The 288358-nt window shown below is 37.1% G+C and overlaps 1 protein-coding gene and 1 non-coding gene across 2 annotated transcripts; one reads left to right on the top strand and one right to left on the bottom strand.

Moving 5' to 3' along the window:
- Positions 1 to 1679: 1679 nt before the first annotated feature.
- Positions 1680 to 1786, bottom strand: LOC150041661 (U6 spliceosomal RNA). Its single transcript, XR_016533982.1, has one exon. It is a non-coding gene; the product is annotated as a U6 spliceosomal RNA (small nuclear RNA).
- Positions 1787 to 3802: 2016 nt separating this feature from the next.
- Positions 3803 to 166825, top strand: LOC150041662 (AF4/FMR2 family member 2). The gene is made up of 15 exons (XM_090327183.1): positions 3803 to 3828; positions 50618 to 50714; positions 64624 to 64661; positions 114327 to 114486; positions 116450 to 117448; positions 118866 to 118987; positions 123212 to 123434; positions 127926 to 128215; positions 128775 to 128838; positions 133019 to 133155; positions 143034 to 143105; positions 143952 to 144045; positions 146250 to 146302; positions 158953 to 159143; positions 166704 to 166825. Exons 2-15 carry the CDS (start codon positions 50619 to 50621, stop codon positions 166823 to 166825), a joined length of 2661 nt encoding a protein of 886 aa, XP_090183309.1. The 5' UTR covers positions 3803 to 3828; position 50618.
- The last annotated feature ends 121533 nt before the right edge of the window (positions 166826 to 288358 follow it).

Consider the following 288358-nt stretch of genomic DNA (forward strand, 5'->3'; position numbering starts at 1 on the left):
GTGATCATACTAGAAGACTAATCTATTGGCAAGCACACTTATACACAATACATTCAAAAGTTCAGTCCTGATTAAAGCACAATTGCAAAGTTCTGCTTATTTTTTAACACAAAATATGCTGCTTTTGCAGTGAAGAGTAACGATCTTAGGCTTTTTGTATAGATTATTAGAAGCAATAATGAATATAGGTAATCCTTATATTTAGTTTTGGGGGAGACAACTGGGAATAAGACACAGAGCCTTATATATGTGAGGCAAATGCTATATCACCAGCCTATGATTCAATTAATTTCCAATTAGTTTCCAATTTTGGAAAGTTTACCCTGCAATACATACAAATATTTTATTGCACTTACACAGTACTTTGTGTGCCTGAACATCACTCTAGTGCCTCTGCTGCATAGTTGTACCAAAATTCCAGGAAGCAGTATGAGGCTAAGTCTGGTTTTCTCAAAACACCAAATGAATTGTCAAGAGCAACTCTCAAGTCAAACCCAAATCCCTGTAAGTAGCATACTACAACGTATTTGAAATTGTTTTTTATACTGCAGCAGATTTATAATGAAGTTCAAAGAAAAGTTTCTTCACAAGACACAATACAGCCAGTTTATAAGATTCATAGTTATGGTAGAATGTTGGAGTAGCTTCTATAAAAGATGAAAACCGTATTGATTTTTTTCATATATTTTATTGTAATTAATAGAAGGGTTATATTGTAGTCACCAGATAGAAGGTACATTACTTTACAAACATTGATACCGTTTCTCATGTCTTAGTCCCCATTTCCCTCCCCCCACCCCACCCCTCAAATTGTTTTCACCCCTTCCCTATTCTATTTCAACTAACAAAATAAACATATATACAATATATCAGATAACGAGGTAAAATACTGTAACAATATGAGATAACCAAGGGACAGCAAAAGAGATGAGAGAACATAGTACATTAAGGACAACAATCACTCATTATATGGCTTTTGTTTCTATATCCTGGAGGTCCTTTAGCATCATACTCTATAGCCTTATGTATATAGGTTTTGCTCTATTGCAAATATCTGCTAGTAGAGCCAAATTGATTGATTAGGAAAAATGAGGGAAATCATTGAGCCTATGTTCCTTTGAGTCTGGCTTACTTCACTTAATATGATGTTTTCTAAGTCTTTCCATTTCCTAACAAATGGGGTGATGTCATTCTTTCTGAGAGCAGCATAGAATTCCATTGTGTATAAATACCACATCTTGTTGATCCACTCATCAGCTGAGGGGCATCTGGGTTGGTTCCATATCTTTGCTGTGATAAATAGTGCTGCAGTGGACATGGTTGTACTAGTAGATTTAGTATATCCTTGTTTCTAGATGATTGGGTAAATGCCTAGTCGTGGAATTGCTGGGTCATAGGGGAGATCTATGTTTAGTCTTTTGAGGAACTGCCATACTGCTTTCCATAGTGGTTGAACGAGTTTACACTCCCACCACCAGTGTAGTAGTGATCTCTCCTGGCCACATCTCCCTCAGTATTTGTTGTTATTAGATTTCTTGATCCTGGCCAAGCTAACTGGAGTGAGGTGGAATCTTAGAGTTGTTGTGATTTGCATTTCTTTTATGGCCAGAGATGTTGAGCATTTCATCATGTGTCTATAGGCCATTCTTATTTCTTCTTCAGAGAAGACTCTCTTTAAAAAAAATGTGGAACGCTTCACGAATTTACTTGTTATCCTTGCACAGGGGCCATGCTAATCTTTTCTGTATCGTTCCAATTTTAGTATATATAATATCGAAGTGAGCACCATATTGCTTTTTGTAATTAAATTTTTATTGTAAAGGTCATTCATGAAGGGGCACAGTTACATAAATAATATAATGAATATATTTCTTTGAACAGTGTCTCTCTATCCGTCATTCTCTCTTAACTTTTCCCCTCCCGACTTTCCTCCCTTCTCAAGTTGTATAGTTTATTTCCAACATAGTGTCATCTGATTCTTACTGCTGAATTAGTTCTCCTTTTGACCCACCATTTATGTGCTTTCCCTTCCTCTCTCCAAATCAGATAAGCTTACATACAGGACAAAAAGTACAGAAATTAAAAACAGTGACAAAAAGGAAAAAAATACATAAGAATAAACAACTACCAACAATAAAATAAAAACCTCATGTTTCCACTTCTTGGAATTCATTTTGATAAACATCTTTTTATATGATCATAAGAACATATTCATTGAGCCTTAGTGATCCTCTCCTAAAATCCTCCTTTGTTCTCACTGTGTGATGCTTAGGGTACTGTTTTATTAATCCTATAGACGTATAATTATTTGTCTTTTACTATCCATTGGGTTTACTTATAGAATTATACACTACAAATGGGGCAATGTCATTCTTTCTGATGGAAGCATATAACTCCATTTTGTATATTTACAACCACAACTTTTTGATCAGTTCATCTACAGAAGGACATCTTCATTGATTCCATACTGTGGCTATGGTAAAGCCATACTACAATGAACATGGTTGTGCTGGTAGTTTTAGTGCAACCTGATTCGTGGTCATTTGGATAAATGCCCAGGAATGAGATGGCTGGGTCTTAGAGAAGCTCTACGTTTAGTCTTTTGAGGCACATCTACACTGCTTTCCAGAGTGGTTGTACAAATTTACATTCTCCCCAACAGTGTAGAGCATAGTTTTTTGGCCATATCCCCACCATCATCTGTCATTGTTAGTTTTCTGGGTAATGTCCACTCTAACTGGGGTGAAATGGAATCTCAGTGTTGTTTCAATTTGCATTTCTTTTATGGCCAGAGATATCCAGCATTTCTTCTTGTGTCTATAGGCCATTCTTATTCGATCTTCAGAGAAGACTCTCTTTAAGGCTTTAGTTCATTTATTGATAGCCCATTTTTTCATTGAGGATACGTTTTTGGCTAGTGTTTTTTTGTTCAATATTTTGTTTAATATATTTTATATATGAGGCCCTTGTTTGGTGCATAACTGATGAAAATCTCAAATTCTATATGCTTTCTGTTTAACTTGCTAGCTGTATCCTTTGTCAAGCAGAAACTTGTTTGATACAATCCCATTTATCCAGTTTTTCTTTTATTTGTTATGATTCTGGAAGAATATCTCTTACTTATAGTTTTATTTGCAATCTTAAAAAAAGTCATCTATGAAAATTATTTGTTTGAACCAAGTCCCTTTTTCTTCCTCAGAGGCCTCATTGCCTAGCTAAGAAGTTAAACACTGAGAGATCATATCTATATATCAATCATTCTTTCCAAACCAATACCAATCTTTCCTATAACTTTAATAAACTGTCCATTATAATGCTGTGGCAGCCCTTTTGACTAGCAAATATTTGTTCATCAGTAGAGCCATAGAGATAGTATAATTTATGTAATTATGAACAGTCATTTCCTGTTTGTTGTCAAATTGTATCTCCAGAAATAAGTTATAGCATTTGTTCATTTCGCTCGTTTATGTCATGTTTTTTCTTATAGGAATCTCAACATCTGACCCCAGGATTCACCTTACAAAGTAAGTAGTGATTTTAATTCTTTTTTAGTTCAAGCATCCATGTCCTCTCCTCTTTTACTTTTCCATCTTTTCTACTTAATATCATTAAAATATGAACGAACAATAAGGGCAAAAGTGGAACTGTGAAATATCTATCTAATTCCTGTTAAATCTGTTATTGCAGGAAACCAGGAAATGAACTTGAGAGGCTATATATTTTGAAATGAATTTTATATGGAATAAGAATTTGACAGGGGAAACATGAACAATAATTGTGTCTGTTCTTTTCAGAGTGGAGTGATCCAACTAGCAGAGCTTCGACGAAGTCAGTATCATTTGAGTTGTGAGTACTTTGATTCCCAAACCAGGCTTCTTTAAAGATACTTGCAAAGAAACTAGTATCTCAATGTTGAGCTTGTTCTCCCTTGTTCTTTCCTGTTCCCTATACTTTGTTTAACAGGAAGAATCACATTTCCTATTCACATAATCTCTTTTGGCTGTTCTAAGAAATTACTATAAACTGGGTGACTTATACACCACAGAAATATATTTCTCTCAGATCTTGATTCTGGGATACCAGAGAAAAAGACATCAGTAGAAATGGCATTTGATAAAGACTCACTTCATCATAGACAACCATATTCTCACTCAAACCATACATAGTGGAATGATAAAGGGTCTCTTGGGGACCTAATTTATAAGTACTAATCTCCATGAAGATTACACCCTCACGATGTACTTGGCTCCCTAAAGGCCTACCTTTTACAAATATTACCACCTTGGTTTGACAGTTTTAGCATAAGAATTTTCACCATGAGGCTCTATGATGTATACCCTGGTTGGGTTAACATCTAGGATAGTAAACCAATCATTACTACAATAAAAAATTTATATAGTTTGTTATCTACCTTTTGACATGTTACTGTCATATAACTTTAGATACAGGCATCATTATATAGTCATCTACCTTTTACTAGGAACATTTTGTCATGTTCCTGTTGAATATAAAATGTGTTTCTTGTTATGCCTAAGGATACTAATAACCTACTATTTGTAGGAAACATAGCCTCTGTATATTAAAGATACAGAAGGAGAGATTGCATGGTAATCTAGGTTGAAATTCAAAAAACCAGGGCCTTGCATTTCACTTAACAATGTCTCCATTTTTTATTTAGGTTAACTGGAGAATTTATAGAAACCAATTTTCTCAGATTAACTATTGTAGATTTCTTAATATCCATATGCCCAAGACTGTACCAGGGGATTCTTTCTCTCATGACTTTTCTCATTCCTGATAATAGAAAATGGAAGTTGACTTTTTTTGTATGAGTAATAGTACATATTTGAAATTTTTTGAAATGAAATAATTTATGAGACTCAAGTAGCTTAATGGCACACTTGAAGTGAATTGCTCACCTTTTGGAAGATCACGAATAATTGCTCAAGACAAGTAGGAATGTCTCCCAAATAGCCTGACATTCTAAGAAAGTCAATGATGATACTATATATATATTTTACAGTGCTAAGGCAAAGCTTCAAAGCTCTGACCTTATTCCTGAACCAAAGGGTTGATATATGCTTTCTTTTTTTCATTTATTTGCATTTATTTTTTGCTAAATTTATTCTCATGCACAAGTTTTTGTTTCTTCGGTTTCTTTTGGGATACCTTTTTCTTCTGTGCAACTTTCTCTTCTGGTTTAGGAACCATTTGCGCCTTTTCAGTAAGGATCATCTCAATGTGGCGCGGGGAGCTCATGTATGGGTTAATCCTACCATGGGTTCTGTGAGTTCTGTGGTGCATCTTGGGTGCTTTGTTCACCTGGATGTGTTCAATGACATCAAACCCTTGAGTTCAGCATTACTCTCTGCATTCTTAAGCATGTGCAGCAGAAACTCAGCACTCTTTTTGGGCCACTGACCATGTGTCCAACCCCACTGTTTGGTCTGGGCACACCTGCCAACTCCACCATTGTAATGCCACTGAAATGTCACACATTGCTTCTTTAATGTTACATCTTTCAGATACTTTGTATCTGCATACCATTGGTGGCCTGGGCTGTTTCCCTGGTGTTCTTAAAGTGAATGGCAAGATTTGAGCCTCTTGACTTGCATGATTTTGTAGGGTTTTCTGGTCTAGAGACTAGGGAACCATTTTCACAGGTTTGGAATTCTTCATTTTGGATTTTCCATGAATCATATGAATTAAGTGGCCGTACCACTATTATTCTAATAGATGGTAGACTATTTCTTAACAGTGAATTTTAATTCCTTGTCTCCAATCCTACCTTACTTTAGCAACCATTTAAAAAAAGGAAATAAAAATGTATGTGCACGTACATACACATATTTAGGAAATCAATATATGTTTGCAAACACAAAAAAGTATAAGAGTATACTTTCCAGTGTAAAATGGTATTGCTCCTAAAGCATGAATGAATATCAGGCTCTTTCTGTGAAATATGCTACTTTTCACTTATGCCATAGAATGCAATTTCTCAGTAGTTTGTAACTAAAGGAAATAAACTTGTCAATGGTGGTTTATAGTTAGAGGTTACATTTTAGAAAACAGCACTTTATAGCATTGCAGTATATAGTACAGTCAATAAGACTTCAATTGGCCACAAGAAGTGTTTGCTAAGGCGAAAGGGCACTGAGTCTGTTTTTTATGAATGGCTTTCTCCAATTTGGGCTGTTTGTTCTAAAGTCCAACTACTGTGCATTAGATTTTAGGTGGAATAAGTTCTTTTCTTATGGTATGGTATGAATCTGACATAGGATAGATTGGTTTTAATAAAGTTTTATTTTTAGCTTCTAAATAATTATTATCAACTCCCTGTTCAATACTCTCCCATTGTTCAACACACTGTACTTTGAAGTCAACTCTAGTGGTTTCATTTGACAGGGTAATCCACCAGGTAATTAAGAACACTCTCACTGTAGAAAGACTGCTGACCCTGGAGGTTGGTGGGAAGCTGCCCCCAATTCAGTATGGTGGCTCACCCAAGGCCAGAAAATGTGTGTGGCATGCTCCCTGCTGCTTAGTAAACTGCAGAGAGCTCAGAGTCTTATAAAACCGAATCCCTTAATTGCTGGGACAGTCTATACAGTCTTTTCCTCATCCTGGCATATTTGCTTTGGTTGACAAAATGCAGAAATTTATTTCAGTGTGATTGTTTATTAGGACTGCATGCATGAACACCCAAGTGCAAATACTGATCCGAGTGCCTGAATGCAGGCCTTAACGGCACAGGCTCCTTCTTTATTTTTGACAGTTGCCCCTTTCTCTGAGTCTGACCATAGCATGAGACTGGCCTTTTAGAGAATTGCATGTTTTCCTACTTAGTATACATGAATAACTACAGGATTTTCTATGGGGTGTGCATCATCTACATCCAGTCTGCTCCAAGTAGAACCCTAAATTCCTGTAAGGCAAAAGGGTTAGAATAAGGAAATTGAGAAATCTGGATTTGGAGCTCTCTATGGTTTTGGGAGAGAATACCAACTTAAATCAGATGAAGACGGTATAAATTTAAATCACAAGGCAGCTCATCTTTATTTAAAATGTAACAGATAAAATCAGTGAAGTAAGCTGGACCCAAAAGGAACATAAGCTCCATAGTTTTCCTCATTTGTAATAATTAGTACACTTTAGGACTCTTCTAGCAGAGGATTTCAATAGCTCAAAACCTAGATACATGAGGCCATATAGGATGAGACTAAATGAAAGCGTCTCCAGGATATGGAAACAAGAGCTTTATCTTGTATGATTGTTGTTCTTAATGTAGTATGTTATTTCTCTTCTCTTTTATTTCTCTTTGGTTAATCTCATATTGTTACTGTATCTGACTTTGTTACCTGCAATAGTGTATTTATGTTTATTTGTTTATTTGAAATATGAAAGGGAAGGGGAGAAAATAAGATGATTGGGAGGGGGTGGGGGAAGAAATGAGGACAAAAACATGAGAGTGGGTATTAATGTGTGAGAAGTATTACACCGACTATCTGGCAAATGTAACTGTAATTCCCTTTAAGGGAAATTAATGACCATATCCATATACACAAATGGTTATAGAAAAGTATTGGTAAGAATTCAAGTATATGCAAACTCTTCAGTAATTATATCTAATTACATTAAATATGTAATTTAATTCTTAATAATTTCCAGTAGTTGTCCAAGCATCTTGGTTTAATTGTATAATACTATTTGTTCTGGAGCCAGATATTGAGGAATCATGGCTCAAGGCCAGCCTGGACACAAATATTCCTCAGACTCCATCTTGACCAATGGCTAGTTGTATTGGTCCATGACTGTCATCTAATTGACAAAGTAAAAGAAATCTCAGTCCTTACTGGCATAAAGCAAGGCTTTATCTTGAAAATAACCAATGCCAAACGGGATTAGTAGAGTAGCTCAAGTATTAGATCAGCTACCTAGCAGTCATAAGACTCTGGACTCAAGCCCTAGTCATTCTACAAAATAATATTATTAATCATTTCTATGTAATACATGACCTATCTGTAATTCTCTCTGACTATATGCCTTCAGGCTTTATCTCTGACCAAGAACAGTGTTGTAGCCTTTGAAAGGGCCTTACCCAGGCACCATATATTGTCCCTTACATGTGTAATACTAGCTACTTCTGAGTAAGAGAAGGGGATAGTCATAGTTTCAGGCCAGATGTGGCTAAAAGTTAGTGAGACCCTATCTCAACCAATAAAGCTGAGTGTTATGAAACATGTCTTTTTTCCCAGTTATGTGAAAAGTATGAATATGAAAATCATGGGTACATTTTTTTTTCTGAAAAATAAAGAGGGATAAAAGATATGGTTCAAGCCGAGCACAATGGCTCACACCTGCAATCTTTGCTACTATGGAGGCTGAGATCTGAGGATTGCGGTTGAAAGCCAGCCTGGACACTAAAGTCCATGAAACTAATTTCCAGTTAACCTTCAGAAAACTGGAAGTGGTGCTGTGGCTCAAAGGGTAGGGCGGTAGCATTACGCTGAAGAGGTCAGGGTCAACACCCAGGCCCAGAGTTCAAGTCCTATAACCAACAATAAAAAAGACATGGTTCAAGTGGTAGACCACTTGAAAACCAATCATAAGTCCCTGATTTTAAATTCCAGTGCCACCAAATAAAAAGCATAGGAAAGGCCTTATGAAAATCTAAATTTAGTGGCACTCTGAACCACCAGGAAGGAGGATGAAAGCTTAAGGAAATCAATTTGAATTTCTCAGATAAGAATCTCACTGACTTTAGTGCCCATGCTGGCTTTGAACCATCATCTTCAGAACTCAGCCTCCTGAGTAGCTAAAATTATAGGGATGAGCCATCAAAGCCAGGCAGAATTATATATTTATACAATAGTGTTATAAACCTTTGATTTTAGATAACAAATTTTCCTATCTAAATGATGTACCTATTTTGATTACCAGATTCAGGCCTCAGTGGATACACCAGACATTGCATCACTGTATGCTTTTTTTTTTTAATGAAGCCATTAAAAACTAGGGGTAAGAAAAAATAAAGAACTTGGTTTTTCTTTTTTTTTTCTTTTTTTTGTGGGTTGATTTCTTTTTTTTAAAATTGTAATTAGTAAAAGGGTTACATGATATTTGCCAGATAGAAGGTGCATTAATTCACATACATTGATACCCTTTCACATGTCTTGGTACCCGTTTCCCTCCCCCCCACACCCCCCACCCGTCTTGGTTTTCCCCCCTTCCCTATCAAATTAGAACTTGGTTTTTCTTAGTTGAGTTTTATATCTGTCAATTACTTGCCCATGTAGTATCTTTACAGAAATGCATGACCTTTGCGGTTTTTTTTATCATAAATAGGCTAATAACATGTATACAGGTGTCCTGAGAAGAATTCGCAGATAATTTCCATGAGCACATGAGTGCCCAGCCAGCCAGTCTCTGAATTCAGTTAGTTTTGTGATTACTACTGAGAAGATGGCAACAACAAATATCAAGTTCCTTTGTTAAACTTGGTCATTAGCAATTGGACTTGGTCCAATTGGAAACCATCCAGACCCCCTTTAAACCAAGCAGCTCTTATGTTTTAAGCCATGCTGTCAAGAATACCTGGATCGTTTCCATAAAAGCCCAAATATAAAGGCAGATGTACCCATGATGTTGTTTTCCCATGCCATAAAACCATCCCATTTAGTTACAGTATTAACTACAGGTTTGAAAACAACCAAACATGGATGCAGAGAGTTAAGGAAAGGCCACATAGATCCAAACTTGCTGTGACCAACCTCAGTTCACCTGTGAGATGTTGATGTTCATGCTTCCTAAATAAATGCTTGAATGTCTCAATGTCCTTGTAGGTAGGGGGAAAGGAAGTTTTCCTATCACAGGAATTGCAAGAGTCTCAAATAACAACCTTTGTGCTATTGAACACAGCCATGAGGTTCTTATAAGTCCATTATGTTGTTAACAGCCAAATTGAAGTATTGCACATTATCCCCACTGTAAAATTAGAAAAGCAAAGATAGAATCCAATCCTCACCTACTTAAAGTATGTGATCTTATAAAAAGGAAAAAGTTCCATGGACCTTCATCTTAAATGAACTTTTTGACTAAAAACATGTAGAAGAGAATGCAGGTTATGCTGTCATTTGGTTGGACACCTTTAATGAAAGCTAAACACTCAGTAAATTACAAAGCTCATTGTTTTCTAGTTAGTTGTCCTTCCATGTGAGAATTGATAGGTTCAGGGACCTGGTACACCAAATTTGCTCTTTTGTACCTGGATACAACTTTTATGGAGACTTGTAGAATCAGTTAATGGGAATCAGGTCACTCCCAAAAATTACACCTTGCTGTTGTAAAAGATCAAGTACTGAATCAAAATTTCTTAAATTAACTAAAATATCATTACTTCTAAAGTTCACTCTATATATTATGAAGATTTTATTACTGTAGAGAATATAAAGCTTATGAGAATTTTTTGTAATTTGCTAAAACTGATATAAACATTACTTTATTTGAATTACCATTTTTAAAGCTGGAAATAAAACCCTTCACATTCCTTATAACCACGGCTATCCTACTGCCAAAACTTTAATCACTGAAAATATTTCCTTTGTGAATTTTATTTGAGATGAAGGAACTATTGTGTTGTATTGTAGAGCAATAACCCACTCTCTGGCAATTTCATATATTCTTCCCTAAGTAGATGTTTGGTGTACTACTTAACATGCAATTTTCAGAGCAAAGTGACTGTGTAATGTGGCAGGGAAAAAATGACTGTTATTTCTTAATCAGATTAGTTCTTAATCTGAATACGTGATGTGGTACTTGGAATTTAGAAATACTGATAATCAGATTGAAGCTTACAAAAGCTAACATAACTCTCCCAATAAAGTGGTAATCTCTCACATGCACTAGTTGCAGTCATTCTGGTTTGTAAGCTGAAAGGTATGCCAATTCTTGCTTTTAGCCTGAATTGTACGCCCCATGTCTCAGAGCTTGCCAACTTTTCCTAAGGACTTAATATATTTTTGGAAGTTCTCCACTGCATCAGGGACAGCCACCTGGGAGCAGAGAAAACAGAATTTGGCAGCCTGTTCAAGCTGTGAATTAAAGGTAATTCACAGCTTGAAATGAATCAGCATGAGGGCCTTAAGAAGAGTAATCAGACATCAAGAGGATTTTGTGTTGAGGACTGTATATTGGCTAATGTGACAACAAGCAATATTGGCATTTGGCTGTTCACATCAAGGAGAAATGATGCTGGTGTAGCTTGATGGGTGCCAAAACTGGAAACCTGGAGCTTTTACAAAGGGAGCTGTAGATTTCCTCTTGCCGTACAAATACTGACAATATAAATGTTTGTACTCAGCTAGTACAGTTGAAAGACCAGGTTTGATTTTTGTGGTGATCTTCATAGAACCAACTTATGGTGAGATTTGTGTGCCTTAGGTGGGTTAGGAGTCACCCTTATAATTGAGGGGGAGGAGATGCCTTTCTCTCTTTTTCTCTCTCAGGGAAAAAGTATTTCTCTTTTTCATTTAGTTTTCTTTATTTTTTTTAAAAAATTATCCTTAAGTTGTTATACAGAAGGTTTTCAATCTGACATGTTTGTCACTACAATGCATTCCATCTATCTCCACATTCATTCATTCATTCACTCAAAGTTTCATTCATTTCAACAAATATAAATTTGGCCACTACTGCATGTAAAACTATGGACCAGACACTGGTAATCAGAGAAAAATACAATACTTCTCTTGTCAAGGTCATAGTGTGAGGAAGCTTAAAGCAGCAATAACTCAACTAATTCATACTTATTGAGTATCTAGTATGTACCAGGCACTTTCTATGCACTCTCTTTATAATAAGTCCATGGGGTTCATCACTATTAATGAAAACAGAAACCAAAGTGAAAAATAAGTGCCACAGTAGTAAAGGGTGAGGCCAAGACTGACTCCAGAAAAGGTGTAGATATTTTTTTTCCACTCATTTGTCCCATCCACAACAGGATTGTTTTTGAAGTAAGTTGTGATTTTTCCAAAGCATTTGGGCAGAGTGGGTTATTTCAATTCCAATCCAAGTAGTACCTGTCATCTAGGTTTAAGCCAGAAATTTAAGTAGTATCACCACCTTCAGTGTTGCATATTTTGTATACACTGCATGTGCTAATAAAGTTGCTCTTCAGTCAGATCCATCCTCACCTCAGAGTTTGGAGTCACATTCTGTCACCAGGAACTTATGATGATCTCTCCAAGTGACACTGAATGATCTATGCCTGCAAGGACTTTAGACCATGCTGAAAAATCCATACAGGATTGATTGTGGTTATATGTGATGGAAACAGTTCTCACTTTGAAATCTTCAATTTTCCATGTTCAAGTGAAGAGAAGAAGAAAAGAGTAATATGGGATTCTCGGTGCAATGAGATATTTATAACTTGTTTGATCATTGGGAAGTAGCTTTGTCCTCATATGGAATAATTTTTAAGAAACATTCCCATCTGTTATCACAACCACAGTGATATATTTCTGAGTTTTGAGGAATACTCAGAAATGTTTTGAATACTAACTGAAAGGGAAGCAAATAATACTGAAATTAATAAGCAAGATACCAGATCGTAAAAACCTCCATTCATGTAAAAAATTTAGTGTTATAGTAATACGAATGTATTTGCCCATACAAACACACACACACACACACACACACACACACACACACACACACACACACACATTATGTCCCACAATATTTGGTCCCTCTAATGTTACATTGTTTAAGGACATGTACATGTATGTGTGCATATTCTTTCATAATTTATTAGACTATAAACTGCTACCCTTACTTTTAGTGTCCATAGTGATTGGAAATTTTAAAGTCTCTCGTGAGCATCTAATTGTATTAGGGATAAGTGAAAAGAAACCATGCTCAGGGAGGGAAAAATATTTGCACAAAGTCTCCAACCTAGAAAAAAACATCTTATCTGTGACTACAATTGAGGATACTATATATTCATTCAAACATGGTGCTGTGTTTCCATATTCTTCAGCTAGCTACAGGGTTACTCATCACTCAGAGTCTTCATAAGTCTTCCAGGCTCAGGTAAAAAGCAATTATTGTAGCAACAATGTAGGCATCCCTCATGGATACTTCTGAGAAATTTACAAGAGAAAATAAAATGAAAAAAAAAGACTAGAATAGATGACTCCTAAACATTTCATTTTGTAATTCCATCCTATCAAGCATCTAACTAACATTCAACACCTTCATCAGCATTAGAGTACTAGGAATGTTATATTGAACTGATCCATTCTTGACACCTGAGAGCAGCTAAAAGCCCTTCCCTTTTACTGATGAGTTGGGAACAGTGTTGGTAGAGTACTACAAATGCATGCACAGTTATAGCTGTAAAATTACTTGAACAATCTGGAAAATGCCTTTCTTTGTAGTTCATCCATCTACGTTTAACAAGTAAAACCAAAAAAGGAAACAGTCTCAAAGCCAGTTGATTGACATCTCCAAATATACTGCCAAGCTGTGGATAGAGTAGATCAAATGCAGTTAGGTAGGGGTGTCGTAGGACTTCTGAAAACTAAATGGATATTACCATTTCACTGGTTCATAGACTGAATCATGTTGCAGTCTCAACATCCTTAGAGCTAGATATGATGAAGCCAGTTTTATAGAGAAGGAGAATTTATCTCAAAGCAATTAAATAGGTTTCTCAATACACAGAGCTACTTGGTGAAGGAGCTAGATTTTCACTCAGGAATTCTTCAGTTCAGTACTTAAGCATTTTATAGTACACCTTATTTTCCTTAGCAATTAACCTGATATTTATTATGAAGTGTACAGGGATGTCACAAAATAATACTGATAGTATTTTCTAGATTGTGGCACTATATATTTTCCATATATAGTTAATTTCTTTTACATTTTATCTTCATCAGGCTGTTTATGAGAGGAGGCCTGATGTGAAAGCCCTAGAAAGACCATAGCTATGGCCTCCATTTCTGCAAGAGAGGGCTCAAATGCCACCTCTCCCAGTCCTTTGTCATGTAACTTGATGAATCTACTTGTTACTTTTCTGAGCATTTGTTTCTCCATACAAAAAAAAAAAAACCAAACCGAGAATGGACACATTCGTCAAAATCCCTAGTGAATTCTGTTGTCACTGGATGCGCTCATGAAGGGACTTTACAGTCAGCTGTTCACATGGCTCAATCCTTGTTTCAAGTGAGGGAATTAACATTCATAATGCTGAAGTAGAAGGTCCTAAGCTTACATACTGTAGCCATTGCTGGTTCCTTAGCTTCTTGACTCCCAGATGTGACTGTTCCTTTTAGTAATATTCAGCATCATTTTCCCCAAGTGTGATGCTGATTAAAGGATCAACTGCCCAAGCCGTTAGAGGGCAATAGACCAAAATCAGTAATTGCATGTGTCATTTCTCTCTTAGAGAGTCCCGGCATGTTTTACCATGTTACAAAAAGAGTGAATTTTCCCAGTCAGTCACACTAAAAGTATCATTATTTATTTCAGTGATACTTGGAGCATTTGTAGAATTGAAAACGTCAGTAAAATCACACACTTTTCTATAGTCACTGTTTAACAGAATGGAATTTGGGGTTAGGTCCCTCTTTTATCTTTGTGCTTTTTTTGGCAGTGGTTCTTTTCTTCTGAGATTGAAGAGGACCTAAACCTAGTGACCTGTCTTGCCTTTTACTACTGGATTAAAATTCCATGTTGCTACTATGGTAACCATACCTTGAAAATTAGATCCTGACAGAGTCACTAGGATATTTAGAAGTGCACCACTGCCGTGAACTTTGAAGAAAGGTTGCTTGCAATTGTCAGAGGCAGCTTCTTAATTGAAATAATCTGCCTGTATGTCTGCTAGAAAGTTTGTGTGACTTGCAGAGGGGAGACAAAGAGATTATCTCCTGATGGATTTTTTAAATGTAAGAAATAGCTGTGGTTTGAAGAAAAGCTGTTTGCTGCATGAAATTTAAATCAACTTCAGCTCAATTTATGCTATTCAGAAAGAACTGTGATATTCAGTATTCATGGTGGCAGGAAGCCAAGATGCACAGTGAAGATGTAAAGACACTCAGAGAAGATACTGTTGGGGGTTGGTCTATTCCAGACAAACCCCAGTAGGCTCAGGATGTGAATGGGAGCCACTTTTAACCCACACATTGCTACGTTCGGGCCATTGCCAGTTGGAAAATATAAAACAGCAGCATGACATAGTTTGTGATCAAGAGTACAAGTGGTCACTGATTTGCCTAGTGGCCATGAAGAGCTGAAATCACATGGAGGCTCTTAAAGCCAGGAAATGAAACAAGAAGTATAGTGGCTTGCCTTTCAGAAAGATGAAAGATGAGGCATTTGTACTCTAGCATTCTTTCGTGCAGTACATTTCTCTCTACAAAGGCAAGCATATTCTGGTAGTTTGGCTACATCATTTAGTTGTGACTCTGTCGTGATTCCTTAACAGGATAGTGTTTGTTTGCTTAAACCTTTCTCCATCCTTCTCTTTCTCCTTTTCCCTCTCTTTCTTCTCTTTCACTCCCTTCTTCTTACTCTTCCTCATGTTCTTCCTCCTCTCTTCTTCTCCATCCTCTTTTCATCTTATTTCTTCTCTCATCCTTTCCCTTCCTTCTCTTCTCTTCTTGCCCTGTGTTATGAACAAGACAAGGTTTGAGTGTGTGTTTATGAAATGATTCTTTAACTCTTTTTCTGCCCATAGCAGATTTCCAATGTGAAACCTGAATGGCAATATCAAGTACTTGGGGTCAGATATGGAAGCCATTTTAATGCTCATCCTCTACTGATGAGGGAGTAGCTTAATGAAGATAGCTCTGTTTGAACAGTTGAGGGAGAATTGCTTTCCACCTTGCCATCTGAACTTGATCAGTTCAGGGGCGAAGAAGGCTATGATAGTGATGATTGAATCATGATATTCCTCCTAACTCAAAGGAAACCCATCAATCCCAACACATACTGCAAGTTACCTAATTAAAACCAGTACAAAGGTGGCAGGACTTTTGGCTCTCCTGAACTAATACTATATCAAATTTGTCAGTTCCTGAGTGGATGGAATCAATTCACTTGTTGCCTCAACTACTTGTACAGGACAATTTCAAAAATCAGAAAACGTTATTGAGTATGAGTGGTAGGCAGTGAAAGAATGATTTAGAATGCATCAGCTATTTTCTTTTCTAAAATTGAATTTTATTGTCAGGGTGATGTACAGAGGGTTATCCTTACGTATGTAAGGTAGTGAGTATTTTCTTGCCAAACTTTCCTCTCCTTCCCATGTGGTTCTTCCACTTTTCCTTCCCCCAACCACTCCACACAAGTTATAAAGATCATTTTCAACATATTGTCCTGCGAGTATCACTGGTGCACTTGTTGACCCTTTGTCCTTTTTCTCACCATTTCGTTATTTTCCTTCAGCTATTTTCAAGTCATACAATTTTAATGGAGTTTTTTCTTACTTTTCTGAATATATTGAAAAGGTTGTATCACACAAATCAATGTACGCACAAGAATTCTGTACACCTAGAGAGAATACACTATAGAAACAGAACTTCATAGATTTTAAGCCTTAATGCCTGGGCTCAAATCCAGGTTATCATTTTGCCATGTAATTTTAGGAAAGTTACTTTACTTCCCTGTTACTTGGTTTCTAATTCACAAAATAATGCTAATAATAGTACCTATATCACAGTAGTAGTAAATGCTTCAAGTAGTGCATGGTGTCTGAATCTTAGAAAGTCTCAGTAAACATGAGATACTATCATTAGTTATGCTTATAGCAAAAATAGGCATTATTATTGAGTCTTTTACAGGCTACTTCATTGCATTTCTAGGGTTCCAGTATTAAAATGAAGAATGGCCAAAATTTCTTAGATGCATACATTTTTGATACTGGACACATTCTTTTTGCTCTTGACGCTTATCACATCATCATACACAAATTGGCTGAATTATTTGAAAATTGCATAAGGTAGCCCCTGCCATTCTATAAAATAATCAGTTTCATTTCCTGGGCATATTATCACACATGCCACATCTATGCTTCTGTGTCATTGATCTAAAAAGATATTTTAGATTCTGACTTTAATCTTTAATTATCATCAGGCTTGACTATGAATTCCTTGGTAAATAAGATTTTTTTTGGTTGGGAAGGAAGATAAAATAACATTTAAGTAAGTGTGTGTGTGTGTGTGTGTGTGTGTGTGTGTGTGTGTGTGTGTGTGTGTGTGTTTGGGGAGGGTGTAATGGGGCTTGAATTTTGGACCTGGGCACTGTCCCTTAGATCTTCAGCTCGAGGCTACTGCCCTATCCCTGGAACCACAATGTCACTTCCCCTTTCCTAGAGATTAATTAGAGATGAAATTCTCAGGGTCTTTATTGACCAGAGGGGGCTTTGATCAGGTGCTCCTCAGATCTCTGCCTCCTCAGTAGCTAGTATAACATGTATGAGCCACCTCACCCAGCCATTTAAGTAAGTTTTAAAAGTAAGAATTGGATCTCAGAAGACACACTACAGTGTAATATGCTGTATATCAAAATACATAAGTATAAAGTCATAATGGTGACTTCATAAACACATTTCTGAGTTAACTATGAAAAATAACCCACAAAGGTGCAATTTCCCTTATTCCTAAGCACTATTAAAAGACTATTGCCATAAAGTAGATATGCGTTGTTTAAAAATGTTTGTGTGGAATTTTATTTTTGGTATGATTTTTTTCAGGCCCAATAGAATATATTTTCCTCCCTCAAGAGAAACAGTACATTATAAGGAATTTAGTTAAGTGGTACATTAAGAAGGATTTAAATACGTTTAGTATCTCATAATTTAAATAAATATTTGCCTTTAGCAATTACATTCCAAATATGATATAAACTAACTTTATAAAATAGACTCAAAAGAGGGTCAAGTATACCTTTCCCATCTATGGTGTAACTTCACCCATCATATTCAGTACCGGAACCTTTATTGTAAAAGCATAAAATACTAAGTAAAATAAGTATATCAGTGCCAGTACAGATATTTCTGTGTTCTGGACAGCCTTCATGTTACCCTTATAGAAGCTCTGTTCAAAAGTTACAGAAGAGTCTATGTTTCTAAACAAAAGTCTTCTCATTGCTCTTACCATAAAATTTTTAGATCTGAACTAAAGTAACTTCATTTTTTCTGCCACTCTTAGGGCTTGAACTCAGGGCCTAGGAACTGTCCTTAAACACTTTTGCTCAATGCTAGTGCTCTACAACTTGAACTACCACACCATTTCTGGGTTTCTCTGTGTAGGTGGTACTGAGGAATTGAACTCACGGCTTCATGCATGCTAGGCAAGCACTCTACCACTAAGCCAAACTCCTGCACCGCCCCCAGTAACTTGATTTTTTTTAATCAATTTCAATTAAAGTTTGTGTCATTAAATTCTATATAGAAGTTTGATGAGGCATGATTGGAAAATGAGATAGATAACTGATGTGACAATTGATTTGGAGCAGTAAAAATATTTCTGATTTGAAGCCACTGACTAATTTCCTAAATGTGAAATTATAGTAAAACCTACTTTCTTAGTTTACTTCCAAGAATCCAAGTGGTGCATATACTGAAAAGTTTCAAAGCAATGTTTGGGTTATGATTTTCATAAAGAAGGCGAGCAATAAAGTAGGTGAATCATAATAATCTGATAACTATAATAATCTGAGAAAATAGTCACATACTCACATACTCAGTTGACTGCATGATTGTTACTACTAAATATCCTAATATACAACTTTACATATGATATGAAAGAAAAGACTTGTATAAATGTTTTCCCACTTGATAGAACCTGTTACAAAAATCTCAACATAAGGTCATATAGTATGAAGCTAATTGAAAGGACCTCTAGGATATTGAAACAAAAGCCATGTAATGAATGATTGTTGTCCTTAAGGTACTATGTTATCTCTCATCTCTTTTGCTGTCCCTTGGTTATCTCATATTGTTACAGTATCTCATTTTGTTATCTGATATATTGGATATATTTGTATTTGGTTATTTGAAATTGGATAGGGAAGGGGGGAAAAACAAGATGGGGGTGTGGGGGGAAGGGTAAGGGGGACCAAGACATGTGAAAGGGTATCAATGTATGTGAATTAATGCACCTTCTATCTGGCAAATATCATGTAACCCTTTTATTAATTACAATAAAAATATTTTTAAAAAATCTCAACATATATTTCCAAATACATAGAAGCATACAGTTTTACCCTTAAAAGAATCTTTCACTTTCAAAATGATTCACCACAGATTTCCTCTAAATAGTAAATGCATCTCATATATCTTCAATATTTTTTGATTTTCAAAACATCAATTTACATGCATGTTCCAGAAACAAATCTACTGTGCAAAGTTATGCTTCCTTGTGGAGAATTTTTTTAAAGTTGTTTTTGATAATTTATAATCCATTGCTTATAGAGTTTATGCATCATAGTATTAATTATTTTTAGTTTAACAGCTTTTGTTACACAAGAAGCGAAGGAGATACCGCACACAGGCTATCTCAGAGGTTCTTCCATAATGCTATTCATAATTAGCAAAATGCTGTATTTCAGTTGCAGTCAATCAAACATACCCTTGTTCTCATGGGAACCTAATCCTACAGTCCTCTCTTTCCCCTTAAGTTTCCCTGGTTCACAGGCACATTTCATGAGCTGAAAGTTGGACAATAAACTAGTGAGAAACTTAGAGCAGTTTCTAGGACTACCATTGGCAATAGAATGCAATTTTGGGTATACAGAATACTGCAGCCAATGTGAAATAGATACATCGCAGGTCACTGCACTAGAGATGGCATATAGCATCTCTCAGATATACAGATTCTCTAAAGAATTCTAGAAGCCAATATGGAAAGATTACTAGAGTCATTTCAAATAGAGCAAAATACCATTGGAAAAAGGTGAGAGCTGACTTGTAGAGTATTATCTGTGTGCCCAAGAACTTCAGGTACAAACTGAGTACATAAGATGCACCTTCTTTCACAATAATGCTTTAAATAAAATGAGGGGTAACAATGCTTGTTAAAATAAACGCATTCCGTCTTAGTTGCAAAGAGGGTCAAACAACTTGGGAATACTTGGTGAACTACTAAGATTCACTGTAGAGATTTTCTACTCTTCTTTGATGCTTTATTTGGGAAACTCACCTCTTTATGCTCAAAGATAAGCAACCCCTAAAATAAATCAAATCATTTAAGGTCTTCACCCAAAAAATGAACTAACCACAATTTTAACTCCCATATGAAATCCAGTTTTCAAACTGTGCCAAATCTAAACAGATTACACTGAGTTTAACTTATTGAGCAGTGATTTCAACTTTAGATGCACTTGTCTCAGTTCATTTTCAAGAGCAAAATGAGCTTCTTAAATTTAAAAAGATTGTGGCTACCAGGCATGTCAGCAGGCTGATTTTATGTCTGTGTCATCTGGGTGATTATTTAAAGAACTTGAATACATTGACAATCATCTCTTAATAGAAAATAAAATTTGTACTGTGATTTTGAAAACATTTCTTTTTACATGAGAAGCTTTCCTAGAAAGCTTGTTGTTGTATAGTTTTATTTATACCATACTAACAATGTGAATATCCAAGACCACTACAATCAGACAGAAAGAAAACAACCTCATTTCCCAGTCAATTATCTAGATGTGTAATGGAAATTATTTTAGACTTAAAAAAATTGACACTCACTTTTGCTGAGTGTTTTACCATGAAATATTTTCCACCTTGTTCTGATCCCTCAGCAGAGGAAATTCATTATACAATATAGCTTGAAATAATTGGGTTAAAACACCAACATAGTTTTAATTGTAAGAATTCTTTGAGCCTTTAATATGCAAATATTTACTGTGTTTTACAAGAGGGTTGTAGAATATAAAGTTTTCCAACCTGATTTAGCCATGGAAATTTGTTTCCCATAACCCAACTAACATCATATGGTATAAGATGGGATGTACCAGTGTAAGGAATTGCATTGTTACAGTATTCTTTGTGCACATATAGAATCAGTCTCAGAAACTACCTGCACTGTAGGTGTTTATTATATTTTATCTTGCCACTTTCAGTCCATCTTTCTTCTCGTTTCCCTAGTAGATCAGAAAATATCTTTTAGACAGTCTAAATAAATCAAAGATAGTTTGTAATCCAGAATAACTGGGACTTTATTTTTATACTGATAATATGTTGAGTGGTCCAGATTCCGAACATCTTTGACCTGGAAGATTTCTTTTTGGAGAAGTCTTTTGATGGTTTGTTTTGTGAGGCTGCCTGTAACTGTTACCTCTTTTGTGCTTTGGCTGTGAATGTCATCTTTCACTGTATAGAGAAATGATGGTCAGCTGAATATTCTTTATTAGTAACTTGCTGTTTTATAAAAAGAAAAAGTGACTAAGAGCTTTTTATTAGATATGGCCAAGAGAAATAATATTCAATTATCCAAATGATATTCAGAGATCATTCTAGTATTAGGGAATAATGCAATAATCTATACATCTAGATAGTCTACTTCAAATTTTGAGCTCCCCAGCTAGTTTAAAGAGCCACCCAGCTCTTCTCAAGTTTGCCTTTCCCTCACTGTTGTGGGAATTTGCTTCTGGAATTCATGAAATGATTCTGAGATCAAATACATCATACTCAATTCACAGCCTAAAGGCAATGCATTTCCCAGTTTTCTCGGGTTCGTTCTGTGTGATTGATTCTATCTGCTCAAGTAATCCAAAGGTAGTTATGCCCCCTAAATACCCAAATCATAGTTTCATCAAGGTAAAAAAGGTGTTCTTGACATTTTTAGAAACTCACCTATTCTTATGAACACTTATAAAGTAGTTAAGCTGATAGAAAATAACATTCCTTTTTCCATTATTTTATTGTAAAGGTGATATTCAGAGGGGTTACATAACTCAGGTAGCTACTTTCTTTTTGAACAGTGGCATCTCTTCCTTCACTTTCTCAAAATTTTTCCCTCCCTTCTTCCTTCCACCACAAGTTATATAGTTCATTTCCAAAATAATGTCAAGTGAGGATTGCTGCTGAATTAGTTCACTTTTTAGAGCATATCCTGAAGAGCTAAATTTCATGCAAAGCAAATTGTTCAGAAATTTTAAAACAGTGACAAATGAGAAAAACAAAAACAAAATAACAAAAAAAGTTTTGTTTCCATTTCATAGACCTGAAGAAAGTAGGTTCTCTAATACATTGATCTACACTTTTAGAACAAATATGTTTCTCTATACATATAATTAGTTTTAATTATCATTTTTATTTAATCATTGATATTGAACACATTTTATAATATATAAAATGTGCATAACTTACATTATATTTTACCTCATTTATATCATCTGAAGTTGATAGTAGATTTGTAGGTGGTTGAACAGAAAAACACCAAAAATACTATTGGGTAGAGGAGATTAATTCTCATTAGTTAATTTTTTCTGACTTCACCAATTACATATTATTTTTTTTCTGGTCCTGGGTCTTGAACTCAGGGCCTGGCCACTGTCCTTGGACACTTTTTGCTCAAGGCTAGCACCTTGCCACTTGAGCACCACTTGTACATTTTTCTATGTATGTGGTACTAAGGAATCAAACCCAGGCAAGCACTCTATCAGCACTGTATAACCCCAACCCACGTATTATTTTTTATATAATGCAATGTACATTCAATGTTAGTAATATGATTTTGTAAATTTGTAGAGAGATATGGTATAGTTATAGAATTATAATAAATACTTCATAAAATGGAAAAACAAATACTAAAACTTTTTGATGGTGCTAACTTTTTAATTTTAAAAATTTCAGTAATCAATATCGCTATTGATTTTATTTATATGTGTTAGAGATGTTTTAGAAAATGACATTCTTTATCTCTGCAAATTTTCAAGAAAGTTGACAATAATCTGGAGGCAGAAATAGGAGGATCGTGGATCAAGGTTAGCCTAGGCAAAATTCTAAAACCCTATTATAGAAACAAGTTAGGCGGATATGATGGCTTATGGCTGTATTCCTAGGAATATGAATAAGAGATATAAGTATGGGAATTGTGATCTTAAAAGCCAGCCCAAGGCAAAACATCAAAAAACATTTGAAAAACAATTAAAGCAAAATTTTCATTTTCTTTTTATTTGCCAGTCCTGTAGCTTGAACCCGGGTCGGTCCTGGGCACTCTCCTAGAGCATTCTCAGGGCTAGGACTCTGCCTCTTGATCACAGCACCACTTCTGGCTTTTTGTGTATATGTAAAACCAAAGAATCAAACCCAGGTCTTCATGCATACTAGGCAAGCACTCTACCACTAGGCCACACTCCCGGCCCCTAAAGTAAAATTTTCTGAAGGCATGTCTCAAGTGCAGGGGTGCTTTTCTAGCAATCATGAGATGCTGAATTCAAATCTCCAGATTGCTAAAATATATAAGAGAAAGATGACAATAAAAGAATGGTCACGAGCTGTGAGTTTGGCCTAGTGGTAGAGTGGTTGCCTAGCATGCACGACGACCCGGGTTTGATTCCTCGGTACCACATACGTAGAAAAAAGATGGAAGTGATGCTGTGGCTCAGGCAGAGCTCTAGCCTTGAGAAAGTCCAAGGACAGTGCTCAGGCCCTGAGCTCAAGGCCAGGACTGGACAAAAAAAATAGCAACAAAGATGAAACTGTAAACTACAAAGACGCTTGTACAGAAAGAATAATTTATGACTATATAGTACTCTCCTTCCTCAAGGATGGAAATTACTGAGAAATATAACAATCACATATCTAATATGACTAACCTCATTGTCCACACCCATACCAGGCTCATCTTTACATTTTCTTGAATATTAGATTTTAAAAGTTTGCTTACCAAGTGAGTGTGTTCGATGATTGCAAAATGTGGTAGATCAATTGCCTTTTCACTAAGGTTTAGAAAACATATTGACATGTTAATCACTCAGTAGCAAAAGTTACTTTTTCACATAAATTTAAGGGAATAACAGTACACTCCCTGTATTCCAAATATAGTTTTTTGTGCTTTGGAGAAATATCCGGGAATAAATACAAGTATCACACTTTCCTTGAATAGTAAACGTCATAATATTGCAGGGAGACTTTTCACTGTGACATGAACCTTCTCTTCCTGTCATTATGTTTTTATTTATCTACAAGAGAAAGGGATAGGAGTGGAAGTAAATCAAGAAAAATGGGAGGCAATTTGAGACAGAATGTTTTTTTTATCTACAAAAAGAAATTATTACATTTCCTGGAAGATAGTTTTTTTCTGGCAAATCAGCCCACCTTGTCTTGAAGTATATATCCTAATTTTGTTTTCCTAACCCTGCAACTTAGTTTTGATGAAAGCCAGAGAAAAGGAAGATCACCAGTATCAGTAGCAAACTAGGGCTTCCAAGATGAACTGTTATTATACTGTGAGTCCTTTGTTAAGGCCCGGATGTACTGGAAGCACATCTTCATCACTTGGTGCTTAGCCAGCGAGGGATGTTTGGCTCAAAGGGACGAAAGTGAGGAATCAATGAATTTTATTCTGCCACTTGGCCTAGCTCAAAACTTGAGAGTGGATGGGCTTCAAATAGATTACTGATCTCATTTTTTCAAAACAATGTTCACATCCAACTGGTTGAAGATGTACCTCAATGACTTCAAATCAGCCAAAGGAAGGAAAGGCCTTTCTACATGCTATTTCTTATTTAACAGCTGAAAACCAGGAGTGCTGCTGATGGCATGCTTAGTATTGGTGACACTGTCTCCTCTGGGGGAGGTGAGCTTTGTCATTTGGTGATAAGCCCAGTGGCTTGACTTTCGCTGAAATTCCACAAACAAACAGTATAGTAAATTTCTTTTTCATGAGCCATCAGTGGCTTAGAAAGCAGTATAGTTTTATGCAGATTAATTTGGCATACTACAGCAAATTGCTGCTGTGAGATATATTTAGCACAAGCTAATACCTAAAATCAAATAAAATAGAAATAGCTTTACATAGATTGTTTTATAAATCAGATATTACTTACTGTTAGAACTGGACACATTTTTGCAAGCAGCATAAGGGTTGTTCATGTAATACTTTCATTATTTCCAGGGAGTGTAATAAAAAATAGAAACAAGTTCATTGAATTTAGCCACCATTAACCACCATTAACTATAATTTTTCCTGACAAGCTCTCTCGCATCTGATGAGTGAAACATCGGAAAAAGTCAACTGAAAACTGCATGAATGCTAATGAAATATGCCCTTGTATTGTAAGTGCCTGGTTCAGACATTTAAAATAGAGCAATTTATAATGTGTTAGCCCGCCAGGACTCCATCATGTTTTTAATAAATTTATTTTTCTACTTCTTGTGAGACTCTAACTGACTCTGAGAAGACTCATGGCATTTCATTGCAGAAGGCAGGTGACAAATTGAATAATGTGAAATAATTTTATTATAGAACTGAAGAAAATGATATGGCCATAATGTGTTTTATAGTAAAATTTGATAGCCCTCTAAAGATCAATGAGTGTATTTGTTTACCTTTAAGTAAAATACCCAAATTATAGGAATATTTGCCAGATAAAAAGACTTTCCTAGTCTGTGATGAGTTCAAAAATAACCCAAATTACTTTGCACTAGACAGAACAACATAGGTACTTTCAGAGAGAACGTTATTATAAAGCTGCCCTGAAATGAATGAAGTGTTCTCCAGGCCACACAGAATTAAACAAGCTGGGAGTTGCCAGGTTCCTGTCCAAGTCCCAAACAGGGATTGAAAGGGCACTTTATAAAGGGAGAAAGAAACAGCGGGGCCACTTTCATTTGCATTACCAAACACTAATGATTCGGGAGCTTTTATAGACACACTGTGTACACAGAATAGGTTCAATTAAACTGCACCCATTTTCCACTGGCCTTTCCCCCACCAGAATTTTTTTAAAAGACAAAACAAAGACCATTTATCTGAATAACAATACATTACACAAGGCAGAATGTAGTATAAGCAAGAAGCCTGCATCTCCATAGTTTTATCTTTGCCATTTCTTTCTCAGACAGAATGTCTCAGACCTTTAGGAAAGCCTATATTTGTCAAAATAAGATAACCGTGAATTGATGATTAGTGTAGGCAGGTGTCTTGTTACTGAGGCAGACTGAGAAAAGCAAAGATTTAGAACTTCTTCCAAGTTGAAAATCAAGCTCCATTAGCAAAGACCAAAATGAACTGCTGATATTTGGGGCCTTGAAAACATGAGTTAGGGATTTGAGTTCCATTTCTATGGACAGATGTTCTTCAGACCAAAAAAAAAAAAAACAAGACTCTTAATTGGCACTAATTAGCACCCTTGTTGGCAGGGAGGGATTGACAAGGTTATTTCTTTGGCATCACCCCTGCTGACTCCCAGAGCTGTTCTTTCCAGGACAAGAAGAGAGCAATGTAGGTAAACTTACATTCTTAATCTTCAAAGACCACTTGTTCCCTAAACAAAGAAAGTCCTCACATTTCTAAGCTGTCTACTTAGTAAGAGTCTTTGACTAGGATATACATTGGCTTTTATTTTTAATTAAATCATGTGTAATTAGTAGGAAACAATACCATAGAATGGCAGGCCCTTTTATATTAGTTTGTCTTTGTTGAACGAAGCAGAAGCCTAGACAGGAGAAAACAAAACACTGTATTAAGGACAGGAGAAACAATCTCAGCACATTCTAGATGTTAACACTATAGCGAGCATAGACGATTTTGTATAATGGCACAAATATTTGAAATCTGCTGTGAGATGTTTTCAGTGCTTTGTTTATTATCTAGAAAATGGGCACACATTCTTTAAGCAACTTATATATATTGGGAAAATGGCATCTTACAAGTATAAGTTAGCTCCAAGATGCTTGATGATCAGTATGATTATCTGACAAAGAAGAATCCCATGCCTACATTATAATAAATATTTAACAAAGCTAGGTTTAAATGTATTTTTAAATTTCTGAAAATTCTCCCCTTTCTATAATTGTAAGATTAAGAATTATACAAAAGTGATTATTTTCATGTATTCAAAATACTGCTAATAAGGAACTCAAAGAATGGATTAAAGTCATTTTTAGCAATGTGACAGATTTTCTTATGCTGTAGAATGTTTATTTCTAGTTCTGAAGAATTAGAGAGGGTCTTAAAACTAGTTTAAGCTCACATTTTTTTCCCTCTCAGGAAAATGAAGAGATTAAATCTTCAAAATTAATAGACCCAAAGAATCCCTGCCAAAACCCACAAATGTGTGAAACCATGAGTTCATCCTTAAGTATTTTTTCTTAAGTATTCCTCTAACAAATATCAACAAACATAGATGATTCAAATGTCCTTTCTTTAATGTGAACCCATAACTTTATGTAGAAGAAGACTTATAGATATTAACTTGTGTTCTTAGATGTTCATATACAATACAAACAGGAATTCAGGAATTCTCATTCGTGTCTTTCATACTTTCATTGCCTCATTATTGCCTCATTGTGCCTACCTTCTCTCTGCAGAGCTTTAATTTCCCCATCGTCTCAGGATTACACACAAACACAGATTCCTAGATGAAGTCATCTTGAAACATGTATCCACCACAGCTCATTTCTTCTACCTTCTCAGAGTCCTTGTCAGCATTCTAAGTCTCCTCCCAGACTACCCACAATCTGTGCCTCCCAAGCCATTTCCATTGGAACCAAGCACCTTTTACAAGGGGGCAAGTGGGTGTAATTAGGTCCAACTATTTCCTCCTACCTCCTTGCATTATAAACATCTGGAAAACTATTTTTTGTTGGTTGTGGGGCTTGAACTTTGGGCCTGGTTGCTGTTCCTGATCTCTTCCGCTCAGGGTATTGCCCGCCCCTTGAGCCACAACACCACTTCCCATTTTCTAGTATTTAATTGGAGATAAGAGTCTCAAGGTCTTTACTGCCCCAGCTGGCTTTGAACCGTGATCCTCAGATCTCAGCTTCCTGAGTAGCTAGGATTATAGGTGTGAAATATTTCGCCAGGCTTGGAAAACTTTTCTTATCAACATGTTTTGATGGTGATTGATTTCGGAATTCATTCATGTTCCATATTCAACCCTGATATATTATGGGGCTATCCAACTCCAAGGAAACTCTTTTCCAGACCCTTAAAACAATCTCCTTCAGTTGCTTTTTACTGCCTCAGGGTGACAGTACTATCTAGATTCTGGATATATCAACTATGATTTGCAGGTATTCTGGCCTCTGTTGTCCTTACATCATCTGAAGCAGTGAAATTATCTGTCCAGAATTATTCTTTGAAAGATTATTTTGATCTGTATAAAAGATAATGAAAGCCTAAAATAAGATGGTGAGGAGCGAGAGGACAGGACAGATGCGAGAAGGATAGGATGTAGACCTTTCCTTGATGAGATGAAATAACTGACAAGTTTCAGGAAGGGAAAGAGAAAATAGAAATTTTTAAATGACTGCAGGCTATCTTCTGGGAAATTAGAGTAGATGATGGCACTTTAGAGATGTCTTAACCTATTCAAGCTGATATCTTTAAAGGGAAATTCATTTTATCCTCACCTTAGAGGCTAAGAAGTCCAAGATCAAGAAGCCAGCAGGATATCTTCTGAGGGCTGTTCTCTGCCTGCCACTTTTTTTCTACATCCTCAATTGGCAGAATAAGTAGGGAGACAAAAAGGCCCAACCTAGTTCCATCTAGTTATAAGATACTACACATGGTCTTGGACTTGACAGTTCTATTTATGATTTTCAGCTTTATGATACCATAATATGTACCTCTCCTCACTTAGTAGAAACTACACCTTAAAAATGTGAATGTTCATCTTTCCCCTAAGTAGCAGTATATAGAACTGTCTTTTCCCCAATGCTAGGCGGTGACAGCAAGCTATAGCTCCCAGTTAGCCAATAGATCAAGAAGAAATAGGTAGTACTTTGCTGCCAGTGTTCCATAGATATTATGTTTTGTTTTTGTAATCTCATCATATTTACAAAATGTTCTGTACCTCTTGTTTTTAGTGTATTAAGTGGTTTTCTTATTTACAGTATTTTTCAACTTAGCATTGGATGGCTTAGGACATTAACCTCATTATAAATTAAACAGCATCGCTAAGCCCATTCTTTTATTCCCTCCTAAAATCCCTGCACCTCATAGTATTGCTGCACTGGGGATTAATTTTCAACTTGAGTCTTAACAGGGATACCACATTCAAATTGTAATATGAAGGTGAAAAACATAAAAGAAATAAATGAATAAACATGGGTAGACCTTGAAACTATTATGCAAAGTGCAATAAAGGCCCATATTGTATGATCCCATTCATATGAAATGGATAGGACAGGATGAATTGTTGCACAAACAAATCAGGGGTTTTCTAGTAATGGTGTGGAAGAAATAAAGTTATTAGGCCGTGATAGACAGTACATGGCTCACAATTGCAGAGTGTCTTTCCCAGGTGATGAAATGCTCTTGGAGCAGGTGTTGATGATTACACAATATCATAAATTTACAGAAAATTATTGAATAGTGCATCTTCAAGTGGCACCTTGTATATATATTTTTCCATGATAGTTGTATATAATGAAACATGAATGACTGACTGACTATAAACTAGTATGTGATGGATGGGAGACATAAATTCAGTTTTGAAAATGACAGGCTTTTGATATTCGTAGAGCATTGTGGTAGAACTGTTAGAAATCTGGAGGTCCAAAGAATATTCTGAGCTGAAGATGCAGCAGTGGGAATCAGAACCCTGGACACTATCCCAAGAAAGTGGAAAAGCATATGCCTGAAGGTGTGAAACTACGGAACAGACATTCCCTAGATTAGTCAGGAAATGGGATTTACAATGTTATCTGCCTTCTATTTCTCTCTCATTTTAGACTGGGCAACAAAAGTCCCAATTACTTAGTCTGCTCCAACATCGGTGATTACTTTACATTGTGGAATTATCCTTTCTACCAATACTTTCTTGCATCTAACCCCTCACATAATATGACATACTTCTTGTTCTGAGGTCTTCTGTTTAGAGAGTGCTTCAAAAGGGTGACACTTAAGCTCCCTGAGGCACACGAAAAATATGATCCAGGAATGCTTATGTCCTCGAATAACTCAGCTGTATAAGATTTTGAATCTATTGGGGTTTTCTTGGGGGGGAGGGGTTTATGGCATTGGTAGCAGCAACTACAACCAACATTCATCTTTGTTAAGAATTAAGAACAAAGCCAGGCACGGTGGCTCACACTGGAAATCCCAGCTACTCAGGCTGAGATCTGAGGATCAAGGTTCAAACCCAGCCTGGGCACAAAAGGATCCGAGACTCTTATATAACTCCAATTAACCTCTAGAAAATGGAAAGTGGGGCTGTGGGTCAAGGGTAAGGCACTAGCCTTGAGTTGAAGAGCTCAGGGACTATGCCCAGGCCTAGTTCAAGCTCCATGACCCCCAAAAATTAAGACCAAAAAGGAAATAAGGTACAACAAAGCAAGAGACTAATAGATACTAAATTTCTATGTTAAAAAATGAAACAGTTTCTCAAGAAGGAAGAACTGTGATTCACAGGTTGATTGAGTTTGGGCTTGGTGATGCTAATTCAAGTCAAGAGTTTCTACTGAACTCTATTCTAGAAATTTGTTCCCTGGCAAAATTTTCACTATCTATATAACTCCCATTCTACAGTCTAGAATCCTAAAGCATAAAGCACTGGAAGAACAGATCCCTTTGAAGGTGTTTGATGGAAGGATCTCTCAAAACAACTGTGCTTGGCTTATATAGATGGCTGCCATCTCCATATACCTTCTCCTCATCTTCCTCCCTTGAGGAGTTCGGCCTAAGGCCTTCTAACTCTGTCTCCAAAAAGGTCACATTGTGAGAGAGTGAGGGTTAGGATTTGAGTATATGAGTGCGTTCTGGGGGACAATTCAACCCTAACAGACACATTTCCTGAATCTGAATTTGACTGGTGATGATTCTAATGATCTTCATATTGCAGTGGTGAACAATGTCTTCCACCTTATAAAGTGGGTGTCCCTCACCCACTCCCCGAAAGTATCCTTGAGCTTTCTTCTCAATGTACTCTAAACGACAGACTGGGAAAGTCTACTCAGGAAGCGTGTGCAAGCCATAATTTCTACATAACATTGTGACAGCACTTACCAAGTTCTGAAAAGTCTGCCTAAGCACTACTTGGGCAACTAATGACATATATTTTAAAAAAGAGATTTACTTTTTCCTAAAGAGAAAAGGTATTATAGAAAGCAGCCTGCACATACAGTCTTGGTAACTGTATGTGTAATATGGATTTTTCCAGGATTTGAAACCAAAATTAGCTTCTGACCACTTTGTTTGCCTATGGTAGTTTCTTCTCTGGCTTTGTGGGGAGGCATTATCGCCACTGGGGACCAACAGGCACATCATGTTGTTGTCCCACATTCTCTCTCTACTAAATCACAGTTTTCTTTCAAGGGAAGGTAGTTATTGTGAAGCTGTCAGACTGAGGCGAGTTAAATGGGCTGAAGTGAAGGCTCCTATTAACAATAGCAGCTATCTCTGTCAAATTCAAGCGCTGCAGACAGTTACAAGACTATTTGGTCTTGATAGGTGGACAATTAAAAATAACCAAAAGCAAGAAAGATGAAATGGGAACAGTATAGTTATTTTATGATCCCAAAAACAAGAGGGCAACTGGATATTCTTCACTGTCCCTAAGCCTGAAATCGTTGTTAGCTTCATATTCTCACTGAGAGCTGACCTGGGATGAGACATTCTCCATATGAGGAATCCTGGATGCTTTCTTTGACCAGGCCTGGGAATGCAAGCTCACAGCAGTCTGTGCCCAGTTATGAAACAGTCAAGGAGTTTTAATGCTTATAATGATTGAAAGCAAGCAGTTAATCATGACAACTTTGTATGTGGTGTGTGTGTGTGTGTGTGTGTGTGTGTGTGTATGTGTGTGTGCGCGCGCGCGTGCGTGCACACGTGCACACGTACATCTTTGAGGGGATCCCTGTACATGAAAATGTAGCTTGGGCATTTTTATACTGCTATATCTAAGATTGTGAAAGTTAGACAATAGACAATCAGAAGAGGATTAAAGGAAAATTATCTCTCACCTCAAGGGAACTCCAATTTAAATTGGATTTGTGATCTAACATTTGCATTAGTGTAGAAGCTTCATACCAGTGCGGGGCTGTGATAGGAGTCCTGCTACCTAATCCCAAGTGTCACAGTCCAGAAAATCGATTAGCTGGTAGAATACCAGGCCTGCTATAGACTCAGCAAAGGAGGAAAATACTGCAGCCTGAGTGGCTACACATCACAATGGCAAGAATCCTTTCTTTTAGTTGAAATAGTACCAGAAGACTTGTACCTGTGCACAGAGAATTCCTGTATAAATCTATCAGTTGGATACTGTTTCTGAATTCTCACCTCCACTTCTCCTTTAACTGCTAATAATGAAGCCTTCTTCTATCAGTCCTAATGTTCAATTACAGCAACTCATCTACATTATTAGCCCATATTAAACAGGTACTTGCCTATGGGATTTTATTTCAGGCAGGGGAAGAAAATTTCTGCTATTTAGAAGGAGCCACTACTCCATTTTCTTTTGTTATTAGCCTTGGCTCTGGAAATTCTGAAGTCTGAGAGGAAGAGGATTTTCCCCTTGTGTTGTCTGATTTCTCTACATTTTGTCTTGTATGTAATTTTATCTGTTTGGCAGAGGGCAAGTGGAAGTACAGAAACGGTAGGAAAAAGAGTGAACAAATGTAGCACGGATACTCCCCACGTTGAAAATGAACTAAATAACTTGAGGGGAGGGGCTTCATGAGAAAACAAATTGGAAGAAAATGAGGGAAAATGTAACACTGTTCAAAAAGACACATGCTCAGTACCTGACCTATGTAACTGTAACCCTTCTGTACATCACTTTCACAATCACAATAAATTAAAAAAAAAGATTGTGCCTCAGTAACCACCCTATTTTGACAGTTGTTCCTGTAATATAAGGCTTTGTCTCTCCTAGAAAAGGCAAAGCCATTTTCCCTTGGTGAGGTTTCTGCTGACGATATCAATTTCAGTTTCAATATACAAAAAATGAAGGAAGAAAAGGATTAAGTGAGAAAAATAGCTTTCCTTTTCTCTTTTCCTCTATATATGTGAGCAAGACTGTGTCTGAGGCCATCTGACAATCTCTGTCACGCAGAAGTAAGCGGAATGATTAGGGACATAGCCACTGTCGCTCACCAACCCCATCCTCAGCAGCCAGGAATCCATTTCTCTACTGATAGCTTTTGTGAGATGCAATACCATAAAGCTCACCATTTGAAAGGATACAATTCAATGGTTATTAGTATATTTACACTTGTGTGGTCATTACCACTAATTCCTAAATAGTTTAATCACCATAAAATTTACTTTAACATTAATAGCCTCTCCCCTTTCCCTGGACCCTCAATTTTTAGTAAGTAGGTGTTTTCTGTGTGTCCTTTCAGAATATATAAATATATATATATATATATATATGTGTGTGTGTGTGTACTGCATATTTACACATATACACATATATTTGTATACACACTTAATAGAATTTAATTATAGAAAGAAGGATATTTATGATCATTCTACTCGTTCTTATGACACATTTTAGCATCTGGATTCTTTTACATGCCAGGGTGGGGTGGTGTGTGTGTGTGTGTGTGTGTGTGTGTGTGTGTGTGTGCACCAGTCCTCAGGCTTGAACTCAGAGCCTGAGTGCTGTTCCTGACATTTTTTACTAAAAGCTAGTGCTCTACCACTTGAGCCATAATTCATTTCTTGCTTCTTCCTAATTGGAGATAAGAATCTCATGGACTTTCCTGCCTAAGCTGGCTTTAAAACATAATCCTCAAGATCTCAGCTTTCTGAGTATCTAGAACTACAGGTTTGAGCCACTGGCACCCAACAATTTAGCATATTTCTCTAAGACCTGTGTTCTTTAGCAAGGTAGTTTCAATACTATGCATACACACATACACACACATATACATATATATATACTGATATATATACATATATCTGTACATACCCATATACATATATTTATTTGTGTGTATATATATATGTATAATACCCCAAGTAAAGTCACCTCTTCCATTCTCTCCCTCATACTCAATCCTTCAATCCTCCTTCTTAAAACAATTTCAACAAGCTAATTGTTCGATTTGTATACATTCATATAAGGCATCTCAACTGTATTCACCCTCATACGCTTTCAGTATCCTGCCCACTTCCCACTGATACACTCAGCAACACCTATTTCTTTTCCTTGTCATTCAGTTTTTAGAATATATTAACTGCTCAAAGGGTTTTACCATGGTAAATATGGGAGTTCATTCACATTGTAGCATGTAGGTATACTATACTCTTTCATAGCTTAGTAACTTCCCAGTGTATAAGTAGACTACTTAATGCTTACCATCTATAACCTAGCTGATGGACATTTTTGTTGCTTGCACTTTCTTTAATCCCTCGTGTGAAATGATGCTTACCATCATCTCATCTATTCTCATGTTTATTTCACTTTTGGTCTTAGTTCAGATGCTATAAAAGACTGAGTGGCTTAAGCAATAAATATGTATATCAAATATTTCTGGGAGGCAAGGAGTTCAAAATAATTATTTCAGTACTGGTGAGTTCTGGTGATGGCCCGTACCTGGTTTCCTCATATGACAGTGAGAGCAAAAGGAAATGAGCTGTGTTGCATCTGTTCTTAAAAAGGCACTATCTATTCTCATCATGAGGGATCCTTACAAAATAATCACAATTCAAAGGCCATCAAGATTTCAATGTATGAGTATTGGAGGAGATGAATACTATTAGTACTTAATGTTATCTTCTATGAGAAAAGGTCAACACCTTTTTCCTAGTCTTTAATTGAATTCTCTATCATTTTGTTGTTTTTCAAGAGTTATTTCTATTTCCATTTACTAGACTCTTATCAGATTTATGACTTGCAGATATTTTCTCCTATCTGTATCTTGTTTCCTTTATTTTTTTCAGCCTGAAAATAGCTAAAAATAGCATGCTTTGAAAATAGAACATGCAAGTAGAATTTCACATATTCCCTAGGAAAAATCAATGAGAGGGCCCTTAAAAGAGAGCACTTAAAGAAGTAAATGTTTGGCATATGTGATGCTTATTTTAATCAATGCTATTATTAGCTGCTGTTGGCTAATTTTGATTCTTTTTGAGACAGAAGCAAGATGTAAACTTCTAAGTCATAAATATATATCTGACAAGTATGATGTGAGAAGTTCAAAGTGCTTAGATTAGCGTGATGTTTTTATTCTGAGTTGATTGTATACCTCTGGATATTTGATGATAACTATTGATCAGTATTGAGAATTTTATTCAGTATAACACACACACACACGCATGTATATTTCTCCGCATTTTCTCTAGACACATATCAAGAATATGAATCTATGGATAAGTGATGAAACAGCACACTCCATGATAGTATTTATACTTGAAATATTACCTGAAGCTAAACCAGGAAAAAGATAGGTTCCTAGTTTCATGATGTTAAACGCCTTCATACAGAACCAATAAAACTTATCTTTTCCTGATACTTTCTTCAACCTGAGATCTGACACCTCCTTCTATAGCAATTCTAGACCTACATTTGTCATATCATCATAGTAGAACTAATAGCATTTATTAAATGGGGTAGATGCCTTTCAGATATCATTTCACTTGCTCATCACAACAACTTTACAAAATACATAGAAGTACAAAAATAGTGTCTTAGAGAGGTCAGTTAATTGGCTTAGGCTTGCACATCTAGTGAGTATAGGCAAGGTTCTAACCTAGACCCTTAACCAACCTAAATGGCAACTCTTAACTTTCTTTTGCATATTATAACTGCCTAGGAAGTTGTATTTGCTGGTGTCCATTGATCATTAGTCCTGGTCATAACGAGTCATTTTTGTGTCACAGAACAAGAAAGACATTCTCTACTAATCCAGTACCAAATGACAATACCCAACAGTCAGCCATTATATATGTTATCTTAAAAAAGCTCCTTACCCAAAATTACTTGTCCCAGCCTCCTTCAAGAGTAAGTAACTGTGTTTAGGTAATGAAATCACATGTGCTCTCTACGGAGACAGGGTTAAGGAAACTCTGTGGTGTGTTGTTGAGCCAGAAAGAATTCATGTACCCAGAATGGAAATTAGTAGAAAGATGGCCAGAATGACTCAGCATAGTTTGCCTTTCCAAACTGATGTGATTGTGGCATGTGCTACACTTTATAGTGTAAATACATTTTCTGTAAAATCTAAACATATCATGCAAGTCATTTAATATGCACAGAAGGTGCCATTAACTTATTTCAGTCTCATCCTTCAAAATGCTCTGAAAATGTCTCTGTGCAGAATTGATTGGCTCTACAAACAATATCTAAACATAAATGTTGATTTGTCTGGGGAAACACATGTCTTATACTGTTACTAAGGAAAATATATGCTCACACATTGTAGAACACATTCTCAAACAATTTTCATTTTGTTAAAATAATAGGATCACATTTCAGTGACATCACCAAGTATATCTTAATTTATAAAACCTAGACAGTTTGTGATCATCAAAATGGTAATGTGTTTTGAAATGATTAAGCATTAATGAAACATGGAAGTGCAAACATGGTTTTCATGGCAAATTCTATTTCCAATTTTACCTACATGTAAAGAATTCCTTGTAGAAGCCACCTGTGATACCTTAACACTGTTTAGATGGGAGTAATTATCAGAACAAATGATATCATTGGATATTAGTCTGTGTTCTTTCTGTCTACCCAATGAATCAACATCTATGCAGATTTTTTTATTAAAGAATTAACATTGATTTTTACACCATATTTCAAATGACATGTTTAACAAACAAGTGTTCAAGAAGGGAATCTATATACAACCATAGGCACTTATTTTGTAGAACATAATCAAAATTAGGCTAAGGGTTTGTACATCATAGATACATATTAATTTATGGAATAAAATATTATGTCTATAGAGTTATAGGTTTTTATGTCTATGTAGTTATGTTTATATTTTCAATACCATGTCCATAACATTGGGTATGCAAATATTGAGTCCTCGCTATTGTACTGTTTGGATCTAATAGCCACATATTAAGGATACCATGCGCCTTAGTTCTTTTGGTCTTGACTTGTCTCACTCAACATGATTTGCTCTAGATTCATCTACTTCCCTGCAAATGCCATTATGCAGACTTTTAAAAACAAATGAAGCAGTCATCTGTGATGGAATTCTTGTTTCAAAGCATACATTCAAACATTGATGTAAACATCCATACTTACCCTAACTCACCTTTAGATACATAGCTTGCTACTACATATTTCTATTGAGTGAGAAAGACTCCTGTACTTCCACTGTTTTAAAACATCGAGATCTGAAAAGGACATGAAATTTTATTAAATGTACTTTTCATAACTATTAATAGTATATGGTTTTCATGATTTTGTTGATTATGTACATGTAATGTGCTGGGGGCTCATTACTGTAATTCTAGTTACTTGGGATGCTGAGATCTGAGGATCATGGTTTGAAGCCAGGGTACTCAATGAAGTGCGTGAGAGTCTCATCTCCATTTAATTACCAAAGATATACAGAAATGGAGCTGTGGTTTTAGTGATAGAGTACTGGCCTTGAGCACCAAAAGTTCAGGAACGGTTGGGCACTGGTGGCTCACACCTGTATCTTAGCTACTCAGGAGGCTGAGCTCTGAGGATCGCAGTTCAAAGCCAGCCTGGACAGCACTAAAGTCCATGAGATTCTAATCTCTAATGAACCACTAGAAAAACAGAAGTGGTGCTGTGGCTCAAGGGGTAGAGCACTATCCTTGAGCTGAAGAGCTCAGGGACAATGCCCAGGCCAAGAATTCAAGCTCGCCAACAACCAAAAAAAGTTTGCCCCATTATCAACCAAAAAAAGAAAGTTTAGGAACAGTGTTCATGTCCTGAGAATTGGCACAAAAGATAAAATAAAAAATCAAAAAGAGCAAAGTTACCATTGTTCAATTACTTATAATGGCTAGCTGGTCAGTCCATGCTGATATATGCTCACAAGCTTAGAGAGGTATTACTTGCCTTCGTTCATGTGTGTACCACTCCGAGCAAAAAAAAAAAAATCTATACTAGCTATTATTTTACTTACAATAATGACTTCACCAGCCTCATTAGAACTTAAATATGGGCATCAACATTTCTTTGATTTATATTGATGCAAAACTTCTCAACAAAATACTGGCCAACTGTCTTCAGCAACTCATCAAAAATTATACACTATGATCAAACAGGATTCATCACAGGGATGAAAAGCTGGTTCAATATACACAAGTCAATTAATATAATTCAACACATCAACAGGCATAAGGACAAGAATCACATGATTGCCTCAGTAGATGCAGAAAAGGCATTTGACAAGATCCAACACCACTTTATGCTAAAAGCTCTGGAAAAATTAGGAATCCATGGAACATTCCTCAGGATAATAAAGGCTGTGTATGACAAACCCACAGCTAGTATTATACTTAATGGAGAAAAGCTAAAGACATTTCCTCTAAAATCAGTAATGAGACAAAGATGACCACTCTCTCCACTACTCTTTAACATAGTATTAGAATTCCTAACAAGAGAAATAAGGGAAGAAGCAAGCATAAAGGAGATCCAAATAGGGAAAGAGGAAATGAAACATTCCCTCTTTGCAGATGACTTGATTCTGTATTTTAAAAACCCCACAGACTCCACTCCCAAGTTGCTTGAACTGATTTGAAGATTTGGCAAGGTATCAGGGTATAAAATTAACGCTCAAAAATCAACTGCCTTCCTAGATGCGAACAATGAGAGGAATGAGGCAACAATCAGGAAAGCAACTCCTTTTGCAATAGCCTCAAAGAAAGTAAGATACCTAGGAATTAACTAAGAATGTAAAAGACCTTTTAGATGAAAACTTTTTTTAATACTTTTTTTTCCAATCCTGGGCTTGGGCTCAGGGCCTGAGCACTGTCCCTGGATTTTCTCAAGGCTAGGGCTCTACCACTTGAGCCACAGCATCACTTCTGGCTTTTTGCTACGTATGTGGTACCAAGGAATCAAACCCCGGTCTTCATGCATGCTAGGCAAGCACTCTACCACTAGGCCAAACTCCCGGCCCTAGATGAAAACTTTAAAACCCTGAAAAAGGAAATTAAAGCAGAACTGAGGAAATGGAAAACCTCCCATGCTCCTGAATTGAAAAAGAATTAATATCATGAAAATGTCAATCTTGCCAAGGGCTATCTACAAATTCAATGTAATACCCATCAATACCCCCAATGTCATTCTATAAAGAAATGGAAGAGGCAATCCAAAATTTCATATGGAATAATAAAAGACCCCATATAGCAAAAGCACTTCTTAGCAGAAAGAACAGCACAGGAGGAAGTTGAATACCAAACTTTAGACTCTATTACAGAGCTATAGTAACCAAAAAAGCTTGGTATTGGCACAAGAACAGGCCTGAGGACCAATGGAATAGAACTGAAAAACCAGATGTCAAACCTCAGACCTGTGGACACCTAATTTTGATAAGGGGGGGCCAAAAAATAGAATAAAAGAAAGATAGCCTCTTCAACAAGTGGTACTGGCAGAACTGGTTAAGCACCTGCAGAAAACTAAAGTTGGATCATTCTTTGTCACCCTGCACCAGGTTAACTCCAAATGGATCAAAGACCTGGAGATAAAAGCAGGTGAAAACTTTACAAGAAGGAATAGGAGATGTACTAGATCTCCGTGGCACAGCACGAAACTTTCTTTATAAGGACCCAAAAACACAAAAAATCAATGTAAGTCTGGATAAGTGGGACTGCATTAAACTGCAGAGCTTCTGTATGGCAGAGGACATAGCTAGCAAACTAACTAGAAAGCCTACCATGTGGGAGATTTTCACTAACCATACAACAGACAAGGCCTCATATCTAAAATATATCAACAGCTCAAAAAATTGACTCACTCCAAATCCAATCTCCAAAGAAACAATCCTACCATTAAAAGATGGGCCAAAGACTTAAAGAGAGTCTTCTCTGAAGAAGAAATCAGCACGGCCTATAGACACATGAAGAAATGCTCAACATCTCTGGTCATAAAAGAAATGCAAATCAAAACAACTCTAAGATTCCACCTCACTCCAGTTAGAATGGCCAGGATCAAGAAAACTAATAACAACAGATGCTGGAGGGGATGTGGCCAGGAGGGATCACTACTACACTCTTGGTGGGAGTGCAAACTCGTTCAACCACTATGGAAAGCAGTATGGCAGTTCCTTAAAAGGCTAAACATAGAACTCCCCTATGACCCAGCAATTTCACTCCTGGGCATGTACATAACTATCCAGAAACAGGGACAAGCTAAATCCACTATACACAATGATGTTCATTGCAGCACTATTTACCATAGCAAAGATATGGAATCAACCCAAATGCCCCTCATTGCATCAACAAGATGTGGTATTTGTACACAATGGAATTCTATGCTGTCATCAGAAAGAACAACATTGCCCCATTTGTAAGGAAGTGGAAAGACTTAGAAAAAAATCATATTAAGTGAAGCAAGTCAGACTCAGAGGAACATAGGCTCAATGGTTTCCCTCATTTGTCATAATCAGTAGAAACCTTGGGCTCTCCTAGCAGAGGATTACAATAGAGTAAAACCTAGATACATAAGGCATATAATAGGATGCTAAATGTAAGGACCTCCAGGATATAGAAATAAATCCATATAATGAGTGATTGTTGTCCTTATTGTACTATGTTATCTCTCATCTCTTTTGCTGTCCCTTCATTATCTCATATTGTTACAGTATTTTACCTGGTTATCTGATACAATATATATATGTGTTTATTTTGTTATTTTAAATGGAATAGGGAAGGGAGAAAACAAGATGAGGTGCTAGGTGGGGGGAGGGAAATGTGGACCCAGACATGAGAAAGGGTATCAATGTATGTGAAGTAATGCACCTTCTGTTTGGTGAATATAATGTAACCCTTCTATTAATTACAATAAAAATAAAAATACGTGCATCAAGTGTGTCATGATATATTAAGAAATGTGTAAATCTTCCTTAGCACTGTATCTGGACATATCCTGAAATGATTTCTCATCTATGAATAGGATGTTTGTAGGTATAGAAAAACAATTCTGCCATAGCACTACATGGACCCTACCAGAGTCAAAATAGGCCACGCTACAGCCAATCTGAGTCTTAATGGGATATCTAGTGATCTTTCCTACACATGAGAGGGCAGAAAGATTGTGATGTGTACTTTAAGGCCTTATCTCATTTTTCATTCTATCTCCTGTGGTTAGCCACCATGAGACAGCATCTCGTTGTCTTCTAGATTGTGAGGAAATACAAAAATTTGTGTCTCATTCAGAATAGAACTGTGACATATAAAACTGCTAAGCTGATGTCCAGACGACTTCCCCACTTGCAGAGTATCTAATAACTTCTGTGATCATTGGACCCCTTTTACATGATAATGATAATGAGGAGGTGGATGATAATGATGATAATGATCCCCTTCTAGTGTAAGGAGCCAAGTAACAAAAGGGAACTTACCCATTTTGTTATGAATTTTTCAGTTGAAAAATATATATGTTGACATATGTTATGAGACAATCTAGTTCCTATCATCCTAAAATGTAATCTCTTGACAAAGTACAAAGAGCTGAGAATACAAATCAGATGGAATTTTTATAAACAACAGAGCAACAGTTCTATCATCACTTCAGCCGAGCCTAAATTGTTGTTTAAAGATTTTGTGTAAACAATCTGAAATCAAATATGAATTCTTTATACATCAATATAGCAGAAATACTGTCTGCTATGTCAGTGCAGGTAAATAGCCCTACTTGACAACCTTTCTGTGGAAATGATTTCAAAGAATAGTGTGAAAACTTTGAAATAGTTTGACACTGTTATCAGAAAATGAGGATTTGCAGTGCCAGTATTGAGTCTAATGTAAGGCACAATGGTTTGCAGCAGGCATCAGTTGTAGTGCTCTTAACAGGAAGTTAGTAAGTTGTCTTGAGGATTTTCTTAGCTGGAATTAATGGACCCACTCCATAAAGGGGTTCTTTACTTAATACTTTAACAATTTGGAGCTGTTGTGAAGAGACTAGTACCCTGCGAGGTCCTTCAGCAGTAACCAGAAAAGTTTCTTCTCTCTTAACTATAGTTGTTCTAATGAAAAGCAGGACAATCCCAAGATACAAGCTTCATGTCTTGGCATGGACTTATTGTTTCCACATCAACTTAGAATAGAACGAGTCAGGTCTGTCTCGAAAGAGAAAATTCAAGTAGTGGAAACACACATTTTCCAGATATGAAAGGTCTTAGAGTAAGCATATGATCCACATAAAATGAAGACAGGCAGTCTACTGTGTGAGAATGTTTCACTATTTAGGTGAATTCCTAATATTAATTTAGTGCCTTCAGACACAGTCTTGGGTATCAGGTTCATCACTGTCCAAATGCAACTGACGCAAATTTTGAAGTCTAGAATATGATCGCATAGCTAGCCCTTCTTCACTGTTCCCTATTTTATTCGATTCCCCTCACCTCCACCGTGGTAGTCTTACGTAGATTTTTACTGCTTTCTTCTATATCGTTTTCTTTTAGAAAACTTTCACACCAATACTAGGTACATTAAATGAATGAATTAATCCTTACTTTGCCACTTGGGTGAAATTTTATATTTCTTCATATGATTAAAAATACTTTCAAAGTGACATGTATTCTACTGAAGAATAAAACCTCAGAGATAAGATCTGATCTTGGATGTTTTTTTACAAGTCCTGAGCTTGGGCTCAGGGCTTGAGCACTGTCCTTGGACTTTCTCAAGGCTAGCACATTACCACTTGTGCCTCAGCACCACTTCCGGCTTTTTCTATGTATGTGGGGTACCGAGGAATCGAACCTGGGTCTTCGTGCATGCTAGGCAAGCATTCTACCACTAGACCAAACTCCCAGCCCCTTATCTTGGATTTTTTAAGATCAGAGTTTCTCTCTTTCTTTCTTCTTTCCTTTCTTCTTTCCTTTCTTTCTTTCTTTCTTTCTTTCTTTCTTTCTTTCTTTCTTTCTTTCTTTCTTTCTTTCTTTCTTTCTTTCTTTCTTTTTGTCGGTCATGGGGCTTCAACTCTGAGCCTGGGCACTGTCCTTGAGCACTTCACACAAGGCTACCACTCTACTCCTTGAGCCACAGCGCCACTTCCATTTCTCTAGTGGTTAATTGGAGATGAGAGCTACATGGTTTTCAGTTCCCGGGCTGGCTTTGAACCAAAATCCTCAGATCTCAGTCTCCTGAGTAGCTAACAGATAAGAGCCACCATACCCAGCTTCTGTCCTGCTTCCTAGAATTATCCCAGCACTTTTATCTACAGCTAAACTGAGCTGCTGGGTTAAAGTTTTCACATAATCACATAGAAAACACACACAGACACAGACACACACACACACACACACATGTGCAAACACATAATTAAAAAACTAGTAGTGTTTTTTTGTGTTTAGTATCTTTAAAAATACTTAAATTGTATTTGATAGTTTGTTACTTTCATTATGACTTCAGCTCACATGTTGGAGAAAAATTATACAACCTAGAGAAAAATACTGAAAAGTAAGAAATCCAAATAATGACCATAGAGCAGAGAGTTTATTGTGTTGAAATCATGTGACCTATTCTGAAGAAATCCTAGGATGATTAGCTACCAATTTTATTCAAGGCAGTAGTCATATTCATTAGGGTTCTAATTATTAACTGTGTATGTAATACTGAAGCCAACCCACATGTGCTACAAATATGTCAAAAAATGATGATTACGGTTTCTCCCTACTCCTTTTCATTACTCAGCCCTCAGAATTTTTATTGTTAACTGTATTTCTGAGATTTTTCCTGGTTGTTAACTAGATTCTCAGATAGATATAATTATTCCCATTGTACAATGAACTAAGATCTTGAGATGTTAAGTGACTTATACTCAATTTCTCAGGTTAAATAATTTGAGAATAACCATTGATCCCTGATTGCCTCCATAAAGTAAGATTTTACTAGTTGCTTTTTGGCCATGTTTCTTCAATCTAATGAGCTTTCCAATGGAGCAGTACTTTTATCCTTTTTTAATTTTCATTTTTACTAGCATCAAATAGTTGTATACGTGTGTTTCATTTTGACATGTCTTATAGTTATACAATGTACCTTAACCATTTGGACTCTATTTTAGATTTCAAGATTTCATTAATCATGGAAAAGGGTTTTTGAGTTTAAATATCTGAAGACTATTGGCTTCAAGTAGTGGTCATAACACCTTTTTCCGTAAAGAACCAAGTAATAAATATTTCAGACTTCAATCTCTCTTGTGTCTACTCAACTTGACCACTGTAGCACAAGTACAGCCTTAGCCAACACACAATACATTATTTTCCAATAAATATTTACTTGCAAAACATGAAATCTGATTTTCACACCATGAAATAATCTTTTAAGTCTGTTTTTTATGGTACTAGGTCTTGAACTCTATCACTTGAGCCACACCTGCAGCTATGCTTTTTACAGGACAATTGGAGATGGGATCTTTAGGAGTTTTATAGTTCTTGACCTCTTGAGGAGTTACAATTACAAACATGGACCACTGAGGCTCAGCTTAAAAAAATATTCCTAGTTCCTGGACAGCGGAGAAACAGAGGAATCATTGTAGTTTGCCTGTCCCTATACTAGATGTCATGGTAAGACCACAATGCGATTCAATTCTATTTCCTGAAACTTCTAAGATGCTATCAGCAGAAAAAAGCCATTCTTTCTCAGGTCTGCATGTGCATGGCAGATTGTACAATATGTACAAGATAAGGGCTGTGAGCCCAATGGGCAATAGTGCTGTATAAGGACACAGTGGATGAATCTGGGAGGTTTATCCCTCTAGACAGTAGTATAGATTTTCAAATTGGCTGTCACTGCCACTGCTCTTGTCACTATTTTCTGAAGTCATCATTGAATCAGAAACTTTTTTGTGAGTCATGGGACTTGAACTTGGCCTGAGTGATGCCCCTGAGCTCTTCAGCCCAAGACTACCGCACTACTCTTGAGCCAAGCCCCACTGCCCATTCTCTAGAGGTTGATTGGAGATAAGAGTCTTAGGTCCTTTGTGTCCCTGTTGGCTTTGAACCTTGATCCTCAGATCTCAGCCTCTTGAGTAGCTAGGATAACAGGTGTGAGCCACGCGCCCGGCGAATCAGAAACGTTTTAAAGTATCTATGGGTTTTTTCTAAGAGGAAAAAAAAATCTGAGAATCTTTTATCTAAAGAAAACAGGACAAATGCTCTGAAAAATGTCATCAACGTCTTACCTTATCTTACCTTGCCATTACTCCAATAAATGAACGATTACTATAAAGAATACAGAATACTACATGGGAAAATCTATCATTTCTCTGAATAATTTTAAAGTAATTCTGATGAATTCCTTCCAGTTTGCTATTTCGAGAATGGCCCTTCAAGGAGTTGATAGCCAAATTACTATTCTACAGTATGAAAGACAGAAAAATTTGGATAAAAAGACAAAAGTCCATTTCTGGGTTGTGCTATTATATATCTCAAATCTCAGCTGTATGACACATTTAAAGCCATTAAAACATATCTCTTATTGACATTTGCTTTTGGTACTCAGGATGACAATAATATGTTAATAACCAGAAGACCCAAAATACTTGGGCCACAGCTAATAGAACTGTGGCTCAGGTGGTAGAGTGCCAACCTTGAGCTAAAAATCTAAGCAAGAGTGTAAGGCTCTAAGTCCAGGGCCCCAGTACCAGAACATATATACATGCATATATATATATACATAAAAATATATGTCTTTTTTATCTTCTTGGTCATGGGGTTTGAACTCTAGGCCTGGACATTGTCCCTGAGCTCTTCAGCTCAAGGCTACTGCCCTATCCCTTGGGCCACAGCCCCACTTCCCATTTTTCTGGTGGTTAATTGGAGATAAGAGTCTCTTGGCTTTGTAGTGCCCAGGCTAGCTTTGAACCATAATCCTCAGATCTCTGCCTCCTGAATATCTAGGATTACAGGTGTGAGCCACTACACTCATCTCAGAACATATATTTTTAAAAACCCACAAAACTCTCAATGAAAAGTATAACGTACAATTCCACTATGTGGCATTTACCCCACTCATCCAGAAACAAGGACATACTAAATCCACCAGCACAATGATGTTCATAATAAATGCAGTCTTGATAGAAGGAGAGGCATTAGAAACCACTAGATCCTAAACAATCATCTACAATCACTCAGGAGGTACATTTAGTTCTTTTTCATCTAATTAAACAATTGAAGCATTGTTGTTTTTATGATTTCATACACCAAGTCATATTTATGTGAGCAAGGTGTTTACATCTTGGAATGTCCAATAAGAGATGAATTTGTCTACAAAATGCAACTACTTGAAAAGTTTATCATTCTCTGCTGAGCTGATCATAAATGAACTAGGTATGACCACTATAATCATTAAATCTAGCCTCTCTCATAATCCCGTACTTTCCCTAGAGACATGTTCAGGTTCATTCGATAATAAACATACAACAAGTATATGTATATTCAGTAATAAAGGTTTAGTAAGTCAAGGAAATAGGGGAATGAAATGGATGTCTAATACTCCAAAGGTAGCTAGATAATCTTATCTTTTCCAATTAATCCTTTGACTTGTGTGTACTAGGACCTGAGAATATGCACCAAAATTTCCTTTATTGCTGGCCAAACTCCCTTGCAACTTGTCCTATGGGAAGATGGGGTAATGTTTATCACTATATCCTTTGGCTGCCTATTTCCAGAATTATACATTAAAAGTTTCATTTCCATGTTAAAAATCAGAAAGAGGTAGTTGGGATATACAATACCTGTAAGTGTTTGGACCTGCATGCCATGGCTCTTGATGTTTTCATTCCACCTAAGGAGGAGTAACTAAAGACCATGAGCTCCTTTTCAGCTATACAACATTGAGCTTTTCTTGGCCATTTCCTGAGTCACTATGGCTTACCTTCAAATTGTTCATTCCTTTTGTGACTATTTAATTGTAGTATTAATGATCTTAATTATTTCTCTAACTAAGATGATATGTTTCCTAACTAGGAATAGCCTGCATTCATTTTGTGCTTTCGTAAAATTCTTTCACAGTTCTTCTCCTGCTCCACACTGCCGTCCTATAAGACAAACAAAGCATTATCCCATTGAATAGATGAGGTACACCGATGAGGCTAAGAGTTTTTGAATGACTTGCCCAAGATATCACAGCTTGTTACTCTATTTAATGTGATTTGTGGGGGCTATTACTGTTGGCATTATTTAATACACTATCCTTTATGATTAGTAACCTGTAAGAAAACTATGTATTCTCAAGTCCTGACTGGAGATGGCATAGTTTCTGTTTATCTTCCTGATTCACTAGCTATATGGTCATGAGCATACTGTGCAAGTAATTATCTTTAAATAGTTGTGCAAAGGATTTGACAAAGCAGTTTATTTAAACAGTGCACCTTGATCAATGTTCACCCTTTTAACACTTTCATCCCCCTTCAACCCAACTATTCCCTTACTTTTCTTAGTTTTATAGTATATACAATGGTTACTTGACGGCATTCTCCCCCTTTTCCCCTTTAGTCTATAACTGTTACACCTTATAGAAAGGCACTCTAAAGCTTTCCCCATCTGGGAAATGGGGCTGGCAGCAGAACTCATTCATAGATTCTCTGTCAGCACTAAGTTTTATGTCTCTGATCCAACACTTAGTTCTTCCTATGACACTACCTACTGACCACCAATTGTATGAATAATTTACTTTTTCATTCTTAAAATTATCTTTAAGTGTTTGTACAAATGATTTGTCATTTAACAAAGCAGCTTGTGAATATAATATATCTTGACCATCCCTCCCCTAGCCACATTTTCTCTTACTCTCCTTGATGTATATTGGTTATATACTGGAGTTTTGACTGCACTCTCCCCCTATTCTTCTCTTCATTTGTGTCCTTTTTTACACTTGACACTACCCCACCCCTTTCAAATACTTACTTCTTGGCGTTCTATTTTGCTAAACTTTGGCGTTGCCTTTCTAGGGAATTGCACTATTTGAGTTCTCTCTTGAACCTACCTTATTTCAGGAAATACGATTGCATACCACTCAATGTATTCATTTATATGTTTATAAGCTAAATGTAGCTTCCACATATAAGGGAAAACAAGCAGTCTTTGTCTCTCTGGGCCTGACTTTCTTCACTTAATTTTTCTTCAGGCCTTCCCATTTCTTTTCAAATGGTATGATAGCATTCTTTCTAATGAATGAGCAAAATTCTGTTGTGTATATATATCATATCTTCTTGATACACTCAGGGGCATCTGGACTGATTCTATACCTTAGCTATAGTTGCAGATCGCATAGATACAAATTAGCATGTAGCCATTCCACACATGTACTGACAACATGTATATGAAAAAATCCTTCTGTAATGACAAGTTAGGTAGTTCTGAAAAGAATCATTCTAGACTGATATTCTTCATTTTCAAAAATGTGTTGTAAACAATTACTTGTCCAGTGTAATATGCCTGAAACTTCAAAAGAAATACCAAGATACATTTCTTTCTCTTCCGTAAGATCTTCAAAACACCCATTAGTCTCTTGAAGGCTGGTCATAAATCCTGAATTTAGTTTATCTGAAACCAACTCTAACAATTGTCTTTCCCACCAATCATTCTTTATACCAGTGTTTCTTTTTCAGACCTGAGTTAACACCTCTTGGTCTTATGTGACTGAACATGAAAGCAGGGGAGCTATGCCTTCTTTCAAGAGTTATTGGATAGACACTCTGACATGAATCTCTTTCTAACATTTGAACATAACCCCTAAAATAATGTTTCCATCTAAATCAAATTAAACACTCCATTTTTTTTCCTGCAGATATCCTTGTGCTGGTTAATGTACACTGATGGGAATACAGAAATGGGAATTTAGGACTAGCCATAGTACTAACAAGCTGTGTTACCTTGAGCAAAACAATTCAGCTTTCTGAATTTTTCCTTCATTGTCTATTAAATAAGGTGCATGGACTTTCCTTTCCTTTCTGGAAATATATTGTGAAGAAGACATAGGTGAATAAATTGTGCCTATGACTCACATGGGAATGAAGGACTGGTAGGGGAGAAAAAATACTGTATCATCAGAACAAAGGAAAGGGATTTTCTTTCTGAGATAAGGAGCTATTTCAAGCAAGCTCTGTGGAGGAATTGGGGTCTTACTGAGCTATACAAGAGAAAAATGGGATTTCCAAATAGATGAATGGAATTCTAGCCTAATAACTCAGTGTAATGGCCTGCCTAGAAAAAATAACTTTAAAAAGACTATATTGAGAACTGGGAATTGGCCTAGGGAGGCTGAGACCTGTTGGGTTTAAGATATTAAGATATAAAATCCAATTGCTCTTTAAAAAGTGTATGCCTAGAATTTTATCATAAAAAGTAGTGTTTATGCTTTACCTCAAACTTGGACTGAATGACAACAAAGTTAATATCTCTGTCAAAGCAAAAAGATTTGGTTGCCAATAAGCAATTTTAAAAGAGCTAGTTCATCACAAAAATCCAGATCACTCATACTCATCACATACCTTATCTTAGGAAAGAAAGATTTCTTATCAGGGCTGGGAGTTTGGTCTAGTGGTAGAGTGCTTGCCTAGCATGCACAAAGACCTGGGTTTGATTCCTCAGTACCACATACATAGAAAAAGCTGGAAATGATGTTATGGCTCAAGTGGTAGAGCTCCAGCCTTGAGGAAACCCAAGGACAGTGCTTAGGCATTGAGCTCAAGCCCGGGGACTGGCAAAATAATAATAATGATTTCTTATTATTACCATAGGATTACATCTCTTGGATCAAATTTTACAAGAGATGAGTCATATATATGAAGAAGTTAACATGGAGCTATTTTTCACTCAGCTCTTCAGTGGCCACTGAACTGCCCAGCAGCAGAGGGCATTCAGAGACAAGGGATGTTCACTCGCCTTTTTTGCCTTTGTCATCTGGACATCCACATCAGACTTCACCAAAAGCCATTAGAACACACAACATGTCCTGTTCTTGCCTGAGAGACTCAAAGCATTTGTCTTGAGGAGATACAATGTCACATCCCACCAACATTGTGATTGATCAGTACATTCATTGCACTTTTAGTAGCCAAAATATATAAACTACAGTCATCTCTGGAGATGCTGAACTAGTGTTCTTTCCCTTGATTTAAGGGAAAATAGAGAGTGAAGATATGTGCCGAGTATGACATAAGTATAACAGCTCAAATATCTAATTAGCTGAAAGAATCTTGGTTCCTTCTGCACCTTTGACAGAATTGCAGCTGTCATATGTTAGCTGCAATATTTTATGCTCGTTGCAAGATGTATCTGAGCATGATTTAGAAAAGATAGTTTTTTAATGTGAATGCCACTCTGATTTCTTTGCAGGATGCTTGAGGATGACCTGAAGCTGAGCAGTGATGAAGATGACCTTGAGCCTGTGAAGACCTTGACCACTCAGTGCACAGCCACTGAGCTGTACCAGGTAGGAGGAGCTTAGAGGCTGGATGTGGGCTTGAAGGAGGTGGCAAGAGGCTGTGCAAAAGGGACAGGAATTATTTCTACAAGTCTCCTATCTGTTTCTGTATTAGAGAAGGGAAAAGGCAAAGATGGATATTCTGGAATAGGTCAAAACAGATCCAAATTCCATTAGATTAAGGAACAGAAGAGCTCTTTGAAACTGCTTTGAACAATCTATTCTTCTTTACTGGTGACATAGAAACAGTGGTCATCGATATGCATGTGAGATTGTCTTTCTTGCTCTCCCATTTCTACTACTACTTGTCACTGGGTAAAATATCATTTGCATATAGCCCATATTCATTAATGTAGATATAAATTTGACTGTTCCATTCACTTTCCTGAGATGTATAACTTCACAATGCAGCTGAAAATGAAGAACCTACACGTTGCAGCTTACATGAACCTTCAGGCAAAAAGCATTTGGCAAAATATTCTGTTACCTTTTTGTCCTCTTCTGTCTTTCATTATAAGTATTTCCAGAATTTCCTAACAAATACAATAGCCAGAACATATGCTTTCATAATTTTAATGAGATTGAGCTTCTTGATTCTGAAAGGCAGTGAGCAGTATCAATGATGCCTCTCTTTGAAGGGCATTCTCAAATGTAACATCCTTCTAGGAGTACTCAGATAAGGAATGAAGATTTCCTTGCATTTTTCATCATAGTAGAAACTTGCATTTTTGAAAGTTAGATACTATATTAATGGCGAGCACAGCATGAGTGCATACTATGCTGTGCTACACTAAGCCAAATTTGTAATTGTTTCCTAGGGACTTGCTGTGTATGCTTGCTGAAAGCAAGCAGCCCACTTTTTACTTGAGCTGTCAATGACACTGTACCAATTCCTCTAAGAATTTTTATTGCATGTCTATGAAAGAATGATTGAAGGATTCATACAGGCTCTTCTGTGGCACTATACTACCCTTGTTACTTCTTCAGGCACAAGTCTTGAGTAGGAAAAGAACAATTACTTGAAGTTGATATTTGACATTACAAATGATTGAATAATGTAGGAATCAGATGAAATGTTTACAATTAACTATGTATTAACTATGTAAAAAATGAAAGGATTTTTTTAAAAAAATGGATATGAATGACATGGTTGGGACTTGATGTAGTCACACAATCTTCATTATCCATGTGATTGAATTTTTTTTAATATTTTTTATTGTAATTAATAAAAGAGTTACATGATATTTTCCAGATAGAGGGTGCCTTAATTCACATACATTGATACCCTTTCACATGTCTTGGTCCCCATTACCCTCCTCCCCACCCACCCCCCCATCTTGGTTTTCCCCCCTTCCCTATCCAATTTCGAATAACCAAATACAAATAAATCCAATATATCAGATAACAAATAAATTTTTACTTCTCATTTCCCATTGTTCTAGGCATCATACTGTGTTAATCCAACCCTGATCTTTCCTATGTAACACCTATTGCATTGATATGTTCAACGCAATTGTCCAGATCAGGCAACTGTGTTGTGATAACTCCATTTTGGTTTGGCCAGACACTGGCTGGATCCAGGGGCCAGGCTTCCTAGGAGTAGGATATATTGTATTCTCTGAATACACCTATTTTATAACACTGAACCTTATGTTTTTCTTTTGGCTAAATTTTTCTTGTTATGTTTCTTGAGATTAAAGGAACCCCTAAAATGGGGAGTTAAAGCTGGAATCAATTTTCATTTACAGCTGAGAAGCAGTTATTGATGCTGTACTTGCAGTTCGATAACAGATCTAAAGATATATAGACCTTGTGTTTTTCTTTCGATATATGGAGCCCAATCAATCTCAAATGGTTTTTTTAACAAAGACATTGTATTGGCAGGTTTATTAAAAATAATGTCTTTAAAGTTTGAAACTATCCAAAATTTGACTTGTTCTAAAGACTTCTAATATATTCAGTGTCCAAATTCTAAAACTGCCTCCCAGAAAATATTCATATGACCAGGTACCCATCTGCTTAACTCTTTCATTGAGTGAGATCATAATATTAGATTTACACAGTTCCAAACATATAGTCTGCCATCTACTTGCAGAAGACGTTTGCAATGCAGCCCAGTCAGATAAGAGCCTGGCTCTCTCATGCCCTTGCCATTTCAGATTGACATTAAAAGCAGAAGACTTTAGAAAGAGAAAGGTCACAAAAATAAAATAGATAATGCTCAAAACTACCATACGGCATGTTCATATGAATTAGACCAAAACAATAGACAATTTAATTTAGCCCATTTTGAAGCAGAGACAATCTTTTATATGACTAGAAATGTTCAATTAGTAACCAAGCTTAGCCAAAGGATTCTAGATAAAGCTTGGTGTGGTAATTCAATGCTTTAAACCCAAAGTCAAACAATTCAAAATTTCAGTACAAAAGCATTCTAATGTATTAATGTAGCTGGATATATTAATGTAGCTTTAGCTTCATTGCACCCAAATGTATTTACCTGACTAACGATTACCCTGATACTATTTCAAATTTGCACTTAATTCAAATCATACTGTTGGAGATTTCCAACTAGAAACTGGTGGCTGAGCCATGCAACTCAGACATATTCCATTAAAGAAAAAAAAACATTGCCTTCTAGTTCTTCACTGTTCTATTTCATTTTTATTCTCAGTAGATCTTTTACTATTTTCCAAACTCACTTTAATCGAGATTGTTCATTTTAATTTGATATTTCAAAGAATCGTGGGATTTTTATTTGAGCTGGTTGGTTGTTGTTGCTGTTGCTGCTACTGCTGTTACTGTGTCGTTGATGTTGTTAGGCCAGCAAATGATGTAAATTATGTACAGTTGAACACGTAAATATTCTGGAAGGTTTGAGATGTACTTCTTAAACCTATGAAACAGATTGAACTTTGAATTCATTAGGCAAACTAAATTGATAGCTTACCTGTAATGTCAAAAGTTATCTTATGAAAAAGATGCAATGCACTATTTTGCTGCTTATTAGCTGAATCTTTGAGAGTTGATCTTCTGTAGTGAATACACTCATTTGTGACTACAGATACCCTCCCCTGCTGTAAAGGTTCCTATTGTGTAGCTACAGTTCTCCCTCATCATGTCAAACAAGTTGTTACTTCCCCAAGGTTTCACCACATTTCCATTTACTTTGTTATCAGCAGAAAGGCTAGGGAAGGCCTCTTCAGTAATGACATCAATTCAGCACACACAGCAAGAGAGGTCAGCCTGTCAGAGGGAGAGAAACAGCAGATGGATTAGGATGAGAAAGGGTGCAAAACATCTTTGATAGAGTCTTTTAATGTAAACAGTTTATCTGTCATTGCTTTCATTGAAATCCCTCACAGAATGATAGCATTTGAGCTGTTAAGATTACTCAATGTAACTGAACAAAATCCATACATTGTCATACTCAAACTATCCACTAATTAGAGGATAAGAGGATATTTTAATTTATTTATTCATTAAAAACAGAAATTAAATAGGATAACATATGAGGTTAATAGAATAACATTGGCCTCCATATTCCCAGGATTGTGTTCTCCATTTGGCTGTATTAGCATGGAGTGCATTTTAATAAAAAGCTGCTTCAGGTTTGTAACAATGTGATTTTTAATATGCTCTTGGCAACTCTGTGACTACTCAGAAATCCACATGCTGAAATTTTTGCCGTAATTATGTCTTCTACTTTTAGTACCAAATATTTTGACTTGTAATCTCTATATAATAGAATGCCTTTAGCATAGCATACAGAGATGCATAGAAGACTAAATGTTTCTTATGTACTGGTTTTATGGCATAGTAATGTTCAAATCCTGGCTAATGTCCACCACATTTTATGAATCATCCATGTATGAGCATTTTGATTGTAAAACCACGGACTTTTTTGCTTAGTTTAACCCAGGACCATATCACGGAGCAGTGAAGGTATCAATAGAGAAACAAAAATGGATGTGATACATTATGTCTGAAGATACGTCTTCCATATTAAAAGGATGACCTCATTCTTTTCATTCATAATGTGAACACAGCATATATTTGCCTCTTTTAAGAAGACTGCAGTAGCAGTAGCAGCCACTGGGGGAAGTAAGGGATCTTTACATTCCCATTTGAACTCAAGTGCCAGAAAGAAGTGGCATTACCTCGTTGCCCTTTGCACTGACCTTGAGCTGGAAAAATAGCTATAAGTGATCCTCTCTCAATTCTCATTATACTCTCTGCTTGATCTAGTCCTCCTTTCTTACTTTTGGTTTTAATACCTGGTTTGAACCTGGAGGTTGCATTTTAGTCATTAGTAAGCAAGCTCTGGAAAAATATACCATGCATGCCTAAGTTTATTTGAATTTTCTAATCCTTTTAATTTATTTTTTTGCCAGTTTTGGCTTGAGCTCAGGGCCTGAGCACTGTCCTTGGACTTTCTCAAGGCTAGAGCTCTACCACTTGAGCCTCAGCACCACTTCCGGCTTTTTTTTCTATGTATGTGGTACCGAGGAATCGAACCCGGGTCTTCATGCATGCTAGGCAAGCACTTTAACCCCTAGGCCAAACTCCCGGCCCTAATCCTTTTAATTTAATCAGAGTTCTAGAATATACTTACAGAAATATGTACATCACCAGTAAATGCTGTGCAATAAAACATTTTTCTAGATTAAAAATGTATGATTTTTGGAATTTATATACTTGCTTTGAAAATTTTACTGATGTTTTGGTTTAGGTGTCAAGCGTGTCTTCTCCCCTAAATATCTACCATCCATTTGAAAAGCCACCAGACAGGCTTTAAACATAAGAAATCTTGTTCTGAATGGAAAACAGAATTTGCCTCATTCTTAAACAGCCACATTTACTTTTCTATTTATATATCAAGAGCAAAGAGAGTAAGCTTTGTAAGTAAACAGAAGAACTGTGCAAATTTTAGATTAACTGTCAATCTATGATTGCCATTCAGAATACAAGTGGATAAGCAAATAATAGCAGAACTTGTTGAGCTCTGAGGGCTCACAGCAATAATCCTAGATACTTAGAAGGCTTAGATCTGAGGATCCAGGCTCAAAGACAATTCAGGCACAAATGTATGTTACCACTCTAACTGCAATTAACCAGTGAAAAGCCAGAAGTAGAGGTATGCCTCAAGTGGTAAAGCAAGATCCTTGGGCAAAAATATGACGCAAAAACTAGATTTCCTGATTTCAGTCCTGGATATTGATAAAAGAAAAATGTCCAGAGTATATAGAACACTATAACTCATATCTCACATAGTACATTTGTCATGAAAGACAGGAATGTTTGCAAAAAAATTAATGATGCTAAACTCATTTATTTATTTATTTTTAATTTATTTTTAATTTATATATTTTGTTAACAGAAATACCAAGATCAGCCCTGAAGCTGGGCGCGGTGGCTCACGCCTGTAATCCTAGCCACTCAGGAGGCTGAGATGTGAGGATTGCAGTCCAAACCAGCTCAGGTGGGCACTAAAGTCCCTTGAGAGTATTATTTCCAATTAACCAGAAATGGAAGTGGCCAGGAAAGTGGCGTGGCCTGTGGCGCTGTGGCTCCAGGGGTAAGGCGTTAGCCGTGAGCTGAAGAGCTCATGGACAACTCCCAGGCCCAGAGTTCAAGTTCCATGACAGAAAGAAAAAGATTAAGCCTGAATCCTATATGAGCATGTGAATTTTCTTTTGTTGGGTCATGGGGCTTGAACTCTGGCCTGGGCAATGTCCCTGAGCACTCCTGCTCAAGGCTAACATACTACCCTTGAGCCAAGCCCCACTTCCCATTTTCTAGAGGTTAATTGGAGATAAGTGTCTCAGGTCCTTTTGTGTCTAGCCTGGCTTTAAACCTGGATCCTCAGATCTCAGCCTCCTAAATAGCTAGGATTACAGGTGTGAGAAACCACACCCTGCTCATGTGAACTATCTTTATTTGCATTAAAGCATAGCATGTCAGACATTTAAATCTTTATTACTCCAATTTTCTAATTTTCCCAATAAAAGAAATAGATTTTAGGCCAGGAGTTTGTCCTAGTGGTAGACTGCTTGCCTAGCATGCATAAAGACCTAGGTTCCAGTCCTTGGTACCACATCCATAGTAAGGCCAGAAGTGGTGCTATTGCTCAAGTGGTAGAGCTCTAGCCTTGAGAAAACCCAAGGATAGAACTCAGGCCCTGAGTTCCAGCCCCAGGATTGGCAAAACAACAAAAAAAATGGATTTTAGAAAACAGTCATTTAGTATTTGGCATATAGAGAATTGATATAGCCTATTTACCCAGAGTATAATGTGCTTTAGAGGGACAGAAGGCTGAACATAGTAGTACAGAATTATGTATAGGTGAAAATCAGGTACTCCCATGTATGTTTTCAATACTCATATCACTGAATATCTGCTATGCAGTATTAAATTCCTCATTTTTTGTAGAGACAGTAAGAAGTGTTCTATCATCACAAGCAACAGATTGGGGAAACCAACAGTGAATTTTCCAGTGATCAAATGCCACTTATGTTGGCCTCTGTCATAGGGGAAATAGATTCAGACCATATCTCATTTCTTCAACTTTCTCTCCATTTATAGAGATGATTAGTGTTGACAGATGACTTTGATGAGTGGAATATGTCTGTGCGCTAAAGATAGTACATTTTCTCTTAGCTTAAAAGGAATTGCCGGTTGACAAATGTATCTTGGTTAAAGAAGTTCCGTGTACCACAACAGGCAACATGAAGGGCACAAGCCATAATGGAAAACATTTTCTGAATCCTGTTGACATATTTTGAACCAAGTGCTGCAAACTGGCTGCCATGTTAGTGAGATATTCATGCAAGCGTAAATACTACCTCCTATACAGTTGCTATTCAATCATCTATGGCCAGGGCAGGCTCTTGAATAGTAAGATGAATGGGGTTGGAATTAGTTTTAATTAGTAAAAGGAAGCTAGAAAAGATTGTTTTGAGATTCAATTTCAGGGTATTGATCTAAGCTATACCCCAACCCAGATCCTCAAAACACAGGGATGTGACAAAACTAGAACCTCAGAGAGATTTACCTTACAATCAAGCACAAATAAAGAATTAGACACAGTAGAGAAATGGCAAGAGATTATGAGGACCAAGCTGGACAGTAGCTATAGAAAGAGTTAGAAAGGATATTATTTACAAACAAGGAGGAAATAACACCTCAGTCTGCCTCATATTTGTACCATGAATAGATCTTCATGTTGGGTGACAGGCTAGATCCACAGGCACATGAGCCTATACCTCAAGTCTTCTATCAGAGAACTTAAGTTCTATTTGTTTGGAAGATGAGTCTTCCAGGACATTTTTTATACCTGGAGTGCAGTGTTCAACTCATTCAGACTGTCCTGTCATTTCTGATTCAATTATCTAGAACATATTTATTGAGTGACTATTGGTGCATGACAGTTTCCTCTACCTGGGGCAAACTTCTAATTTCCTCTTTCAATAGTCACTTCCTGTCCCCATTAGATGTAGTGTAGCCCCATGTCTATGTATTCTAAAGACAGGGGTTTAAAAATATGATTGTGATGGTTTCCCTCATTTGTCATAATCAGTAGAAACCTTGGGCTCTCCTAGCAGAGATTCACAGTAGAACAAAACCAAGATACATAAGGCCATATACTATGACGCTAAATGAAAGGACCTCCAAGATATAGAAACAAAAGCCATATAATGAGTTATTGTTGTCCTTAATGTACTATGTTATCTCTCATCTCTTTTGCTGTCCCTTGGTTATCTCATATTGTTACAATATTTCACCTTGTTATCTTATATATTCTATATATGCTTAATTGGTTATTTGAAATAGGATAGGGAAGAGGGGATATCAAGATGAGCGGAGGGGGGGAGGGAAATGGGGACCATGCCATGAGAAAGGGTATCAACGTTTGTGAAGTAATGTACTTTCTATCTGGTGAATACAATGTAACCCTTTTATTAATTACAATAAAAACATATGGAAAAGAAAAAAATATGATTGTGAATTATGTTTTCATAAAGATTATAAAGGCAGAAATACAAGCAGGCATCAATGTGTTACCAGATGTGGAATAATATTTTCTCCTAATTTACCATCCTGTCTGTGTGTGCTTACTGCCAACTGAAACCTCAACCTATGTCTCTCTTGTTATATTCATTCCAGTGAATTTGAATACAGTAACTATTAAGAAATTCATTTTTATATTTGAGCAACTGTTCACAGGCTAAGTCTCTTTAGTTGATTTGACAAATCTTCTGAGTTTTGATTTGGGGCTTTCTGAATACCCCCATGATGAGTTTGTTTGCTTGTAGAGAAATATCTTTTCTGAACTTACATAATCAATGAAGTTTACACATACTTCAGAGTAGATTAGGATATAATTATGTTCTCAGCACAATTATGTGAAAATTTAAAACAAAGCAAAGCAAATTCGATTAATTATTCTGTCTTATTTCAATATTACCTAACACTAGGTATCTGAAATTATCTGTATGAATGACTTTTTTTCCTTTTTGGCAAGAAACATTGCAGAAACTCAACATATGTATTTCTACTGGTAGAATGCTAAACTAAACATAGAAGCAGGCAATGTAAAAAACTATATAAAACAATAATAATAAAATCACATATTAGTCTTCATGACAGTATTATTATTAATTATGGGACAAAAGCAGCATATGTGTGCATAGCTTTGTAAAGTGAGTCCAATAGTATAATATTTTAGGCCATCAAACTTCTCACTTTGATAAGTTTAACATATAGGAAACATATACCACCAACTATCTTTTTTGAAAATCTCAAGAGGAGAATAAGGATGTAAGTCTGGATGTAACAATTCAGTGCTATTTTTCTGAGAAGCCAAAAAGAAAAGATTTTTTAAATTTTCCATAAGTGTAGTGTACAAGTCTGTGCAATTAATGACACATAATCACTCAGAATTACCTTTCCAAAGAATTGTAAAGTTTGATCATTGCAGAGCAAATTGCTAGCAAAGCATTTTCTCCTGTTAAAATTTCCATATATATTCTGATGATAAAACTCAGTAGATTGCCACTTACTTTCCTCCTTTCCTTCTTGTTTTTGATAGCTTTACATTATGCAGTTCTTATAATACAGTATGATCGATGTGCCACTTTAGCTTAAGTTCAGCACAAGGATTTTCTTTGTAAAAGAAAAAGTTCTTATTTCTAGGGAGAGAGATTTAATGAGTGAGCAACTATGAGTCTGTTCTTAGCCTTATCATCCCTCCTGTGGAAATGAATTTGCTGCTTAGCAGGATATCCTGAACAGTACAGTGCTGGTAATGAGCGTGGAATCAGCTCATAAACACTCCTTAGAATCAGAGAACTTTCCCCCTGGCATGCAGTTTCTCAAGATGTCCCATCATGGAAAGGGCTTACCCAGAAAAGGATTCTCAAAGCCTCTTCATCCTCAAAGATATTAGTGTAAACAAATCTGAGAAGAGGGGCTCCTAAAGGAGGGATCACTGGAAAATAGGGATTAATCATTCTATTCGTCCTTGGAGCTCAAAGGGGAGGGAGCAAAGAGAGAGAAGGAAGGAGGGAGGAGAAGGGAAGGTAGAAAAAGGAGAGATATGGAAGATGGAAAGGAAGAAGGGAAGGAGGAAGGAAGGAAAAAGAAAAAAAGACAAAAAGAGAAAGGGAATAAAGAAGGTATGGAAGAAGGGATGGAGGTAAGAACAAATGGAGAAAGGGGAAGAAAGGAGGAAAGAAAATTTTAGAGCATGCACATGTGCTCCACACCCTTCTCTTAGATGCCTTACTTGTCTACCGTCAAACTCTGAAAAGATTAATAGAATAAGCCTCTGTAATTCTCCACTTCTGGGCTATAAGCATTTTACATGTGTTTCCAAACTTCAGAATCCTTCCTAAATTCTGCTTTTGTTTTGAACTTCTGACAAGAAGAAAAGATCGTACCAATACCTCTAAAATGTCATTGCAGTAACTACCTAGGGTTGACATATGTAATGTAGCCACACTCACTAAACCATTCGAGGGGTAGGGAATGTGCAAATGTATAAGACCCATGAAATCATATGGACATGATGGGATAGATGTATGATAAACCTGTAGGTTTCTGGTAAACTTCTCAACAGCTGTCTGCAGCTGTTTGGCTGTGTTGATAATTTTGAATAACCTGTGAATACTGTTATAAATATGTAACTGGCCGGTGGCAGAAGGAGGTATTCCATCCTTCCCCCACAAACCTACTATAAAACTCTTATGCCAACACCTTGTCAGGAGGCAGTCATAATGGAGATATATGTCATTTGCATAGCATACTGCAGTTCTCAATGCAGTCATCAGTGTTGACAACGAACAATTACTCCTCCTATACAAATGCCAGGAATGACTGTTTTCTTGTTTATTAATTTATTTTAACATTTCATTCTTTATATCTTTTATACTAATATACATTAACTGAATATAGGAAAGATTTACCTTATGACATTTCTATACATGCATACAAATGGACTTTGATCACACATATCCCTCTATTATATTCAGAAATGTCAGCATCTTGACAATGATATAAGTAGCAAAATTGGGACTCAAACTCAGGCTTAAACATTTAAACGGGGTATTTTCTGCTACAGCATGGCTCTCATCACAGCATGTTAGAATGTATTTCTTCACATTGCAATTTCCATCATGGTCCTTCCTCAGTGCTCAGATAAGAATCATGTTGTTAGGTAGCCAGGCTCTGTGGCTCACGCCTGTAATCCTAGCTACTAAGGATGTTGAAATCTGAAGATCACAGTTCAAAGCCAACCCAGGGAACAAAAGTCCATGAAACTCTTATCTCCAGTTAACCACCAGAAAACCAGAAGTGGTGTTGTGGCTCAAGTGGTAGAGCTATAGCTTTGAGCTGAAGAGCTCAGGTACAGTACCTAGGGCCAGAGTTCAAGCCCCATGACTGGAAAAACAAACAAACAAACACATCACATTAGGCAAATAAGACACGAAATAGGTTTTGGAAAGCATAACTATAAACCATCTGGCCTCCATTTTTCAATTCTATTACTTTAATGCATTTTTTAAAACTCAGATTTACAGGTAATCCAAATATGTTACATTCTTAATGCTTTTCAAGATACACCATCTAATTTCCTTTTAACGTGCCCCAAATTGTGTAAGATCTCAGACTGGCCCATAAGTATCTGAACCAGGATTATATTCTCATGTCTCTTCTTTCAAAAGGGGTAGGGATTTTTCTCCTTGTATAATTTGTAAACTACTTCTTTTGTGCCTTAAAGGCATATATCATTCACATGCAAAAATTAACTTATTTTTTCAAAGTCTCTTAATGTAATTAGTAGTGTAATATTGTGTTAGATATGAGGAAGATAAATGTGAACTATGTTGCATCTAGCCAAAGCTTTCTGTCATTTAGTTTGGAAATTCATATTTATAAATGTGCTGGGGAATGACATTTGCAGAGCTGACTACAGCTATGGTGATGTCAGAATGACTATGAGTTGATGTCCAAAGAAAAGTAAATTTCTCTGCATAGGCAGTTTTAATCAATAGCCATGTAACCTAGGAAAAAATATTTTGAACTTATTTTCCTATGATAGCTGGATCAAGAGTTAGATGTTTCCAAGAAACCAGTTTTGAACGTAATGATGTTCTTCCTGATCAGAAAAAAAAACTGGTATCTCATATTGTTACTGTATCTCACTTTGTTACCTGATATATCGGATATATTTGTATTTGGTTATTGGAAATTGGATAGGGAAGGGGGAAAAACAAGATGAGGGGTGGAGATAGGGGGGAGGGAAATGGGGACCAAGACATGTGAAAGGGTATCAATGTATGGGAATTAATGCACCATCTATCTGGCAAATATCATGTAACCCTTATATTAATTACAATAAAAATATATGAAAAAACTGGGTCTAATAGTTCCAAAATATGAAAGGGGGGCCATTTTCAAAAAGCATGCCTTTGACTCAAAGCTAGGTTAAGCAATGTCAGTTTAATTTTTTCTCCTCTCATCTTCTGCCAGAAGAATACTCATCCTATCCAGTATACTCTAAAGGTAACAAACTTGAACATGCTCCTCATTATTTTATGATAATCTAAATCTTGTACAGAATTTTTGTTTAAATTTCAAGAGATTGAAAAAATAAATTTATATCATGTCTACATAAACCACTAATGTGTTGTATGCTAAAATTTTGGGGCAGAAAACATGGTAATAAAAGACAGATGTGAGTATGTGTGCCTGTGTAGATTGAACAGCAGTACTCCAGGTAAAGTGAAGCTGAGAAGAATCAACCTCTTCCTTTCTCCATGGAACCTGGCAGAATCCATATGGCAAGTGGTGTTAGCATCCTCTACATGGACAGGCTCTCATGTTATACATATAGATGACAGGGGATTTAAACCAGTCATATACATATTTCTTATTTTCTCATTTTAATCTGTTATCTCGTTCCCCAACTTTATTCTTATTCTAACACTTGCCAAACTTCAAACTCACACACAGATGGTGAGAAACTGATTCCTGTCTACCAAGCCAAAGAATGTACGCAAATATCAATAGGTATTTTTCTAGCAACAGAACCTGAGGATTAATCAAAAAACTTAGATTTCGAACTCCATTCTGTAAACTTGGCAAGTGCTTCATCTTTTGATTGCTATTAACTTCTTGGGGTTAGTATGCACAGAGGAATTCAGTATGCTGAATCTCTCATCACTTGTAAGATGAAGCACAGTCAGTAGTGTTTGCTTAATCCTTCTCTTTAAAGACAGTTACCTTTGCATTCTTACATCTGCATTCTCTTCTCCTTAGCTCTTGCCTACCTCCAGTACCTGCAAGGTTCACAATGTAAAGTCATTTAATGGATTTTTTTTAAGGTTCTGAACAAGTCTGAGGTTGTCAAACTGCTTCAATGCTCTCCATATTAAATGTTGTTTCTATGGCCTGGAAAAGTCTAGGAGAATACAAGTTTGGTTCTGATTACATAATTATGCTTGAGAAATATGAAAAAAGCATCACTAAACCCCTCCAGGTGCTTAAACAGTTTGATAGACTGTAGCCATTCTGCCATCCGCGCCCCCAGCTGTGTTGCTTAGCAACATTTTAATTCCACAAGAATTGAAGGAGATGAAATCCCTGTGGAGAGAGAAACAGAAATAAGAGGGCTGTTGACAGATGATCTGAGTTGTTTCTTCTAATATACTGTGAAGATCACTAGCTCTTTTCATGAATGATAAATGGACTGTACACAGATCAATGGGTTCAGCAACAAACTGGAACCAGGCCCCATGTCTAAGGTGACACAGGCTAAGAGCCCACATATTTCCTCATCTCAGGATTTCATGTGTATTTTCTTAAAGTTTCCATATGAGAATATTGTTCAGTATTTGGTGGTTTCTTGCCCTTTTATAATGTCTGCTAGTAGGTGTGATTTTGGAAATGGACACATGGGCCTTTTTATCATAGTGAGAATATGTCCCATAGTCAATAGTCATAGTAGCATTAATGGTATTTGTTCTTTACCACAAATCTGAAGTCTATGCTATGCCTACTTCATTCCTGTGCACTTGCCATCCTGCATTGTCATTCCAGCTCAGTCAAACTTGTGGGAGATGTGGTTAGAGTGGAAGGTGGCAGGGGAAAATGTACTTGTGCACCCAAGTGACCGCTTGAATAACCTAATACAGTCCTCTCAATGCTTGTACATGTGTGAAAGTTTCACTGACACAGGAACCTACTTTCCTTGGGCAAAGATCATTGTTACTTCTGTTTCCACTCGGCAGCATTCTTCAGTTAGCTCTTTATGTTTCTGAAGAGCACTTTTTAACTGCTGATTGTTTTGGTTACTAGTTGCAAAGATTATACCTGGATAATGTTGTCTAATTGCATGTTTTCCTTCCATTCACAGGCTGTTGAAAAGGCAAAACCTAAGAATAATCCTGTAAAGTAAGTAAATTTTCTTTAGCTGAAAATGTTAGTGAACTGTGTGCATGTAAAATAAATAAAGTCACAGAAGAGATTTCAATTTTATGATAATCTCAGTTCATGACAAGTTAGAAAACAAGCAAAAACCCATGTTCTCTTGAACGTAGACCAACTTGTGTATTTCCCTGTGTCCCTGATGAAGGAATGCCCCAGAAGTTATACCCAGTTTACATGAATTAATATGTGCCCTCCATGAATCGCTGCCAAATACTATTATACTCATATTCAAAGAATACTACTTGAAGCCTTTGGGTTTTGCACATGCTAAAAAGATTACATTTTTAATTGCAAACCTTGGACCTATGACAGTCATGTAAATAGTTAAAAGTATGCCAAATGAGCTCCACTCATGTGGGGAGATGTTTCACACCAATGCTTCACTAGTCTCCTCATGAAAAGCTCATAGAAATACATTGAACTCAGGGGTTTTTTTTTCAACTAATGGAGGGCTATTTCTAAGGAATTTATGAAAAAATCTTAAATTATAAACAAGCATCTGACACATTCTGTCTCTCCCATAAGGGAAACTATCAAGTTAAGAAAGAAGACTGTCTTGTTACATATGACCAGTGGAAGAATTGCTCTATTTGCTGGGTTATTATAGGTCTAGCAATATTACATATCTAGGAAGCATATGGAATTTTAGTTCAATCAACTTCCATTATGTCTGGTACTAAATACTGAATGGGGGGCTGCATATTTTTTAAGTTTCGATGATTATGGATCAACTAATGCTAAAGACTAAGAGAGCTGCTTCTGTTGGGTGAAAGAATTGTTTCATGGCATGAGAATAGTAATCAGCATACCATTAAATGCAACCTCAGTAGATTTTTCTAAAGGGTATTATGTACTTCTCTTTTACATTTTGTTTTTCTTGCGCCATTTCATATCTATTTCTGTCAAGTCTCTGAAGCCTTGGGAGATGCATTTGCAGTTTGAAAGAATGTGAGTTTGTGGTGTTCCTATGGAAATATTTTTAGCAGCAGGTATTCACTGGATTATTTGCTTGGAGTTGAATTTTTCTCTGCAGCCTGATTTCTTTTTTTTTTTGTCCTTATGCCCTGAAGGTTCCTCCACTCCTGGATTAGAGAATGGTGTGAATGAAGACAGGGCCAGGGCTTTAGTCCCGGGGTGGGCCATTAATGGTCTTCCTTCTGCCCAATTGTACTTCTTCCTTCCAGTCTGCCAGCATGCCAGTGATGGCCTCAAGTCACAATAGGGTGGGGCAGGGGTGAAGGGGCATAAATTTAGACTGTCAATTGGAGAAATTGATCCTTTTTTAACCTCACCTAATAAGAAGCAAGACCGAAAATCTAGACCTGCACAGGAAAGCCCATTGACACTGCACACTAATGGATCAAAACCGGAACCACTTTTCTGTTTGTTCTTTGTGAACATACTTCATACAAGTTCTCATTAGTATGTAGTGAAGCCTCTATTTTTATCCAACATGTTGAAGGATGGTTTAGAAAGAAGACAGGAAAACTGGAAGAGGCAACAGGTTATGGAGCTTTCCAATTTGAAATACATTTGATAATCTGCTTAGTGATTAAGGTAAATCATGACTAAGTGTTAACTATTTAGAATTGTCTTATAATTGATCAATTTTGAGTTAATATATGTGCATAGGGACAGGCTAGGATCAATTTTTAGTTTTCTGCATGTGGCTGCCCAGTTTTCCAATCATCAATAATTGAAGAAGCTTTGTTTATTCCACTGTATATCTTTGGCTCCTTTGCTGAATATAAGTTGACTGTAAGTATGTGGTATTATTTCTAGATCTTCTATTCTGTTCCATTAAAGTTCTGGTTTATTGTGTGGCAATAGCAAGCTGTTTTTGTTATTATGGCTCTATAGTAGAGTTTGAAGTCTGGTATTGAAATACCACCTGCATTGCTCTTTTGCCTAGAGTGGCTTTTGGTATTCTAGGTCTTTTCTTTTCCATATGAACCTTTGGATTATATCTTCTATTTCAGTGAAGAATGTCCTCGGGATTTTGATGAGGATTGCGTTGAAATTGTATATCAATTTTGGCATTATGGCCATTTTCACTATGTTGGTTCTCCCTTACCCATGAGCAGGCGATGTCTTTTCATTTCTGGTGTCCTCTTTGATTTCTTTCTTTAGGCATTTGTAGTTTTCATTAAATAATTCCTTTACATGCTTGTTTAGGTTAATTTCTAAATATTTTATTATTTTGGGGGCTGTTGCAAATGGGATCATTTTCTTGAATTCTCCTTCTCCTTGTGTATTGTTGGTGTACAGAAAAGCTACTGACTTTTGAAGGTTGATTTTGTATCCTGCAACTTTGCTAAAGTTCTAGGAGTTTGGGAGTAGAATTTGTTAGGTTGTTCAGCTATAGGATTATGTCATCTGAGAATAGGGATAGTTTAATTTCTTCTTTCCCTATGTGGATCCCTTTGATGTCCTTCTCTTGCCTTATTGCTATGGCTAGAGGTTCCAGCACTATATTGAAGAGAAGTGGGGAGAGTGGGAATCTCTGTATTGTTCCTGTTTTTAAGGTAAACGGTGAGTATATTTGTACACTGTTACCCTGTCCCTCTTTTTCTCTTGCCTACTCCTCCCTACTCATCTTCCCCCCTCAAGTGGTAGAGTTCATTTCCCACATAATGTCAATTGAGTATCAATGTTTCATTGGTTCTTCTTTTGTCATGCTATTTGTGTGATTTCCACTCCTATTGACGGATCAAATAAACTTATACACAAGACATAAGGTACAGAAAAGTAATATGAAAAAAAAGAACTAATTACATACAGAACATAAAAAGAACCTCTTGTTTCCATATCTTGGAGTTCACGTTGTTATGCTTCATCATATATGGTCCTATGTACTTAACAATTGGGTTATTGAAATCCCCTGTTAAGAATAATATAGACATAGTCTAGTTACTACAAATGAGCAAAATCATGCACACTACTTTTCTTTGAGTTTTGCTCACATCAATTTATATAATTTCTTCCAGGTCTTTCCAATTTCCTTACAATGTCATTCTTTCTGATAGAATCATATAACTTATATATATGTGTGTATATATAATATATTATATGCTATAATAATATAATTTATGTTATATATTATAAATATATGGTATATAGTATGTGTTATACTATATACTATATGCTATATAGTATTATGGTATATAGAGTATATATACTATATTTATTTAGTACTTATATACTATATTGAATATCATATATGATAGACTGTTATATAATAGTATATAATAGTATATAACATGTGATATACCACATCTTGATCTATTTATCTATTGAGGCATCTGGGTTGGTTCCATGTTTTAGTTATGGTAAATAATAAATGTTTCAGTGAATATACTTACTATAGCCTTGTTTGTGGTCGTTTGCATAAACACCTAGGAGTGGGATTGCTGGATCTTAGGGGAGTTATATGTTTGGTCTTTTGAGGAACCTCCGTATTGCTTTCGAGAGTGGGTGAACAAGTTTACACTCCCACCAACAGTGTAGTAGTGATCCCTCCTGGCTACATCCCTGTGAGCATCTGTTGTTATTAGATTTCTTGATAATGGCCATTCTAACTGGGGTGAGGTGGAATCTCAAAGTTGTTTTGATTTGCATTTTTATGGCCAGAAATGTGGAACATATCTTGCTGTGTCTATTGGCCATTCTTATGTCTTCTTGAGAGAAATCTAAGTCTTTAGCCCACTTATTAGTGGGGTGATTGTGTCTTTGGGGATTAGCTTTTGGAGGGATTTCATTTTTTTTTGAGCTGCAGGTATATTTTAGATATGAGTCCCTTGTCTGTTATATGGGTGTTGATGATCTTCCACTCTGTGGACTTTCTGTTTATCTTGTTCATTATATCCTTTGCCATACAATTTCATTTGTCTAAGCTTTCTTTGGTTTATTCTGATTCTGGATCTTTTTTTTTGCCAGTCCTTGGTTTGAGCTCAAGACCTAAGTATTGTCCTTGGTTTTTCTCAAGTCTACAGCACCACTTCTGGCTATTTCTATGTATGTGGTACTGAAGAATTGAACCTGGGGGTTTGTGCATGCTAGGCAAGCACTCTACTGCTAGGCCAAACTCCCAGTCCCTGGAAGTTAGATCTGGTACAGCCTTAGTGTATCTTTTATTCTTTTCAGTAATGTTTTCAAGGTATTTGATACTATATTGAAGACAAATGGAGAAAGTGGACATCCTTGTCTTGTTCCTGGTTTTAGAGGAAATGGCTTGAACCTTTCACCATTAAGTGTAATGGTGGCTCTATGCTTGTCATATACAGGCTTTAGTATATTCCATGGATTCCTAGTTTCTCTGTCTGGCCCCTTGTAAGGAAAGTTGTCTGGCTGCTGGTCTCTCAGGTCAGGTAGAAAAGACAATAAACCTTTTCATGACACTAAAGGTTAACCTAATCAACACTTTCTCCTTTTTCCCTTTAAAATAATGTATAGATTTGTGGAGAACTCTTGCTGTATATTAAAAACTTTGCTTGGGCTATTTTACCTAAGTCTCATTCTCAGCAGGCACATTAACTTTTCACTTCCTTAAATATCCAAAATATGTACAATCCATTGACTGCAATGAAGCCTCAGAAACCAGTATATATATATGTATGTATATATTTATATATAATATACCAGTAGGCTTCCAAGTTGTATATATATGGATAGACTTCAAGAGACATATGCATTTTCTGAAATTCTTCTACTTATAGATGTATGACTAAATGCTTTTCAGTTGGGTGAGGGTAAATGCCTCCAATATCCATTTAGGTTGTGTTTTCCTGTTTAAAGGTTTACCTCTCCTTCCCTATTTCCTCTATTTGTAATACCTTCCTGGTTATAAGTTGTTTTCCTCATAATAGGACAGGAAGACTGTAGTACACAATAAGCATACTCCATATAAGAGAGAAATTAAATATATGTCTGTATACATTAAATTCATGTATCTGGATATTTTGACAACAATAACCTGAACATTACATATTACCTGTGAGGTCAAGATTCCGAAGTGAATGTTCTTAAGATGATTGGGACAAGGCATGACTGACATATTTCTCAATATTTCAATAGAAATACACTGAGTCAGGCTTAAGTATTATGTTAAAGTATTAGTACTATAATTCATTCGAGGGAGAGCTTTCTACTTGTATGTTAAAGTTCTGTAGTAATCACATCTAACGTTTCATTGTGACAGCAAAACCTATGAGAGATGCACATTTCTCCTACCATATGTGACTTATCACATACATTTAAAAAACACACTTGTGTTATTAAGACATATGTGATAGTATAGTTCTGAAAATGTGAATTGCTTTTGGCTAAAAGCCATGCACTTATAAGCTGAGATGAATATAACCAAGGTTTGCATCTGTTACAGAAAGAGAGAGAGAGAGAGAGAGAGAGAGAGAGAGAGAGAGAGAGAGAGAGAGAGAGAGAGAGAGAGAGGAGAAGTGGAGAGGAGAGGAGAGAGTAATTGTTAAACTCAAAACCCTTCCTTACATTTACACTTCAACAATATTATACAATGTGGTGCTGTCTTTCACAAATCAGGATCATAATCTACTCAGCTTAGGAACTTGCTATGTTATTTAAGAGCAATCCATGTTATAGAAATTATTATTTCATTATTGAAAATGACTATTGGCCAAAAAATATTTCTGACCATGATGTTAGCACAATATTCATTTATCCATCCAATGAATATTTACTTAAAACCTACAGTGTTTTCGGAACTGCAATAGATGCTAAAGGAATGAAAAGAAAATCTGACAAAGGTTATTGCCCACAAGGAATGTAGAGTCCAATAGGAGAGAAAAGAAGCATTTTATAAAGAATTAATTAGAAGACAGAACAATTGGTGAAGTGATGAACAGATAAAGTAGGAAATGATTTCTGAGGAAAGAGAGGTCAGCACTACTGTGAGAACAGAGAGAAGAGGAGACATTTGGTTTAATACCTTAATGACTGCAAGTGTGAGACCCTGCTAATATAAAGAGTGGCAGGGAGGTGCAAAGAGCCCAGGTGACCTGATGATGTACAGGCTAAATGATACTGGCTGAGAAGAAAATAATGACTTAGGCCCTTAACATCTTATCCAGATGAAACAGATGATCTTACTCCACACAAACCATCAATTTACTCCCACTATTAGTCAACATAAAGTGTTAATAGACCTGGGAGTAGTATTGAGCCTGACCTTAGCTTGTAGTCTGATAGGTACTTCTAATTTTTAAAAAAGCAAAAACTTGTAAACTTATTTTAGAATTATGCTCATTTTAGAAGATCATTACCTACTTTGATGTAGATTCATGTATAAACATGCATCAGAAGCATTACAAATATGATAATATGTGATTTTTTTCTACACACTCTTGTGCATACATCGACACAAATAATGACTGTCCTCATTTGAACCTTCTACATTTGTCAATGAAGAAGAGAAGGAGACACTATTAGAATTTAAAAAAAAAGGTGTTTGGTAGAAGATAAGCGTAGCTTCAAGTATATTACAGCCTTTTGAAATAACCCAGTAAATCATTTTGCTCCCAGAAAACATATCCTATCTAATACTCTTGGACATAAGTACATCATACACATCCAGAAGTACAATGCAGCTAGAAAGTACTGAATTAGTCTTTTGGGGTTGTCTCTATTAGAGCAAAACCATTTTACTATCATAGATGTTTAACCTATACCACCATATTTCTTTCATGAAGAATAAATATGAACATTCATGTAGTATGTGCTCAAATAGGTGCTTTGGAAAGAGTTTGAGTTATACTCTATCTTACCCAAATGTGTTTGGTCAAAGGCCTCCTTTATCCAGTGTCTTCATGGAAGACAGAAACAAATGGTCAAATCCATAATGTATAAAATGAACACACGCAGGTCTTCCCTCCAGAATGGATTTTTAAAATCCCATGTCGTAATAACTCATATAGTCAATAATGAAAATACTTGAAGTACATACCTTATTTAAACAGTCTTTGTGAAAAGTAATTCCCCAAATGTGTTATCACAGAAATCTCTCCTGTGGTTCCTTAAGTGTCATAATTCTTATAAATTCTAAATGGCCTCAAACACAATCTCGAATGTGGGTAAAGAGAATTTAGGAGTGAGCACCTCTGAATTTGATAGGTGAACCGTGTGATCCCTAGTACACCTCCACAGAGAGGCAGGTTCATGACATTGGTGTCATGCCACCAATGTGCTTCCTTAATCTCTACTCAGTGTAATCAGCTCTGGCCAGTTTAAGGTCGGTTGTTCAGTAGATAGCAAGAAATCTTTTTCCTAACCAACTGCATCAGGTAAATTGGGCTTTATTTTATTGTACAGATAGCTATGCATGGGCACAGAAGATTTCAGCCCTTATCCTCACAGCTAACAAAATTTGCAGAAATCTCTAGACATCTTCCTTTTCCTTGGTAATTGTAGCTGTATAATGTAACCACTTTCAAAGGGCACTACGAAGACCAAGAGAGCAGATTGCCAAGAGTTCAGAATCACCCCCCTTTTGTACCTACTGCTTCTTAAGAGATATGCACTCCTTTTCCAGTGCCTACAAATTTGTTATTAGTTTTAGTCATAATATCTAACTTTCTGTAATTGCTCATTTTCTTAGAGCCTAGTGTCTAATTGATCAAATAGTAATGAATGACCAAATTTAAAGGTACTTTATCAATTCTGTCACATCCAATTATACTGTCTCTTGCTATAAAAAAGATATTTTAAAGCTGTTTCTATAACATATTATTCCTCACCTTTCCAAAAGCTTTATGGGAACAGTTCCTGTTAGGTAGTAAATTAATATCTTGACATGAAATGGGAAAAGAAAGTATCCACTTATTGCCGAATCAGAGAGATACCTGGTAAATCAACCAAAGGGAGATTAACACATTTGAAAGAAAATCAGTTGTTGGTGGTAACAGCAATTATAAGATGCTATTATAAAATGAAAAACTAGGGGCCGGGAGTTTGGCCTAGTGGTTAAAGTGCTTGCCTAGCATGCATGAAGACCCGGGTTCGATTCCTCGGTACCACATACATAGAAAAAAGCCAGAAGTGGTGCTGAGGCTCAAGTGGTAGAGCTCTAGTCTTGAGAAAGTCCAAGGACAGTGCTCAGGTCCTGAGCTCAAGCCCAGGACTGGCAAAAAAATAAAAAATAAAAAAAATAAAATGAAAAACTATTTTAATGTTCCATAAATTGTATTTTTCAATCTTTAAGTAGTTAGATAAAGGGATTTCAGCTTATAAATACAATGCATCTTGGTCAGTATCATCCCTTTCAGTAGTCTCCATCTCTCCAAGTCCATTATAGCCACTTCATAAGGGACCAATGAATCTACAATAAGTTATCAGGGCAAAGAAAAGGGATTTATTTAGATACTAGTAAAATGAGATAATGGGAAACTAGTAGCCAAGCTTACCAATATTTTTTTGTTAAACAGCAATTTTTAATTTCTTTTCATATAAAAACAAAGTTAGAAAGAGAGTTAGCAGTGTGAACAGAAAATACAGCTGCAATTTTCTATTATTCTATAATTTTGCATATTTAAATTATGTAGTTTGGACATGTTATGTATTTATAAAGTGTTCATATCCTAAAAAAAAAAGAAAATACAGCTGCAGTTGTCCAGGAGACCATCTTATCTCAGCACAAGATTCAAGCTCATTTCATCATTCTAGGCAACTCTTTGGTAGTTTGGAAAGGAATGTTGTAGAATCTGGTGGTTGATAATATTTTTATAATGATGTCCTTGTAAGTCTTAAAGATATATTTCTAGTTTCCTCTTCAAAGGAGGAGGAGTGTGATTATCAATCAAGCTGGTAGTAGTAGTTCCAGGCAAACATTCACTAAATGTCTGGTATGTCTCTATGTGAGGTTGAGTGGAAATACATTGACATGTGTGTTAAGGTAGCAAAGAAGACAGACATAATATGAAAGCAGAAATGCCAAGATTTTCTACCCCGGGTTGATCATGAATTGAATATTTATACTAGCAAAAGTAAAGAGTCAGTGCTTTCAGCAGGAGCAGCATTCAAATCTTTGCAAAGGAATTGACACAATCCTTACCATTGTGAACCACACTTCAGAGGGAAACTACTAAAGCATTGGTCTGCTTTAGGATGGTTAGAATTCATATTTTATTGCCACTCCTTGGGCTTGAATGCAGTAGTGGACACTATCTTTGGGCTTCCTCACGGCTAGAGCTCTACCACTTGAGCCACAGCAATACTTCTGGCTTTTTCTATGTATGTGGTACCAAGGAATCAAACCAAGGGCTTCATGCATGCTAGGCAAACAGCCTTAGAATTCATAATATTTTTAAAGTAAATGAAGTTAGAAAATTACTTAGGTTTCCCCTCTGTTATAAAAGTGCCTAATCCACACAATAGCTTCCAACTCTATATTTGTTAGTAGTCTCTGTCCAGACAAGAATGGAAAAGTCTGTTTAATCTATGTATACAAATTAGCTCTCATTTCAATGTCTAAGTGTTAAATCTAGAATTCATTTTAATATTGCCTTACATAATGTTTCAGCAAGCTGTCAAAAAACCCCTCAGAATGATATAGTTGACTTGCAAGACATTCAATCAAGCCATATACATTTCCTCTTTTAACAAACAGTAATTATGTACCTATTATGTGCCCGACTCAGGTGTTAGAAGGAAGAGTAAAATAAGATGACATCCCAGAAAACTTTCACAGTCTGATAGGGAAAATGACCAAGTCATTCTACTACAACATAGTCAGGTTGGTATTGTGATTGAAGATCATGGACTGAGCAAGTGCTTGGAGCTGGTTCTCCCTGTCTCAGCAGGAGATGCCGTAAACAGTGGGAGGCAGGCCATTCATGGGAGCAGAACACTTTCAAAAGGCACTAAGAGAAGAAAGCAGATGCTGTGTTATGAGCAATGTCTGGCACTTTCAGGCAGCACAGAAGATGGCCACTTTTCACAGTGGCAGAAAATACTGTTTGTGACTTGGAAGAAAGAAAAGAAAAAAAGAGTTACATGTACCAGCATATCTAAGGCCTCACACTACCAAGAACCTGGAAGCTTTGGGCACTTAAGAGGAGACCAGTTAAGTCCTCTCTAAGTGGATGCAACTGAGAAAATATGGGAAAAGGTTCTTTTATTCTATAGTTATAAATTAGAAAGGGAGAAATAATAAGATACTCTTTTATTTTATTTCTTGTAGTTACACAACAAATAATTCAACAAATAATTTTATTTTATTTTTTTTTTGCCAGTCCTGGGCTTGAGCTCAGGGCCTGAGCACTTGGACTTTCTCAAGGCTAGAGCTCTACCACTTGAGCCTCAGCACCACTTCCGGCTTTTTTCTATGTATGTGGTACCGAGGAATCGAACCCAGGTCTTCATGCATGCTAGGCAAGCACTTTAACCACTAGGCCAAACTCCCGGCCCTCAACAAATAATTTTATAAGTATAATTTCCCCATCTCATACATACCCCTCAAGTTATTTGGCTCAATTTTCACATATGTATATTGTATAAAACAAGAGCATTACACACTGTTTTCTCAATTTGTCTGTCCCTCCCATCCTCCCGCCCCAAAAACTCATATTTCAGATTTCTGATATTCATTTTGTTCAACTATTCATTACTTACACAGAATTAAACATTTTGGAGTGCTTACCCCAGTAATTCATCCTTTAGCGAATTTTTTGTATCTATGCATATAACCTCGCATATTTTTTTCCAGTCCCGGGGCTTGAAACCAGGGCCTGTGCACTGTTTTTGGACACTTTTTGCTCAAGGTTAGCACCCTGCCACTTGAGCCACAGTGCCACTTTCAACTTTTTCTGGATATCTGGAGTTGAGGAATCGAACCCAGGGCTTTGAGCACTCTACCAGTAGGCTACGCTCCTAGCCCCCTGCAGATGTTTTTATATGTGTTTATATTTTAGATCTAATGATTATTTTGTTGGTTCTGAGCCTTGAACCCTGAGCCTGGGTGCTGTTCCTGATCTCTGCAGCTCAAGGCTACCACCCTGTCCCTGGAGCCACAGACCCACTTCCAGTTTTCTTGTAGTTAATTGGAGATAAGAGTCTCATGGTCTTTAGTGCCCAGGATGGCTTTGAACCACGATTCTCAGATCTCAGCTTCCAGAGTAACTAGGATCACAGGTGTGAGCCACTGTGCCCTGCTAATTTCTATAAGTGGAAGAAACTATGTGCCTTTGTTCTCTCTGACCCTAACTTCACATACTAATTTTCTACATCCATCAATTTCTCTGCAAATGCCATAATATTCTTCCTGATAGTTGAGCAAAATCCCCTTGTAGAATTTGTGTGTGTGTGTGTGTGTGTGTGTGTGTGTGTGTGTGTGTGTGTGTGTAACATTTTCTTGGCCCACTCATACATTGTATGCCTATCCTTTTAAGTTACTTACAAGGAAATAGACATCAAATCCTCTCTGATTACATTTAGCTAATCCTTCTGTGTAGAATTTCATATAAATCTATGCACATACAGAGTGCTTTTAAGCACTCAACTATTCCACTATTCCCTTGTGGCTTCATAGACTATTATTTTTTTCTTTAGTTTTTCTTTTCTTTTACAGTGCTCCTGCCATGTTAGTCAAATATCTAAACAAAGGTATAATATTTTAGGCATGACATATAATACTATTTTTTAAATCCACATTCTTAATTTATTACATGGACACATATGTTTTTCTGAATATATTTTTATCAGCCAATAACATATGCACAGTAGGGCTATTTTCATTCCTAGGGAAATGATGTGTGCCCCCCGTGGTAGCAGTATACAGTGCTCCAAACAATAAATCAGTCTTCCTTTGACCACAGAGTGTGTTCTCTGGGGGACTTGAAACTACAGACATGACTCATTTCAGCCAGAGACAGAAATAGGAAACAAATAGTTTGTGGTTTCTTAAAACCCTGGCCTAACCCAATAGCAGTTATCTAGAAAACCAACATTTGAAAAAAAAACATTCTTATACAGGAGAAATTTTCTATTTGTAGAATTTACAGCAAGCTGGTAGATGACATATCTTTTTAATCCAGTGCTTATATGCTGCTGTGCCTATGTATTCTACAACAATGTATTTTCCTAATCCATGGTAAAACATCCAACACAGACTTATTGTTGATGTGGTACACAGAGACAGTCATAACTAAAAGAGGTTCTCTAATTTATTTCTCCTCACATCCTATTTTCACTACCTTCCTCCCCTTTGAGGAACCCACTTCCATATATAGAGACATACTATTCAGAAAATTGTTGTGACATGTTGGTTACTTTTGAGCAGACTCTAGGGGTATACATAGATAGATATTCCTCCATGTTCCTCCATGAAATACTATCAGAGGAAACACTTAATACTCATGGATCTCATTTATATTTATCCAACTTTGAATGATCAAATACTGGGCATGGGTTGCTGGGAGCCCATTCTTTTTTTTATTACAGGTCCTGGGGTTTGAACTCAATGCCTGGGTGCTAATCCTGAGCTTCTTTGCTCAGTGCTAGTGCTCTAAAAATTGAGCCACAGCTCTAGTTTTGGCTCATTTGGGGGAAGGGAGCTCATTGTAGATAACCATCTCAGGGACTTGCTTGCCCACGCTATCTTCAAAATGTGATCCTCAAATTCTCAGATCTCAGCTTCTGGAGTAGCTAGAATTACAGGCATAAGTCATCAACACCCAGAATCTTTTAATAATGACATCTCAATGTAAAAAGATATTTTGTTTTCTCTCTCCCAGTAACTGGATATGTGTATCATTTCCATTATTTCAAAAATTGATAGCTATGACATGATTTTGCTGGGTGTGGTGGCTCACGCCTCTAATCCTAGCTAATCAGGAGGCTGAGATCTGAGGATCAAAGTTCAAAGCCAGCCCAGCACTAAAGAACATGAGACTCTTAACTCCAACTAATCACTAGAAAATAGGAAGTGGGGCTCTGGCTCAAGGGGTAAGGCTGAAGAGCTCAGAGACAGTGCCCAGGCCCAGAGTTCCAACCCCATGTCCCACAAAAAAATGATATGACATGATTTAAAAAAGATTTTTGAGAACAATGTGTAAGAAATCTAATTTATTATTTCCACTCACTGCAGAAACATCAGCTTACATATGTGATATAACCAGAAAATGCTGTATTTTTTTCAATTAACATCCAAATGAAGGTTGGCCTGTGATGATAGAGAGAATCTAGTAGCTATGCTCTTTCCACAATATTCCTGTCATGTTTCAGAGCCTGCAGGGAAAGTCCCATGTAAAGTATAATCAAGCCATGTTTGAATCTATCTTGCTGGTCCTTAATGGTAGATGGTAGATTTTACAATGTATGTTTCCCCTTCACCACTGTCATGGGGCTTGAACTCTGAGTCTGGGTATTGTCCCTGAGCTCTTTAGCACCCAGATTGGCTTTGAACCTTGATCCTCAGTTCTCAGCCTCCTGAGTAGCTAGGATGACAGGCGTAAGCCACCAGAGTCCAACTAGAATGTCGTTTCTTTTTGTGCTTTGTTTTTACTTTTGCAGTCCCGGGGCTTGAATTCAGGTCCTGAGCACTGTCTTTGGACACGTTTTACACAAGGGTAGTGCTCTGCCGCTTGAGCCACAGCACCATTTCCATCTTTTTCTGTGTGTGTGGTACTGTGTGAGTCAGACTGAATGAGTATAGGCATCTCATGATATTACCTGTCTCCTTATTTCAATACTCAAATATTGAAGTAACCACCAGCTATTCTCTAATTTATTAGTGTCCTAGAAATAAACAAAATAGATTTTATTTCATATCATATTTTAGTTTTTTAATCATTATACAGTTAACTTTACTCTCTCCAAGAGCTAGAATGTTACCCCCAAAGTAGTTGACTCTTGCGTTATCCCAGATATATTGCCATTATTCACTTGGAAGAGAAAACCCAGTGGCAAAGATGTCAGCCTTCCTGTGCATGAGGTTTACTCATGGACAGTCGTGTTTGATGTCATTAGGCATTTTTAAGAATGGCACACGGAATTCACATATCTCCTTTGCCACATGGGTCAAAGAAACATAAAGGTTCCTAAAATTTACCTGACAGCATATGCTATTCATTACTTTTGAAAGGACATAGGAGAATCAAGATAGAGCAGCTAAGGCCAACACATGGAGTAAATCTATGATGTCTCTGATCTCCACTATTTCTTTCCTAACCCAATGTAAAGAAGCATTTTGTAGCTATTATCATTGTCTGATACTCATGGGACTTTGAAGCCTTGACACAGATTTTACTAGCTACAATGTTCCAGATGATACCTGCAAAATTGTATAACTAAAGAAGCTTTCTTTAATTTCATTATTTCATGAATATGTAAGTAATTAAAATCTTTAGTGACATGCCAGTGCAAGGGGTAAGAAAATCATACACGTAATACTGATATATACAAATGAAACTAAAAACAACACTGTGTTTTAGGAAATAACTCAGGTACAAGGATAATTTTGCTTCATATATCATTCGGTGGAATTGAATTGGCCAATCTCCTCCCTCAAGGGCTATTGCCTCTATGCTTGCAATAATGAAAACAGGGTTTATTAGAACATCTCCTCTGGAAAAGAAACTGCAGAGGAATCTTCACATGAGGATGAGGTGATTTCTGGTGCCAGTGGCATGTTATTCAGACAAGCACTTTAAATTCTCAATATTTTTGCTCATTCAGACAACACTTCAGGTTGGGTAGCCTAACTAGAAATATGAGGGAAACTTTCTTCAAATTATTTTGAGAATTTATAGCATCACATGTGAAGTCAAACTGTGACTCTTAACAAGCACACAAAATATTTACTAGTAGTGGTAGGATCCATTATAATTTTAATACCAAACATTTCAAATTACTTTGCATAATTATCTTATAGTCTCAAATCCATGAACAATAATGTAGAATTAACTAGGACAGAGCAAGAGTAGAGGAGATGGCTGTATTGAGCAGTGAAGGTTTCATTCTACCTTTTTAGGGATAAACTAACCCATCACTTGTGTACTGATGCTGCATTTGCTGAATGATAAATTGAACCTACTGGTATCATGGTATCATGACATCACAGTACAACACAACCAGCTAAGACACTCAAATTTAGAAATGAATCCCAGATCCCAAATAACACCAAATGAATACAGAGGAAGTACTTTCAGACCCTAGGGAGAGAGGGAGAGTGAAGAGGAAACTGATAAAGAATGAAACACTGAAGAGGAGGCAGATAAGATCAAGGAAATATATGTTTATAATATATATGTGTGTGTCTCTCTGTGCATGTATAAACATAACAATGAAGCCTCTTATTTTATACGATTAATATTCCCTAATGCAGAAAGAAATTATATATTGGGATACCTGGTAACAGAAGTGATGTTAACTTTAGCAGGTGAATGATAGCTACTAAAATGCAATTTGCTTTGCAATTGTGTGACAGTTATGTGTACATGAGAATGAAAAGGATGGGTTTAGAAAAGAAAAGCACAACAGAGCTCATAGCACATCTAGCCTTGAAACTTCTTAGATAAGTGTACAAGGAGAGAAAAAGGTCCATATTGTGTTCCTTTTAAAGGTCTCTTGGGAGCCAGAGGTTGGTGGCTCATACTTCTAATCCTAGCAACTCAGGAGGCTGGGATCTGAGAACTGTGATTCAAAGTCAGGCCTGGCAGGAAAGTTTATGAGACTCTTATCTCGAATAAACTACATAGAAAAAGCCAAAAGTGACACTGAGGCTTAAATGGTAAAGTGTTAGCCTTTAGAAACAAAAAGGATATCAGGGACAGTCCCCAGGCCCCAAGTTCAAGCCCGAGGACTAGCACAAGGGAAAAAAGTCTCTTTTTAGGCCATTTGCAAGAACACACACACACACACACACACACACACACACACACAGAGAGATATACCTAATTCCTAATTCTATGTTTATAGTAATTCATTTATTGATATTGAAGTAAAAAATTGACTAACTGGTAGTCTCCCTTTCTGAATGTTGTGTCCAGATTATCACTATCATTTACTTTAGCCAACAGGGAAGATAAAACAATTTCCAGGATCCAGCAGACACACAAAGCTTTTTAACTGCTGGTATAAGTGATATATGTCTTAATACTTGAGTTTCTAGCAATCAAGAAGCAACCTTGTGGAATATAACTGTAGTCCTTTTCCCAGTGGGCATAACAGAGATGATTAGATATATTGAGTTCTTTCTGTCATTCAGAGAACAAAGATTCTTATGCACATTGATGTTAGCTTCCTCTCACTTCATTTCAATTTTCAATAACCAGTGTCACCACATGTAACAGCTTCTTCATAATGAAACTCTATGTCAAATTGGATTTGTCTTTCAAGTGAAAGCATAATGTAAATCCTGAAATCTGATCCTTGAAATATTTCTTCTGCTAAAGAAATTACATATAGATGATTATATTTGCATATGTGTATATACACACACATATACATATATATTTATATATATATGATTATGTCTTTGAAATTTCACAAGTCTAGAGAAAGAAGTGCTCTGGTTAATCAAAATAATTTGATTACTACAAGGACCACATGTGGAGAGAATACTTTTCAGGGAATTATAAGATAATTAATTCCCTTAAGAAGAGACAATGGGATACCCAACCACTCTTTAATAATCAGAAAAACTATAAAAGACTGTCAATGTGAGTAATTCTCATTGAGTATTTTTTTGCAATGATCTTGGCTCAAAACTTCTAGATACTTACATAAGCTCATGTTCCATCTCATTCCCAGAAGTATGTAATGCCATTTCAAGATTTGCTCAATATGGTTTCGAAAGTAACTCTTTTTTAAAAAATATTTTTATTGTGATTAATAGAAGGGTTACATTATATTCACCAGATAGAAGGTGCATAACTTCACAAACACCGATACCCTTTAGTAGTCTGTGTGTGTGTGTGTGTGTGTGCATGTGTGTGTGTGTGTGTGTGTGTGTGCATGTGTGTGTGTGTGTGTGTGTGTGTGTCTGTGTGTGTCTGTGTGTCTGTCTGTCTGTCTGTTCTAGGACATGAACTCAGTGCCTCTGAGCTTCCTCAGGCAAGGCTACTGCTGTACCACTTTGAGCACAGCACCACTTCCAGTTGGAATTGACTATTGAGATAACTTCCCCCAAAGTTTTTTTTATGGTACACACCACAGAAGTTCTGGTTTATGGACCCTTGAAGCTCTTTGGATAGCAAATCCTAGAAGTCTCAATCCTCTTGGCTGTAAATCAGCTTGTTTATCCTGCCACACTCTTCCTTCAGTCCTCTCCTATGTGTCCCAAGCTGAGCAAAAATTAGGAAACACTATGGTAAGGATTTTGTCATTGTACACCCATGGCCATTTCATTACAATTAGAAGCAAGGTGACAGGAGAAGCTTTTAAGGTCATTGTACTTCTTTCAACCAAATTTATGGATAACGTCAGTAGCTCCAGGAGCATGGTCCATCTTCACACCATTCTCTGAAGGATGTTAACAGTTAATATATGCTACAGAGAAGCCAAAACACATATGCTTGCATGCATGAATATGTGTGTGTGTGTGTGTGTGTGTGTGTGTGAGAGAGAGAGAGAGAGAGAGAGAGAGAGAGAGAGAGAGAGAGAGAGAGAGAGAGAGAGAGAGTGAGTCATGGAGAGTAGTCGAGTCTAGGAAATGCTCATTTTACAAAATATTCTAATTTGCATTGTATATTTGTAGGAAGGAGAACATATTCTAGTGTAGTGTTTCACAAACCATCTGATCACAAAAACTTTCATGTGCATGAGATACCAAAATGTACTTTGATACCTCCTCAATTAAATAAATCTGTATTGTGTAGAGTTGATCAAGTAATTATCTTATAAGGCTACTTCACTGAGCTCAAAACAAACATTTCTTTAGCTAATGTGCTTGTGGTATTGGAGCCACTAGGCTAGACTCTTGAAAGCTCACCAGCCTGCCAAGGGAGCCATTAAACTGAGAAGTGATCCTAAGCAGAGAGTCATCAAACCACAGTCTCACTGTAAGCAGGTGTGAACTAGAAAATTAGAGAGTTATGGCTCAATGAATTAGGCAAATATACATATCTGTATGATGTCTTCAGCATCCTTGTCCCTAAGGTTTATCCCTATCTTTCAACTTGAAATGATTACACATTTTTTTAAACATCATAAGACATAATTCACTTGCCTTACAATTCACTGATTAAGTTTACAATCCATTGGCTTGCAGTATATTCAGGTTGTTACAACTATCACCACAATTAATTTTTAAAACACATCACCCCCAAAGGGAACCATTTACCCATTAAACAGTCACTTCCTATTTCTCCCTCCAGCAGTTCCTACTAATGGGATTTGCTTATTGTGGATACTTCACAAACTACAATCATAGTTCCTAGGTGATTTCTTGTATCTGTCTAGCTTCTTTCACTCATAGCATATTTTAGCAAGAGTAAGAACTACTAGCTGATTCTAACTAGAGAATCTCACCAGATTTAAAAAAAAAGAAAGGAAAACTTCCCTTATTACGTTTCAACTACATGTTCAAGATGAAAGTGATGGCATTTAAAGGATATTGAGAGATATTAAAACAAAAATAGATTATGCTTGATACATTGTGATGCTGAAAATAAAACAAGCTTCTTATGTGAGTACTTCTCAAAAGCACCTAACATCTTGTGGATTGGTTGATAGTGAGCAAGTGTTAAGTAAAATGATATTCTTCAGTCCTGTTGACTGCTCACCCTACTTGCAATCTAGAGGGTCTGTGGCTATTATGCCACCTACTTTAGGCATATCAATCCATATGAGTATACCTCAGCAGTTTCCTACTGTTCTACAAAATGGATTAATATGGCAAAGTCACCTGAACTTACAGTCATAAGTTTTATCAAGGATGAATATGAATTGTTTTGCATTCATTAGGGCACAAAATTAGGATTTTCATTACTGCAAATGTAAACACAGTTGGCTGAAAGAATTCAAGCATTTTCTCACAAAATTGTGACTAACTGATTATGGGTTTTTCCCCAGTTTCCCAATGTACTTTTATTTTTTGAAAACTATTTTCTTGTTTTCCCTCCCTTGGTTTATTTGTTTTAGACTACCCAAATGAATAAGTGATTTTCTTTCAACTAAGTAGCCCTGTACACAGTTTAGGAAATAGTGGATACAGAGAACAGCTTCCTGAAATCAGGAGAAAAAGAATGAATTATTTCTTTATCTTCTCAGCTTTAGCCATCTCAAAGTTTGGCAGTTAGACATTCGTTTCTAGAAAAACCATCTGGCACATCTACATCTGTTCTCACATTTGCCAATAAGGATTTATCAAAAATTGGTGGCTTAAAAACATGAATCTCTTAAGAGGTGTTAATTTGTGGCTACAAAATAATTCAAATACAACACCATTTGGCCCTCAAGGAATATAGTTACGGTTTCTGGAAATTCAACAAACATGTTTTATCTTGCCCTCTAATGTGCAAAGCAGATAGTATCTACGGATCCTCTTTTTATGCATCTTTTTATTTTGAGATATTAGAATGATTTTGCCAAAGAGTTTTGGATATAATGGCGCTATTTAGGAACAGATGCTTGTACATCACTTGCTCTCTTCCCAGTTACCAAGACAATCTCAGCAAAACAACAGTGATTAATTCGATTCGCCATTTCCTATGTTTTTTTCCCAACTTTCTGCCCGACACAGTCACCTATGAACAGCGCCTCCCTGCCAGCAATGAGGAAACGACATTTATTGTTCATTCCAATGCTCTTTGCCAAGTAATATTCTCTTGTTTCAAACATGGAGCAGCTCACTGGCTTATGGGGAGCTCAACAGTCAAATGAGGGTGAACATGATTATTATGGAAATCACACGACTGCCAGATTTCACTGACAGATATTGAAACTGGAGGAAGCAATCGGCTGCCACTATTTAAATATTAAAATGTCTTTTGACCACTGTTGTGTTCACGGTTATAGGGGTACCATATAAGAAGTACGTAGACATTTCAAAGATAATAAAACACATTATATCATGTGCATGGAAGAAATTATGGGAACTTATGTCTTCAATTCATATTTTTTTAACTTGGCCTGGGTGCTGTCCCTGAGCTCTTCAGCTCAAGGCTACCACCCTACTCTTGAGCCAAGCCCCACTTCTCATTTTCTAGAGGTTAATTGGAGATAAGAATCTCAGGTCCTTTTGTACCTGGGCTGGCTCTGAACCTTGATCCTCAGATATCAGCTTCCTGAGTAGCTAGGATTACTGGTGTGAGCCACTGCACCTGGCTTCAATTCATATTTAACATAGACAGAATCTGTACTTTCATTGTAGTACATATGTAGTAGAGCATTATGGTCTATGTAATATGTGTATATCTTTATGGACCATAATAGAGTATTACATATATAAGAGTATTTTTGATGCACTTAGATCATTTTTTATCAGACTTTGTGGATTTTGCACATAGTTTAAATTTGTACCTCATTTGCCTGGCACAATGGGCATAATCACTCAAACTGACAATAGATAAATTCTCTGACAGTCATCTCATAATATTGACAATAAGGTCAGCTTTATGATGTGAGGTCTGAGTGTATGAATACTAGACTTGACTACTATTTGCAGAAATTATAAAGCAGAAACATACCAAATCATATGTACCTCATTAGTAAGTAAAATATACATTTATGGATAGAGATAGATGGTTTAAATCACAATGTCTATGAACATAGATAAAGGCAGTCTCACATATCTCTCCTAAGAGAACACATGGTTGCTTTGTATGTAGTATGTATACAATCTTTGCTATGGAAGGGTGTTTGTTATTCTCTGCATAGAAATAGACAGTATACCAGATATTCCCTTCTACAGAATCTCAAGTCACTTTCTGAATCCCGTCAAATGCTCATCAGGTTGAATGTACTTCATGAGGCTCTGTAACAACCTAATAGGAAGAAAATCAAGTATTCTTGTTACAGAAAAGGGAAGTTCTGGATATATTTCTAGGATAATTTATTTTTTATTTATTTTATTGTCAGGGTAACATTTAGAGAGGTTACAGTTACATTTTTCACGTAGTGGGTGCATTGCTTCTTGGACACTGATATCCCTAGGATAATTTATATATTATGGAAAAGTAGAATGCATAAGATTAAGTTTCAGCTTAAACTTTGGCATTTGTTAGCAGATAAACAAAAACCCAAGTATGTTTTCTAAAACATCAGTTCTGTAGACAAAGCTAATGACTTGAGGAATGATTGGGATATGAAATGTCTCCACAAAAGGCTCAGGTGTTGAAGCTTTGGTCCCCAGCTGAGAGATCCAATAATTGCGAGACGATTAGACTATCAACGTTTTGTTCTAATCAATGGGTCAATCCACTTATGGCTTGTCTTTTGTATGACATTGTTTAGAAATATTGAAAATGAGAAAGTGGGCCAGGCACTGGTGGATCACACTTATTATCCTAGCTACTTAGGATGCTAGGCTCTGAGGATCATGTTTTGAATCCAGTCTGGGTTAAAAAAAAAAAAGTCCATGAGACTCATCTGCCATCAACTCAGAAAAATCCAGAACTGGTGCTTTGGCTGAAGTGGCAGGGTGCTAGCCTTGAGCACAGAGATGCTCAGGGACAGCACCCAGGCCCTAAGTTCAAGCCCTAAGGCCAGCAAAAAAGGAAAGAAAATTACAAAATGGGGGCATACTATTGAACGGAATCTTATCACTGGCTTTTCTGTTTGTCAGTGTCATTGCTGTCACAATCATAAGGAGAGCAGCTTTCCTCTATCATGCCCTTTCACCATAATGTGTCAGCATCATGAAAACCGACAGCAAAGGTATCAGCTAACTATGGAAAAATTAATGTATTTGGGGTCTAGTTCAAGTGGTAGAGTGTCCCAGAGGTGAACAAGAAATTTGAGTGAGCATACAAGGCTCTGAATGCAAGTTTTGAAACTAGCACAAAACAGACAAGCAATCAGAGAGGAAGATGTTTGGTTTACTTATCTCCTTTGTGAATAAAAAGAATGGAGAAGCTGACAGTTGTACCATCTTCTGAGATGAAAGGTTGGAGTAGTAATCTCTGGCCTCTGCGTCACACTGGTAGCACTTCATCATATCCTGCCTCTTTTTTAGCCCGTTTCTTTTGCAAACTAGAAAAGGAAGACATCACTCTTGTCAAGGATCTATGGGAAATCAATTTGATTGCATGGCTAAGATGGAAGTAGCCACAAATGCCATGGATTCTAAATGAAGATGTAGCGTATGAAGAATACATTGAAATTTATAGTTCATAATTAGAGAGACTATGCAATGATGATGTCTATCTTGCTTGGTGTGCACAGCAATCTCTGCTTCCCACATTATAGTACTGCCAGATTGCAGTGACCTCCTCTCCATTTTCCAGGAGATTGAACCTTGCACACCACCTCAATCCATATCCATTGATTTTTGTCACTCAAATGGAAGCTTATTCATGGATCTAATTGGGTAACCTCTTCAAATAAAAGCCTCAATGTCATATGGGAAGCACAACTTATGAATTCTTCCCTGATGCTCTAATTGAAAAGCACACAAAGCAGTCAGCTTGTACCCCACTCACAGCCCTATTTCTTCCCAGATATTTTAAAATTCTCAAAGACTTAATATTTTACTTACTCTGATGATGGTGGGGTTTCTTGACGAATTTGAATCAGTGGCATTTTAAATAGTCTTCTCAGTTTTTACCATATGCCTGGGGACTTTAACCTTTTCAATATGTCCATATAACTAATATAGCCTATAAGTATGGACTTTGAAGATGGGTATTTGTTAGCTACTACCAATGTTATGGCTACTGAATAGAGAGATATCTCATGGCTGAGGAAGGGTTCAAGTTAGGGAATAGGAATTAGCAAAACTTCACTGTAGCTAGAATGACAAAACTCACAATTTTTCTGTTTACACAAAAAATCCCTTTTGTAGCATGTCATTATTCTTCTCACTCAACTTTATTTCTTTTCTCTTTTGTTTCTGTCTTGCATATGCCTGCTGTCTGCCTTTCCGGTCTGCTCACATCATGTCTCTCTTTCCTTTCATTTTCCTTCATTCTCACTCTGTACTCATGAAGGCTCATACTCAATGTAGTCCCCAGTTTACTGTAGTCTGTAAAATGAAGCACAGATTACTGGTGCAGGAGAAAGAGGTTTCTAACTTCTCTCTTACAGTGGCTTTTATTTTGCACACCAAATATAAATGCAGTCACAGTCAAAGAAATATCTGGCATTTCAAATTCTAGCTAGATGTTGAATTCCCTCATGAAAGGTCATGAAAAGTGCTTGTAAAAAAATGACTGCCAATCTCCCGACTTCTGGAGACTTCACAAAAGATGTTAGACTATTTTTACATATTCATTATTGAATTATATTACTTAAATTGGACAATGTTTGGTAAGGAATTACTAAATAGACAAAATTGTCCATTTCAGTGGTATTTCAATATGCTGACTTTCTGAAATGAATATAAAGTTGATTAGACATTCTTATTGTATTTTTGAACACATAATGATAGCCAACATCTCTTTAATGGAAGCTTCATCTCTGTTTTTCATAAGCTTCACACTCTGCTCATATACAATACTGTATCTTAAATATAAACCTATCATCAGCTTTAGCAAATCGATACTGTAAGAGTGTGAAATGGTCCTCAGAACTCTCCACAAGGGCATTTCACAGTAAAAAGCAATTGAAAAAGAAGCTGCAGTAGAATATCTTATGAGATAGCCGTTTAGAACACAAAAGGGCCATAAAAGTCACAAGCAGTTTGTGTGAAGCAAAGTTCATAATATAACCATACAGGACTTGCTGGGAAGAAAGAGGAAAATTGCAAACCAATTTGTGGTTATAGCTTTTTCTGTCAATTCTATTGGGATTTAAAACTTGTAAAAGGTAGAAACTTCTGCCAACTTACATTATGTAGAGACTGTGATAACTATAATCGTGGCAGCCAAACAAATACCAATTATTTGAAGCCAATAAAGTCTTTATTAACTTCAAAAATCATTAGGGTTTCTTGGGTTCATTTAGCCACGTTATAGGAAGGTTCAGCCCAACTCCATTTGTCAGTAACAATTAAGGAATCATGCTGGAATATTTCATTTGTATCTTTTAAATAGTTTTTCAAGTGACTGATGGATAGTTGTGAAATACTAATAGTCGATCTACTTACAGGATCCTGCAATTTCCTGCTATCTGATAACATGTACATCTGTCATTTCAAGTTCTGTAGACCTGGCCAGGCTTTGGAAAATAATTGTACTAATAATGCCTGTTTTTGCCAGAGACAGGGACAGTGGTTCATGCTTATAATCCTAGCTACTCAGGAGGCTGAGATCTGAGGATCATGGTTCAAATCCACCCTGGGCACTAAAGTCGGTGAGACTCTTATCTCCAATTAACCACCAGAAAACAAGAAGTGGCGCTGTGGCTTGGGGGTAGGCCTTGAGCCGAAGAGCTTTTGAATGATACGTTGACTGTGCACCATATCTAACCAGTTTAGCAGCTCTGAAAGGTCTTCCTCTATTTTTTACAGAAAAGAAAACTGAGGCTCAAAAAGTTTAATTAGTAGATATAGACAATGAAATCCATGATTGTGTCATTCCCCTACCTGGGATCTTGCCAGGCCCATCTTCTTCTTGATGAGTCCATTGATGGCAAAGTCAAGTACATTATGGGGGTCATACTTGGCATTGTCAAATTGAGATTTACTCTTTGTATTCTCCCAGACTGGAGCCATGAACTGACGTATCCCTTGGCTCTAAATTAATCTCACCAAACAGTAAGAAAACTAATTTGATTACTACTGCAAGTCTTTTAACATGAATCTTTATTATTCACTGTTGATTACAAGCTAATCCACAATCACTCTACTCAGGTCTTCATTTCCATCTGAGCAAGAAAAGTAGTTTCTGGTTACCCTCCAGTTAACATTTCTCTTTAAACAGCCACATTCCATTAATGAAGATATATGAAATGAAATTCCACTGATGCTATATTCAATCTAATTTCATCAAACAAATGAATAGTAATACTGCTTCTTTTAATATCATTAGAAAGCATGGCATCTTATAATTGCCTTTAGCTTATAGTGTAGCCAAGACAAGAGTTCCAGTATTTTGTGCAATGGTTGTCATTCATTCACGTACTTTCTTCAAATGGCAGTACAGATTATACCAGGTGCTTTTGATTCCATAGCCTTTCTGAGACGAAGATAGAAATCTCTTTCCATGTTCACAGAATCCTTACTCACCTGGCAAATCTATGTCTGAAGGGGACTCTGCAGATGGCTGAATAGTCTCAATGTAACTGGAGGCCAGCCCAGAACCCTAGGCTCAGTAGGTGGCATTCCCTTCCTTGGCATCCACAATGGAAGATGAAATTAAACTCTGAATTATAAGTGGTCCAGAAGAGTTCTGGTCGTCCCCAAGGCCTACTGCCAGTTTCTAACAGAGTCTATAAATTTAATTGAGCTCCAGTGAGAGGTAGGTGGATAGCCAGCAGTTGTAACACTTATTGCCTTTGTATGTGAGACAACATCCTAACCTCAAGCAGAGCAGTGACATGAAAAGCCAGGTGTGAAACCGACATGAGCCATCTTGACTCTGCTGAGTTGTAGTTCTGTGGCCTTGACTAACTCAGGAGTCCTGTGAAGCCATGGGTGTTTTTTTTTCCTCCACAGGGAGATCATAGTCCGCTAGCTTCCTCAAAAATTCAAGAATCAAAGGGTGATTTTTTTCCCCAAATGATAAATAAACTGAGAAATTATAAGCTACCATGCAATTATTTTCACCATATATTAGTGAAGGGAATCTAAAATGTCAGGTATTAGCATACCCTGACCACAGTAGACATTACAGGATATCCTGTGACTTTTGATAACCTTTCAGTAGAAGGACATCAGCTCAAAGGGAAGTAAAGGCCCTAATCAAATCTGGAATGTAGGCTACTTCCATTGCTATGCTGGAACCAACTCTTAGCATTCCATTCAGAGCCTAGGAAAAATTTTTTATGTTACTGTTTTGAACTGTTTTACACCAAAGCCACCATATCTCCAAATGCTCTCTTCCATGCTTATACATTCCTGCCATTCTAATCTTTGAATTTCAGCTGCACTGGTTTCATGACCAGTAAATTGGTCTCATGCCAAATGAAGCAAAGGCTTCCATGGACCTAGAACGGTATCTTATCCCATTGCTAATCCCTGACTTATAGACTATGAAGGCTTAAATAACAGAGCTCTTGGTCCTATAACCAGTGTAGAAATACCATCTCAGCAGCTGCTGCTGGCTGCCTTTAGTTTGGGAGATGTGGTAATATGCTTTTTTATGTGAGTAATATGCTTTTCTTTAAATTGCAAATGCTTCTGAGTAATGGGCTGCATTCATTTTATCAAAGACCACATTGTGCATTTCCCACATGGCCATACTAAGATGGGCATTTAAAAAATTCATATGCAAGCCATATTTATGATTTGCATTCCCCATGCTGAATTATTTCATAGTATCTGCCCATTGAAGTGCATCGATATTTTAGATAACATTTCTGAATCTTACAGAAAAAATAAACAAATGAAGGTTATAAAAAGGCTTATCACCCATTTATCAGAGTTGATACAGTTACAAATAGCACTCCTTCAACTAATTAATAGCGTTAGTCCTTAAACAAACACAAATCAAACCAAGTAGCATCTTCTAATTTGCATGTGTCCCCTAATTCTTATTATCCATAATGAATATATTGTTGAAACAAATTTATCATTTAAGTCAGACAAAGGGAAACATCTTTTACATTTGTTGATTGTTAATAAGTAAAATGTAAGATGCATGCTTTATCCTGCTGTTGACACTGCATCTTAGTCACATTGGGGATGGGATTCTCATCCTGAAAGCACATTACAAAGTCCTGTCTTTGGACAGACTGAAAACCCAGAACTGATTTAGAGGATCATTATGGAAAATAGCTGCGCCAATTGGTAAAGAGGGGTAAATAGTCTGTTCTGCCATGAATTCAAACATTTCTGCTGTTTGCAACTTTCATTAACCTGGGCCATTATTTCCCCTTTGTTTCCATTATTGTTACTTCTGAAATGAGGAAATATTTCTTAGACAAATGTCATTCTCAGTATGAAGAAAATGTGGCTGCTTTCACTGAGAGGCAGAAGACTTGACACCTTCTCACCAAATCTGCCTCTAAGTCATTATGTCACTATTGTCAGCTATGTTTTTCATTGTTTTCTTTAGTGGAGGATACACATGTTGTGAGTCCAACTCTAAATATTTGTGTGGACATCTATATGTTTTAATTGCTTCCAAATGTGAATCACATGAGACTAAACTTTTACATATTTTGCAATTAGGCACAGTTTGGGGTAACTTAATTTCAAATTACCAACAAAAGAAAGTTACTCTTCATTTCTTGGGGCTTCACAATAATCTTCAGATCTACAAAGAGATCAGGGCTCCTCTCTGAGCTCAGAAAAAATAGGATGTTTGAGTATCTACCACTCTTTCTGTCAGTTCCTTCTACGTAATACAAAAACATTTAGAGTCACACCAATCAATGATGTTAGTCAAAGTTCCATGACCTGAACCATAGATTCTTGGAGCCATTATATAATACATGCTCAGGAGCCTTTATTGCTTGCCTTATGTCATCAGATTCATAGCACATGTCTCTTTGCATTTTTGGTGAGTCATGGGACTTGAACTCTAAGCCTGGGCACTGCCCCTGAGCTCTTCACCTCAAGTCTAGTGCTCTACCAGTTTGAGCCACAGTGCCACTTCTGGTTTTCTGGTGGTTAGAGATAAGAGTCTCACTGACTCAGTCTCCTGAGTAGCTACGATTCCAGGTGTGAGCCAATCTCACCCCACTCTCTGCATTTTTTTAAAGTGGCTGCTAGCACAATTCCCATTTATTCCAACAATTAATGGTGAGGTAACTTGTGTCCAGTATGTATTCTCTAGCTCAGAATACTTACTCAATAAATGAGTATCTATTTTTACTTGCCTAGTTTGCTAACCATTGAACCCACAAACTTATCTTGCAATTTAAAAATCACATTTTATAATGAATCACCTTCACTAATTCACATAGAATTCATTCATTAAGTGCTTACTAAGTATCTAGTATTTTCGTAAAGAGGTAAAGATTGAACAAGAAAATATAACCCTGTCCCAGCAGAGTTTGTTTACTCTTGGGTGGAGACAGATGATAAACATCTTGCCCATACAATGAAAAAAATATATGTGAAAGTGGTGTTTTATGGAGAGAAAAGAATCCATGTGAGGGAATGCTGCAGAGGAGATAGAGTATGCAGAGAAAACTGTTTTGAGTACTGGCATCTGAGCAGGGACTTAAATAAAGGAGTGGGTTTTGCAATTGTGTGAAAAAGGATTCCAGAAGATGAACAATATATGCAAAGACCATGTAGCCAAAGTATATGCAACATGCCTTAGAAAACAGTAACATTGAGAAGCCATAGGATAGTTCCATGTTTAGTCTTTTAAGAAACGTCCACAGTGCTTTCCAGAGTGGCTCAACAGCTTCACAGTCCCACTAACGTGAAATAGAAATCCATTTTGGCCATATTCCCCCCCCCCCGGTAATACTTATGTATATATGATCAGATAACAGGATGCTTACCAAAATGAAATCCAAGAAAACGAAACAAAATGTTGTTTGTTTTTTGCATTTTTGTGTATGTGGGTTTTTGTTTTCCCCTTTTGTCACTGTTTTTGATTTCTGTATTTTTGCTCTTATATCTGTTTATCTTATTTGAGGACAGTAAGGGTAAGTACAGAAATAGAGGGAGGAAGGGAAAAGTGATGCAGCAATGATACTCACTAGGCACTGTTGAAAATAAACTATACAACTTGTGGGGGAGGGGAAGGAGGAGGCAGGAGAGGAAAACTGGGAGAAAACGAGGGAAAAGGTGACCCTCTTCAAAAAGAAATGTACTCAGTACCAGACTTATGTAACTGCAACCTCTTTGCATATCACAATTACAAGAATTTTTTTTTAAAGAAAGTTGGGACGGGGTGGGACAGAAAGCTTTCTGGGAATCAAACTGTATATAAGCTGAGAGTTATTAGAAAGAATTTGGCTTTGATTCTGGTGCAAGCCATCAGCGATCTTTGAGCAGAGGAAAACTATGATTTGATTTATGTCATAATAGGATCACATTATACTTATCAGAAACTCCTGATTTTTGGATGCTGTGAAGGATTTCCATTGCTCTTGAGGTTTTTCTTCTGAGTTCTGCCTGAGATAAAATTCCGTGTGAGGGCCTCTGGCTTTGATGTCTCTTAAATAATTGCAAAGTAGATTAGAGACCTGGCTTTGGATTTAAAGGTTAGATCCATATTCTAATCTTATCCAAATGGCTTAAACTATGTAAGTCTTCATTTCTTAATCTTAAATGGAAATAGCAATAGCTGTTGGCCAAATTACTACTGAATATATGAGGTAATTATTAAGCATTCATAAAGATAAAGGGCTGAGCATTAAAGGGTGGATCCATTGATCTCCTTCTCCGTCATCCTCCCCACACTCTCTATGAATAGCTCTGCCTAGGTTTGTCATGAACAATCAGGAAGCCCGATTGTGGCTTCATCCAAGAAGAACTCCTTGACCATAGACAAATTATAGGGATTCTCCACATTTTAACTCTCCCTTCTTTTAGAAGAGTTTTGCCAACTATAAAGGAATGTAAAAATGTAGATATCTAGATTTTTAAGGAAGATGTTAGCTCCTTGAACAGTGTAAATATGAGAACTGGGTAGAAAGGCTAGACAGAGCCACTTGCTTATAATAATTTTGTTGAATAAAAATATCTTTTTTGATAAAACTAAAAGACGTGGGAACAGATTAAAGAAAACAGTACGTAGTCTATTGCATAAACCAAGTTACAGTGACGACTTTCAGCAAGGCAACAGTAGCAGGAATGTTTAAGGGTAGATGAGAAAGAGTGCATGTGTGATTGCATGTGTGATTGCGTGTGTGTGTGTGTGTGTGTGTGTGTGTGTGTGTGTTTGTGTGTTATATTAATCCACAGTTAACTACAGACTATTTGGAGGGTTGGATTTTAGGAAAAGTTGTGTAGTTTCTGGTGAAAGTGTGAGTCTATATACAAACAGTAGTTCTTATCATCATCATCACTACTATTGTTATTAACGGAAGAAAAATTAGTAAACATGATGCATTTTCAGTTGTAATAGAATGGTACTGAAAGTCTGCAAATAATTTTATGAAAACATATGCTTAACAATTTTTACACTTTTTCCTCAATAGATATTGGAAAATAAACATATGTCTGAGCAATAAGCTAAATAGAGAAAACCTCACAAAGTATAAGAATGGAAAACAAACAAAAGCAATCAAAAAGTGGATCTGTTTCTTCTTAGTCACTCATTGGCTAAAAGATATTGAGTAATCATAACACACCTTACTAATTCAAGAAAATGAAGTAGTATGAGTATCAATACAAAATAATGTAAATGATAGCATTGATAAAAAGACATGTTGGAAAAATAAAACATACATATATATGTGTATATATATATAATTCTAACTTATAATGGGTTAAAACTCAGACATCAAACAAACTTAAAGGAGATAGGAACATTGTCGGAAATGTGTATATAAGCATTTCTCTCTATGAGTTAGAGGTTGTTGGCAATCAATTATATTGCCATTCATAGATAGATTGAGATTATAGATTGGTGGCTATAATATATACATACATATATAACCATATATACATGCACGTGTATACATATATATGAATACATAAATTTGGATATTTTTACACATTTTGGATATTATTACACAATTACCATCTGCCTCTATGGCAAGAGCTCTTTATCAGTGATAATAATGCTTGTCATATTTGTACACACAGACACATGGCCACATTCTAGACCCCTCTGCAATGTCAGCAACCCTCTTCCTCCCTGGCCCTTAGTTTTATGTGAAATTACCCCATGTAGAGACTTGAGATAGAAGGGTTCTTTGAACAAGTATAGCTCTTCCCTCTCCACAACTTGTGTATTTCAGAATAATTGCCATGTTTTTGATAAGAATGATAAAAAGACAGATCCAAAAGCAAATATCAAGGTCCCCAGATGATAAAAGCCAAATTCCATAAGAAGTGTGAAAATAGCAACTTGCTTTAGCAGTAAAAGGAATATATTTTATTCTCCAGGTTTTTTTATTTCATTTTGTAAAATCATGATTTTCTAGTAAATGACATCCCAGAAGATATTTATCAAAGCAAGAAAGCTGTGGAAAGGGGCACTTCACATTCACTTTAATATTCCGCCTTTTCTTTTGACATTTTCTTGCCTAGAGAGCTAATTCCATTAAATATGTACATTTTTGGCTGGAAGACTTCTTCATGTATCTTTCGGGTAAATCTTAAAATACATAAGGTCTGTAGGCCAGCTTTTTTAAAGTGCAAATGAGACACACAGTAGAATATTATCTATGAGAGTTTGCAAATTATTTATATCCCTGCAAAGCTTTACCTTGCACTTTCTATGATAATGATAAGGGAGAAGGTAAAATTCCAGTACATGATCTATGGAACTCTGTCAAGACATATTAGTTGTATTTAATATGTGACATCTAGAACTTACTTTGACTGATTTCCACTTTGATTTGTTAGGAGTTGTGGAGAACATATCTGGTGGAAGAGAAAAACAGAAGTGTAACCAAGAGTCAAATTAACCATGTAATGGGCAATAGTACATTGTGCCCTTGCAGAAGGACATGGCTTACTTACTCAGGCTAACTATGAGACCTCTTAAAGCCCTGGGAGTTTCTTGAATTGAAAGAATTAATGTGAATTATGGAATTTCCTCATAGGTTTTTTTAAGGCAACAGTACTGTATCTCTAGATCTCTCTGTTACTTTGATCACACTCCATACACCTCTACTTTTTTCCTGTATCCACATGAAAACCAATTCAAACACAAGGATTCAAAAATTCAGGATTTAAAAATACCACCTCTTATGTAGTCACTGAGGAGTTGAGGCTGCATTTGGGAACTTTCAGACTTGCAGTTACATGTAGGAATAATCTAGATTTTTGTTTTGTAAAAGAATTACTAGTTCATGACTACATATTTTCTAGGTATTCTTTTTTACAATAGACAAAACCTCCATATTAAAAAAAAAAGAGAGTTAAGGGGCCTGGAGTTTGGCCTAGTGGTAGAGTGCTTGCCTAACATTCACAAAAGCTCGGGTTTGATTCCTCGGTACCAAATAGATAGGGAAAAACGTAGCTGGAAGTGGTGCTGTTGCTCAAGGGGTAGAACACTAGCCTTGAGAAAGTCCAGGGACAGTGCTCAGGCCCTGAGGTCAATCCCCATGATGGGCCAAAAAAAAAGAAATGAAAGGTTTTGAGTAATTAAAGTATGTGGAAATATCTGGAAGCTAATACAAAGCTAAGATATCCATGTCAATGTGTGACGTCTAAATTTCAGGTCTGAAGCTATCCATCCTCTTCTATCAAGCCAGGTCAGTTGACAGCTATTAGCCTCGTGGATTGGGAAAAGGGCCTACAAGAATAAGTAGTATTTTTTTTGCATTCTAAAAGCAGGAAACTGGTCTATACTATTTTTAAGGTTTTTCATTTTATTTTATTAGCAGGGTAACGTATAGAGAGGTTACAGTTACATTTGTCAAGGTCTATGTTATTTTTAAAGTTTTGCGTTTTGTTTTGACTTGAGTCAGTCATGGGGCATTAACTCAGGGCCTGGGTGCTGTCTCTGAGTTCTTTCACTCAACACCATTGTTCTACCATTTTGAGATACAGCTCCCCTTCTGGTTTTTGAATGGTAAGTTGGAGATAAGAATCTCAGATAAACTTTTCTTCCCTGCCTGGCTTGGAACCACAATCATCAGATCTCAGCCTCCTGAGTACCTAAGATTACAGGCATGAGCCACTGGTGCCTGCTTGTTTTCCATTTTAAAATATGAACTATGTGCATTTTTTTATTGTTTTTTGCCTTCCAGTAGCTGTACAAAAGGGGAAATCTCTAACATATGAAGTATGAGTGAATTGCATCTTGTACCCTATCAAGACTAATTGCGATCAGTCCCTCAACTTATCTAATTTTCTGTTTTCAAAAGCCCCATCAATGACTATGAGATTAGACATTATGACCATAAATGTGAAAACACAGAATGAAAAAAAAAAGAAAGAGCATCTAGTTGTACACCTAAAAACTCTATAACCTCAGCCATTGGTTAGTCAATGACATCTTTTCACGGGAAGAATTGGTTTATTATTGCCCATGCCTATGTTTTATAATGTTTTGTCTTCTCTTGTCATTGGATAATTGCAGTAGATTTAGTCAACAAATTTTCCTATCAGCAAAGACAAGAATGTTTTGGAGTTACTGCGTGGTGGAAGAGATGGTGGGCAAGAAAAGAGAACATAAAATATGTTGCTTATGCAAAATTGTCATCAAAAGGATAGCCAGAACATAAATGATACTGTTTTGGCTTCAAAAGGGTAAGCAGGTGTCTTCTAAGTCCCAAATGAGCTGTGTACAAGCTTGTACAAACAAGCACAGAATCAGGCCTGTTTGTTATTCACACAAACAGAGTTTAAACCATCTGAATTCCACAGTTCCCAGAATTCAGATGGTACACAATGGTCCATAATGAGCAGCACCTGTGCTTACCTCAATTACCAGACAGTTCTGAACAACGGCAGAAAGGGCTTACTAGAATTTTTTTCAATAATAGATTTCGTTATGTCTTTCATAATTGGATTGAAAAGCTCAAAATTTCATTTTGCAACTTGTTCATAAAATTTGTATGAAGAAGTCTGGCATTTATTCAAAAGAAATAGTCTATGAAGATTTAAAAAATTGCAAAACAGCCAACCGTTGGTAACTAAGCAGCCAAATTATAGTCCAAGCACTTGGCAAATACACCATCTTTTTATTATTTCAGTAATTGAATTTCTGTTAAAGCGTGGAACATAATTTAACATGAGGAATTTATTTATAATACAATAGCATTTCAGTAATAAATGCAATATTATTGTCACTTTTAATGGAGTCTTATGTATTCCCTCGGAGGCAGTGAGACAGACTTTGAAACAGCCACTGCACTCCTGTTGTTTGTAGACAATTGAATTAATTGGAGACAGGGTCATTAACTCGACCTGAATACCTCTGATTGCTTCTGTAAATAAGGTTAGAGAGCAAATGGCTAATCTTCGTTGTCATTATAGATTCCGCTTACACTTTCACACTGCCGTGTATATTATGATCATTTTGCTAAGCAGCTTTTCAGACTGCTTGTATTTACAGTATCATCTTGCATGGCACACAACCATAATTGTATCAGACTTCTACTACATTCCCCATATCTTTATAAAACATGATACTAGAAAAGAATCTATGTCGAATCACGACTCATAAAACCAATAGACCAATAAATGAATAAACCACAGTGCATAAACCTCATATTAATGGAAAATAAAATCACAGAGCAAAAGTTGCTTTGATCTCTCTTCAGATCCATGCAAAATTTGGAAACACAATTAATGCAGGATGGTCTCCCAAAGATGAAGTGACGGAGGAAAATATAGCAAGGGTATTGTAAGGTTAAATGTCTTTCTGATTCAGACAGTCCTGTGCTCGAACTTAATCTTCTATTGCAACATTAATTACATGCAAATTATACGAAGTTAGGGTTTTTTACCTTGTTCCTTCTAGGATGCAGTTAACTGAGCACTATTTGCAAATACAAATATTAAAAGCTTTCGAATACTGACTTCTGGTAATTTTTTTTCAGACTATTATCTTGTTATAGGCAGAATTTCTTCCTTCAGAAGAAACTGGAAGAAAAGAACTCTCCCTTTATATTGACTCTAATAATTAAATAGAGGAAAATAACTCTAAAAATGGATTTTCCAAATTCATTTTATAGTGCCACTGCGATACAAAATACCACTAAAAAGACAAATAGTATAATGAATGATCAGGCTTTTACAAGTTAAGATACTTGGAACAAATGGAAAAGTTGAAAGATAAAGAGGAGAAAGAGGAAGAGGAGTGAAAGGAGAGGGAGGAAAAAGGGATGGAGAAGAAGGGTGGTAGGGGAAAGAAGAATGGAAAGTAATTCTGTCTTTCGTAGTTTTTTTTGATAAGATAAAAAAACATTATCGAAAAGAATAAAGACAGTATCTGTACTCGATCATCCATTCTACTAGAAAAGTAAGTTAACTCTACATAAACATACTTCTCATTGTCCTTTAACCCAATGGGAGCCTGCCAGACTTCCTGAGCTTCATGGCTAACTGCAATAGTGAAAGTCAATATTTAGTGAATTGTTAGTGGCAGATAGAAAACCAACCACCTTTTTAGTATTTTCAGATATTTTTACCTACCTCCATATATTTTTATTTTAACCCTATTGTTTGTACATATGATAAAAAATGTCAATTGTATTTGGCTCATACATGAACATACATATGTGTGTATTACACGACTACTTTGTAGACAGGAATTAATGCAAACATCAATGAACAGAATATGATTTTTTAAAATGACTGGCCAATATTTGCTATAGAATTCAACATCTTGTCTCTAGACACCTAGTTTTTTGTAATTCAGGTATTCATGTTAGTGAAACCAGATTCATCACATGGCTTGTATGTGATTATAGGCTTCTTGTTAACATTAGAATCCTTAAATTTAATGTGTATATTTTTGGAATCAGCTGTAAGGACTCTAAAATTTTGACTTTCTATTAACATACTAAAAGAGTACATGGCACACCCTCAGGTCATGAATGTTTACAAGCTTTTTCCTGACAGTACAAATATAATTTGCTTCATACTTCTCTAAATTGCTTATCTCTCTTATAATTCTGAATTCTTCCTTCTTTTAAATAACTACAGTTTCAAATTCCTGTGCATGAGGGTCCCTCTAAGTAAGAAAACTAAACATCCTGACCTTATTACCACTAGCTTGCCTGTCACTGTCATAGATTTTTCTCTTCTGTTCTTGGTCAAATGTCTAAGTTTATTTTAGTTGCTTCATATGTCAACTCTTAACTGTCTTGGGATTCATTTGTAACAGTCTTGCCATTCTTGTTACCACTGTTGTATTTTCACTTGTTAGTTCTTCTGTTTCCTGTAAACACTAATCATTAAAAGGTGGTGCTCTTTAGATGTGTTATTTCTGATGGTGCTTAATAGCTGTTGATGTAAAAATGTAAGCTTGGGTATATAATCAACAACTCTCCAAGCATGGGGAATGTATGATCTTCTTTCCTTCTACTTGCCCTTGACCTCTTTTTTTCTTGATGAAAGGAAACTGTAATAGGAGGAATGGAAGATTTTCAGGCAGATAGTGGCAAGGGACTAAAGATCTACTATTTCTTTTGCTGTCATTCAAAAGAAAAGTATAGGAAGCTGTCTAAAATTGCTTGGGTTTGTTTGACACAGAGGGCTTTCAAGAAGAAGATTTAGAATGTCAACTTTAACTACAATGCTGATACTCTTTGTCAAAGAAAAAAATAAATTCTTGGAGAAACTGTCATTTTGTTCTGCCAGTCTATTAATGGCCTTTGCGATTCATATTAAAATTCTAGCAAGGACTTTCAGGTCTATTTATCATAGGAAGGGATAATCTTGTCCTTAATATGTTCCTGTCATAATTAGCAATGCTGTGGGTTAGGTTCTATCTTTTGTGAAATTCTTTAAATCTCACATTTAATCCAAAGTTCATTGAATATTTTTTTGACATTTGTAATTTAATTATTTCACTGTAAAAATCATCACCTAGAGAGGGATACACAGTGCAGACTGGGGTGGTTAACGTATCAAAGAGTTGTGTATATCTCACATGAATTTGAATAGTGAGATGACTAATTACATAATAAACAGAAAGACCTATTTGTATTGGCATTCAGTTTTAGTAAGGGCCAAACATTTATTCTCATATGTGTGTGTGTGTGTGTGTGTGTGTGTGTGCGTGCGTGTGTGTATGTGTGTGTATGTGTATACTCAGTATAAACTCCATAGTTATTGCTTTAAATGCCAGTTACATTAAATATTTTCATCCAAAAAATTTATTTTAAGTGGAAGTATATCAGAGTGTTGGACTAGTATACATCACCAAACAACGTATTTGCCAAATCATTTACGTTAAATTTTCATAGAGACTTAAGAGTGTTTTGATGTGTAATAGGCTACCTTGATTATTGACTTCTGGTAATCAGCAGTGTTTTGACATTTCATAGATGAGTATTGTTCTTTTCCAGGTGGCTTTTTTTGTGTGGCATTGAAGTACATTACAGGGCCATTTGGAGAATACTCTATAACAAGAAAATTATGAACAAATTATTATGCTAGTCTCCCTTGGATACACAAAATGACTTCAGAAACAGGTCCTTGTCATCAAGGAATGTACAATTTAATTATTCAGCTTGGCATAATGAAGTAATATAATTTGAAAATAGTTGAGTAAATGACTAAGGTAAAGTTACCGAAAAGATAGTAGAACAATGTAAATCATCGAAAACTAAAGTCATTTGAGAAGATCTCATGTTATTTGCATTTGAGCTTGAAAAATATTAAGATTTAATCCAGCAGAAGAGAAGAGGAAAGTTCTCTCTAGGAAAAGCCATCAGGACATGCAAAGTTATGGAGGTAGTATTGAAACAGGAAAGAGATAAAATGGCAGTTACAATAGGAAAATATGGAAATTTCCATGTCACTAAGGTAGGTTGGTAATGGAGATGGCTGAGGGAAGGTTGCATCTCTCTTCTAGGAAGCCACTATGAATTCCATTATTAAGACCTCATAATGCAACATACTGTCTTACTGGTCAAGGACAAAAGCCAAAACAGCCCAACATGGAGTATAGTCTAGAAAAATAGGAGAGAAACATTCCTTTTGAAATGAAGAGTCAGTAGGGCATGGGGTTGTTGGTTCCATTCTGGATCTTGAGGAGCTTAAGAGGTGAGGAAGCAGACTCAGCAAGGGTTGATCACATCTATAAGCAGTATCATGGCATAGGACATTCAGCACCATTTTTTAATTAGGAATTTATGACTACCTCTGAATACCAACCCTCCAAAAAACTTGGTTTGAGTGCCATCTAGTTCTCATGGCAACATATATTGTTATACCTTCCCTTGGTGAGGAGATAGGCACAAAAATTTTGTCAGCTTTAGTTTTGGTCATTTACTTTAAATATTTCATTGCTCATGTTTATAGTATATTTTGTAATTATGAGGTAAGACATATTCAGTCACAAAAGTATGTGTTTTATTTGAGAAACTATGAGAATTGAAATAAGCTAATTGCAACAATGGTGTGTATGTGTGTGTGTGTGTGTGTGTGTGTGTGTGTGTGTGTGTGTGTGTGTGTTTGCCAGTTCTGGGGCTTGAACTTAGGGCCTGGGCACTGTCCTTGGATACTTTTTGCTCAAGACTACAGCTCTACTGCTTGAACCACAGTGCCACTCCTGGCTTTTTTCTATACATGTGGTACTGAGGAATGGAACCGATGTATTCGTGCATGCTAGGCAAACACTCTACCACTAGGCCAAACTCCCGGTTCCACAACAAGATTTTTTGAGGCAATCATGACTTCTGCCATTCACTGTTCTCAATACTAAATTCTTTCAACTTTTCATTAGGTCAATTAAAGAAAATATGGCATTAGCTTTAACTCCCTATTTCCTCTTGATATGTTTAAAAGGATAACACTTTTTTGTAGATTTCTAATTTTTTTATTTTTTTCCAACTAGACTTGATACTTAGGTACATGTCACAATACATTAGAGAACTTCCCTACCTTACAGTCACACAACCTTGGTTACAAAGTCGTGGAGTTTGTTTTACTTCCAGAATGGGTAGACACCTGCTCCTTCTATTTTCTAGTGTTCTTGTGATGGTCAAATTCTATATCACAAATGGGAATATTTTTGGAGTGAAATTGCTAGAAAAGTATCAAGTACTGTAACTTAATTTTTAAATAGTATCTTCATTTTGTTGATTCAATGATGACAGCATTCTATTAGAACCATTGGGCTCAGGACAATAAGGAGGTTAAATTTCTACTCTTAGGAAGAGTATGCTTCTGGGGACAGTTCTTCTTGAGATCTATAGAGATGACTTCTTTATGGCTTTACTCTTGGGTATCTTAAACACATCAAGCACTTTACACAGTTTGTGGCTGAGATAGCCTCTGGCCTTGGAAGCTTACCTTCTAAATCAAGTGTCTGTGACATATTAGGTAACAGATCAGACATGAAGGGAAGCAGACAACACTGATAAGCAGCTTGGCAATGAGAGACATCCTGGAAGATATGTAGTCTGGAGAGACAGACTGGAAGATGGATGCCAAATGCAGAAGCAATTCTAAAACATGATCATGCTGCACAACAGGGAAGAAGCTATCCATCAGGGAAGAGGGCATTAGTTGTACGGAGCTACATAGAGCAGCTGATTCCTGTCACCAAAACCAATTCAAGAAACATAGTAGGAGATTTCTGCATTTAAGTCACTAAAGTATATACCTGCTGTATCTAGCACTTATGGCTGATACAATTCTTTATTCGAAGTTTTGATTTTGGTATCTGGTTCTCCTGGATTCTTTATGAGTGCAAGCTGTCAATCACTGATTTTTGGTTCAGTTGAAATCATGGCACATGAGTTCAGTGTTCACATAAACTTGCTTCCCTTCATGCCACTGTTAAGAATAAATTTTCAAGGCAAAATGCAGCAAAACACTCTATGTGATCCCCACACACATATTTATCTTTTCAATGTCATTGTCCCTGTCTGAAAAATTATATAGAGAAGTTAAAGTACAAGAAATAACCATTTATTTTCTCCTGTGCAACGTATCTTTTCATGTTTGTTAGCATGAATTATTTGTAGCTTCATTGTGGCATTTGTGTACATGCATGTAATGTACTTTGATGCAATTCATATGTGAACAAGGTATATATTTTTATATTGCTCTTATTTGTCACATAAGATTTTTATTGTATTTTATTGTCAGGGTGATGTACAGAGAAGTAGAATTACACTCGTTATGTAGTGGGTATATTACTTCTTGAACATTGATGCCCCTTCCCATATTTTCCTCCCCTTTCTCTCCCTCTGACCCCTCAAAATCATCTTGTTTTCTCTTCCCTTCCATATTTCAAATATACAAATAAAAGTATATATAATTATATTACTCTTTTTAATCTATCTCCTTTTCTTCCTTTTTTCATATATTTTTATTGTAATTCATAGCAGGGCTACATTATATTCATCAGATAGAACGTACATTACTTCACAAATATTGATACCCTTTCTCATGTCCTGTTTCCCATTTCCCTCCCCCCTCACAACGTGATTTCCCCTCTTCCCTCTCCTATTTAAACAACCAATTAAGCATATATAATATATATCAGATAACAAGGTGAAATATTGTAACAATATGAGATAACCAAGGGACAGTAAAAGAGATGAGAGATAACATAGTACATCAAGGACAACCACAGCTAGCATTGTACTTAATGGTGAAAAGCTAAAGCCATTCCCTCTAAAATCAGGAACAAGACAAGGATGCCCACTCTCTCCACTCCTCTTTAACACAGTATTAGAATTCCTAGCCAGAGCAATAAGGCAAGAAGCAAGCACAAAGGGGATCCAAATAGGGAAAGAGGAAGTGAAACTTTCTCTCTTTGCAGATGACATGATTCTGTATTTAAAGAACCTTATACTCCACTCCCAAGCTCCTTGAGCTGATTCAAAACTTTGGCAAGGTAGCAGGGTATAAAATTAACCCTCAAAAATCAACTCCCTTCCTATATGCCAACAGTGAGAGGAACGAGGCAACAATCAGGAAAGCAACTTCTTTTGCAATAGCCTCAAATAAATTAAAATACCTAGGAATTGACTTCACTAAGAATGTAAAGGACCATTTTGATGAAAACTTTAAAACCCTGAAAAAGGAAATTAAAGCAGAATTGAAGAAATGGAAAAAAATCTTCCTTTTCCTCTTCTTAACAATTTTATTAGGTTTCATTATTGTATTTTCACTTGTACTATGACAATATATTTTTCGAACCCTGGCAGTGATCCATTGAACCTACCTAGTAGGGAGGAAGCATGTATGTGGTCAATTACTAGTACAGACAAGTAGCATCAGAAACATTCTAAACCAAAGTCACTGCTTATCAGAAGGTATCTAATAAGAACTAATGAACAATTGTTGATGAAAGCTTAAGTTTTACTATGTGAAATTATAAATGGCAGAGAAAGTGATCTTTATTACTTAAGAAAGACTGAATAATTATGGAAAAGTAAACTGTACAGTTGAAGCCAAAATTGTGCTTCAGCTTTCAATGATTCAAATTGATAGCTCTCCAACTTCTTTTTCTTCCAACAGCTTATATCATAACATTATGAACTTTTTAGATTTACTACTCTCTATGTGGTCCCTAGAAGTACTTTATCATTGTGATTGTATTAGAAACACAAGACTTAGACTCTGCTTCAGGCCTACTTAATCAGAATTGGCATAGTAATAAGGTCTCCATTGGTTCTTATGCATAGTGAAATTTGAGGAATACTTATTATCAGTTACCTCTCCTGAATGAATCTAATCCTATCTTCTTTAATTTTTATGTAATACATTTACACTATTTTACAGATTAGGAACGTGAGACCCCCACATATTTAGTGTCAAATCTAAGGTCATTCAATGGTAAAATATACAAAGCGACATTCAAAACTACATCAAATGCTCTCATTTCCAATCCCATGCCCTTCTTATTATATTACTACATTCAGCTAAAAAACAGTAGGGGAAGTATGGCTATTTAGATATAATAAATGGCATTAAAATGGATACAAGCAAGAAGAGAAGAAACCAAGCACTGAAGCTTCTTGGCTGATTGGTTGTGAGTCAAATGTTGTTATGAAAAGCCATTGCTAGAATAACTCATTATTATCCCCATAGAAATGAAGTAGGTATCAGGTGAGTGAGAAGGAATAGACAATACCAGTTGGGAAGCAAAAAGAATGAGAAGCCAATCATTTCCATTCATCCTGAAAGTACTAAAAGGTTGATTTGCAGCTGCTCTGGTAAATTTACCCCCTTCCAAGATAACAGTAATCTATGAGCTTCTTCCAGACTCTGAGCTCTGATTCCCAACATTTCACTTGGCCAAGAAGCTTCCTTTTCCAGGGTGGCCTTGTATTTTTGGACATCCCAGAAGGAAAACTGAAATTTAAAAACAAGGAAAATGGTGTTCAGGTATAAGCTGCTCTTTTCAAATTTAATTAAGTCTTGTATTCACTTTTTATTGCTGCCATAACAAATTACCTCAAACATAGTGATTTCAACCATAACAAATCACCTCAAACTTTGCAGTTTAAGACAACATAAATTTGTTATTTTAGAATTTTCTAGGCCAGAAGTCAAACATGAATCTAACCAGCTTACAATCAAGAAATGAGCTATATTTATTTTTAAAGCTCTAGAGAAGAAAGAGTTTCCCTCTCATTTCCACAGAATTCAATCCTATATTGTTTTATGACCCAACTTTCTCATTTTCTTGCTGGCTATAAAATGTACCCTACATTTCTTGGCTTTGAGTCTTCTTCATTTTTCTTGAAAGACAACCAGGCAGGTCAAAACCTTCTTACACTGTATCAATTTTAACTTTCCTTTCAACTTCCTCTTTCCATTGTAAGGACTCATTTAGGACTATATAGGAAGATGAAGTAAACCAAAGGCAAAGGAGAAAAGAAAGAAAGAAATTGGAATTTTGTATGAATGTAACATAAGTGCATTATATAGATGTGTAAAATTATCATAGTGCAACCCATTATTCTGTTTAATTAATATATACTAAAGGTGAATGGAAAATCTTTATTTTATTAATGGATGCAAAATTTCTATTGCTATGTAAGGCTACATAGTCTCGGGTTCCAAAGATGTGGATAAGTTTGACTCGGTCGTAATTATGTAAATATCAAATATCTTCAGTCATTCAGCATTTTATACAGTATCATGTACAGTAACTTGCCCATGAAAATGAGTATGAGTGGTTAGGCATAGATCTCTTTATCTTTTTTTGCAAATAAATTGAACAAACACCATTTCAACCACCGAGATAAGAATTTGATAAAAACACAATATGTACATGTTTGACAAAGAATTATCTCCTTATAGCTGTGTCAGGGTGTGGCTTAGATCACAAGTGGACAATAACTGCCCACTTGTTCTTCAACAGCATCAGCTCATTTCCAAAACTGTATGTGGTTTTAACACGCTTTGGATAATATTAGGATATAAAGTATTTTACTTTCTAAGTGTGTTCAGAGGCCAACCTAGGAAGGAGATAAAGCTTCTGGTGATAATGGTTCCCTTTGTGTGCCATTATTTGTCCCTCCCAACAAAACTACTTTCATATATGTAGGTATTATATCTGTGCTTATGGTCTCTATTATCTATTGCTTTCTATTTCTTGACAAACTTTTCACTGAACAAATGGGTCCAATGAATTCTGGGGAATGGAAGAAATACTAGAAATTTTCAAACCTCTTGACAAAAATATAATTTCTATGTCTTGACTAGGATAGGTCCACGATGCCTCATATGGTGTGGTATAGTTCTCCAAATCTGAAACAGATTTGAGAAAGGATAATGAAGGAAGAATAGCAGTAATATCATTTGTACAGGTTTACCTATTACCCAAGTGTCATTTCTTTACAAATTAATAATGAAGTCAAATATAATCTGTCACAAATTATCTGGTAGAAAGACAAATCTATGATCCTAAGAAAACAGGAAAAATAGTAAATTTGTGTTAAGTCTCAACTAAAGGCAAAGATTGAATTCAGGGCTCTTCTATAAGCTACACATTGTTGGTAAGTTCTTAGCTTTTGTCAAATCTTTCCATGGCCATTTCTCACTATAAAGTTATTGCCCATTCCAGAATTTACTTTCTTATGTCTCATAGCTTGATTGAAAAAAATGGCCAATTTATCATTCCTGCTTAGCCCTTGAGAAAGAATTCTACAGTTAAATTATGATTGGTTTCAAACAGCATTAGTTATTAGACTTTATGGAGGCCTTTAATTTGAATTAGTAAAGGGTCTTACATAAAATATCCCTACAGAAATGCAATCTTAATCTTTAATAGTTATATAATAGTTTGGACACTGATAAAATACTGAAAAGGGAGCAGAATTCAGACACACAGTAGGAATTCCTCTTTTCCTCTCTAACATTCCTTGAAACCAGTTGAATAAATGATGGTCTAAAGGAACAAGGTTATTGACCTACAGGATGACACTCTGTGATCACATGTGGACATTTCAAAGTTTTCCCCAATATCAATTATAGGTCCATATGCATACACACATGACTAAATTTACTCAAGTATGCTATACACAGTGTGAGATTGAATGGTGCACAATTTGAATAACTACAGATAGCTTAGCCAAATGAATAGTAGGAAGCTGAATCATGTCCTGACTAATGGGCTGTGGCTAAATGAAGGAAAGCAGATGAATGCAAAGAGGAATAGTAGGTGAATATTGGGATAGGCTAGATATATACGAGAAGAAAAATGAAAAGTATGATTCTCATTAAGAGGTATTATACTCATAATTTGACACATTTACTCAAAACTTCTTTGCTCAACTAGAGAAAATAAAAATAAATTTTAAAATAAAAAAGAACCCTCCCATGTACAACTACTTAAATATTTAAAAAGGAGTTTTCCCCAATGTTGAGGTAGAATCTTCCTAAGTCTCCAAACCCAGTTCTTTTCCCTAAGGACAGACGTTCTAATTTTTTGAAAATTATTATTATACAGTCACCCCCCTCTTATTCTAAAATCTTGTTTTTTCAAAGTATACATTTTCTTCAGTATATTTCCAGATGTTTTTGCATATACTCATTAATTATGGTATCAATTTGTCCCTGTTTTTTTCTGGACAGGTTTGGCCAATTCTCAATATTAATATAGATACCATCATGTCTGGATACTAACATGCCATGAACTGTCTTTTAAAATGTATTGTTTTTCTCTAGTATTCTCAAGCTTCCCACAGAAAAGCAAAATCTATGTGGAGAAGGCACCTTAAATGCCTCCCAAGTTTCTATCTAAGTGACCTGCCTTTATGTCCTTCTGCAGCTTTGAGTTCCTCCAAAGGCCAATAGTCTGTTAAGCCAACTTCTTTGGTCAGAGTTTGGCACACAGTCATGAATACTTAATGAATTAAAGTTAGTATGATGCTTACTCCATTCAGAAAAGATGGCTCATTTCCATGAATGCAGTAGCAAACTAGATCTTATAAAGGTTAAACAATTGACTTTGACATCACTAAAATATAGGTCACTTAAGAAGTTTCATTACATTAGTGGTGAAATCAGAGAGTGTCCTTTTAATATTTATGGACTTTGAAGTAGATATTATATATATTAAATGTTGAAGGCATTTGGAATCCTTCATTATTTTTGTTATTAACACCACTGTTCATTTAGATGCAATTTATTAAAGTGTGATTATTAAAGTGTAAATGGTGCATGGGAAATAATTTTAATACATTTTTGGTGAATAGAGACCATGTATATTACACACGATTTTTTAACTAAGCAGAATCAAGTATCATGTGGAATGGCTTCACTAGTTGTTGCTTTAATATACATTTGGAACATAAATTGATGACATGTGATATAAATGTAGCAGAAGTTGGACATGAACTAGCTGAACAGCTAAGAATTTTCAGTTAAGAAGTAAAAGTGAAATATTGTGGTATTCTACCAATTCAAGTTCCAGAGTGGGTTCTAGACAAGAATATGATTTTGGACCAATTGCTTTGATATCCATGCCTGTCCTATTTGTGAAGATAATGTTTCAGTTTTGGACTCATGTTTGCTCCTGGAAATAGTCTTAGGTAGGTCTAAGGTGGCTCCAAATGAAGAGATCGTAGATTCACATATGTAACTTCAATGTTCCAGCAGACTGGATGTCGAAGTTTCTATATATATTTATAATTTCATTACAATAAAAAAATCCAAACATTCCTGAAAACTGTTCAGTCTTCTGAGTTTGACCTAAACAGATATGATATGTCTACTTAAACTATTTATTTTCATTAGTGTGAAGGTTACTGGAATAACATTAACAAGTTTCATTGATGGGTATATCCCAGATCCTACTGGCATATCCCCATATCATATATATATATATATATTCACTATATCAAATTTCATGTTAAAAATCTGAATAACAAACCAGATGTGGTGGCTCACACCTGTAATCCTAGCTCCTCAGGAGGTTGAGATCTGAGTATTCTGGTTCAAAGCCAGACTGGGCACTAAAGACCCTGAGACTCTTATCTCCAATTAACCACCGGAAAAATGGTAGTGACACTGTGACTCAGTGTGATAGAATGCTAACCTTGAGCTGAAGAGCTCAGAGAGAGTGCCCAGGCCCAGCATGCAAGCCGCATGACCAAAAAAAAAAAAAGAAAAAAAGAAAAAAATCTGAATAACAAAATGGATTTGTCCTCACATGGACTTGGAATAAAGAATACTTACATTTACATACATACATACATACATACATACATACATACATACATATGTACATACATGCATATATACACACACACACAATTTCCCACCATAATCTATGAACCTTGTTTCGATTTAGCTTAGAAGTTAGTTGGTTCTAATAATGTAAGCATCTGTGGTTTATGTTTACCACCTCTATGGATTTGGTTTTAAGAAAATTACCTCAATGATTTTTTAAGTTTCTTATGGAGATAATTCAAAAATGGTAAATTGAATCTCTATCAAGAAATATCTCCAAATATCTCCAGAGTCTATTTTATTTGGTAAGGTCAAGATTCCTGACTTCTCGCAATAGCCAGAAATTAATGCAGAAGTATGCACAAATACTAGGAAACAGCCTTTACTTAAAAATCAGAAATTTGGATGCACATTAGATCCTATCCCTCAATTCACCACATAGCATCTTCAGTATTGCAAATACTTGGGGGAAATTCAAGCCAAGTTAACCAGATCTCTCTGCATTAGTCTTAGATTTTTTTCAGTCTTTATGCAGTAACTAAAGATTAAAAAATATTGATTTGATTTAGAGGGTTCTTTGCATAAATATGGAGTCATTACTGCCACTGAAACAGAGATCTACAATGGAAGACAGAAAGGGAAGATTTATATGTCTCTCCCTTCCCTATTGTTGAAGAAATATATACATGGGTTCCCAGGAGAGCCAGTAGTCTATTTTTTGTGCTTTCTCATAATCACTTGGCAGAGGAATGTACTTGCAGATAGTATTTACTTAACTGATAGCATTTTAAAATAAGCCTTTACTCTGTAAAAGAAAATGCCAGAATTGGAGGATGGTAGCTTGTACCTATAGTTGTAGTTACTAAGGGAGATGAGATGGTAGGCTCATAAGAGAATCATGGAAGTATCGCAGCTCAATGCTAGACTGAACAGGGAAGTCTGTGAGATTCTTATCTCCATTTAGACACCAAAAAACCCCCCACAAACCTAGAAATGGACACAGTGCAGAGGCCCGACTTAAAGTCTCAGGACCATAACAAAAATACAGTAAATAAAAGGAAGGAAAACACAAAAGAAAGGAAAAGCAAAAACCTAAGTAGGGTGTTAAAGGGGCCAGTCTTTAAGAATGGAACGTGTAAGGCCGGGAGTTTGGCCTAGTGGTTAAAGTGCTTGCCTAGCATGCATGAAAACCCAGGTTCAATTCCTCGGTACCACATACATAGAAAAAAGCCGGAAATGGTGCTGAGGCTCACGTGGTAGAGCTCTAGCCTTGAGAAAGTCCAAGGGCAGTGCTCAGGCCCTGAGCTCAAGCCCAGGACTGGCAAAAAAAAAAAAAGAATGGAACGTGTAAGCAATGGAAAGGCTCTATGTGCTGAATGTTGACCAGAAGTAGCCCATACTAGCTTCAAAGGAATCGCATTCCTTCCCAAGCAGCAACTGAGTACAGGGTAGCTAGTTGGTGAGCACTCTAATATTGTACAAGAGACCACGGTAAGGGCATAGAATTGGGGCACAATCTTCTGTGGGAATGGATGCTTCCAGAATCATGTTCAAGTGTTACATAGGTATTTTCTGAATTTAGTCATGAAATTATAGGACTTGATTACCTACAGGGCCAAGAATGAATCTCCTGTCTTGTTGGGAGCCAGAGTGGAATCAAACTGTACCTTGATTTGCATCAGACAATGGCTTTATTGTCTTATTGTTTTCTGGCCTTGTTCTGTTTAAATGACCTGAGAATTACCATATGAATGTAACACCTGGAAGTTCCCTGGGTCTGAAGAAGGGAAGAAGCTGGAGTGGAAAATAAACGCGGCAGTCTTTACCTGGACTGCAGACATCCCGGACCGGTGTGTCTGTCTCTCTTCTATTTTTTCCTAGTCCTTGCCCCCTATTTCAGGAACCCCAATCTACGAACCCTGGTTTGCTGCCGGCTGGCCCCGGCACTGTCTAGACTGCTGTCTTTGATTCTGGATATGTAATGTGAGAGAGCCAAGAAAAACACCATAGTGTATGAAAAACCTGAAAATTTGAGCCCTATTTCTGAGAGAAAACAAAGAAGAACTCAGTCCAAAGAGACAATCAGCAAAAGGACAGAAAGGCAATACTATACTCTAGAATGCTCTGTGGTAGCCAAGGTTGATTTGTTACAGGGGAGAGTTCAAATGATTGGTAAGGAGGCGTATTGATTCTCAATAAAGGCAGGGTAGAAAATGGTGTCACTTTCTAAATGCCTTGCTTGGTCAGCGTTGCAAATTTAAAATCAATCATTAGAGATTGCTGGTCCCTTAGGATCATAACTCCTTGGTAAAGCTTTTTACCAAGAGTTTAAAATAACATGGTAGAATTGGCAAAGAAGTATACTTGCTCACTTCCTTATTCTTGCATCCAAAATAAAGCAATGAAGGACCATCATATCCCCTTAGTGAATTCTGGTACTTTGGGCAGTGAAGTATTCAGCTCAACCTCTGCCCTTTGAGAACTGAGGGCCACCCTGGTGCTACTAACTAGCTTAGGTTCTCTATCTGGGAGGCTAAGGACATCCTCCTCCTCTGTTGGCCTCATTTTCTTCCAGTTACAATTGAGGTTGAATTCATTCATTCTTGGAAATGAGATTATGCCAAGTTTAACTGAAATTGGAGGCCCTTTAAAGACCTGGGGGGTATGCACAAAATGATAACAGAAAAAAGAATGACCTTAGCTGACATAAACAAATGGGACAGTTAAGCATCCTAGGATCTGGTTCTAATCTGTATGAAAAAGATGGCATGTCACCTAGCTTCAAGTTTTCATGTAGAATGATGATGAAAAGTCCTGATTCTAACTAAATGTTGGAGAGTGAGAGAAGCAATGGGGTTCTAGATTCTCAGATTTCCACCCCCAAAATGAAGCAGTGCAGTCCACTCAGTCTACAGTTCAAAGATCTTAGGCTCTTATACTGAATTGGTTATGCCCTCTAGTTTGAGCTTGAAAGGCATACTAAATGGTGCCATTTTTTCTTTCAGTCCACCCTTGACCACACTCCAGCCCCTGCCTACAGTGCCAGCCAATGGGGGATCCGGCAGCTCCAGTGAGTCAGAGAGCAGCTCTGAATCAGACTCGGATACTGAAAGCAGCACCACTGACAGTGAATCCAATGAGGCGCCTCGTGTGGCCACTCCAGAGGTATGTTGAGGTGTCAGAGCCACAACTTCTGTTTTCCTGTGTCTTTCACAGAACCCTGAAACACATATATATACTTTTAGCCCAGTCATTCCTTCAGCACAAAAACTTCTTCATCTCTCGGTATTTGATAGCATTTTTTTCCTCTAAGACATATATGCATAGGCTTATAACATATGTTCACTTTCTGCTGTGTGACCGATTTGCTATGGAACTCACTCTGAGTCTCTTCAAGTATAAAACTGAAATGTAATAACTGAAATAGCAGTTTCTCTTGTAAGAAAACCAAAAAGAAAACCTGGCAAGATTCACTCTTGACCAAGAGGATGTCAAATCATTAACTCTAGATTAACTTTATTAAGGCAACTAATTTACTCGGCAAGAAAGACTTGGAGAGTATGTCTTTTCATAAAACTAATGGAATAGTTAAGAGATCACCTGTTATTATTTTTGTAACAAGGTATCTGCTGACCATATATGAAAATGTTCAACCCAGCCTCTCAAATACCAAAACAATATTTCATAAACACTAAAAGAATTACTTTTCTCTTCTCCTCCCCTTTGAGTTCAGGATCTGTCCTCTGGTCCTCTGATGCTACAAATTGAACATCAAGAAAGTCCATCCATCCCCCTGGAACTTTATACACACTTGTTTTCAATCATCAGAGAGGAGACAGTAACAATATTACCACCATTAATAATAGCAGTTATTGAACAAAGTCTATGTGCCAAGCATTAGGTTACACAATTGACTTGCATTTTTCTCATTTTTCCTTAATAGCACACCTATAAGGTACTGGCTAATATGATCTCTAGTTCATATATCAAGAGTATACGTTTCTGAGATGTTAAAAATAATTCCTGGGCTGGGAGTTCGGCCTAATGGTAGAGTGCTTGCCAAGCATGCATGAAGACCTAGGTTTGAGCCAGAAGTGGTACTGAGGCTCAAGTAGTAGAGCTCTAGCCTTGAGAAAGTCCAAGGACACTGCTCAGGCCCTGAGCTCAAGCCCAGGACAGGCAAAAATAATAATTCCTCAACATGTTACAGATATATCATTGTAGAGCCAACACTGAAACTCAGGTCAGTGTGTTATCGCCAGTATGGTTTCTTCACTTCTTACCTGTGTTTGCCCTATGCCAGGTAGAATCTCACATCTCCTCAGGTACCTAAAATTCTGTGACCCTCTATTGGTTGGTGCCATAAGCATTAGCTGATAACTTTTAAAAGAAGAGCTGTTGTAATAAAAATGATAGCTCTTTTAGTTCAAATAACAGAATTCAGAGTTGGGAATCAAGAAGGTGAATAGTTTCCATGGCTTCACAATGGGCACTGATGGTGTGCATGCATGTCTCCATAAATTGGTTACTGCCTGAACCCTGAGGAAAATATTGTGGGTTGCAGTGGTAAGAGTCAAACCTTTTCGTCCTTCAGTATACAGACAAAGAACTTGTCCATTTTCATTAAATTACACCATCCAACAGTAACTATTGGCACTGTGGTACTTTCCCTTAGAATTATACTTGAGGCACACTTAGAATTTTTTGTCAGAATCAGAGAACATTATCAATGCCTCCTGGTGAGAGATTTAGTGCTAATGATTCAACAGATTTGGAGAACAGGTTTCCTTTGCAAGCATCCCTATCTGCTCTGTGAATTCTCTCTATGAATAGTTATTTGCTTCTTAGCCAGAGTGGAGAATATTTCCATAGAAAGACTGGAAATTAATTTCAATCAGTTGCTTAGTGTCTGGATTGGTTGTGTCTGTCAAAATGCCTGTGAAGTTAAATTCAAGAATTTGGTTATAAATAGGCTATATGCTTATTTATGTGAGCATTTGTGGATATATATGTGTACATGGTTACTTAACACCTAAAGCTTTTATTAGCAAATAGTCCCTGTATTAAGAATATTGTAAATTCTTCCCAAATACGAAATTAAATCATGTTGCTCTTTCTCAATCTGCAGCCTGAGCCACCCTCAACCAACAAGTGGCAACTGGATAAGTGGCTTAACAAAGTAACATCCCAGAACAAGTCATTTATTTGTGGCCAAAATGAAGCACCCATGGAGACTGTTTCTTTGCCTCCTCCAATCATACAACCAATGGAAGTTCAGATCAAAGTGAAATCAAACCCTAGCCAAGTCTTGCCTGAACCCAAAGAACGGCCTCTCCTGAGTCTCATTAGGGAAAAAGCCCGTCCACGGCCCACCCAGAAAACTCCAGAAACAAAGGCTCTGAAGCATAAGTTATCAACCAGTATTGACACAGCTTCTCAAAGGACAATTGGGAAGAAACAGCCCAAAAGGTTTGAGAAAAACACCAGCATTGAGGAGTTTACCTGGCCTAAACCAAATATTACCAGCAGCACTCCCAAAGAAAAAGAAAGTGTGGAGCTTCCTGATCCCCCAAGAAGCCGTAACAAAGCCACTGCCCACAAACCAGTCCCTAGGAAAGAACCGCGGGCTCACATCCCCTTGGCTTCTGAGAAAAAGAAGTATAGAGGGCCAAGCAAAATTGTGCCAAAGTCCCGGGAATTCATTGAATCGGATTCATCTACATCTGACTCCAACACTGACCAAGAAGAGACCTTGCAGATCAAAGTCCTGCCTCCTTGCATCATTCCGGGAGGTAATAATACCAAATCCAAGGATACCTCTGCTGCCAGCCTGACTCTCAGCAGCTTGATCAGCAACAGCAACCACAACATCAGTAATGAAGAGCCAGCTTTCTCACCCATTCAGGCCATGCAAGCTGAGCTACTGTCTCCTCTACGAGGTCATGAGAACCTGAAAAACCTCTGGGTGAAAATTGACCTTGACTTACTTTCTCGAGTACCTGGCCATAACTCACACTCAGCAGCACCCACCAAGCCAGACCACAAGGACATTCCCTCAAAACCCAAGCGTCAATCAGTTGCCACAGCTGTAGACAAACCAGCTATGAAGGGCAAGCGTAAGCACAAGGTAAGCTATCCAATGTGACTTAGCAAGTGATCATGAACAGTTCCTGTCTTTTATAGAACTTGATCTTGAGTTTCATTTTATGAAGGCCAGAGGCAGTGGAGTTTAGATCACTGTGAAAACAACGGTGCTTTCCACAAAAGTAATGTCCATATAACTATATATAAAAGGCTATGAGCAATCAATAGGAAAGGGGAATGACTAGAATCCCCTAGAGTCATCTCCTTAAGCTCCTCCTGCCATTGCGAGTTGTGTCTCATGGCTCTGCAATCACCCACCCTTGTGGCCACAATGTGCAGTGCTTCTAGACAAATGTTAACACATTTAGAAACCAGCTCTCTTGAAAGTATTTGTAGATCTTCTAGGAGTCCTTGTTTTTTAATGTTCAAATGCCTGGTTAAAATCTCACCTATCGATGGTTTTGAGCTAAGAGGTACAGGCAGAGTGGGAACCACCATACTAGTCCTTTCTATGAAATATATCTACAGAAATCAGTTTGTGCCAAATGATCGTTCTGATTTTTCTCTAGACCTTGGGGCAGATGTTTCTTTTATTTTTAGAATGACATGGTTTTCAAGTGACAGTGAGGTATTCTTATTGTTAACAGTGGTCATGGTGGTAAGCAAGGCAGTTCCTAATCCTTTCTGTGTTTGTTCCTGGAAAGGAAGACACTTGAGGAAGGCTAGAAATGGATCAGTTACTCAGTTAGGTACATCTCACCTAAGCCCTATACTATAATAATGATTTGTATTCACTCATTGTAATATAGGCTTGAAAAGCAGAGACTAGGGAGCAGTAGGAGACAGGAGAGTGCCAGGAAACCGATGAGCAATCCCAGTGAAATGGATATGCTAGGACAAAGGAGCATACCAATCTTATCTGTGAATTGTGAACCAGTGTTGTGAAACAGAGAGCAAGAGAAGTTTATCTTCACAACCAATTTATGCAGATCCCTAAAGGAATGCTTTGCATCTAGTTTGTTTCCACACATGATATCGATTTGGTAAATTTTTATATATCTCCCCATGAGCTCTATGCTGTGTAGATGGGATGATACCATATTCAGAGTTACATTAGGTTTTAAGCTATTCACTTCTAAGAATGTTGTTGATGAGAGAAGTGTCTGAAAATTATAGATTCTTTTTAATTTTGTTTTAAAATTTCTTTGCTACACAAGATTCAATGAAAAGTTCACATCAGAGTTCAACATTCTTAAACAACAACTTTCCGATAGGACTACACTACGCAAGGCTGATTGGTTTCCTGTCTGATCAAAGGTGCATATTTATCTCCTCTAGCTAATCTAGAAATTAAAACAGAAGCAAATTCTCTCTTTTGTTTGATGTTGTTAACATGTGAAACCTCCTTGTATGAATGTGCCAAGTATTTTCAACTTTGTATATTTGTTTCCCTGTCAAAGCCAGCAGAAGTTGCAGAGAAAATCCCTGAGAAGAAGCAACGCCTGGAGGATGCCAGTACTATCTGCCTGCTCCCCCCCTGCATCTCACCAGCCCCACCTCACAAGCCTGCCCATGCCAGAGAGTGAGTTTGCCCTGCCTTTAGATGATTTCTCTATGTGTGCTCTGACATTTTACATATATGTGCCAGTTCTAGACTTGAACTCAGGGGCCTGTGCTCTGTTCCTGAGAGATTTATTTTTGTTCGAGTCTGGAGCTCTGCTACTTTAGCCATAGCTCTACTACTGGGTTTTGGAGGTTAATTATACACGAGTCCCACAGACTTTTGTGCCCAGGCTGGCTTTGAATTACAATCCTCTGATTTCAGCCTCCTGAGTAGCTAGGATTACAGGCAGGAGCTACTAGTTCCTGGCTTGTTTTGATTTTTAAGAACCAAGGTTCCCTTCTGAAAGTGAAAAGTTTTTCTTGATCATGACAAGATGATAAAGCAGCTGCTGTTTCAGAACTATCACTGCATCCTTTCTTCCATGGGGGAAATGAGCCGGTGTGCAATTCTCTTCCCTCTGGGGCAGTTTTGTTTGAGACAAAGCATGTTAGGGATGAGTATGTTAATCCTATGAGAGGGCATATCCTCTCCATCCTTTCTCTGGGTGATAGGTTGCAGAGTCAGGCAGGAAGCTTCTCATTCTCTCTCCAATAGTTTCAGTCCTACCTGAAGAAATTCTGCCCTGTGTTTCTTCTAGGCATTGTGACCAAGTTCTTTGTACACACACACACACACACACACACACACACACACACACGTCCGTGACTTGAACCATTGTCTGTGTGTAATCATTGCTCTAAATTCATTCAAAATTAGAGTTTACTCTGATCAAAACCAGATTTTGGAGTCTATTTGCAGCTCAGAGCAGAGAGGCAATCTGGATAACTGCTGTTAGCAACTGATCTCACAGATTACTATTTAACATCAGTGATATGTTATCAATATACCAAAGATGAGATGGCAGACACAAGTTATCAGCTTAAAGTAATCCAGGTATTTGCTTTTCTATGCAAATAGAGTAGACAAATTAAAACTACATCCAGTCTTTATAAGATTAAGACTTGAGATGCCCTCGACATGAAGTACAGCAGTTGTTTGATGTGCTCTGTAGGCTCTAGTAGAATCTGGTTTTGAAATATTCAGTTTACGTAGTTAAAATTCTCAGATGATTTGGTACATGCTCCATGTTATGGAAGAGAAGAGATCAAGATGTAAATTATTATCTAATATAGCTGGTTTCATAAAAGGGTAATTATAAGACACATTCGTGCAAATTTCCTACTTTCTAGTAGGTATAAAATTGGAAGTGAATTTAACAACTTGGTCTGGGGGAAGGTTAGGGGAAAGGGACAATGGAAGAAAAATGTGTGAGGAGGTAACAGTGTTCGAAAAGAAATGTATTCACTACCATACATATATAACTGTAACCATCTGTACATCAACTGGACAATAAAATTAATTCAACAAAAACAAAAATTAAATAAATGAAATGTGAAGAAAAAAACACAGAAAATGTTTTTTCCTAGAAATATTGGTCATTCGGAAGAATCTGCAACATATTCTTATGCTTATCAAAGACATTCAAATCTCTAGAAATAGGAACAAATGAATCAGACTCATCCCTTTGGGGAATTCTCTTGGGACTATTCTCCTGAAACATTGTCTTCTCCTTTATGCCCTTCACACGAAATCCTTAGAACTTGCTCTGAGACAACTTACTTTTCTGAATGATTATTCAAAATCTAGTGAAGATGCTACACTTAATTAACAACTAAAGTTCCCTATCATCCAACTAAAAAGCCCTGCTGAGTTTCTCCACTTCTTTGTGGCTTGACTAATCAGCTGAACCTATAATAGACTGATTGACAATGAAGTATTTCTTAGATGTGTACTTCTGTCATATTTAAAGATAGATACACACACGTAAAAGGTGTTTTTGCAGTTGGAACCCATAGTAGTGAGATTATTTTCTAGAAAATTCTCCTTGTGTGTCTTTTGTCAAGGAAGTCATGAGAGGGTCCAGGGTTCCAAGTCACTATCAAGCAGATGGTAAGTGAACTAAAACATTGATACCTACTACACAGAATATACTGAGACCGCATTGGTCAGGCTGTGACTATAGGAGCCTATGATAAGTCAATTGCCTCTCGGGACCAGCTTTTCCTTTGACAGGTCCTATTGCCTTCTACTTGAGCTAGCTCAAGCTCTGGAAGAATGGTTATAAATAATAAACCCATTCCCATACTGCCATGACAATGATCAACATATGCATATATAAATTGCCAAATGTCAGCTGCCTCTGTGTATATATATAATCATTTTGATCAGGCATCAGTACTATTTTGAAATGGTTCCTTATTCCAAAGCAATCTGAAAACCACTTGGAAAGTATTATTTATCAATTTTAATCAATTAAAAACACTGAATTGTTTTGAAAACATTTCATAGCATAACAATAAAATAGCAACATTTATGAAAAAAGTTGAAAATGACACATATTATTACAATTAGAAAATGTGTGCTACGTAGTAGAAGTAAAGCAGGAAACTGAAGTGACATCTTTTCTTAGAAAGCAGGCCACTTGAGTGCTTGTTCATCTTTGATTGGTTGCTGTAGGGTATAGTAAATCTATATATCTATACAATGACTGAAATTGACCAAGAGGAAGACATAAATTCTTGTTGACTTAATTCACTATTGAAAATCGTAGTCAATAATCATGGAAAGTAAATGGCTGCACCGTGCAATATTAGGTGTCTAAGACAAGATTAAAATTCAAGTAATCTTCATTGATTAGTCTAAGACAGTAACTAAAATGAAAATCCATGACCCAATTACCATGTTAAGCAGTTTGCATGAGATGTTAGTTGTACTGTTATATTTGAAGTCTCAGTGTATTTGATGGTGTCCCTCTAATGGGCAGATAAATCCGTTTGAAAACATGGCTTTACATTTAATATTGTAGATGTCTTATGTCAAAATGGTCAAATAATATATTTAAATTAAATTTTACAAAAGATCTCATTATTTCATGGCATTAGGTAGAACTACATTTATTTCCTTATTTATCTAGCATATATTAATTTTACAAACGGATTTTTCTCATGGCATTTCACAGGTGTGAAATGGACTTGATTAACCCCTTCCACTATGTTTTTTTTTCCCAATTCTCCTTCCTCCTATAGCTTTGAATGGATTTCATTATGGGGATATAACCTTGTATACAGATGTTTTTCAATGTTACAGTAGTGTTCGTGGTATAATTTATTTTAAATAGTATGTAAGCATAATGCTTCTTTTGATTTACTTTATTGTTGCTATAGAGGTGATGTACAGAGGGATTTGAATTGCATGAGTTAGGCAAAGAGTACATTTCATGTCATACAGTGTCATCTGTACCCTCATTTTCTCCCAGTCTCTCCCTCCCTTCTCTATTCACAAGTTACATAATATTTAATGAAACACTCTTCCATTTATTGTTCACTGTACCATTTATCACGTGCTTCTTCAGTTATATCCTAGAGAAAAATAAAGTAGGAAATATCCTGAAAAATGATGAGATTGAATTCTGCATTGTATTTTTATATAAATCTTATTAACAGTAATCATGATAGGTGGCAAATATGACACTATAACACACTCCATTAGACATTCACATTTATCATAGAATTCTACTTCAAAGACGTGTTTTTTTCTTTTTCATATATTTTTATTGTAATAAATAGAAGGGTTACATTAAATTCACAGAAAGAAGGTGCATTACTTCACAAACACTGATACCCTTTCTCATGTCTTGGTCCCCATTTCCCTCCCCCCACCCCCTCCCGTCATCTTGTTTTTTCCCCCTTCCCTATCCAATTTCAAATAACCAAGTACGCATATATACAATATATCAGATAACAAGGTGAAATACTGTAACAATATGAGATAACTAAGGGACAGCAAAAGAGATGAGAGATAACATAGTACATTAAAGATATCACTCATTATATGGCTCAAAGACATGTGTTTATTCTTGGATACATGTGTATGCATCTATCTGTTTTTGTGTGCATATTTATATGCCTCTCATAGGTATAGGATAATCAGTTTAACATATCATTTCAGCTGAAAATACTAGCCCCATGAGTAAAATCAAAATATAGCAAGATAAGGAAGTAGAGCTCAAGTGGTAGAGTGCTAGCTTAGAGCAAAATGCTCAGGAATATCACCTAGGCCCTTAGTTCAAGCCCCAGGACAGGCACTCAAGCAGAATAAAGCAAGATAAGATTTTACAAACCCTTATACAATTTGTTTCCACAGGAACAATTCATCCAGAAGAGCAAATAGAAGGAAAGAAGAAAAGCTTTTCCCTCCTCCACTTTCCCCATTGCCAGAGGATCCTCCACGTCGCAGAAATGTCAGTGGAAATAATGGTCCCTTCAGTCTAGACAAAAACATCTCTGTGGCTGGACAAATCACCTCTACCAAACCTAAGAGAAATGAAGGCAAATTCTGTGCTACTTTCAAGGGAGTATCTGTAAATGTAAGTGTCTTGGAGCACATATTATAATTCTCAAGTAGCAGAGCTGGAGGTATAGCTCAAGTACTTGTCTAGCAAGTAGGACATCCTAAGTCCAAACCTTAGTATTTCATAAAAAATTATGATAGAAAATAATTAACTCAAAAAAAGAAACTAATTAACTTAGCTTCTCTAACTTTATCAAAAGAAGTGTGGAAAGGGTAAGTGAGAGAGATGCAAAAGGGAAAAAGTGTGTGTGTGTGTGTGTAAATGTATGTGCTTTAAATCTTAATTATTCCAATTATGTGTACATTTTTTATTCCAGATTGATTGTCTATATTTTTCTTGGATGCATTTGGTACAATTTCTTCATGCATTTGGGATGGAGAAAGAACTTACATAATGCACTCTAGCATCTGTCCTATGATAAGGGCCAATTGTTTAGTGAATGGAGGCACATGTAGGTGGAGTGTGATTGCTCAAATTCACTGAACTTCAATAAGAATTCCAAGTTTTGTTTTTCCAAAATTTACCTATGCCAAAGTGAATTGCATTTTTAAAAATACTTACTAATCAGAATAGAATTTAAAAGTGAAACGTTTCGGGGCCAGGAGTGTGGCCTGGTGGTAGAGTGCTTACCTTAGAATGCACAAAGTCCTGGGTTCAATTCCTTGGTACTACATACACAGGAAAATCTGAAGTGATGCTGTGACTCAAGTGGTAGAGTGCTTGCTTAGAAAAAATCCAAGGACAATGCGCAGGCCCTGAGTTCAAGCCCCAGGACTAGCAAAAAAAAAAAAAAAGAAAGAAAGAAAATAGGAATCTGTTTCTCAAATTACACATCAATGATTGTAAGCTCAGTAAAAAGACTACTCAGTACTTTGGATTTTTGTACACTAGTGAGTAGTTAGCAGAGATCACTGCAAATTCTTATTATTCACACCCACATGCAATGACTTTGAACTTCTCTGAGCTATCTATGTACACAAAAGTAATAAGGTCAATGAAGAATGTATGCATTTTCCATTACAAATGTATGTATGTGTCTGTACACTTGTGTATGGCATCTTTTAATATAAATATATGTGTGTCTCTACATGTGCACTTTAAATATAATATGAGTGAAAATCAGTAAATTCCCAAATTTCTGCTAACATTTTAGTTTTTGCATCAAAGCTGCTCATCTAACCATTTATCAAAGACTATGAGTGCTTGCATCTTCAAATCCCAGTACACATAGTCATCCATCATCTGAGATAACATACATATTGAGGTGAATTTCATTACTGATATAAAAACCTAGTACAGATTTATAATTTTCCATATTTTCACACACATATAAAGATGTTGAGCCCATAATGCTGAAAACTATGATCCTGCTTTTTCTAAACAGTAATTATAACACATCTAATTTTTCATACTGATTTAAGTGATACAGCCTTTTACTACAAGTTTTGGGGGGTATGTGATATATGGTAGAAATTCTATTTGAGTATTATCTAGCATATTGTCACAAAGAGCTAGATAAGCTTATTTTAATACAGATAATTAAAAAAATTTTAATAATACAGGTTGTTATTATGACAATAATACTGCTGACAAGAATTTGTAGTCAATTACACAAGAGGTAAAAGTTAACTTGGGAAATGTGACAAATGTGACCATATTTGCTCATTAACTCAATGTGTGTGTGTGTGTGTGTGTGTGTGTGTGTGTGTGTGTGTGTGTGTACACTGGGTGCAGTTTTCTATAATTGGCTAGACATCTAGGAATTTGTAAACAGATTCCCCCAAAGCCAACTTCAATATTATGTCTATGAAGAATGTGGTGCTTCAAGGTTGTTGTCACATATCCTGGTCATAAATATAAGTAGCACTGTGTAGAGATAATTCCAAAGTTTGGTCTGAGTTACTCTGTCTCTAAGAGTAGACACATGGGGCCTGAATGAGATGTTTGTGGCTCTCATTACTCTATGTGTTTAGATTGAATAAAATCTATGATGAACTTTCAACTGTTTTCTCCATATTCACTACAATAATCTGTATGTGAGTGCACTCTTTGCACATTTGTCTCACTATGATCTAGGCAGTAAGTATTATTATCAGAAAGTTGAGGATCATGTGTAAAATATCAATTCTCTATCAGGACGGCAGTCATGGTCATACACATCTGTTACCCCAACTACGTGGAGGACACAAGAGTGGTCTCATGGGTTGAGGTCAGCCCAGGTAATATTTGTCCAATACCCTGTTTGAAAAACAAACTAAATGCAGTAAGGCTTGGGGCATGGCTCACAAATTAGAGTATTTGTGTAACCAACTTGAAGCTTTGAGTTCAATCTGCAATACCATAAAAATAGAGAAGTATTACATTAGAGTGAATGTGTACCTCATGAAAGTGTGCATATATATATTTCCAAATGCATCTGGAAAATACTAGGAGCAGTGGAGAATGCGTGAAGGAGCAGAATTCTAATTCCGAGATGATTACCAATGTGAAGTGCTCAAAATAGTAGAATATAAGGTGCCTTACTATTTAGGCAAAGAGATGGCTTTTCTATTGGAGGAACCATTTGTTGAGCTAAGTAGTAATAGATGAGAAGGGAAGTAGATAGACAAAATGTGCTTGATTCACATAATGATACATTATGCAACCTTAAAAAAGGAAGGAAAATTTGACAAAAGCTACACTACAACATGACCTTTAGGGGCATCACATTCAGAAACATAAGCCGGATATCAAAGGACAAATATTGGGATTATATTCCTTTGAGATCTGAAGAGTATTCACATTTATAAAGACAGAAAGGAGATAGATGGTTGTCAAGGGCTAAAATAAGGGTTAAACGGAGAGTTGTTCTCCAAGTTCTTCTTTACTGTACAATTACAATTGGCTGACCTGCTAATTGTATATTGTATGCTATTATGATATGCATATTTGCCACAAAATTAAAACTATAAATTAAAATAATGGAGGCGATTATTACCATGTAAAAAATACAAAGAAATGAAGGCAATGCTTTTTCATCTACGAGTCCTCATGAACCATATTAAGAAAATGAAGAATGAAGGAATGTGGTCAGTTTGTTGAAGCCAAGATCTGTAGAAGAGAGGAGTTAGAGTTTAGATGACAAGATGAAACCATGTTAGAAAGGACTTTGAAGACTATGATTGGTGTTCAGCGTTAGGTATACACTTGGGTATACACTGATTCCCTAATGACACTGACACACAGCTTTGTTTAGGAACCTTAAGCTGGTCAGTGGTCCAGATGGAAGACGCGCTAGAGTCCCTACTCACCTGGCATACACTAGTCTGGCATCTGCTGTAGTTCTCTCTGGCATCATGCCAAAAAGGACTGTTCAGTCGTTAGTCACAAAAATGAAAACAGGCTTGACCACAGAGCTGAGCATCCTGCCATCAATAGAACAATGATACTGTTTTAACTCTCAAGTTATTTTTTTATGAAAAATATGGGCATCTTTCTAGAATGATTCAGAAATATTTGAAGCTTCATGGAGAAGGCAAATTTAAAGATTCTCTATGTGAATTTTTTTTGCCCATTGTTGAATATATGCCAGAACATAAAGGACTGACAAATAAGGAAAGAAGAAATGTGATGAATGAACTTTGGAGCATACCCATCTTAGGGAGATACAAACGTAGAAGAGCAAAAAGAGTGAAGGATATCATGGGCGAGATTGTCAGAGGTATAATAGTCATGTCGTCCCCAAGTTGCCAACTGAACAAGGCCGTGTCTGTCATGTGAACATGGCATATGATCTGTAACACAATATTGCAAAATAATTTCAGATATTACATACTGCCTTGTGGGTTCCACACTCTCTATGGCAATGAGAGTTCGAAGTGAAGTCCTCATGAGTCTGTTATCCATTTGATATTTCACCTGGGAAAAAGTGAGATTTTAGCATCCTAATTCTTCAAAAGGAGTCACCGTCACATGGCTTTCAGTTATCCAGAAATCAATCAAAGGGCCTCATATGAAGAAAGGGGTTGTTTCAGCCTCCTGTCTACCAGGGTACTAATTATTGTAACATGATACCTGTCCTTGTATTTTCATGGACCACTTTAACAGAGAAAGTTTCTAGACTGGTTTTCTTGCCAAAATATGTGCAATTGAATCAAAGTATATCTGTCTGTTTCTCTGTCGATACTCTATCTCCTCTCGCCTTTTTTCTTCTCTCCTCTTGTTTATATTTTTTTCTGTGTTCACTGACATTTTCCTCAGGATTAATACTTTTGACATTGTTTTTCTAAGTGTAACATTGGGTCAGTGTAATCATGGCACCTGATTGCTTGGTCCTTCATGTTTTCGTAGAACAAAAGCTGGTGATCCACTGCATTCAGCCTCAAGCAGTGTATGTTTTTCAAAAGAATTTTTGTCTTTCTTGGCATTGTACTTGACATTCAAAGTGTTATTTTTTTAGGAAGAGATGTTCTAAAGAGCAAATTCTAATAGAAGCTATTTGTCCTCATTTTGTGTTTCCCCCCTCAGGAGGGAGATACTGTAAAAAAGGCTGCCTCTGCCACTGTTACTGTCACCAACACTGCTATTGCCACTGTTACTGCTACTGCCATTGTTACTGCCACTGTCACTGCTACTGCTACTGCCACTGCCACGTCCACCACCACAACTACCACCACGACTATTTCCACCATCACGTCTACCATCACTACTGGCCTTATGGATAGCAGTCACCTGGAGATGACGTCCTGGGCAGCGCTGCCTCTCCTGTCCAGCAGCAGTACTAATGTCCGGAGACCTAAGCTCACTTTTGATGACTCGTATGTTGTCTCTACCTTATTATAGACACAGATTGGGAATGATGAGTTGGGGTAGGGGCAAAGGGGCTTTTCTAGTGACATGCATGTGTGTGTGTTTCCTCACATGACCTTAGAATTAGCTATATAACCTTAAAAGCATATTCCCTTCCACACACATTTGCCTTCAAGAATTTTTTTTCCTATTTTAATTGTGGGGATTTGTTGTTTTTTTCCCCAAAGACAGGTACTCACTCCTAGATTATTATTTTGTAAAATCTTTTCTTATTCATATCCTCAGAAACACCTGTATTTAGAGCTATGTTTTATGCAATCTGTTTGGGAAACTGTAATGATTAGGTTTGAGGGATGAATTTATTTATCCCAGTGGACCATTATATACTTCAGATTTAATTTATAGTATTATTTCAAGGTTGTTTATGGCATGAATGACAACAGCATGCTGTCTTTTCCAAGGCTTTTTACAGGAATGAATTTACAGTGAAAATGTGTTTGAATATTCACTTTGTTCATGAAAAGATAAAACATTAGTTTGCAAAAAGAGCTTGTTTTATTTGTTTAGGGTTCACAATGCTGACTATTACATGCAAGAAGCTAAGAAGCTGAAGCATAAAGCTGATGCTCTGGTAGGTTTTCTTCTTTTCATTGCTTTGTTCCATTAAGTTTAAGGCTTTGTAAGAACACAAAGATGGCACTTTAAAAATAACTCCATTTTATTACAGTATAACAAATTTTAACTTCCTTTGAACTATATTGCTTTTCTTACATAGGGATATTAGAGCTAGTTGATTCCTAAGTAGCAGTATTCCCCTTTTCCCAGCTTCAAAGTCTCAGTTACATATTCCCTTGTCATTATATTTTAAGTGAATTTGAAATGACTCTTAAAGCTACCCTAAGAAAAGATGGGAGCTCTTGGATTCAACAGTATAAGAACTGGTATGGGAGAAGTTATTAAAAGCTACCTAAATGACGTTGGGAAAGTTGGATTTATAGAAAAGTCACAGCTTCTTGCTGAATGTGATTACTTGTGATCCAAGTGGTACCCACAGTGAGGCTGGGATGCAGAACAGAGAAAGGAAATGCTGTCATCGAGGTTTCCTTAATGTATTTGATCCAGCGCTGCCAAGACACTTGGTCACCTACGGCAGAGTTAAGCGCAGCATGTTGACTTGTTTTACCTAATGACCTTCCTAAAAGTCTTAAAACTTTTACATTTACTTGGGTAAGGCTACACACTGCACCAGTGAAATCAGAATTTCTGGGACTGAGACCCCGTGGCATGGTTACTACAAATAATTCCAAAATGTGGCCATTTGAGAACTGTGTCCTGGAAAAGATCTTAAGGTGGCACACCTCATTATTACATTAAATATATCCCAGAACAACTGGAAATAGAAGTTAAACTCCATTGTGAGAAAAATAACATCCCCTATCACTGTACCATGTCTGCCTAGGCATTACCTGGGCTTGGCACTGTCTGGGAAGTGTGTGATGGGATATCGCCACAGTCTGCATTACAACTATCATGTAACAGCTTCCAACAACCATTCCTGTCATATCCCTTCCTCCTGTCAGTTTTCCCAGAGGTCCATATTGCTTAGCTATTTCCAGTAACTAATCTTTGTGCTGTGTGAATTGTTCCCTGAAAAAATCACATATACATACACACATATACACCATTCCTGAAAACAGAATAAACAAGGCAGGCCTGGCCCCAGTGGCGCATGTCTGTAATCCTAGCGACTCAGGAAGGTAAGACTAGAGGACTTAATTCAAACTCAGGCAGAAAAGTTCATGAGACTCCATCTTTCACATATCCATCAAAAAAGCAGGGCTAATGGCATGGTTCAAGTGGTTGAATACCAGCTGAGCAAGCAACTTGAGCAAGTACAAGACCCTGAGTTCAAACCCCAGTACTGACAAAATCAAAAGGCAAGCCTGCAGACCAGCTCCACTGGAACCTCCAAGTAGATAGTAATTGTGACAACAACTAGGTGAAAAGAGAGATGAAAGGCACTGGGTAGAGCATTTGACTAGAATAACAAAGGTTTCCCCTAAGTATCCTCAACTTCCTACTACTTCAGAGATGCTCTGAAACTTGCCCACTTTACAAAGTCAGGGTAAGGTTTATATGGATGTTCTTTGGCAAGCTGTAACATTTGCTGATGAAGACTGTGCGGAATGTGTGAGGCCACATAGGTAGAATATTTCAAGAACTGAGAAAAATCAAAGTCACACATATGTATACATATAGTTAGGAATTAACCTTGCTCATCATTGGAAAATATTGATCCTTGGGATAAGGAGGAAATGGTCTTCTTTTGGGAGTATCTCAAATGTTTCTTTCGTTATAACCAGACCACAGAGAGGTGGGTTTTTTCATATATTTTTTATTGTAATTAATAGAAAGGTTGCATGATATTTGCCAGATAGAATGTGCATTAAGTCACATACATTGATACCCTTCTGGCCCCAAGGTGTTTTTTTTAATTAAATTATAGCCAGGCTTGGTGGCTCTTGTCTGTAATCCTAGGTACTCAGGAGGCTGAAATCTAAGAATCAAGGTTCAAAGCTAGCCTGGGCACAAAAGGACCTGATACTCTTGTCTCCAATTAACCTCTAGAAAAACAGGAAGTGGGGCTTGGCTCAAAGGTAGGGTGATAGCCTTGAGCTGAAGAGCTCAGGGACAATTTCCAGGCCCAGGGGTAGGGCCGTAGCCTTGAGCTCAAGGGCTTAGGCACAGCACCCAGGCTGAGTTCAAGCCTCATGACCCACAAAAAAAATAAATAACTTGTAAAAGTGGTAACAGTTACATAAGGAAGGCAATGAGTACATTTCTTTTTGAATAGTGTGACCCCCTCCCTGATTTTCTACCACTTTCCCCACCCCCAAACTCTAGCTCAGGAACAAAGTGTTTGCCTTGCAAGTACAACATTCCAGGTTCAATACAGAGTACCATTATAAAACGAGGTCTTTAGAGTCAGGTGTGGTGGCTCACATCTGTAATACTAGCTACTCAGGAGGGAGGCTGAGATCTGTGAATCACAGTTCAAAGCCAGCCTGGGCACTAAAGACGGTGAGACTATAATCTCCAATTAACCACAAGAGAACAGGAAGTGTTGCTTGTGGCTCAAGTGTAAGTCAATAGCCTTAAGGTGAAGAGCTCAGGGACAGCACCTAGGCTGAGTTCAAGCCCTATGACCCACAAAAAAAGAGGTCTTTAAAGGTATTTCCAAGTATCTGTAATAGCAATTTTAAACCCAAATATATTCATTATATGTTCATAGACTGTGGCCTTTTCATGGGTCACGGTTCATTATAATATCTGGCGTACATCAGTATCTATACATACTTTGAAAATAACCTTTCTGTCCAAACTCCTCAATATGTGGATTCAGAAGTTGAGACACCAAAATAGGGTATGATTTAGCCAATAATTGGCACTGTAACTATGAATTTCCTTCATGGACTCCAATTTCTTCTTCTTTTAGATAAGGAGGGGTGGGTTCTAGATATGGAATTGTGAAGGAAATCTCACTTTTCACAAAACAAGATGTAAAGATTACTTTTCAAAAAAGAGAGAAACTGGAGCCTGACAACCTAAGGAAATTATCTTGGAAGACAAGAGGGAAAAGATTTACTTTGCATGCACAGACATAGGTTTTCATAAAATCATTTTCTTCAGACTGATATTTCTTTTACATTAGCATACATAAAGAAACTACAGAATTCCTTCTGTACATAAAAGCTGAAGAAAATTATTGTAAAAGTCACCTGCAATAAGAGATTCTGCGGGATCCATAACTAATCACTTTATAGGTGTACTTGATCATTTTCCAGAGACTACTCTGACATCTTGAAAATGAAAATTTTCACAATTGCACACAAAATATTTTGATAAAATGTATACAAGAAAATTAAAATAGCCAAATCTGTCATATTAGTTCTTTTCCATAAAATATCCTATTAGTGGATTTCTTACATCCAGCTATCAACAATTGAAAATGTTAAATCCTCTTATAAAATACTATAAAATTGTCATATATAAAATTCATTACACAGAAAAAACAGCATGTCTAAGTCACTTTAATCATGACCATTACCAAGGCTAAAACCTTTTGCAATAAAATTTTACTAAACTAAAATATTTAGTAGTGCTATATTTTTAGGCTTTTGGACACCCGATTTTAGCCCATCATTTGTGATGAAAGTGATGTGGTTGCTGTCAACAATCAGACTCTAGCCTCACATTTTGGGTGACAGTAGTATCAATCTGTAACACCCCTCCTGGGATTGGGCTTGATGTGCTTGTGAAGTTTTCTAAGGGAAGGGTTGGATGTGTTTGTTGTCCATGAATGTGATCAGAAACATTGCATAATGGACATTTCAAAGCTGTTGAATAAATTTAGTGAGTACAAACTACTCAAGGCATTGATTTGGTTTGTGATTCACCAAAAAGATAATAATAATAATAATAATAATAATAATAATAATAAATAATAATAATGCCAGTTTCAGTATCATGACAATAGGACCGTATACTAACTCTTTCTCACAGACAACTATATATCATCTCTGTACCAGGACTGTATTTGTGCATTGCAGATTGTTTTGCAGCACCTCTGCCTGTTAAATGTCCCCTTTCCTCTGAGGTGTCTTTTCGAAGTGTGTCTAGGCATTTCCAAATATTTTCCTTGGGTGGAGAAGGGATGAGGAAGAGAACAAAGTTCCTTTCCACCGTGAGCTATTTCTTTCTAATAAGGATAAATGAGAGCATCATGTTCACAAGTTGTCTTTCTGTTTCAGTTTGAGAAATTTGGCAAAGCTGTGAATTACGCTGATGCCGCTCTATCCTTCACCGAATGTGGCAATGCCATGGAACGTGACCCTCTGGAAGCCAAGTCCCCGTACACTATGTATTCAGAGACCGTGGAGCTGCTCAGGTAAATGACCTTTCTACTTCATCTCCCTAAGCTTATTTCACTCAGAATCAAAAGCTGCATATTAATGAGGTGTCCAAGGCATCTTCTGAGAAGTCATCATAATTAGTTCTTGCTATTTTATTAAGGCTATGGAAATTTTATAATTGATTGACATTGTTTTATAAATTAGCCCTTCAGAGGTTATAATATGAGAGTTATAAGTTGTAAGAGTCATAAAATTAAAATGGAAATGGAGCAGGTTAAAGCAGAGTAGGATCATTTTGCCATTTGGCATTGCCTTGTCTTTTCAAAGGTAGATGTGTGATTCAAAAATAAAGTGGTACCCCAAGATTTCTATTACATGCCATATTTTCTATGACTTTCTACCTTGCTTATTAATAAGTAAGGGAGCATTATTCAAACACAGAGTTGTCACAAATAGGTGTGCCACAAAATTCTCATGCACCTACAAAAAAAAAGAAAATCTGGATGATTATGAAGGTTTGGATAGAGTTGGGAGGACAGTAGCAGAAGCATGTGTTTCATTTATGTTTTAAATGAAATTCTCTGACTTATTGTTGTTTGTGGAATATAATTTGTGAGAAATTAAAACCAAAAAATAAACAGAAGAACAGGAATATGTGGAAAAGGAAGACATGTATATTATTTTTATTTCCAATGGTGTGAAAATATTAATAGAAGGATTTAATCTATTCTGAAATAGCAGACAGACACTGTTACACAGTGGATGGACTAATCCAATTTATTTATTCATTCAGTTAGTTAACATGGTACTGAGGATGTAGTGCAGTGCCTTCTGCTTGTTAGTCAATAACTCTACCACTAAACTATATTCATGTCTTCAAAAATAATCACTTTTGCTAAGTGCCAGTGGCTCAGGCTTTTAATACTAGCTATTTAGGAGTATGAGATCTGAGGATCTTGATTGAAATCAGTTCAGGCTACAAAGTTTATGAAACTCTTTTCCCTAATTAATCACCAGAACACATAATTGGGCCTATAATTCAAGTAGTAGAATGCCTGCCCTGAGCAAAAAATCTCAGGGACAGTGCTCAGGCCCCGAGTTCAAGCTCCAGAACCCGTGCCTGCGCGCACACACTCACACACACTCACAAAAGCTCTTTGACAATGTGGTCACTTATTTACCTGATGGGGCCTTCTTTTGTCAGTCCTGGGACTTGATCTCTGGGCCTAGACAGTATCCTTGGGCTTTCTCAAGGCTAGTATTCTACTGTTTGAGCCATAGCACCTCTTCCAGCGTTTTCTATGGATGTGGTACAGCCTTGATGTGTGTGCTGTTACTGGGCCTTGCACTGTCACTGTTTCGCTCTTGGCTTCTTCTCCTTAAGGCTAGCACTCCACTACTAGAGTCATACATCCACTTACAGCTATTTGCTCATTACTTAGAGATAAGAGTCTCTCAGTCTTTTCTATCCAGGCTGGCTTCATAACATGATTCCCTATGTCAGCCTTCTGGGTAGTTACAAGTGTGGACTGTCAGGACCCACCTAATAGGTTCTTTTCACTATCATGCTTGTATTTGAAAAAATGAACCAATCAGAGGTATTTGTATCTAAGTAATTAGACAAATAGTGGACAGATTTATTACGCGTATTTTCCCAGGAAAGTGTTTCCAAAGATTCAAAAAAAAACACTATAAAAATCAACTCCACTCAAATGGAATCATAAGTTTATGTCCAACACCAATGCCCCATGCAACAATCTGAAAAATTATGGTATGAACACAGCCTAGGCAAGTCATTATCAAAAAGTTGGTCTCAAGGCATGGTTCAAGTAGTAGAGCTCTAACCGTGAGTGAAAAAAGCTAAGTGAGAGTACAGGCTCTGAATTCAAACTATGGTACCAGAAAAAAATAGAACTGAGAGCTTATTTAGAGGCACAAATTCAAGATGATTACAAAGAAAGCGGTAACATTGCTTCCATGATCAACCAGTCATGTTTTCTCATGGATCCTGTCTGAGATACAGGCATTGAAGAAGTGCCTACATTCTTCAATGTAGTCCACTTTCTGCAATGTGAAATCTGATACCACTACTATCACTTGGTAGCTTTCAAGAGGAAGAAAATGATTTCTTAGCATCTAGTCAAGAATACCTGTAATTTTTAAAGTTGCACAAGGTGAGCATTTGTCAGAAATTATGATGATTAAAAATCGAGGAAAATAGTAAACAAACATGTAGAAGATTCATGTTCGCTAGTCATTCAATAATGTAAATTAAAGAAGGTGTATATTAAATTAAAAATCGAAAGTTAAAAATATTATGCTCTGACTTTGTTACCTGGCATATTGTATATATGTTTATTTGTTTATTTGAAATAGGGAAGGGAAGGGGGGAAAACTAGATGATTGGGAGAGGGTGGGGAAGGGAAATGGGGACAAAAACATGAGAAGGGTTATCAATGTGTGAGAAGTAATGCAACTACTATCTGGCAAATATAATTGTAACTCCTCTGTACATTACAATAAAAAATTTTATGCAGGGCTTGGAGTTTGGCCTAGTGGTAGAGTGCTTGGCTAACACGCACAAAGACCCAGGTTCAATTCCTTGGTACCACATACATAGAAAAAAGCCAGAAGTGGTGCTGAGGCTCAAGTGGTAGAGCTCTAGCCTTGAGAAAGTCCAAGGACAGTGCTCAAGCCCAGGACTGGCAAAAAATGTCATGAGTAAGCATCAGCAGGAAAAAAAATTTATTGTTAAAATAGGGCCATCTAACACGGCAGATAGAAACAAAAACTTGATCATTTGAAATTGAGGGAAATTTATAATTGTATGAGAAAGCCTCACAAGCAAGCATTTGTAACTTTTGACCTAGTAATCAACTTCTAAACTTTCAGTTCCCTTTAATGAAGGAAATATCTGGAAATCTTTAGACCATATTATTTGTATGTTGTTCAATTTAGGCTTATAGATCTGATAATACACAAATAAAAAACCAAATAACCAATAATAGAATACATGGTCACATCCTAAAACATTCCACAACGTTTTACAACCATTGAAATATAGTAACCATTAAGACTAAAGAGACACATGGAAGAAAGACAGCCTCTTCAAGAAGTGGTGCTGGCAGAACTGGTGAGGCACCTGCAGAAAACTAAAGTTGGATCCTTCTTTGTCACCCTGCACTAGAATTAATTCCAAATGGATCAAAGACCTGGAGGTAAAAGCTGGCACACTGAAAACTTTACAAGAAGGAATAGGAGATACACTAGGCCTCCTTGGCACAGGTCGAAACTTTCTTAATAAGGACCAAGAATCACAACAATTCAGAGAAAGGCTGGATAAGTGGGACTGCATTAAACTGCAGAGCTTTTGTATGGCAAAGGACATAGCTAGTAAATTAATTAGGAAGCCTACAGAGTGGGAGAAGATCTTCACCAAACAAACAACGGACAAAGGCCTCATATCTAAAATATATCAACAGCTCAAAAAATTGAATCACTCCAACACTAATCTCCAAAGTAACAACCATCCCATTAAAAAATGGGCCAAAGACTTAAAGAGAGTCTTCTCTGAAGAAAAAACAAAAATGGCCTATAGACACATGAAGAAATGCTCAACATCTCTGGTCATAAAAGAAATGCAAATCAAAACAACTCTAAGATTCCACCTCACTCCAGTTACAATGGCCAGGATCAGGAAAACTAATAACAACAGATGCTGTAGGGGATGTGGCCAGGAGGGATCACTGCTACACTGTTGGTGGGAGAGCAAACTCATTCAACCACTATGGAAAGCAGTATGGCAGTGCCTCAAAAGGCTAAACACAGAGCTCCCCTATGACCCAGCAATTCCACTACTTGGCATTTACCCAACCATCCAGAAACTAGGGCATACTAAATCCTCTAGCACAACAATGTTCATTGCAGCATTATTCACCACAGCAAAGATATGAAACTAACCTAGATGTCCCTCAGTTGATGAGTGGATCAACAAGATGTGGTATATGTACACAATGGAGTTCTATGCTGCTGTCAGAAAAAAACGACATCGACCCATTTGTTAGAACATGGAAAGACTTAGAAAAAAATCATATTAAGTGAAGTAAGCCAGACTCAAAGGAACTTAGGCTCAATGGTTTCCCTCATTTGTCATAATCTGTAGAAACCTTGGGCTCTCCTAGCAGAGATTTGCAATAGAGCAAAACCTTGATACACAAGGCCATATAGTATGAAGCTAACTGAAAAGACCTTCAGGATATTGAAACAAAAGCCATACAATGAATGATTGTTGTCCTTAATGTACTATGTTATCTCTCATCTCTTTTGCTGTCCCTTGGTTATCTCATATTGTTACAGTATCTCACTTTGTTACCTGATATATCGGATATATTTGTATTTGGTTATTTGAAATTGGATAGGGAAGGGGGGAAAACCAAGACGGGGGGGTGGACGGGCGGGTAATGGGTACCAAGACATGTGAAAGAGTATCAATATATGTGAATTAATGCACCTTCTATCTGGCAAATATCTTGTAACCCTTTTATTAATTACAATAAAAATATAAAAAAGACTAACGAGCCCCATGAAATTGTTTATGAACTAAAGATATAGCAAAACCAAGATTGAAATGTATTTCAGTGATTGGCACTTGCCTAGCATGCAGTGGGAGACCCTGGATTTGATCCATGGTACTGAAAAATAAAGTAAAATTAAGCAATAGAGTTATTTTTAATTTATTATTTTTAATTTTATTGTTGGAGTGATGTACAGAGAGATTGCAGTTACATTCATTATGTAATGTGTACATTACTACTTTCCATGTTTTTCTCCCACTGCCCCTTCCCCATTATAGATTTATAGTCACATTATAATAACAACTGTGAAAAACTGCATGCATCTGTTTCAAACAAGAAGGGCAATGATGTCACAGATGTATAGATGCAAGCTTATTGGTATTTTCCCTGTATCTACATGTTTTCTTTCTCATTAAGTTACTCTTTAATGGAAATACATGCAATCTTTAAAATGTTAGCAAATACCAATCTGTCTCATAATTTCAATATGACATGACTCATTAAGTAGTATTTATCTCCATTAAGAAATGTTTATTTTCCATTAAGAAATATTTATTTTCCTTAATTATTTCCAAATATTTTTGTTATCTTAAATACGATTTCTCATTGCATTATCATGAAGGATAGTTCCATAGAACCTGATGGAAGTCAGTGGATAGTGTGTTTAGAATTTGTTTAGAATCAATATTTTAAAACTTTATTTTGAGGTAATTGTATATTCATGTATAGTTATAGGCTCAGACGCAGACCATTCCATTGTCCACAATGGGATGATCTTGTACAACTATAGTAGAGTATGTTCACATTAACACTGAAAAATATATATGCACTTCAGATTTCACCATGTATCTTTTAAAAATTTATTGTCATGATAATGTATAGAGGGGTTACAGTTATAGTCATCAGTTAGTGGGTGCATTGCTTCTTGCACATTGATACCCCTTCTCATGTTTTTGTCCCCATTTCCCACCCCTCACCCCCTCCCAATCACCCTGTTACCATGTACTATTTGCAAGTTGACCAGTCTAGTTTCATATGAAATCATTTTGGTATGTTTTCTCTTAATTATATATATATATATATATGTATGTTTAATGAGAGAACATTCAGTTTGGAATTAAATAAGTAAAAGCTCACTAGACCTTATAGACCACTTACAGAATCGAAAATCCTTTGTCAAGTGATTTCACATGTACTTGCAATTAGAAGATTACTAATACATGAATGTATTTTTAGTAATGCAATAATATGTTGAAGTAGTGCAATATTCATTTTAGTGTCCTCTTCACAACACTATGCTAGCTACAAAGTGAGAGAACAGCACTTTCTTTATTCAAATAGTTGTTTCTTTTTTTCATATTTTCACATTTCGTTGATTCAGCTATCAAAGTTTAAAATATTGCTTAATAAGAATCCTTACTAGGTATTGGCAGCTCAAGACTCCTAGCTACTCAGGAGGCTGAGATCTGAGGATTCCAGGTCAAAGCCAGCCAGAACAGGAAAGTGAATGAGACTCATCTGAAACTAACCACCAAAAAATTTACAAGAATAGATATGGCTCAAATGGTAGAGCCTTGAGTGGGAAAAGCCAAATGAGAACATATGGTCCTGAATTCAAGCCAGACTACCAACCTACGCACTAGAAGAATCCAGTGTAGGGCCGGGAGTTTGGCCTAGTGGTTAAAGTGCTTGCCTAGCATGCATGAAAACCTGGGTTCAATTCCTCGGTACCACATACATACAAAAAAGTGGGAAGTGGTGCTGAGGCTCAAGTGGTAGAGCTCTAGCCTTGAGAAAGTCCAAGGACAGTGCACAGGCCCTGAGCTCAAGCCCAGGACTGGCAAAAAAAAGAATCCAATGTATATTCTACAATCTTAAGAAGAGTATAGGAAGAAGTGAGTAGTGAAGGAATGGATGACAATATTGAAAGTGGTGACACCGATCAAGATATATTGTATTCATGCACTGTTTTCTTAACTGGCAAGTTCTTTGTACAACTACTTAAAGATAATTTAAAAGGTTTTTAACTATTACACAATAGAAGGAACTTAGATAAAATGTGCAAATCCCTTTGATACAAAATATTCACCCAACAAAACCCGAATCCATAATTGGGAAAGTTGGGTGGAAAGAATGCTGAAGTGGTTCCGTGTCTTGAGTGTTAGATACGTCAGAGGTACTGGCTCCTCTGAAGAGCTGTTGAAAGTGAGATATTGTAAGACCAATATGGGAGTGGTGGTGCATGCTTTTAATCTCAACTGCTTATTAAGAAGTGATATGATGAGGCCGGGAGTTTGGCCTAGTGGTTAAAGTGCTTGCCTAGCATGCATGAAGACCCGGGTTCGATTCCTCGGTACCACATACATAGAAAAAAGCCGGAAGTGGTGCTGAGGCTCAAGTGGTAGAGCTCTAGCCTTGAGAAAGCCCAAGGACAGTGCTCAGGCCCTGAGCTCAAACCCAGGACTGGCAAAAAAAAAAAAAGAAGTGATATGAGGCCAGACCAGGCAAAGTTTAATGACACACCCTGAAGCTCAAAAAATTAGCTGAGTTTGGTGTATGTACTTCTGTAATCCCTGGTAATAGGAGGATAGCAATTGTAGGTCAATCCAGGCAAAAGGCCAGACTCTAGTAACTTCCTTGTAACTCCAGTTACTTGAGGGGCTAAGGAAACTTAGACTCCCTCCTCAAACTGTAGGTGTGCACAGTGGCATACATCTTCACACAAACTACAAAGGAAGTTGAGGTTGAGAGAATGACTATATTAGGCTAAACTGCTTTAAAATGTACCTGACGGTCCAACCATGGAGAGAAGCTGAATGAAGTGGAAATGCATTTGCGATCCCAGAAAGGATGGGAAGCCTAAATTGGGTAAATCATAGCTCAGGCACATGCCCAAGCATGAAGTAAGACCCTATCCTAAAATTAACAGTGAAGAAACCATGTGTGGCAGGGAGATTACTATCAGCCTGGCAAGTACGAGGACCTGAGAAAATGATCAAAAAGTAAAATGGCCAATATAATAAAGAGGTAAAAGCTGACACACTGAAAACTTTACAAGAAGGAATAGGAGATACACTAGGCCACCTTGGCACAGGTCGAAACTTTCTTAATAAGGACCAAGAATCACAACAAATCAGAGAAAGGCTGGATAAGTGGGACTGCATTAAACTGCAGAGCTTTTGTATGGCAAAGGACATAGCTACTAAACTAATTAGGAAGCCTACAGAGTGGGAGAAGATCTTCACCAAACAAACAACGGACAAAGGCCTCATATCTAAAATATATCAACAGCTCAAAAAATTGAATCACTCCAACACTAATCTCCAAAGTAACAACCATGCCATTAAAAATGGGCCAAAGACTTAAAGAGAGTCTTCTCTGAAGAAAAAACAAAAATGGCCTATAGACACATGAAGAAATGCTCAACATCTCTGGTCATAAAAGAAATGCAAATCAAAACAACTCTAAGATCCCACCTCACTCCAGTTACAATGGCCAGGGTCAGGAAAACTAATAACAACAGATGCTGTAGGGGATGTGGCCAGGAGGGATCACTACTACACTGTTGGTGGGAGGGCAAACTCGTTCAACCAGTATGGAAAGCAGTGTGGCAGTGCCTCAAAAGGCTAAACATAGAGCTCCCCTATGACCCAGCAATTCCACTACTTGGCATTTACCCAATCATCCAGAAACAAGGACATACTAAATCCACCAGCACAACAATGTTCATTGCAGCATTATTCACCATAGCAAAGATATGGAACTAACCTAGATGTCCCTCAGTTGATGAGTGGATCAACAAGATGTGGTATTTGTACACAATGGAATTCTATGGTGCTGTCAGAAAAAAACGACATCAACCCCTTTGTTAGGAAATGGAAAGACTTAGAAACAATCGTATTAAGTGAAGTAAGCCAGACTCAAAGGAACTTAGGCTCAATGGTTTCCCTCATTTGTCATAATCTGTAGAAACCTTGGGCTCTCCTAGCAGAGATTTGCAATAGAGCAAAACCTTGATATATAAGGCCATATAGTATGAAGCTAATTGAAAGGACCTCCAGGATATTGAAACAAAAGCCATATAATGAATGATTGTTGTCCTTAATGTACTATGTTATGTCTCATCTCTTTTGCTGTCCCTTGGTTATCTCATATTATTACTTTATCTCACTTTGTTATCTGATATATTGGATATATTTGTATTTGGTTATTTGAAATTGGATAGGGAAGGGGGGAAAACAAGATGAGGGGTGGGGGTGGGGGGGAGGGTAATGGGGACCAAGACATGTGAAAGGGTATCAATATATGTGAATTAATGCACCTTCTATCGGCTAAATATCATGTAACCCTTTTATTATTTACAATAAAAATATTTTAAAAAAGTAAAATGGCCTGGAGATGTGGTTGAAGTGGCAAAGCATTGCATACTAAGGCAAAGCCCTGAGGTCTAGCCCCATTAATGCCAAAAATTCAACTGAAAAGGAAAAGGGAAAATTAGGCATTGGGAAGGCAATTACTACAGCACTGTAGGCCTTCAGTTTCCTTGTTATAAATGCCATCCAGCACAGACTGCCTGCTTGCACTCTTCAAAGCTCCTTCTACCACTCTGAATTCTCTGACTTATTTTCCCACAAGTACCTCTGAAAATTTCATTAAGGGTCACATACTGATTTTATGCAATAAATTAATTTCAAGAGTCTAAATGCCCAGAATGCAATGTACTGGGCTGATGAAAAAAAAGAAAAAGAAAAAAAGAACCTTTTATCAACCTTTTATCACCCTAATGTGGAACAGTAAAAATTAAAAAGAATGGAAGGATGAAATATACAAGCATCATAAATTTAGGTACTTAGACTTTAAAATGTTGTCAAATCTTCCTTCCTTTAAAGAAAAAAGCACAACACTTTCTACAAAGGCGATATTCAAAACCCAAGCCATTAGAAAAGACCTGTGAATGAGATCTCCCGATGCCCATACCAGACAGTGATTTTTATTATACCATCTGTCATAAACTGAACTAAGTCTGGCATTTTTGTCTAACTCTCCTTGAAAACCAATATTGTTCCTTAGCTTAAATGCTATGAAATGTTATTTGCTGGCATTTATATACAAAAACTCACACATACAATCAGTACTTTGTTTAAGGATGCAGCTGGCTTGTCCAGCGTTCTGTTATATCAGTGCTGTCGTGGTACATACATGGTCAGTTTGTATATGTCTCAAGAAAGCATCCAGTGAAACATCTTCCTTGAGGTAGAAGTGAGACTAACCAACTCAGGGCATAAGAATTTCAGACTGGTAATCCACATTCCACTGGAGAATTTCTTTTATCTTCATAGGTATGCAATGAGGCTGAAGAATTTTGCAAGCCCTTTGGCTTCAGATGGTGACAAAAAGCTTGCAGTATTATGGTAAGTACCAACTGAAATGCCATGGGAGGATGAGGAAATTGATCCACTTACGTTGCTTATAGAAGATGGTCATTCTCTTTTTCAACTAACCTGTAATGGGAAAACGAATGGGCTTTGCCATTTGCTCATTAAACACTTAGTCTTATAACTTTTTTTTATCAGAATGGCGGTTGACTGGTTCTCCTTTTCTTTTTTTCTATTATAATGTATAAAGGGGTTATAGTTACATTCATCATATGCAGGTGCATTATGTCTCACACATTGAAACGCCTTCTCATGGTTTTGTCCCCATTTCCCTCCCCCACCCTCTCCCAATCATCTTGTTTTTCCCCCTTCCCTTTCGTATTTCAATTAATCAAATAAAGGTATATATAATATACCAGGTAAACAAAGTCAGATACAGTAAGAATACAAGTTTAACCAAAGGACAACAAAGAAGAAGAGAAATAACATAGTACAATAACAACAATCACACAAGATGAAGCTCTGGTTTCCATATCCCAGAGATCCTTTCATTTAGTCTCATCCTGTATGACCTTGTCTACCTAGGTTTTGAGCTACTGTAAGCCTCTGCTAGGAGAGTCCTAGATGTGTACTAATTATTACAAATGAGGGAAACCATTGAGCCTATGTTTCTTTGGGGCTGGCTCACTTCACTTAGTATGATTTTTTCCAAATCTTTCCATTTCCTTCCATTTCTCTTTCTTTTAAAAAAGGTTTTATTTATTTACTTGGGTTTCTTAATCTAACCATGTTTGAGTAACTATAAAACACTACTTCCTCTTTATAGTTTCTAAGTTTCACTAGACCCCAGCATTCACACAATCCTTTCCTCATCTCCCACAGCTACAGATGTTTATCACTGCTCTACTTAAGGATGTTTAAACTGAAGAAGGACCATGCTATGAAGTACTCCAGATCACTGATGGAGTATTTTAAGGTAATTTTTGGTATAATTTATAGGCACCAGGTGATAAAAAAAATCCGTAATTAAATATGTCATGAATTATGTAAAATGTCAAGTGACCAGCAAATGGTCATTGCTGCTAAGACCATTCCATTTCTGGTGTGGGGCTCAACAGTCCTTCCCCTATTTCATAGATTGAGCATATAGCATTCAGCAGCCTCCTGGGTAGAGGTAGGGGATGTTGTGCTGTGATCCTTTCAAAGTAGGCACAAGTCCTGGCTATGAGTATGTCCAGTCTTCCTAAATAAGAATACAGCCCAGGAATTCTTCAGCATTGAAGGAAGGAACTGTGGGCATCCTAGCTTGAGGTGGATATCTATACTCTTAAAAGACTTTTGCTCCATGAATAGTCTTACAATGTAGTGTTTGTAAATTCAGATTGTTTTTGTTTACCAAAAAATGGACAAAGAAAACCATTTTCTAGGGAGGTTGTATTTTAAATTCGCCTATATATACATGTATGTATGTATGATTGCATGTATGTATGTATGCAACCAGAAAATGCAGTGCCAGTACTGAAGAATGGGCCTAGATTAAATGACAAGCAGTAGTTTGTGGCTAAGTTTAGCTACTATACCTTCCAACATGCCTTTTTACTGCCAATACTAGCCATAATTTAGAGTTGGGAGCTTCACTTCTCCCTTATTTTTTTGGCCATATCTCAAAAGACAGTGCTGTCTGTTGCCAAGTACGTAAGACTTCTTGGCTTACTTCGACAAAAGCACTTGTTAGGAATGAAGCAAAGTATGGTCTTATATGAAATATTCAAAGAATAGTAGCGTACAACTCTACAACAGTGCCATGACTCAGTTGGGAAGATGAGCCACATCTCCAACTACTGTGTGACACAGGCATAATGTGATAAAGCTATTACTCACATGAGTAAAACGAGTCCCCTACAACAGCTTCCCCTCCCTTCCTTACTTCATATATCTGGCTATAGAAAGGTGTTTATTGATCCTCACTGGGCATTATATTGCCCTAGAGGGCCTTTGAAACCAAAGCCCTGGGCTCCATCCTGAGAGAATGTGATTATCTGGGCAGGACCTGAGAATGTACACTGCTAACAAGTTCCTGTGTGATACTGCTGCTGCTTCTCCTGTGATCACAATATGGAAGCCATAGGGCTAGTTTTTGTGCCTTATACCCTGTCCTGTGTACCTTTCAGGGCACTGTAAAATATTAATCATGTGCTAAATCATTCACCTGTGAGTGTGTTGAGCTTCAAGATTCAAACGAGAGACTGGAGAATGCATGTTAGCTCACGCTGTTGTCACTCCAGAGAAGCATTGCATTCATGTTAGACTCCTGAAGATGCTATCACTTTAGTATCCCTTTGGAAAATGGGGCTCACCTAGTGACGTAGAGGCCAAGGACAGTGCAAGTGCATCATGTGACCAGAACTGCCATGAGCAGGCCTGACTAGAGCAGTGACACAGGTATCCTGGCCATTTGTGCTGTTACACCTCCTGCCTCATGAGCGTTTTGCATTAATCCCAATTCCTATCTTGACATGGTGATGCTAAATGTCAGTGCATGGAGATAAAATGACAGGAAGTCAATTTTTTAAAATCAACCAAGTTCTATCAGAGGATGAAAAGAATGCTTGATAGCCTATGTTTCATTGCAGTGTAGCTCTGGACCAAGGGCATTGCTGCACAGGGAAAATGGTCAATCAAAAATTTGCATATTAAGAGTGCAAATCAAGATAATTACTAAAAACAAATGCATGAACAAAAATATTGTTTGGTTCTGACACATTTCTGGGATATAAGAAATCATAGCTTAACTTTGTATCCCAGGGACAAAGTTTGCAACTGGAGTTAAAGGTGAAAAGCTTACTTATACTTTGAAGAGCTTGTTTTGCAGAATAAATTTTAGATGAGGATAATTAAACCACTTCTTGGAAAACCGAGTCTGATTTCACTGGGCCTTTTAGTATATAAGATCGTTCATCAAGTGACTTTCATGGTCCTGATTGGAGCCCACTAATTATCCTAACCAGCTATTTTCATCGAGTGTGTGTCGTGGTGTGCTGACGTGCATATACATCCCAGCGCTACGTCCCAAAATGCTGCAATCAATATTAATGTACTCTAAATCACACTTCCATCTGTTTCTGAATTAATAAAAACACAAAATAGATGTCCTTATTTCCCTTTTTCTTTTTCTTTCAGCAAAATGCTTCAAAAGTTGCTCAGATACCGTCTCCATGGGTAGGCAATGGAAAGTAAGTGTTTTACAAAAATTGCTTTTTCACAAAAATGAGTGCATAAGTCCCAAATATTTTGCACTGACAATTTCAGAATGAAGGTCAATTCCTAAAGCTATATGAATTTTTGTGCACATAGAATTCTAGCCAGGATTCTGATGGTTCAAAGAAAGAAAACTTTAAAATGATATGGCTCCACATTCTCTCACTATTTGGATTTTGAAGCCAAATCATGGCCATAAAAATATGTGTTAATGAGATGGCAAGCACCAAGCCATTTCAGGGAGGCTGGATAAAGTTAATTCCACTGCAGTGATTTGTCAATGATTCAGGCAGTAATGAAAGACCAATGAAATATTCATTGATATTTAGTAAGTGCTGTTTAATAAAACCAAAGTCATAATAGAACTGAAAATGTGAAGCCACTTAGTCAGCCAATTATCTGAGCCTTTGTGGTGATTTTTTATATTAACACTAAAATACCCTGACCGAAATATGAAAGCATCTATTCTAATGTCAATCTAAGAATCCATGAACTTGCCCAGGCTTGCAGCCTTATTTAAAGCTCTCCTTTCTGTGAGCCTCCCCCAGGCTCCACAGCAATGTAGTGGAAATAGGGAGGACACATTGATCTGGACCTGAAATGGCTCTAAACCCATGGGATAAATTATGTAGCATTTTTACTCTGTTTTTCAATTTTTCTTTTCTTGCCAATCCTGGGGCTTGAATTCAGGGCCTGAGCACTGTCTCTGGGCTTTCTCAAGGCTTAGAGCTCTACCACTTGAGCCACAGCACCACTTTCAGCTTTTTCTATGTATGTGGTATGGAGGAATTGAATCCAGAGCTTCATGCATTTTAGGCAAGCAGTCTATCACTCGGCCAAACTCCCCATCCCTGTGATTGTTTTTCTATCTCTGAAATTAAGGAGGTAAATCTTCTATGGCCCACTAAAAAGATAGTGCCTAGTAAAGAGATGAATCCTACTTCTGTTGCCACCAAAAACTGTCAAGTTACCTTGGTTCATTGGCTAACTTACCTGTGTCTTATCTGATTACAAATCTCTGAGCTCCCTTCCCACAGGTAGTAGGAAGAGAAATTAGATGTCTGCTGTGACCAATACAAGTTCATTAGTAGCTTGTTTTATGACTCCAAGTTGATTTTTCAACTTTTCTTTATCTCAAAATCTTCCCATCTGTGGTGAAAATGCTTTCTTCAAGAGTAAAGTAGTATCCACTGACAGTTTCTGTACAGATACAATCCATACTCCAAAAGCTGTGGGACAATGAAGTCTCCTTTGAGATAATAAAAATGTTCAGCATGAAGGAGCAGAGCCATTAAAAACTGTACATTAACGCAAGTACTGTATTGAAAAGAAGCATCACTTACAATGTTGAAGTAGGTCTTAGTCTTATATTGGTGAAAAATAGAAAAGAATACTGCTTGGTAGAAGTTCAAAAAGAAAAAATAACCACTGAAAGGCCAAGAGAAAAGTATGCTATCTAAGCATAGAATGAAGCAAAGGGTCAATAAACAGCTATTAAAGGGACACTTAGAAAAAAATGTTTTAATTGTGAAATAAAAGAACGTAAACACACTTTAAAACTGTAAAGTCACATTAAAATCCTCATAAAATGATGTTTTCAAGCTGCTTTTGTCTGAAGAAAGCAGACTCTCTTTGGTGAGGTATTGAGCTTAGAATGGGACAATTCCAAATAGTCTACTCTGTTCATTCAACTAGTGCTTCAGATACATCTGTTCTATACCTGGCCCCATATGAGAAGTAGGAACAAAGAAATGAATTATGTGTAGTTCTGGCATCACAGAAGAGCACAGTCTGTGGAGGAAAGTGACCAGTATAAATAAGCATGCTATAGAATCATGAAGATACAGGTCAGGCTGTCCTGCAAGGCCTGAGAAGTCTTCTTGTCTGTAAAGACATCTAGCTTTCCAGTGAATGAGGTGGGAAGTTTCCTTAAGGATCTTTCACAGCACCTTCCTGGTACAATACCAACTTCTTGGCTAGCTAGTAACTGGGAAATCAATTGTTCCTGAGTAAAGGAGGTCCTGGCCATCTCATTGAAGAAGTAGAAGACGAGAAAATATGTGGACAGATGCAAAAAGAGTTGAAGAGACTCTCAGGAGCTAGTCTCTAAGGAAACTGGGGGGAGAAAAATCCAGAAAACTAGTAGGAAAGACAAGAAAAAATGCTTTGTATAGGTCAAGCATTAACAGCAAACTACGCATTTCATATATTGAGTTTTGGGGGATCAAAAGTACAAACAAGGCTAATCTATAAGGATATTAAATGGAAAAACAATCACAATATCATTACCAATAAAACTCAAAACTATAAAATTAGTTAATAGTGCATTATAAAAGTGTCTTGATTCAGGCTGGCAGCATGGCCTAGTGATAAGAGTGCTTGCCTAGCATGCATGAAGCCTAGGTTTGATTCCTTGGTACCACATACACAGAAAAAGACAGAATTGGTGCTCTGGCTCAAGTGGCTAGAGCTCTAGCCTTTAGAAAGCCCAGGGAGAGTCCCCAGGCACTGAGTTCAAGCCCCAGTACTGGCAAAAATAGTCATTTCTGTTTCTTGGAGTTCATTTTAATAAGCATCATTTTATATGGTCATACTTACCTACCTATTGAGCTATTATGAACCTCTACTAAGAATATCATAGACATATTCTACTTATGACAAATGAAGGGAACCATGCAGCCTGTGTTTCTTTGGGTCTGGCTTGCTTTGCTTAATGTATTATTTATCCAAGTCTTTGTGTTTCCTTACTAATGGAGCAATGTTATTCTTTTATATGGAAGCAGAGAACTCCATTGTCTCTATATACCACATCTTCTTGATCCATTCATCTTCTGAGGGGCATCTGGGTTGATTTCATATATTAGCTATGGTAAATAGTGCTGCAATGAACATCATTGTGCTAGTGGCTTTAGTGTGGCCTTGTTTGTGGTCGTTTGAATAAATGCTCAGAAGTGGAATTGCTGGGTAATGTTGAAGCTCTGTGCTTAGTCTTTTGAGGAACCTTCATACTGCTTTCTAGACTCGATGATCAAGTTTGCATTCCCACCAAAAATGTAATAATGTCTGCTTTTGGACACATCTCTGCCAGCATCTGTTATTATTAGTTTTCTTGAAAATGGTCATTCTAACTGGGTTAAGGTGGATTCTCAAGGTAGTTTTGATTTGTATTTTTTTTTGGTTCATCATGGGGCTCTGAACTCTCGACCTGGGCGCTGTCCCTGAGCTCCTCAGTTCAAGGCCACTGCCCTACATCTGGGCCTGGGCATTGTCCCTGGGCTCTTCAGCTCAAGGCTACTGCCCTGCTACTGTCCTACCCCTTGAGTCTCAGGGCCAATTCCAGTTATCTCATGGTTAATTGGAGATAAGAGTCTCAGGGACTTTAGTACTCCAGCTGGTTTTGAACCTTGATCCTCAGATCTCCGCCTCTGGAATAGCTAGGATTATAGGCATGAGCCCCTGTGCCCAGCTATGATGTACATTTCTTTTATGGCTAAAGACGTTGAAAATTTTCATGTGCCATTGGCCATTCTTATTTATTCTTCAGAAAACTTTTTATTTAATCTTTATCTCACTTATTAATGGGGTAGTTGGAGTCTATCAAAATGGACTCCAAGAAATTAAAACAAAATGATTTTTAATGTAATGTTTGCAATAATTTGTATTATTTCTTTTTTTCCCTTTGGTTTATTCCAAGTTGTCACTAGTTTTCAGTTCTATACCTTTTTTCTTATATATGTTTTGCTGATTTGCAGAGAGAAGAGGAAATACAGAAGTGACTAGAGAAAGGGTGAACCAGTACAACAGTGATACTAATTAGATACTATGTTGTAAATGAACTTTAAAACTTGGGGGTGAGGGGAGTCAGAGGGAGGGAAAGTGGGAGGAAATAAGGTAGAGTAAAGCTGTTCAAAAGAAACTATACCCTTCTGGCCACATCCCCTCCAGCATCTGTTGTTATTCGTTTTCCTGATCCTGGCCATTCTAACTGGAGCGAGGTGGAATCTTAGAGTTGTTTTGATTTGCATTTCTTTTATGACCAGAGATGTTGAGCATTTCTTCATCTGTCTATAGGCCATTTTTGTTTCTTCTTCAGAGAAGACTCTCTTTAAGTCTTTGGCCCATTTTTAATGGGATGGTTGTTACTTTGGAGGTTAGTTTTGGAGTGATTCAATTTTTTGAGTTGTTGATATATTTTAAATAATGAGGCCTTTGTCCGTTGTTTGGTTGGTGAAGATCTTCTCCCACTCTGTAGGCTTCCTAATTAATTTACTAGCTATGTCCTTTGCCATACAAAAGCTCTGCAGTTTAATGCAGTCCCACTTATCCAGCCTTTCTCTGATTTGCTGTGATTCTTGATCCTTATTAAGAAAGTTTTGACCTGTGCCAAGGAGGTCTAGTGTATCTCCTATTCCTTCCTGTAAAGTTTTCAGTGTGTCAGCTTTTACCTCCAGGTCTTTGATCCATTTGGAGTTAATTCTAGTACAGGGTGACAAAGAAGGATCCAACTTTAGTTTTCTGCAGGTGCTTAACCAATTCTGCCAGCACAACTTGTTGAAGAGGCTATCTTTCTTCCATTCTATTTTTTTGGCTTCCTTGTCAAAGATTAGGTGGCCATAGGTCTGTGGTTTAATATCTGGGTCCTCAGTTCTATTCCATTGGTCTTCAGGCCTGTTCTTGTGCCAGTACCAAACAGTTTTAATAACTATAGCTCTGTAAAAGAGTCTAAAGTTTGGTATTGAAATTCCTCCTGCGCTGTTCTTTCTGCTAAGAAGTGTTTTTGCTATACGGGGTCTTTTATTATTCCATAACAGATGCTGGAGGGGATATGGCCACGAGGGATCACTACTACACTGTTGGTGGGAGTGCAAACTCGTTCAACCACTGTGGAAAGCAGTATGGCAGTGCCTCAAAAGGCTAAACATAGAGCTCCCCTATGACCCAGCAATTCCAGTTCTTGGCATTTACCCAATCATCCAGAAACAAGGATATACTAAATCCACCAGCACAACAATGTTCATTGCAGCACTATTTACCATAGCAAAGATATGGAACCAACCTAGATGTCCCTCAGTTGATGAGTGGATCAACAAGTTGTGGTATTTGTACACAATGGAATTCTATGCTGCTGTCAGAAAAAAACGACATCAACCCATTTGTTAGGAAATGGAAAGACTTAGAAAAGATCATATTAAGTGAAGTAAGCCAGACTCAAAGGAACTTAGGCTCAATGGTTCCCTCATTTGTCATAATCAGTAGAAACCTTGGGCTCTCCTAGCAGAGATTTGCAATAGAGCAAAACCTTGATACAAAAGGCCATATTGTAGGACGCTAAATGACAGGATCTCTAGGATATAGAAACATAAGCCATATGATGAATGATTGTTGTTCTTAAAGTACTATGTTATCTCTCATCTCTTTTGCTGTCCCTTGGTTATCTCATATTGTTACAGTATCTCACTTTGTTACCTGATATATCGGATATATTTGTATTTGGTTATTTGAAATTGGATAGGGAAGGGGGGAAAACAAGATGAGGGGTGGAGGTGGGGGGGAGGGAAATGGGGACCAAGACATGTGAAAGGGTATCAATGTATGGGAATTAATGCACCAGCTACCTGGCAAATATTATGTAACCCTTCTATTAATTACAGTTAAAATATATGAAAAATATACCCATTGCCTTACTTATATAACTGTAACCCATCTGTATAGTACCTTTACAATAATAATTTTAATATAAAGTAAAATTCATTAAGTGCATTTTTGAAAACCGAATTTAATAATGCATAAATGGAATTTGTTTTTATAAATTCAAATTTTCTAATTTAATCTTCTGTAACAATCTGTAGCTCAGATGCCATATAGCAACAGGAGATAATCAGAATTTACAGATTCATAATGTTCAAAACTGAACAACCTGATACAGAGAATTTGAAAACCCTGAACAATAAGTGAAGTGATACTAGAAAGAAATAAGACAAGAAAAACAACTGACTTTTGAAACAAAGAGGCCATTTGGGGACTTCAGAAGAGCTATTTGTGTAAACAGAAAAGTGTCAGTACTGTGTTGAAGGCACAAGACGGGATATCTCCACATTTTGGAGACCTTGACTAGTCAAAGAACGAAGAAAAGCATGGTGGTCACTGGATGGATCATTCTTATTAACTATGAAAGAAAACAACTCCTACCCTGGGCACTAGTTGATCATATAGTAAACTTAAGTACTTGGGAGGCTTAGAGTAGAAAAATCATAATTTGTGGCTAGTCTGAGTAAGAAAAGTTCATAATATCCTGTCACACTAGGGGAACAGCTAAAACAAGCAAAAAAAAAAAACCAGAGGTCTAGCTCAAGTGTTAGCAAGTACTACTTTAGATTCCAGTTCCATAAAAAAATAAATAAATAAATAAACCCACACATACAACAAACTTATAGAGGAATGTTGCTGATAGGAATACAGATGACAAATATGCCCCTGAGAGGATACTACAAAAGGACCAATGTGGATGTGAACACAAAGGTAAAGATGATCGAAGTAAAGTGAAATCTTAAGTGAATATTAAAATGGGAGTAACAGTGGATTGGAAGAATAGGATTAGATGTCAAATCCAGGTTCTATGGGTGATTTTCTGTGTAACTCCTAGGACATTCCTGAATTTCTTCTCTGAGGCCATTTTATAATATATGAGACAATAGACAGCAAAAATTTCCTTGCAGAGATGTGGCGAAGATTCGACAGAATTTCCATGAATATATGAAGGCCAAAAGTGATACACAGTAGTAGCTTGTCAGCAGATGGTGGCTACAGCTATTGCCGATACTTTTTAAAGTGGAAAACATAAAACTCCTTTCTTGAGAACTCTTACAGCTCTTGATTTATGAATCTCTTGATATTTACTATAAAATACAAGAAAATAGTGGGCTTTCTCCTTTATTACACTTTGTGTTTTATTTCAAATGGGTGGTTATCTATCTGTTCAATCACCAGATGTTTGTTAAGTGTCTACTTAATATGAGACACAGTGTCAGGCCCTTTATAAATGCCATGTCTGTGATACATAGATTGTCCTCTTTCTACCCTGTAGAGCATGTTATATGAAGCAGATCCTAACTAAATAATATTGACAAATCATTCATTTAGTTCACTGGTATTCATTGAATAAATAATATGTAATAAGTGGTATTCTAGATACAGGATATCACAAAATATAATGTAAAAAATCTGTGATTCCACTGAAGTTATATTCTATTGGGAGTAAAAAAAAAACAACAACTAAAAATACATGAGGGGGCCGGGAGTTTGGCCTAGTGATAAAGTACTTGCCTGCCATACACAAAGACCCGGGTTTAATTCCTTGCTACCACATACATAGAAAAAAGCCAGAAGTGGTTCTGAGGCTCAAGTGGTAGAGATCTAGCCTTGAGAAAGTCAAAGGGCATGGCTAAGGCCCTGAGCCCAAGTCCAAGACTGATAAAAATATACATGCTCTGGCTCAAGTGGTAGAGGTTAGCTTTCAGCTGACTTGCTCCTCAGGAACAATGCCCAAGCCCAGAGTTCAAGCCCCATGACCAATAAAACAAATAGTACATGATATCCAAGTTGTGGTTGGTTCATGCCTGTAATCCTAGCTATTCAAATGGTTGAGCTCTGATGATAATGGTTCAAGGACAACCTGAGAATGAAACTCCATGAGTTTCATTTGCAATTAATAACCAAAAGGCTGGAAGTAGAGATGTGGCTCAAGTGTTACAGTGCTGTCTTTAGGGGAAAAAAACACTTGTAGATAGCACTGAGGCATAGAACTCAAGCCCCAGCACTGATACTTTCACACACACACACACACACACACACACACACACCCCACACACATTCACACACTATAAATATATATTAATAAAATGCATATGTTATGCTAAATGATGGTTAGTGATATAAAGGGACTGGAAATAAAAATAACAGAAATGGAGAGAGGAGAAGGAACAATGATAGAGTCATGAACAAGTTTATTACAGAAGAACAATATGGAGCAAGTTATATATCTCTATCTATCTATCTATCTGTGTGTGCATATATATATATATATATATGTAGCATACAGAAGGAGAGAAGGTTTGGCTGATAAGGTCAAAGAAAAAGAAGAGTATGATCATGGTTACAAGATGAGAAGGAAAGCAGATTGGATAAGAATGATCAGGGTGGAAGTGGTGGGAAACATGTAGTATTATGTGCATGCTCATCGTTGTGTGTCTTGGAAGTGTGGAGAAAAGGATCTATCAATGTACATGCAGAGAGAGATCTAGTGGGGGCCGAGTTAATGAATACACCAAGATCAATGACCTCTGTTCTAGTCCTCTATCTTTTCCAGACTCACCATTTCTTTTTTAAATTTTTTTTAATTTTTAATTTTTTAATTTTTTTATTTTTGCTAGTCTTGGGGCTTGAACTCAGGGCCTATGCACTGTCCTTGGGTTTTCTGAAGGGTAGAGCTCTACCACTTGAGCCACAGCATCACTTCTAACTTTTCCATGTATGTGGTACTAAGGAATTGAACCTGGGTCTTCGTGCATGCTAGGCAAGCACTCTACCACTAGGCTAAACTCCCGGCCCCATTTTTAAAATCTTTATTGTAATGTATAGAGGGGTTACAGTTATATTTGCCAGATACTAGGTGCATTACTTCTCTCACATTGATACCCTTCTCATGTTTTTGTCCCCATTTCCCTCACTTCACCCCCTCTCAATCATCTTGTTTTCCCCCTTCACTTTTCTATTTCAAATAAACAAATAAATGTGTATGCAAAATGCCGGGTAAGCAAGTCAGATACAGTCACAATAAGAGATTAACCAAAGGGCTACCAAAGAGAAGAGAAATAACATAGTACATTGAGAACACAGTCACTATTTCTTAGGCAATTTTAGTATTTCCTTTTCATTAGTATATGCTAAGTACATTAATTCACCAGCATCAAATCATATAGTTTAGTAGGAGAACCTTAGCCATTTTTTTAGCTTCCATATATAAGTGCAAAAAAGTGTTCCAAGATACATGAGGTAAAGAGACAATATCGGTTTTCCATTAGTTTTTTTTTTCTTTTTTTATCTTTTAATTTTTTATTGTCAGAGTAATATATAGAGAAGTTACAGTTATATTCGCCAGGTAGTAGGTGCATGACTTGTCACACATTGATACCCCTTCTCATGTTTTTGTTTCCATTTCCTTCCCCCAACCCCTCCCAATCATCTTGTTTTTCCCCTTCCCTTTCCTATTTCAAATAAACAAATAAATGTATATACAATATACCAGGTAACAAAGTCAGATACAGTAACACTATGAGATGGAATCATTTTAAACATATTTGCCACCTCAAATCTTTATGATTTCTTCATGGTGAAGACATTCAACACTCCTTCCAGCTTTTCAAAATGCACAGGATATAGTTAGAATGTTTGGGCACCTTACTGTGTAGTAGTATCACTAAGTAGTATCACTCAGTATACTCATTGACTAACCTTTCCTCATGCCTCTCCCAACCCATATAGCCCAACCTCTGGTAACCGCCATTGTCCTTGTTACTTCTAGGAGATTTACATTTCTTAGACTCCACAAACAAATGCACTTGCTTACCTAAGTCTTGTTTATTTTACTCAATGTAATTGCATCTGTGTAGTTACATGAGGCAGGATTCCATTCTGAGTATGTACTGGATTTAAAAAATTCATTCATAGCCAGACATGGTGGCTTACACCTGTAATCCTAGCTAATCAGGAGGCTGAGATCTGAGGTTCAGGGTTCAAAGCCAGCCTGGGTACTAAAGAACCTGAGGCTCTTATCTCCAGTTAACTTCTAGAATATGGAAAGTGGGGCTTGGCTCAAGGATAGGGCAGCAGCCTTGAGCTGAAGAGCTCAGGGACAGCGCCCAGGCCAAGTTCAAGCCTCATGACCCAGAAAAAAAATTTCATTCATAAGTCTGTGGATACTTGGGCTGTTTGATTCCATGTGCGGACTGTGATGAACACAGGATAGTTTTTTTTCTTTTTTTATATATTACCTCTAAGTGTTGGTACAAAGCTTTTTTTAATTCAACATGTCAGTTAATGAAAACAGTACATCTTGATCAGTTTCACCTCTTGGATCTTCTGGATATGATTGAAAATTATGGAATCAATCTTTTAATCAAGTTAGGAATGGAAGATTCAACAAGAGGAAGGGACATGCATGGTGGCAAACAGCAATTTGGGAGCAGGAATCTAAGTCTCTTGGGATTAGACAACTGTGCATTCCTTTTTTTCAACATTTGTGACACCTGACAGCTTTGTCACTTTTTCTAGACATTACAAATGATAATATATTCCTCTCTTACCATAAATAGACAGAATTTAATGACCAATACTGGTGAGTAGGACTAGAAAAGAGGATTTGCAACCTATCATAGCAACAAAACAGCATTCAGTGTTTTGCTTTTTATCTTAACCTTTCTATACCATTGTCCCTTAACTTAGATTTTTTTCCTCCTTCCCACTTCTGACTGGTGAATACATCGTGCTATCAAGAAGTAAAAAATTTGTTATACATATTGTAAAAGAAAGAAAAGTAATGAAACAGGTGGCTCAAAGGGAGGTGAGACTGTGGAAAATGACAACACTGATCAACATGCACTGTATTCATAAAATTTTTCATTACATGACATCTTCTTTGTATAACTAAGATAATATTTTTTTAACATTTGGCCAGTACTGGGGCTTGAACTCAGAGCCTAAGCACTGTCCTTTGATGCTTTTTGTTCAAGGTTAGTGCCCTGCCACTTGAGCGACAGCAATTTTGTAGCTTTTTCTGGGTATAAATCCAGGGATTCATGCATGCGAGGCAAGCACTCTACCACTAGGCTACGCTCCTGGCCCAAGATAATATTTTTTAAATTAAAAATATCTCCAAATTACAAAGAGAACAAGAATATTCTAATACTCTAAAGCCACACAAGTACAGAGCTAGTGTGGGAATCCACCTTCCTTCTCTTACCAGAACATTCAAGAACATACATACCATTGGCACAAATGTCTCATGTGGTAGCGGGTATAATCTGGACCAATATGCAGGAGAGGAATTCAGCAGTAAATTGTTCCCACTGCTTATGGAGTCAGTGAGTAGCACTTCAGCAGTTTAGTACATATGATTGCAGTTCCATCAAATGAAATGGATATGTTGCCCAACAGGGTGTCCATTCATTCTGTGAGCAAGTGTAGAACCACACCCACAACCCTGCAAATATGGAGCTGCCAATAGCAGGAACTGGTAAAAGGGCTGTGAGAAGAGGAGTGAACCAGGGCTTCTTGATAATGTGCTGGTGGTAGACAAGAGTTCCCTTCCATCATGATGATTCTAGGAGTCCCCAATAAAGTTTTCCCCCATTTTCATCACCTGTTTATTGATCTTGTTTTTTAGAGACAGGGTCTCACTGTTTTTCTCCAGAATGTCTTCAAAATCCCAGTTCAAGGATTCTTCCTGTTCAAATAGCTGAGATGACATCACCACACTTGACTCCCCATGTTTTTTCTTTCTGTCCTGATAAAATGGGTGAATTTCCCTAAACATTATTTGAAGTTTGGCTGAAGGAAGAAAGTGAATGCGGGGCACACACATGCTGCTTCTGTATACAGGGAGTTACCCATACTATCAGGAGTGTTCATGGAAATGCCTGCAGCAGGCCAATCTGAGCTCAGACCCTAGGAGAAAACTTACCTCCATGCTGTGTACAGCCAGCAGGTAATTCCTCATTATCGATGTTAAAGAACTTAATGAAAATCTATGTCCAAAAACATGTACTACACAAAGTAGGAACTCCAAAGGTTTCTCTTGACAAACCAGCATGCAGTTGAACAGTCACCAATTAACTGCACACATCTATAGCATGTCTTAAAGAGAGTATTATGTCCATTTTTCCACCTTCCCTAATATTTCTCCTCGGCCAGGAGGACTTTTAGGAATTGTATTTCACTTACTGTAATTATATTTAGAACAAACTGCCACTGTTGTTTCTACAAGCCATTCCAATGATATCCAATATTACACATCAAGCATTTTCTAACTGCCAGTAGCTGTTCTAGCAGCAGGCAGAGAAATCACAACTCAGACATGTTTCTCTCTCAGAAACACTGCAACACTTGTCAGATATGTTGAAAGGAAAGGCTACCCGTGTGAGCAGATGAAATGTTAGTGAAAGGTTCAGACAGCTTCTCCTGGTATTTGGAAACAAATGCAGCAATGTGCATCGAGTCGTCCGTGATTGTTAGCGACAGTGAAGATTTCAGTGTTTCAGGTTAGAGAATGAGAAGAATGGGCTCATTCCACACTCAACCATTGCAGCCCTGGGTGAGTAGTTGAGTAGTCAGATGATGAAAGTCTGTTAGAATGAAAATCTATTTCTATACTAGAGCCTCTGGAGAAAAGTATAGGATATATTGTGGATAGAGCCATTGGAATGTGAGAACAGCTACATCCCACCAGTTATGCTTTCCATATTAAAATTCACTCCATACTGAGGAGATTTCAGTACCATGAGGAAGGCCAAGAATCTTGCTATCAACTCTTCCTTGCCAATCTAACAAGGCCCGCCTCTTTCCCTTCCAGGAACACTCCATCCCCAGTGTCACTCAACAATGTCTCTCCAATCAATGCAATGGGGAACTGCAACAATGGCCCTGTCACCATCCCCCAGCGTATTCACCACATGGCCGCTAGCCATGTCAACATCACAAGCAACGTGTTACGGGGCTACGAACACTGGGACATGGCTGACAAACTGACAAGAGAAAATAAAGGTATGCTCATCTGCTCATAGATTGACATGAAGTCACCTCACCGGGGCTTTGAAAACTCGAGTTGTTCTTGGTAGCCTTCTATCTGTCAGTCTGATTTCCAGGTTTTAGATGATAGGAGGTGAGCTCAGGGTTGAACCACTGACCTATTTTTACTGAAAATTTTTATTTTTACTGATTTTGACCTATTTTTACTGAAATTTAAAACCTGAAACTGGTTCTCTTATAAAGTTTTCAATAGTTGAAACTGATGTTTTGGCAAGTGTTTCTGCCTTTCACTTTGTGTCAAAGATCAACACTGAGAAATAGAAGCAAATGTAAGAATCCTTTGCACATGAAGATGCTGTTGGTTTGTATTAAGTTAATTTCATTTTTTGAGAGGTAAGGTAGATCTGAAGTCATCGATCTTCATTGCAATTATCAACTTCACTTGAATGCATGATGATGTAGCTTGCATTTGCAACAAGAAGTAAAGCTCAGGTATACTTTGTGTGTGTAGGCAGCTGGAATAAAGGATTGGAGTCTTGTTCAGCGGAGCATGGGATGTTTGTCACAGAATAACTGCAAAGAGGTCCCTGTTTCACCAGAAAGTTAGTCAATAATCATTACTGATTCATGCTGCCATTTGTGACCTTACCTATCAAAGTTATTATGAAGCCAAGCTTTTATATACTCCTAGACATTCACTGCAGTTGACGGATTGCTTTTCTGGATCGGACACCAAAAGGATGAAAAGCAATCTGTACTGGTAGAGATATTTGTGTAGTAATGTGAAGATATTAGCTTCCTCTCTGATTTGAGCTTCATGAGATGAGCTTGAGAACCAGGAGGAAGATACAAGCCACATATGTGAACATGGAATTTCCTGTGGATTTGACCAAGAAGAAATTAATGGGCTTCCTGGCCCATTTGCTCTCGTAAGCTTCAGTGTACTCATTGCACAGGCAGTTCCTTCTCTTTCCATCACACAGCTCTGCATTTTTAATTATTCCTCTTTCCACTTCAAAGCATACACGCTAGTCTCTGGAATGGTTCCTTCCAATGCATGCCATACACAGTGAGGCACAGTCTTCCCAGCCCCTTCTCATTGCCACTGTGACAGAGAACATGTAGAAAAACAGTCCCACTGGAGTAGGAAGTATGTATATTTTGTACTAATTTAAATTTGTATCATGTCTGAGTCACAAACTTTATAAGGTACTTCAATCCATGAGCTACTTCCTAGGTATTCATTGATATAAAAAATATAGATGACCATGGTCATGATGATGGTGAAACTACCAAGAAGGATAATAAGTATGTAAAGCATGTAGCATAAAATATTGCATTCAAGATAAAATCCCACAAATAACTATCTTATTTCTTTCCTCTGTAGTATTATGTGTACATTATTTATATATATATATATATATTAAACTACATGTAAAAATTTGATACTTTGATCCAGATCCTAACCTATGCACTCTGGAAATATGTACATTATTGGTTACTTCTGTTTGTATCCCAGGTACTAAAGTATCAGCATTCTTATTTGTCATTTCTTATTTGTCAATCCCTATTATACAGAAGAAAGTGAGTTTCTATGATGTTAAGAAACTCAGATGTAATATCAAAACTATCAATATTTGATAGAAGCAGGAACTGAATGTAGAAATATCTATTTCACATTCTCAAATCGGAGCCAATAGGGTACATTGCACATCCAGGAAGCAAGTCTGCAGAGCCATTTGGTAGGCTCTTGAACTCAGTTATCTGAGCAAGGGCAATTTTTGCCTGTGTGCCTCTCTAGATCTCTGAAAACTCAAAGAATACTGACCTAAACAACCACGCCCACCCATTCAGGAGGTCTAGAATTTCATGCAAAGACATAAGCATGTTAAGATCTACCTACCTGTTTTGGCACCACTTTGTCCTATTTCTATTGGTAACTTGAGGGCCATCTGATATTTATGGATTTTCTTTATAATTGCATCTATTATCAAAACCTGTTAAAGTAATTCATTCTAGATTAACTTCATGCCTTTTCAGAAGTGACATTGTGGTTATGCTGATGTTAGGGTGAAATGATGCTAATCTTGTCATTAGTACAGCCTGTCAAGGACTTGCTAAATTCTCTGCCTAATGTTGAATCAAAACAACTTCATTATTCTACAACACAGAAGATGCATCCCGCTAATGCTGACACTGGGACTAGAAAAAAGCTTCTGGTTAGGAATATTCTTCTCACGGCCTGAGTTTCCTACACAGGTTATTTCTGATCTGCTTAGATTTGAGGATTCTTCTCACATGTGGTTTGTGCAGATAGAAATCTGAGAACTGGCCGGGAATTTGGCCTAGTGGTAGAGTGCTTGCCTAGCATGCACAAAGACCCGGGTTCAATTCCTCAATACCACATATATAGAAAAAAAGCCAGAGAAAAGCCTCGAGAAAGTAAAAGGACAGTGCTCAGGCCCTGAGCCCAAGCCCAGGACTGGCAAAAAAAAGAAATCTGAGAACTAAGGAACTTCTCCTTGATAGGAGCCCTGAATCCTACTGTAGATGGCTATGTACTTGTAATTTTTCTAAAAAATTATGTCATGGAGTTGTATTAGGTATAGTCAATCAGTGGGGAGCCAATACCTTTGTTGTCTGCCTGCCCACCCATGCAGTTCTGGATAGCTATTGCAGAAGATTGTACTGTCAAAATTGTCCATTGCTGCTAATTCTGTCTCTGTCTCCGCCAGCTACACATCCTCTTTCATTTTATTTTTGCCAGCCTTGGGGCTTGAACTCAGGGCCTGAGCACTATCCTTGGGCTTTCTGAAGGCTAGAGCTCTACCACTTGAACCACAGCACCACTTTCAGCTTTTACTATGTATGTGGTATCGAGGAATTGAACCCGGATTTTCATGCATGCTAGGCAAGCACTCTACAACTAGGCCAAACTCCCAGTCCATGCACGCCTCTTTCTTGAAGGCATCACTAAAATGGTGACCTTAGTGTCTAACTGAGGCTGCAAAAATATTTTCACAAAATGACCAGAGAGTATTCAGACTCACACAAGGCTTACAACCATCAAAATGCTGACTAGATCCTTTACTATTTTCTTTATTATTCTATTACCTCAGGAGATATTTTAGATGCCAGAAATAATATACCCCTACTTAGCTAAAATTACTTTATTGCATAGTACAGGTTCAAAAGTACTTCATTAACAAGTGAAGTTGATACCTGCTGAAAGAGCCCATATGTTATACATAGCAGGAAGATTAAATGCACGGTTTTACTGATATACCATCTGCCAAGCAATCAGGCACATATAAACCATGCATGGATCTGGGGAAACTAGGAATCAATGGAACATTCCTCACTATAATAAAGGCTGTGTATGACAAACCCACAGCTAATATTATACTTAATGGCGAAAAGCTAAAGCCATTCCCTCTAAAATCAGGAATGAGACAAAGATGCCCACTCTCTCCACTCCTCTTTAACATAGTATTAGAATTCCTAGCCAGTGCAATAAGGCAAGAAGCAAGCATAAAGGGGATCCAAATAGGGAAAGAGGAAGTAAAACTTTCCCTCTTTGGAGATGACATGATTCTGTATTTAAAGAATCCTATAGACTCCACTCCCAAGCTTCTTGAGCTGATTCAAAACTTTGAAAGGGTAGCAGGGTATAAAATTAACCCTCAAAAATCAACTGCCTTCCTATATGCCAACAGTGAGAGAAATGAGGCAACAATCAGGAAAGCAACTCCTTTGCAATAGCCTCAAAGAAAATAAAGTATCTAGGAATTATCTTAACTAAGAATGTAAAGGACCTTTTTGATGAAAACTTTAAAACCCTGAAAAAGGAAATTAAAGCAGAACTGAAGAATTGAGGAAATGGAAAAACCTCCCATGTTCCTGGACTGGAAGAATCAAAATCGTGAAAATGACAATCTTGCCAAGGGCTATCTACAAATTCAATACAATACCCATCAATATCCAATGTCATTCTTTAAAGAAATAGAAGATGCAATCCAAAATTTCATACGGAATAATAAAAGACCCATATAGCAAAAACACTTCTTAGCAGAAAGAACAGTGCAGGAGGAATTTCAATACCAAACTTTAGAGTCTATTACAGAGCTATAACTATCAAAACAGCTTAGTACTGGCACAAGAACAGGCCTGAAGACCAATGGGATAGAAATAAGGACCCAGTTCTTAAACCACAGACCTATGGCCACCTAATCTTGGACAAGGGAGCCAAAAATATTGAATGGAAGAAAGACAGCCTCTTCAACAAGTGGTGCTAGCAGAACTGGTTAAGCACCTGCAGAAAACTAAAGTTGGATCCTTCTTTGTCACCCTGCACTAGAATTAACTCCAAATGGATCAAAGACCTGGAGGTAAAAGCTGACACACTGAAAACTTTACAAGAAGGAATAGGAGATACACTAGGCCTCCTTGGCACAGGTCGAAACTTTCTTAATAAGGACCAAGAATCACAACAAATCAGAGAAAGGCTGAATAAGTGGGAATACATTAAATTGCATAGCTTTTGTATGCCAAGGACATAGCTAGTAAATTAATTAGGAAGCCTACAGAATGGGAGAAGATCTTCACCAACCATACAGCGGGCAAAGGCCTCATATCTAAAATATATCAACAGCTCAAAAAATTGAATCACTCCAAAACTAATCTCCAAAGTAACAACCATCCCATTAAAACATGGGCCAAAGACTTAAAGAGAGTCTTTTCTGAAGAAGAAACAAAAATGGCCTATAGACACACGAAGAAATGCCCAACATCTCTGGCCATAAAAGAAATGCAAATCAAAACAACTCTAAGATTCCACCTCACTCCAGTTAGAATGGCCAGGATCAAGAAAACTAATAACAACAGATGCTGGAGGGGATGTGGCCAGGAGGGATCACTACTACACTGTTGGTGGGAGTGCAAACTCATTCAACCACTATGGAAAGCAGTATGGCAGTGCCTCAAAAGGCTAAACATAGAACTCCCCTATGACCCAGCAATTCCACTACTTGGCATTTACCCAAGTGTCCAGAAACAAGAGCATACTAAATCTACCAGCACAACAATGTTCATTGCAGCATTATTCACCATAGCAAAGATTTGGAACCACCCCAGATGTCCCTCAGTTGATGAGTGGATCAACGAGATGTGGTATTTGTACACAATGGAATTCTATGCTGCTGTCAGAAAGAATGACATCGCCCCATTTGTTAGGAAATGGAAAGACTTAGAAAAAATCATATGAAGTGATGTAGGCCAGACTCAAAGGAACATAGGCTCAGTGGTTTCCCTCATTTGTCATAATCAGTAGAAATCTTAAGCCCCCCCAGCAGAGATTTGCAATAGAGCAAAACCTAGATACATAAGGCCATACAGTATGACGCTAAATGAAAGGACCTCTAGGATATAGAAACAAAAGCCATATAATGAGTGATTGTTGTCCTTAATGTACTGTTATGTCTCATGTCTTTTGCTGTCCCTTGGTTATCTTATATTGTTACATTATCTCACTTTGTTATCTGATAGATTGGATATATTTGTATTTGTTTATTTGAAATTGGATAGGGAAGGGGGGAAAACAAGATGAGCCGTGGGCGTGGAGGGGAGGGAAATGGGGACCAAGACATGAGAAAGGGTATCAACGTATGTGAATTAATGCACCTTCTATCTGGCGAATATAATGTAACCCTTCTATTAATTACAATAAAAATATATGAAAAAAATAAACCATGCTTGGAAATTGCTTTCCAAGGCCAGAGCATATACCAAACACTTTAGGACTGACTATATTTCCATCCTTCTCTAGACACAGACTTTTCACACTCAGACAGCACAGGCATGATTCCCTCAGGGCTGAGGCTTCCTCCTGAGTCTGTTGTGGGCAGCTAACAAAGAAGACTCCAGCTACAGTGCCCTCTTATAACCAAATATCAGACAAGCCAACTCAACTCTGTATGACAAAGAGATTCCTATCTTCTTTTTCAACATCATAGAGATTTCACATATATGCATGTTTCCCATGGTAGACATTTTAACAGTCTACACAACCAGTTAGTAATATAGTCTCTCAGGGCTGTGGCTTTTCCCAAGACACTGTCATTTAGTAGAAATCAAATTAATATTTTGTTTTATTTTGTGTGTGTGTGTGTGTGTGTGTGTGTGTGTGTGTGTGTGTGTGTGTGTGTGTGTGTGGTCGTTGGGGCTTGAACTGAGGGCTTGGGTGCTGTCCCTGGGTTCTTTTGCTGAAGGCTAGTGCTCTACCACTTTGAGCCACAGTAGTGCTTCCAGTTTTTGAGTGGTTAATAGTAGATAACTATCTCACAGGGACTATTTTGCCCAGGCTGACTTGGAACTGAGATCCTCAGATCTCAGCCTCCTGAGTAGCATGAGCCACTGGTCCTAGCTAGCTGGGCATTCTTATCATTCTTTTTTTTTGCCAGTCCTGGGCTTGAGCTCAGGGCCTGAGCACTGTCCTTGGACTTTCTCAAGGCTAGAGCTCTACCACTTGAGCCTCAGCACCACTTCTGGCTTTTTTTTCTATATGTGGTACTGAGGAATCGAACCCTGGTCTTCATGCATGCTAGGCAAGCACTTTAACCACCAAGCCAAACTCCCGGCCCCTCTTATCATTCTTAAGTAAGGAGTTGGAGGAACTTTTTAGGTACACGATACTTGTAGGTCATTTTCTTTCCCTAAAGTAATTGGTAATAAGATTTACTAAATCCGATTCTTCCAAGCCTCATTTGGTTCTATGCTGGTGACTGTGCTTGCTATTCACACTCACGGACTTCATCTACATTGTGCAAAGAAAAGTCATTAGGCTCGTTTAGAAATGAGGAAAATGTATGTTCAATTTTATAGTACATAGAATGAAGCACAATTGATGCCAGATTTTAAATGGTATGTGATATCTAAAAGGGTTCTTTTGTGTATAAGGAGTCTTTTCTAAATATAAACTTATAGCATATATTATATGCTCATTGTAGAATATATAATGTATTTTGATACATTATATACATTGAATAGGTATATATTGTTATATATGTATCTTAACATACAAATATTATTTTATATCTAAAGTGATATAAATAGACAAATACATTGTATCTTTCAGTGTATAACACATAGTGCTATATGTGTAGGAATAAAATTTCCACAGGATAATAACGTACTTCTGAAATGTGCTATAAAAAGAGATATAGTAAAAATACATGACTTATGAAATGTGTAATGATTTCACAAACGTTTCAATGAATTGGCAGATTTAAGCAAATTTTGTTTCATTAGTCACTATACAAGCACTATTCATGCTTCTGAGCTATTAAAAGCTTAACAACTAGTAGCATAATAGTGCTTGATATGCATATGAGATTCTGGTTCCTTAGAAGGTACACTATGAATTTTTGGTTGAATGAATTAATAAATGAATGCATTCACGAATGGATACATTTTCCAGGGTCAATATTATTGTGGTCTGACTTGAAGACAGTTTCTCTATTTGGTGCATATTCCAAGGTGTTATTTGAAGTACTCACCCAGGATTGCTCTGCTTTTCAGAATTCTTTGGCGACCTGGACACGTTAATGGGGCCTCTGACTCAGCACAGCAGCATGACCAATCTTGTCCGCTATGTTCGTCAGGGACTATGTTGGCTGCGCATCGATGCCCATTTGTTGTAGTGGCTGCTCTCCTATGTCTAGCATCACTGCCATCACTCTACTTCTACCAGCGTCCTGATGGTCACTGGTGGAACCTCAAGCATCTGGGATAGTTCCCTTTGGTTGTGTGTGTGTGTGTGTGTGTGTGTGTGTGTGTGTGTGTGTGTGTGAGTGTGTGTGTGTTATGTTTCTTTTGATACCTGTGAAAAACTGAAGTCATTGTAAGTGGACACTACAAGTTGACAGCATTATGTTTGATTACTTTTCAATTTTCCATATTCATTTCTAAGATCCTGACATCTTCATGGAAATGATACTCCCTACAATATTGTTTTAAGTCCACACTACCCAACACAAAGGATGGGAAGCACATTGTGTTAATAGCAGGTTCCTGAGCAATGAAACAAGTGGTCAAGATGCCAATGAGAACTTGTACAAGAGGGACCTGTAAAGATTTTTTTCAGCAGTAGCTATGCCCCCAAAGTATAGTATTATCTCCAAATATATTATCTCCAAATAGGAATATCTTGCAGAATCCACTGTCAAACTTTTGCGGTTCCCACCTACATCTTCAGGTGAGAATTTTTGTTGTTAACCCACACCCCAGTCAGATGTTATAGCGACATCATAAAATCAAGAGTATCAAGAAAAAATTAAACACAGTAATGATACTCCTGAAATGATGCTATGCCACACAGAGGGCTTTTGTTAGCATCCTATTTCTAATTCCTTATTTTTGAAGAAAAGATTTTAATGTTGAAAACGAAGAGCAACATTTATTTTGACTACTGTAGGCATCAGCTGGCACAAATATTTTTGAACTCCACATACTCCAAATATTTTTGAAGCTTATATTCTCACTTGGAATCACTTTTGTGCCAAGCTCTCCTTTTCAGGAGCAGTTTGGTAGATGCATGCCTTAGTAGCCAAAATGCTACACTTATCTTAAGTTAGGAGATGAGACAGGTCTGAAAAATGTCTGACATGGAATTCATATGTCTGCCTCCTTTGCAGTCAGAAGGGAGGATTTTAAACTGTATTTTGCTCATATGTATACAAGCAAAGATCAATTAATACTACTACCTAGAAGTAATAATACATAATTTGATTCTTAGAAGATTCAAAACTGAACCTAACTTCCCCAATAATTATCCACATTTTCTATTCTAGGAGGTTGTTTTTTCTACATTTTTCTTTCATTATTTTTCTTTTTCTTTTTTTAGCTCATTAGCTCTCGAATGATTTTAGTGTGAATAATTTTAGTGTGAATAATTTCCATAAAAAGTCCAAAGAAAATTCTAAACTCTGTAAGCAGTTGCTATCTTTAAAAAAATTAATTTGGGGTAGTGCTTCACCCTGGAGTGCTTTATTTGAAAGAGCCCTGAATATTGACACCAATTCACCTAATTTGGACCATTTTTATAAAATTATGAATATTTCTGCTCCTTATGATCCTCTCCAGTCTTATGCCCCTAAACATTACCATGTAAATATCATCTTTGATGTTCTGGCCCATCAGAAGAATCCCACACTATAGTCAACACTAGTCATGCATTAGTTACTTATAATTAATTACCTGCTGGTATATAATTCCCATGCAGCCTTTAATCTGCTGAGTTGTTGAATTCAGTACACTGAGTGATGACCAGATGAATAATAGATATGCACATGAAAGATGCAAACTTGTATGATTTCTAAAGTAAGTCATGCAGATCGGTGATGGGAACAGCAGGTGATCACTCTGCACAATCGTTGTCAAGGTTAGATACATTCCCAGTTGCAAAAGAGCCAAATGTAAGCTCTGTTCTGGTCATCGTTGAGTCTAAAGCCCTTTGTTGTATAAGGTTGTGAAAGTTATACTTCAATGGCTAAGGCCATGTTGCTAATATGGCTAATGGGAGCATCCCAGAAGCTTAACCCTGCACCTTTTATGCTCCCAATATGGTTGAGCTTTAATGTTTACAGTCTCAACAATAATACTTACACTTTCACATACAGGCACACAGACACATGTACTCACATACAAGTAAAACCTAAGTCTTTGCTCAGCCTCCTAGATGAGGAAAATGAAACTATGAAAGACTCTAAGCACCCAAAGTGGGTTTCACATATATAAATGAAGCTGATGACTTTGCAGTCACTCAAGTTCTCTATTATCCGTGGCTTACCAGGTACACTACCTGGCTATTACTTTATAATGAAGAATACTGGATTGACTTATAAGTTCAACCTCGACCATGATCCTATACCATCATAGACTTAGGAATAGATTCTCTTTGAAATTCATTCTCCAGTAACTAGAAATGAAAAAATTAGGGGCAGTTTCCCAGAGAAACAAATGTGCCACCCTATGAATGAAAGATTGCTAGCTCTAGTTTCAGCAACATGTTCTATAACATAGATCCAACAGGGAGGTAAGAGAATTCGCTGTCATTTGTGATGGCTGAGGGTAAAGTGTGTGCTAAATCAGCAGCATGATGATCAGATTTGAGAGTTGAGCTTTGGAATATGACCTGATTACTTAGTAGACCCATTTTTAAGGTAGCTCAGAAACCAATTAAACATGGAGAAAGAATTACTTTTCCTATTCCTGGTATCATTTGTTCCATGACTAAGGATTGTTGCTGTTTTTTAGGCACCTCTATTAATTACATTGTACAGGCTGATGTACATCCAAGTGTGCAGCTATTTGAGAAATTGAGGGATTGAGATGTTTTCTTAAGTGAATCTCTTCAGTGTACCAGTTTGTGGGAAGGAAAAGAGACATGTGGATGGCAGTGAAAGATTGTGCCTCTAGACCTTGGTGGTGGCTTGGAGAGACACATCTTATAAACATGTGAAGGTATGGTAAAGGGCAGCGTAATGGGTAATTCCATTTGAGCAAATATAAGGAATACTCGTTGCTCTGCAACCTGACCCCTAGGTAGGGTCACCAGTTTGTCTTCATGTGTCTGTCACTCAACCTCCAACCACAAAGAGTCTGACAAGTTTGTGTTATAATGTTGGCTTGGCTTTGTGTTTTTAATTAGTTTTAAATTTTTTAGTGGTTTTGTCATATTACTATCTGAGTTTGGTAGGTAGGGTTAATTTGAAAAAAGTTTACTAGTGTGGTCCTTGGGGTAGAATCTAGGTGTAAGCATGTTGTTAGCCAGCCCATAGACTGTTAATTAGTTAATAATCTCATTGGGAAAGTACTAGTAGATTTATCTTCAGATGACAAAATTGGAAAAGCAGATTAGCTTCTGTCCCTTTTAAAAGTTGGGATGCCTTGTAACCATATCTTTGGAACAAGTTGTAAAATTGGAAACCATTGGCAAAAATGTATTTTGTTACATTTTCAAATGGATGGACTTTCATGAGAAAATATATTAGATTTGGTCTGCATCGGGAAGATGCAGAAAGATGTTCCTGAATCAGAATTTATTTCATTCAAATTTGCATCCCAGCAGCTCAAGTTGGAGTTGGAAGTTAGAAAGCATTTTTGAAGGAAGGCATACTTGATTGAGTTGTGAGGGTCAAGGCCCCATCTTACTTCTCAACAGACATGAGAAAATTCACCTGCATGAGTTAGCAGGTGGGAAAACCAAACTGGATCACTGGGTACGATTACTCAGTAAAGAATGAACTGCTTGCTTAAAGCAGCACTAATCCCATTGAGAAAAATGTGTGGCAAGGTGAGATAGCTACACAATGTCAAACAAATGGGTCAATTCAGTGCCCTCAAATTCTATTCTGTTGGGGGAAAATACTGAGCCAGTTGTCTGTGTTGTTTTACGACTGGCAGACTAAATTCTTTGTTGTCGTTGTCGTTCTTGTTGTTGCTGTTGTTGTTTCTCATTTCCACTCGCACAGCCAGCCTTATTCTCATAATTAAACTCAGATTCATTTTCTCTTTGGTGTTAGCAAACTCCAACAACAGAAATGGCATCTGTGTATTGGTAATCAACATTTACTCTGGCAAGAGACTAAGCACACAAGCTGGTCTCAGATATTAGTCCTACCATCTGATATTTCCAACAAAAGAAAAAAATATTAGCTCCCTTTCCATTCTCCTCCTCACAAATCCAGAATCCTCTTTACCAAGACCATCACATGTTCTCTGTAATCTTTCGCCAAAAAAAAAGAATATTGCATTGTGGGGAGGACACAGGCGGGTGGGGGTGGGGGTGGGGTGGTGGGGAAGCCCCTGGAGGCCAGACTGCAGTTCATGCCCCTTCCTGCTTCTGAAATGAGATGTTAAAGAATCATTCATAGTGCTCACATTGGGTGAGGGCACCCTGAACTGCTTTTCAGATCCATGGTCAATAATTCTGAGATTGGAGCTTTGCTGTTTCATTAACTGTGCAGTGTAGACTAATGGTGTTTAATAAAAATCATTCAAAATTTCAAACTCCTTTGCCAGTGACGTCCATTTGTCGGCTCTTTGTATCAAAATTTGAGGGGGGAAGGTGGAAGCAAAGGAAGATACTCAATAGGTCCATGGCAAGATACACAACAACCCTAGGTCTGCCTACCTGCCAGTTTAGCAGTTGCTGGTGTGCAGCAAGCAGTGAGCATCAAGTACAACAGCCGTGGGAAACTTCTTGAAGAATAACCAAGTGGATAAAAGATGCCTAATACCTATAGGTGACCCAAGATTTTCCAGTTTACAGGAGGAAGCCAGTTGCCCTATCTTTGGAGATCATTTTGGGTGATTTACTTTTCGGTTCTGGTCTGTATCATTTGTGTGGTTACAACGTGGAAGTATCTCTGAGCCCTTGAGCAAACACCTAACATCCTCGTCCCCTGCCACTGCCTGAATGCTTACATTTTTCTCTAATATGCTGGTAAGGTATTTAGCAAGCAGCTTTTACAAAGCATCTGCTTTGTAGCGTATGTCTATTTCCATCATATAAAATTATCTCTTGTCATCATGGCTGATTTCAAGCTACCACGTAAGTCATTGCTGAACACAACTTTGGGAGCAGAGGCACACTATCCTATTTTATGAGCCTGGACAAGGCAGGACACAAACAATATGGAAGCAGCCAAAGAACACTGATATTTCACACATATGTTCATGTGCAGCTACAGGTACCCACACCCATTTCAGTGACTAAAATCTTTTACATTGATTTAAAATATGAATGAAGCCTCTGTGAATATGCATAGTTTATGATGAGGCCCTGGAAGGATGGGCTATTCTGGAAGCAGAATATAGCTGAGTGGACAGAAGAATCAGCTGTGGATGCTGCTATAACACATGTCTTACATAAAATGGAAGTAGACAAGCACTTAGAAATACCTTGTCATTGATCTGATAAAAGATATATGTTTGTTTTATTAATACTACTAATGTTTTATTTTTAATTTCCAAGGGGGCATTTCTAACATTTAAGTGTAACTTGGCTGAAGTAGTTACAGTGCCCCTCTGCAAAAGAACAGTTCAAAATTTACTATGGTTTTACTTGTGGTACGGAAAACCATTAATTCTGCCCCATATCCATATTAATTTCATAAGGTTTATTCCTTTAGATATTACAGACCTTATTTCTGTTAATGTTTGTTTCTCCTTTAAATTACTTAATGTTATTAATCTGAACACAAACCAGAATTTCTCCTGTGTCAATTTTGGAATAAATATTCAGAAATAATTATCTGAGCCCAAATAATTCATTTTTAACCTATTACGAAGGAAAACAGTCACTCATGAGAAGGCATAATCTATATTTTTAAGGGAATTAAGGTGTCATTAAACACATGTACAAATGTACAACTTTTTGTATATTTTTATTGTAATTAATAGAAGGGTTATATTATATTTGCTAGATAGGTGTATTAATTAACAATCATTGCTACTCCTTCTCATGTTTTTGTCCCTACTTCCCTCCCCCACCTGCTCCCCTCATCTTGTTTTCCACCTTCCCTATCCTATAACAAATAACCATATATTCAATATATCAGATAACAAGGTAAGATACTGAAACAATATGAGATAACCAAGGGACAACAAAAGAGATGAGAAATAACATAGTACATTAAAAATGTATAACTTTTTAAATTAGACATCTCGTCACAAATTAGTTATGACTAGAATAGAAAATCTCAAAAAAAGTCATTCTCCTACTCCTGTATGTCTTCTGCAGTAAATAAAGGTTTATATACTGAAAAGTTGAAGAATTTGCCATCCAATCCTGAATTTTTAAATAGTTCCATCTTCTTTGTGAGCCTATGCTTTTGTCAAATGTTAACCCTGTCAGAGATCCCCTCCTTGATTTTTTTCCCCTGCTTTTTTGACAATTGTCTCTGAAGTTCTTTCTTTGGCTAGTACAATACCAGGGTTGAGAATAATGTCCCTTGGTATTTCTACAACATTTGCCCCTCCTGGAAAGCAGCAATATCTGAGTTTAATTTAATTGGCATTATGCTTCACAGGGAGTTTGATCCCCCACACCGGTACCCTCACTTCCGGCAATGGACCAATTTTCATGACTACCAAAACCTAACAATATGTTGACATAATCTAGTGCAACCCCAATCGCAAATCCATCTTTCTTAACCCATCATATTCACCCATGAATATTATAAATGAAATTGAATGTATCTCAAAATTGTCATAGTGCTTTACTCCTAGATGATTCTAGTCTTTGAATATTTTAGAAATAGAAAACTCTAAGATTAAATCCCTTGCATTTATTTAATTCTACAAATTATATCTTTACTCCTATTTTTGCCAAAACAGTGCTTCTGAAGACTGATTTTGTGTTGTCTTCAGTAGAGTTAATATGTCAAAAGTGAGTCTCAGATATCATGCTTACAAATGGCCCTTAGAATCAGAGCATTCTGTATTTGGTTATCTGAAATAGGATTGGGAAGGGGGAAAACAAGATGAAGGGTGGGGGTGGGGGGAGGGAAATGGGGACCAAGACATGAGAAAGGGTATCAATGTATGTGAAGTAATGCACCCTCTATCTAGCGAATATAATGTAAACCTTCTATTAATTAGAGGGAAAACATATGGAAAAAAGAGAAAAAAAAGAACCAGAGCATTCTGCAAATGCTCCCACTTTGTACATTTCATTAGATGAGTGGCATATTCTTAGAATGTTCCAAACAAGAGGCTGGTGTTTTATTTTTTTCTGTTTGTATGGTGGTGGTGTTAATATGTGGATGTGTTTGTTGTCCTTTCTCTCTAAGTATGTGTCTCTTGCTTTTCCCCTGGCTTTTGCTTTCCTACTGATGTGTTTTCTTTCTCTAAATAAGTGAATATTTTAATTCAATGTGAACCTCTGAAATGTACTTATTTATACTTTTAAAAACTTAATAAATTAATTAAATTGCTGTATCCTGATTTAAACCATGCTCTTGTGGAAAAGCATGCTACATTCAAAATCATGACAATATAATGAATGCATTATTCTTGCAGTACAAATACCGAGAGTATCCATTTTGTTGATCTAATTGTATACCTTCATTGCGCAGTGTTTTGATCTTTGTTATACAATTTTGGAGCAAGTATTATGCTTGCAGGCACATAAGACTTTGCCTGCAATATACCTTATTTGGGAGTGTGAAAAAAGAAAACATCTTTAGAGGTTGTTTAAACCACTGTAAATTTTAATCTTTGTTTAGAAATCTGACCAAAATAGGATCAGAGTTTGGCCTAGTGGCACGAAGATCCGGATTCGATTCCTTAGTACTACATACCCAGCAAAAGCCAGAAGTGGCGCTGTGACTCAATTGGCAGAGTGCTAGCCTTGAGAAAGACCAAGGACATTGCCCAGGCCCTGAGTTTAAGCCCCAGAACTGGAAAAAAAGTAAGTTTAACACAATACTTCTGTCAATAATTTTTACATTTATTATCTTTTGTTTTTCCTTTTTTCTGTTTTTTAAGGGATGGTATTATTATTATTTGAACAAATATTTTATTGTGTTGGCATTTAGTGCTGTTGTCCATCTTCCTCCCTCTCTCCTTAAAACAGCACAATGTGGAATCATTGGTAAATCTGCATTAGACCAGGCTATATATCAGCCAGAATTGCAATCTAGGCCTTCACTGATGCTTTTTCCAGTGTGCACTCATGACCATAGTTCCTTTACCTTCCAAGGTAACAAATAGCAGAAAGACACAAAAGGAGCATTAATGTAATTGCCTCTGGAACTTAATGTAGTTTATCAAATTACTCCACTTCTTTCACAATAAGTAAGTTGATCTGGGTACAAATGGCTCATGCCTGTATTCTGGAAGCTGAGATCTGAGAAGCACAGTTTGAAACAAGATCAGGCAGGAAGATCCATGAGACACTTATCTCCAATTAAGCACCCAAACCTGTGGACCTGTGGATCAAGTGGTAGAGCATTAGCCTTGACCACAGGTGCTCAGAAACAGTACCCATGCCCTAAGTTTAAGCCTTAGGACTGGGAAAGCAAGCAAGCAACAAGCAAGCAAGCAAGCAAGCAAGAAAGCAAGGAGGAAGGCAGGAAGGCAGGCAGGCAGGCAGGCAGGCAGGCAGGCAGGCAGGCAGGCAGGCAGGCAGGCAGGAAGGAAGGAAGGAAGGAAGGAAGGAAGGAAGGAAGGAAGGAAGGAAGGAAGAAAGAGAGAGAAAGAAAGAAAGAAAGAAAGAAAGAAAGAAAGAAGGAAAGAAAGAAAGAAAGAGAAAGAAAGAAAGAAAGAAAGAAAGAAAGAAAGAAAGAAAGGAAAGAAAAAAGAATAAGTAACCTGAGATGTACAAAATTTTTCTGAGACCTTCCAGAAGAATGTTATCTGGCTACTCCTGTGTGTGTGTTTGTGTGTGTGTGATTTGTGTCTAAGATATGTATTCACTTCCTGCATGGAAAATCAACATAGTTCTTAATGTTCCCATTAGCCTACAAATAATAACAGGAGAAGTATTGTCAACATGTGGGAATCAAATACATAATCCTTTAAACTTATGTTATTGGGCAACAAATCTGGAGTATTATCATCTATAGTTCAGATAGAAATCTTGTATATTTGTGTCATGTAAAATATATATTGAATAAACAGTATATAAATGGGAATTTATGTGCATATATGGTGGACTTCTCAAAACATCTTATTAGGCCATTGTGTCAAGTCATAATTCCATAAATTACCTGTGTGTGTATATGTGTACATACATTTGTGTGTGCATGTGCAATGTTTCTGGCTTGTTGTCCTTCATGGAATTTTTAAGTTCCTTTGTGAAAAAGAGCATTCTTTTAGATTTCTTGGAGGCCATTGTTTCAGTAGGAAAATAGCAATTAGAAACAAAAGCATTACTCTTCTTGGAAGTTTATCCCATATTATCATGGCGAAATCAAGTCGGATTTCATTATTTCATTGACTTTTGAAGGAATGACTTCTGTTCAACTGCAAGCAACGTTCCAAGAGACAATTGTATGTTGAGATGCATGGGAGGGAAGATGATGGCTGTGTCAATTACAGCAACATGAGATGAGCACTGATGGCAGGTGTAGGCTCACGCTGAGTTATCACTCAAACACTGGGTCATGCTTAGTAAGTGTTCACGTGAGCACAGGACCAGAATCATCAGAAACATCTCGGCTTAAATTTTACAAAAAGGAAAAGCTGTTGAGGCCCTGTGCCTGGAACTCTTTTCCAACTTGGTAGCATACAAGAGGGTTATTAAAATGAATGAATCCTTTAGAAAATCCCCCTTGTCTTGAATAAGTCTATCAAGTGACTTTTCCTTGAGAGTACGTGTCCAAATTCATCTTCCTTGCAGACATATAAATATTATCACTGTTCATGCTTGTCTTGTCAGAATTTCAGTCAGTTACAATGGTGTGGATAGGCCCAACTAACTTTTAAACATCAAACAATTAATGTGACACTACCTGATGTTAAAAACTGGTTTCATGTGCTTTATGAGTATGAAGTGTGTCTGTACACGTGGCATTGTGTTTCCAGGATGTGACACACAAGTATTTTTGGTGTTTTGTTCTCAGTGTAGTAACTGGGTATAAAGATAGCTAATGTGCTTTTCTTCCTTTCTGACAGGATGACTCGGTAAAAATGATATTGGCTAAGCTGGTATATTCATTTCTCTCCTAGAGGCATTAACTCTATTGCTAATGCATTGAATTATTTAAAATTCAAAATAAAATTTTTATGAAAACCTCATTGTAGACAAGCACATTATTCTGCTCATAGACTTTCTCAGCATAAAGGATCTTCTACCATCTCTTTTGCATTAAAATATAGTACTAGTGCCTCTGCTTGCTCAATAGCCATAAAACTGAGGGCTACGAAAAGGAAAATAACTCTCTAAAAGCCAGTTCATTTTATAAGAGAGATAGACCTTTGCAGCCCACATTCAAAGCCCATTAAAGAAAAAAATCGTCAAATGCTTGGTTTCTTTGATTTCTAGTACACAGAACAAAAAAAGCTCGGAAGGTATAAGGTCATATCTCTATTTGTTGCTGGAAGAAAACACAGAGGAAATGATGAAACCAGCCTAAAAACCTGAAAGCTCAAATGACAGCCATTTACTACAGGAACATATAGTCACTAGACTAGGAGAATAGCATCAGCAGTGATTTCAGGTCTCAATAGGGATTAAAAGTCACAGGAAAAGGTGATTTTAAGCATTCTCTTTTTAACTACTGCTGAATATTTTAGAGCAATTTCCATCAAAATGTTAAACATTTCCCAAACAATTAAAGAGCAAATTTCAGATTTCTAGAAATTTTATTTGTACAGAACATAGTTTTTGGAGATGTCACTTGCAGAATTGCAATACTAAGGCCATGCAGCACAAAACATTTGTCAATAGATATATCAACAATCAGCTGAATTTCATGTGAATAAGTGAACTGCTATTGAGTTAAGCAGATACTTGGACATAATGCAATATTAATCATCTACTAGTGAGAACACTGATGTATCCAAATATGATTACAAGTGATAGTTATAACATTACCAATTAGATTTCCAATTCCTTTCCAAAATTTAAATCCTACTATATCTACAAATATGAATTTTTTGTAAAAAAAAAAAAAACTGAAGGAAGCCAGACACAGGTGACTCCACCAGTACTGCTACTCCAGAGGTTGAAATCTGAGGATCGCCGTTCAAAGCCAGCCCGGGCACAAAAGTCTGAGAGACTCATCTCTAATGAATCACCAAAAAACCAGAAGTGGAGCTATGGATCAAGGGGTAGAGCACTAGCTGAAGAGCTCAGGGACAATGCCCAGGCCCAGAGTTTAAGCCCTACAGTCCACATGATTGGGCGGGGGTTGGGGGACGGAAAGGGAGGAGAAGGGATATCAATGTGCAAGAAGTAATGCACCCACTACCTGACGAATGTAACTATAACTCCTCTATACATTACCTTGACAATAAAATACAATAAAAAAGAAAAGAGAAAAAGAAAGAAAGTGATGGAATATTTTATTTAATTTGAATAAGTTTATATAAACTTATTCCCAAGCACCCAAATTATTTCACTTCACAAGTAGTAGATGGCATAAATTATGATGGCACTCATAAAAGTACACATGAATGCAGAATTCCTTTTTAAAAAAAACAGACTTCTGAGATTATGTGAATTTATGAGGTCACATGGGCATACTTATGAGCACTGATAAGATTAGAAGTGCTTGAACTACTACTAGCCTAGCCATATGCTGTTCTGACACTGTCATTTTTTCTAATACTGGATTTTGAACTCAAATTGTGTATTTGCTGGTTAGATGGCACTCTATCACTTGAGCCATACCTCCATTCAAGCTTTTTGCAAATCATTTTGGAGAGTCTCCTGAACTTCTCTGTCCTGGCTTGCTTCAAGTTTCAATTGCCTTGATCACAGCTTCTTGATTAACTAAGACTATAAACATGATCCAGCTACACCTGAATTTTGACACTTTCTTATATATCAGTGTGTGGAATCATCACAATGACCCTCTGAGGAATATTATATTATTTATCTGTTAGACATAGGGCAACAGGGGCGCTATAAGAGTAAGCAGATTGCCAAAGTTCACATAGCACAGTTCTGAATCTGGTAAAAGTCCCAATTCCTTCTCTGTTTACCTATTTTTAATTTTTTTTTGTAAAGTGAGGGGCTTGAACTCAGCATCTGGAGAGTATCCTTGGGCTCTTTGCTCAAGGCTAGTGCTCTACCTCTTGGGGCCATAGCTCTACTTCAGTTTTTTTAGTGGTTAATTAGAAATAAAAAGCACATGGTGATTTCCCTGCCTGTGTTGTTTTGGAACCAAGATCCTCATATCTCAGCTTTCTGTGTATCTAGGATTAATTCATTTAATTATGTTATTTATTTCCATCTACTGCATCATTAAATTGTTGGTTTGAGCTCTCTCCAATTTGTTGATCAGGCATTCCGTGCTATAAATTTTCTTCTGAGTATTGCCTTCACCGTGGCCCAGAGGAGCTGCTACTTTGTGTGCTCATTTTTTTTTGGCAGGCCTGGGGCCTGGAGTCAGGTCCTAAGCATTCTCAAGGCTAGCACTCTACCACTTGGGACACAGCACCACTTCTGGCCTTTTCTGTGTGTGTGGCACCAAGGAATTGAACCCGGGGTTTTGTGTATGCTAGACAAGCACTCTACCACTAGGCAACACTTACCGGCCAATGTGTGCTCATTTTTGTCAAATACCATAAATATTTAAATTTCTGATCTGATCTTTTCAGTGACCCATTGGTTATTCAACAATGTGTTGTTCAGCCATGAGTTACAGGATTTTCTATGGTGGCTTTTATTGTTGAGCTGTAATTTTATTCTATTGTGCTCTGAGAGAATTTGGGGAATAATTTCCATATTTATGAATATGCACAGATTTGCTATGTGCCCTAAATGTGACCTATTTTAGAAGGTGATCCATGTGCTGATGAGAATAACATACATTCTGTTGTTGCTGCGTGGAATATTCTGTAAATGTCTGTTAAGTCTACCTGGTTTGTGCAATTGTTCAGTTCTAAGGTTTATCTGCTTTTGATGTGTTGATCTATATCCAGAGGTAATAGTGGTGTGTTAAGGTCCCCAACAATCACTGTGTTTGGATCTATGTGTGTTTTTAGTGTAAATAATGTTTGTTTGATGAAGTTGGGACCTCCGGGATTTTGTGAATAGATATTTAGAGTAGTTATATGCTCCCATGGGAGAGATCCCTTTATTAATATGTAATAACTTTCTTTGTCTCCTCTCACTAATTTTAATTTGAAGTCTATTTTATCTGATATTAGGATTCCAATTCCAGCTTGTTTACAGGGGCCACTTGCTTCATAGATTTTTATCCCAGGCTTTAACTTTCAGAATATGTTTGTTTTTGTGGGTAAGAGGTGTCTCTTGAAGACAGTAAAAAGGTGGATCTTGCTTTTTGATCCAGCTAGTCAATCCAGGTCATTTTATTGGGGAGTTAAGCCCATTAATATTGAGAGTTAGGATTGAGAGTGTTTGATAGTTCTACCATGTTATCCACTTTCTTAAGTGCTCTGGCTTGTCAATTATTACTATAATTATGTGCTTCTTTGTTTAGGGGCCATTTCTCTGTCCCATATTGTACTATCAACCAAGAATTGTGTACCCTGCTAAGCTCTCATTCATAGCCAAGGGAAAAATAAAAACCTCCCACAGCAAGGAAAAATTGAAACAATATATCTCCACAAAACCAGCATTACAGAAAATTCTCAAAGACGTTCTACAAACAAACAAACAAAAAAACAAGTTACTGTTTTCTTTGCTATTCAGAAGCTTTTTGGTTTGATCAATCTCACTCATCAGTCATCAGTCTTATTTGATGAGCTATTGGAATTCTATTTAGAAAGTTTGTGTATTACTATAGGTTCCAGTGTTTTCCCTATGTTTTCCTGCAGTACTTTCAAAGTTTTCTTGAAGTTTGACCCACTTATCTAATATTGTGTGGCAAGAAAATAGAGAAGGGCCATTTTGAGTGGTTGAATTTGAAGCCTTTATTGGAGTGCCAATGGTCTGAAGATGGATTCCTATGACAAAGATCTGCAGCCCAGCTAATACACTTAACAGAAAACTGAGCCATGAGAACCTGCCAGGATAGAAAGACCAGAAATACAATGTCAAGGGGCCAGTTTGGCCTAGTGGTAGAGTGCTTGCCTAGAATTCACGGAGCCCCAGGTTCCATTCCTTGGTACCACATACATAGAAAAAGCAAGAAGTGGTGCTGTGGCTCAAGTGGTAGAACTCTAGCCTTGAGAAAATCCAAAGACAGTGCTCAGGCCCTGAACTCAAGTGCAGGTGTGGAAAAAAATAAGAAATACAATGCCAACAAAGTCTAATAGCGAGTAGAAATGAGATGCCAAATATCATGGTGACTAGAATAGAGCCCTAAGATCTAAACACGAAGACATGTGGCATGATGCAATGGTGCTTGAGCTGGTCTTGACCTAAATAGGGTCAGATCAGGGGACAAGATCATAGGGAGTTTGAGAGTTCATCACTCATGATTGGCAGGTCCAGTAACCTATTGTCCAAGTCTCTGCCTTTGTCTCTAAGAATTCACCTATTAGGTAGGAATTCCCTGCCTCTCCCATGAAGGCAAGATGGTGCCAGCCAGACCAACTTCCTACAATCTGCCACGTGGAGAAGATGGTGCGGGGCAGATCCAGCATTCTTACTTCAATATTCGTACAAGACGAAAGACAGGGATCTAGTTTCAGATTTCTACATGTGGCTATCCCATTTTCCATGCACCATTTTTTGAACCTATGTTTCTGGTATTTTTGTAATTAATTGATTATAACTGTATGGGTTTATTTCTGTGTCATCTGTTTTATTACAATTGGTCTTTGTGTTTGTTTTGATGAGAATTCCATAAAGTTTTTGTTACTATGTCTCTGTAACATAATCAGGAGTAAGTTGTAATACTTTCAGCACTGATCTTTTTGATCAGGATAACTTTGGCTATTAGGAATCTTTTATGTTTGCATATGACTGAGAGTTTGCCCACTATCTTGTGGTACTTCTTTCTATTGATAATGATGCTTTGAAACTGTAGTATTTATCATATTCACTTTAGAAAGTAAAGTAACAGTGGACCTGACCTCTCAGGAAATGTTACCCTCTCACATTTTCCAGAAGTATTTTATAGGAAAAACATTGGGATAACCTATAAATGCTTTGTCCCTCAAATTTTGCAAAAAAGGCACAAGACATATGAATGCCTCAGAAAAATCTTGTAAGTAACAAATAGTTGTTCACTCTGACTAGGATAAAGGCTCTTTAGATTGTGCACTGATAAAGTAATATCTGTTCCCTTAGAAGAAAGTCCTGTTCTCGACTGAAATTATTATCCAATGGAGTGAGGCAGGATTTGGGGCTTTTAAGCAGGATTCTCCTGTAGATCCTCACTGCCTGACTTAAGTAACACACTTAACCTTTCTGTGCACCACTTTCTTCATCTACAAAATGGACTTCACATCAGCCTTCTCTCTGAAACTTAAGGCTAACAGTCTCAATTTCCTCTGGGTTTCAGTGAAGGCAAGTTCAAGACTATGGTGATAGTACAGTATATGTCAGAGCTTGAAGTACATTGAGCCTCATATATTAAAGAGAATATATTTAACTTTGTGAATTTTTCTAGGAGAAATATTTTGGCTCCAGTAGGATATTTTTTGTCTTCCTCCCTCACTGATTTTTTAATAAAAAAGGAAATCAAATAGTAACATTTTCAGCTATGGAATAAGAATGATCTATGTAATTTGGTAGGCAAATAGGCTGCCAGTGATTTTAGGTACGGTCATTTAAAATTGACACACAGGTCATAAGCTTGGAAGGGGACAGTGTTGGTGTGAAAGGTCATACAAACCTAGAATGTGAGCTAAAGAAGCAAGTAAAGGCCAAGAAATGACTTTCAATCCATGTGTCTGGCACGATGACTTTTTGCCCTGAGGAAATAGGCCAAGGGGATAGAGGGCTTTCAAAAGTGCAAATGTCAGCTTCACCCAATAGATTCTGTTCCCAGAAGTTTAGGCCAAAGGTCTCTGACTTCAGTATCTTTTAAGGCTCCCTTGATTCCTACTTGAACACAGGATGAGAAACTTTATTATACACAGAATGCAGTTTCTCATTCATCCTGACAGCTTTGGGTGCAAATAGACACCTGGTGCTTATAGCAGCACTCTAGGGAAATCCTCTGAAGGGAATCCCAGCTCAGGGTAGTCATCTCCAGGACAAGGATTGTGTTCCATGCTTTTGTAGCTCTCCAGTAAATCTCTTCTAGGGTCAAATCACCATTTCCTCAAATATAGTTTTATTTTCCAAATAAGAGACTCCTTGAAGCAGTCCAGAGGCCTGAAGGGAAACCCATGAGGATCAATGTATGTTTCTGGAGCCCTTCTCTTAGGACTGGATGGACCTGTACAGAGAGCGCCAGTGCTTGCCTGGGATTCTCATGGATTTCTCAACTCTGAGAATACAGCAATGATGCAGGGACCAAGGAGGAAGCTTCGGTCATACAGATAAGATATGGAGGATCTATCAATATACCAAGCCAAAGTGTACTTCACCGAGCCAAAGTGTACTTCAGAGCTGTTTACATAGCCTGCTTGACCTGCTGTAGAATGACATTACCTAGTAACGTAAACCTCTGCCTTGGTCACTCTGTCCCCCGGAGCTCCCTCGGTCTACTCTTCTAGGTGATAGCCTCATGCCAAACCTATTGTCTGAAAACTCTCCTCATACAAAGAACTTTCCCATACCTACATGAAAACACCTAAAAATGTTGTCCAGATAAAAACTTGTATATGCTACTGTCATTTCAGTTATCTTTTTCTATGATCAGCCTTTAAAATTCTCAAACATGTGACAGCAAGAGACACTAAGGGTCAACTGACAGGGTTGACTGATAATCTTTTTTAGCATCTCCTCTGAGAAGTACCTAAGCACCCAGGCTACCCTGAAAACTGACCAAGATTTCCTGAGCCAGTCACAGATAAGGCACAACCCAAATAAGACAAGTACCCAGGAACATTTGAGGCAAGATCACGTCATACCAGATGGCTCCATACAACCAAATGTCCTTTGCCTGTGCTTGGGGCTTAGAACCCTCCTTAGCACATTTCAGAAATTTTAATTAGGTTAACTCAGGCACAGTTCTCAGCCTTCCTAAATGTTTTAGTTTGTTGTTGTTGTTTTTCTTTTATGTGAGTTTGGTTTTGATTTTGTTGTTGTTGATGGTGGTTGTGGGGCTTGAACTCACAGTCTGGGCACTGTCCCTAACCATTTTTGTTCAAGGATATCACTTTTACCATTTTGAGGGACAGCTCCACATCTGCCTCTTGGGTGGTTAATTGGAGATAAGAGTCTCACAGACTTTCTTGCCTGGGCTGGTTTCAAAACATGATTCTCAGATCTCAGCCTCTTAAATTAGTAGGATTACAGGCATAAACAACAAGCCACACTTGGTTGGGTTTTATTGTTGTTTTGTTTTATTTTGATTTTTTATTTGTTTTTGAGAGAATTTCTTGCCATGTATTCTGGGCTTCCCTAGAACTTACTATTTCTAATTTACAGTGATTCTATTACCTCTGCTTCTTAAGTGTTGAAATACTGATGTGAGACACGATACTTAGTTCTAAATGAGTATATTTTAATTTTGCTAAGAGGTTGTTATATGAAATCAGAATTAAGAATTGATTTACTAGCCAAAGCTCCTCCAGTTGGGGCTGTATCACATATCACTCCATCCGTATTTGATATATCAGGCAGATATTTAGGAGGCTGGACATTGGTAGGCTGGGCTCTTTGTATAGCTGAGTTTCTAAACTTATAGAATATCTTTTGCTCATTCACAATCAATCAAAAACGACTATACATTTGGGTTTGAAAACCTATATCTCAACTTCATATGGTACTGTTTAGATACATGGACACATTAAAATATTGTTAAAATTTGTTACTAATAAAATCAGTGAGCCATAAAATAATTATAATCCTGTTTTTGAGAGGTTCAAATTTTTAAGCTGCAGGTATATTTTACATATGAGGTTCTTGTCTGTTGTTTAGCTAGTGAAGGTCTTCTCCCACTCCGTGGGCTTTTTATTTAATTTGCTAGCTATGTCCTTTGCCATACAGAAGCTCTGCAGGTTTTTAAAAATATTTTTCCATATATTTTTATTGTAATTAATAGAAGTGTTACATTATATTCACCAGATAGAAAGTGCATTATTTCACAAACATTGATACCTTTTCTCATGTCTTGGTCCCCATTTCCCTCCCCCGACCCCCGCCCAGCTCTGCAGTTTAATGCAGTCCCATTTGTCCAAATTTTCTATAATTTGTTGTGTTTCTTTATTAAGAAATTTTTATCTGTGCCAAGGAGTCCTGTTGTATCTTCTATTCCTTCCTGTAAATTCTTGCCTTTACCTCAAGGTCTTTGATCCATTTTGAATCAATTCTAGTGCAGGGTGACAAATAAGGATCCAACTTTAGTTTTCTACAGGTGCTTAACTAATTCTACCAGCACCACTGTCTTTCTTCCATAATATTTTTTTGCTCCCTTATCAAAGATTAGGTGGCCATGGGTCTGTGGAATGAGTTCTGGGTCTTCACTTCTATTCTATTGGTTCTCATCCCTGTACTTGTGCCAGTATCAAGCTATTTCTATATACCTCTGTAAAAGTCTGAAGTTTGATGTTGATATTCCTCCAGTGTTGTTCTTTCTGCTAAGGATAGTTTTCACTATATGGGATCTTTATTGTTCCAAACGTATTTTTGGATTTCTTCCTCTATTTCATTAAAGAATGAGGTTGGTATATTGATGGTGGTGCATTGAATTTGTAGATAGCCCTTGGCAGAATTGGCATTTTTCATGATGCTAATCTTTCCAATCCAGGAGCATGGGAGGTTTCTCCAATTCCTTAGTTCCATTTCAATTTTCTTTTTTGGGTTTTTAAAGTTTTCATCACAGAGGTTCTTTACTTCCTTGGCTAAATTAGTTCCTAAATATTTTATTTTTTGAGGCTATTGCAAAAGGAGTTGCTTTCCTGATTGCTGCCTTATTCCTCTCATTGTTGGCATCCAGGAAAGCTGTTGGTTTTTGATGGTTATTTTTTTTTAATTCTTTTTTTTTGCCAGTCCTGGGCTTGAGCTCGGGGCCTGAGCACTGTCCTTGGACTTTCTCAAGGCTAGAGCTCTACCACTTGAGCCTCAGCACCACTTCTGGGTTTTTTCTATGGATGTGGTACCGAGGAATCGAACCCGGGTCTTCATGCATGCTAGGCAAGCACTTTAACCACTAGGCCAAACTCCCGGCCCTTGAGGGTTAATTTTATACCCTGCTACTTTGCCAAAGTTTCTCATCCGCTCAAGTAACTTGGGAGTGGAGTCTACTTCGTTCGTTAAATGCAAACTCATGTCCTCTTCAAAAAGGGAAAGTTTCACTTCCTGTTTCCCTATTTGGATTCCCTTTATGTTTGCTTCTTGCCTTATTGGTCTGGCTAGGAATTCTAATATTATCGTGAAGAGGAGTGGAAAGAGCAGATATCCTTGTCTCATTTCTGAGTTTAGAGTGAATGGCTTGAACTTTTTGCCATTAAGTCTAATGCTAGCAGTACATTTGTCATACACAGCCTTTATTATACATGTATTCCTAGGCTCCATAATTTCCTTCATTTGCAATAACTAATGCACATCTAGGATTCTCAAAGCAGAGGACCACAATAGATCAATAGGTATTTGCATATAGGATGAGGATAAGCAAAATGAACTCCAGGATATGGAAACAAGTGGTTTATCTTTGTGTTTATTGTTCTTAATCTACTGTGTGAAGTTACTACCCCCTCTCCAACCCTCTCTTTTCTCTCTTTATGGTTTATCTTATTTTGTTGCTGTATCTGACTCTGGTACCTGGTATGTTGTTATACATTTACTTGCTTATTTGAAATAGGCAAGGAAAGGGGAAAAACAAGATCATTGAGAGGGGCTGGGGGAGGGGAAGTCGGAGAAAAAACATGGGACGGTGTATCAGTGTTCAAGAAATAATGTACCACTAGCTGACAAATGTAACAGTAATGCCTCTATACCTCACCCCAATAAAATACAATTGAAAAAATAAAATAATCATAACCTTTATTATCCTAATCATCAAATATAAATTACACTTCAGTATGACTTCGGATAAATTAGCATGCATTTATTATCTTAAAGCTTCCGTGGGTCAGAGGTCTAGTACCTATTAGCTACATCTTTCTCTCAGGGTCTCCCAAGGCTGTATTCACATGTCAGAACTGTGATCTCACCTGATCACTTCCAGCTCTCCCAGGAAATTGACAGAGTTCATTTGCTTGCCACTGTATAACTCCTGTTACCTGGCTTATTTGATGCCAGGAAGAAATAGATTATGTCTTCTAGCCCTCTGTCAAAGCACTCACCTAATTAGGCTAGGCTCACCTCAAATAATCTCCATTTTGATGAATTCAAATTAAATTGATTAGGAGTCTCAATTACTTCTGGAAATTCCTTAACTTATTCCATAGAATGTCACCTAATCAAATAAGTGACATTTATCATATTCACACAACGTGCCCACACTAAACGGGCTTAAGCAGGATGGGTTATCAAGGACATGAATCTTGGGGATCATCTGGAATATCTGCTTATTTCTTGCTGCTTAAGCAAAGCATACAAGACTTCAACCGTTGCTGCCCTGCAGCATTAAACTTAGAGCTTCTCGAATGGACGTGGCCCTATTAACAACAACATCTTTTCCTCCCTGTCTTCATTTCTCCAAGCTCAAAATATGTGTGTATTAGTTAGGGAACATAGTAAATTAACGTCTCAATTATGTTGAGTTTATTAGTCAGATGAAAGGTACTAGAGAAATGTAAATTATTATTATTTTGGAATCTCGAGGCTGTCATTTCACAGTTTGTACTTAATTATTAGACACTGTGCCTTTGCCATCTATCAGCTGCTGGTTCAATGACAATGCATGCATTTTGCTTCAAACCATTAATTTGAAAATAACCACCTTGATGCTCATGCTGCACTGATAAAGAATTATCTGCTCAGATACTTGCTAGCAAGAATGATCATTTTTAAGTACATTATCTGAAGCTCAAATTGGAGAACCAATTAGGAAGCAGGAAATACATCGTCCCAACCATTTACCCCCCCTTACTCTCTGGGGATTGATGGATAGCTGTAGGCTGGTTCCCAGCATCTCTCAGATTTCCCAAAGACCCAAGACTGCTCTTTGGTAGAGTACAGAATAATGGTTCTTTCCTTCTGGCTGCAGTCACAAGATGATGTAGGGCTTCCTGCTCACAGACAAGACAATGACAACTTCTTTTCCTAGCTTCTGTTTCCTAAGCCCTCCTGGAAGACTTGATCACTTTTCCCTAAGTACTATTCTGTTCAAGGAATAGTCATTTCCCTTTAGCCTCTATCTACTTCTAACCCTTAAACTGTGCATACTCCCTGGAACTGGCTTCTTGTTTTCTTTAATAGAGCAACTAGGCTCCCCAAACATATGGAATCCCTTCCTTTCTGTAGCCAAAGGCAATGCCCCTCAATCTATTCTGGTTAACAGGAATCTCTACCTACCACGCAGGTCTTGTTGCACCCTGCCCAGTCTTGGCTGCCCTGACCTATGATAAGTAAAGAACAAGCTAAACTGCTGGGAAAAAAGGATTAAGTGTGTGGCCAAGAAAAGGAGAGCAGGCCTCTAAGGACACCTGAGTCTGATATCTCATGTCTACTCTCATCCCAGGCTAGTATGAATCTTCAGTCATTTTACTAGCAAAGGGCCAACCCCCAGCTGTTCCATGCCTCTAAGTTAGTCCAGCACTCCTCATTAACCATAAGCGACTCTCAGGCAAACATGGGTGATAGGGCTGTACAGCTCAGCTATGATAATCCCAAGGACAGTTTGAATAGCTTGACATGTGAAGATTTGTAGGAACAGGCCCAAATAGACTTGCCATTATTCTTATCTCTGCAATGGAAACCGCTTTTCAATGCTTTCCTTGGAAAAGTCTGAGGACTTTCAACCCTGTAGTTGGGTGCCTCCGGGTACAGGTTTTATTATATGTTCCCCCGAATTCCTATTACAACTCTAGCCCCAGTACTTCAGAATGTGATCTTATTTAGAAATAGGGTCTTCACAAAAGTAATCACGTTAAAATTGGATCATTAGGATAGCCCTACTCTAACATGATCAGTGATCTTATAAATGGGACATTTGGGGCCAGGAGTGTGGCCTAGTGGTAAAGTGCCTGCCTAGCACGCATGAAGACCCGGATTCCATTCCTTGGTACCATATACATAGAAAAAAGCCAGAGGCTCAAGTGGTAGAGCTCTAGCCTTGAGAAAAGTGCAAGGACAGTGCTCAGGCCCTGTCAGGCCTAGGACTGGCAAATGGGATATTTGAAGGCTGATCTGTATCTAGGGAAAGTATGATATGAACATGAAAATGGTTATCTACAAGTGAATGAAAAAGGCCTGGACTAGAGCCTTTCCTTACAGCGCTCAACAAGAACCAGTCTAGTGAAACAGGTCTTGAAACTTACCCAGAACTCTTAGAGCCCACACATCAGTGACTTTAGAAATTTTAAGTGGGGGAGGGCTTGCTCCAAGACCTCACTACAGGTGGGCATACACCTCCAGGTTTGTGTGTAGAGGAGAATTCAGATGAGAATGAAGGTGAGAACAAACTTATGTCATCCCTGCCTTCACTTCTGCACTTCCTGAATCCCAGGAGATGCACAACTAGTACAGCACAAGTGCCATGTGTTGACACTGTGCCTTCAATTGCCACTATGCTGCTTGATCGAGTCAAGTCATTTTAGACATGCCACTCACCCTTTCTAGGTGAGTTTGCTCTTCTGTAAAAAGAAATAACGAAATCCACTTTCTAGGGATGAAACCGTGTAAATGATATATACATCACAAGAGAAATACTCATTTAGTAAGTGGGCCGCCATATGGATGAAGCTGTACCGGATAAAGGCTAAGGCCTGCCAGGCTCCTTCTCTGAGGCTTAATGGGGATGATCCCCAGACTTGTTTCCAGTGCAACTGGTCTTGGCCTACCATCTCTGGTCATGTGCTTTTGTTTCCCTCATGATTTTTTTTTTTTGCCAATCCTGGGCTTGGGCTCAGGGCCTGAGCACTGTCCTTGGACTTTCTCAAGGCCAGAGCTCTACCACTTGAGCCTCAGCACCACTTCCAGCTGTTTTTCTATGTATGTGGTACCGAGGAATCGAACCCGGGTCTTTGTGCATGCTAGGCAAGCACTATACCACTAGGCCAAACTCCCTGCCCTCCCTCATGATTTTTAAGGACTGTAATTTATAGCTCGGAAAACATTGACATTTATTTTTTTAGTGATGCCATTGTGTTGTTAGCATAATCATTTCTCAGGAAAAGATTTCAATAAAGTCTCAGGAGTGAAACACAAAACCCCTCACAACTACAACTGCTCAATAATTTCTAGAATGAGTTGTCAGGAACCTTTTATTTACTGATTTTGCGCATTTCATTTATTTCTGGCACTTGGCCAACCTTCCTGACAGTTAAGATTTATTGATTTAATTGCCTAGGGTAACCATGCAATAAAATCATCTCAAAGATAAATTTTCATGGCACTGTGCAGCATGGAGGTAATTTTTCAAATGCTACGGCTATATTTCTGCAGGTTACAGGTGCAAAATTTGCTTAAAGCAGGGATGTCTCATTATTGCAGCTCAGGAACATTGAGGGCAGTGCTTTTCTGGAAATTCTTCGGATGAAGGACAGAGGAAAAAGAAAAGGTAGAGAAAGAAACAGCAAAAGAAAGGGGAGAGATATAGAGATGTGAGAGAAAAAGAGGGGGGAAAGAGGGAGGGAGAGAGGAGGGGCTTGTAGAAAATAAATTATATTTCCTTAATTGGTTCATATATTGAATGCCCATGAGAAAGTGGGGTTCACTTTAATTAGGAGTGGGCTTGAAGGTTATTTACAGTGTTATGTGAAATCATTTGTTTCCAGCTGTGCGATGCTTTGTACTGCATCAGCTTCGAAAGGTAGATGATTGCCACTTGTGACATTCACGTTTATTGCTTCTTTAGATCTTTTTATTTACCCAGTTAAAGTGCTCATTATGGCTCTGAAACACGGAGTAAATGAAAAAGTCTGATTAGCTCCCAGGTTAATGTTAACATTCCTGGAAGTCAGAAATAGCATAAACTTTTAACAATGTGAAATCTTTCCTTATCTCTCTTGATTTATTTTTACAGTGTTTTTGCTTTGATTACAGGTTTCAGATAGTGTCATTTAGTAACTTATTAAACTTGTTACATAGCAGGTCTGCTGTTTGAATAAGATTATAATTTTGCTCAGATATGAACTTCTGGAGCATGTAAGGATAATTTTTGTTCACCTGATTAAATATCAATAGCTGAGATCTGGCTGATTTTCTCTGATGGTATTTCTGCAATGCAGAACTATGCAGGATCTAGTCTGAAACTGTTGTTCTTGAAATGCAAGCCTTGTGCCCAGTGGAGATGGGTGATATCAGGAGAGATACATGTCTGGGGCATTGGAAACAAAGCTGCTGAAATGAGGTATACAGATAATCCTACTTCCTCATGTGGCTATAAGTCTAACTGCACATTGCTCTATTTATACTTTCATTTCTCAGCTTGCAGCTGAAAAAATAGATGCTCATTGAATGTTCCTCTAGCTTTTCAGACATGGACTCTAGACAATGTACACATCTAGTTAGTCTCAATGTCTAACCAATTGCCACCATCTAACCATTCATACAATTGAAACATCCTCTCCATGCCTTATGAAAACCTCAATCCAAACAGCTACATTTTGTAATAGCCTACACTCACTGCGTCCAATTTTTTCAGCCTCCACATTCTGATCTGCCCCAGTGCAGTAGTCTGCATTGTCCATAGTCTGTAGTTTGCAGAACCACAACAAAATGAAAGTAGAGTTTGAATAAAGAGGCAAAATAAAGCTGACAAATTTTCATGAAATTTCACAAGTCTTCAAGTCTTGGGCTACTGGGCTCCTAAACATTCTCAAGCTGCCTTATCACTTGGCTTCCAACCAATTATAGACACTGAAGTATCACTGAATGGGCCAGCATGCTCAAAAGCAAGCACAAGCAAACATGGTTACACATTCACATATATGTACTAACACACTTATCTCTGCGTTTCTCCTTTCCACGATCATTTAAGTCCAATATATTAGGAGGAAATTCCATCAGCTTTACCTTTAAAACAGACCCCTACGCATTTTCCTTCTTTCTACTTCCTGTAGCTCTATTCTGGGTCAATCCCTTCCATATTAATAAAGACTCTCAAAAGTCATCCTGAACAGAGGAAGCTTTGTGGCATATGGTTAACCCTCATTTCCCAAATATGTTTGACCAGTTGGAACAGCCAGGAACATCATTAACTCATCAACTATTTTGAGTACTTACATTATGGTCTAAATTATTTAGTTGTTGAGGAAACATCATCAAAGCAAAAGGACAAACTCCTTGCTCTTGTAGAGCTTAAGGCTCAATGAAGACGAACACTATGCAAAATAAATCCTTGTATCTACTACATCAGGTAGTAAGTGCTGCTAAAGTAGGTCAAGAAGACACTGGGGAACTCATGAAATGAAAGAGTGGAGGAAGATTTGTCCTACATAGAAGTACAGACTGTTTACCACCCACTGACAGACACTGCTACACACACACACACACACACACACACACACACGCATTTTAGAATGAAATGTTCCAGTGTTCCAGGAAACAGTGTTCAGGAAATTCAACCTAGAAGATAAATGTCTGAATCAAGAAACTCCTTGATTCAAGCTGAGTTTCTCACTATTAGCCCTCGACAGTTTCCCTCAATTCACCACTCAAACACACATGCATACATCTCTCTAATTGATAGCTTTCCATTTTCCGCAACATAATTTTGTCAACACTGCTCTCCTTACTTGCAATGCATCTCTTTTTTTTTGCCAGTCCTGGGCTTGAGCTCAGGGCCTGAGCACTGTCCTTGGACTTTCTCAAGGCTAGAGCTCTACCACTTGAGCCTCAGCACCACTTCTGGCTTTTTTCTATGTATGTGGTACCGAGGAATCGAACCCGGGTCTTCATGCCTGCTAGGCAAGCACTTTAACCACTAGGCCAAACTCCCGGCCCTGCATCTCTCTTTTTTTAAGTTATAGTTATTATAAAGGTGACTACAGAGGGCTTACACTTTCATAAGTCAGGTAGAGTATACATTTCATTTTGCATCATGTCATCCTTCTCTCGCTGTCTCCTCATTTCCCCATCCATCTCCACCCACACTTTGTATAATTCATTTTCAACATAGAGTATCACTGTTGAATTTGTTCACCGTTTATCCCAATATTTCTGTGCCTCCTTTGGCTCCTAAAGATAGATAAACAAAAAAGGCACAAAGAAAAGAAAACAAAAACAGTAACAAAAAATCTTGGGGTGGGGGGAGGAAAAGAGAAAAACAAGGACAGGGGGTATTGACATTCAAGTAGTAATATACCTGATGAATATAACTGTAACCCCTCTAAACATCAAACTGACAATAAAAATGCTTAAGAGAGATATAAAGTTTGTAAATTAAAAAATCTCTTCTTTCCATTTCCTGGAGTTTATGTCAATAAATGTTATTTTATGTTATCAGATGCACATAGATATTGCGCCTTTCTGTCTCGCTCTCCTATAAGTATCCTCTTTTGTTCTCACTGTGTGTCAATGACTAGAGTCTTGTATAATTTATTATGTCCTAGTGTATTTATTTTTAATCATTGAGTGTGTTTACATGTAGATTTATAGGCACATTCTAGTTACCAAAATGAAGGAAGTCATGTAGCCTGTGTTTCTCTGGGTCTGGATTATTTCACTTAGCATAATGTTTTGCAAGTGTTTTCATTTCCTTGTGAATGGTACAACAAACTGATTAGAGAATTCCTGTTTCCCTTTTTTCTATCTTCTTTTCATAGAAAAAGCAGCATTTTCTGTGTGCCCCTCAAAAATAATTCTTCAAAATCATCACAAACCCTTATTGGAGATATCCATTTCCTGAAGTGAATGATAACTTGAGTTGATCTAACTCTTCCGTTACCTAGCTAAGGCTTCCTGTCCCAGCTCCATGCTACTATCCAAGTGTTCAAATGACAAAATGAAGGCTTCCCATGAAGCTTCTTAATTCAACAGATTGTCTTGCCCCGTGTATGGGAAATCAGAGCTGTCTTAAGACCTCTGGCCATTCAGCACCCCAAAGCATCCTTGGAAGGAGAATGGGAAGTTCAGAAATAATGGTCAGTCAGCACAAATTCCAAGAGAAAAGTCTCACCCCAAACCAGTACATCTAAAGGTCTACACGTTTCCATTCTTTCCTAGGATACAAAAAAGGGGCATGGGATAGCAATCAAGATTTTCCTAGACACAGAAGACAATAGCCAACATTGTAGTTCATGTCAGGAGGGAAGTTTATGAACCATAGAAGGACAAGGCAGAAAGTTTATCTCCTGTGAGATATCATGAAGTTTGTTAGGACCCTGTCAGTCCAAGGTGAGAGATAGAAAATGAATATCTTCCTCATATGGAAGACATTAAGATTATAAGGCAGGAAGCTCGTGGTGAGGGGGATATTAAAAATCACATACTTGGACTAATTTGGAAACAGTCAATTTCTACAATGTGCAGGAATGGGGCTGATCTGGCACTGCTCCATGGTACAGAAAGCTGAGGGCATATGTCTTAGTTGCTCAAATTCCTATGGGCATCAGTCAGTCTTCTACTGATACTTCTGTCAAACAGGAATCTGAATCCCAAGTGCACCAAAGTTTCTGTGGCTCTGTCTTCATATTTTAAAAAGTCTACTGGGACATTCAGGTGAGTTCACTCAGAAAAATCCTGCTTTCAGGAGTTCTAGACTTTCATCCTTGCAGAACCACCAAAGCCCTTTCTACTCTAGAACCCAACCTGTACTTGCTTGGAAATTGAATTTTATATGCAAAAGATTTACTCAGATGTTAGACTAGATAAGTAAGTCTTACCCAAAGGTATGCAAAATTTGAGATTTCTTCTTAGAGCTGGCTCTTCCAAGGTATATGTGTCTTAGCCTAGAAAATTAAGTCGCCCAGACAGAGAGAGAGTGGGTGTGGCTGCATAAATAATACATTGAAAGAAACTTGTATTTGTTATAGTGTACCTTCTTATCATTTATCTTCAGTAGACCCAGATTCATAATTATTAAATGCATTCAAGTCGATTCAAAGTCTAACTTAATATACTTTTCTAATAGTTGGATATATTCTTCTTTAATAAAGCATAAAAATTTTAACAATTTTTAAAGACTAGTAGAAGTATATATCAATAACATTTTTCTACTCTATTAGTCTCTTTCTCACTTTGAATGGATCTCTCAAGCAGTCATGATTTTGTAATACTTGACACTGGTCATATGCCATAAATTGTCCTCTGTTGCTTCAGTCTCTCAAATGATAACTTTTGTTATGAAATATCCTAGTCATATTTGTTAATGTCACCACTGAAGTGACAAAGTCCTTAAATATGAGGTTGCTCTCAAGCTTACAGTGGTTGATCCAAGTTGTCCAAAAATCTTTCACTTGAAAGCTGATGTTTTATCATTGGAAAGAAATTATTTTCAATTGTTTATCTTGAGCTTACAGACAAACTTTGTTCTTTTGAGAAAATGTCAACCACATATACTCAAGTCTAAACTACCATGTCACTCTTTCAAGTCAAAGCATGGTTGTGCTAGTGGCTTTTGTATGTTCTTGTTTCTGGACATTTGGGTAAACGCTAGGGAATGGGATTGCTGGGTCATAGGGGAGTCCAGGTTTAGTCATTTGAGGTAATGCCATACTGCTTTCCAGAGTGATTGAACAAGTTTACACTCTCATCAACAGTGTAGTAGTGAACCCTCCCGGCCACATCCCCACCAGCATTGTTGTTGTTAGATATCTTGATAACAGCTGATCTAACTGGAGTGACAACCATATTCATTGCAGCATTATTCACCATAGCTAAGATATGGAATAAACCCAGATGCCCCTCAGTAGATGAATGGATCAAGAAGATGTGGTACTTATATACAATGGAATTCTATGCTGCCATCAGAAAGAATGGCATTTCCCCATTTGTAAGGAAATGGAAAGACTGAGAGAAAATCATATGAAGGGAAGTAAGGGAATGGTTTCCCTCATTTGTAATAATTAGTACACATCTAGTACTCTCCGAGCAGAGGATCACAATAGCTAAAAAGTTATGTACATGTGGTCATATAGGATGAGGATAATCAAAATGAACTCCAGTATATGGAAACAAGAGGTTTATCACTGTGTGATTGTTGTTCTGATTATACTGTGTGAAGTTATTTCTTTTATTTTCCCCCTTAAAATTTATGTCATAATGTTACTGTATTGGACTTTGGTACCTGGAATATTGTATATATGTTAATTTGTTTATGTGAAATAGGGAAGGGACAGGGAAACACAAAATGATTAGGAGGTGGTGGGGGAAGGGAACAGGAGAAAAACATGGGAAAGTGTATCAGTGTTCAAGAAGTAATGTACCCATTACCTGATGAATGTAACTGTAACCCCTCTATACATCACCCTGAAAATAAAATACAATAAAAAATCCAAACATTTAGTTCATCTTACAACTTAGTTGCACATAGTTTTTTGAGATGTAAGATGTACTGGCTGCTGTTCACAAGTTATCATCTATAGTAAATGCTTTACCCAGAGTTCCCATTTTTAACCCCCAGAATATTAAAAATGCAGAGATGGAAGGCTTTGATATTTGTTGCAATTCATATTTATTTTTCTAGATTGTCAAGTACATTTCTAAGTGAAACTGGAAAGAAGATAAAGCCTGTCAGAACAGTGTGCTTGTGGTAGTGTGGTTTGTACTGAAGTTCCACAAGTTTTACTTACCAGGATTATTATACTAGCAAAGCATACGTCAATCCAGAGAACAACGTAAACTACACAAATTGTTTTGAAATCACAGACTCCTCAAGAGTTTTGGGATACCTATTAATCTAAGTATCATACTTAAAATATCATTATTCCACTTCATAAATACATGACTAACCTCACAAGACTATTAGACATATGGAATTATATATGCCCCACATCTACAACCCCTGCAGTGGACAAACTTTGTGAGGCTAGGGTTTTGCTCATTATACATCCCCACTCCCTGCCAGTGTGTGGTAAATGGTAGGCCATCATTTAATATTTGTGCAAAGTTCACAAAGAGATGGCAATCTGCTCTCTAGCCTATTTCTCCATCTTCCACATGTCTGTATATGTGAGAGTAAATTTGTGTCTCGCATGTTAAGAGTGATGCTTTCAGAGATGAACAAAAGCTACTTTTACAGAGACCCCCCTCTGCAGGGAGTATTTTCAGATGTCTTCAAATTGCTCACTAAGTGAGAGCATGGTGAGAAAAATGACAAGTCCACGTTTTCTTAAAAAGCCATTTTATGTTTCATTTCAAGTTACTGATGATGCCAGTCTAATGAAGTCTATTGTCAGAGAAAATGGCACCTGGAGGTTTCTCAGGGTGAGAAGGCTGTGCCTAAAGGGCAGGTTGGAGAAAACCACAATGAGGCATAGTAAATAGCTGTGCTGAAGCACTCTATAGAGAGCCTTAGATAAGAAGCCCACAATTGAAAACAAATTCCACATCACAAAGTTACTAGGTGACAATGACACTAACCCACAGGATTTCTGCTGTTCAGAACTGCATGTGTATGAGTGCAGTCATCACAACCATAAAGGACCCTTCTATCACATCCACTGTGGCCTAACACAGTACCTCACCAAGGGTAGAATTTTACTGAATGACTGAATGACAAACTGAATGAATGAATGTCAAGAACTATATTACCTGAAGAGCATATTATCACTCCAGCCCTCTTTACTCACAATGCTCTTGGGTTCTGGTTAATTCAAATTGCTATGCTTTTCTGCATGGACCTATGTACCCAGACTCTAACTCCACTGACTGTGGAAAAATTAAACGTAGATAACAGCCCCAAAACAAGTTAGCATCTTCAATATATAGTGAAACATAATGTGCTACATTATTCTAGACATGCTGAGCTATGCATCCGGTGTTCAGAGATCTCAAACAAATAAATTTTGAGAGTTTCCCTGTGAATAAACATGTATTCTAAACATTCCAGATTCATGTGTGGTGCAGTGGACAAGCTGAGGGTTTGTTCTGCACTTGATGCCTGTGCAAAATCGACAAGCTTCCAGCTCCATTGTATCTTGTTCAGGTCAAGAATTGTTTCTTTAGGATTCTTATTATCCAGTGCTCCACAGAAAGTTAGCTTGGAGTCTCCTACCCAGAGGAACAGGAATTGTTGCTGTTGTCATACTTGAATGGCTTTTCCAAACCAACTTACACTGGAGCAAAGTTCTTCTTGCCTCTGCATATCTCAATATCATTAACCACATGCTGAGTGCATCATCACCCATTCAGCCACCTGTGAACATGGGTTTGCATTTGATTCTTTGAGATGTCATTTCTGTGCTTTGAAAATGGTGTTCAGACATGAACCTATTCTCCAAAGAATACATGAAAATAAAAATGGTAAAACAATTTTCTAGTTACTTTCAATGTAATGTTTTGGCATTGTATAGCTTCATATCAACCAACACATCTAGCCTGCTATGGCACATATTTATTATCCCATCACACGTCTTCTATCCATGTTCTCTTTAATTCCTTGGGCCACAGTCATTGCATTACTATCATGGGGTTTCAAGAGAGCTGTTAAGTGCTACAAGGCACATACTACTACAAGAGAGGAAGATGGGGGGAAGGAATGAAATAGCATCAGTGCATGATGAAAATCAAACAGGACATTTATTTGGGAATTGAAACAACAGACTGAGCCACTTGCAGTAGAATTGTTGATTCTATCTGGAAGCTTGGAAAATGGCACAAACTCATTGAAAGGATGGAAACCTGGGTGCTTATATTAGAGACACACATCTAGTAAATGAATCCTGCCATCACCAGCTCATTATGGGCTATTGACTGGCAATGCCATATTGTTAGCATGCCCATGAACAAGGGCTCATATACAAACTTATTCAGGCAACTGAAGGCCAAAGGTTGCTATGGATTGACAGAGCTGAACTCAACTGTATATTAGTCAGGAATGAAGTCAAACCAAGTAAACCTTCATCAATACTTTGGAAATGTCATGAAGGAATGACACACAGCACACTGTACGAACCAGGCTGGGAGTTACTCAGGTCCTGATTGACGACACAATCAGGAAAGAGGACACCACAGGACATACTCAGAGAGGGAAAATGGAGTAAGTCCTATGAGAGTCCTTGTTCTAAGTGCCTAATCAGATGACACTGGAAGTCTGTCTAGTTCCTATTACTGGAGGATAATTTAAGTGACAGATATGAGCCTTAGAATTCCAGAGTTAGAATCCCCAGAGGAATTGGCCCTGGGACAGAATACATACCTGCTAAATTCTCATGGTAATTTTTAAATATTTTTATATATTTTATTGTAATTAATAGAAAGGTTACTGTTATATTCACCAGATAGAAGGTGCATTACTTCACAAACACTGATACCCCTTATCATGATTTTGTCCCTGCTTCCCTCCCCCAAACCCCTCCCTAGTTTTTCAGCCAGAAACCTTTGTCCTAAACTCAAACTGAGTCTATATGGATGTAAAGCATGAATTTTTATCAATTGTAAGCAAATGAAAGCATATCTCTTCTTGAACAACTGCACTAATAGGCAGATATGAATCTCCCAAGTGATGTATATAGTCCAACTTTACATGGGTCTTATATGAAAAGTAGTCATGATACAAAAGTCAACCTCTCAACTGTGTTCTTTCTTCTTGTCTAATGTAGGGCCTGGACGCTGTCCCTGATGTCTTATGCTCAAGGACAGAACTCTACAACATTGACCCACAGCTCCATTTCCACTTTTCTGGTGGTTAAATGGAGATAAGAGTCTCAAAAACTTTCCTACCCACACCAGCTTTGAACTGAAATCCTCAGATCTCAGCCTCCTAAGTACCTAAAATTACAGGCATAAGCGGCTGGCCCCCAGCCTCAAATGTGATTTCTAACAGCCAATTACCAGCAAGCTCATTTGACTACACAGATTGAACTTCCATGGGAAAAGACTGATAAAGACCAAATACTCACAAGCTACAACTCAGAATGAAAGAGAAATCAAATTGTAGCATTTCATATTTCTAAATCCACTTTACAAAAGTAATCCTTCTTTTTTTCAGATATATAATCTTTGTATAACCCAAGTATCACAAAACAATTTTTAAAATGGGATTATAGTTATATTCATAAGGTATGCAGTACATTACTTGCACATTTTCCCCCTTCCTATGATTTTTCTCCCACTTTCCTTCCTCCCACCCCCTCCTTAATTGTAAGATTGATTTCCAACATATTGTTCTGGATCACAGAGCATTTTACCTTCCATTTTTATTTACTTTTCTTTCTTTTTTTCCATATATTTTTATTGTAATTAATAGAAGGCACATTACATCACAAACACTGATACCCTTTCTCATGTCTGGGTCCCCATTTCCCTCCTCTTACCTCCGCCCCTCATCTTGTTTGGCAGCTGAGTATCAGCTCTCTTGGAACCAAATACAATAAATCTAGACTAATGGTAGTTTAATGAGAGAGAGAGAGAGAGAGAGAGAGAGAGAGAGAGAGAGAGGTTTGATTTACCTGAATTTATTAGGCTCAACTTTGATTGACTGACTACATGATTTCCTATCTCTTCATAGTCATCATTGCTCTATGAAATGCAGCATATAGAACACTAATAATGGATGATATTGATTTAATGGGGAATTTTCAAAAGGAACAGATTTTGATGAGATGCAGCAGTACTTATTTAAAACACATTGACATTTTTACTGGTTGACAGAATATATACTAAGCTGCTTCTAGATTTACAGGATGCAGGCTTATAACAGGAGAAAAGACAGTATAGATCATTAAGAATCCTCAATTAACTGGGAATCTTCAAGAAATCTCAAGTTTCAATCTGAAGGTAATTATTAACATGGGCCCTGTATATTAATTTTGGGATTCCCAGCTACAGATATCATAACTTAGAAAACAATAAAACCTATAATTCTGTTTTAGCTGGTGGAATACAAAAAACTATTTCAATAGGAAATGCCTTGGCTTTCCTCCAAGCCTGGAAGTTTCCAACAAATTTTTATCTCTTCTTTTGTGGTTACCCAGCTATCAGAGCCCAAGAAATATCGCACTTCTAAGTGACAAAGTTATATGTACAGGACAGAGATAGAGACAATATTAAAAGCAGTGTGTTTATCATAAGCTAGATCAGTTTATAAATATATCATTGATCTCAATGAGGGTTTTAAATGTTGTCACCTACTCTTTTTTTATACGTCCTTCCATGCAATCACACGGGAAGTGGGCCTCAATCCTGCACACTTAGTATAAACTAAATGTTATTTATCCATTGACTCATTCATTAAAATATATTTATTTCCTGAATCTTATGCTGTCCTGGATCCTGGTGATACATATAGAGAAAATTCTACTTTCACTTTCAACATATGCAACAGTAGAAGCATAACATGTAGAGTACCATGATCCAGCTTGATCAGCATGAACAGAATTGAGCAGTTGCCAAATAATATTTAATGGCACATATAATTGTTTAAGATGGCAGATGACAAAAATTATACTGCATAACATTAATATTATACAAACAGTAATAATGCAAGAATATTTTTATAAAGGAAACATGGAAACTTCTAATCACAATGACATTATTAGGCTAAGGATATAGCTCAGAGATACAGCACTTACCCAGCAATTCCAAGCCTTTGGATTGAATCTGTACCAATAAAAGTGTAAAAGATGACACTTGGTTCATACTTTGATTGATGTCCTGCCACATCATTCTTTTGTCCTCCCTCAATAGTGCAGATTGTCTACAAAGTAACTCCATAAAAAGCTCTGATGTTGAAATTTTGGTCCCTAGCTGGTGATATTACTGAGAGGTGATTGGATCGTGAGTCTTCACCTCATCAATGGGCTATTAGGAAATAGGACCTTGCTGGAGGAAGTAGGTCAGTAAGGGCATTTCATTGACAGAAATATCTTCACTGGACCCTTATTGTCTATTTCTCTCTGCTTCCTTGCCACCATGGGATTAACAGGCTTCTTCTGCTATGATTTTCTGATTTACTACATATCCAGATACACAGGATCTCGTGACTCTCCACTGAACCCTCTGAAATTGTAAGCCAGCATAAGTATTTGCTCATTTAAAGATTTCTTCTCAGGTCTTTGTCACAGTATAAAAGGACTAACATATCATTACAGTTCCAGTCTCCATTTCTACATATTACTGTTAGACGAACTACAGAGTGAAAAAGCCCTAATCCAAAACAAAACATCAGTGAACTTAAATTGCTCCAGATCAAAAGCAGATCACAGCATGAAACATCCGGAAAAGTTTATAGGGCACTGGTTTAAAAAATAATCAGAAGTGTCTAGTTTCCAAGGTTTAATTGGATACAGCAATGCATTACACAATATGAGAAGATGAAGACTTGCTATTGGCAATGGGGAACTGAATGAGGCTTCTCCAACGTGAAAGGAAGTTGAAACCAGATGCTACTGACTTCACTTTGGCAGGTGCTTATGTAAAGCATTACTGGACATCTAGGTATATTGGGCAAAGTACACAAAACTACCCATAAAACTGTCTACCAAGGCTACTGATGTCCCTATAGTTAGGGGTGTGATATTCTCTGTATTATAAAGGATTGGGAATCATATGCTGAATTGCATAGCTTTCTAAAACGAATGGAATAAATTAAGAAAAAATAGTTATCTTTCTTTAGTTCTGAAAGTTTTTCAGAGTGAATTGGGAATGCAGAATTCCAATATAATACAGTGAACTATTTTAATCTTCTCATTCTACCCTCTTCCCATATCAGTTTACAATTGCACAAGATTATATACCTTCCTATAGGAGTCATTGGTGCTTCTCACCCATATTTCTTGTTCTCATCTTCTAGGGTCATGGTAAGATTGAACATCACCCTTCTTTTTTATTGTAATGTATACAGGGGTTAAAGTTATATTCGCCAGATAATAGGTGCATTACTTCTCACACATTGATACCCCTTCTGTTTTTGTCTCTATTTCGCTCCTCCACCCCTCCCAATAATCTTGTTTTCCCCCTTTCCCTTTCATATTTCAAGTAAAGAAATAAACATATATACGATATACTTCTCAAAGGACAGCCATCTTGAAACTAGCACAGAAGAAAAATATTCTACCCTTCTTCATAATTTGTGGCTAAGGATTTAACCTTGCATCATGGCTTAGATATCACTTAAGGACCACTATGCTTCTAAACAATTTAATTTAGTGCTATGGTTCAGTTATTTTATCAGCACATAATCTGAACGTTTGTGTCATAAAATTTAATCTTAATCATACAGTATTAAGAGAATGGAAACTTAATCTGAGTATGATACTTTGAGGATATAACTACGATTTTATAGTCCTGAAAAGACAAGACACATACATAGACTTTCTGTCTCTCCTGCTCTGGCCAGCAAGGCCATCCACCAGATATGAACCTCTGAAGTCTTAAAACTGTAAGCTAAAGAAATTCCTTTTCTTTTAAAGGTTTCCAGCCTTGAGGTAATTTGTTAGAGTAATTCAAATAGACTAAAATACTTGAGATGTACATTGGTTAACACTCATCAAAATGGCATAGAATAAAGAATATGGAAGGTGACAATAACAAGCTACATTAGTGGGCAGCCAGAGACGAGGTAGCATGAATCAAATGTCTATTTCTACATGGAAGTACAGGGCTAATGGCAGTAGAAAGAAGCATTGTTCCATCCAGTATTACAAGGAAGATTTCATATAGAACAATACTAGCTCTGGAACCAAGAGACACAGACTGTAGATTTGTGACTGATTTACAATGAAATCTTGGATACGTCCTTTGGCTTCTCTTTATCCCCATCTGTGAGGTGAGTTGCGGGCCAGAGGGCCAACCCTCAAGTGTCTTGGAACCAGATGGGTAGCAATAGTAGCCTTTGCTGAGCCTATAATTGTACCGTGTGATAGACTTACATGTGAATGTGCCTGCCTAAAGGCATAAAATCTAAGTTTCTGAAATATTACAAAAGACCGAAGAAAGATACTTGTGGGTCTCATTTGGTTGGGACTTCTCTAGTCTGTACTTGAATGTTATAAAATCTGGAAAGGTCTGTTCACATGATATCATATTATTGCTAATGTTTCTCACTTTTTTTCCTGAGAAAATTGAGAACCCAATGAACCCAGATTACCTGTTCCCTAATATATTTCATCTGATGATTTCTTCTTACTTTTAACGCTTTCTGGAATGGAGGTTTATTCCAGTAACTGGAGGATTCACAAGTATCTGTTGCTATTATTTAGTTATAAAATATCTATCTCATACAGACAAAGGAAAAATAAATCCTTGGGATTGCTACACATTAAGATCTCCTTTTCCTCTACACAAATGGCTAATTACCTTGGAATCCCAGAGGCATTGCAAGACAGAAAGGGAAGGAAGAATAAAAGAAAATTGCTTTAAATAGGCTAAATATACCTATGAAAAAAAAAGAACATTTCCCTACAAGGCAAGTGCATCAATTAAACCTTTCAATGGGGAGATCTTACTTATGCTCTTGGCATTAGTCAGGAATATATATTACCAAACTCTATTTACTCCTCTAATTAATATAAATGAGTGGCAACCATAGCAATTATTGCATTATATGATGCACATAAAACTCTGGCTATGCTTAGAGCTAGGGTCAACATTTTAAATCACTTTTGACTCATCATGAATCAAATGTCCCTTTCTGGATATTCCAGTGTGCGAAGGTTGAGTCTTTATTACAATAATGGAATGTAGAATTAACGTCGCATATTTTATCTTCCAAGTGCTTTAACTATATTAACTAGCTCAATTCCATAGCCTTCTTTTATTGGGTTTCTGTTTCTCATATTTTCAATGTGAAACAAGGGTAGATACTTGAGAAGTGCCATTGTCTGAGAGAGAGGTGTCATTCTTTTCTGTGATTTGGAAATCTGTGGTACTGGATTTTACTACATCTCATAGGAATGCCATAGACTTTACATCAAACTAGAATGGATAGATATCCTGTCTCGGCAGGAGTCTGAGGAAATGTGAGAAGCCTATATTAGTGAGATGAGGTACAATTGGCTCAAGTAGAGGGAATGAGTGTGGGGCTTTGACCTGGACTCCAATATGATGGTCTAGAACGGCTTTGGATGATGACTAGGTATTAACCTCTCGTTTTTGTTTTTTAGGACCTGTCTCTTAGCATCACTCTGATGAGGCCTTTACCAGATACCTCCCTGTATCTTAGAGGTTTGCTGACTCCACTGCAGGACTCTATTTTGCTATTGAGTATAAGTACAGGATTCCTCTCTGAATTCTCTTCAATAGCTACAACCAAGCCAGATACACAGGAGGGATAGGTCTGACCTCAGGGCACACAGCCAAAGTTATTGCTTTCTAGGGCTCCAGACTCAAAACTCAGAAGGCCCTTGTGCATAGAAATTCTTAATAATTTGATCTGAGGGGGGTAGTGTATGTGGTAGGAATATTCATGCGGGGGCATGAATATGGGTGTGTGTTTCACAACTGGACAGCATTCGGTAGGCATTCCCAGGCTGGAGTGCTACCATTTTAGCCATACTTCTATTTCTGGCTTTCTGTTAGTTAATTGAAGATAAGAATTTCAAGGACTTTTCTTCCAAGGCTGACTTTGAACTGTCATCCTAGAATCTCAACTTCCTGAGTAGCTAGGATTGCAGGTGTGAGCCATCAGTGCCCAGATATAATGTTATCTTTTGACTTGTGTTTTGTACATGAAATATAGTAGGACAATAAAGATGAGAAAACTTCACATCACCCTGAAGACTCTGGACTGGATTCTTCTATCCAGCTGACCTCAATATCCCAGGCACTGACCGATGTCTTTTACTCTATATCTCAAAGACTAGAGTTGTTCTCAAGCATCAAAGATAGGTACTGTGGAACCTCAGGTTGAGAAATGGCATGATAGTAGAGCCAGTAACTAGACAAGGATCTATTCTCTCCATCTATTATCATCTGTCAACCAGGTAGCAGGGGTGTCCTCCAGTGAATCTTTGGAGATGTCAGATGTGCTGTGGTTTAGGTAGCTATCTGGTAGAAAATAGAGATTCCTGTCTTGATTTCTTCCTCCTTAACAACTGTGCTAGGGTACTATGTGTAGGTATGAGAGCTGGAAGGAAAGGAATCTGGCAGCCAGCAGCCCTCAGGGGACCCTCTAAGCACCGTTGAGGTTCTGTACTCTCATTGCAAGTATTTCTGTGCTCATGCAAATGTGACATTAATAGCACATAAAATCACTAGGATATATCCAGAGAGAGAGGATGAAAGAAAGAAAAAAGTGTTTTATATTTTTATAAGTTTAACAGCATTTTCCTTCTAATTTTTTTCAAAAAGGAACCTGTATTTTCATTTAGCAATGGATTTTGAAAATTGTGAATCCAGCCCTGCACTCAGTAAACATTTGATATTAATTATATATGAGCCAGTATTCTGGCTGGACACTGTACTATGGTTGCATAGCTAATCCTTATGATGCTCTTATTACTTCTTCCTAATTTTATTGTGTGCCTCAATTTTTCTCTGTAAAATGAGACAAGATGCTTGAGAGGCTCAACTGATCTTCCACAACCCTTTTCCCATATTAAGTCAAGCCATACAAAATGGTTAAATACTGGAAATTCGAATGATTCAATATACTATTGCATTTGATTATATTGAGCCTTCTTAACAGTGATCTTTTAGTAGTCAAAGGCTTTCTTATAAGAAAGAAATTAGGTGGGGGGGATTAGAATTTAGATAGTACACTTAGAAAGCAAAGGTTAACCAGATCTTCACTATACCAGCTGAGGCCATTGTCATTTTGATGCAACCTTGGCTTAGAAAAATGTGTCCTCACTGGTACCACTGATAGATCTCTGCAAGTAACTAACAACTTGAAACCCACCCTGAACGCTGACCCTCATAGCAAATGTCAATAGTACCTTGTCCTCACCTAAAATGAGAGAAATCTCACTGACTTGTAAATAGACTGCATTTGCATGCATTGCCAATAGGAGTGCAGCTTGCCAGGAAAGTGAATGTGTGTTTCTCTGTTTTTATACCTGGTTTTCCAAGGACAGACACATCTCAAGATTTGTCCTCTCTAATGGCTTCCTTCTTGGAGAACTCATCAGGATTATAACTGCAATTGATTTCTTTTTATTAGCTGAGGATGAACTGCAAAAGGGTAAAGGTTCATTTTGGATAAATCCTCAAAAGTTCGGAAAGCTCCCAAGACTCCCGCTGAACTTTCTTAATCTCTCCACAGCTTTGTGTTCTGTGTAATTATCCATATTTGTGAAGGGTAAACTGCTCTTGCCTTCATCATCTCTGTCATTTCTGATTGCCAATACGTCCCCCAAGCACCTCTCCTCTGTCAGAAGAGGCCTTCAGTTCTTCCTCCTGAGCACACAAGGTCAGCCTCGCCTGACAAGCCATAGAAGCAGCTCTTCCCAAAGGATACTGGGCCTAAAAAAGTGCATTCCATTAAAATCAGAGAGCCTGTAGTCCAGAGGGGGCTGGGTAGGGATCTGGAAATTCAGAACTTGAAAGGCTCTTTGAAAATGAATGGATTGTTAAATCTTTATCATAAGATCTTGGTAAAGGTCCTCATTTCTTTCGTTTACAGAGCAGTGGAATGAAAAACGTCCTTTCCATTCTCATTTCTAAGAATTTCCTGAGCCAGGTGTTCATGGCGCATGCCTGTACTCCTAGTTATTCAAGACTAGGAGGATGTGAGATCTGAGGATGGTCATTCAAAGCCAGGCTCAGCAGAAAAGTCCTCATTAGATCCTTATCTCCAATTAACCACTCAAAAACCAAAAGTGGCCCTGTAGTTCAAGTGGTAGGACACTAGCCTTGAACACAGACACACTCAGGGATAGCACCCAGGCCCTAAGTTCAAGCCCCTCAGTGAACAAAAATCTAAAGGAATTTCCTGACCAGATCATTTTAGTAGTCTTGCAAAGGAGCTATTTTCTAACCCCTGACAAGTTCTTAAGTAACATTATCCTTAAGTCATAGGATTTGAAAAAACTCATTGTACCTCTGAGAGTCAAGAGCCCTCAGTCTCAGGGTCACTTATCAACGGCACTGTGTTTTCTAGGTTACAGTTTCTCCATTAGAGCATGTGCTCTCTTCAAAGGACTTCACTTTCTGTCTCCTACTCTAACTGATAGGGTGGGTAATACTCATCAGTTAGATGATAATTTACCCACTATTAAATAACATTTAGTAGCTGAAGAAATTAAAACTGGTTGCTTAACCTCTTCCTTCCTCAGTTTCCTCATTTGTAAAATTCTAATAATAATAGTCAACTGCCATATAGATTTGTTGCAAAAATGATATTTGGCACATTAGCAGTGTCCCAAGGACTATTATCTGGGACTATTATTGTGTTCTAAATAATACATTACGTGTTTTTTGCAAATGCAGGTTGTCCATACTCCTTTAGTACCAAATAGCTATTTAAAGAGCTTATTTGAATGAGGGTTTAGTGGCTGTCTACAGAATGTAAGGAAAGGAAAGTAGTGAAAAAGGAGTAATTCAAACTTAAAATGATGGTTTTTAGCTAAATGGTCTTAATGATTACAAAGGAAACAGGTTATTAGTGTCCTTGCAGGGCTGGAACAAGCCTGGATAGTGAAGAAAGCACACAGGGTTGTGACATTTTTGCTATCATCTTCATTTAACAGAGAAAAAAAAACCTGAAGCCCACAAAGGAGGAAAATAATTCGTTCAAGGTCACAAAGCAAATTTTAGCATGGTAGAGATCCAAGCCCATCAGTGTGACTGCAGAGTCCACATATTTAACTGATATACTGCTGTGAGAAACATGCCGGAAGAGCCTGGAGCTAAGCAGGACCTGAGATAAATTAGAGAGACCAGTCCTCAACATTGGACAATGGGCTAAGAGCTAGCAGGTGCTAGAAAAATAGCCATCGATTGAATTAGTACATCAGAAATTCTTTCAGGCTTCTTACAGATGAGAGGAGGCAGACATACAGAGAAATAATACTATAATGCCATGCACACAGAGATGCCAGTTGCTGCTTCCTTTAGAGGGTTTAAAGAATGTGTTAAGGACAGAGGACTTTGGAGTTAGGTATTAAGACAGAAATAAACAACTCCAAGAGCCTCTTTGAGGACACATTTGCCTTGTATCACAGAGAAAACTGCTTTGAAGCACACCCTCTAGGCTGCTCATTATTGTTTTCATGAAATTATAATGCGTCATTTGATAGGTACAGTACACAATATGCTATGGCAGAGCAATTTTAGGTACAAATATTTGTATATAGATGTAAATATTTACATCCATTAATATGGCTAGTATCAGTCAAAGAAAAGATATCAAGTGTTAAAAGTGTTAGTGGAGAAATTGAAACCTCCACGCACTGTTGGTGAGAATGTAAAATGGTAGAAAAATTGTGGAAGACTGTATAGAGAATCCTTGAAAGTGAATAGTACATTCAGCATATGATCTGCCCATTTTATCCTGGGTATATATACCCAAAAGAAATAAAATTTGTATGTCAAAAGGCATTTGCTTATCTATTGGCTCCATTATTTAGAAATCCAAATCCATTATTTACGAACCCAAATACGTATTGATACATAGCAGAAATGTAGTTTATTCATGTAGTGTAATTCTTCTCAGGCCTCAAAAAGATGGAAATTTTGTTACATGGTACAGCATGGATCATCTTGAGAACATTGCACTAAGTGAAAGAAGCCAACTAAAAAGGACAGATACAGGAAGATCTAACTTGGTGAAGTCCTAGAAGCAGTCAAATTCTTAGAAACAGAAAATAAAATGATGATTTTTAGGAATTATGGAGAGGTTGAAGTAGGAACTTTTGCTTATAGATCGTAGAGTTTCCCTTTTGCAGGATGAGAAAGTCTTGGAAAATAGCTGGAGATAGGATGGATAGAAGTAACACAGTGAACTGCAAAAATAGTTAGGAAAATGAATTTTATTGTACGTGGTTTTCCCTAATATTTAAAAGATATTGTAATACGATACAATACTGATCAAGTCCAAAGCCATTGCTAGCATAGAAACAAAAATCAATAATGTTTCTAGTATCTCTCACTCTTTAATTATCACCTGAGAGACAGGTCTAAACATTTGACATGTATCTGCTTATTTTATATTACTATCTTATAATGTATACATTCAGAGGAGTCAAGCTTTCTAGCTACTTTCTATATTCTATGGAATGAGGCTCCTACAGTTCCTTAGTTTCTCTTTTATTTTGTTTGTTTCTATAAGAGACTACCACAGACTAAGTAATTTGTAATGATCAAAAAGAAATGCAAACAAGGCGAATGTCCAAAATTGAGGCAGTAGTATCTGCTAAAGGGTATTCATTCCATGTAAGATGAAAGACTGAAGAAAGGGAGCTAGAGGAGAGAGGGGAGAAGGAAGAAAGGAAGAAACAAGAAGGAGGAGGCGGAGGAGAGGAATGAGAGGGAAGAGGAGGAGAGGAGGAAGGGAGAAGGGGCTAGGAGGGGATAAGAAAAGAGAGAAAAGAAGAGGGGGGAGAAAGGGAAGGAGAGGCAGGGGGCAGAAAGGAAAAGAGGGAAAGGGGAAGACAAGAGAGGGGAGGGGAGGGAAACAAGAGGAGGAGAGGAAGGTGAAGAGACAGGCCATGATCTGTAGAATAGTCTTCAAGTAGTTGACAAAGGAGTTGTCATTCAACAAAGCAGTTTATGAACACAGTGCACCATGATCAACGTCATCTCTTTCAACATTCTCACCCACCCCTCCATTCTTAAGTTTGTAGGATATGTATTGGATTTTTGACATTTAATGAATTAGTTTATGAATGCAATGCGTCTTCATCTCTGTCACCCCTTTCAACATTTTCATCCCCTTCTACCCACCCATCCCAACTTCCATTATAATGGCTGGAATGCATTCATGGAAGTTGAATCACAGCTCCTAATGCTGCTAGAAAGGCAATTAAATTTCAACATCAGTTTAGGACGAGACAAACATTCAAAGCACAACAATCCCTCAAAAATCATACAAAATATTCATCATATATGGAACGCTGCAGTCCAAACAAATTACTTTCTAGCTATAAATTGAAGGTAGTCAAGGTTAAGATATACAACAGAAACAGGAGAATATTACTTTTGAAATGTGTAAGGCAAGCGATCTGAAATCCTGGAAGCTGGTAATATGCAACTGAGACACAAAGTGTGCAGTAGGTGAATGAATGGATAAAGCATTATGAAGCAAGTAATTTAAAAACCAGATCACATAGGTAACCAGAGATTGTATCTCTATCTTGCAGGCCTTAGAGCCTAGGACAAAGAGAAATAATTCTGTGGATTCCTTATCTTCCAGGATGTCCTGTATAGAAGTACGAAAAGAACTGACAACATAGGAAAACCTCAAGTTTAGTACCCAGCTACCCCAAGCATTCTGGGAACGGGCAGGTATTGTATACATCCATGATGGTAAAAGGTAGAAGGTGGCTCTTGCTCCTGCTCAGAAATGAACTCTGCCCACTCTTTGTGTGCCCCTGTGCTATTGTGTGAAGTTAAGGACATGACTACAGGCTTCCCTGGGCCTTGCATCTGGCCAGAAGTGCATTAAAAAGCCTTGTCATAATGTTATTTCCCAAGGAAGTGCCTTCACAGACAACTTGGCCCAGCCCTACACTATTAGCTTCAGACAATCTGTGCAAGGCAGATTTGTCATCCTTAATCTAATGCTTTAGTGTGATCCCCAGGAAAGAGCTTTGAATCCTGGCTTCAGTAAATACCTTCGCTCTAATCTGTAAGCTATTTATCAAATATGAATGCACTTTTTGAAACGAGTAACCCATTTCCCTGGTGTTTTTGTTCCAAAAATAATTGGAAGTGACAATGCAAAGAATTACACATAGAGTTGAATCATCATAAAATAAATATAAAGTTGGAACTGCCCATGGAGCCTTGCTCTCTTGTGCAGCTTTCTCAGAGGAGGCATAGGTACTTCCCCAGAAGGGTCTGTGTTCCATTATTGATTAGTAGTTCGATTCTTCTTACATATTAGAATAGGACAGCTCTGAGAAGTGAAAATGAATAGCCCAACCATATACAGAAAAACATCTGACAAAAGAAGATTCTAACTTACTTTTTCAAATAAATAAATAAAATAAATGGAAATCACATTTTGGTAAAATTTGCGAATGTGACAGACTCCATTAAGTCCATATTCTGGGTGACTTCTTGAATTTCTATTCTGTTCTTTCCAGAATGAAGGTCCAATCACCTTTCAGCAATTTGGCACAAAAGCATGTGCAAATGTGTGTTTGTATACATCAACCATTTGCGGTAGCAGTTTGAAATTAAGGAATTCAAAGACATTCTAAAAAACAAATGATGTCTGCTAGAAGACTGGTCTTTAGGATTAAATCATTCAAGCTCTGAAATTGATGTGTAAAGGGCATTTCAAACTCAGATATTCTGAGTGTGGCCAAAAACATTTGGCAGTATGTTCTCACTCCTATTTTCTCTGTTCCTCCTTCTATCTGAAATTTCCTTTCGTGCCGATGGGCAAGGCACCACTGAAGCTTGGAAACTTGTGTTGTTCTGCTGAATCAATGCCAAAACAGTCCACTCGAATTGAGATAGAGCATCCAGAGTACTTTGGCATTACCTGCACTACAAAGTCCTGAGCTCCTATTTACTGCATTTGACAATTTAGTCTCACTTGTTAGAAAATACAAACACTATTCTTTTAAACCATAATTGAGTTTTCATAGAGAAAGTAACTTTCACATGCAGACCTTTGTTGATAAATTGGAGCTTCTGTTGTTTTTTACATTGCTAGTGTAATAGTTTGCCACAAATTTAGTTGCTTAAAGCAACAGAAACTTGCCAGGCGTGGTGGCACACGCCTATAATTCCAATAATGTAGAGCAGAGATGGGAAGATCATGGCTCAAGGTCTAATGTGGACATGATTCCATGTGTCTAAAATATTGAGAAGCCAGAGATAGTAAGGGTATTTATTTATTTATTCATTCTCTCATTTTGGTTATGTTGGAAAAGTTCCCATTCTGATTGGCTCCTAAAAGAATTACAGAGTCAGCTGAATTAAAACAATGTGACAAAGAAACTGTATACTCAACCATCATGGTGACAATTGAAATACCCATTGTTTACCAGGAAAGGGAAAATTTCATCCAGTCATCTGTGATAGACTGGTATACTCATCCTTGGGGTTTGTTATCCATGACTGCACCCAGCTACTTAGTAACTTTTTTTTTTCACAGAATGACAAATTGTTCCTTATATACCTGCAGGCATTGAGCATTAAAACCACATTTTCCTTTGCTAAATTAGCACATAACATGCTTTTTTCTTTATCTGTTAAACCCCCTTTTCCATTTACATGCCCACTAAATAGCAGTGCCAACTGCAGAGTGAAGGGCATGCCAACTCATCTGAGATGCCATAATCACCTTTGAGGTCAAATTACTGGGTTTTGATTAAGTTATGAGTCCAAATGTAGGTGGCTGATATTGAGTAGCTCCATTCCATTTTCCAGTACAAGAAACCAAAGTGTTTGCCCCCTTTCCCCTGACCCAAACTGTTTATATGATCAAATATTTAACAATACAAGTTGGCTGGTAGAGGGAAGGAGGCAATGACTTCTAGTTAGGTTCCATGGGGAGGTGATCCTAGTAGAGCCACAACTTACCCAGACAACTCCAGGCTGCCAAGTCCAGAGCTTTGGCAAGGTCTTGTAAATTTGAACAGTTCAGGCTGTACAGTTCAGTCTGAAAAAATAAACAATCCCATTCTCTCTTTCATTTCCTGTATAATTAAGGGAAACACTGACTTAGTTGCTTGGATAATTACAGGCCTGGAAGTCTGCCCTCAGGCTGTCTGTGTAAGTGCCAATACAGTCACCTCAAAAGTGAAAACTATCAGGCAATCAACGGTTTGCTTCTTCAAATAACTGATGTAGATCAGTTATTTGTTCATTGCCTGCAAGTCTCCTACTATGAGAAATAATGATGAGGGCACGGATGAGTAGCATGAATAGCTTGTATTTTAACTAACTCTCCTGCCGACCCACTGGCTCCCAGCCTTCAACCCCAAATACAACTAGCCCTGTGTCTCTATTTCACTGAAGAAATGGAGACTAAGGGGCACAAATTGACCTGTTTGCTCTGCTCTGCCTACATAGTAGACTATCTTCTGACCTATTTTTCATTCTCTCTCCGTTAGAAAAGCCATTTACCTCTTTAGGTATCATCTTCATCTGTAAACTTAATTTTTCCTTATCTTCAAGTAGTTGTACAAAGTATGTGCCATTTAGCAAAACAGTGTATGAATACTTTGCATGTTGATCAATGTCACCCCTTTCAAGATTCTGATGCATTCCTCCCAAGCTACCCCTTCCCTTCTACTCTTAATTTCGTATGATATGCATTGAATTCTTGAGTGCATTCTTTGGGGGGAGCAAGTTAAAGGTAGCCTACATAATAAGCTCTGACAAGAATGACAACAGAAATACAACAAATGGTGGGCGACCCCACAGAGCTTCCTGAGGGATAAAAGAAGATGGAAAATCTGGTGGATCACTTTCCTAGAGAATCACTGGACCCTTCCTCAATCTTCTATCCCATTCCAACTCACCTTACTAAGGAACTGGAGGGGAGAAAAGGAGGTAAAGGATATTCAAACTCTCAAGCCCACAAAATGGTAAAAAGTTCTGACACAGATCATGCTTTTGTGTTTCTTTCTTCTAAAGAAGAAGCAAAACCATCAATTTCATAACCTAAACATATACTATATGGATTAGAGTATAGTGGCATTTTTCCATTACCATGGTTTCGTCTCATGCACACAGAATAAATTATACACTATGAAATTTAGGAGAGCAGGCTCAAGTCTCTGGTTCTTCACGTGCAAGTGTGGATATTACATTATTCACTTTACATCTCAAACTTTCATTGTCTCACTTTCAGCATTAGGATAAATGTTTAGTTGTCTCATTTCTAACATGAAGGTGAGAACTGTAGGTATTTTCGCCATTTTGAACATATGAAACAGGCATAATAACAGCTATTTTTGTGGGAATTTAAACTTTTATTTGCACTTATTTCATATTGAATTTATTTGCAGATCCTAAGTTTCTGTTTGTTCAGTTTCTTCTGGGAACTTCTTTGGTGCAGCCTCTTGAGATTTCATAACAATTGGTGCTTTTTCACTATCATCTCAGTGTGCCAGAGCAAGTCTGAACATGAGCTCTTTAAGTGGCTCCTCTTTCGTGTTTCAATGACTAAACCATGCCTGCCTTTAAAGTGAGCAATACTTTCTGAATTTTTTTTGCAAGTCCTGGGCCTTGAACTCAGAGCCTGGACACTGTCCTTGGATTTCTCAAGGCTAGAGTTCTACCAGTTAAGCCACAGCACCATTTCTGGCTTTTTGCGATGTATGTGGTATCGAGGAATCGAACCTGGGTCTTTGTGCATGCTGGGCAAGCACTCTACCACTAAGCTAAACTCCCAGCCCACTTTCTGAATTTTTAAGCATGTACAGACAGCACCAGTTCAGTACTTCTTTGTATGAATGTATGTATGTATGTATGTATGTATGTATGTATGTATGTATGTATGTATTTGCCAGTGCTGGGACTAGAACATAATTCCTGGGCACTGTGTGAGTACTTTTTGCTCAAGACTAGCAGTTAACCCCTTGAGCCACACACAGTACCACTTCTGTGTATGTGGTACTGAGGAATTGATCTCAGGGCTTTGTGCATGATAGGCAAGCACTCAACCACTAGGCCATGCTTCTGGATTCAAGTTCAGTAATTTTCAGGTTATTGTTCTTGTTTGGCCTGGGTATAGCTATCAATTCCACCATTGTAGCATGACAATGGAACACATTGTTTCTTTCTTTTTTTTTTTTTTTTTGGTGGTAGTTAGGTACTTTGGCTTGCACTGAGGGCCTCTTGACAGCTCTACCACATGAGCACATCACCAATGCAAACTATTAAAATGGCATCTTTTCACAGAGGGTGGTGTGGACTTGATTTTTTGTTTCCTTGGCTGTACTGTGATTTCAATTTTGGACCTCACCCCTGCTAAGTAAGTGCTGTGCTACTAACCCATGCCTCTAGCACTTTTTCCACTTGCTATTTGTGTGTCAGAGTGTGTGTGTCTGTGTGTGTGTGTCTGTGTGTATTAGGGCTTAAACTTAGGATTTCATATTCTTGCTTGGTTTTATTGCTTATGGCTGCACTTTATAAGCCAAACTATTATTTTGCTGGGTAAAGATAGAATCTTGTGAGCTTTTTTCCTGGACTAGCTTTGAACAAAGATTCTCATGTCTCAGCCTCCTGAGTAGCTAGGATTACAGCTGTGAGCCTCAAGTTCCTGTCAACACTGGCTATTTTTGAGATAGGTTTTTGCCTTAGCTATAATGACACACACATTCCCTATATCCAGTACCTACACTAAGATAGTGTGTTCTGGACGTAGTTTGGCTTGACCCCATGTTCGTGCCAATTTCAGCTTCCAAGGTAAGATGCTTAATGTTCTTTTTATTGAAATTCCCATTTTTTATTTCTTTGAATTCTAGTTTATTTCTTTCCTTCTGCTTACTTTATATTGTCAATTAAAGTTAAATTAATATTGCTATTAATTTTAAATCATTTTTATTTTCAAATAGTTGAAAATAATTCTACAAATGTCCACTTAACAATTGTTTTAGTCAGGCGCCTGTGGCTCACACCTGTAATGCTACCTACTCAGGAGGCTGAGATCTCAGGATCAAAGTTCAGAGCCAACCCAGGTACCAAAGTCTATGAGACTCTTATCTCCAATTAACCACTAGAAAACAGGAAATGGCACTGTGGCTCAAAGTAGTAGAGAGCCACCCTTGAGCTAAAGAGCTCAGGGACAATGTCCAGGTCCCTATGACCCACCCCCCCAAAAAAAGGCAAATAAAGTCAACAATTGGGGCTGGGAGTTTGGCCTAGTCATAAAGTGCTTGCCTCGCATGCATGAAGACCGGGGTTCAATTCCTCGGTACCACATACCTTTGAAAAAAAAACCCCAGAAGTGGTGCTATGGCTCAAGTGGTAGAGCTCTGACCTTGAGAAAAGTCCAAGGAAAATGCTCAGGCCCTGAGCTGTAGCCCCAGGACTGGAAAAAAAAAACAGTTGTTTTAGTTGTACCGTGGAATATGCTCAGTTGTATTTTTGATCTTCATTGTGTTGAATATAATTTTAATTTTCCCTTGAAACTTTTTTGACTTACTGTATATTTGGTAATGTGGTATTTCATTTTAAAATATGTCAAACAACTTCAGTTGTTTTTCTATTATTCACTCTTAAGTTATTTTCATTTTTGGCAAAGAAAAGATTTTATTTGACATCCCATCTTTTTAATTTTTAAGGTATGTTTATGCCATGTAAAGCCTTGGTTAATGCTCCATGAACACATCAGAAGAGTGTGTATGAGATAGTGTATACTACAAATGTTATTTAAATTTAGTTGATTGATAATTCTATGTGGACCATCTTTGTATTTACTGATTGGCAGCTTCCTGGGTACATCAATTAATGTTAATGAGACATAACAGTGGACTGCCCATTTCTACTTCCACTTTTGTCAAATTTTGTCTGAGATATTTTGTTGCTCTGTTTCTAGATGCATTAGAGTAAAGGATTGCTGTGCATTCTGAGAAGATTAAAATACTGTGAAATTTTACTCTTTACCAATTTAAAGCTTTACTCAGAAATTTACCTTATCTGCAATGACTACAGTGATACTACACTAGCTTTATTTTGATTAGTATTGGCGTCATGTTAACTTATTCTGTTTTTGCTTGTACTCTGTTTCAATCTCTATAGTTTAATGGGTTCCTTAGAGAGAGCATGTGCTTTCATTTTCATTTTAAAACTGCTTTCTGACTTCTTCCTTTAATTGATTTGTTTAGCAATTCACATTTAGAATGGTTATTGATCTACGTTTTTGTAATTATTTTCTACTTATTTCTTTCATTTTTTTATTTATTTTTGTCAGTTGCTGTGTTCTCTGGTTTTAAGTGATGATTTTAAGTGATTACAATTACTACCATTCTTGACATATAATTTTCATTTAAACCCATATATATAAAGATATATGAGTTATATTATCAATGGGGTATTATATAATGTTTATAAACATTTATATATGGAATACTTTTATACCAAGGTGAACATATCTCCTTATATACTTATAATTTCTTTATGAAGAAATAATCTATATTCTTTCTTGTATTTTTTCTTAAGAAATTTTTATAAGCATAAATCAATAACACAATGAGGTTTTGTTGCCATAATTTCCCAGATGTGTACAGTTAATTCCATCCTCTGTGTTCATAGTTTTAAGCTCAGTCATTTTGGATCTATTTCATGGTTTCCATGTCTTTATTTTGAAGGACACAGGAAATACAATTGGTATTATTATTATTATTATTAATATATATGTCTACTAATACTAAAACACATGCAAATTCTGGGTCTGATTTTATTTTCCATATAATTTAATTTGATTTTTTTCTCATATAATAAGCTTAAGCATCTTTAAATATGATTAGGGGATACTTTTGTAGCATTATTGTAAATTGTCATTCCCTGTCATTTCATGTGTATCAATTTTTGTAACCCTTTTTCTAAAAAAATCAAGAATTCTTACAAATTGGTGATGTTAGTCCCATTTTAAGTTGTGTCTTGAATTTGCTTATGGAATTTTTGTTCTTTATTTCAATTCTTCGAATATTTTATTACATTTAAGTAGTTGTACAAAGGAGTTGCCATTCAACAAAGTGGTATATGAATGTCACCCCTTTCAACTTTCTTATCCACAATTCTCAACCCACCTCTTTCCTTACTTTCATTAACTTTTAGGTTATGTATTGAATTTTTTGCCCTTTAACAAGGAAGTTTCATTGGAATACAGTCTAAATAGAAAAGCAATCATCAGACAACAAGAAATGAGTTCAGTAAGTCAAGGAGTTGTGAGCTCTGGTCAGGACTCAAGCAGCCAACCCCTTTCTTTTATTTTTATTGTTTTATTCCAGTTCTGGGCTTAAGCTCAGGGCCTGAGCATTGTCCTTGGGCTTTCTGAAGTCTAGAGCTCTACCACTTGAACTACAGCACCACTTCCTGATTTTTTTCTATGTATGTGGTACCAAGGGATAGAATCCAGAGCTTTGTGTATGATGTAGGCATGCCCTCTACCACTAGGCCACACTCCTGGCTTCCCAACCCCTTTCTTTCAGGACTAAAAATATCAATGGAACACCTTCTACCTCAGAAACTATGTGGATAAGGCATTATTACAGTTCCAGCTGGAACATTACTAGCGCTATTCATAAGAATGAATTACGCCAATGACCACGGTAAGATAGGGTTCAACGAAGACTGCTAAAACTGTCCCCAGTAAGGTTAAGTTCAGAGAAAAGTTAGGTTTTTATCAACATATGTTGCAAAGATTTTTCATCTGAGGCCCAAAGAGCACTGGTTAAGGCAAGCTTTTCCTTGTGAATATTCATAAATCTTAATTTGGTTTTAGACTGGGAAAAAGAAAATAACCCAAGAGGACCTCTGTGGACTCTGGGCAAAAAAAGCAGGGGAGGGAGGATGGAAAAGTTCCTGGTGGTCACCTAGAGGTGAGTGTTGACCTGAAAGAGATTTATCAGAGTCAATGGGATTATCACCTTCCTCCACAGAGACTTAAATAGGGTCATATGACCATGGATGGATCCATGCAGGTGAAATGTGTGCAGCCTGGGCAATGGTGGAGAGTGGAGAGAATGGAATGTGCCAAGGGATGGAGTGTCCACGGGAAACATGCAGAGAAGAACACCCCCTCCCCACCATGTCACCCAACATGGGGAGATGGAAAGGGGAGAGACAGCAGATCTTTGGAACTGATGGAGAAAAGCCCCACGTCTTGGACATCTTGGCCTCCCCTCCCCCACAAAGGAGTCTGAGCAGCTCTGCCTTGTCAAGACCAAGCCCCACCCCTGAGTGGAGATGGATGGGGAGGGGCTTGATGAGTATATAACGGATAACAGCAGAGCTACTCTTTATTCTTGGGAGGGAACATTCATGACAGCCAGAAAGTTCAGGGCACTAAGTCGGTCAGGAGAAGATCACTGACAGACACTGACATGGGAAATATGGGTAGATAACAACAAACACTAAGCTCAGATATTGGAATTCCCACAGAAAAAAAAGAAAGAAAATGGGGCCGGGAGTTTGGCCTAGTGGTTAAAGTGCTTGCCTAGCATGCATGAAGACCCAGGTTCGATTCCTCGGTACCACATACATAGAAAAAAGCCAGAAGTGGTGCTGAGGCTCAAGTGGTAGAGCTCTAGCCTTGAGAAAGTCCAATGACAGTGCTCAGACCCTGAGCTCAAGCCCAGGACTGGCAAAACACACACACACAGAAAGAAAGAAAGAAAGAAAGAAAGAAAGAAAGAAAGAAAGAAAGAAAGAAAGAAAGAAAGAAAGAAAGAAAGAAAGAAAGAAAGAAAGAAAGAAAGAAAGAAAGAAAGAAAGAAAGAAAGAAAGAAAGAAAGAAAGAAAGAAAGAAAGAAAGAAAGAAAGAAAGAAAGAAAGAAAGAAAGAAAGAAAGAAAGAAAACACTAGGACCATTTTACAACTCGGATACAAACATAAGGTGAACTGACCCTTCCGTAGTCGTATTCTTCTCTTGACTTTCCCTCCCAGGATTCCTGCCCTTTCCTCAGCTGTCATGACTCCCATGACCACTTCCCTTCCCAAGAACCAATGTTCTATGGCCTCTCCACCCTTTTCACCAAAACAACCTTTTCTTTGATCTGTTATCCTTCCAGCTACCCAGTAAAAGAATGACGGTACCTAGAGTCCACCTTGAAAGATTAAAGAAAAAAGCCTCCACTATGCAGATGTTAATCACACCTGAAAAGAAAAGAGGACAACCATTGCATGGCCATTATCATAAGCAGAATATGAAACTTCATAGAAAAAAGACAAAAGAAGAAAGAAGAACTCCACCAACTCCAATGAGGCCCTAGACTAGGTTAGAGACTGGGAGCATATGAGATTCTCCAGAGATCAAGCTGCTATCCAGTGATCAGTTGTGTACACATCTTTCGTGTCAGCTTTTGCACAATGAAATAAAATCTACCTTCCATGTGATCTGTGTGTTCCTTGCTGGACTGGACAGGAAGAAGGGAGTGGAGGGGGAAGAGATGGCTGTGTGGTGAGGGAGGGAGATGAGCCCTGAGGGTGTGACTTTACTGTGACAGGTCCACAGTGAACCAGGTCTGTGTCACTGAAGTCAAAGCCCCCCACTCTCACCTAACATATTACTCTATAGAAGGAAAAGTTGGTTGTCCTTTTATTATCCCCTTTATACAAAATAGTTTTTAAATAATGAATGATGTCAGTGATTAAATACTCTTTCCATGGAAGTCTTCTGTTTGTCTAAATTATCAGTAGTTTTGTGACTTAAGTTATATATATATATATATATATATACATTATATGTATCTGAATAAGTGAGTTTTACATTACCAAGATGTTTGGATTAACTAAAGAAATTAATCTGTGAAGCAATACATTACACAATTGTGTACCTCGTCTGCTTTCCTCTTTGTGGCTGGATGTTTGTTAGCTCATGTGTACAGTTCCAATCTGCACTCTGTATGAAGTTATGCTTCAACACTAGATTCTAAGTAAATAGTGTCAGCACAGATACTACCGGATCAGACAACTGTGGATTAAAGAGTTTTTATTTATGTCTCAATCTGAGAAAAAATTGGCCTCAGAGAAGGAAAGTTTTGTTTCTGAAATCCAAAATTTCATGAGCCACAAAATATTTCATTCATCTTGAACAGTATTGTTAACAGTAAAATATATTTTTGTCAATTGTTTTCAATGCTACAGAACAAATCAAATCATTTTGTTAACTGTACCTGTTTAAACTGTATCTCTTAATCTTACAGGCATAAATATTTACAGAATAAATGAAAAGGCAGAGTACATTTTATGTCTGAGCATTATTTGTTCATTTGAAGTTATTGAAGATCATTTTTCTTATTGGAGAATGTTAGATAATACTCATTTCTAGTAGTGCATACACTGTATTTTCTAATGAGAGTCATCTTATTGCCTGAACTCTTCTGCTACTGAGGTCTTATATACAGTTCATTTTTCCTTTGTTATGTTTTTTTTGTTTTGTGTGAGGAATTTTTCTTATATTCCAAGATTGCTCAGAACTTACAAGGAAATCTACTGGATTCTGTCGAAACTTCCATTCTGCATTATTGGTTTTTTTTCTTCTATAGTTGGTTAATAAGGTGAATTCCATTTACTGGTTTTCAAATGTTTAATCTACTCTGCATTCCTCGAATGAACCTGTCCTCATCAAGGTATACCATATACTATAAATGTTGATGAACTGTTTCATTTTACATGGCATGTATTCATGCTTCCATGATTAAATCTTTTGTTCTGCTGTGTATAGTTCATTGTTAATTCTATGAAATGCCCCTGGTACTATATTTTTGTTATTACAATTGGGTAATTTTCATTTTTTACATTTTCCTACTAAACTATTTCAATATCTAGAAGGTTGTTACAATCACTATTTTATCTAATTCTAAATATTTCCATTTTAGTTGTTTCTATTTCTCAAGAAAGTTTTTAATAGGTACTTTAAATCTGAAACTAATTTTTATAAAATAATTTGTCTTCAATCATCTTCTTAGGCTGCACTAACAAAATGCCATCACCTAGGAGGCTAATGTACAACAAAAACTCATTTCAGCTGGCATGGTGGATCACCGCTAGTCTGTAATCCTAGCTACTCAGGAGGCTGAGATCTGAGGATGGAGGTTCAAAGCCAGCCCAGGCCCTAAAGTCTATGAGACTCTTATCTCCAATTAACCACTAGAAAACCGGAAGTCATGCTGTGGCTCAAGGAGTAGAGCACTACCCTTGAGCTGAAGAGCTCAGGGACAGCGTTCAGGCCCAGAGTCCAAGTCCCACAACAGAAAAAAAATTATTTTACACAGTTCTAGCGTCTAAGAAGGCCAAGATTGAGTGAGTTACATATTTGTTGTGTGTAAGGCCAGCATCTTAGTCAGTAAGCAATGCCTTTCAAAGTACTCACACATGCTTTTGGGGATAAGAGTTCCCTAGGGGGCTTTTTAATAAGAGCACCAATCATTCTCAGAAGGTTTTCACCTTCCTGATCTAATCACCTTTCACAGGCCCTACTTTCTAATACGATCATGTTAAGTATTACAATTTCATCTTAAAGAGCAACACACATGCAAATTCCTGTCCTAATCTGAGCTAGAATCACAATCCTCCTGTCTATGCTTCCATAGTAGCTAGGCTTGCAGATATGAGTTATCACATTCAACTTGCACAATTTCCTATTAGGTTCTGAGTTCTTCATTGACAACTATTTCAAAATCCTTCCAAAGGAAGGATATTAGTACATCTAATCCTTGGTTCTCTAGGCTACAGATATTTTCACCAATGTTTTTGGTTTCTAATTTTTTATGGACTGTTGGTCCATATTTAATTTTAAGAAATATGATTAATCTTGGGTGAGTAAACAATCAGTACATATCAAAATGAGAATTCTATGCTGCAACAGATACCATAGAAAGCCCAAATGTTTCTGTGTTTAGATGAAGATCACAAGCTCAGACCTTAAAGCCTGGGAAGCATAAAACCATGCCCTCTCTCTGGACCCGTGAACACAAATGAGAGAAACTGTACCTACTATGCAATATAGCTAGAACTTCATCATAGCACCTCGTCCTCTAAGAACTAGAAGCATATTGCAGAGGTGATTTTTATGAGCCTGTAATCTATACACAGCAGAAGGGCAGAAGGCTCCCTTCAAGAATAGAAAGCAATCTTGCTTTAGTGCTCCTCTGCCGAAATCTTGAAATTTGTAACTGACAACTAGCCTTGCAAATTACATAGTTGCTTTTCTCCTCATCCTCTGGCTTTTGATACGAGGGTTTCTTTGGTAAGTGGTATAACTTTGTAGAGTTTTTTAGTTTGCATACCACTGAACTTTTACTTCCCATTTTTAAAGAATTTTGTGAGTCGTGTCTTCTATGTCTTGTGAGAGACACATAAAGATATGGTATAAGTTTCTCAGGACACACCTTGCAGCAAGTTCCCAAATCTTACATGCATGTATGCAAAACTGAGACACATCTGCCACTGAACCTTCTGTCTGAATGTAAAAATGTCATACAGAATTTGTTCCTTCATTTACCAATTGAGCCCATATACTTTAAATGCCAAAGTATCCCTACTAGAATGTAATACAGGCTGCCTGCCAGAATTGAAATCTTTGAATGCTCGCGACCTCTAAATTCCAAAATGAGGCCATGACCTGCTGGAGCTTTGTGCTGTTCTTTGCCTCTGAGTTAGAAGAAAGTAACTGGCAGAGACTTTGTAGGTTTCCAGGACATCAAAAGGCCCTTCTGACCTTTTATAATTGCAAAGGATTCAATAACATCTGGATGAGATTTTGCCTCAAGCGCTCACAAAGTCTAAAATGAGGAAAAGGTGATGAGCAAATACATAGCAGAGGAGCGGGAGGATTTCACATGAAATGTGCCTTGTCTTACCCAGGTGTGGTTCAAGGGGAATGAAAGTACTTTGTCCTCTTAGGAAACTGTTTTTCTCCTATCTACTTCAACTGCCATGAAGATACACGAGAGCTGATTTCAAACACGGATAACCATATAGTCTGAAGGATGGTTACCGTCAGGGCACCACAAGCTGCTCCTTTCATCCCTTCCTTTTGTAACTTGCTAGAAAAAAAAATCAGAGCTCTTGTCTGTCATATAGAATGTAAACCATATCATCCATTTCTTTTATAGTCTCTCTGAGTTGAAAGCGACCTAAGTACAGGAAAGGGCATTTTGCACGCGCCAAGAATTTACCCAGAAGGAGTTCCTTCCATACCACTTCCTCTGCTAAACTTCTTTAAGGAGGAGGATGGCTATGAGCTGGTGACATTACAGCTCCAAACCGCAGGACCATTCTGGTGTCCTCTTACATTTTGTTTTTTTGTTTTGTTTTGGTTTTTTTTTTTTAAGAAAAAGGATCAGACAGAAACTTCTGAAACTTAACAGGAAATAGATTTTTCCTACTCAGTGTGTAGAGGTATGACAGCTTAACAAATGGTGGGCTTGACTGTGGTAAGATTAGTGCTATGACAGACACTTGAATTCTTTCAAAAATTAATATTATCTTTAAGTAATTGTACAATGGAGTTTCAATTTAACATGTCAGATCATGAGTACAATACATCTTGATCGATATAACCCCTTCCATTATCCCCCTCCCATCTTTCTTATCTTAGTCATCCCTTCAATTAACCTGGTTCCATTTACACATATATACAATGAGTATTATGACTGCATCTTCCCTCCCTTTCTCATTCCATTCACTTGCCTCTCCTTTCTTGAATCTCACCACTTCCTTGTAAAACACATGTTCACTGGTACTCATTTTATTTTATTTTTTTATATTTTTTATTGTAATTAATAAAAGGGTTACATGATATTTGCCAGATAGAAGGTGCATTAATTCACATACATTGATACCCTTTCACATGTCTTGGTACCCATTACCCTCCCCCCCCCGTCTTGGTTTTCCCCCCTTCCCTATCAAATTTAAAATAACCAAATACAAATAAATTCAATATATCAGATAACAAAGTGAGATACTGTAACAATATGAGATACCCAAGGGACAGCAAAGGAAATGAGAGATAACATAGTACATTAAGGACAACAGTCATTCGTTATATGGCTTTTGTTTCAATATCCTGGAGGTCCTTTCAATTAGCTTCATACTATATGGCCTTATGTATCAAGGTTTTGCTCTATTGCAGATCTCTGCTAGTCGAGCCCAAGGTTTCTACTGATTATGACAAATGAGGGAAACCATTGAGCCTAAGTTCCTTTGAGTCTGGCTTACTTCACTTAATATGATTTTTTCTAAGTCTTTCCATTTCCTAACAAATGGGTCAATGTCGTTTTTTCTGACAGCAGCATAGAATTCCATTGTGTACAAATACCACAACTTGTTGATCCACTCATCAACTGAGGGACATCTAGGTTGGTTCCATATCTTTGCTATGGTGAATACTGCTGCAATGAACATTTGGTATTCATTTTATTAAACTGAAAGTTACTTGGTCAAAGGAGTTGTAACAATGCAGTCGTCTTTTGTATATATTATAGTTAGTATGTTTGTACATATATGTATATGATTCTGTATATGTTTACATATAACTTGGCACTTACATTCTTACCAGTGTCAGTGTACTTGGAAGCAATTGCTGCTCTGTAATGTATGGCATATCATGGGAAAGGTTCCCTTTAGTGTATTTTGCTAATACAATAGCAGCTAATGTACCACATAATAGTGAGGGAGGTATTTTACCCATTAGACTCTAATGATGTAGTATATTTAATTGTATGGTTAATGAACTACAGGTTTTCATATTTACTATGAACAAGAGCAAACCCTTAAACTGAAAAAAAAAACTATTCAATGATTCCACAATGTCTTTGACCAATAGCTGTTCCAAACCTCATCTCAGTTTTGTGTCACTGGAGGTACTAGCTGGCAGAACTATATGAACCTCTGGAGTGCAACAGTTTCTTGTAAGGAATAAGTAAACATATTTGCTCTTAAGAAATACATATGCTTCAAACTGAGAAAGCAGAAAAGATAACACAATTTTCTTCCAAAGACAAAGATTCCAAATATTGCAGTGTCCATACTTCTGATTTGTCTCCCTTACCCATAAAGTTCTTGTCTTACTTCTGAAATGTGCAAAAATGCAACTTGAAAAGTATTTTAAAACATAATGTATCATATAATTATTAAGATGAACATTATAAAAACTAAAATAGAATATAGCAGCTGTTGTTGAGAGTGTGGATTTTTGGAAACACTTTGTACACTATTAGTGAGATTGTATATTGGTGAAGCCATTGTGGAACATAGGATAAGGTGTCTCCAAAAGTTAAACAAAAGTTCCATATGCTCCAAGAATCCTGCTACCATTTATTTATCCAAAAATAGACAATTGTTGTGCGGCAGAGATATTTGAACTCCTATGTTCTTTGTGGCATTATTCACAATAGTCAATAGGTGGAAATAGAGGGAAAGTGAGAGAAAAACATGGGAAAGGGTATCAATGTTCAAGAAGTAATGCACCCACTACCTGACAAATGTAACTATAAGCCCTCTGTATGTGACACCGACAATAAAATACAATAAAAAGGAGGAAATAATCTAAATGTTTATCAACAGATGAATAAATGGATAAGAAGAATGTCATGAATATTACTCAGGCTTAAAAGGGAAATCTTGTCATGTGTTACAGCATCAGTGGACCTGAAAACCATTATGATTAGTGTGAAATGAAGTATCATAAGTTATAGAAACAAAAAGAATGTCAGAAGCTGGAGGAAAGGAGGCATAAAGGTGTATTTTTAGTTATACAAAAGATAATGAAGATCCAATTCTTGAGTTTTGATTCATTGAGGGTTTAGAGTTTGAGCTCAAATTTCTCAGAAGAAATGAAAAATGGCCAGTAAACACATGAAGCAATGGTCAACATCTCTAGCTATAAAGGGACCTCAAATCAAAACCACATAGAGATTTGTACTTATCCCAGTTAGAATGAGCATCATCAAGAATGCAAACAAGTTGGGCACTGGTGGCTCACTCCTGAAATCCAAGCTATTCAGGAGAGTAAAATCTGAGGATCACTGTTCAAAGCTACCCTGGGTAGGAAAGTTCGTGAGACACATCTTCAATTAACCACCAGGAAAACCAGAATTGGTACTGTGACAGAAAGTGGTAGTGCACTAGCCTTGAGCAGAAGATCTCAGGATAGCAGTCAGGACTTTACTTCAAGTCCCACACCCCCGGGCCCTGCCAAATTGTGCTCCTGGGGCCTAGTGGTAGAGTGGTTGTCTAGCATGCAGGAAGCTCTCGGTTTGATTCCTCAGTACCACATACACAGAAAAACTTGAAGTAGCTCTATGTCTCAAATGCTAGAGCTCTAGCCTTGACAAAGTACAAAGACAGTGCCCAACCCCTGAATTCAAGCTCCAGAACTGGCCAAAAATAAAGAGAAAGAAAATGTGCTCTATTAGAAAGAATGACATTGTATCATTTTCAAAGAAATGGAAGGATGCAGAAAAAATATATTACAGGAAGTAAGTCAGGCCCAGAAAAACAAAGGATGTGTGTCCTATCTCACATGTGAAAGTTAGATCTAATTAATAAATGTACAAATATGCCGGGGCCAGCCGGCAGCAAACCAGGGTTCGCAGATTGGGGTTCCTGAAATAGGGCGCAAGGACTAGGAAGAAATAGAAGAGAGACAGACACACCGGGTCCAGGATGTCTGCAGTCCAGGTAAAGACTGCCCTGCCGAGACTGCCCCGTTTATTTTCCACTCCAGCCTCTTCCCTCCTTGAGACCCACGGAACTTCCAGGTGTTACATTCATATGGTAAATCTCAGGTCATTTAAACAGAATAAGGCCATAAAACAATAAGACAATAAAGCCATTGTCTGATGCAAATCAAGGTACAGTTTGATTCCACTCTGGCTCCCAACACAAATAAACTTATATGAGGTTCTATACAAGTGCACATAAATGTATTACCTGAAGTATGATATTGTAGGGAAGTACTCAAATGCTGTTAATTCCTTTGAAAAACTTAACTCACAGTCCAACAAAATGAATATCAAGAAACTGGCATGTGAAAGGTGGTGGGATCAACAGAAGAGGTCAGACAAATGAAGAGAGAAAGGGGCAAGAATGCAGTCATAATAGTCTATGCATATCTTATAAAACTAAGAAAATTGAGGGGTGAAGTTGGGTTGGAAGGGTGGAGAAGGAGGATGAAAGGAGTGACACCAATCAACATGCATTGTAATCATAAATTTATTTGATGAATGGTAATTCTGTTGTACAATTGCTTAAAGAAAATAAATATATATTGGGACTGGGAGTTTGGCCTAGTGGTAGAGTGCTTGCCTAGCATGCACGAAGGCCTGGGTTCGATTCCTCAGCACCACATACATAGAAAAAAGCTGGAAATGGTGCTGAGGCTCAAGTGGTAGAGCTCTAGCTTGAGAAAGTCCAAGGACAGTGCTCAGGCCTTGAGCTCAAGCCCAGGACTGGCAAAAAAAGAAAATAAATATATAACATGAAAAAGAACAAAAAAGAATCATCATGGGTGAACCAATACAACAGTAATATTCACTAGACACTAGGTTTGAAATGAACCTTGCAACTTGTGGGGGGAAGAAAGGAGTAGAGGGGGGAGTAGAGGGGGGAAAGGGGGAAAAATGAAAGACTTAGTAACTTCAGAAAGAAATGTTACATAGTATATAAATGATCCCTGAAAGACCCAAGGAAACATAGGCTCCATGGTTTCCTTATGTAATAATTAGTACACAACTAGTACTCTCCTATCAGAGGAGCACTGTAGCAAAGAAGCTATGTACAAATGGTCATATAGGATGAGGCTAAGCAAAATGAACTCCAGTATATGGAAACAAGGGATTTATCTTTGTGATTGTTCTTAATGTATAACATGAAATTATTTCTTTCCATCTTTTTTCCCTTATGATGTATTTCATGTTGTTACTCTATCTGACTTTGGTACCTGGTATATTGTGTATAAGTTTGTTTATTTGAAATAGGGAAGGGAATGGGAAAACCAAGATGATTTGGAGGGGATCAAGGGAGGTAAAATGGGAGAAAAACTTGGGAAGGGGTATAGTATTGTACCCATTAACTGATGAATATAATTGTAACCCCTCTATACGTAACCCTGATAATAAAATACAATTTAAAAAAATGTAAAAAAGAAGAACAACTCCCCTATGACCCAGCAATTCCACTACTTGGCATTTACCCAACCATCCAGAATCTAGGGCATACTAAATCCACTAGCACAACAATGTTCATTGCAGCACTATTCACCATAGCAAAGATATGGAACCAACCTAGATGTCCCTCAGCTGATGAGTGGATCAACAAGTTGTGGTATCTGTACACAATGGAATTCTATGCTGCTGTCAGAAAATGGAAAGACTTAGAAAAAATCATATTAAGTGAAGTAAGCCAGACTCAAAGGAACTTAGGCTCAATGGTTTCCCTCATTTGTCATAATCAGTAGAAACCTTGGGTTCACTAGCAGAGATCTGCAATAGAGCAAAATCTTGATACATAAGGCCATATATTATGAAGCTAATTGAAAGGACCTCCAGGATATTGAAACAAAAGCCATATAATGAATGATTGTTGTCCTCAATGTACTATGTTATTTCTCATCTCCTTTGCTGTCCCTTGGGTATCTCATATTATTACAGTATCTCACTTTGTTATCTGATATATTGAATTTATTTGTATTCTGTTATTTGAAATTTGATAGGGAAGAGGGGAAAACCAAGATGGGTAGGGGCGTGGGGGGAGGGCAATGGGTACCAAGACATGTGAAAGGGTATCAATGTATGTGAATTAATGCACCTTCTATCTGGCAAATATCATGTAACCCTTTTATTAATTACAATAAAAAATATTAAAAAAGAACAATGAAAAGGTCATATAGGATGAGACTAAATGAACTGAACTCTAGGATACCCTGACAATAAAATTAAAAGGAAAAGAACAACAACAACAACAACAACAACAACAAAAGAGAAATGTAGCCAGGTGCCAGGGACTCATGCATGTAATCCTAGCTAAGATCTGAGAAATACAATTCAAAGCCAGCCTGGGCATGAAAGTCCATGAGACTCATCTCCAATTAACCATGAGAAACCCGGAAGTGGTGCTGTAGCTTAAGTGATAGAGCACTAGCCTTGAACTGAAGAGTTCAGCGACAGTGCCCAGACCCAGAGTTCAAGTCCCATGACTGACTAAAAAAACAAAAAAGATATTTACTCATTATCCTACTTATGTGACTTTAACCCCTCTATCTATACATCATCTTTTCAATAAAATTAAAAAATAAAGATGAAGAATTTCCCAAACTCATCTCTACAATAAGGTACATATACTGTACTGTAAAGTCAATATTGTACTGTCCATGTAAAATTTACTAGAAGGGTTGATTTTATATTATATTTTTTATATCAGAGTAAAATGATAGCCATTTACTTTCCTAGTTATCAACCGTAGTAGATGTTTCTTCATGATATCCCTAACTGGAACTGTTGATGCTGGAAAAGTTGAGAAACAAAGTGTGGATCTACATAGGATGTCTTTGTCCATTTGAATTACCATAACAGAATTCCATAGACAGAATAGCTTATAAACAGCAGAAATTCCTTTCCCAGAATTCTAGACTTGCCAGTCTGAGATCAGTCACAACAGTCAGGTTGTGGTGAGGGCTTCATGAGTCACTGAACATTATCTTTGTGTATTTTCACAGGGCACAAACAGACTGGGCTAGCATTATAGGACATCATTTATCCAAATCAGGAAGACTCCACTCTCCTGAATTAAGTATCCCACAATGGCTATATTTCCTTCTACCCTCACCTATGAGTCACAGAATCTCAACATATGAATTACGACTGGCCAGATAAACACTACAATGTACAATGAGCTTTACCACTGGTTCTTTTTTAAAAAATATTTTTATTGTAATTAATAAAAAGGTTACATGATATTTGCCAGATAGAAGGTGCATTAATTCACATACATTGATACCCTTTCACATGTCTTGGTCCCCATTACCATCCTCCCCACCCCCCTTGTTGGTTTTCCCCGCTTCCCTATCTGATTTCAAATAACCAAATACAAATATATCCAATATATCAAATAACAAAGTGAGATACTGTAACAATATGATGTAACCAAGGGACAGCAAAAGAGATGAGAGATAACATAGTACATTAAGGAAAACAATCATTCATTATATGGCTTTTGTTTCAGTATCCTGGAGGTCTTTTCAATTAGCTTCATACTATATGGCCTTATGTATCAAGGTTTTACTCTATTGCAAATCTCTGCTAGTCGAGACCAAGGTTTCTACTGACTATGAGACAGGAGGGAAACCATTGAGCATAAGTTCCTTTGCGTCTGGCTTATTTCACTTAATATGATTTTTTCTAAGTCTTTCCATTTCCTAATAAATGGGTCGATGTCATTTTTTCTGACAGCAGCATAGAATTCCATTGTGTACAAATACCACATCTTGTTGATCTACTCATCAATTGAGGGACATCTAGGTTGGTTCCATATCTTTGCTATGGTGAATAGTGCTGCAATGAACATTGTTGTGCTAGTGGATTTAGTATGTCCTTGTTTCTGGATGATTGGGTAAATGCCAAGTAGTGGAATTGCTGGGTCATAGGGGAGTTCTATGCTTAGCCTTCTGAGGCACTGCCATACTGCTTTCCATAGTGGTTGAACAAGTTTGCACTCCCACCAACAGTGTAGTAGTGATCCCTCCTGGCCATCCTCTCCAGCATCTGTTGTTATTAGTTTTCCTGATCCTGGCCATTCTAACTGGAGTGAGGTGGAATCTTAGCGTTGTTTTGTTTTGATTTGAAGACCAATGGAATAGAACTGAGGATCCAGATATTAAACCACAGACATATGGCCACCTAATCTTTGACAAGGGAGCCAAAAAAAAATAGAATGGAAGAAAGATAGCCTCTTCAACAAGTGGTGCTGGGAGAACTGGTTAAGCACCTGCAGAAAACTAAAGTTGAATCCTTCTTTGTAACCCTGCACTAGCATTAACTCCAAATGGATAAAATACCTGGAGGTAAAAGCTGACACACTGAAAACTCTACAGGAAGGAATAGGAGATACACTAGACCTCCTTGGCACAGGTCGAAACTTTCTTAATAAGGACCAAGAATCACAGCAAATAAGAGAAAGGCTGGATAAGTGGGACTGCATTAAACTGCAGAGCTTTTGAATGGCAAAGGACATAGTAATATATTAATTAGGAAGCCTACAGAGTGGGAGAAGATCTTCACCAACCATGCAGTGGACAAAGGCCTCATATCTAAAATATATCAACAGCTTAAAAAATTGCATCCCTCCAAAACTAATCTCCAAAGTAACAACCATCCCATTAAATAATGGGCGAAAGACTTAAAGAGAGTCTTCTCTGAAGAAGAAACAAAAATGGCCTATAGACACATGAAGAAATGCTCAACATCTGTAGTCATAAAAGAAATGCATACCACTGGTTCTTCTAGATCATCAGTTCTGCTGATTCTGGGATGTCAATTATCAGGATAACCTATACCCAGAGCTGCTGATATTTTCCAAGGGAAATCCCATTATGTCAGATCAGAACACACATTGATCTGAATTAGTAACTCTGTCCCTTGTGTACTTAGTCATTTATCTCACAGATATTTGCATACCTCCTGCATGTCTGATACTATACAGAAGTGCCCAAAGGGGCACATAAGGAGATCCATTGGTCTGGGCTTAAGACCGATACTTTCCAAACTACAAAACAAAATAAGGATAGGGGTTTAAGATTTCATGTAGCCCAGGATGCGGTGGCTCATACCTGTAATCCTAGCTACTCAGGAGGCTGAGATGTGAGGATGGCAGTTCAAAGCCAGCCCAGGCACTAAAGATTGTGAGACTCTTATCTCCAATTAATCAGTAGAAAACAGGAAGTGGGGATATGGCGGTAACCTTGAACTGAAGAGCTCAGGGACAGGGCCCAGGCCCTGAGTTCAAGCCCCACAAACAATAACAACAACAACAACAAAAGATTCATGTGGATCATTCAGCATAGAAATCAGGCACAAGACTAAATTGAGAGCAAAGGCACCTCTTAGAGATAGTAGAATTCACTGGTCAAGAACAGGAAAGAATGAGTCTGCTTGAGTTGGGGGGAGAGAAAATAGGGGGAAAAAAGAAAGAAGGGAGAGGGGTAATACTTTTGACAAGAAATGTACTCAATACTTATGTTTTTGTAACCCTTCTGTATATCACCTTTACAACAAAATAAAATATTTAAAAAGATCCCAGTTCTGAGACTTGAATGATTTTCTTCCTTGTTCTCATCTATATAATTGGCATGAATAAAACTATTGACCCAAAGATTAATATTTGTGAGGCACATAAATATTTGATCATGGGGCCAGGAGTATGGCCTAGTGGAAAAGTGCTTGCCTAGCATGCACGAAGACCCAGGTTCAATTCCTCTGTACCACATACATAGAAAAAAGCCAGAAGTGGTGCTGTGGCTCAAGTGGTACAGCTCTAGCCTTGAGAAAGTCCAAGAAAAGTGCCCAGGCCCTGCCTTCAAGCCCCAGGACTGGCAAAAAAACTAAGTAAATATTTGATCATTAATACATGAATGCCACAACTGTTCAAATGTCTGTAGATACTACTGCGGTAAGTGGAATATAAATATATTAAAATCTCACTCATTTTAGCCTGTAATTCTGCATTTCTTGAATTAACTGACAGAACATTTATTGTTAGTTGATTTAAACATATGTCCAAAAGCATCCTTAATTCTAGTTTTGTTTGTATTATGGAAAGTTTCAAACTTTTTTTCACCACAGATATGCATATGTTCATTGCTCTACTTGAGCTATGAATGTTCTGTCATATTCCTTTCTTAGCTTAATTGCAAAAAGAGATTCATATCAATGTGTATGGAGTAATGCTCTTTCTATCTGGTGAATATAACTGTAACTCCTCTGTTAATTACAATTTAAAAAGATTCATTACATATACATGATATTTCCATATATGTATGCAATGTACTTTTATCAAATTTTCTTTCTGTATTCCTCCTATCCCTCCTTGTTGTTCTATTTTTTTTTCAATCATGGGGATTAAACTCAGAGCCTGGGCACTGTCTCTGAGCATTTTTGCTCAAGATTAGTGATTTATCATTTTGAACCACAGCTCTACTTTTGGCTTTTTGGTGATTAAATGAAAATAATAGTCTCAGGGACTTTCCTAACTAGGCTGGCTTTGAACTGTGATCCTTATATCGTAACCTCATGCATTGCTAGGATTAAGGCATGATCCAACATCTATGTATTTTCATACATAGAGTGAAGTTCATTCATGTTCACTTTCCTTTTACCCTCTCCACTCACTGTAAGACTCACCTCCAAGCAATCCCCTTGTGTTACATTTGTGATATTCATTATTTTAGGTCTAGATTCTACATATCTGAGAGAGAACACATTATGCCTCTCTTTCTCAATCCTTCTTGCTATTGTCCCATTACCCTGATGCTTTTCAGCCATCTCCTTATGTGGATACAGTCTGACATGAGGTTGGAATCAGCTCTTCATACCACCTTTATTTCTTTGACAAGAATTCTAGAGGCATAGGTATGTACTTATTCAGGGTCCAAAGGGAAATACCACGTCATAGCTATGAAGCTTGCACTCAGTTATCACATTTTCCTCAGTGTCACTTTCTTTACCGATAAAATGAGCATACAACTCACAATTTCTTTAAAAATGAGATGAATAACATGTAAACAGGTTTGATACAGTTACTGTCACGAGAAGATGCTCAACAAATATTCATTTTTTTCTAATTTGTGAAATGGAAATTGATAAACTGCCATATAACTTACTTGAGCCTGTAAATATGAGAAATCACATATGATTCCATGCTACTCATAGGAGATGAAATGTACCCAGCCCTCTTCTAGCAAGTTATAAAAATTAGATTCCATAAAGCAGAATTTAGCCAGAGGCTGCTGCTACCCTTTGTGGTTAAAAGGAGAGAGACTGTAGCCTAGAAATAGTAAGTGGCTCAGCATTTAATCAGGTCAGGTGTCAACATTTAGTTATGAATATGGCTCTGAATGGAGCTCTAATCTATATCAATATCCTTTAGGTAAACATTTAGGCCCCAAAGCCAAAGGGAGGAGGAGCAGAGCTCTGAGTACTGAGATGAAGAATGGGAGGATGGATGGAGGCAGACCAGGAACATCAATTAACCCCAGGTATGACACACTCATTTGTAATCTCATCCCTGTGGTTTACATGGCATTGTATATAGGCATAAAGAGCACTATAGTAATGATGATAAATCCCCACAACATCAGGGATCAGGCTGACATGTGCTATGAGCTTCCCAGCAGATGGTCACATATTCCACAACCTGGCACAGAGAAAACGGGAGAGAACAAGTTGGATAAAGACCCTTCCCTTGTAGAGTTTTTAGTCTAGCAAGGAAGAGATAAACAAACATATGAGCATACAGTGATAATGACTGTGAAGTAAAAATTAATCAGAATAAGGGTCTAAAAATAACGTAGTAGGTTAGGGCTAGAAGTGCTCTTTTAATATAGTGGTTAAGGGAAGTTCCCCTGACAAGGTAGCTTTTCGTAGGTGGACAGGTTATGTAGCCATTGTAATCATAACTAGCACTTATTACAAGGTGATATTGTATAGCTTCTGGGCTTAGTTTTGCATGCATATGCAGGAACATCAGTGACCACTGGCATACCTCAAGCTTCCTCTGATTTAAATGCTCTCTTTCCCCATACAGAGACAAGGGAGCCTTCAATCATCAGGATCTCTCTTGAATTGTAGTCAAAGGGTCCTGGATCAGGGCTGAAAGTTTAGCCTAGGGGTACAGTGCTTCCCTAGCATGCATGAAGACCTGGTTCAATTCCTTGGTACCACATACAAAGGAAAAGCCAGAAGTGGTATTGTGGCTCAACTGGTAGAGCTGTAGCCTTGAGGAAGTTTAAGGACAATGCTCAGTCGCTGAGTTCAAGCCCTAGTACTGACAAAAAAAGTGTCCTGGATAAGACACTGAGACAAGAAGTCAAGAATAGAGTGAAGCACCAGTGGATAACTCTCTTGCAAGTTTATGATTCCATACTTAAATAGAGATTAGGAGTCAAAGGGGTATATTCTCTGAGGCTGGAGGTTCTAGTGCAAACAAGATTGTGATTTATGGGCTCCTAAATTGTTGTTGTTTCAAATCTCTATTCCTTGAATATTAGGCATGCACAGAAATGCCTTCTGCTCTTCACTGGTAAACTTCTAAAACTCCCAAGGCAGTGTTACGCAAATCTGAACATGAGCCAAGTCACTGATTTATTTCATTGACTCCCAGGAGATTCCAATGCACAGCAAAATTTTGGAATTTCTCTGCTGAACTCCCACATATCAACTCTAAGTGTTTGACTGCAATGGACATATCTTGGGAGTTGACACAACTTACCTGTACTGATTCTTTGGCCTGTGGTAAAAGAAGTATCTTCATGGGGAACATCAAAAGGTGCCCACTTGTATCTTGAGTTTTTTGCAACCCCACAGGGAAGGCTCACAAGAGCCACTACAAATATTTCTAATTGTGGGGGTGGGGTGTGGGAACATGGACTACTGGTAGAGTGCTTTCCTAGCATGCACAAAACCCTGGATTTGATTCCTCAATACCACATACACAGAAAAAGCCAGAAGTTAGTATATGTTTTTCCCAAGTCTTTCCATTTCCTTACGAACGGGGTGATGTTATGCCAATCTTTCTGATAGAAGCAAAGAATTCCACTGTATGTGTGTATGTATGTACATATATATGTATATATATATCACATTTTCGTGATCTGCTGAGGGGCATCTGGGCTGATTGTGTATCTTGGCTATGGTAAACAATGCTGACGTGAACATGATTTTGTTGATGGTTTTAGTGTGATGTGGTTTGTTGTCATTTGGATATATGCCCAGGAGCAGGAAATTCATAAGGAAGTTCTATGTTTAGTCCTTTGAAAACATCTATACTGCTTTCCAGACAGGTTGAACAAGTTTACATTCCCACCAACAGTATTGTTGGGTTCCCGTTTGACCACATAGCCCATCAACATCTGTTATTGCTAGTTTTCTGGATAATGGCTGTTCTAACTGGGATGAGGTACAATCATAATGTTTTGATTTGCATTTCTTTCATGGCCAGAGATGTTGAACATATCTATTGGCCATTCTTATTTATTCTTCAGAGAGGATTCTCTAAGTCTATAGCCTACTTATTAATGGGGTGCTTGTTTCCCGAAATGAATCCATAGACCTATAGTCACCTAATCTTTGGTAAGGGAACTAAAAACACAAGACAGAAGAAAGAGTGCCTCTTCAATAAGCAGTCCTGACAGAACTGGCTATAATACAAAATGTAGAAAATAGAAGTTAGACCCTTATATATCACTCTGTACCAGAGTCAATTCCAAGTGGATCAAAGAAGCCAGGTTCCTGTAGAAGCTCATGCCTATAATCTTACCTACTCAGGAGACTGAGATCTGAGGATCATGGTTCAAAGCCAGCCCAGGCACTAAAGAACATGAGACACTTATTTCTACTTAACCACTCAAAAACTGTAGGTGATGTTGTGGCTCAAGGGATAGAGTGGTAGCCTTGCTGAAAAGCTCCTGGACAACATGAATGCCCAGGATTAGAGAAGTAGACTTGAGCCAAAGAGCTCAGGGATAGCACCCAGGCCCAGAGTCCAAGCCCCACGACTGACAAAAAATGGATCAAAGATGTCAATGTAAGACTAGATACCCTGAAAATATGACAGGAAGGGATAAAAGGAACACACTAGGAGTCCTTGGCCTGAGTCAAAACTTCCCAAATAAAGATCCAGAATCATAACAAATCAAAGAAAGGCTGGATAAATGGGATTGCTTCAAACTAACGAGTTTCTGTGTGGCAAAGGACTTAGCAAGGTAAATAGAAATCCCACAGAGTGGGAAACGAAGTTTGCTAGTTACATATCAGACAAGGGCCTCATATCTAAAATATGCTTAGAACTAAAAAAATTAAGTCCCCCCAAAACAATTTCTCAAAGAAATGACAACCTAATTAATATGTGGGTAAAAGACTTAAAAAGAGACTTCTCCAAAGAAGAAATATGAATGGCCAACAGACACACCAATAAATGCTCATCATCTCTGGCCATAACAAAAATGCAAATTAAAACAACATTGAGATCCCAACTCACCCCATTTAAGTACAATGTATCTTGATCAATGTTATCCCTTTCATCATTTTCTCTCCCAACTCAACCCTGCCCTTCAATTTTCTTAATTGCCTAGGCTATGCATTGAATATTAAATTTACTCTTGAAAGAGTGCGAAGAACAAAATAAGGGAAAGCAAACAATGTCTGAGAAATATTTCTTCATGAAAGATATAAAAGACAGTGCTGCGCTGAAAGCTAAAACTGTAGTTATCTGAAATGCTTCTTTATAGGAAACAGCAGTACTCTGCTGCCTCCCTAAAGAGGCATTTTAGGATCCATGAAGATTCCATTCCTCCTTCTGAAACCCCTGTCTTTCTGCTCCAAATGCCCTGCAACCATGGCAACCCACCAAACCTGCAATCCCTATGTAGGGTGCTGAAAAAAAGCATGGCTCAGGATGCTAGTATAATTAGAATTTTGGAAAAACAGCAACTGTATTGTAAGGGCTATCTCCCCCAAATTTATAGAACATATTTCAATATTTATGGATTCTCCAAAAAATTCCTTAAAGTAAGCTATTCATTACTTTTGTTAATCTTGACACCCTGTCCTTACCAGAACTCCCCAACCCTACCACAAACCTCCTATACCTCAAACTGTGACTCCTCCAGGACTCTTTCTACCACCCCACCTCCCAAGACTAAAGCAAAGAAGGACCTAGAGTGGCCAGGCTCCAGCTGCCAGAGGCTAGACAGGACTGAGGAATTGCTACTGGCATCCACAATTAGCCTGTGAGCACAATTTTCCCATAGAAACAATAATCTTAATGGCTGCTGGCTCCCTAGTGCCACAGGCCTACAGTCCAGCCATAGTCTCAGTTAAATAGGCTTTTGTGGACCACTCTGGGAACCTTCCCACCATTTGTAACATTGTTTCCATGGGAAAAAATGCTCCTCAAGTTCCAAACAACTGATTTACAAACAAACTTTTGGAACAGAATGCATTGGTAAATTAGGGAAGGCCTTTAGACTCTCCCAGAGTCATTCAAAGGCCGGTGACTTCACTCTTAAAATGTTAGCAAGGTTTCAGCCTGCTTAGCATACCAAAGGGAAGCCACTGGGCTTGCTAAAGAAACTTTAATAAGCAAACAGACAAGATTGACAGATCCATAATAGACAGACTGACTCTGCCTTTGATTGGCTACAGAGGCCAGCATTTACATTGAAAGATTTCCCTTAATCAAACACAGGCCTTATCTGGACAGGCAGGGCACTTATCCCACCAAGTGGGTGGTTATTAAGGAGATGGCAGGTACTCTATGTCTAATTGTACATTTAGCACCATTTCACAGACACCCGTGTGCCAGAAGAAAGACAAGCTTATTTTTCCTCCATTGTCTGATACTTTTAATGTTTCATTGGTTCCTTCACCTTGATGCAAACAGAGCAATTACACAGCTTTCATCTGCTTCTTTCAAAGGCATATGGAAAATTCTGCTTTCAGGAATAAAAATGTTAATTCCAAAAAGGACTTGGAGGCATTCTGGGAGGGAGAGGGGCAGTCTCCCACATTGCTGAAATTACATGCAGGGCTCCTGCATCATTTGCATAACAAATGTGACAGGATAGTTATTTAAGAGACTAAAACAGTAAAACAGGAGGAATAAAATGTATAGAGATACCTCATTTCTCATGCATTATTATCCAAAATGAAATGTAATGCCACCAGCTATAGGGTGCCAGAAGTAGAAGATGGAAATATATCATCATGTGTTTAAATACCCTTACATGGTATAATAATAATTAAGAAATTATTACCCTGCTGATCTTTTAGAAGGAATGTAGCCACCTGTTCATTTTTTATTAATCAATTTTCTTCTTTAACACTGCACAGGAAAGATTATTAAAGATAAGAGTACAAAAACTGAGGGACTGAGAAATAATTTATGTCATGTAGAAAAAGTGTGTTAAAATGCATCATTTTAATTAAGACTTTCACCAGGAAAGTCATATTTTAGACCTGGTTTATAGCAGCATATAATTTGAGCTAAAAGGATGGTGGGGCATATTACTAATTGTTATTGCTGATATTATTAATTTGCTTAAAATTACCTCTAAGTGACTATATTTCTCTTCTAAGCAAGAAGTAGTCATTGTCATAAAGGTTTATTTACCTGGTTGTTGTGTAGGAGGCTTTTAATTAGGTTCTACATTGAGGTGGGGCAGAAGAAAGGTAGATACAGCCTGTCTCAAAAAACTTCGGCCGTTGGTATGGCAATGTGACTTAGTGGAAGACTGTTTGCCTAGCATGCATGAAGCCCTGCGTTTGATTCCTTCATTCTATATAGACAGGAAAAGCAAGATGTGGTGCCGTGGCTCAAATAGTATAGTGTTAGCCTTGAGCAAAAGGCACTCAGGGACAGTGCCCAGGCCCTCAGTTTAAGCCCAGGTCTGGAAAAAAAAATAAAACTTGGGCTTCACAACACCAACAAGTGGGTTTCTACCAAGAAAACTAATGTCTGTGACCTTATGCCTACTGATAATAAAAAAAAATCCTAACACAAAGCATAAGTCAGACTATGGTTTAACATTTCCTCTGCAGTCTATAAAAACATATGCAAGATGGACAGAATGTGATGATGCTACTGTCATTGTTTCCTTATGAGTAATGGGTATTGTCAAGATTTTTCATTATTTTTAGTTTTAAGTAGTTTTGTTATGAGATATCTGGACATAAATTTCCTTGTTTTAAACTTGCATAGATTTTACTTATCTTTTAAATCTATGGATCTATGCCTTGTGCAGGTCTAAGCCTTTAAGCGCTGGGGGGCCTCTATCATCCCTGTTACTGCTACAACCACTAGAACTGTGAAAGTGTGTTGAGGTAGAACCACATTTCTGGAGTCTTGCCAAGATTCTGGGCTACCTTAAGAATGTTACAGAAACATTTTTTTCTGATGGAAGCATAGAATTCTAGTGTGTATGTGCGTGTGTGTGTGTCACATTTTCTCAATCGATTGAGAACCATCTTGGATAAATCTGTGTGTTAGATAGAGTTAATAATGCTTAAAATGAACATAATTGTGCTGGTGGCTTTACTGTATCCTGGTTTGTGCTGTATTGGATAAATGTCTAGGAGTGGAATTTCTGACCTGCTCGGTTTCCAACCTGGGTCGGTTCACCCCTCCTTAGGTAACGTGGTGTTCCCCCGCTCCCAGGAGGTCACCATACTGATGCTGAACTTAGTGTGGACACCCGATCGGCAAAGGGCACTGCAGCCCAGAACTCCTGGACTCAAGCGATCCAAGGAGTGGAATTTCTGAGACGTAGGGTACTTCTTGTTTATTTTACTGAGAAAGCTTACATTCCCACCAACACTGTAATAGAATCCACTTTGGGCCATACCTTCACCTCCATTTGTTGTTGTTTGTTTTCTTGATAATGACTATTGAAGTACAATCTCCATATTGTTTTGATTTGCATTTCCCTTAGGGCCAAAGAGGTTGAACATTCTTTGAGTATCTATGTACCATTCCAGACAAATGCCTAATATCCTAACTATGCTTACCACTCAAAACATTGAACATTCAAAAAATAAAACCTCAAGCAATAATCAATGAGCTTAATGACATAGAGAAAACATCAGAACAACTAAAATGAGATACTAATTCTGATCTTTTTCTTTGCTACTATTTACTTTTTGAAATCCTGAAACATGTCCCCCATATAGTCTGACTAAATTTTCTAACTACATTCAAGTATGAGAGAACAGAGAGGACAAAATTTACTCTGAACTTAGGCTCAATGGTTTCCCTCTTGTCATAATCAGTAGAAACCTTGGGCAATCCTAGCAGAGATTTGCAATAGAGCAAAATCTTGATACATAAGGCCATATAGTATGAAGCTAAGTGAAAGGACCTCCAGGATATTGAAACAAAAGCCATATAACGAATGACTGTTGTCCTTAATGTACTATGTTATCTCTCATCTCCTTTGCTGTCCCTTAGGTATCTCATATTGTTACAGTATCCCACTTTATCTGATACATTGAATTTATTTGTATTTGGTTATTTTAAATTTGATAGGGAAGGGGGGAAAACCAAGACGGGTGGGGGTGGGGGGGAGGGAAATGGGGACCAAGACATATGAAAGGGTATCAATGTAAGTGAATTAATGCACCTTCTATCTGGCAAATATCATGTAACCCTTTTATTAATTACAATAAAAATATATTAAAAAAAATTTACTCTGAATGCACATAGTACACATAGGTACTCAGTCTCAAACGACCTGAGAATTGAACTCAAATACAACAGCACAGCTTAACTGGATTAATAACATGGTTTTACCACTCCAGGAAATTCTTATCCAGAAAGATCAAACTGTATACATTTTTCATTATTTTAAGTACTTCCTGTACATTTGGATAAAAGAATATTCAAGCACCTTCATCAGAATAATAGACTCCCTTCTCAAAATTATAGTAATCTGATGAACTTTTGGTATGATTATTATTCTTTAAGTCTTATTTCAAAATTTAGCTCTTCTGGCCAGGCATGGTAGCTCATGCCTGTAATCCTAGCTATTCGGGAGGCTGAGTTCTCAGGCTCATGGTTCAAAGCCAGCGTGGGCACTAAAGACCAGGGGACTCTTATCTCCATTTAACTACTAGAAAATCAGAAATGGCACTGTGGCTCAAGGGGTAGGGCAGTAGCCTTGCCCTAAAGTGCTCAGGCCCAGAGTTCAAATGCCATGACCAACAAATAAATAATAAAAAATTAAAAATTGCCTCTACTAATTCCAAGCTTTTAATGTATCACAACTTTTTTTCAGTCCAAATATAATACTGAGACTGAATGATCAACTGCAAATCAGTTTCTCAAATTATATACATATATATATACATATATGGATGAGACATATAATGACATATGATCCAAGTTACCTATATTATTTATATATATTATAATTATGCACATATACCGCTTGACCTAATATTTGTTACGCATTACTGAGACCATAAAATATTGATCTTTCTTACCATAAAACAATAATGGACTTTACTTGATCAACCAACACATTATTATAGTATGCCTATTAGTCAGAGAACCCAGAGAAACAAACACTAATATATGTATAGAAAAATAATAAAGATCTATTATAAGTGATTAGCTAGTACAATGATGGGAACCTGAAATGTTCCATAATATGTTGTCTGAAAGTTATAGGCACAGGAAAATTGATCACATAGTCTTAATCCCATCAAAATTTAAGAATTAGTGAGGATATGGTAAAGTTGATCTGATTGCAAAGGAATAAGATCCTAGATCTATGATATCCAAGGTTAGAAGAACTTAGAAGCCCCAGATCAAGAAAAAATAAATTTTTATTTCCTGCATATATGTAGTGTTCTATTTAAAACCTCCATAGATTTGATGATATACACTAATATTGAAGAGGGCTAACTTACCACTCAGTTGACTAACTCAGATTAATCTCTGCTAGTAACACCTAGATATATCAGAAATAATATTTTTCCATTCTTCTGATAATCCTTTCTCAAACTCAAGGTGTCACATAAAATTAACTATCATCAATTTTGTGTGCATATGTGTGTGTGTGTGTGTGTGTGTGTTTGCATGTTTGAATTCAGAAATCGTAAAAACCTTACACCCAAAATAGAATCAATGGACCAAGCCATTTAAAGCACAGATTCCCTCTATTTTCACAAAATAGTCGTAAGATCACTAAATGTACATTTTAATCACAGTTTCAGTATCACAGAACTTTTTAAATTCACTGATCATACAAAACTTTATTAACTAGAAAAATCCCTGGAACTCAACCTCTTAGAATTATCAATGAGCAGTTTCCATACTTGTTTTTTATTTTCATACATAATATACATAAAATAAATATTTTATTTTTCTGTGTCTGCTTTTTTCTTCAAAACTGTTCCAACATTATAGTCATGTGATAAACTCATACCTTCTAGATCTGTCTTAGATGTGCAGAAACCCATCTCAAGTGACATATTAATTTCTGGTCTTTTTCCTCAGTGTTCCTTTTTAGTATGTATAAATCCATCATCTGCTTTTCATAGAATAAAACTGTAATACTGGATATTTGAACTGCAAATGCCTCAACCAACATGTTAACATGCATATGCATGTAATTAAATAAACATATCTGAGCTAAAGAAAAGGAAATCATTTACTTTTGCTCCGTATTATTTTCAGAGAATCTTTTGTCAGCTTCTTTTATTTTGCTAAGTACTTTTCTTAAAAGTACTTCCACCTTTTTTATTTTATTTATTCACTCTTTTATGTATTTGTATTTACTTTTGTAATACAGAGTTTTGAACTCAGCACCTCACAGCTTCTAGCTGTTGGTCTATTCCTTGAACCACTCTCTACCAGTTCTTCCTTTAATTTTCAGTAGAACTAAGATTGGTGTTATTTTAAAAATTACTATGTAAAGATATAGCGTATATCTGGACTCTGGCACCTCACACCTATAATCCGAACTATTCAGGGGGCTGAGATCTGAGGATCACTGTTCAAAGCCAGAGTAGGCGACAAGGTCTGTGAGAGTCTAATCTCCAATTAACCACCAAAAAAGCCATAAGTGGAGCTGTGCCTAAAGTGGGAAAGTGCTAGTTCAGGAACAGCACTCAGGCTCTACATTCAAGCCCCCAAACCAGAAAAATGTGTGCGTGTGTCTGTGTGTTATACTCAGATTGTAAGGCATTGTGACTTACAATCTGTCATATTTTGTGTTGCATTTTAGCAAAGTTTGCTTTAGTTTGACACTTTCCATCTCTTCTTCAGGTCCTCTTTACTACTCCAAACTCTCCACTCCCGCTTGAATATGGATTTGACTGTTCTCTTATCTACCTCAGCTCTCTCATTCTCTAATAATCCCTATCAGAATTGACACACATATACTCACATGGGGATTTGTTTCTGGCCAAGTATACAGAGATAAAGCTATGTGCAGTAGAATTTTGCTTGGGGGACTCTCACAGTGGGGAAAGGATTTATATAATTCTGTTTTTTCTTTGGGGAGTTATCTCCATGCTTAGGAATTCTTATCAAGCCAACTCACAGGCTTTTCTGTATAATATTTGCATTTCTGTGCTTACAAATCACATTGGTATATGTTTGAAAATCACAAGGACTACTTAAGACAGTGAGCTTCATTACCCTTCTTCAACGGATTTCAAAATAGAGATTTGCCCCAGAGGCACTAAACTTAGCATGATTTTTTTCAATTTATACTTTCATTTCTTTATTTAACAAATGATATCTTAACTCTTATGATATGCCAAGTTTTGTGGTAGAATCTATGTCTTGCCCACAAGTTATTCCCAAGCACTTAGACAAATAGCACATCATATTTTAATATTTGGCTTACAAACTTCTTGTACTGAGCTTTGATTTCGAGGTCAAACCTGGCCATATTTCTGCTTGGACTAAGTCAAATAGAAATTAATAAAGAGATGCCTAAACAGCACTACATTGAAGATCAAGAGACACTGATCATTCTTGAACTCCAAATTTGACTGTAGTCATCTCCTTTCTCCTCCGTGTGATCCTCAGTTTCTCCATTTTAAAGGGAAGCATTAGACTAAGGGACTGATGGCTTTAAGAATGAATTGTAAGTGAAAATGCTGAGAAGGCTGATATTGATCAAGATGCATTGTATTCATCAACAGCTTTGTTATATGGCAACTGCTTTGTACTCTTTCTTAAAGGCAATTTTTAAATGTATAGAAAAAAATGATACACAAAACATCAAGAAAATAGCAGAAATAACTGTTGATGTCCTATATCATAATAAGATGACTATGGCTAAAAATACTTAATTGTACATATTTTAAAAATGTTAGCAAAGGAGAAGTTTGAGTGCCTCCAAACGTGAATAAATATCTGAGCTAATAGGCATGCTGATCATCCTGACCTGATTGGTAAATATTGGATCCATGTAATAAGATACCACACTGTGTCTTATAAACAAATACAGATATTTTATTAATGAAATATAAAATATTTAAAAAATTTGTCTATCACGACTCATCTTTTCTATCTAATTAAAGATAGGCAAATGCATGACGATCAGAGGGGTTGTTAAATTGGTCAAAGTGGAAATATGTCCGAATGTCCAAGTATATATAATTTGACAAGGTCCTTTTTAAGATTAGGATTTTTTGTATTTGAAAGGAAATAATGGATTTTACAGTGGAAACTTCCGAATGAATACTGAAGCTAGCTAGCCCTCTAGTTGAGACACGTTAACTGCAACTGTGGTGTGGGTACAAGGTTTGGATCAAGGTTTGGAGTAGGTCACTATCTGTTCGCCATAAGAATTGAGAAGTAGAGATGTTCTACCTCTACACAGCAAGCAACAGTGGGGACATCACGGTCCCCAGTGCCCTAGGGAGCCCTTGCTGGGTCTATTACTGCTCTTTGCCTCTGTCTGCATCGCTGTCTGTTTTGTGGAAGGGAGCTTCCACTGCAGCAAGTCCCCTCCCTGATTCAATTAACAATTCAATGACTGCCTATTACATGTCAAGTGGCTGATTACTGATCAACCATTTCCCTTGTTTCCCCTGGCTTCCTCTATAGATAATTTAATTTTGGTTTTGATCTCCATATTGTTCCTTTTCCTTTGTGGCCTCCCAACTTGTTGATTGCAGCAAACACGTTCTTCCTGCACAATCCTCCGTTTAGTTCATCTCTCATTTCCCCAGATATGGCTGCTCTCCCCTCACTTTTCAGCTCCACTTCAGCAATTATCACTTTGCTTTACACCCTCTCACCCTACCTCATCTGTGGCTTTTGTCTATCTAGTATCTAGCCATCCATATCTTTCTGCAATATTTTTGCAGATTGCCAGACATGAAACATTGATTTCCCCCCTTTTGCCTGAGAAAATAGTTACTAGCTAAATGGTTGTGCTTTTGAAGCCTCCCCTACTCGAAACCCACAAATTATCATTGATCAAGGACTTTCATTAAGTGCATCATTAAGCAAACAGTATTCTTTAACACACCCAGAATCTGTCTCTCCCAGAAGAAGAGGGCCAGGGAAAAGATGAGGGCAATTGTGTTGCTAAGTTCTCATAGGAATATGGCATGAAGGGCGGCCCTTCATCTCCATGGGGCCTGCTCTCGTCTCCACATGAGCACGTAACCGGCAGTGACATAAATCAATTTTTTACGGATTAACACAGGCTTCCTTGCAGAAGACAGGCAGGGTTCCTAGTGACTTGCATCTGAAGAATGCTCCTGATTTCTTTTCTTGCCCCTTTAAAATAAAATAAATGCAGAAGCTTGGAGTTAAAAGTCTCCTGAATGCAGCAAACAACTTGCCACGCACTGATGAACTCTCCTTGCTACCAGAAATGCCACTGGAGCCACCTTTCAAACCTCCGCCTCCGTGGCACCCCTTTGAAAAGCCATTGTTTCTATTTCAACTACTAAATGTGGCCACTGACTCCTCATTTCCCCCTTTGAAGCTCAGCAAAAAGGGGAAATTGGAGGGAGGAAAGCACCTGGGAAAAGCCGCCCAGGAACAAACATCAAAATGCCTGCACCCTGCATGTGTCAGGAAAAAAAATTTTTTTCAGTGAAACCCAGTGGGAGCCAATAGCGTGTGTTTCTTATTCCTAAAACCCCAGCAGGCTTCACTGTACCCAGACCACCTTTTGAAATGCAAAGGAGAAAAAAAAAAGAAAAGAAGAGATGATTAGCAAAGAAGAAAAGCCATGCTTAGATGATGATTTTATTTCCCAGCTACGCCTTTCCTGCCTCATTAATATACTTCTTCCCTGGATGAAAGTCCTTGGCATCCAAAGCAGATAGTAATGGCCTGTCCATAGGTACCATGTCAGCCTCCTAATGCCTTATCAAAGGTTTATTGAAGAATACAGTCATCTCTCTGCTCTCACTGGCTTTAAAGTGTTACATGGAGACAAATGAAATGCCCCTGTCCTTCATACATTTGCCTCAACCGTTTCTGACAATATCTTTCATGTATAAATCATATTGCTCTGATAGCATTTGGCTGAGTCTATCCTATTAACAATAGGACCAAGACAAGGCCAGAGGTCTGAGTAAATGCTTCACGTTCATTTAAAGATACAGAAGCAGATCCACAGCCTTTTAAATCCCAGAAACCCCAGGCTATTGTGCCTGCTATTTAAAATATTACCAGTGCTGAAACAACTTTGGGATTGTGGTGAGGCAAATATATTATTGGGACTCTGTAAGTCTATAATATTAATAATAGCAAAACGAAAGATGAACTCTACTTCCTCAGCAGCTTCATTCAGCCCAGGTTTGAATAGCTATCTGGCAACTTGACCTCTTGAAGTGCTCCAAATGGACATAGCCATGACCCAGACTTGGAAAAGCCAGTAGTCTAGATACTAGCACTGGGTCTAGTCTCATGTGTGTTGAAGGTCATCCATGTTTTACTCCATTATCACATTGCCCTTTCTTTTTTTATGTAGTTTTACTGTAGTTAATAGAAGGGTTACATCATATTCACCAGGTGGAAGGTGCATTACTTCACATACATTGATACCCTTTCTCATGTCTTGGTCCCCATTTCCCTCCCCCCAACCCCGCCCCTCATCTTGTTTTCCCCCTTCCCTATCGGGTTTCAAATAACCAAATAAGCATATACACAATATATCAGATAACAAGGTAAAATACTGTAACAATATGAGATAGCCAAGGGACAGAAAACATTAGATGAGAGATAATATAGTCCATCACTTTGCCCTTTCTATAGGCCCAAGCCTTCAAAATATATTTGGCTCCTTCTTTCTTTTTCTCTGCCTCTCTGTTGCTATAGCCACATGCCCCTCTGCCTTACAGACTTTTTTTTTTACTATTTAGAGCATACTTTAATGCTTCTAATTATCAAATCATATAGACAACATTTTACACGTTTACTACAATTAATTACTTCCATCCAAAGGGGAAAAATATAAGTATAATGTTTCTAGCCTGATATGGCTTTTAACTTTTGTACAATGCCAACTAGACAGAGTAAATAGAAAACTTTTTACCTGATACCACAACTAAAGTTCTCCAAAATTCAACATATACAATACATACACAGATACACACACACAGACACACAGACACACAGACACACACACACACACACACACACACACACAAAGATTCTTCATTCATCTAAACAAAACTGTAAACGCAATCAGCGCACATACTTAATTTCAACAGGTAAAAATTGTACTCCAGACTACTTTTTCTTAGCTTCTCAAATCATCATCCAAAAGGAAACATTCTAGAATAACAATATTAAAAAGAGCTCTGACAAAGCATGTTCAGTATTACATGTTATAAAGTAGACACAAGATCATTTATATTAACAAACATATGATATAATACTAAGGTAGTACTTGAGATTTTATCTTCCTTTTTCAGCCAAGGACCTAAAGGACAGTATTGACTCAGCTCTATAAGGAAATGCCTTTTCAGTATGGGTAGCTTGTTTCAGGCTGAGTTCCCTGTTATGAGAGACAGAGTCATAAGTACTAACTCACTTCATAAACACCACCTAAAGACCATTTTTAAAAGCCAAGGAAAACAAATAACAGCCCAAACAACAATCCATGACCACTGGGTAAATGTAAGCATAACCAAGTACAGGCAAGCCTCAGTCTAACCAGTATCTTCCCAAAGGTTTCATTTTTAAATGGTAAGAATTCCATAGATGAAAAGAGCTAGGTGGCACTTGAAAGTTTAGGAGCACAATCAAAACATGGCATCATTTCAAATAGAAACTGAGCACATGAGACAAAACATGCAATCTTTATTTTTCCAAATCTGCCTTATTTTTAACGAGTTCTACATTTCCACCCACTTCCCGGCAAATGAAATAAATTTTATCTTCTTTGCAGATGAAAAACATCTTCATTATTTATTTCCACCTCATTGTCTTTCACCATTCCCCCACTGATGAGCACCTAGACTGATTCCATACCTTGGTTATTGTGAACAATGCTCTAATAAGCATAAGTGTACAAGTGTATGCATTGGATGCTGACTCAATCATATGTTGTGCTCTATCACTTGAACCACACCACCATTTCTGACTTTTTACTGGCTAATTGAATGTAGGAGTCTCACAGTCTGTCTGCCTATGCTAACTTTGAACAGTAATTCTTAGATGTCAGTCTCATAAGTAGCTAGACTTACAGGGGTGAGCCAGTGATGCTCAGCTTTACCACTGAGATTTTAATTTGATTTTTGACTTTCTCAATGAACAAACTGATTTCTGGTTCATCAATATTACTATCTCTTTGCTGAATTAATCATCAAAGTAGTTGTACTTCATATCTAGATCTCAAATTGACTTATTCACTTCATTCATCATTTCCTTTGAATATCCATAGAGGTCAGTGGTCATTTCTAAAACTACACTTTTGAACTGTTTGTTTCCAATTTCAACCATTACTTTTGGGTTCAATTATCGAGGGGTAGTTAACTTCTGGAAAGTCATGATGCCTTGGTTTTTCATATTCCTTGAGTTCCTAAGTTGTGATCTGCACATCTGTTTGATGGATTCTTTCTTTCTTTCCTTGTCTTTCTTTCTTTCTTTCTTTCTTTCTTTCTTTCTTTCTTTCTTTCTTTCTTTCTTTCTTTCTTTTTCTTTCTTTCTTTCTTTCTTTCTTTCTTTTTTCTTTCTTTCCTTCTTTCTTTCTTTCTTTCTTTCTTTCTCTCTCTCTCTTTCTTTCCTTTCTTTCTTTCTTTCTTTCTTTCTTCCTTCCTTCCTTCCTTCCTTCCTTCCTTCCTTCCTTCCTTCTTTCCTTCCTTCCTTCCTTCTTTCCTTCCTTCCTTCTTCCTTCCTTCCTTCTTCTCCTCTCTCTCTCTCTCTCTCTCTCTCTCTCTCTCTCTCTCTCTCTCTCTCTCTCTCTCTCTCTCTCTCTCTCTCTCTTTCTTTCTGTTGTTGGTTGTAGGACTTGAACTGTGGGCCTAGGTGCTTTCCCTGAGCTCTTCGGCTCAAGGCTACCACTCTACCACTTGAGGCACAGCCCCACTTCCAGGCTTCTAGTGGTTAATTAGAGGGAAAGGTCTCATGGAATTTAGTGCCTGGGCTGTCTTTGAACCACGATCCTCATAACTCAGCCTCCTGAGTACCTAGGATTATAGGTGTGAGCCACCACACCCGATGTAATGGATATTTCTTACAGTTTTATCTGGGATTCTTCTCTTGAGAGCTCCGTTCCCTTTATAAATCAGTAAGGTACAAATGAGCTACTTAACAGAAACAAAAACATATAGGAAGAAGAAAAACAGAGACGATTATGAGAAAGAAGAAGCAACAACACAAAAACATTTTACGAAATTATGAAATATAAAAAATTAGATAAATATAAGAGGAGTAATAAAAACATAATGAAAGAATTTTTAAATAAAAGAAGTTAATAAAGTATATTAAAAATGAGAACTGAAATTTCTAAGTCCTCTAATAATGGAATCTGAAAGGTGTGCCATTACTGAATCTTATCTTGTGTGTCTTACGTTTTCTACTGTCTAGGCTAGAACTGTGTATAGGTTAAGGGTCAGGCCATTCCAGGTTTATTTATGAGCTTCACTTTGAAAGCTTCCTTTCTTTGTGTATCAGGAGCTACTGATGGCCTCACTGAGTTTTAGGGAGTGTAGATTGGCAAGTTTTACTCTCTTGGTACTCATCCCCAGTTTATTCAATAGAGGCTTCAAATATCTCCACCTGGTTATCTTCCAAGTATATCAGAGAGTGGGAGAAACAAGCCAGATACTGAGCTGTGTACGACAGCAGCTCGACTAAAGGAACTGGAACTCTATCTCAGCATCTTTTTATATCCTTTCCAGTAGTAGATCACCTGCAGGGGCAAGTAGATAAGGTAAATCCAGCAGTCTCCTTGCTTGGGGCTGAGAACTGTTAGTCATACTTGGCACCAAGCTATTTCTTACTCCCAGGCTGCTTCTTTGGAGGCCTATTAATTATGAGTGGTCGTGAACTTGAACCTCTCAGAATCTGGAGTATTCCAAAGGTATTAGAGTTCATTGTTTGTTTCACAATACAAAGACATCAGCCACTGTACTCTCCATAGCTCCAAATCCATGCTGCTTATGGACCTGTGTGTAATCTTCCCTTCCTCCCCACCTGCAATCCAACTACCTCTCATGGCTGTTTTCATCCCACATTGTGGCAGGGAAGTTTTCAGCTTATTCTTTGTTTTCATGTCCCACAGTAGGTTTATCTGACATAATTTCAACAGTTTCTTGCCTTTACAAGATGTCACCTTATTGTATTCTGTGATATGGGTAGTAACAAAATGGATTTGTTTTCCAGTGATGTTCTCTCACACATAATCACTGTGACACTAATGCCCTTAACCCATCAAATGCATATACTTCCAAACTGAATTGAAGGCTGGAATGATCTTTGGACTTATTGTGTATTTAGACTACCAGCCTGTTGTCACTAGGACTGGCTGGCTTAACTGTGGTGTGGCTCAACCTTCCCTTTTCACAGGAAATCCTAAATTAGTACTGAGGATTGTATCCTTCTTTTCTCTTTATTGTTTTTCTCTTTCTCCATGCTTTTCAGCAAATGCCCTGTTACCTTTTTCTTATAGTCATTTGAATCTTGTCCTTTCTCTCTGTGACTAATGCTTCTAAACACTTTATTACCTAGGGTGGGAAGATATAATAATCTGGGAGACTATACACTTGTGCAACTCCATACAATTAATGCATCTGTGATATAACAACCACTTCACTGAGGTGAGTGGATTTGGAATATGGACACTTTAAGAAAGTGGAAAGAATAAGTCATAACCTATATTCTGCCATCCTCAATTTTTATGTTTCTGGCAAATCACTTCTATGTTTTTGTCTTCACATTTCTGGTCCATAAAGTAGCTATAATTATGTTTACTCTTAACCAGATTTTAGGGTTAAAGTAGAGGAGAAATCATTATTATACTGATTTAGTGAAAAGAGCTCTTTTGTCTCTCTAAGGATCTAACTACTTTGTTAAAGTTCTGCTTTTTATCAGAAAGAAGTATAAAATCACAGAATCGTTTCAATTGATGCAAAAATCTTTGACAAAATTACATCCTCTTATAATCGCAGTTTCAAAGAAACTTGTAACAGAGGGTAAGTACCTCAATATAATAAAGGCTATATATAACAAACCTACAGCCAATAATGGGAGAAAATTGAAATCATTTCTTTTAATATCAGAAACAACACAATAGTGTCTACTCACTGCTCTTAATCAATATAATACTGGTCCTAACCAGACCAATACAATAGAAAGAAATGAAATGAATCAAAATACATGAGGAAGGGGTCAAATTATCTGTATTTATAGATCCTATATATAAAATAGTCTAAAGATTCCATAAGAATTATTTGATCTGATGGCTACTGTCAACAACATAGCAGGATATAAAAGCAACATATCAGTAGCTTTTCTGTACACTACGTAAAAACAAGCTGAGAAAGAAGTCAAGAAAACAATCCTATTTAAAGTAACCACAAAGAAGCATATACTTGGGTATAAACTCAACCAAAGAGGGAAAAGACATCAACAATGAAAACTATAAAACCTTGAAGGAATAAAATGAAGAAGATATCAAGAAATGGTAAAAAATAAACTCCATGTTCATGAAAATACCCATAATACAGAAAAATGTCAATACATTTAATGGAAGTTCTGTCAAAATTTCATTTGTATTCTTCACCTAAATAGAAAAATGGCAGAAAAGATGAGACAAACGGTGAACCAATCGAACAATGATACTCACTAGAAACTATGTTGAAAATGAACTATGCAACATGGAGGGGAGGGGAGTTGGGGGAAGAGAAGATAGGAGAAAATGAAGGAGAAAGCGCCATTGTTCAACAAGAAATTTATTCATTACCTTACTTATGTAATTGTAAGCCTCTGTACATCACCTTTATAATAAAATATAAATTAAAGTGACACATACATAAACTGCTTTGCTAAATGGCCACTCCTTTGCACAAAAGATAATTATAAACAGAAATTAAATAAAAAGAAATTAAGTCTTTCTGCATAAAAAAAGAAAAACCAATGCTAATATTTGTATAAATGTATAGAAGACCCTAGAAAGAAAAATTATTGTGAGCTAAATTGGAAATACCAAAATACTGAATTTCAAATTATATTGCCAAGCCTTAGGGACAGAAACAGCAATGGAACAATACAGCCATTTGATATTTGAAAAACATGCTAAAATCCTGTATTTTCAAAAAGATATCCCCTATAACAAATAGTTCTGTGTAAATGGTTATATACAGGCAGAATACTACAATTAGACCCTTATCTACTACCTTCTACAAAAATGAACTCTGAATTTTAATGAAAGACTTTAATGCAAGAACTGAAACTTTGAATTACTACAAGAAATATCAGGGCAATGCGGGAAGATGTGGATAGATCTATCAGGTCTGGATCAGTGGGAAAGTGGAGGATAAAATGAGAGGGAAATTACATGGACAGATGTTGTAAACAAACATGAATACAAAACAATGAAACTCATTTGCTGTGTGAGAAAGAGACTATGGGAAAAGCAAGAATAGGAGTATGCTAAAGAAGGTAGAATATGCACTTTTGTTCAAAGTGTTCATGTGTGAAAAAAATTACCATGAAACTTATTTATACTACAAATATATACTAATTCAAAAGCTTAAGTTTCTTTTTTAGCAGTTAGCATGAATTATTTCCTCGTGGTTTAATCAGATCTTCAGGGACGTAGTGCAGGGTCTAGTCCAAAGCAGTGGCCTCTCATAAACTTTTATTAAGCTAACATTAAGAAGATAATGTATTTACAGATGAAGTACGTATTCGGCAAACATCAGAAGTTACCTTTTACTTAAGTTATCTGGACATTCTGTGGGGTTTAGGAAACGAGAAAACAAATACCCCTTATGTTGTAGAACAGATCAGTGTAGCAAATTATTTTCTGATCTTTTCTAAATAAGTTATGCTCAGAGATAGCCTAATGAGTCTATTTTTCAAAAGTAGCTTCTGACAAATGAGAAGGCATTTAATCTCTGATCCTGCTTTGCTCATATCTCTGACCAGAGTACATACAAGGATGGGAAACAATCATTTGGAGGTAAAAAAATAATCATTGCTTGATGCAGAAGATCAATTTGTGAAAGAGTGTCTCTGTGGTCACTAGACTGATTTACTTCAATTGGTCAATTCACAGTGCTCAATATACTAAGGGTTCCAGAATTTGTTATGGATGGAGAGCTTGGTCCTTTCATCTTGTCTTGTCTTCAGCCTATTTTTCATAGGTCTTTTTTTCTTGCCAGTTACTGGAGACTGAATTATTGATTAAAAGTGAAAATAGATAATAAAGGCAGAGTTTGGGGCCAAACAGGCTGTGATCTTTTAAAAAATAGATCATACATACAGGAAAGTATAAAAACTAATGCTTTTTCAAAGTGACACTCCCCCACTTGCTTTGAAATTCTATTTAGGTCAAGAAACAAAACATTGGATTCCAAAATGTTTTAATACCTCCTTCCACTGCTTTTTCCTTGAGTAAAGCTTCATTCTACTAAAATGCCACATCAAGAAGGCATGAAGCTTCTAGAAGGCAACCAACCTTCATGGGAGGTGAATTCTATAACAATATATAACTGCCACAATAGTGTTTTTCTCTGGCCATACTGCAACCAGGGTACAAGGAAGACCACAGCCAGGTATAGTAGAGTGGGAAGTTGACTTAGTGGCAATGTGATTGCAAGTAGTTATATTACTATTGCTTTGTCATTTTTCCCCGTTGTGAAAATAGAAAGATAATGCCCACCTTGAAATGCTGTTGGGATAATTAAATGAACTCATGCAGAGCTATATAAAGTTAGTAGGTGTTGGATGAATATGAGTTACACAGTGTGCACACTGCACCATCTACTACAAAGATCAAGTTGTTCTGGCAACTTTTTAGTGTTGATTCAAACCACTTAAATATTTCTGAGTAGTGTATGCCTAACTCAGTTCAGAAGTTGGCACTGAAGTATAAAGCCTAGTACAATTGATTTGTATATTTGATTGAGTAAGCAATTTCACTTATTAATTTTCAAGGAGAAAGTTTTAATTCCGTTTCACAGACATTGTTATTTCCAAACTGTGTTTTCTGGGTGACAGCTGAATAAGCAACACAATGACCCCTCCTGTGCGCTTGGATTTGTTTGACATTGGGGATTACTTCCTCTTATATCTGCAAGCCTCAGTCCCAACCTCTAAAAGTTCATTTCAGTAGGTCCATAAGTGACTGTAATTGCTGCCCCAGCTTAAATCTAGGTCAATAGCAGCTGCTCTAAGAATCAAAACTTTGTGGCTTCTCTCACCAACAGATACAAGGTCTGTCCTTACAAATATCCCTGTGGACTCGATCACAGATGCCCAACACTTAATTCTACCTGCTTCATCAAATAGCCAACGTGTTTCTGGGCAATCAAGACCCAATCTCAGCACTGTCACTTGTAATTAGTTAGAACTGCAAGCAAATACTGAACAGCCACTGACAGCAGCTCCCCATAGGGAAGGCTGCAGAAACATCAGTTGAAAAATAGAACACGTGGAGTCTGAGAACTCCGATGGGAAGGGTGTTACATTCAGGACTCCTCACACCACTTTGATGAGTTTTGCAGATATCATGTCTGTCTCTGCAGTCACGTGCATCGTGACGAGCCTAGAAATGAGTTACTTTTCTGTTCTTCTAAAGAGCATTCAGCTGTAGTTGGCGGGGTTGATAGCTGTTTCAAATTCATTTAACGCTGCTGTCAATAATCGTGGCTTCCATGATCTTTTGGTTGAAACTGTCAGAAAATCACCCATTAATATCTACTTCTCTTATTATGTACTTCTTTACTGGGTGGAGCAGGACAGTCACCTTGGGCTTTCCAGCCATGACAACTTCTAGATTTTTCAAACTCGTATTTCTGACAAAGAATTGCTCTTCACACAGATAATTGTTCAGGTGACACTTCTTTCCCTTTGGAGCTTTCCTGGCTTAACCCAAACAGATTTTATTCATTTCTTTCTTACTGCCACCTTTTTATTACCCTGGAGACTCACTACACTGACACTTTGGGTAGGAATGAATTGACCATCACTTAACCTTAGGCTCTGTGATCTCCCAAGGCTAAAGACATGATTTTTACTACTCTCCATAGCTTTGTCTTTTATTCCAGTGTCCAGCAAAAAACTTCTACTGTCTGTCCCTTGGTGACTAACTTTTCTTATAGACCAATGAACAGCAAATAAGAATTTCAGTTTTGCCTACATATAACCAAACAGAAATTTGCTTCAGTAACAGATCTACTTGTGTTAAACAATGATTAGAAAATTCAAACTGAATTGCTTTGCCAGGTTATCTCTTACCTTAGAAACCTTAGTACCCCCTTCCCTTCTACCTTACAAATGGGCGTTCATGACATAAATAGAAAATCTGCACTGTTTCATCGTTAGTCCCCCTACGAATGTGGGGAGGAGAAAAGAAAAGGATAAAGGGGGCAAGTATTTGGTATATGTATATGAAAATAGAACAATAAAACTTGTACTTGTTAAAATAACACAAAAGGGACAAAAGAGGGTAAGAAAGAGCAATACAGGATATTATACATATGCATGAAAATATCACAATGAAGCCCTTTGTACAATTAATACACTAAAAAAGAATATTAGAGAATTTAGTTTTACAGACCTACTACTTTCCTTAACTTTAGGTTAGAATATTTTACTATAATTTGAGGATTTTCTGGACTAATTACGTTCAACATTTATTTTAGTTGGACATTCAGGTTTTTCCAATAAGTAGCTTCTAAAAAACTTCGACACCTCAATACCCCTCTGGTACGTGGGTTGCACTTGGCTATCCCATTTGTTCCAAAAACACTTATTAGTTTCATGCTTGCACATTTTTGTTCTACATGGCCACATCTTTACCTCTCTTCATCATTTTAATTTCCAGACATCCTACTGAAGTCCAGACCAAGCTCTACTGGCACTTTTACCATAGAATGAGGTGCTTCCCTCACTACTCTTTTATAACTCGATGTACTGCTCTAATTACATTCATTTGTTGCATCTTATAAAATTATAATTAGCCTCATTGGTACAGGTGTTAGCCTCCTACATAATCACATATTGTCCCCATGTTGTCTAATACCCACAGTAACAATGCCATTATTTGTTCTCCATATATTATTTTAACGTAAGATTTTTATTTGCCAGTTGTGGACCTTGAACTCAGGGCCTAAGCACTGTCCTTGGGTTTTCTAAAGGCTAGAGCTCTACCACTTGAGCCTCAGCACCACTTCCGGCTTTTTTCTATGTATGTGGTACTGAGGAATTGAACCTGGCATGCTAGGCAAGCTCTCTAACACTAGGCTAAACTCCTGGCCCCATCATAAGATTTTTTTCATATATTTTTATTGTAATTAGTAGAAGGGCTACATTATATTTACCAGATAGGAGGTGCATTAATTCACATACATTGATACCCTTTCTCATGTCTTGGTCCCCATTTCCCTACCCCCACCCCCACCCCCATCATAAGATTTTTGTAAACTTTAAAATGTGTTCAAAGATCAAACAGATGACTGTAACTGGAAAACATAATTTGTCCAGGAAAATTTTTCCCCTACATATTTTTGTTTATCAGGAGTAAGTCCATCATAAGTAAGTCCATCATAATTATCCAGGAACGCTTCTTGAAGGTCTTTCAAATAAGTAAAGTTGTCAATACTTAGACCACACCACCTCTCATTACTCAATCATATGTGTCTGTTCCAACTATCATTAAATAGGAATTAAAATACCTTCCTGATAATCTTTAGTTCAGCATACATTTTAATGTGTATTGACAACATTCTGATGAGTACCACAGGAAACAGGGCCATAACAGATTAAAAACCATTTTCCCCTAATACCATTCATCAAAGGCCAAATGACATTTTCATCTTGTGTTGTGATTTTCAACTATAACTGGCTCACAGTCATGAGCTGAATTGGAAATACCTGATTCTGAAAGGCAAGTCACAGAACTCAGACTCTTCTTTTTGGAGATTAAAAGTGGTCTATTGCATTCTTTGGGGTTGGCTATAAAAATACTCATGTATGGAATTGCTTTGCTTTGGGGGATTGCTTTTGTACTTTAGTAGCTAAACAGATTTCTTTTCAGAAATGAAATGTTTCTCCTAATAATTTCTGAGGGCTGCACTCTGATTGATGCCTGCCCTTTCCAAAAATCAGAGTCAGGAGCTTCCTTATGGTATGATGACAATTCCACTCTCAACTCACCCAGATGGGGAAAAAACCTGTTGTAGGTCCCTGAGCTGTTTTCCATCCATTTAGATCACTTAACACCATATCAAGCCAAGTCATTTAACAGACATTAAAATTAATGTCCAAGAACATTAAATGTAAGTGAACATATCCGGGAGATTTAATCACTCTGACTAATCAACCTGAAGGCTCTAAAAGCTACACAAGCAGTCTGTACAAAGAGTTACACCAGAAAGGTCAAAGGGTGTCCACTGCCCTAACACCAGATCCGCGGCTTCAAAATAAGGGCCACTCAAAAGTGACAGATTCCAACCACAGGGACCTCCGCTGGTGACCTGAAGTGGCAAGCCACAGCAGTACAGTGACTCATCAGTGAGGAAGAACAGTGGAGAGGAATCAGGAAAACAGTAATCTGATTATGACATATAATATGTGCCTCAAAATGAGTGTCAATTTCACCCACACAGACATTTTGGCTTTGAAAAAGACATTGGATCAACACAAGTGAATGGAGTTCTAAAAGTTCAAAAGGTTTTCTTCTAGGAAAAATAAAAGAGAAAGGATTGTTTCCTTAAAATCAAGCAATCACTCAGGAGGCATATAATGCTACTACTTCCAAATGTCTCCCATTACGACATAGAATATTTTTGTCACGGATTTATGGCAGTTTGCATTTGTTTTCCCTGAAACCCTCTTTATCCAAAGAACTCTTTTTAATTTGTAACTTGGAGGAACAAAATTCCCCATAGACATTCACAGGCATCTGCTACCTAGTATTGCAAATTCTGCTTTCAAATGGGATTCATTTTTTTTCTCATTTTCAACCTGAATCCTTTTGTTCAGTACAGCAGAAGCATGCTTTTATCTTTGCATTGTCTTTTGTACTTCTCTTGTTAAGACTTCTACCCTCTGTAAAAGAAATTCCAAGCTTTTGAAGGCAGATTAATAAAAAATTGGAAATAAGAGCAGATTTCTATTTTCAAGAACACCCGTGGCCACCCTGAAGTTACTAAGAGGAATAGGTATCAGAGACTAGAGTCTAACTTGGCACACAATTGCATTTATTGTCTCTACATCTCTGTTGTTTTGGATTGAACAGGGAAAGTCACTTAGCAATTCACATATTGTACCAAAATCCCAAGGCTTGTTTCATCTTGAAAATTTCTCATGTGCCTTCCAGATGCTGGCAACATGAGGCAGTAACTATGATGTCTGCTGAGATGAGGGGAATGAGTGTCTCTCAGGAAATTTCTCACCAGAGTGGTTTTTGCCATGGCTATGAGTGCTGCATTGATGAGGCTTTTGTGTTGGCTGGAAAGATTTTAAAATGCAGAGTTTGTACAGTGAGGACAGTAAGACACAATAGACCTAGTCCATCCACTGTATAATTAGCTTCTGCTAGAATTAAAAGCTGAGTGACACATTATCTTGTCAAGTGTAACATTATTTTGAGAGACAACACAAATCACATAATGGTCCTTATACATATGTCAATTCCTCAATACACAAATACACATATATCATGTAGATTTCATTTAGAGTAAGTTTTTTTTAACCCTAATGTGCTGAAAAAAGTTAGCACTTGTTTTAAAATATGAATTGTTTTTAATCTGTTCCATATAGATGGAAAGCATACATCCAAGGAATCCACATGCAAAATTTTCCTCTGAGTTGAAACTGATACAATCCTCTTGTATATAGATCCAAGAAAGTATTAGAAGTACACTGCTTTTGTCTAGTTGGAGGAAGCTTATTGTACTTTAATTGTGCTTAAGGTTTGAGACATTGAAATTACTACTTGGGTTCAGTTCCAGGTTTGAGGCAGGGGGCGGGGGAGAAGACTGGGAATGGGAGATCACTTCAGGCTGGTTTCCAATTCAATCTTGTTTGCAAGTACAGAAACCTGATCCCACCTACACAGGGCTAAATATAAGAGACCTTTGCTATTTGAGGTGAAGGTCTCCAATTTCTTTCTTTAAAAAAAGGAAAACCTGGACTCAATCCATCTAAGGGCAGGATTTTTGCAGTTTATTTAAGTCTCAAAGGGGGGAAAAGCTCTTGTGGACATATTCCTTTGGTTAAAATCTATTTTAACCTTTTCCAGGCTAGGGCTATTTCTCTCCCCAGTTTTCAGTCTGTAAATATAAAAAATAGTGCACAGGAACAGAAGTCTCCAGATTATTAAAGTAAAAAGTTGATTGTTTTTCCATTCAATATTGAAAAAGCCTTATTTACAGGATTCAGTCTTCTTTCCCTGATCACATTCACTCACATACATACACATACACACAGAGTGCGTTTTTGCCCTTAAATTAAAAGAAAGACTTGTCTGTTTATTCACTACACCTTAGAGCATGTAATACTGCTATTGTAAAATGTTAAAGACACTGAAATAGAAAGATGCATAGAAAAGGAAGGAAAAATGAATTAGAGTTAAATCGCCATGAAACAAAGAAAAATTCAAGCATCTTGACATATGTACCTGGTCAAAACATGGCAAAAATAAAGCCAAACAGGGAATTAATGTTGCACTTACAAACATTGCATCAGTCCATTGGTTGGTATAATACCTCATTTCCTAGAAACACAGCTAAAAACTTTGAATATAAACTGGGAAAATAGTCAGCCAAAAATGAGTTTTAAGAGTCTGGCTGCTGGGTTTAAGGCACCACGTCTCTCAAACAGGAAAAGACCCCTCTGAGAGGAGAAGAGAACTGTTACATCATATGTGAATTGGTCCTGCTCATTTTATGAGGTGTGTGACAGTTAAAAATAGTTAATGCATAAATGTTCACAAATCAATATAAAAAGGTAGCCATATCATTTATAAAAGACAATAGAGTATCAGTTAAAGGACTATTTCCTTACTAATGGTATTAACTTCAGAAATTGTTTCTACCCATTATAGATGTTTTTAGGAGAATTTACAACCAAATTCATATATTTCATGCAGTGAACCTTTACTAGAGCAAACAAAATTTTGAGCTAGAAAGCACTGCCCCAGACCTGAGTTGTGGCATAACTTCATGGGACTGACTGAGAAAAGATCAGGATAACAACTGATTTTCAAATGCTTCAATATATTTTTTTAAAAGATAATGTAGAGGCAGACAAAGAATAGGCAGTGGGTATACTGATTCATAGTGGTTCAGGAGGTAAATCTTAAAATCCTGGGTTCAGGATCTGAACAACTTAATGCCTCTAAACTTCAGTTTTGTTCCTGTAAATTGAAGACTTATGCATCAAGTTGTTTTAAAGATAAAAGGAGATTATAATTGTAAAGCAATTACAAGAATGACAGAATATTAACTTTTATTTGGACGGATAGGTAAAGGGAACAGGAGGTAAAGAAATAATAAATTTAAAATTGAATCCATAAGGTGCCGGTGTCTAAAAATGTATTCTGCCATCTATGTGATAGGTAAAGATTGAGGGCAAAATTGGCACCTTATTGTGCAATAAATTCTGTATTCCCATTCATTTATTAATAAACATATATAGCTTGTCACAAGAGAGAAATTAAGATTGTACCTGAAAATGCGGTCTCACTTGTGGGTTTGAGAGATCTGGGATGAACTGCTCCCATTACATTTCTTCCATTGGAGCTACTTTGGTTTAGGACAAAATTGTCCAACTCACTGCAGAATAACATTATCAGTTGCCCTCACAATTTCAGAGTTTGTGGTAAATATTTCCATGAAAATGAATGGGTGAATGCAGGAAGTTTGTCCTAGTGGCAGAATGCTTGCCTAGCATTGCACGAAGACCCAGGTTTGATTTCTTGGTATCACATACATGGAAAAATAATGCTGTAAGTGGTGCTGAGGCTCAAGTGGTAGAGCTCTAGCCTTGAGAAACCCAAGGACAGTGCTCAGGCCCTGAATCCAAAGCCCAGGACTGTATAAAAAAAGGAAAGAAAATGAATTGGTGGTATATTGATATCTATGATGTAAATATATATTTATGTATTTGTTATCATTAGCCTGAATGGTTCCACGAAAATTGCAAGGAGAAGTAAATCATGTACTCTAGCACAAGGTAAAAATAAATTGGAGTCTTCGTTCAAGATAGCAGATTAAGAACATACATCTTCAAACCTTTCAGCTCTACATTATTAAAAAAACAGAAATGTATGTTTTAGAGGCAAGTAAAATGTAAAGTAGTACTGATAATTTTAAGAGGAAGATTGCTTTCAAGGAACCAGAAATATTAAGTTACTTTTCAAGATTATTTAGCATTTCTGGTCTGGAAATAGCAAAACATAAAACAGATTACACTGGACCTTGAAAAATCTCTGCAGATTTATGAGGAAAAGATACAAGTAGATCCAAAAACTTGAGAAAAAATATTAATTGCAGAACTGTTTCCAATAGACATTGTAGAAAAAAAATAAAAGAGATAATGAGCAGGTAAGAAAAGGGAGTATGTAAAATAATCATTTTAACAATGTCCTATTCCTAAAATACCATTTTTTAAAGTTCTTTGATTTCTTCCATCTGAATTCTGTGATTTTCCTCATAAGGCACATATTACACATTGTTAGATTTATGTATAACTATTTCATTATGCATGAACAGCAATGTATTTTAATGTCAAATTTCACTTTTCATTATTGGTATACAGGGAAGTGATTGAAATATTATATCTTTTTTTGCCAGTCATGGGCTTGAGCTCAGGGCCTGAGCACTGTCTCCTTGACTTTCTCAAGGTTAGAGCTCTACCACTTGACCCTCAGCACCATTTCTGAATTTTTTTCTATGTATGTGGTACGGAGGAATCAAATCCGGGTCTTCGTGCATGCTAGGCAAGCACTCTACCACTAGGCCAAACTCCCGGCCCAGAAATATTATATCTTTTAATGTACTAGGTGAATTTATTTCTTTTCTCTTTTTTCCCCTTATGGTTTACCGCCTGTTGTTACTGTATACTGTAAATGGTATATTGTATATATGCTTATTTGTTTATGTAAAATAGGAAAGGGGAACACCAAGATTAGTGGGAGGAGAGGGAAAGTGGGAGAAAAACATGGGAAAGGGTGACAATGTTCAAGAAGTAATATTCCCACTACCTGACGAATGTAACTGCAACCCCTCTATACATCAAAATGACAGTAAAAAATTTAAACTAATTGAGGGTGCTAATTAATTGTAAGCATTTTGACCAATTCTTTTAACATGTAGACAACTGTGCCATTTTGGAAAAAAGCATTACTGTTTCTTTTTCTGTCCATATATATTTTATTTCCTTGCCCTACTATATTGTATTAGCTAGCACTTTTAATAAAATATTCAAAAGGAATAGTAAGAGTAGACATCCTTTCTCTTGATTTGAATGGAAAATTTGAAGTTTCTCAGCACTAAGTATAATATTACTTACAGGCTTTTATCATATATTTTATTATAATTAATAGAAGGGTTACATTATATTCACCAGATAGAAGGTGCATTACTTCACAAACATTGATACCCTTTCTCATGTCTTGGTCCCTATTTCTTCCCCCACCCCCACCCGTCATCTTGTTTTCCCCCTTCCCTATCCTATTTCAAATAACCAATATATCAGATAACAAGGTAAAATACTGTAACAATATGAGATAGCCAAGGGACAGCAAAAGAGATGAGAGATAACATAGTACATTAAGGACAATAATCACTCATTATATGGCCTTTGTTTCTATATCCCGGAGGTCCTTACACTTAGTATCATACTGTATGGCTTATGTATCTAGGTTTTGCTCTATTATAAATCTCTGCTAAGAGAGCCCAAGATTTCTACTGATTATGAGGGAAACCATTGAGCCTATGTTCTGGCTTACTTCACTTAATATGATTTTTTTCCAAGTCTTTCCTTTCCCTTACAAATGGGGCAATACCGTTCTTTCTGACAGAAGCATAGAATTACATTGTGTATAAATACCACATCTTGTTGATCCACTCATCAACAGAGGGACAACTGGGTTGGTTCCATATCTTTGCTATGGTAAATAGTGCTGCTATAAACATGGTTCTGCTAGTGGCTTTAGTATGTCCTTGTTTCTGGATGATTGGGTAAATGCCAACTAGTGGAATTGCTGGGTCATAGAGGAGCTCCATGTGTAGTCTTTTGAGGAACTGCCATACTGCTTTCCATAGTGGTTGAACGAGTTTGCACTCCCACCAACAGTGTAGTAGTGATCCCCCCTGGCCACATCCTCTCCAGCATCTGTTGTTATTAGTTTTCTTGATCTTGGCCATTCTAAGTGGAGTGAGGTGGGGACTTAAGAGTTGTTTTGATTTGCATTTCTTTTATGACCAGAGATGTTGAGCATTTCTTCATGTGTCTATAGGCCATTTTTGTTTATTCTTCAGAGAAGACTCTCTTTAAATCTTTGGCCCATTTTTTAATGGGATGGTTGTTACTTAGGAGATTAGTTTTGGATTGATTCAATTTTTTGAGTTGTTGATATATTTTAGATATGAGGCCTTTGTCTGTTGTATGGTTGGTGAAGATCTTCTCCCACTCTGTAGGCTTCCTAATTAGTGTACTAGCTATGTCCTTTGCCATACAAAAGCTCTGCAGTTTAATGCAGTCGCACTTATCCAGATTTTCTCTGATTTGTTGCTTTTCTGGGTCCTTATTTAGAAAGTTTCCCCCTGTGCCAAGGAGACCTAGTGTATCTCCTATTCCTTCTTGTAAAGTTTTCAGTGCATCGGCTTTTACCTTGAAATCTTTGATCCATTTGATGCAGGGTGACAAAGAAGGATCCAGCTTTAGTTTTCTGCAGGTGCTTAACCAGTTCAGCCAGCACAACTTGTTGAAGAGGCTATTTTTCTTCCCTTCTATTTTTTGGCTCCCTTGTCAAAGTTTAGATGGCCATAGGTCTGTGGTTTAATATCTGGGTCCTCAGTTCTATTCCATTGGTCTTCAGGCCTGTTCTTGTGCCAGTACCAAGCTGTTTTGGTCACTATAGCTCTGTAATAGCGTACTTATAGGCTTTTTATAGATATTAAGTCCAGTGAGTTCCTTTTTATTCTTAGTATCTAGAGTTTTCAACCATAAATGAGAATTAAGTTATATCAAATTCATTTTCTGTGTCTATTGATGCAATTACAGACTTTCATTAGTATTTGATGTGATAATTGTTTGCTATTTTAAATACTATATATGTACAGATATACATTGTATGACATTGTAGAAGCTTTATTGATAATATGTGTAAACTATATTTCCTTAAGCCTGACATGTAATGGATTTTTCACTTCTCCGAGACATGATAACCAGTGTCTTGATTCTCAGTTTGCTCCATTCGCTGCTCTGGATCATCAGCCTGGTGTATTGGTGGCACATGGGAAGACACCATCACTAGGCTGGAATCCTAGGTTTGGATTCTTTTGAAACAAATCAAATAGCCCGGCACATTGTGCACAGTGCCTTATATAGAAAAATTGCCAATACACTACTATTCGCAAAGACACAATGTGTTTGAAGACCCCTAGTTTGCAAAAATATGAATGCCACAATTTGAGGACATTCATTATTGTCGTCAGTACATCATCACACACAGTTTTGTTATGCGTGGCAAACCACGTACCTGCCACGATCTTTAGTCATCTGTTGATAAATGGATTTGACCCCAGCCTGTGAAATACCACAACTGGCATTGTGGAAGAAAAAGTTCATGGCATAAAAATCATCAATGTTTAATTCATACTAGAGAATGCCTGGTGACATTCAGAACCAGGACAATGACTCAGTGAAGCTCCCACACATGTGGGCTTGAAAAATAACACATTCTAATAGGAGTATCATAAACAATAAATCACATGAATACTTTAAGAATTAGGATGGCAATAATACAACAGAGCATTTCAGAACAAAAAGCACACCTTCTGATAAACTTTCACTTGTGGATTAGACTTTGTCTCCTTTGTCTCTGTATCCTGACTATCCAAGAGAGATATCTGTGAACCCATATTCATAGCAGCACTATTTACAATATCCAGCCTAAGTGCCCAATAGCTGATGATTGAACAGAAAAAAAAATGTGGGGCCTATACCTATAGACTGTTATTCAGCAATAAAGAATGAAATTGTCTTTTGAAGAACATATTGAATCAGAGATTATATTCAGCAAGATAATCCAAGCTCAGAAAGACAAATATTACATATTTCCATTCATATCCATAATCTACACACTAAAAAACAATAATTACATAATAATTATGTCATTATTAAAGGGGGATTATTTGGATGGGGCTCTAGCAGGTTTGGAGAAGGGAAAAGAAGATAACAAGGGTATATGATATAGAAATATCGTATAAATACATGAAAACAGAATAAAGAAACCTACTAAAAATTTATAGTGCCCAAGGGAGAAGGTGGAGAAAAAATAATATAGATAGGCAAATTTCATCAAAGTAGATTATGTTAATATATGTGACTATCTCAATAAAATGCTTATGAACAATTAAATTTGTTAATGAATAAGAGGCTTTAAAAATAACTGAAATTGAGGCTTCAGTTAAGCACTAGAATATGCTTGGATCCGTGGGCTGTGGGTTTTATAGCAAGTTCAGAACTCTAAGAAGGCGTCCATGGCTATGATATGGCTTGTAAGATAGACAAGTTGTATTTCAATATTATTATTGCCACTTAGAAGGCTGCTGCTTACAGGTAATTTTGGTGATTTTCCTGCATTCTTGCAAGTTAAGAAGTATTCATAACTGTAGATTCTACCTCCCTATATGTAAAGGTTAAGGGAAGAGGGGGTGGTTCCATGAATGAAGTACCCCGTATATGTCATAACAATCAGTTCCCCTTAGGGTTAGACCCTGGGGTGGTGGTAGGAACTTGGAAGAGACTGCAGCAATGAAAATGGCTTAAGGCAAGTTTTCACATACCTAGCATATGACAGCATGAAAAGAACCTTCTCAAGGCAGGTACTGGTGGCTCACGCCTGTAATGCTAGCTACTCAGGAGGCTGAGATTTGAGGATCATGGTTCAAAGCCAGCCTGGGCATAAAAATCCCTGTGAGACTTTTATTTCCAATTAATGACTCTAAAACTGGAATTGGTGCTGGAGTTAAAACTAGTAGAGCAATAGCCTTTAGCAAAAGAGATCAGAGACAGCACTCAGATCCTAAGTTCAAGCCCCAGGACAGACAAAAATTAATAATTCACAAGTTAAAGTTCAATGCCAAGAGACCAAATGGGAGAGGTTACTTGAGATGCTCAATCAGAACATCCCAGATGAAAAAAAAATATCTTCAATCCCTGGGAAAGAAATCCAGGTGTTCTTTTGACATTTCCACAGTTTTGACACACTTAGATAAAAGAACTCCAATGTTAGTTATTAGTTTCCACAACTTGGTGCCATGTTACTTCTAACCTTATTCCTGCTGAGGTTTAGGCTTACTCACTTCTATGCTCTTTCTAACTGTCCTATGGAGTTTAAATAAAAAATTTCACAAATAGATATTTTATCATAAATACACAAATTCATCACAGCAAGTGAAAATAAATGAAGTAAAGGTTTAATGTCTCCCGGGATCATACCGTTGTCCATATTTTTTTAAATCTTTCCAGGAAGATTGTAAGTGTGCACATGCACAACTCCCCCTCCCCCCACACAGCCATACACCTTCTTTGACTCTCAAGCATAACTTGCCTTCACTTCTCTCTAATCATCATCTATTTTAACCTTACCTGCTTTTCTTCAAAAGTCAGATTCTACCTCTTAAAGAAATTATCCTCTAGTTCAAACAAATGTCTTAGTTGTACATGGCAAATTAGTTATGTCTACCTTTCCTTCATCTCCATAAATCTGAAAGAACAATAAAGTGAAAGAGAAGAGATTACACAGCATACAGCAAGCAACCGTGAAGAAGTTCTTCCACTTCCGAGATTGCTTAGCTGTGAAGGGAAGGGGAGTAATCCTAGAAAATGTCTTAGTCAAGTCTCTCAGCTGGGAAACACTGAGAAATGGTAATGGAGTCTACTAAGAGGAGAGAAAACAAGTGTGTGGATACTAACTGGAGTGCTCAACTTGAGATGGGTCTGACTATGGCACTCAGGATCAGTCACAGCCTGCAAATCCTTCCCAATCCACTACAGAATGATTTGATTGTTTTGCACACTTCCACAAGACTGGAGAGTTTAATAGATAATACAGAATACAGGTTAGACTACATTTACAAATAGACTTCTCTGATCTAACATTTGGAATTCAGAAAGGATAAAAAGCAAATTCCCACAAAACAGATTGCTATACAAGAATAGGCATGGGAATCCACCCACTTTTCCTTAATACAAAAAAAATGACTGCTGGTTTTGTAGTTAATTTCTTTTCCAGTGATTATTTTATTTTCATTTCTCAACATAATCCCAATATTATCTATAACTTCATTCCACATGCTTTTATTTCTTTCATAGTTTGCTTCTTTTCTGTATTCTTCCTTTTGTGATATTTTGAATCATCCTTAATAATTTTTGTAGTTTGAGTATATCATTAGTGTCTAACATTATTATGGGGATAGCTGTTCTCCTTTGTAGCATTTCTTTTGTAAAAATCTTACTCAACATGATTGAAAAAATATAGATAATTCAAGATGACCCGATTGACCATCTGACAAACAGATGAATGAAGTAAGGAAGTCAGTTGAAGACATGCAACAAAAGTTTACCATGCTTAAAAAATAATGTTTCCAGAATTTCTTAATATGGTAAATGATCAAAACCTTACATTTGCCAAAACTATGTGTCATAGAAGTCATGTTTTTTTTTCTCCTAAAGATCTCAGAATTTACTATACATATGAAACAAAATTCCAGAAGTTCCTCATAGAGTAGTGACTTCCAGGGTATATACTGGGACAGCCATTGTATATAACCCAGAATACATTTGCTGTTTTAATAGTGTTTCTATTTTCTGAATATGTATTGGTTTGATGGTAGAAAGTTTTAAGACTGATCAGCCGTTAATACGGTTTGAACAAATACCAACTTACTTGTCTCATTTCTTACTACCAATGCTCAATACACTACTCTAATGTTAGTATCTTAGAAGTAAAAACTATCACAGGTAAAATGTAATTTATAAAGTATCAAAGTGACTAATCATACTTTGATAAATAAAACTCTGGTAAATTATATAGAAGACTTTATGTAAGAATGAGAATGAATTATAAGCTGATTAAAGAGAAGAATGAATATTGCAAATGTAAATATTTAATGAAAGAAGTCAGATATGACTAGGCATAGTATCTCACATTTTTTATTCCCAGTTACTGAAAAGATTGGAGGATTGGAGTTCAAGATTACCCTGGGCAAAAGGTTAGGAAGACCCAATGTCAAAGAACAATCCAGGCACAGTAGTAAACCACTGAAATTCCAGTTAAGTAGAAGAGACATATAGAAGGATCATGGTTTCAAGCTGAGTCTAGTCAAAATGTATGAAGCTATCACTAAAAAATAAACTTAAGCATAAGGTGCGGTATATGTGGCTCAACTGGTAGAAAACTGAAGTCTCTGAGTTCAAATCCTAGCACTGCCCAAAATTTCATATGTGTAAAAGTACATGTTGTATGATTTTCTTTTCTAAAATACATGCTAGGCACTGGTCACTCGTGTCTAGTATCCTAGTTACTTGGAAGGCTGAGATTTGAGGATTGTGGTTTGAAGGATGCCAAAGGTAAAAAGGCCACATATCTCTAAGTATCAAAAAAAAGCCAGAAACCAGAAGCTAGAGCTATGGCTAAAGTGGCAGAGTGCTAGCCATACTCAAAAGCTCGGAGGCAGCAACCAGGCCATGAGTTTAAGCTTAAAGACCAGCACACACACACACACACACACACACACACACACACACACACACACACACACACACAGACGGAGAGAGAGACAGAGAGAGAGAGAGAACAGACAAAATTTCCTTATAGAAGTGGTACAGATTTCTTCACTAAGATGATGTTATATCTTTATTAATACTTCCTTGTATATATTTTTTAAAAAAATGTTAAAATGTCAAACATTAAAATTTCAAAATTAATTTGATTTCCAAAAGAAATCTTGAATTTTCCAGATTTGAGCACTTGTTGCTGTCAAAAGAAACATTGTGCTAGCTAGAATAATAAAAATCATAATGGTTTCTTTAAGCAGTGTTGGTTTGGATAACTAAGCAAAATATTTGACTTTGCCAAACATTATTAACGTATTTATGTATTCATTTATTTAGCTAATATTTAGTTGCTTCTTGCTCTTTGGTTGGTTCAGCAGCTCTTGTAGTTTACTGAATGGGTCCATGGGGCTACACATGAAGCAGAAAGAAATGTGGCATCCACATTTGCTCCAAAGTAGTGTCATAGCTGATTCCCAAGCTATGTCCTCCACCAGGCTTCCTGCCTCCATGAAGCCTGTAGTCAATACTGGGGAAAAACCAGTTAGTTAAGGATGATGCTTAAGGCAGTGAACAGTGAATAGCGGGATTGCAAGTGAGTGGACAAAATTCAATCCAGATAAAAGGTTGGAGACTCATCAACATTTTAAGAAATCGCCTGACAAAGGAGACATTAAAAATTAGAAAGATATATTATACAAGCAGAAGATTTAATACTGTTAAGAGGATAATACTCCTCAAATTCGTTTTCACACATTTTGTCAAAACTGTTCCTATATACACTTTTTATATTAACAGGATTGTTAAATTCCATTTTTGGAGATGAAATATAGAGCAGCATCATAGACCTTTTCTTGATTTGAGAGACATTTAGAGGGAACCAGTTAGAATAAACCAACAAAAAATATAAAACTTTATAGACCTTCTTTATATTCTTCAAGACATTACTCCATTCAGAAGGCCACTTTGGTCAGTTTATCTGGCTGTATTTAACAACCAACATTTCTGGGGGCGGGGGGACAATTTTGGGATAAGTGTCTTCTATGGTTATAGCAAAAAATCTACTTTGAAATTGTTATAGGTCAAAATCACTTCAGATTTCCTTAAATGGTATAATTCCAGAATCTCAAGGAAATATTTTTCCAGGTAACAGCATAATATCTTACTGCTGGAATTCGATCCTTATAGACTATGTCACCATATAGAAAGGTTTTTTTTTAAGTATTTGTGATTTAATTTCCTGATCTCTAAAATATGGAGAAGGGAATTTACAGTACTTGACCTCGTTAGCATATATATTAAGTGAATTTGTGATTGTAAGTCACTTAGAATAGTGTCAAATCGTTGATAATTCCTGTATGTCATGCATATGGCAAAACTCTAAAAGGGAAGTGTAGTAATTAGAGAAGTTTGTACAATGTAACTCTAACTTTGATTTAGATTCCAAGAAGGTTTTATATATGAGCTTATGTATTTAGCTTGCTGTAGACATATCTTGATTATATTGTGACTGGTCCTCCCTTGGTCTTTATCAGGAATACTACACAAGACAAAATATTTATTAAACAACTGGGTAGAAAAAAATGGATGGGTACATTAGCTGTTTCTTTTACTAAAAGTTATTATGTGAGATATTCATTACAGTTTTCCAGTTCCTAAACTAAAACCACAATATCAAGAAAAAAGTTTTATTTCTATAAAGTACTTGGTTGGGTTTAGTTTTATCATAAAATAATTCCATATAATTCTATACCATTCCACTCTAGATGTCTGGAAAGTCAAATTGAAGTTTTTGTATGCATGTGTGAGAAGGCATACATATATATCTGGGAGCATGTGAGGGTGTGCGTGTGTGTGCGTGTGTGTGTGCGTGGTGTTCTGGGGTACTGGAGTTTGAATTTAGAGCCTTCTTCTTGCTAATAGCTGACACTCTAGCAATTGAGCCATACTTCTAGCGTGGTTTTTTTTGTTGTTTATTTTGTACAAAAAGTCTAAATGTTCTTCCCCGATTGGCTTTAAACCACAGTCCTCCATATCTCATCCTCCTGATTAGTTACGATCATAAATATGAAAGAGCCTCCAGTGCCTGGTGTAATTTGCATATATTTGATCATGTCTTTTTATCTTATTGACTACCTTGTATATTTTTATAACAGTAGTAACAGAGTTATTTTCCAGGTAGACTTTATTTAATGTTTAATATATCAACTCATTGTAATCTGCTTGAAAATCTTTTTGAAAACCATAAGGATAAACCTTGTGTATGTCAATAGAAGAGCAAATTGACCTTAAGTGAGAATGAAACTTTCTGATGAGAAATATGATTACAATTAATATAGGGTCTTCATTACATTCCTGTATAAATTGATTGCTTTTATTTGAAGGATATTTGTGGAGCTTCTGTTTCCAGTAAAACCTAGTGTTACATATTTTGGATAATATCCTTGATACTAGAATGAACACAGTTATCCCTAACTTCATAATTTTAATTTGTTCCCTAAAGTCCTGCTATGTGAAAAGCTGTGAAATGAATTTTTTGTCATTAAATTTATTTTCTTTTTAGTTTTAAATACTTTGTGGTGCTAGAGATTAAACTCAGGGCCTTGAGCAAATTAAGTATGTGCTCTTGCACTAAGTCCATTAATGTTAATGAGAAAAAAATAATATAAATTCATTCCAATCCAAGATATCCCCAAATTATCACATAGATTGAATAATAAAATTAAGCAGTGAAACAAGTGTGTATATAAAATGTATCAGTTAAACAGTATGAGTAGATAACTTGAACATATAATTAAAGTAACAAAGATTGATTAAAGTTGTTCTTTTACTTGTTTTTAAATTTTTCTTATAAAGGTGATGTACAGAGGGGTTTCAGTTACATAAGACAGGTAATGAGTACATTTCTTTTTGAACAGTGTGACTCCCTCACTCATTTTATCACAGTGTTTTTCCTTCATACCCTCCTCTCCCCCAAGCTGTATAGTTCATTTCCAATATCGTGTGTACTGGGCTCCACTGCTAATTTGTCCCACCGGTTCTGTGAATTCTTTACTTCTTTACACATTTTCTTCATCTGTTTTTCAATGTTTTTTTAGGTAGGGTTTATAGTCTAACTCTTAGGACATTGCCTTTAGAAATACCAATGCAAGCCAAGCATGGTGACTCACTTCTGTAATCCTAGCTACTCAGGAGGCTGAGATCTGAGGATCAAGGTTCAAAGCCAGCCTAGGCACAAAAGGACCTGAGACTCTTACCTCGAATTACCTCTAGAAAATGGGAAATGGGGCTTGGCTCAAGGGTTGGGCGGTTCCGTTGAGCTGAAGACCTCAAAGACAGCACCCAGACCCAAGTTCAAGTCCCATGACCAACAAAAGGAAAAGAAAAAGAAATTTCAATGCATATCCTATGAAAATGGAAAAATGAAGGGGAGATGTGGGGTTGGAAATGATGAGGGAATATAATGGGAAGGATGACATTAAGATGTACTGTATTCATAAAGAGACATGTTAAATAGTAATCCATTTGTAAAACTAAAGATAATAAAAATTAAAAAAAATAACTTGAAAAGGTTGTAGGATTGAAAGTCAATTTTTGGGGAAAACAAACAGGTCAAGCAATTAGGTCATACTGGAATCTGTGCAGTAGAGTCTTTGTACAACAGGATGAAGGGAACTCAATTTCTCTTACTTGCCATATGCATGCCAAACAAAATGCTTCTTTCATTTAAATTTAATGTACAAGTGAGTTTTGTTTTATCTCATACTTTGTGGCATCAAAGAAGGGGTAGACTAAATTTCTGAATATATCTGCTTTTTATAATGATTTAGGATAATTTTACTGCATTTAACATGCCATGACCTTTCTCCCTGTGACACACAGTATGAAAAAGTCAAGTCCTGGGCTAGGAGTTTGGCCTAGCAGTAGAGTGCTTGCCAATCTTGCATGAAGACCGGGGTTCGATTCCTCGTTACCACATATACATAGAAAAACCACAAGTGGTGCTATGACTCAAGTAGTAGAGCTCTAGCCTTGAGGAAGCCCAAGGACAGTGTTCAGACGCTTAGTTCAAGGTCCAGGACTGATAAAAAATAATGTCAATTCCACATAAGAATATCCTTATTAACTCATAGAAATTATTGTATTATCCTAACACTTGAATATGAATATTTTACAGTACTATATCTTGAAATATGACAAAGTAAATATGAAAAGTATTGGGGCTGAATAGCAAAGTCCAATACATATCTCAACCTACTATAAAATGAATTACCTACTTGTCTCATGAAATAACCTAGAGACATACTATGGTTGCTCACATTTTGATATTCAGCAAATATGCTCTTGAAAATGAGCACACGATATTACATAGTTAAAATATTTTTTTGTTTATGAAACAATTCCAGCTATGATGTGAAAATTATATTTTTGAGAAATTTGTATCTGTCACCATAAATTTGGCAATTTGTTGTACTGAAGAATTTCTACTATATTAGGTGGTGATATTAATAAATGTGAATTTATGACATTACACACTGAAATTTGTCAGCTATTTGAAATGTGTATGTCAGTTATGCAGTATTTTTACAAAAATAATCTAACATACTATATTAAAAAATTTTTAAAGTGATATTTAAAAAATATTTTTACATATTAGATTATTCATGAAGAAAGACCTGTTTGGAGCAAGACCAACAAATTTAAATCTGAGTATAAAATTCTCATTATATGGTTCTAGATTTAAAGAAATTAATATTTATTGGTCTGGGTGTGATATCCACAATTACGTAAAAATTCTGTTATAGTACACCTAATGTACTGTTTATGTGAGCCAGATTTACTTTATCTACTTCAACCAAAACAATGGAATCTAATGGACTGAATATAACAATCTATCTTTCATTAAATTGCATATTAAAGAAACATGTAAAACTTGAAAACAATGTAATTCTTTGGATTAAATTGCTTTATCTTGGAAAATATTTCTCATAAAATAATACTCTTATTATAGCACATTGTTTGTATTCTGCCATAAATAAACAATACAGGTGATAAAGCTCAAGCGACAGAATATCTTCCTAGGTAGTACAAGGCCCTGACATTAAACATCAGCGTCACCAAAATAAATACACATAATGAAAATGCACTCGTCACACAAATTGATAAGATTCACTGTGACATATGTCGCATGCATATATTGCCCATTTATTATGTCCAACCATCTTTCTTCTACCCCTGTCTTCCCCATATTGTCTGCTTCCTCTTCTCTCAGAATTCCCTCTCAGTCTCTAATGGTTCTGTTTGAAATATCACAGATTTTAAATATTTTATTTCTAATTTCCACATATTAGGGATAATGTGTGATACTTGTCTTTGTTTCTGACTTATTTTACATGATAATCAGTAGGTCTATACATTCTCGTACAAAAGAGATAATTTCATTGTGCTCCATTGTTGAATACACCTCATTGTGCACAAATGCATTTTATTGACCCATTCATCTGTTGAAGGGCACCTAACTTGATATCATAACTTGCTGTAGTGTACAGCGTTCATAATAATTATCAGTGTAGATGAGCTTGGGGTGTAACTAAGGGATACAATGCTTATCGACAATAGCTGAGTCCCAGTGTTAGACTGATTCTCTTTATCAAAAGAAATACAGCCAAGGCATGGAATCAGCACAGATGCCACTCAATGGACAAATGGATCAAGAAAATATGGTACGTGTAAACACACACACACACACACACACACACACACACACACACACACACACACAATGAAATTTTACTTTCCCATTTGAAAGAACTTTACTTGCCCATTGGAAAGAATGATATTTTACCATTAGTTAGGAAATGTAAAGATTTTGAAAATTTAAGTCAGACCCAGAGAAACAAAGGTGGCATGATTCCCATCACTGTGGAAGATAACTCTATAAGTAATCTCGTGAGGTGGTATGCAAGTGGCTACAAATGAATGAACTGAAGCATAATAGACTCTATGAAGAGTTCGAAAAGTATAATCTTAGGTTTTATTTTTTTTTGCCAGTCTTGGGGCTTGAGCTCAGGGCCTAAGCCCTACCCTTGGGCTTTCTCAAGGCTAGAGCTCTACCACTTGAGCCACAGCACCACTTCCAGCTTTTTCTGCGTATGTGGTAGCTAGGATTCAAATCCAGTGCTAGGAAAGCACTCTCCATTAGGCCACACACCCAGATCTCAAATAGTGTCTTTTTGAAAAGCTAGATCAAAACCTCGCAAGGAAATGGGTACATACAAGGGGAGGGGCTAAAGGGAGAGAGTTAAAGAAATCAAGAAGGTGGGGAGTGAATGAGTCAAGAGTTCATTGTACATACAACAGAATATTTTTAAAAGGGGTGAGTCAAAGGGGTGAGAATATTGACGGAGATGACACGGATCCAGTTGCATCGTATTCATAAAGTGCTTTGTTCTCTAGTGATAGATTCTATGGAGCCTCTTTTCACATGATTATTTTTATCTGTACATCTTTTTTGTGAGTATCTCATCAGGTATTTACACCATGTTTAAAAGGGAAGTTATTTACTATTTGAATTTTAAGGGTTTTCTGTGTGTGTGTGTATGTGTGTGTGTTACAGAACTTTATCAAATATGTTTTGCAAACACTTTCTTCTAGGTTTTTACATTTTTATTGTAATTAATAGAAGGGTTACATTATATTCACCAGATAGAAGATGCATTACTTCACAAACATTGATACCATTTCTCATGTCTTGGTCCCCATTTCCCTCCCCCACCCCTGTCCCTCATGTTGTATTCCCCCCTTCCCTATCCGACTTCAAATAACCAAATAAACATATATACAATTTATCAGATAACTTTATAGGGACTCTGTGCAACTAATTAAAGTAATTTAAAAATCAATGAAATAAAAAACGTATGCAGTAAATTTCTGCATGAAATTACAATGCTATATATTAACTTTGTTTAATTCAGATACTTGTGCACTAATAAGGTGGATTGGCCATAGTAAAGTTTTAGTTTAGTTTTTTTCAGGAATCGCCATACACTTTTCCAGTGTCTAAACTACATGCCCAGTAGCATATATAATGTTCGTCTTTCACCACAGCCTTGCCCATATTTTTATTTGTTTTCTTTTCGTTGGCTTGTTGTTAGTCTTGGTAAGAGGATGGGATGAAATCACATTGTAGTTCTGGTTTACATTTTCCCGAAGAGTAAGAAAGCATTTTATATATTCTTTGTATTTTTGAGAAGTGTCTATTAAAACCACTCATTTTTTCTTGGATTAGCTTGTTGCTGTTTCTGTGGCCAAAGTTTTTGAATTTTCAATATATTTCACATATTAATCCTTTGTCAGATGAATAAATGGCAAAAGGTTTTCTGCCATTATATATATGGTCTCTTCACTGTTGAATATTTTCCGTGCTATACACAAGCTCTTTAATTTAATGTAATCTTCTTGTTCATTCTTGCTCTTATTTCTCTCAACTGAGGTAAGTGTTCTACCCCAAAATTTATTGCTATGACACTACCTTGGAATCTTTTCTTCTAGTAGTTTCTGAGTTTCAGGTCTTATGTTAAGGTCTTTGATCCATTTTGAATTGACTTTATAATGAGCCTTCCACATGTAGATATCCAATTTTCCTAATACCATTTGGTGAAATTTTCATTCTCCACTGTATGTTGTTACTAAAAATCATGTTGATGGAGCCATGTGCACTTGCTACTGTCTGTTTCTCTTCTGCTTGTCTACTTTGCTGGAATTTTTCTTTTCATTTCTTTTTGCCAGACCTGGGGCTTGAAATCAGGGCCTGGGCACTGTCCTTGGGTTTTCTCAAGGCTAGTACTCTACCATTTGAGCCATACACCATTTCTGGCTTTTTCTGTGTATGTGGTACTGAGGATTTGTGCATGCTAAGCAAGCATTCTACCATTGGGCCGATCTTCCAGCCACAGCCACTCAGTTCAAGATACTTATAACTGCATTATAGAAATACATATAACTTGTCATAAAAAACGACGTCACCCCATTTGTAAGGAAATGGAAGGACTTAGAAAAAATCATATTAAATGAAGTAAGCCAGACTCAAAGGAACATAGGCTCAATAGTTTCCCTCATTTGTCATAATCAGTAGAAACCTTGGGCTCTACTAGCAGAGATTTCCAATAGAACAAAATCTAGATACATAAGGCCATAGAGTATGACACTAAATGAAAGGACCTCTAGGATAAAGAAACAAAAGCCATATAATGAGTGATTGTTGTCCTTAATGTACTATGTTATCTCTCATCTCTTTTGCTGTCCCTTGGTTATCTCATATTGTTACAGTATTTTACCGTGTTATCTGGTATATTGTATATATGCTTGATTGGTTATTTGAAATTGGAAAGAGAATGGGGAAAACAACATGAGCGGCCAGGGTGGGGAGGGAGGTAAATGGGTACCATGATATGAGAAAGTGTATCAGTGTTTGTGAAGCAATGCACCTTCTATCTGGTGAATATATGTAACCTTTTTATTAATTACAATAAAAATATATGAAAAAAGAAAAACAAAGCAGAATAAAATATTGGTATTCTTAAATATACATTTACATAAGACTATAAAAAAGAAATACATATAACAACAATAAATATGAATAAAATAAATAAACACCAATTTCTTCCAGACATCAAAAGCAAATGATGTATATACTTTTAATAGAGACTTATTTGCATTTGTGATCATGAAACAAAAATTAAACTACAACAAAATATAACATACACAGCACATTCACAAATAGTAAGAGATCTGACAATACTAAGCACAAACTACAAATACATACAGCAGTATACATCAAAAAGATAAAATGAGTAACAAATATAAATAAAATATAAGTTACCCAGAGAATAAAATGATTTAAACTTCAAAGACAACACTAAATACTATACTACTTGGAGATGTGTGTATAAGTACTAAAACTGAACAGGATAGAAAAAGAATTGATCAGGAGATAAGATCTTCACTGGACTTGAGGAGAGACAGAAAGAATATATTTAATTTCATAAGGTGTCTGTGCTGGTTTATTTGCATCAATTTTTGAAGTATTGTGTTCAACATCATGTTCAAGAGGTTTCAACACCCAGGTCATAGCAATTTATTAAAAAAAACCTTTTTTTGCTAATCCCATTTTAAATCATCATCGAGTTTCAACACATGCTTTACCAAGCTGATATGCTAAAAAGAAAACGATAAGTAGTTGCTAATGATGTTTTTCACATTTCTCCTTTTTATGCCCAGGAAATGTTCTCAGGAGAACAGAAATCCTTATATCAGATGAAATAGGTGTGCTGCCCAGATGCTGCCCTCAAGTTCCAATTATTCAGCAAAAAAAACACAAAATAAAGCAGGCCTATGCTTTGCCCTCATTAAATAGCTACAAGGGGAGGTTTTTAATGCCGTGGATGAATGCTTCTCTTAAAGAAGGCAAAGAAATTGAAGAGGTACATTTGTGAGGAATCTCCTCCCACGTCCACAGTAGATTCAACTCCTTCCATTAATTTCAAAGAAACACGAGTGTGCACTCTGAAACCCTCATTTTTTTCAAATTTTACTATCATTATTAAGGAGTTACAATTTCCCGTTTTAACTAATGCATACATTTCTTTCTTTTTTCTTTTCTGTTTTATTTTATTTTCTTTTTAATAGGTTTTTATTGTAATTAATAGAAGGGTTACAGTTATATTTGCCAGACAGAAGGAGCATTACTTCACATATATTGATACCCCTTCTTATGTTTTGTCCCCATTTTCCTCCCCCCAACCCCTCCCCTCATCTTGTTTTCCCCTGTATATTTCTTTTCTGGAAAGTGTCACTTCTTTCTTCACCTTCCATGTCTGCCTCTCCCAACACTGCCTACAAGTTGTATAGCTTATTTTCCACATCATGTATACTAAATACCATGATTTCATTTCTTCACCTTTCCTTCTTCTCATTCTGTACCCCTCATATCACATCAGAGAATCTGAAAAAGAAAACAACATACACAAACAATAATGTAAGTAGTTCATGTTTCTAATTCCCAGAATTCATTTCGACAAACAGGATTTTACAGATTCTGGACACGTATTCCTTTGGTTTCCTTCCATACCGGTATCCTCCTTTGTTCTGATTGTGTTATTGTCCTGAGTTGTGAGTTTGTTACCATGTCATTATACACACAGAGATGAGAAAATTCATGCTCTGTCTCATTGAGCTTGGTTTACTTCACTTAATATGGTTGTTCTAGGTCCATCCATTTCCCTACAAATAACATAATCTTATTCTTTCTAATGAATGAGTAAATTCCACTGCATATAGGTGCCACATTTTATCCACTCATCTATTGTAGGGCATCTGGTCTGTTTCCATAACCTGGGTATTGAGATGAAGCCCACTTCAACAAATTTCACGCCTCACTTTTGCTAGGGCCAGATGGCAAGAAATTCAACACCAAGTCTTTCCGTTTTACTATTGGTCCCACGTGAACATGTGCTAGGAAGGAGAAGTTCTCCCTCCAAGGTAGGACTATTCCACTATTGAGTAAGAAATGCCCAAAGTGGTCCTGAAAAAATTGGAACCTATAGCTCCAAGTGAAACAAATGTTTTGACTATTTCAGTCTCAGATTCTCACATTGGATCTGTTTCTTGGTAATATCTGCCAGGTTATAGAATTACTTTACCAAAACAAAAGAAAATGCCGTTCCCACAGCACTCTTATGAAGCAGATAGTTATCACCACTAACTTTACAGGTTGGTAAACTGAGGCAAAGAGAAGTGACATGCTTTCAAGCACCAAAAATATAAAAGGTAGAGATCTACAGGCATCATATCTGAGCTTATTTACAGCTGATTTACAAGTACAAAATTATGTGTGTGTGTGTATGTGTATTGTGTACAAAAGCTCCCATCCCTAAATTACTGTCATAATATTTTTACAATGACCCCAGTCTATGGCCTCTTCTGTTCATATGTCATATTGTTGAAGCCTTTCTCTGTGTAGTTTTCATGAACCCTCACACCCAGCACTTGTCTAAGTTCCCACGGCACTTTTTGAGAATAATTTTGAGAACATAATTCATCTACCATTACACCACAGATATCTCTTGCCAGTCATGATAATTCATGTAACATTCTATTCAATCAGTTTTGGAAGAAAAAGGAGGTAAAGGAGAGGGCAGACAAGAAACTACGACTAATGCTGAAGCCTGGGAAGAACCAAAAGAAGTTTCAGCGAAATTAAGATGTAGGTCAATGTATTTGACCTTCCTATTTTCCCAAACTAAAGCCACTGTCAGTCCCGACTATATGGGATGCAGGAGTATGGGAACTGCTTGTACTACTGTGAAGTTCAGAAAAACCCCAAGCTGATTGAGAGGAGGAGGGATGCAGAAACGAGAGTTCCCACAGGCCCACATCAACCTAGAGGGGACTTAACATGATCCACGATTTCAAATCTCTTCTGATTCTTTTTTTAAATCACCATGAACTCCAAAACTCTTTAGGGATAAAAAGAACATTTCATAGTGCCTTTCTTAAAACCACACAGCCCTGAATGAAAGGTTTTGAGATTCAAATCCACTGACATGGGACTCCATGTCTGACACCTTCCCTATTGGCCTCTGCTATCTAACAGATTTTTCTCCAGGGAGAGTGAGGCTAGGGTTATAATGAAATGCATCTCAATAAACAAGTGCTCGCCTAGTATGCACGAAGACCCGGGTTCGATTCCTCGGTACCACATACATAGAAAAAAAAACCAGAAGTGATGATAAGGCTCAAGTGGTAGAGCTCTAGCCTTGAGAAAGTCCAAGGACAGTGCTCAGGCCCTGAGCTTAAGCCCAGGACTGGCAAAAAAAAGAAAAAAAAATAAACAAATGGACTCATTACCTGACTCATGTAACTGCAGCTCCTTTGTATATTGCATTTGCAATAAAATCGAAGTTAAAACAGTGAAATTCACTTTAAATGCAAGAAAAGGCAATGAAGGCAGAAACTGTTTCCAACCACGAATATCCAGAAAGAGATGTGTACACTTATTACAGGGCTGAATCTAGATGTCTTCATTGTTCCAAGAGCATCATTCAAGCTCTATTCGGCAAGAACTACACTGTCAATTTCCTCAAGTCAGAGACCATCACGAGCATCAAGGTTATGGATTCATTACAGTGAAAGAAATGACATACGAGAGGAAATGGATTAGTGTTATAATAAAAGGAGTACAGCTGGGCACAGTGGCTCTCGCCTGTAATTCTATCTACTCAGGAGACTGAGATCTGAGGATCAAAGTTCAAAGCCAGCTGAGGCACTAAAGTCCATGCGACTCTTACATCCAATTAATCACTACAAAATGGGAAGTGGTGCTGTGGCTCAAGGGGTAGGATGGTAGCCTTGAGCTGAAGAGTTCAGGGCCCAGCACCTGGGCCCAGAGTTCAAATCCCATGACCTACCCCCCCCAAAAAAAGGAGTACAACAAACGTATAGGAGGTGGGATTGCATCATGGGACAGAAGTTTTCCAAGTGCAGTTCTTTGTAATGAATTTAATGCTCTCCGGGTGTATAGGTATTCTAACATTTTGACATCTCATTTTTATATAAAATATGAGAGGAATAGAATAAAGCTGACACCATCTTGGAAACGAACTTTACTAGTTGGGGTAGGGAATTGGGGAGAGGTATGTGGGAGAAAATGCAATACCCATCAATATTCCAATGTCATTCTATAAAGAAATAGAAGAGGCAATCCAAAATTTCATATGGAATAATAAAAGACCCCGGATAGCAAAAACACTTCTTAGCAGAAAGAACAGCGCTGGAGGAATTTAAATACCAAACTTTAGACTCTATTACAGAGCTATGATTATCAAAACAGCTTGGTACTGGCACAAGAACAGGCCTGAAGACCAATGGAATAGAACTGAGGACCCAGATATTAAACCACAGACGTATGGCCACCTAATCTTTGACAAGGGAGCCAAAAAAATAGAATGGAAGAAAGCCAGCCTCTTCAACAAGTTGTGCTGGCAGAACTGGTTAAGCACCTGCAGAAAACTAAAGTTGGATCCTTCTTTGTCACCCTGCACTAGAATTAACTCCAAATGGATCAAACACCTGGAGGTAAAAGCTGATACTCTGAAAACTTTACAAGAAGGAATAGGAGCTATACTAGGCCTCCTTGGCACAGGTCGAAACTTTCTTAATAAGGACCAAGAATCACAACAAATCACAGAAAGGCTGGATAAGTGGGACTGCATTAAACTGCAGAGCTTTTGTATGGCAAAGGGCATAGCTAGTAAATTAATTAGGAAGCCTACAGAGTGGGAGAATATCTTCACCAACCATACAACGGACAAAGGCCTCATATCTAAAATATATCAACAGCTCAAAAAATTGAATCACTCCAAAACTAATCTCCAAAGAAACAACCATCCCATTAAAAGATGGGCCAAAGAGAGTCTTCTCTGAAGAAGAAACAAAAATGGCCTACAGACACATGAAGAAATGCTCCACATCTCTGGTCATAAAAGAAATGCAAATCAAAACAACTCTAAGATTCCACCTCACTCCAGTTAGAATGGCCATGATAAGGAAAACTAATGACAACAGATGCTGGAGGGGATGTGGCCAGGAGGGATCACTACTACACTGTTGGTGGGAGTGCAAACTCGTTCAACCACTATGGAAAGCAGTATGGCAGTTCTTCAAAAGACTAAACATAGAGCTCCCCTATGAACCAGCAATCCCACTACTTGGCATTTACCCAATCATCCAGAAACAAAACATACTAAATCCACCAGCACAACAATGTTCATTGCAGCACTATTCACCATAGCAAAGATATGGAACCAACCTAGATGTCCCTCAGTTGATGAGTGGATCAACAAGTTGTGGTATTTGTACACAATGGAATTCTATGCTGCTGTCAGAAAAAATGACATCGACCCATTTGTTAGGAAATGGAAAGACTTAGAAAAGATCATATTAAGTGAAGTAAGCCAGACTCAAAGGAACTTAGGCTCAATGGTTTCCCTCATTTGTCATAATCAGTAGAAACCTTGAGCTCTCCTAGCAGAGATTTGCAATTGAGCAAAACCTTGAACAAAAGGCCATATAGTAGGACGCTAAATGAAAGGATCTCTAGGATATAGAAACATAAGCCATATAATGAATGATTGTTGTTCTTAAGGTACTATGTTATCTCTCATCTCTTTTGCTTTCCCTTGGTTATCTCATATTGTTACACTATCTTACTTTGTTACCTGATATATCGGATATATTTGTATTTGTTTATTTGAAATTGGATAGGGAACAGGAAAAACAAGATGAGGGGTGGGGGTGGGGGGGAGGGAAATGGGGACCAAGACATGTGAAAGGGTATCAATGTATTGGAATTAATGCACCATCTATCTGGCAAATATCATGTAACCTTTCCATTAATTACAATAAAAATATATGAAAAAAAGAAATGCACTTGCTCCTTCTGCTTCTATTTCTTGGAAGAGTTTCAAGAGTATAGATGTTACTTCATCCTTAAATGTCTTGTAGAATTCTGCCGTGAAACCATCTGGACCTGGGCTCTTTTTGGTTGGCATTTCCCTAATTGATTGCTTCTGCAATTTCATTGCAAGAGATTGGTTTGTTCAGTTTGTTTTCCTCTTCATTGTTAAATGTGGGTAGCCTAAATTTATTTAAGAAGTCATCCATTTCTATTACACTTTCTTGTTTCTTTGAATATAGGCCATGGTAGTACTTATTCATAATGCACTGAATTTCTTGGATATCAGTTGTGATTGTTCCAGTGGGGTCAGGGTCTCTAATCTTGTTTATTTGCATCTCCCCTATCCTTTTTTTGATTAATCCTACCAGGGGTCTGTCAATTTTGTTGACTCTTTCAAAGAACCAACTTTTTGATTTATTAATTTTATGTGTAGTGGATTTTATTTCAATCTCTGATATTTCTGATTTTATTTTTGTTAACTCTGTCCTTCTAGTTGTTTTAGAATTAACGTTTTCTTGCTCCTCTCGGTGCTTCAATTTATTTTTTAGGTTATTTACATGTTCTTCTTCTGTCTTTTTAATATGCACTCCTAGTACAATAAATTTGCCCCTTAGAACTGCTTTTGCTGAGTCCCATAAATTCCTTTCTGATGTCTCTTGATTGTCATTACATTCAAGAAAGTTTTGAATTTCTTCTTTGATCTGATCTGTCACCCAGGAGTTATTCAGAAGTGTGTTGTTCAGCTTCCAAGTGTTTGTTTTTTTGACTTTTACTTCATTGTTCAGAACTAGTCTAACTCCACTGTGATCAGATAGAATGCATGGGATTATATCAGTCCTCTTGTATTGCTTAAGTTTTCTATATGAACTATTATATGATTTATTTTGGAGTGTGTTCCATGTGCTGTTGAGAAAAAAAATGTAAAAAATTTCACCGTTGGATGGAAGACTCTGTGTATATCTGTTAAGCCCAGCTGGGCTATAATGTTGTTTAAGTCGATGGTTTCTTTGCTTAACTTTTGTTGAATTGACCTGTCATTTGGTGAGAGTGGCGTATTGAAGACTCCCACTATGATTGTGTTTGAGTCTATCTTGTTCTGGGTTTGTTTGATGAATTTGGGTGCTCCCATGTTGGGGGAGTAAATGTTTATAACAGTAATATTTTGGGTATGGATTGTACCCTTTACTGATATGTAATGGCCGTCTCTATCTTTATGTACTGATTTTACTGAGAAGTTAATTTTGTCGGAGATTAAGATTGCGACTACTGCTTTTTTGCCCGGTGTGTTGGAGTGGAAAATTCATTTCCGTCTTTTCACTTGAAGTTTATTTCTGTCTTTAGCAATGAAGTGGGTCTCTTGGAGGCAACATATGGCTGGGTCTTGTTTCTTAATCCAGTCTGCTGCTCTGTGTCTTTTGATTGGATTGTTCAGCCAGTTCACATTTAGGGAAATTATGGAAAAGTGGTCAGTGTCCTTTGTCATTATTTAATTTCACTTCTGAGTTTCTTTCTCTCTCTTTTTTATCCTTTTGTGTTTAGTGAATTATAGATAATTACTTCTTCATGGGGGTTGTGGCT

This window comes from Megascapheus bottae, chromosome X (genome assembly GCF_031878675.1).
Source record: "Megascapheus bottae isolate mThoBot1 chromosome X, mThoBot2.hap1, whole genome shotgun sequence".
NCBI lineage: Eukaryota > Metazoa > Chordata > Mammalia > Rodentia > Geomyidae > Megascapheus > Megascapheus bottae.

Excerpts from the sequence above, each read along its gene's own strand:
- LOC150041662 (XM_090327183.1), top strand. The coding sequence starts at position 50,619 with ATGCTTGAGGATGACCTGAAGCTGAGCAGTGATGAAGATGACCTTGAG. Across the intron at positions 128,216-128,774 it reads AAGCTCACTTTTGATGACTC|GGTTCACAATGCTGACTATT; the intron begins GTATGTTGTCTC and ends TTATTTGTTTAG. Across the intron at positions 159,144-166,703 it reads ACTGACAAGAGAAAATAAAG|AATTCTTTGGCGACCTGGAC; the intron begins GTATGCTCATCT and ends TCTGCTTTTCAG.